The 243,793-nt window shown below is 40.4% G+C and overlaps 13 protein-coding genes and 2 gene segments (V, D, J or C); 7 read left to right on the forward strand and 8 right to left on the reverse strand.

Annotated features, from left to right (window-relative positions):
* Window positions 1-8,586: 8,586 nt before the first annotated feature.
* pus7l (pseudouridine synthase 7 like) lies at window positions 8,587-13,903 on the reverse strand. Its single transcript, XM_061668363.1, has 9 exons — window positions 12,775-13,903; window positions 12,549-12,708; window positions 11,780-11,996; window positions 11,608-11,706; window positions 10,855-10,936; window positions 10,600-10,765; window positions 10,395-10,518; window positions 9,220-9,273; window positions 8,587-9,155 (listed from the first exon to the last, which is right to left on the reverse strand). Exons 1-9 carry the CDS (start codon window positions 13,562-13,564, stop codon window positions 8,787-8,789), a joined length of 2,061 nt encoding a protein of 686 aa, XP_061524347.1. The 5' UTR covers window positions 13,565-13,903; the 3' UTR covers window positions 8,587-8,786.
* Window positions 13,904-15,601: 1,698 nt separating this feature from the next.
* On the reverse strand, window positions 15,602-22,497 carry rbm46 (RNA binding motif protein 46). The gene is made up of 9 exons (XM_061668464.1): window positions 22,376-22,497; window positions 22,071-22,251; window positions 21,812-21,968; window positions 21,614-21,737; window positions 20,609-20,703; window positions 19,335-19,719; window positions 19,049-19,248; window positions 17,178-17,280; window positions 15,602-15,894 (listed from the first exon to the last, which is right to left on the reverse strand). The coding sequence occupies exons 1-9, from the start codon at window positions 22,491-22,493 to the stop codon at window positions 15,815-15,817; spliced, it is 1,443 nt and encodes a 480-aa protein (XP_061524448.1). The 5' UTR covers window positions 22,494-22,497; the 3' UTR covers window positions 15,602-15,814.
* A 2,445-nt stretch (window positions 22,498-24,942) lies between these two features.
* On the reverse strand, window positions 24,943-28,336 carry sult4a1 (sulfotransferase family 4A, member 1). Its single transcript, XM_061667968.1, has 7 exons — window positions 28,067-28,336; window positions 26,931-27,061; window positions 26,690-26,770; window positions 26,365-26,491; window positions 26,148-26,242; window positions 25,692-25,830; window positions 24,943-25,526 (listed from the first exon to the last, which is right to left on the reverse strand). Exons 1-7 carry the CDS (start codon window positions 28,233-28,235, stop codon window positions 25,390-25,392), a joined length of 879 nt encoding a protein of 292 aa, XP_061523952.1. The 5' UTR covers window positions 28,236-28,336; the 3' UTR covers window positions 24,943-25,389.
* Window positions 28,337-30,499: 2,163 nt separating this feature from the next.
* ttll12 (tubulin tyrosine ligase-like family, member 12) lies at window positions 30,500-40,703 on the forward strand. Its single transcript, XM_061667623.1, has 14 exons — window positions 30,500-30,698; window positions 30,837-30,994; window positions 32,736-32,934; window positions 33,060-33,219; window positions 33,756-33,889; window positions 34,578-34,654; window positions 34,746-34,862; window positions 35,528-35,716; window positions 35,792-35,903; window positions 36,756-36,907; window positions 37,382-37,463; window positions 37,551-37,619; window positions 38,480-38,618; window positions 39,301-40,703. The coding sequence occupies exons 1-14, from the start codon at window positions 30,555-30,557 to the stop codon at window positions 39,453-39,455; spliced, it is 1,887 nt and encodes a 628-aa protein (XP_061523607.1). The 5' UTR covers window positions 30,500-30,554; the 3' UTR covers window positions 39,456-40,703.
* Window positions 40,704-40,838: 135 nt separating this feature from the next.
* LOC133397177 (uncharacterized) lies at window positions 40,839-48,069 on the forward strand. 4 transcript variants are annotated; one of them, XM_061667758.1, is made up of 3 exons: window positions 40,839-41,172; window positions 44,090-44,970; window positions 45,583-48,069. In XM_061667758.1, the coding sequence occupies exons 2-3, from the start codon at window positions 44,544-44,546 to the stop codon at window positions 46,896-46,898; spliced, it is 1,743 nt and encodes a 580-aa protein (XP_061523742.1). In that variant the 5' UTR covers window positions 40,839-41,172; window positions 44,090-44,543; the 3' UTR covers window positions 46,899-48,069. The 4 variants fall into 4 exon arrangements, with proteins under 4 accessions (XP_061523742.1, XP_061523743.1, XP_061523746.1 ...); XM_061667759.1 differs by having other exon boundaries at window positions 40,839-40,928; XM_061667762.1 differs by lacking the exon at window positions 40,839-41,172 and adding an exon at window positions 41,301-41,376.
* Window positions 48,070-48,626: 557 nt separating this feature from the next.
* caprin2 (caprin family member 2) lies at window positions 48,627-64,017 on the forward strand. Its single transcript, XM_061667654.1, is given in 22 exon segments — window positions 48,627-48,811; window positions 49,380-49,580; window positions 50,810-51,058; window positions 51,147-51,209; window positions 51,280-51,366; window positions 52,367-52,605; window positions 54,378-54,460; window positions 54,968-55,045; window positions 55,704-55,741; window positions 56,861-57,079; window positions 57,813-57,854; window positions 57,924-58,049; window positions 58,181-58,265; window positions 59,179-59,219; window positions 59,721-59,780; window positions 59,782-59,817; window positions 59,894-59,965; window positions 60,505-60,648; window positions 61,312-61,411; window positions 62,083-62,144; window positions 62,516-62,567; window positions 63,078-64,017. Coding segments are annotated over 20 exon segments (2,433 nt in total). The 5' UTR covers window positions 48,627-48,811; window positions 49,380-49,580; window positions 50,810-50,824; the 3' UTR covers window positions 63,650-64,017.
* Window positions 64,018-66,365: 2,348 nt separating this feature from the next.
* Window positions 66,366-86,391, forward strand: ipo8 (importin 8). 3 transcript variants are annotated; one of them, XM_061667867.1, is made up of 25 exons: window positions 66,366-66,750; window positions 68,245-68,326; window positions 69,923-70,079; window positions 71,439-71,597; window positions 71,773-71,929; window positions 72,963-73,052; window positions 73,206-73,300; window positions 73,868-73,952; window positions 74,050-74,184; window positions 74,693-74,792; window positions 74,942-75,018; window positions 75,897-76,013; window positions 77,668-77,757; window positions 78,099-78,264; window positions 78,449-78,609; window positions 78,802-78,927; window positions 80,493-80,568; window positions 81,302-81,427; window positions 82,014-82,111; window positions 82,229-82,324; window positions 83,722-83,942; window positions 84,526-84,731; window positions 84,908-85,138; window positions 85,281-85,410; window positions 85,766-86,391. In XM_061667867.1, coding segments are annotated over exons 1-25 (3,066 nt in total). In that variant the 5' UTR covers window positions 66,366-66,666; the 3' UTR covers window positions 85,767-86,391. The 3 variants fall into 3 exon arrangements, with proteins under 3 accessions (XP_061523851.1, XP_061523852.1, XP_061523853.1); XM_061667868.1 differs by having other exon boundaries at window positions 80,493-80,559; XM_061667869.1 differs by lacking the exons at window positions 68,245-68,326; window positions 69,923-70,079.
* Window positions 86,392-95,550: 9,159 nt separating this feature from the next.
* On the forward strand, window positions 95,551-96,805 carry LOC133397502 (T cell receptor alpha variable 14/delta variable 4-like). The segment is given in 2 exon segments: window positions 95,551-95,770; window positions 95,838-96,805. Coding segments are annotated over 2 exon segments (616 nt in total).
* A 1,472-nt stretch (window positions 96,806-98,277) lies between these two features.
* Window positions 98,278-99,709, reverse strand: LOC133396959 (T cell receptor delta constant-like). The segment is given in 3 exon segments: window positions 98,278-98,525; window positions 98,586-98,627; window positions 98,705-99,709. Coding segments are annotated over 3 exon segments (555 nt in total).
* A 739-nt stretch (window positions 99,710-100,448) lies between these two features.
* LOC133396958 (cyclin-dependent kinase 4-like) lies at window positions 100,449-107,486 on the reverse strand. The gene is made up of 8 exons (XM_061667275.1): window positions 107,396-107,486; window positions 105,918-106,158; window positions 104,910-105,042; window positions 103,307-103,474; window positions 103,121-103,230; window positions 103,010-103,060; window positions 102,494-102,626; window positions 100,449-101,920 (listed from the first exon to the last, which is right to left on the reverse strand). Exons 2-8 carry the CDS (start codon window positions 106,151-106,153, stop codon window positions 101,843-101,845), a joined length of 909 nt encoding a protein of 302 aa, XP_061523259.1. The 5' UTR covers window positions 106,154-106,158; window positions 107,396-107,486; the 3' UTR covers window positions 100,449-101,842.
* A 1,722-nt stretch (window positions 107,487-109,208) lies between these two features.
* tmtc1 (transmembrane O-mannosyltransferase targeting cadherins 1) lies at window positions 109,209-127,513 on the forward strand. Of its 3 annotated transcripts, XR_009767581.1 has the most exons (21): window positions 109,209-109,633; window positions 110,635-110,812; window positions 111,483-111,530; window positions 112,567-112,640; window positions 112,725-112,901; window positions 114,140-114,221; window positions 114,559-114,662; window positions 115,447-115,636; window positions 115,713-115,834; window positions 115,918-116,085; window positions 116,388-116,501; window positions 117,203-117,346; window positions 117,871-117,979; window positions 118,272-118,374; window positions 118,448-118,583; window positions 119,923-120,067; window positions 121,895-122,032; window positions 122,696-122,818; window positions 123,000-123,077; window positions 125,824-126,055; window positions 126,929-127,513. XR_009767581.1 is itself a non-coding variant. In XM_061667870.1 (20 exons), the coding sequence occupies exons 1-20, from the start codon at window positions 109,338-109,340 to the stop codon at window positions 125,947-125,949; spliced, it is 2,655 nt and encodes an 884-aa protein (XP_061523854.1). In that variant the 5' UTR covers window positions 109,209-109,337; the 3' UTR covers window positions 125,950-127,511. The 3 variants fall into 3 exon arrangements, 2 of the variants coding, with proteins under 2 accessions (XP_061523854.1, XP_061523855.1); XM_061667870.1 differs by having other exon boundaries at window positions 125,824-127,511; XM_061667871.1 differs by lacking the exon at window positions 111,483-111,530 and having other exon boundaries at window positions 125,824-127,509.
* A 1,110-nt stretch (window positions 127,514-128,623) lies between these two features.
* On the forward strand, window positions 128,624-140,288 carry cog5 (component of oligomeric golgi complex 5). 2 transcript variants are annotated; one of them, XR_009767537.1, is made up of 22 exons: window positions 128,624-128,702; window positions 128,813-128,952; window positions 129,828-129,885; window positions 130,022-130,076; window positions 131,246-131,315; window positions 131,483-131,603; window positions 131,795-131,925; window positions 132,423-132,582; window positions 133,300-133,412; window positions 133,533-133,610; window positions 133,772-133,853; window positions 134,004-134,199; window positions 135,114-135,275; window positions 135,396-135,495; window positions 135,570-135,680; window positions 135,830-135,892; window positions 136,196-136,299; window positions 136,636-136,873; window positions 136,963-137,039; window positions 137,247-137,373; window positions 137,509-137,649; window positions 137,941-138,020. XR_009767537.1 is itself a non-coding variant. In XM_061667674.1 (22 exons), the coding sequence occupies exons 1-22, from the start codon at window positions 128,648-128,650 to the stop codon at window positions 138,059-138,061; spliced, it is 2,442 nt and encodes an 813-aa protein (XP_061523658.1). In that variant the 5' UTR covers window positions 128,624-128,647; the 3' UTR covers window positions 138,062-140,288. The 2 variants fall into 2 exon arrangements, 1 of the variants encoding a protein (XP_061523658.1); XM_061667674.1 differs by having other exon boundaries at window positions 137,509-137,588; window positions 137,941-140,288.
* Window positions 138,531-141,341, reverse strand: ndufa5 (NADH:ubiquinone oxidoreductase subunit A5). The gene is made up of 5 exons (XM_061667675.1): window positions 141,255-141,341; window positions 140,663-140,707; window positions 139,802-139,918; window positions 139,222-139,287; window positions 138,531-138,681 (listed from the first exon to the last, which is right to left on the reverse strand). Exons 1-5 carry the CDS (start codon window positions 141,273-141,275, stop codon window positions 138,580-138,582), a joined length of 351 nt encoding a protein of 116 aa, XP_061523659.1. The 5' UTR covers window positions 141,276-141,341; the 3' UTR covers window positions 138,531-138,579.
* A 680-nt stretch (window positions 141,342-142,021) lies between these two features.
* On the reverse strand, window positions 142,022-146,560 carry aebp2 (AE binding protein 2). Of its 2 annotated transcripts, none has more exons than XM_061667788.1 (8): window positions 145,980-146,560; window positions 144,641-144,872; window positions 144,134-144,241; window positions 143,869-144,055; window positions 143,267-143,391; window positions 143,102-143,169; window positions 142,869-142,982; window positions 142,022-142,765 (listed from the first exon to the last, which is right to left on the reverse strand). In XM_061667788.1, the coding sequence occupies exons 1-8, from the start codon at window positions 146,483-146,485 to the stop codon at window positions 142,753-142,755; spliced, it is 1,353 nt and encodes a 450-aa protein (XP_061523772.1). In that variant the 5' UTR covers window positions 146,486-146,560; the 3' UTR covers window positions 142,022-142,752. The 2 variants fall into 2 exon arrangements, with proteins under 2 accessions (XP_061523772.1, XP_061523771.1); XM_061667787.1 differs by having other exon boundaries at window positions 142,022-142,791.
* A 2,122-nt stretch (window positions 146,561-148,682) lies between these two features.
* Window positions 148,683-243,472, reverse strand: LOC133397294 (pleckstrin homology domain-containing family A member 5-like). Of its 13 annotated transcripts, none has more exons than XM_061668002.1 (32): window positions 243,381-243,472; window positions 243,195-243,271; window positions 242,536-242,593; window positions 186,536-186,619; window positions 184,232-184,285; window positions 181,107-181,263; window positions 179,041-179,145; window positions 177,609-177,681; window positions 177,061-177,161; window positions 176,494-176,648; window positions 172,267-173,316; window positions 171,185-171,471; window positions 169,776-170,008; window positions 169,564-169,647; window positions 168,203-168,322; window positions 167,147-167,200; window positions 164,197-164,277; window positions 162,336-162,392; window positions 162,179-162,259; window positions 161,958-162,110; window positions 160,366-160,467; window positions 160,190-160,295; window positions 159,966-160,009; window positions 159,024-159,221; window positions 157,681-157,822; window positions 157,040-157,161; window positions 156,770-156,964; window positions 155,436-155,579; window positions 154,286-154,375; window positions 152,976-153,118; window positions 150,302-150,465; window positions 148,683-150,001 (listed from the first exon to the last, which is right to left on the reverse strand). In XM_061668002.1, exons 1-32 carry the CDS (start codon window positions 243,470-243,472, stop codon window positions 149,967-149,969), a joined length of 4,641 nt encoding a protein of 1,546 aa, XP_061523986.1. In that variant the 3' UTR covers window positions 148,683-149,966. The 13 variants fall into 13 exon arrangements, with proteins under 13 accessions (XP_061523986.1, XP_061523985.1, XP_061523987.1 ...); XM_061668001.1 differs by having other exon boundaries at window positions 157,040-157,164; XM_061668003.1 differs by lacking the exon at window positions 184,232-184,285 and having other exon boundaries at window positions 157,040-157,164.
* Window positions 243,473-243,793: the final 321 nt, after the last annotated feature.

Genomic DNA, 243,793 nt, shown 5'->3' on the forward strand with positions numbered 1-243,793 from the left:
GTGCTTGTAGCTCCCCGACGCATGTGTTCGCCCTCTCTCTCTGCAGTCGGTCGTCTGAATTTTTCGGAAAGATTGATTGCCTTCCGAGGGTAATCTGTCCCAGGCTCCGTTCCCTGTCCACTTCCCACAGTGCCCCCCGCCCAACCCGCACCCCCAGCCGCCCTCTGCTGTCTCCCATGTCTCACCCTCGTCTGGCATCTTTGCCCTTTGCACTCCTTTGTTGGTACAAGCTCGCCATCGCGCCTGGACATTTTGCCACCCTCTTTAGTCCCGCTTTTCCGCTTCTTTTTGGTGAAGTGGCAATTTATGCCGCACGAGGAAATCTATCACTCATCTTTGAAGAACAAAAGCTCTCCTCGCAGTTCTTGACCATTCAGTTCCTCGCCCTCATTCCCTGCCAGTGTCCTTTTTTCTGAGAATTTGTTTGTCTGGCTGCGTAACGAACCGTTTCCATCTGGCTTCAAGCTGCGAAATGAATAAAACATCTGACGGGCAGAAAGGAAGTGAGGTTTTCTCCTCGTCCTTAACCTTTCACCGATTAAGGAAGCTGCAATAAGTCAAGGTATCAGCGTGAAGCCACAATACACAAAATGCACCATGCTACTTTGGTTGTGTAAATTAGCATTGAGCCCAATCCTCAAGAAAACAAATAATAAGGTATTGATTACTAGTGATAACCATGTGCTTGTACTCTAAACAATGTTCGTTTACTTGTTTTCCATTTCTACCGCTGCCCATTTAGGCCGCAATGTACATTAATAACCTTAGATTGATCTCATTTTGATTTTATTCTTGATTGGTGTTGATTTGGAAATGGTTATTATTACCCAAGAACTGGCTATTGGAAATTGCCCAAAGATTGAGTTTGCGAGATCCAAGAAAGTATATCAGCAAATTTAGCTTTTTCCATTTTTCTTAGACATACAACCAACACCGAAAGTCCCTCTCGGTTTTGCGCTAATGTCGCCAACAGTCACCGAAGTCTCAATCACGGCGAGGGCCTCGTGCCGCAAGAGCTGATTGGCAAAGCGATGCCTGGCTTCCCCTGAACTCGTCGTGAACTCACTCGCCTTTTACCAAAAGGCGACCCCTGCGTTTTAAGTTTGACCCCTGCCAGGAAACAGCCTTTCGCAGTTTTCCACGGGAAGATTGCAGGGTATGAATGGCGCGGACGTAGCCGGGAGCGCGCGAGGGGGCAGATTGTCGCTATTAGAATGCAACTCGGTTGATTTGTTGTGACACGCTCTTCCTCTGTGCAGTGGACAGCGGAACTCATCCAGTCAGTTTTCGAGTCGCGCTGACCATTGAGATTCTGCGGAGGGATTTCAGTTACCTCTGGTTTTGTTGCCAAAGCTCCAGGCGCAAACTCCCTAATATCCGCTGTCCTGTACAGAAAGTGGGCTTGACCCCAGAACTAAACACTTTTGAAGGACCACTGTGTGTTTTGCCTGAGGGAACTCTAACTTTAGTTGATCAGAACCCTGCTGGGGATGGGGCACTCTCAAACCTTTTATAGTTCCAGGAAATTCGGACCTAGAACTACAACTTCCTGAAACTATACTGTTGGCTACAATAATTTCAAGGAGATACGAGTCAAACTGTATTTCAGTCAGCGTACCAACTGAATGAGCGTAGTGTTACATAAGTGGAAGAACCAAGCAGTGATCCCATGAGGAATTTTGGCACAGGTTTGCAAATGTGCACGGGCGGAGTAGAGGGCTCTGCGGGGCTCTCTCACATGTCTCCCGAGCCACTAAGTATTTTGGAGAGTGGGTGTCACTTGTCAGATGGGAGATAGATCATATCAGCTTCGCTTGAACCTGCATTATGTCTGAGGCGGCCGCTTTGAGCCAAGGCTTCTTGGATTCCAAGATAAAGCTTTGTTTTGGTCTCCTTTGGAAAACCACAAGAGTCTAAATAGACTGTTTGAAAAAAAATGCATCTGTGATGGTTGTGCGCCCGATTGTTCGTCAACCTTTCTTCTATTTATAACCCCCAAGTGTGTTGAATGCGGAATTTGTTGAGAGAGAGAGCGACAAGAGTTGAACTTTCTCCATTTATAGAAACCTTTTCCAACTGTGGGGTGATGAGACGTTTAGAGACGTTTAGAGGCGCTTTTACAACCTTTTCCTGCTTCAGACAAATCATCAATTGTGCAAATCGATCAAATTGTTCATCGTGGGTCTTCTGCGCGTTATTTTGAAAAAAAAAAAAATTTTTTTTGTGGCCTCTTGGAAAAGTAATTTCGGCCCGCTGTATGTTCCATATTTCTAGAGGACTGACAATAAAATGCTACCATACCATACATCTGTACATCGTACAGTATAAACACTTAGATATATTACCAATGAGAACGTGACCAGTCAAACTATTTTATTTACAGTACAGGTCAAGCATATAGTGAGTGTAAAGATCTGCGATCTGGGTCCTGGCAGTGAATTCTCACATTACTCAACAATAACATCCATTAGTGACGCAGCCGTTAACCCGATCCGGTTTGTATTGGCCGGCGTAGTCGCTCGCAAGGCCAAAATGAAAAGGAAAAGGAAAATATAAGACCGAGGTATTAAGGCACTATCACACGCTAATTTAGGCGCATTTCATTAAATCCTATCGCCTGGACTTTAGTCTGGGACATTGCTCAGCCTCTTTCAGGGTATTTAATCCAGGGTGAAGGTGATGCCCTGTGACACTAATGACCAGCCACCCAGCAACGCGGACCACCACTTTGGGGGGTGGGGGGGAATAAATAAATAACATAACATAACTTTCTTTTTTTGGGGCGGTGAAAATGTTGCAATCAGAGTCTCGTTTTGGGTTGGCACGGATCCGACAAAATGTGGAAATGATTCCCTTAATATTTTTTTGTTGTTTTTGTTTTGTTTTTTTGGCCAAGCCAGATGAATTCCACACCTGAGGACTTGCACAACTCAAATCAGCCACATATCAGTAACATGCATCCTAAGCAGCCCCTTTTTCCGACGCATGCCAAAACGTCAGTGCTACTTTAACAACCGTCTGCTTTTTTTTTTTTTTTTTTTTTTTTTTTTTTGTCTTCTTCGCTTGGATCTGGTCTATTGTTTCCAGCAGATCTGCGCTTAATCAGTGCATGTGCTTCTAGGGGTGTTTTATGATGAAAATTGTATGCTCAGTGGCGGCTCGCCGATGTGAAAATGAGGCCATCGTGTCCGTAACACCACTAATGTTATGAGTTTAATGCGCATGGGCCTTGGATTAGTTATAGATTCACAATAGCCTTTTTATTGTTACAGTGTAACGAGTGAATGTATACATTTGAAGGCAAAAGACATTGGAAAATAGTGACAGTTTTGATTCTCCTTTATCCGATCGAAAACTGTGCACTTGTACAATCAACAAACACACATATGGGTCGTTTTCATATAGTTTTATCAATCGTGGTAAGACAAAAAAAAAAAAAAACAATCTAATTTAGGAATTTTTCTTATGCCACCTTGGCGTATGAGAAAAATCCTAGACATCCCAAAATATAATAAGCATCTGCAGCGGGGCACGCGCGAGGCCAGTCAGACCGATGCCCAACTGCAAGTGTGGGAATGTGTCGTCTGATACACCCCCGCCCCCTCCCCCGCCCCCCCTCCCCCGGGACCAGTTTGGGCAGGGAGGAGCGAATCCAGCAGGAAATCGGGAGTGTCCTGACCTGATCGGGTCGAGATGAGATATACAAACGCTCGCACTGCAACGTTTGACATCGAAAGCTGACTGTGAAGTGCTTGTTTTAGCAAGCCGCGAGGAGGACCAATTTAAATTCCTCGAGAAGGGATAACAGCTGCTTGAATGCTGTGACCTTCGGTTGAAACACCCTGGAACGCAACACCCAATAACACACTTTGTATTCAAGCCAGTTTTGAACACGCTTAGGACACAAGTGAGTTGTTTTCTTTTTCATGAAGAGGTGGTACAACCCCAATTCCAATGACGTTGGGACGTTGTGTTAAACATAAATAGATTGGCAAATCATGTTCAACCTGTAATTCATTGAATACACGAGAAAGAGATTTCATGTTCAAACTGGTCAACTTGATTGTTTTTAGCAAATAATCATGAACTTGGAAATTTATGGCTGCAACACGTTCCAAGAAAGCTGGGACAGGTGGCAAAAAAAAAAAAAAGAGTTGAGGAATTTAGGGATTTCATCATCGACGGTCCATAGTATCATCAAAAGGTTCCAAGAATCTGGAGAAATCACTGCATGCAAGCGGGAAAGCCGAAAACCAAAATGCCAAAATGATGAGAGGATTTCTTTTGTTGAGACAATTTTTCATTGCATTCTGGAAATTGCACCCAAGGATGAACCAGACTTGTGTGTATGTCCAGAATTCTCTCCCTGCTATCTTGACTGATTTCTTTTGACTTTCCCGCGATGTTACACAATGAAGCAGTGCGTTTCAGGTGTGCCTCGTTCTAATACATCCACGGGTGGCGTCTGTCTCTCAATCAGAAACTTTCAAAGAAAGTGACATCATCATCCGGGTTTTCCCAAATTGTTTAAATGCATAGTAAACTTACTGTATGTAAACCTCTGACTTTAACGAAAGTAATGACATATTGCCTTTTAAAAAAAAAATCCTTTCAATATGCTCGCATTTAGCAAATACAAATAATTATGGTCATCCAAATAAATTGTGTGTGCGTGTATGTAAACAAACTCTAGCTCACTCGCTATCCTAACGAGAACAAGCGCTATAGAAAGTGGATGGATGCTCTGTATGAAATATAATTTCCAAATTTAGAAAGACAAAAAGCCCGATCTGGCCCTAATGCGGTCAACTTGCTGTTTCTTTTACTATAAGGCTTTGAATGCTAGTGCTTCAAGATAATTATGTAAACGCTAAGAAGCGAGCATTAGCACTAATGCTACTGCACCTTGTGCTTCCGCATGTTATCTAATGGTCTGAGCGCGTCGAGACCGAGCTAATTTGGTCTTCGTAGATATCGGCGGGGCCATATGCTAACGTTGTAAGTTGGTCACCGGAGGATAGCGAGCTCCATCTGAGCTCCTTTTCGAAGAGGTCTTGCAAGACGGGAAGCGGCTCCATCAATCACCGCGAGGGACAGCTCGCTCTCCTCCCAGGGCGCCGCGGACCTCTCGGCGCAGCTGCTCCCGAAAGAGGCCTGCTTCCCATTTTCATTCCTATCTGTCCATGAGCACACAAAACATGCACAGCTGAGCTCTCGTCAACAAAGCAATTAGAGGACTCCGGTTAAGACTCCAAACCAGATTTACCTTCAGGATACTTGATGGATGTGAAGCAGGAAGGTGGTGGCAAGGATGGAGGATGACTGTGTGCGTGCGTTGCGTTGCGTGCGTGTTTAATTGTTTTACTCGATACACAATAAGCAGGGGCATCAAACTCATTGTGGGCCACCTCGTCGTTTCGGTTTCCCTCACAGGACCATTGCGCATGACTGTCTGACATGTCACGGCTGAAAAACTTGACGAGTAAGACACAGTGGTTCTACTAGTGCCCCAAACGGCTTTCCGTTCAGGAATCAATGTGGTGTGACGCACGGGCGTACTGCTTTTCGTCACTAGCCGGGCCGCGGTTATCAGGTCAGCGACGACGGAGGCGCCACGTGTCGACCTCGCCCACGTGGCACCCGGGTCGCACAAATATCGGAGGTGTGGGGGGGTTCAGCGGGTTTACAGTTCTGGTCGGGCCACCTCGACGACGTGGAGGTGCGGAACATGATGCACGTGGACTCAATGCCCTCCGCCTCTGTGGAAAATCCTTCGCATTTTGGGAAAATGACTGATGACTGAACGGGGGACCAATCTCAGCTGGGGATTGGCTCCTGCTCACTCGAGGCCCTGATGAAGATATGAATAGAACGGAGTATATAAAGAAGTGCTTTGTGCGACACCCCAACGTCACTCCTGCTTGTTCAACATCACTCAAAACTTTATCCGCCGCTTTTGTTTTTGTATACGTCGCCCTGTCACGTCTGGACTGCGCTTAGCAACGCCCCCCCCCCCCCCCCCCCCCCGCAGCAACGCGCTTTGACAGACACACGCACGCATATGCAAACACACACTTGATTCTTTGCATGATGATGGTTTAAAAAAAAAATAATCACTTGAATGTTTATATGTCCAATCATGAGAAAGTCTCATAGTCGATGAGCTGTGCGAACGCATTTAACACAACTTCATAACGTACTTCGAAGTTCATCGTCTATTATTGGGTCGAGGAAGTTTTCTCTCACCATCTCCGTTTCATTTCAGGGAACTATTTGTCGACGCTCACATGAAAAACAGATTTTTAAAAATGTGCTTTGTTTTGTCGCTTTACACGCTAAGTATCTTTCCTTAGGATAATATCCGTGCAGAAGCATGGTAAATGTCTTTCGTAACCCCCAACGTCCGACTGCTCCTTCTTTAAGACGAGCGGTTGAATGTGTCACCCGTGGAAGTGGGTCAATATTTATCCACAGTCGGCTCGAGAAGGGAAACGGCTTGGCCAGACGATGTTTTCTGAACTCACTAGTTTTGAATTTTTGGGGGGAACGCGGAAGATGCGATTTTGCTCACTGAATTTATCTCCAGTTTAAAGGCTTACGGTGTTGTGTATAAAAAAAAAAAGAAATTATAATAATAATAATAAATGCTTGTTAGGTTTATTTAGAACAAGGAGCGGCAGATCATTCTCGATTCATGGGAATAGTGCTAGGCTCTTGTTCTTCGCCTTTGATCCTGGACACCCACTTTTTTGACTGCGCTGTATGTCGTCCGCAGTTCCCTCCGTCGTCGACAACAATTGAACAGTTGAATTAAATTGGGTTCATTACTTTTTTGACTACCCCTTATACATAGCAGATAGGAGAAAAAGCCCTCGCAGGGTACCAAAGACGACGGATGCGCCATACTAGGCCGAGCGTTTGTCCATCACACGCGGCCCGTCATCTACTCGCAGCCATACAGTACATTTTTACGGTAGTTTCAAGTTGAGGAAAAAGTCGAGACATCTGGAAGCAATGTTCACCAAAAGGGTGTAATGAGATTGTCGAGAGCACCCGAGATTCACGATTATTTCCTGCCTTCACGCCACCTGGGGCGACCAAACTATTGAGCCAGCACTTGTCTGAACATAAAAAAAAAAAAAAAAAAAAAAAAAACACACACACACATTTCATCTGCCAAGATCCTCGTTTGACTCCTCGAGCAAATATTTTTTAAAGAGCTTAATTTAGACACCGGCATCCAGGTCGGAAGTGTTCGAAGACTTTTAGTTGTTCTGTCCTCTTTCTTGTGATATTTTGGTATCAATCCCACTTGAAATTAAAGTCTACTAATGATTTCATGCGGCAGTTTATCTTACAAGCTGACAGGCTGCGTGTTCAAACCAAAAACATCCATTAAGACCTTCCAGTAACAGGAATTAAATATAGCTTTAAGGGATTCAGTGAGAGGGGATTTTTTTTTGTTATCACTTTTACACACTCATGAAAATTCCACAAATTAGTCACAGGAGAGGCTGAGTTTTGATCGAGTGCGGCCTCTCGGGAGTGATCTCAGCGGGGTTGCACGCATCATTATAATTCATCGCGCCGCTTTAAACGTCTCATAAAGGTGAGAGATTTAGAGGTGGACTCGTTAACCTCTTAGCCCCCGCGTCGGAGGCTGTTTTCTCTCCGAGAGCAAACTCGAGATCGTATCAGTGTAGAGCTGTGAGCGCTGTGGTTAGCACATTAGCTACTTCCCACATTGCAAAACAGCCCGTGTTAGCTCCGTTGCACATTCTAACTTGTCCATACGTGTGAATATTAAATGACGATTGGCCGGCAGGCAGTCCAAGGTGCACACCAAGTCAGCTGAGATAGGCCCCAGCTCACCCGCCAAGCTCATAAGGATATATGAACGGACAGAGATGCGGAGGACACCACCTAGTGGTAAAGAGCTAATTGTACGGATACATACAAATCATTGGTGCCAGATTTCAGATTTAGAAAACGTGTATGCATATTGTAATGCACTATATAGTAGTTGTCCTACTATATGCTAAAGTTGTCGACATTTCTGCCGACAAGGACTCCACTTTGAACTTTGAACTCGCTATTCCGCGAGACCGTAAGCCCAATTTCCTGAGCTGAGATGACGAGGATTTTTATCTCGCGGTTGAATCATCGCAACACTTTTACTGTCATTGATAACGATCAAATCCCACTTTAATACTCATGTCTTCATGATGAAAAAGCGTCACTGGTGTCACTCGACTGACACTGACAGCAGTACTCTGTATAATAGCGTCTTGTCTTTAGCTGTCGGTTACATCGGTCGCCGTGAAAACAGTTTGAACTTTTTTTTTTGGGTCGGTTTTTGCACGTGTTCTTTTGAAGCGTGTAAATTAAGACTATAAATATAGTTACTTTAACACCAAGAAAGCTTTAATAATCAGTTTTTCGGGGGGCCATGGAAACCTCCGGACCCCATGGCAATTGCCCGAATTTGTACTGTCATGAAATCCTTTTCGCCGCTTGCTTTAAGTGAGATCAAATTAGCTTTTTCTAAACCACAATGACTTGATTACTCGGTGAAGTTGTTGGGCCCCACTAAAACAAGCATTGTCTTGTTTAACTCCCCAAAAATCGGACTGAAAAGGCATCTCTTTCAAGTCTATATTTGTCATTTATGCCACAAAATACAAACACAAGCTCAGGACACTACTAAACAAATACCAACCAAAATACTGACTGACTAGTACAAACTAGTGTGCGATGCCATTCGGGAGGTTCAGTGCGCAAAACATCTAGGGATCACACTTCATGATCTCTCTGAGGCAGACGGTGGCATAACATGAGGAGTCCAGGTCGAAGTTTAAGGTAAGCGTGAGCGATTCGCGCTTGGCGTCCTCCGCTGCGACCTTCAGGTGTCCGTCGCTCTTTATGCCGCTGTTTCCCGTTGCCTCTCCTCCTCCTTCCTCATTGGTCAGGAGCTGGTAGCTAAGGTTGCACAGGTTGGCCAGTAATGGGCGGTAGCAGCCCGGCAGGTTCAGCTTGAGGCCGCCCACTCGGAAGCGGCAGTTGTCCAGGCCGTCTCTGGCCAGTCTCTCCCGGTACCACGTGCCCGTGGCGTTCTCGGGGTACTTCACCGTGTTTCCTGGCATCGGGAGCAGCACCTGAAGACACGAGTCACGTTCCAATTCGGAATCAAATGTACAAAATGCGGTCTCAACTCCATACCTGAGTGAGAGCGTAGACTCCCTGTCGCTCTTCTTGTTCTGTCACCACGTGGATCTGAGAAAAAGCAGCGGATTCATTCTCCTCACATTTAAATACACATGTACTGATTCTTGTTGAAAAAATATGCGCATGTTAAAACAGTACTTAGTACAGTAATCCCTCGCTATATCGCGGTTCACTCATTGCTGATTCAGTGCATCACAGATTTTTTTTTATCAATGTGTGTATTTACTCATTTGCACATCTTTGGTACAGTTAGCATTGCTGGCTATTTGACTGTAATGTGGCAGCAATGACTCACATAGGGACAAATGGATTATTTTTCTTTGTAAGGAGGAGAAGAAGAAAAAAAAAGAAGAAAAAAAACCTTACTGAGCAATTTCAACTCACACATTTGGTTAAGTCGACATGTTGCTTAATAATGCAGAGCGCACGGCCGGAAAGCCACTGTTTAACACACAAGCCAGATCTTGGTGAAATACATTCATAAACACCCAACCGAGCCCGACGTACAGTGCAGATGATGCCCAATATGGAACGCATGCAAGTAAAGAGCAACCTTTAACTTGATTTTCTACCTGTCGTTCAAAAGAGCACCGCAAAGATTTGGTGTTTAGAGGAGTGTGCGTGGATGGTGACCTGAAGTGGACAAATTCCTGCACCACTCTAAAGTATCCCATATTGACATTGAATTGCATAAATGAAACTTTGCAAATTACATACATAAAACAATCAATCATTGGTCACTACTTACTTATTTTAGTGTCTTTGTGTTAGGTATGTGCCTTTTAAGAGGCAAATATTTGTGTGTCTGTATGTGAGCCGTGGTCAACAGCAGTTTCTGTGTGAGTGTGCAATGTAAAAAGTTGAACTCTTACCAAGGTAATTTGTCTTCCTTCTAGTCAAAACTAATTTGATTACGCTTAGAATAGGACTCATCACCTAAAAAGTAACTTGTTTTTACTTGAAATGAGTCGATTTTATTTATTTTTTCCCTTACTCCAATTGATAAGTAAGAATTCGATTAAAGCAAGTGAAAATTGTCTAAAAAAACAAGTTACTATTTAGGCGAGGAGTCAGAATCAGATGAATGCATGCATGGATACGTATGCTCACGTCTCCATGCGCTATTTTCACCGTCCTCCGTAACCTCGCTCCCACAGCCTGAGCTTTACCTGAGCTGCCCTGCATTCGCCACAGTCGTCCGTTTTCTCTGCCTCCTGCATCCACACAAGGTCTCCCCTCCGTACGCCGTGACCCAGGGTCGCCAATCTGTGTGCGACCGCCTCATTCCAAACTCTGCAGAATTGTAAAAAGCAGATGGATTAACAGGACACTCCGCAGGCCAAGGCGATCGGATTGTGGCTGCTTGCAGATGACCTGCTACAGTAGGCGTGCGGATAGAAGACTCTCATGCCGTGCGGAAGGCTGAGCCAGGCTTTGGCGCAGCCGTCCGGGCCGGTGCCATAACGGTTCAGGGCGCGGAGCATGAGCCGTTCCCTGGCTTTGGACGCGGGCATTAACGCCAAGGACTCCTTAGCATTATCTGGAGGAATAAGTTTCATAGATCACTTATCGAGTCCCCACCACCGTGTTAGCAGTACGGGCGAAGTTAGTGAGGGAGTGTTGACTCACCCGTCTGAAGGAAGTGTCGCTTGGCTTGGCTCGGAGGATCATCGCCGTCCTCGGGACTGAAGAACAAACGGACTGCGTTCACCTGAACGCAGGAAGAGGGGCTCGTTGTTTTGGTTTTGGGTTTTTTTTCCATTTGCATTTCATTTTTCATTGCTAAAAGAACTGAAACACGAAAGAAAGTATTTTCTATTTTGTATTTCATCGAAGTGTTGAAACTTTTTAGTATTTGGTTTTCATCAATTTCATGTCTTAAATGTTTCATCATAATGTATTACTTTAAGAGCTCTGGGATGTTCGTACAGCAACCTGTTTGTGCACTTTTCTGCACTGCTAATTTGAAATAATGTCCTGTTTTTTTAATAAAGTGATGGAAATTTAGTTGTAGTGCTTTTTTTTTTTTTTTAAATCCGATTCATCGATGAATTGATTAACTAATTGACCGCTTAATCCATCTCAATCCCAAATCTTTAGTTGCAGCCATCGATAAAAGATCTAAATATATATATTTTTTTAAATACACAGTATATGGAACAGGTTACCCATGGTGTTGTCCATACCTTGGTTTTTGGCCCATGGTTTGGTACATTTTCAATCCGTTATTTGTGCTGAACGAGAACCACTTTTTTTTTTTTCCCCCTCTCAAAATGATGTCTTTATTTTGCTTGTCAGCAAAAACTGCATTTTTACAAACAGCTTTATGCCAAAAAAAACAACTACAACAGCACAAAATCCTCTCATCTCTGCAACACTCACCATGTCTTCTTTGAGTAAAGCCAGCCCAATTTGGTCAGACTGAACACTCTGCCCACTACCGAACCGCTGCGGCCCGTAGTAGTTGACAAAACCTCTCACCTGACACAGAACAAAAGAAGAGCCACGGTGAAAAAGTAGAGAAGAAGAAGGTTCCCCGTCAAAATGTTCATACCTTGACATTCTCCAGTGCTTCCTCCACCAAGCCAGCGAGTCGATGTTTTGTCTCAGCGCCCGAGTGCGCGTCGATGGTGCCATGCGACCTCAGATTGCGAACCACCAGGTCGAAGTGGTTTCCCTGCAGTCGTCCCAGCTTCAGCGGCTCGGCCACGGAGCGGATGTGCGAAAGACGCATCCCTCGCTTCTCAAACGCCGCCCTCTTCTCCATCAACCTGGTGAGAAAACACGGATTGTGATCGTTTCCGAATTTCGAGTTGTGTGCCTTCAGTGTATATGTGCCAAGCGATTGGCTGCCGTCCAGTCCGGGGTGTACCCCGCCTCTTGCCCGAAGTCAACTGGGATAGACTCTAGCACACCCGGGACCCGAATGAGGATAAGCTGTTTAAAAATTTTTTTTTTAAATTGATGGATGGATGATGGGAGTTCTTTCAACAAGACTGATAACAGCCTCAACCTGTACTGGCTCATAAAACGGTGAAAAAGGTGAAATTTAGCTTCACTCACATGTTTCAGCAATGTAAACTACAGTAAATTAGACTTAATTTGACAAGATGAAATAAGTTCAAACATGTTAAGTGAATGCAAGATAGAGTGACGAAATGAAAAGGCGCACTTCTTTCAAATAACGTCATGAAAACAGATTGACTTTAAATGGTTTAGATGGAATTTGTGTACTAAAAGAAAATCATGTTCATCTGAAGAATTATGTTTGACTTAGTTCTATTGCACGTGTGTACGAAAGTATCCCGCAGTTCTATTGTTACCGTTGTGGCGAGACCTTCTTGACCACCATGGATTGATAGGTGACCGCTCGCTTGTCCTTGATCCCGGCGTAGGTGAAATCCGACGGCAAGACGCCGAGTGTTGCTGCCATGTAGCTGATGGCCTCCAGAGTCTCCAAGTTCTCCTTACACAGCGTGAAAGCTGCAAGAAAGAAAAAAGTGAGTGGCCGAGCAACAAATTTGCGCTATTTTTCCTGTGTTCGTTCACCTGTGTAGACATCCTCCTCTCTGCGCTCCTCGGCGCTCCTTTTCTTGGGTCTGCCTCGCTCCCTCAGCCGCACCGAGATGGCCGTCCTCTCCTGTTCGGTGAAGCTCTTGGTCTCCACCAGTTTCCCAAAGCGGCGGTTGAGGAAGTGGTGCACGGCCGTGCGGTGCTCCTTGTTGTCGTCGGTGTGAAACGTATAGGACGAGTCTTGCACTTTGGCATCAATGAACCTGAAGAAGTCCTCCGCTTCCTCCTCGGTGACCAGCTGGGAGAGCTCCCTGTAGTCCGGGTCCTCCCTCACCCTGATCTCGGGCTGGATGGTGACGGTCATGAGGAAGGGGAAGCGGTGTCGCACGGCCCGGTGCACGTTGGCTCGCTGGTACTTGTCGGTGAAAGAACCCAAAGAGAGCTCCTTGTGGCCTGACTTTTCACCCTCCTCCGCCTCGTCTCGGAGACTCAGCACAAACTGCTCGAGCTGTTCGCTCACCGCCTGACCCAAAACCATACTCAAGTCTAAGCTGTCTGGGCTCGATATGGTAAAATCGAACCTACAGTCGGCTGAGAAGTCAGCATCCTCGGACCCCTGGAGGTTCTGATCCTGTTTACATCTCCCACTGGTCTTGTCCGAGCAGTGAGGAGCCTGCGTGGCTGCTCCTGAATTCACTTGCCGTCCATTGATGTCGATTTCAGTCACCACGAAGTCCCTGATGAACTTTTTAATGTTTCCTAGAAAACCCTCATGGTCTGATATGAAGCACGCAGGGACACTGGCAGCATCACCGTCCTGCTTCATTGTAATGTTATTTTCGACAAATGACCCGCGGCAGAAATCAACTAACAAACTGTAGATCACGAGCTTTTTGGCCGAAGAGATGTTACGAAGCTATGAAAAACAGACGCTTCATATCTGACACAAAAGACTGCTCCTGCGACGTAACGGAGTAATTACCCAATAGTCCCGCTCCAATTACACGCCGGAGAGAAAAACACTAAGTTGTTAGTACATACCGAAATGACACAGTTGTGAAAAAATAACAAAAAAAACCGCCGACGTAAATGGAGTGAGCAGCGTGTGTTTTCGAGTAGCCCGCTTGAAGCACATAAACACAACAACACAGCACGCTCAACCCTCTACTTCCGGGGCATGTGACACGTCACGTGGCTTCATTTTCTTAAAGGGGAAGTCACGCGTTATCGCAAGGCTGAAGAACGTCATCAATACCACTACTCTGGGCGTGCCAAAAATGGGTATACACAGCAGGTGAGGCTGGGGGAGGCCACCTCATCCACACGCATCAGCACTGGGGCGCCCCAAGGTTATGTCCTCTCTCCGCTGCTCTTCTCTCTCTACACAAACGACTGCACCTCAGCGCACCCGGATGTCAAACTCCTGAAGTTTGCAGATGACACCACTGTCATCGGCCTCATCAAGGACGGTGACGAGTCTGCATATCGACAGGAAGCGGAGAGGCTGGAGCTGTGGTGCGGCCGACACAACTTGGAGCTGAACACGCTCAAGACTGTAGAGATGATCGTGGACTTCAGGAGGCATCCTTCGCCACAGCTGCCCCTCACGCTGTCCAGCTGCCTTGTGTCAACCGTCGAGACCTTCAAGTTCCTGGGAATTACAGTCTCTCAGGACCTGAAGTGGGCGACCAACATCAACTCCGTCCTCAAAAAGGCCCAGCAGAGGGTGTACTTCCTGCGGCTTCTGACGAAAGCACGGCCAGCCACAGAAGCTGCTGTGGCAGTTAACACAGCGGTGCTGCTACAAAAAAGGACAAACTCCGACTGCAACGGACAATCAAAACTGCTGAAAGGATTGTCGGTACCCCCCTACCCACCCTTGAGGACTTGCACGCTGCCAGAACTAAGACAAGAGCATGCAAAATCCTCTCTGACCCTCCGCATCCCGGTCACCGGCTCTCCCCTCAGGTAGGCGCTACCGATCAATGCAAACTCGAACTAGCAGACATTCCAACAGCTTCTTCCCTCTTGCAATCAACTTCTTAAACACCTAACCTACAATTCCATTACAACATGCTGGCAATTTTTTGACTTGAGTTCGTTGTCACATTTCATTTTCACATTACTCGTGCACTCACTGTAGTAGTCTCGCCACGCTGCACTATTTGCATATCTGTTGTTGACCAATACTGGCCACTCATGCCAGAGTAGCATCTGCTCCATTTGCACACTGATCGAGGAGTTTCTGCAACATTTGCACAATCAACATTGTCCCAGATTATCGCACGACTCGCTTGAAGTCTCTGTGCCCTCTGCACATTGGTCATTGCACCGGACTATTGCAATATTAGTCTTTCGAACTGCTCTAAGTGCTAGAGGACTCTGCATCTTTTTGCACAATTGTCAAAAAAATAATAATGTACCGGCATTACCAGATAACTATCAACCCTTATTGCTCAGTGACTGTTTTTTGTCAGTGTCTTTATGTCTCAAAAGTGTTCTCTGTCAGTTGACTGTCTGTTGTCGTACTAGAGCGGCTCCAACTACCGGAGACAAATTCCTTGTGTTTTTTGGACATATTTGGCAAATAAAGATGATTCTGATTCTGATTCTTGATTGTTCTGGAATTTCTTTGGATCGTGTCATTTTGTTGCAGCTTTTTTTTTAGATCTTTTGTTTGACTCGATTTTGTCGGGACAGATGCTGTTTAGCTGATTCCTTGATTGAACAGGTCATCAGGAGGTCATCAGGCTTGGGTGTGATCAGTGAAAATTAAGCAACATTTTTCAAACAGCAGTTTAAATCAAATAAGATTTTAGAATTTTAATTTACAAAAAAAAAAAAAAACTTTTACTCCATATTTCACGAAACACTGAAACACAACAATAACGCAACAATATAACACAACAATCATAACCAGACTAGCAGAACATGTTTTCAATGGAACTCCTGAGTTTCAGCTGGGCCCTCCTTTGAACGTGTGTGAACGAAAAGCCAAACAAGACTCAGATTGTGCCCTCTGGAGTGTGACAACAGGCAGAACGGGGAGTTGGGGCCAAGACAGGACGCAAAGGTTCTACCATAGCAGGTCAGGACTGGTGGTAGCGGACTGCGCAGGGGACGTACTTCTGGACAAATCATTAATGAAGGATGTCTCTGGGGGTGGGGAGGACAAAATGTATGAATGAATGATCTATTGATTTAGTCTCATTGCTGACTGAAGGAAATGTTTTTACTGACATAAACCTGTCCATTAGGTGTCACGGTGGGTTTAGTACTCAGTTGTGTAGCCAGAACTAATTGTGTGAGCTGGCGTTTTTCCAACAGGAGGAAAAGGTTTGGATGTTTCACGACTCATGCTTCCTATGTTATCCAGTATGCTCCACTTTTTCCACAGTTGTTTGAATTGGATAGTTGTTGAAATGCACCCATTGAAGCTCCACAAGGAACAGCAACACAGTTTGGATCATTTCACCAGATAAAACAACGGCCTCAGGGGCTTTACATTGAGCCTGAGGCCTTACACTGACAGTGAAAACTTGCATCAGCGCTGTAAGTCGTCACCTTCATCTTTACGCATGATTGTAAACTGTCATGTGTTGAACGATGTTTGTTTGTGTTTTGTTTTTTATTTTGCGACTGAATGCGAAGCAACTAACTTAGAAGTGGAATTTCAGCTATTTATTGAACTGGATAAACAGTGAATATGCACAATTACAAAATGAAATCAAGGAGCATGGAGGAGATGCCCGTTATCGGCACACAACAACACACGAATGCACTGCCGGTGTTTGAGTTTCAGCTTATTAACACTTCATAAAACCCCTTTATGGCTTTACATTCTCTGATGTTGTTATATTTGCATTAAACAATACAGACTACTGCTATTTTTCTTTAATAAACACCCAACACCCTTGTTTTTTCAAGGGCTGGAGAAGATTAATGGCATTTCAATTCATTACAATGAGTACAAAAGGAGTCAATTGTGCTTGGTCATAGAACGAATTAAACTTGTGAGTCAAGTTACCACTGTCTTTCTATGTCAGCGACGTTTCGTGACAGAACAATTAAATACTCTTTCACGAGATGGCAGAGGGTACAATAAATACTGTATGTATCTATGTGTCCACCTGTTGCCATTCAATTACCAGAATAATAGTTTGGAAAATAACTAAGCAGGTCTACATTTCACACTAAGTAAATTTGTGAGTAAATTGAGACCAAACGGTAATTATTTCAGTATGTATGTATTTGTGACATTTGTTTGGTGGTGGTCAAGTTAAAATTTTGTAATTCAAAATATGTCCCCTTGCCAGGAGAAAGACTGTTTTAGAGACAGCCAATAAAAATGGTCCAATTCTGCCTGACTATCGCTGTGGATGTGTACCTATCTTAAGGGAAGCAATCTGTGAGTATGCGTATGTGTGTGTGTGTTTTACCAAGATTCCACAGTGTGTTTTGTGCAGCTAGCTCTTTAGCGTCATCCAGCTGCACACATAACCTGTCTGGTATGAAGGCTTGTTGTGTCAGCAGCATCACCACCTACAAACACAAACACACACAGTGAATCTCAACAGAGCGGTATGTTAATTGGTGAAAAATATCAGCGCCCGTGGACTTTTTTTTTTAATTTTACCTCTGCGATCGCAGAAATTGCCTCTTCAAATATTTTGCCGGCGGCTTGGAATTCTTTAGAAAGCGCCGCTCATTACAAGAACTTCAGTCATCGAAATGGCTCAATACTGATTTAAATTTTGAATCATTATTTTTTATTTGATCTCTGTTGGTCGTAAAATATGTTTAAGTGACTCAACTTCGGTCTGTGGCGCAAGCGGTGACAGGACACCGCTGATATAGAACAGCGGACACAGCCGCTTTACTATTGATGAACCGCTAAACAAGCATTCAGTCATAAACACAGTATTCTGATTAAATGACTTTTATTGAATTTATTTCATACAGAATAAAAACCAAATACATGCGCTCCCTGAAAGTGTAGCATGTTATGCGGAGTGATGATGTCTCACCGGCGACGACACATCTGCTACGGAAGTTATTTCCATATTTGAAGTGTGTTATGTTTTCCAAATGGATTTCTATGGCATTCACAAGTCTCACAAGGAAAAATGAGTCACGCCTCTTGGCGGTTGTACACACATTTCCCGATTATGCACGGTGGGTGTGTCAGAGGTCTGGATGGGAGAATGCACGGAGCTGGAATGTGTCGTAAGCAAGGCGTGTTAAAAAAAGACTCGCGCGCGAATGGGAGAATATGGCCCTCAGCACTCAAACTTAAACATAAACACACTTAAACATAAAATGGAGCTAACATTCGTCTGTATTTAACTAATTATTACATAGACAATCTGGCATGCCACAATATACCAGCAAATCTTTGTGTATGACTCGAACAAAACATTTCACTAACACTGTGAAAATATGTGCAAACCAAACAGCAATATGATAGCCCAAAAAAAATAAAAAATAAAATAACAAATACAAACAAGATAAGCGTTTGAACCAAACGGGACACATGGGTACACAACTCAAACCGTTCCACCCCTAACATACACGCATATGAGGTCATTTCCATATAATTTGATCAATAACGGTTAAGACATGACTCAATGAATTTCCTTTTGAAAATCAATACATTTTACTGATATGAGTATTTGAATTACTGGCTGTTGTTATTCATCTAAGCTCATCATTGTTTCTAAGAATTTTTCTTTTTTTTTTTTTATCTCACATAATATTTTTCAAACTTTTAATGCTAAGTGCCCGAAATGAAGTTTCATGATTTGTAACATGTTTTTTGAAGATGCTAATAAAAAATTTTTATATAAAGGATGTTTCTCCAATTGCCTAATTTGGCTTTTCCATGACAACTAAAACAAATGCATCTAAGGCCTGCTGCACACTGCGCGATGCAGTCAAACAAGATTGGACTGGACCATCACATAAAAATAAGCTTTGGTGACGCACCTTCACACACTGAGCGATTGGATACAGTGCAGTGAAAAGTATTGGCCCCGTACTCAAATTCTTATATTTTTGCAATGCAAAATATAGACATTCGAGAAGGGGGCCAATACTTTTTCACGGCACTATATATGGATACAGCGAGCCTCTATAGGCGTTTCATACTTTATATACAGCATATTACTACTTTATTGCAGTTCTTAAACCGTACAATGATAGATTAATAGTTAAGGAAGAAGCGAGTTGCTGGACGTGGACAAGAATCAAAGTGACAGTGTGGATGTTTTAAAAGAGGCCCGTAGCGAGCATGTGCTAATGTCATCATCACCTTGTAGACCAGCAGGAGGCTCCCATCCGGACCCAGCATAGAGAAGAGCTCGTAATATGGGGGTGGCAAGTTGTTTATACAGCAATACAACTCCAGCAGACTGACAGCTGACCTGAACTGAGCAGGTCGGAGCAGCCGCAGGCTGGTGCGGTACAGCCGCGAGCCGGGAATGAGCGGGAACACACGCCGGTTAGCTTCAACTGAACATATATGGAATGACATAGGTGAAACCAAACATTACCCACTGACTTGGTTCTGAAGGCACTGAAGTGGTCTGATTGTTTACCTGATCCACCACCACACTGCGGACTCCACTGGAAATGAGGGGGCGTGTTCATGGATTCCACAGCAGAGCGCTCATTCATGCCAGCACCGTGCGGGACAACCAGCCCCCTGGCTCCTCCCCCTGCCTTGCTACCATGGCAGTCTTCACTGTCGGACCTCCTCCCCACCCCTTCCCATCCGGACTTATCTAGGCTCACTTCCACGACGGTTCCGTCGATGGTGGTGCCATTCATGAGCTTGGTGGCAGCGATGGCATCCTTGTGGCAGTCAAAGTGAACGAAGGCGTGGTGGGTGAACTTCTTCACTCGCACCACTGCACCTGGTTTGAAGCGCTCAAACTCACGCTGCAGGGTTTCCTCTGTGGTGCTCGGCGACAGGTTGCGTACCTGAAAAGTACACCAGATTTTCACAATAAAAAAAAAAATGCTTTCCGATATGGACATGTTATCGTTTTATTTTGACAAACATGCTTGTGTGATTGATTGATTGATCGATTGCTTTGGTGTTGGCACGATGCCGGAATTCTGACTTCGATACTACGATACCTGCGTAAAGTACCTCGATACCGGTACCGAAACGATACCAGATCAAAAACTTAAAACATCAGTAAAATGCAGTGGAATAATAGCTAATCAAACAACTTCAAAATCTTTGTATTTTAAGGATACAAATTAGGATACTCTTGATGCAATAAAAAATACATTTTGACCATTTTTACACACCACTGACTGATACACACGGTATATACGATATAGGACTGTGCAAACGTCTTGGGCCACCAAAAGATTTGTTTTTGAAAATGTAATCATGATCATATTCATATATAACTAGAAGGCCACTAAATATATCATAGACCTCCTCTGAGAGTGAACTAGTAATAAAATTGTACAACGAGCTTTGTATTTGGGTTTGTTTGTCCATGTATTTGTTAGCTAGCAGGTTATTTCTTAGAGGCTAGAGAACAGACAAGAGGTGTCAATATGATTCTGACGGGTGTGGACTGTTCTTTTGATGATATAGTGACAAATAATGCATTAAAAAAATAACTTCTCGTCTGCTAAACCTTTTAGCAGGTTTCCTAAGCTTTTTAACAACCCATCTTTAACTGCCTTCAACCCTGATCTCAACACAGAGTAGTGGCCTAAGACTTTGACGCAGTAGTGTATATTTGTGTAAGTGTCACTGTATATAAACGCTTTCACATAGCATGCCGTTTTCTTATTTTTGATCGCACTTGATTTCTTCTATTATAAACGATACATTTACTTGACTAACATGGGCTGTTTTGATGGTCTGCATGTTTGCTCCTTTCCTGTGTTTGTCCAGCTTGGCCCAGTTCACCCTGATGGTCTTGCCCCACAGCTTCATTCCTGTGGCGAGAAGATGACAGTCAGGAACCTCACAAGTACACGTTCAAAGAGGTCATCAGTTCGTAGCGTCTTAATTCTTAGCGCAGCAGCACTTTGATGGTGTTTGTTCGTGAAGCGGCAAGTCAATGTGCTGTATGCTGTCTCTGCGGGGAAAGCCGAGGTTTCCCAAAGTCACATCCCCGTCAATTGTGATGTAAAATGGAATGTGGCCAATCAAAGGAGCGCCCTAGACTGACAAACACCGAAACGCCCGTAAATAAAGTTATTTTCCTCCACTTAGTAATACCTGTACTGGCTAAACAGAGGACATACTTTAATGTTACTTGGAACTCTGTTGTATTTTTTTAATTCTTTGCACTTTATTAGATTCTCCTTGAAAAGTGGTTGTACTACCACATATTTTGAATAATATTTATCGGGCCATTGGATATTTGTGTTATATTTTATCTGTATTAATATTTTATTCATTTTTGTGGTCTATATAAAATATGTATTTTATAAATAAATGGAGACAAGATCAGAGAAAATTGCCATTCATTTCATGTAATTTTAAGGAAAGATATTGTATCAATTATAAGATTCTTTTTTGTTTCAGCATCTTCACTTTATTTGATATGACTTATATTTGATTGATGGTCACAACACATAATTAAAGTCTATAATTATAATTCAATGTTCTAAAACCCAATTGGCGACATCAAGAAAATGAAGTCAGCTTAACTTTGGTGTCTTATTTATAATACCGCCAGAATTGTCATTAAAATCGATTGGAGTGCAATCCATACCTCAAGTTATGTGCAGTATCAGTGTTTTATTGCTCATATTTTGGATTTTATGACTTTGATTTCATATAAAACATTCAAGGAACACGTGAGTCCAACTGGTGATGCTGGTTGAGTAGAAAACTTACTAGCCATTAAGTCCTTACGAGCAAATGCCGCCGCCTTGTGCGTCTCATACTCCAAAAAGGCGAAGCCTCGGTTTTTGCCTCTGTAGCTTGGAAGCACGGTGACATCCAGAAGGCCCTCTGTTATCTAGGAGGTCAACGTGAGGTTGATGTGAGGACCATGCTACATTCATTCACAGACAAAGACATCCTTGTGTGTACCTCCTTGACCTCCTCCAAGATCTCCTCCTTACTCTTGTCTTTGGGAATGCAGTCAAGGAAGAGGCTGCATTTGTTTAGAGAGGCGCACACGCCGATAAACTTTCCTGGACGAACCTCATGGTCATTCAGCTTTTCGATAGCTTTTCGGGCCTCCTCCCTGGAACAAACTCATAGTCATTATTATCATTCTCCTCGATAGGCCACTTCTCCACAGGTGGGAGAGCGGCAACATGGTATCAAGTTGCGCGTTCGGCGTTACCGATTGGTGTACATGACAAAGGCGTAGCCCCGGTTCTCTCCACTAAACTCCATCATCAGCCTCATCTCGTAGATGGTTCCAGCTGTCTCAAAGAGAGGGACAAGCTCATCTTCATACATGTCTCTCGGAATCTTGCCCACAAAGACCTCGCAGTCAATGCGTGGCGCCGGACCCTCCCAGTCTGCAGATAGAGACATTAGTCAGTTCTTCTCAAGTTTTCAAGAAATCCATCACATAAGGTATATATTGCATATGCAAATAGGGAGCTCAGATCATCTGTTGTTTTTTTTTTCATTTCCACTCACCTGGTGGCGGTCCGCCATACTTCCTCTGTCCATTCTCCTGCAGAATATCGTATCCTGACTTGTCCATAAGCTGCACCAAGGCTAACTGAATGGACTTTGACTTCTTGAACTGTTCCATGCCAGTCAGAGGGATGAACTCCCCTGAGAATGCTGCCATGTGTTCAGCCAACTCTTGGTCACAGCCTATAAAACAGGATTTTTGCAATACAGAAGTGCACACAGCTCCTCACAAGCAAAAAAATAAAAATAAAATAAAACATTCAAAAAGACTAACACATACAACAGAATTTTTTGATAGAAGTTAGCACCGTACTTGCTGTTTTTCATTGGATTCCTTTAAGTGGTTTCTCTCTCCCCCCCCCAGATATTGTGTTGCTGTAGATTAGTGATAGACAATGGCTCGTTCCGATTTAGGTACAAATTCGGGTTAAGTCGCCACCGCAGGGGCAGAACTCCATTGTAAACTGAGAACCCCCTGTCCAGTGAAATATTCAAAATGCATCCCAGGTTTGAATTGCCTTTTATTTGGAAATAAATATTATTTTGACAAACTATTACTTTAGGTCAGGAACTTTCCTCAAAAGAAGAAATCAGAGCCAATATTTGAAATCTGTGACCATATTTTGGACAGTTTTGATATTTATTCATTTCACTATGTTCATTGTGCATTCAGTTGTCATTTTCATCCTCAGTTTCTTGATAAAATGCTCTGAAAGGCACTTTGAACACCTAAGCATGTGTAGTTCTGTTTTTAAAATATGATATGGATGCTGTATGTTTTCAACGGCTATATTTTAACAGTGCATTTCCTTAATTGTTCTTAACGTCTATTTAAAATAAATAAATACATAAATAAATAAATAAATAAGGGGGTGGTTGTGACTTGGTGACAATAGGATAGTTGAGAACCACTTTTATCCAGTTATCCACTTTTATCCAGTTATTAGTTAGTTATTAGTTTAGAGTTGTGACTCAACATTACACAAATTTGTTTTAATGTACGTGCAGTTAAACTTTCATGAGAGGTAAATAATGACCGGAATTAACGAGCCTCCATCTTACGGAATTATGCTCATATTCTCCTCACAGAACGCCAAACTTTGGTAAACAAGTAAAGTACAGCAGGAAGGTCGAAAACAACTACCACGATTACTAATGTACAGTTAAGAGCAAAATGAAAAAGAAAAGGAAAAAAACCATCACGATATCAATTATAACAGTATAAAAGCGCCAATTAAATTCAGTTAACGTTAGCCTTAATGCTAACTGCTCTCTTTTGCTAACCGGTTTCTGTACGATATTTATGAAGACTACCTAAAACACTTACCGTCTCTGTCTTCCTCCATTTAATCCGGAGTATTTTATTCAATTCTGAAAGGAATTTCAACTCCAAATTTGTCAGTTTGGGGAATATTTTTCGTCAAACCCTCTCGGTCGAAAGGCTTGAAGGGAACTCGGCTACTTGTTGTCGACCAAGCAACTGTTTGATTGACGTGAATGTCAGCGAATCAGCAGGGACCAATTAAAGCTTACAGTACTAGTCATACAAAGTCAAGAATATTACAGTACAAATAAACACAATACGCGAAAGAAATACTAATAGATATTAGTTCATGCAATTTCAGGAATAGTCCAATAGTCCAAAAAGTTGGGTTAAAAATAACCATCTTGATTTAAGTCTCCCAAGTGAAAAATGCAAAGTGTCACAACTTCCCACGATTGAACAAATATCCAATTTTACCATAAAAATGGTCTCCACGAGAATGTAAGGCCTTATGCACCGAGTGCGGTGGAGTAGCCTGAGAAGATGAATCTTAAGTCTGTTGTTTTAATATTTCTTTTGGTGAACTGTGGTTTGTTGTTCTGCTCTTGGGTGCTGGCAGCCTGGCACGGTGTGGCACTGAGCTGCAAACGCAAATGTCTTAGTAGTCACAGACTGAGCAGTAACAAGAGTGTGCGTGGCAAGTCATAAAAGGCAATAGCTGACCTTCATCAATATCACCACTAGATGGCACCCTTGTACTCTCTATTTCTCTCCTGACCTTTGGCAAGAAGAGAAGTCAGAGTAGGTGGGACTTCATATTTACAAATATACAGGTATTTATTGACTTCATATTTATTCTAACTATGATAATGCCATTGTGTCTTGCAATTTTTCTTTTTTTATATACAATATTTAACTCATTCACTGCCAGCCTTCCCAGTTAACATGGCTATTTGACTTCTAAGGCCGTCAATGGCAGTGAATGTGTTAATAACTGGAAGATGTACTGTATGTATGTATGTTTGTGTGATTTGTCATTAAGAACAGTTACGATAATCTCATTTTAAATGAATGTATGCTTTTGCAAACAGCACAAATGAGTATGGAATGAATGTATTTTACTAATACATTTGGAAAAAACATTTTAAGTACAGTCAAGTGTAAACCATTATTGCAAATAGAAAAGGGTTAGTTTTTATTAATTAAGTGATTTTTGACAGCAAAGTAAAATGTGTCCATATGTTAGACTCGACAGAGGCAATATATCCGTATGTATTATTAATGTATATTTTATTGTGAATTATAGGGGTTTTCATATTTAGTTTATAACTTCAGTGGGAAGATTAAAACAAAAATATAACAGTGACATCCATAACGATGCATTAAAAAAAAATGAACAAATCCAGGAAAATCAGGTGGTTGCATTTCAATAAACAATCAATAAATATACACTAATGAAAACAGAACATCCTTGACATGGGTGAGACTACACTTTCTGAAATATTGTAGATTTATATACATAATTTATATAATTAAACAATGTATACATATGTTTATGTGACAATGGAAAAATATGTCTTCTTTTTTTGTATTGTTTTCTTGTAGATTGACCTGATAATGGACAATTGTAGTTCGGTTTACTGGGTGACATATACATGTTACACACACCAAAGTATTCACTGAATGGACAGACATATATTGACACAAGGTTGAGCATGAAGTGAGCGGTTGTTAATTGTACTCTTGTGGATTAATGAGTGGGAACAGGCCTTTCTCCGAGGCAGAAATCAAAGTTCAGGTTGGAATTTCCCATCTTCTCTCTGTACACAGCATCAAATTTTTCATTCATTGACACAGTGAAGATGTCCTTCCACAAACCAACACGACCTGCAGGGGAGCATGTGCCATGAGTTGGAAGATGTTTAGTGTTTTAAATGTTATGTTAAAAAAAAAAAAATATATATATATATATATATATATATATATATATATATATATAGTAGCAGTCAAACTATTCCTATAGTTTTCACTACCATTTTCTCTTGTACTTACCCCTACAAATGGACAACGCCTCTGAGCTGCAGCACTGTTCAATGAGCTGGTTGCAGCTCTCCACCATAGCCTCGTGCTGAACCTTGTCGCAAGATACACCCAGGAACCAGGCTAACTGCTCCACCAATGCCCCAAGATCCTGAGAAGTAAGAAAAACAAGCATGGGAAATGTGTGAGGGTACAAATGAACAGCTCACAGCCTCACTGTTCAATTCTGTTTGAATTATATATGGCACAAAATCACTACAAAGGTAACCGTCAAGGCACTTTCTATATGTACAGTCCATGACCATGCTCCTCAAACAAGCTAAGGGATGCAATTTAGTGATGAAGACAGGAAAAAACTCGTCAATAAAAGAGTCACAGCAAAGGAGGAACAATTGGTTAGTTTGATCAGGTTCAAATGGTGCATTCCACTTTTTTTTCTTTTTTTTATGAACAACGTGTAAATTGTACCTTGTACATGTCCTCATATTTCAAGAAGAGAACATTCGAGTCCTTACGATGTTCCCAGAATTCTAAAACATGTTCAAACCAGGAACCATATCCAACTACGGAACAGAGAAAAATAAATAATCTTATTTGAGTTGGCAGAAGTCTGCGGACAGAACAATAACCAGACCAATAATAATTGGAACTTGTTAAAATGAACGTCATCTGGTAACCCGCATACGCTTGTCATTCATGAAACGTTGGCAGAACTCCTGGAAGGTTCCTCGGTAGCTCATGGTCCTCAGAGATCGGTGGAACTCGAAGTAGGATACGACCAAGTCTTTGGGGTTACGAGCCATGTATATTATCTGGAGGAAGACCAAAGAAGACCCAATTTGTAAATTTGAAAAAGTATAAATTGTTCATTCCCATGAATTTGCTGAACAGGGACCCAGGTACTGTATTGTATTTGTATGTAATTTTGTTCCTCTCTTTTAGGTCTGTTCAGTTCACTGTCTGCCTATTTTTACTTATTTTGCCGAGGAAGAAAACAAAATAAAACTGACCTTAGCCTCTCCAATGTGCATTCCTGTCGGGAGGAATCGGTAAGGAAGATGACTTTTGATAAGACGCGGGGACGTGAGCTCCTGCAGGAATAAAAACATTGAATTTGTAACTTTTCATATCAATCAAGAACAATTCAATTCAAATTGAGGCTATATCAAGGGATATTTGCCCGTGTCATGATTTGTGTTTTCCGCCATGACCATTTTTTCAATAAGCAGGATATGTTTTGAAATACAATACCTTTATGATGTCCAAGCCTGGTTGTGGGTACTCTAAGACAGGTAACTGTTCATCAATGTTCATGAGTCCAATTTCATCTGGGTCTGCTCCTTGACTCACAAGATACACAACCTCTTGAAGTAGACTGGTGCCTAAAATCACAAAGCCAAAACACAATTAAAACAAGAAAAAAAAAAAAAAAAGATCAAATTCTTGACTTTCTTGCACACCTGAATACAATAACTGATTTTTTTTTTTCATCTGGTTTTCATAAGATAAAAAATATTCCGTTGTCTCCATAAAAGTGTAAGTTAACAGGGCAGGTCCTAACCCCTGCGGGACGCGATGACCAAACCGGTTTAAGGCAGTTCCTCAAATACAGATGACATGTTCACAAATCTGTAAAAGATTTGAATAGTTAATTCCGTTGAAAGCTGTGCTGAAGTCTAAAAAGACAAATACAGAGACGAGACCTTTGTCGGTGGCAACAAGAAGGTGGTCGGTAACGTTCACTAATTTTGTCTCAGTCCCATGACGTGTACTACAAACTGTATATACATATGCAAATACAGTATACACATATACAAACCCCAATTCCAATGACTTCCAAACCAACCTCTTTTTTTTTTTGGGGGGGGGGGGGGGGGCTTTTTAGTAAAAGAGTGTGAGTACTAGACTGTCCTACCTGTCTCCCATTTTCCCCAATGTGTGCCTCCAACAGAGACCACGGTCTGTTGAGCAACTGAGCTTGTACATCAAGCAAGAAAGGGAAATAATTACTTTTGCAAAGCTTCAACAATTAGTGTCCTCAGTTCCCCAACGCTTATTGAGTGTTGCTAAAAGGAAAGGTAACACAGTGGTAAACACGCCCCTGCCCCAGTGGTTTTTTTTGGGGTTTTTTTTTTTGTTTTTTTTTTTGGGGGGAAGGTGTTTAAGGCATCAAACACGCACACACACACACACACACACACACACATATATATATATATATATTCAATTTAAAATAATTTAACAGCATAAAAGGAAACAGTGAAAACAAAAAAATATGAGTAAGGAGCAGTGAAAGAGTGTTGACTGTATTTTCTTTGGGACTCCCCTTCTTTTTTTTTTTCAAGGCGGACGTGCGGCATGCATAGTGGTGAATGAGACATGTTTACCTGATTTTGGGTAGGTGATAATCCATATGTCGCTACCTCTGAGGGAGAAATTGGCAATTTCCTCCATCTTTCCTCTGCAGAAGGGTGGCAACCGAATCCCATCAAACTCAAAGTATTTGCTCTCAAATTCAATCGGTGTGCTTGGCGTGTCTACCTCGCTCTCCGCCATCGTCGGGCAAAATGAGCTCGAAAAAAAAATCCGGCTTCGGATGAAAACGAGTGGCGCAAAGGATGCTGCGTTCGATTTGGAAGGCGGCGCTCCACCACCAACCCCCCTTCGCCCCCCCTCCCCCCTGCTTCCGGGGCTAATCGCATCCAAGAAAAGTGACGTATTGCTTCTCATCAGTGCTTTTGCCAGGCTCAAACATGCGTGCACCTGCGCATATTCCACGCGGTACAAAAATGCAGAAAAAAATAAATAAATAAATAAAATTACACTTCTTTTCCATTCCTCTTGGGAAAAAAAAAAAAAAAAAAGCTCCAGTCAAACACATGCGCATGTCCCCTTTATTTGTACAGAATAAATAAAAATGACTAAATGGACTAAAATAAATGTACATAGTGGGAGAAAAATACATTTTGAAAACTGAGTAGCAGTTTGCCATCCCTATGCAATTTTTGTTTGCATTTAAAAGACTATTTTTAAAAAATGAATAAAAAGCAGACTTTTGTTGAATGTCTGTCACTGTTGATGTATTCCACATCTCGGCAATTCCGAGTATTTAATTCACCTAACATTCATGTTTGTGAAACGGTTTAAATTGTATATATTTTTAAGTTATTAGTATATAATAAGGTAATGTAAGGTAATTTTACCGAATAAATGTGCACCAACTCCTCAAAAACTACTTTTTTTTAAAACCCTAACCCAAATACAGCTGTGTGAGTCATAAATATAAATGATCATTTTATTACAATTACAATTAAATCTTTCAATCTAAAAAAAAATATACAACCCCTATTCCAATGAAGTTGGGACGTTGTGTTAAACATAAATAAAAACAGAATACAATGATTTGCAAATCATGTTCAACCTATATTTAATTGAATACACTACAAAGACAAGATATTTAATGTTCAAACTGATCAACTTTATTGTTTTTAGCAAATAATCATGAACTTAGAATTTTATGGCTGCAACATGTTCCAAAAAAGCTGGGACAGGTGGCAAAAAGGACTGAGAAAGTTGAGGAATGCTCATCAAACACCTGTTTGGAACATCCCACAGGTGAACAGGCTCATTGGGAACAGGTGGGTGCCATGCTTGGGTAGAAAAGGAGCTTCCCTGAATTGCTCAGTCATTCACAAGCAAAGATGGGGCGAGGTTCACCTCTTTGTGAACAAGTGCGTGAGAAAATAGTCGAACAGTTTAAGGACAATGTTCGTCAACGTACAATTGAAATGAATTTAGGGATTTCATCCTCTACGGTCCATAATATCATCAAGAGGTTCAGAGAATCTGGAGAAATCACTGCATGTAAGCGGCAAGGCCGAAAACCAACACTGAATGCCCGTGATCTTCGATCCCTCAGGCGGCGTTGCATCAAAAACCGACATCAATGTGGAAAGGATATCACCACATGGGCTCAGGAACACTTCAGAAAACCAATGTCGGTAAATACAGTTTGGCGCTACATCCGTAAGTGCAACTTGAAACTCTACTATGCAAAGCAAAAGACATTTAGCAACAACACCCAGAAATGCTGCCAGCTTCTCTGGGCCCGAGCTCATCCAAGATGGACTGATGAAAAGTGGAAAAGTGTTCTGTGGTCCGACGAGTCCGCATTTCAAATAGTTTTTGGAAATTGTGGATGTCGTGTCCTGTGGGCCAAAGAGGAAAAGAACCATCCGGACTGTTATGGACGCAAAGTTCAAAAGCCAGCATCTGCAATGGTATGGGGCTGTGTTAGTGCCAATGGCATGGGGGTAATTTACACATCTGTGAAGGCACCATTAATGCTGAAAGGTACATACAGGTTTTGGAGAAGCATATGCTGCCATCCAAGCAACATCTTTTACACGGACGCCCCCGCTTATTTCAGCAAGACGATGCCAAACCACATTTTTTATAGGTATGGTTGGATATGTATAGGGGAATGTAAAAGATTCCCTCTGACCTCCGGACCAAAACAGTAAAACAACTAAAATGGCATGCTACATTGGTAGAAAAAAAAAATCCCCCCCACATGTGTTTGTTTTTCAGGCAAAAGTTCCATGTTAATTCGCCTGCTGAGGCGTTGATTTAAAAAAAAAAAAAAAAAGTAAACCTTGTGAAAATCAATTGAGAAATGACAATGACTTAATTTCAATGCCCGTGCATTGCCTTAAATGGGATCTTCGACCTTTCCAACATGGCCGTCACGAAGGCACGTCAAGGCAACGATTTATGCTACCTATGTGATGACTGTCGTGTTCTGTCAAATGTCTGGACCCACTCACTTCCGGTTTCTCGTAAAGTTTGGGGCTAAAAAACTCCAGCGCTATAAAAATGTCAGCAATTGCTGGCGAATTGTTAAAACGGGACGAAGATGAAGAATTCAAGATATTCGTACTTTTATACTACAACGCATTGCAAGGGTCAGGGATACCAGAAACCTACTGGAGGAGCCTACACCATAAAATCACCAACGAGGTCAGTGATAAAATTCAAATTCATGACAGTATTTGAATGGATCACAACAATTTGGTTAATACGTGGGTACCTGTGTGTTGCTCCTCACTTGTCATTAACGATGGCGTACATAAATACGATCCGTTCTTTTCTCGACAGGCTTTTGATGCTGGGGATGTGTTTGGAATCATCCAAATGCAAGAAAATTATGGTGGAATAAAGCAGGAGTGCGTGGATGAGGACAACCCTGGAACAAGGTTACGCTCCAGAGTGATTGTTACTTGCGAGAGTGGACTGCGAGCTTCACAACCGACAAGGTAACTCTCTTTATTACTCGGGCTGTCACGATCGATTATTTCGAGAATTGTTTATTCTATCGATGACGAAGTCGAAGAATCGGATCAAAATGTATTTTGCATGACTTTATTGCAAAATGTTCGTTTTCCTATTACTTTTTATTCAAGGGAGAGTTTGCAGCAACAGGGAGGGATGGAGGCGTTGAGAGCTATGGCTACACTGAAGAGACACACTTCAGATGTACACAACAATGTGTGTCATTTAAACTAATGCACACAAGTCTAGAAATATGAATGCATATTATGTTAAAATGTGTATTTCAAATATCGTATTGATTTTTTTTTTTTTAAATCAACAGTGTTAGGAATGTGGTAATGACTACGTATAACTGGGCATGAGAAGAAATGATTGCAACTTTATGTCTGGACTGTTACTGTTACCTACTCAATACTCATTTAAATACTGGCAGATGTCACACAAATGACTCGGCATACTTTTTTTGCATTTTTGCAACTTGTTTTCTATTGAAACTACGATAAACTGCGCAAACAACATGGAGGGGGGGGGGGGTAAGAGGAATGTGTGCTGATTTTTACATCACTGTATTTTTTTCACATCGCAAGTTAAAAAAAAAAAATCACGTCATTTTCTTCCAACAGTGTGCAGCCCCAATTAATATCGAAATCACGTTTAACAAACGGGATTATTCATTGGTTTCAGCATGTTGTCTTTATTCAACTACCAAAACTCAACTTTAAACGAGAACATCAAAGAACAACCAGAAAATAAATTATTATATTCAAATAATAGCAATAAAAAACAACAAATACAAATAAATACCTGATGTTCCTGCTGTGCACGCATTGGCCTTTTAGGGGCAGTGTGGTGCATGCATGGAGATACACTACACAAAGTGACAACCTTTATTACTAGAACTCGTTTTTTGAGTATTGTTATATTACCTGTGTGTATGTAGCGTTCGTCTGTGAATATTCGGTATGCTAAAGCACAGGTGTCAAACTAAAGGCCCGGGGGCCAGATCTGGCCCTCCACATCATTTTATGTGGCCCGCAGAAGAATACCATTTCCATGATTCCTGCTAAAATCTGTACCAAAATTTGTATTTGTCATGTATTCAATAATGTTGAGGTATTGCAAGCATTTTTGTTTGTTTGTTACCTAACCCCTTTTTACAGTCACTTGAACAAACTATTATCCTTAACTACTGATTTCAAAACTAGCTTTCCATAATTTTGCAGTATATATGTAATACCATGATGAGACGATGAAACATTTATATTGGTTAGGGTTATGGCGCTTTGAGGGAAAATGTGCCAACAATGTGGCTCACCATTCTCCTCGAAACATCATGGCACAACCACTGTCTTTTGGCAGTTACGAAATGTGCATCAAAAATGTACCACATTTTCAAATCCATTCAATGAAAAATATGAACTTTTCACTGCTGCAAAGAAAAAAAAATCACAATGTCATTTTTGTTTGTTTGTTTGTTTATTATTACGTTAGGCAGTTTCAAGATATTTCAATGACCATTGTGCCTTGTTCTTTTATCAACAGAGAACCAGCAATTTTGTCAGCATTTCCATATTGGAGCCCTGGTTGCTATTTGAGCCAATACAGAATTATCCAACTTCTATTAATGTAGTTTTCGATTTTTAATTTACTTGTTTAGGGAACTTGAGGCTTTTTAAATGAGTGAAACTGAAACACATTTAACCCCTTTGCACCTTGTGTCTGCAGTATTTTCTTGGTGGACCATGCTTGGACATATCGTGTTGATCATGCTCGTCAGCAGTTGGAGCAGATTCCTGGCCTGTTGCCCCGAATGGCCTCCCTCATGGGGTTGGACTTGAGTAGGAAGAATAGCGATGCTGATAAAGTAGAGTTGGTGATGGAGCACATGTGGCTGTACAACCAGACCTATCAACTTTCCCAAGGGGTATTTCGAAAATGACACGCATTTCGTCGTACCTAATGCCGCATGGCACTGTTATTCTTTTCCATCAATTCCTTCTTTCAAAGCACTGTACTTCTTTTCTATTCCTAATATGCTTTGATGTTCAGTCTGCGGAGGAGAAGATTCCAGTGTGGTACATCATGGACGAGTTTGGTTCTCAAGTGCGTCACTCTGACCATCCCAGCTGTGGCATGGCTCCCTTCTTCTTTGTTGAAGCCCACGCGGCCTACACTGTACTCTGGCCTCTCAGAGACCTGCAAGAGGGAGGTGATGGAAAACACACATCACAGATCAGGGATGAAAAATATGTAATAATCCAGATGATTATCGATGGTTACACCAAAGGAATTGTGCACTAAGATGTTTTGGAAGCTGTTTTGTGTGTTCATTGGTCATAGTCACACTAAACCGTAATAGTTTTTTAATATTGCATCAAATGGTTGAGATAGGCGGGGTCAAATTTTAAATGATGGTGTTAATCAGCAGTATACATTTCCACAAGATAATGAAAACTTAGAGGTTATTGTTTGAGCATGTGACTGATTGTGTCAAAGCCTTAGAATAAGAACACAGTGGGCCCGTGCTGTTGGCGGGGAATAGGGACCGAGTCCAACTGTGAAGATCTGCAGATAATTGACGCTCATTATGTCCACAAAGCACATGTAGACGAATTTGGCCAACTCCCAGGTACCCTCCAGAACTCAGCTGAGGGTGTAGAGCTGTTCCACAGCCAGCACAAAAACCACATTGTTTCTCCTGAATTTGAGATCCTCATACTCATTTGGAATCATTTAATTTTACAGATGAAATAACCCGTGACTTTGCATATGGTGAGTCAGACCCTCTGGTCAGGCAGTGCCGTTTGTTACCATGGATACCTGCTGATCTACAAGGGGTATGTGAAAAAACCACAGAGCCAGCAGATTCATATTATGAGGTGGGTATCATTACTTTGTTGATGAAAAATTTCTTGCTTGGGGAAAAATCTCATTACAGGGCAATGGGCCTCATTCACTAATAAATGCTTCGAAATGTTCTTACTCTGCACATAAATTGAGCATATGCGCAAAATCCCTGTCAGATTCGCGACACGTGCACACGGGCCAGTTGTCTTTTCGCCAACGTGCGTACGTTAGTGAATGAGAATTTATTCTAAATTAAGAGCTCGTGCCTGCCAAGCTGCAGTGGCGCGATCTTCAACTAACACTGGAGTGGTTGGCAGCCGCGTGTGAAGCGGTTTCGGCTGAGAATCAGCACGTCCATATCCGACTGAGGCCAAGGTACGCAGTCGGAAATGGGTCGATGGCCAGGTCGGGGATGAGGTCTGCCCCAAGCGGAGGAGTTCAAGTATTTTATCTAAGGGGGGGGGGGAGAATTATAGCGGGAGATTGACAGGCGTATCAGCGCAGCGTCCGACTCAGTGTCGGACAAAAGTGGCTATGGAGAGAAGTCAGGGCTTCCCGACTTAAGCTGCTGCCCCCGCGACCCGACCCCGGATAACGATTGAAGCAAAAATGTGTGCATACACACTGTTAGTGAATGACGCCCAATGCGGTTCTCAAATTCCTATTACTTTTCATGATGCAATGCAAGTCTTCTTACTGTTGTGTCTGTGCTACATCTAGGCTGTTTTGAAGGAGAACAAAGAGCAACTTCCTCTGGAAATTAATCCCTCCACACTACCCCAGGGCAGAATACTTAAGTACATGATAATACCATATTCGGACGATTAGTAAATCTCAGATGTGCCGTTCACATGGTGAATTTTCCATTGTTTTCAACTTTGGTTCCAGGGTGTACTCTGAAATGTCACAAGTGATTAACAACTTGACGCATTCACGTTTCCAGCTGACGGACAATGAGGAGGAGGCGGATATCGTTTGGAGCTACAACCACATCAAAGACTTCAGGTAAGGACAATATTTGCACACATACGCGACACGGCGTGGATATACAGTAAGTTCATTGGATTTATTCTAATGATATTGATGTTGTCAGTTGCATTTTCTTTTTTGGGGTGTTATTAGCTGTGTGTTTTGGGTCATTATCCTGTTGGAACACCTGCATCTGAGACCAAGCTTTGTCACAATAGTCAGCACATTTCTCTCCAGAATGCCTTGATAGTCTTCAGTCTCCAAGACACCCTGTGCCAGATATAACAAAGCAGCCCCAAAACATAACTGTGTCTCCTCCATGTTTCACAGTAGGAACAGTGTTCTTTTCTTGGTATGCTTCATTTTTGCATTCATTTCCAGTCATTTTTGTATTTATAATTATTTTTGTCAGATTAAGTTATTTTGTAAGTTATTTCAGTGAACATTGTGGATTTTTCTTTCATTAACAGAAGGGTACCAATAATTTGTCCACGTATCTATGTTGTACAATATGGATCAATTAAGTGAAACCTTGGAAATACTCTGAAGCTGATTATTATAGAGACCATAGATTTTCAATTTGGGCCTTTTTATTTTCTGTTTCAACTCCCAATTTTTAATCAGTATTCTTGATTTCAAATCAGCTATGGCTCTGTGGGACCTCTGTGAAAATGTTGTTGTAACATCTGACTTTCTGACAGGAAGCTCAGCGTGGAGCGACCTCATGTCATGATTAACCAGTTTCCCTGTGAGAACCTCATCACTGTGAAAGATTGCCTCGCTGCCGTGGCCCGCAGAGTGAAGGATGGTTCAGATGTGATACCGAAGACCTTCAACCTCCAGACAGAGCTTCCACAGTTCATAAGGCACTATCAAGAGAGACAACAGAGGTAGTTTTTCTTTTTTTTTTAAATGACGAACAACAATCAAATTACCAACCAACCTGAGATTTGTTTTGATTTTAGGGGACAAGATAACCACTGGATATGTAAGCCCTGGAATTTGGCACGTGGGATGGACATACACATCACCAACAATCTGAACTACATAATCCGACAGCGAGAGAGTACACCAAAGGTATTGTTTGCCCAAACTGGCGGGTGTTATAATACTGTGTATACAAAAAGTATTCAGCGCACCTTTACTTTCCCTGTACATCCTTTATGTTGCAGCCTTAGGCGCAGTCAAAAAGAAGTAAGCCAGAGATTTTCACAGTATTGTTGTTTAAATACTTACAACATTTTTTGTTTAAGCCTGTCCTCTTCGCGACAGCCATTTTGGAAATGACGTAATGTTGGCTGCCTGTCAGAAGCAGAGAGCTGTGATTGAATTTCTTGCATTGGAAGGCGAACCACCACTAAACACATTCAAAAGGTTGCACAATGTTTATGGGGTTAGGGTTATGTCATTGATGCTGACGCATGATGATGATGTCATCACTGGTGACGCTACAATCTTCTCTGATCGGTGCCTCAACCTTAGCACTGTTCCCAGGAGTCACCGCTGAAGATGGTCTGCCGCTCCTTTGCCTGCCACGGAGGTCACTCAAAGCAGGCTCTTGTTCTTCGCCTTTGATCCTGGACACCCACTTTTTGACTGTGCTTAAGACCATTGCAGCTTCCCCATACACATTTTGCATCCTTTTGAAAGTTTTTAATGGTGGTTCCCCCTACCTATCATTAGGGGACTGAAAGCGGTGTTCAACAGGTGGGTTTTCAGTTGTACTTGGTCTGGATGGGGAGAGACAGGAGGTTGTTGTCAGCAAAGCGCGAGGTGCGGGTGGGAGTGTGGCAGCTGAGGCACTGTATTATATTATCATACCTCAAATTACTGGTGCCCTCACGCTATTAACCCACAGTGTCTATTGTATTTCGTCGAGAAAAAGTATTAAGGTTTTTTGTTGTTGTTGTTCTTCTTCTTCTTCTTCAGGTCGTGTGTAAATACATTGAGGACCCAGTGCTGTTCGAGAGGGACGACGTTGGACTGGTGAAGTTTGACATCCGCTACATGTTGATGTTGCGCTCTGTGAACCCTCTGCGCCTCTACGCCTACAATGTCTTCTGGTTGCGCTTTGCGAATAGGTATTGCATGATTACACAGTGAATATAAAAAAATATACCTGTAGATTCGGGGATTAAAAGGCTATAAATAACAACTATTCCAATTTTTTCCCCGATTGTTTTGGTGCAGATAATTACAAGTACATACAGAAAATATTCACATTGATTGATTTATCTTGTTGCAAATCATATGAGAAGTGTGAAATAGAACAAAAAAAATAGCAATTTCAGCAGTATTATGAATTGTTTATTTATTTACACGTGCAACATACATATCAAAGTGAATTTACCAGCATGCGCCTTATGATTACATTCGCTAACCGTCAGTGTATCCCTACCAATAGCCAAAAACAAACACTTCAAGGAACTTCGCTGTGTTACATATTGCTTAATGTTAACTCAATATGCAATTATATATTTAATATAATTAAAAAAAAAAAAAAATTTAGGACCTTTGTTATGCCTTCACTCAAATGTTTTTCTAAACCTCTTCAGACCTTTCTCTCTGGACCATTTTGATGACTACCAGAAACACTTTACTGTCATGAACTATACAGAGGGTGTGGAGCTAAAGCAGGTACTTTATAATGCATTTTAAACAAAGTCATTTCTTGATTTGTAATAGTCGCTGACATCAAACTGATCCAATGGTCTCTGTCACCAGGTTCACTATGATGAGTTCATCCCCATGTTTGAAAAACAGTACCCCCAGTATCCATGGAAGGAAGTGGAAGTAAGTGACTTTATTTAACCTTTATTTATCCAGGTAAGGCAATTGAAAACAGATTCCCATTTACAATGCCGACTTAGCTGCAGACAGCAGAGCAAAAAGAAATAAATACAAACAAAACAAATAAATACATATACAATTGTGCAATGTGACCTAGTTACATAGTTACATAACACATTGCATTACATCATAGTATATGATGAATAATAATACATATACATAATGGGAAATAGTACTTTTTCCATCATATTTTTTGTTTCTCACTCTTAAATACAATCAATTACAATTACAAAAGGAAGGAGACATTTACACTTGAACTAAAATAGTATTTGTATCCAAATAAGGCCTCCTGTAAAAAAAAAAAACAAAAAACTTCCCTTACCATCTGTTATATATGAGAGTTGAAAGATAAATCCTGATTAAAGGTTATGCTAAAGTTCCTTACTGTATAGCTGGAGGTGTGCGCAAAGCCATATAGAACATCTATATTACAGTCTGGTCCTATTCGGTAACGAAAGCCAAATACATTTTGTAAGTGTTTTTAAACTGGAAAATTCCAGAGAAGTTTGAAATGTGAGTGAAAAGTAAGAAGGATGAAGAGAAATTACTTTTTAAGGTTTATGCAAATCGACTCAAATTAATCTGCCTCAACCTTAAAAGACTGAATAATACTGGTCCACGGTCAGACCCCTGTGGCATGCCATTTACAACTTTTATATTCACTGAATAATAAAGTTGAAGTATAATCACCGGTACATAAGGACCTATTTATCATTTTGAATACAGCAGTAGGCCAACAGTGGTAGAGTAGCCCTAAGTGGCCAAGTACATTTTTTTTTATCCATACTTTTTTCCTCTCTCAGGCTCAGTTGTTTAAAGCGTTCAAGAGGCTCTTCCAGGCTTCTTCATCTCGACCTGCCCCATATGGTATTTGCCCGTACCCGTCTTCCCGAGCAATCTATGCCGTAGACCTCATGCTGAAGTGGAGAACGGAGGACAATGGCAAGTATTCAATCCATTCTTTGTAAAGTAGGTATAGGAATAGAAATGTCTTTTAAAATCAAGAGTATGCTTCAAGTAACTACCCAAAGTGTCTGATTTCCAAACCAACAGCCTGATGAAGGCTAGTGGTTTGTTTTTAATGTCTGAGTCCTAAAAAAAAAAAAAAAAAAAAGGCTTTTTACATTTACTATACTAACTTGCAACCTTCTTTTTAGGAACATTTAACCCTTCAAAAAGCACCAGGGGATACTAGCAGCACTTCAGTTCCCCATTGGTTTGACTGATTTCTTTGTCGATCCTTAGACGAGCCAATGAGATCATCATCTGGTTACGCCATTCTTGGCGTGACTGGATGATAACGCTCCTCTTTTGTCATGCCAGGTTTGCACTGGAATACTGTTAGCCTCATTGGTTTGTCGGACTATACTAGAATATTGAGTCATGTGTTGCTTTTCGTTGCCAGATTTGAAAAGTTGTCCTTTTCATAATTCGAGCAATTGTCACGATCAAAAAGTGTAACGACTGGTTGAGTATTGCCGCATGACTGACCGACGTAGTTGGGCGACTTGTTCTTACTACTTGTTGGTATTCATGATGCAATTTTAATCCAGTGAAAGAAAAGCACAGGTGTGTAATGTAATGGAAAATAATAATAATAATCTATTTTGTTTTCAATTCACAGCAGGTGAGCGTGTCATGATCCCTCAGATTCTGGAGTTCAACTTCAGCCCAGACTGCGCCCGAGCCTGCCTCTACCACCCAGACTTCTACAACCACATGTTCCAGACACTGTTTTTGGACCAGCCTGACGACTGCCCTGTTACACAGATTGCGTGATAATTTCCTACAGCTCATAATCAATATTTCTGCCCTTTCCTTCTACCAACTTCTCGTTTTCCTTATCTTTGTTTGTTTCTTTGTGTTTTGGGAAAATAAACCAACAGATGAGGGTTGTTCAAAGTATTCCATTGGTGCTATCGAAGTTAAACTTTGTAAACTAGTTTGACTGAATTGCAGTTGACTTTACATCATGTTATAGTCCCAGTTAGTTAGACACTAGTTACTGAAGGTCTGGACTGGCCCGCCATCTAAAACAGTCTGAACCTCTTGCGTTCCACGTTCCACACTTTTCCTACAAGATATTTTTTTAAATCCGTGATCATGACAGTGACATATACCAATTTCAGTGGACTTTTATTTTGAAATGCCACATTAGATTTTGATGGAACCTCTTTTGTTGCAGACCTGGGGGGGGGTAGTGTCCCCCAGAACTGGTTTGGTGTTGTGATAACTAGGATTTTTTTTTTTTTTAAATAATTTTTGAAATCCGTGATCATGACAGTGAAATATAGCAATTTCAGTGGACTTTTATTTTGAAATGCCACATCAGATTTTGATGGGACCTCTTTTGCTGGATACCTGGGGGGGGTAGTGTCCCCCAGAACTGGACCGGTGTTGTGATAACTAGGATATTTTTTTTAAAATAATTTTTTAAATCCGTGATCATGACAGTGACATATACCAATTTCAGAGGACTTTTATTTTGAAATGCCACATCAGATTTTGATGGAACCTCTTTTGTTGCAGACCTGGGGGGGGTAGTGTCCCCCAGAACTGGACCGGTGTTGCGATATCTCATTAAAAATATTTAACAGATTTTTTCAGTCAGGGGTAATGAAAGCAACATGCAGTTTTCAGAGATTTTTATTTTGAAATACAATATCAGATCTTCATCAAACCTCTTTTCGCGGAGTCCTTGGTGGTCTGTCACACAGATCTGAACTTGTCTTGAGATACCAATGGGATTATGTTGGGGTGGCTTTGGCTCAGTAGGTAGAACAGGTTCGAATCCCTGCTACGACTGTCCGCATGTCGAAGTTTCCTTGGGCAAGACACTGAACCCTAATTTGCTCCCAGTGGGCATGGCAGCGCCTTGCATGGCAGCAGTCGCCCATTGGTTTTTGAATATGAGTCTTTGTAAAGCGCTTTGGCCACTGTGATGATGGAGATAAAGCGCTATATAAGTGCAGTCCATTGCCATTTATTTTTCCTAAGATATCAAATAAAGTATATTTTTTTTATGTATGTATGTATGTAATGTATCTCAAGATTCAAATTAACTTGGCTGGTTGCATCCCTTAACCGAAGAGCACTTGCGTCCGTATTATTGGGAAGCTTTTATTTTGAAGGTGGCTTTCGCCGCGAGTTGGCGACCTATTACCGTAATGCCTAGTATGAACAAAATTAGGGGCGGCTGGCTTGACTGCTACTTTTCGAGTGGAGGCTGGCTTGACCGCAGTTTTTGACAATGTGAGACAAAAATCGGTTGCGCTTCGTTTACTCGTTCAAGAGAATATCAGCGAGGGAATCTTATTTATTGATTGATTGATTGGTTTATTTATTATAGCTCGCGTCACCGCAATTTACGAAACTTCCTGGTTTGGATTCCCGAACGTGAACAATCGAGTAAATTGGAGGGCCACTGGAGTAAGACAAGAAGATGATTTTACTTGGGTTTAGTTGAACCTTGGAGAGAACTTTTAAAAGCCAGCTGGTAAGCCAGATTGTGGCGTTCGCGGCGCTACGTCCAGTTTCCGTTCAATTCCGACCGTACATTTATGCGTAGGCGACGTATTCGTTTGACCGTTTGCAATTTGACTGATGACGGCGTTAGAAAGGACTTGATACGCGCTCATAAATCACGACGTTTGTGAATGCGATTCGTGCGGAGCGTCACGTGACCAAACCCGGAAAACAGGTCAGCGGACTTCCTACGTATGCAAGACTGCATGTTAGTATGCGCGTAAATTATTATTTTTTTTAAGTTAAATTTATTTGCAAGCTGAATGATTGTCGAGATTTTAGGTGTGACCCAGTTTCAAACTTGAATAAGTTTCTTTATCATTTCTTTATCCTATTTTCAAAGGGTATTATTAGAAAGCTTTTTAAATGCAGAAATTAACAACATATAATGTTTAGCTTAATTATTTCAAATGAATTCATTCCAGTCATTGCGTGAAAAAAAATGAGCAAATCTCGGGGTAACAAAAATCAGCATAATTTGAAAACAAAAATGAATATTAAGGAGAATTTCTTTTCACAACACAAAATAATCGGACAGCCTCCTTTTAGTTAAGTAATATAATGTACAAATGTATAGTTGAATCCAAAAGCGCGTTTATTTTTAGCCTTGTCGCGTGTCATTTGACGTCGTACTGTAAATATCGGACGCCAATAAAGTTATATAAAAAAAATATATACTTTTGAAAATCAATACATTTCCCTTCAGGTATTTTCTTCAGCCGCTCATGTCCATGGATGACGCAGATACACTTGGTATATAATGGCGTTCCGTTCCTACGGCGGCGGCGTAACTGGAATTTGTACACGCTGCACAATATTGGAAGGGGAAAAAAAATTACATTGCGATATATAATATACTACATATTGTGATGTGGAAAAAAATACAGGATAACATACTCGTGACGTGCACACATTTTTCTTTTTCCCTCTATGTATTTTTTGGACTGTTTATGATACGATATGCACTATATTGCCAAAAGTATTCGCTCACCCGTTCAAATAATCGGAATTAGGTGTTCAAATCGTTTCCGTGGCCATAGGTGTATAAAATCAAGCACCTAGGAATGCAGAGTGTTTTTACAAACATTTGTGAAAGAATGGGTCGCTCTCAGCAGCTCAGTGAACTCCAGCGTGGAACTGTGATAGGATGCCACCTGTGCAACAAGTCCACTCGTGAAATTTCCTTGCTCCTAAATATTGGAGCTGTCAGCTGTATTATAAGAACGTGGAAGCCAAGATCCAGCCACGAAGTGGCAGGCCACGTAAACTTCAGATTAGCTCAAGAACAGTGGGCAGAGAGCTTCATGGATTGGGTTTCCGTGGCCGAGCAGCTGCATCCAAGCCATACATCACCAAGTGCATTGCAAAGCGTCGGATGCAGTGGTGTAAAGGACGCCCCCGCTGGACTCTAGAGCAGTGTTCTTTGGAAGCACGCTTCTCCCTCTCCAACTGGCAGTCTGATGGACGAGACTTAGTTTGGCAGTTGTCAGGAAAATGATATTTGCCTGATTGCATTGTGCAAAGTGTAATGTTTGGTGGCGGGGGGTCATGGTGTTGGGGTTGTTCTTCAGGAGCTGGGCTTGACCCCTTAGTTCCAGTGGAAGGAACTCTGAATGCTTCAGCACCATAGGTATTGGACAATTCCATGCTCCCAACTTTGTGGGAACACTTTGAAGCTGGCCCCTTCCTCTTCCAACATGACTGTGCACCAGTGCACAAAGCAAGGGGCATAGACATGGATGACAGAGTCTGGTGTGGATGAACTTGACTGGCCTCCACAGAGTCCTGACCTCAACCCGATAGAACACCTTTGGGATGAATTAGAGCGGAGATTGAGAGCCAGGCGTTCTCGTCCAACATCAGTGTGTGATCTCACAGATGCGCTTCTGGAAGAATGGTCAGAAAATCCCCAAAACCTTGTGGGCAGCTTTCCCAGAAGAGTTGAAGCTCCTATAGCTGCAAAGGGTGGACGGAAGTCATATTGAACCCTGTGGATCTGGAAAAGGATGTCGCATTTTTGGGGGGGATGTCTTCCATGTAGTGTGACAATATAAAGGAGAACCCTCTGACATACTGTATCACCTGACGTCGACCAATACGATTACGTCTTGAAATGGCAATCCCGCCTGCCTTGCTCGCTGTTGTTAACATTTATTCGCACGCACAAGCCAGTGTTGACTGGCCAGTGTTGACTGTGTTGTCGCGCATAAATCGACAGAACACCAGCATGTTTACGTACCAACGTTAGTGCTAGCACTAGCTCGTGAATTATGTTGCCTGCTTCCGAGCTGTATGATCCGCGCGGTGCATGTTGGGTACCGAGTCTTTTATGTGACTATTGCGCATGCGTCCATCACGATGACGATAATCAAACAATAAATCGTGCAGCCCTAGTAGAGACGTACAGTTGTCTATCATAGACCTGTGCTAAAGTCTTAGTAAAGTTCTAATTACAGTAAATATTTTCATGAAAAACTTGTGACTTGAATTTAAAACAATGAAAAGAAAAACTAAGTACAGTAGGAACTGAGCATGCCTTCTTTTGCCACATGATTATGTATTCTTTCTCCGCTGCATAGACTATTTCATTGCGCGAAGTTCGTAACCTCGATACATCCTATGTCAGGACTGTTGTAAACTAAGGACCCCTGTTTGTTTGCTCTCAAAATTATGGCATATCCAAAAATGTAATTAACATCTTCAGAAAATATGTTGCAAATCATGAAACTTCATTTCGGACATCCAATGGTAGAGACATTTTGGCATTCAAAGTTTGAAAAATATTACTCTAGAATATTTATTTTCTTAGAAACAATTATAACCTTCGATGGATAACAACTGCTGATGGATAACAACTGCTAATCTCAGTTTCTCTCTTTTTGTCCTAGATATTTCACTGAAGTCATCACATAGTCTGCTTTCCTTGCAATGCCATCTGGATGTGTAGACAGTCAAGGAAAAGCCTATCCTGCATGCCAACAGCGTAGCAGTCCCCACCCCACTATTTCAACTCAGAACAATCAGGACATCTTTGATTCAATGATCAGCTCTGAAAATGGAATGCAAAACCACAATGAAGCAAATCAATATTCTGGGAAGCCTATCGTAGACCATCCATTTCGCTCTCAAAATCCTGCAACCCACAGTCAACAGGAGAAGGCTGCAAGCGATGAAAACATGGAACTCGTTCTCACCCACAGATCTCATGGATTATAAATACCCTCCCAGATCACTGCAGGTTTCAAATCGCTCTTCAAGGCCACATCTTCGTCGGAGAAGTTGCGTGCCAATTCTAATCCTAATCCCCATTTGTCCAATGCACGATGCCATTTATCTTTGCCAATGAGTAGTTCACCAACTACTTTGAATTTTGGACAAAACAAAGCACAAAACCTAGACTGTGCAGGCGGCGCTGATTCAGCTGTTTGTGGGCAACTGGTGTCTTCTCGTCAGGCATCAACATGTGGGGTTTTGCCAACTGGAGAAATGGAACCACCAACAGATGATCAAATACAAACCCTGATTGCAGACAGGCTCGCATACTTTAGGACTCAAAAGAACAGTCTTTATGGCTCTACAACTATCCACAAGGGTCTGTCCTTTTGGACAAATAACAGAGACGCCTGTTCCAATCAAATCGTTGCTGAGCAGTTCACTGCTGCCGCTGGAAAAGCCAAATGCTTGAATGGGAACACAGGAAAGGCTGATGGGATATGTCCCAAATTCAAAGATGATTTCACTGATTCAGCATCAGAAAATCTTTCATCAGGTACTTAGTGTCTAGAAAATCATGTTTCCACCAAGTATCTCTGTTTATTAGTTTATTACAAAACCAACATTTTCTCTCATTATCAAAAGATGAGAGAAAGCAAACAATACCAAAAAAAAAAAAAAAAAAACACTTCATGGTGATTTATAATGTGATCAATAACGGTAAAGACATGGCCCACTAATGAAAATCAATGAATTTTACTGATAGGAGAATTTTAATTATTGGCAGTTGTTATCCATCACAAGGTTGTAACAGACAGCAGACATTAGCAGAGAGCAACGTAAATGGTGTTATTTCTGAGATACGAGTGAATATGTATGAATTTGTGAAAGTGCTGGAACTATTGCACGTCTTTACTGATATCACGATTGTATAAAGACAAAAGGTGTAATGGGTTTAATGAGTACAGGTATTACTTTAACCGAGCCTTTGAATAACGATAGTTTTTTCGTAGGATAATGCGACATCTGTCATTAGCAGTACATTAGTGTCATTGTTCAATCATAAAATTGATTGGAGGAAATATACAGCTTCATTTTTCATTTACAGAGAGACTCTTTGTAAGTATTGGGGCATAGATAAATAACATCAATCTCTTTACTCCCTCAGAATATCTGCAAATTATGATGGACGTTGCTACCACTTGTTCAAAGCATCAAGGAGGAACCGACCAAAACGACTCATCAAAAATTAATAATAAGCCTGTTTGCGTCGGTGTGAGCAGTAAACCAGAACTTTTCCAAGTTGCACATACCAAGTCAAATTGTATTGACTCTGTTGCGTCAAATAATGAAGTAAAACATTTTCACGGTCCTGCAGATTATGCAGCACAAAATTTGAAGACATTACAGGAGAAAGCATTAAGCCCTGTACCTAAAGGTAAGAAGGAGGAACTGTCCCTTGCGCAATTTTTAAAGGATCCACGATATGAAGACATTTCAGATGATGACAGAGATTTAAAGGAGCCAGCAGTATTTCCTTTAAGAGAGCAAAAGAACAGGTTCCAAGCATATTTAGAAAATCCTCAGTATGAAGACATAAGTGACGATGAAACCAGTCCTCCAACATTGGAGCTTCCTCCACCAACTGAACCCAAGGGAAAGATTTCACTATTGAAAAATAAAGTCTGCAGACAAGATTTAACTGAAGTACAGACAGAAATAATTTCAGATGAGGAGGAAGGGGAAAGACAAATGCACCAGTCTGTTTTGTCGCAGAAAGTTCAATATGAACCCTCAAATGAAGAAAATGACTTGCTAGAAAAAGATCCGTCAAAAGAGAGTAAAGAGCGAGATGGACCAGAGACAGGTTCAGAATCATCATCGGGCCTTGCTGCTTCATGTTTCGAGGCTTATGACTCATCTAAACGAAATCTTCAGGAGCATTTTGAAGCGGATTTGGGTTTAACGCAAACAACGGAGTGGGATATGGCTGACAAGCAGCAATACACATTTCAAAAAGAGAGATTGCTGGACAATGAGATTGAAGACAGCTGCGATACCGAAGACAGTTGCGATTACCCGACTGGGTCGGCGCGCAACTATTTGACCGTGTCCGAACGTTTGCTGAAGTGTTCAGCGCCACCGTATTCCGAGGATGAGGATTCTGAAAGTGGAGATCGCCGTTGGCCCAAAAGCAGCAAACCAAAAAAGGTGGGGCGTATGCAAAAACATGCTAACTTTATGAACGTCCAACCCAAAGCCAACAGTCTAACTGATGATTTGGTGGTTTCCAATAAAGTACAAATACTTGCTTCGTCAGAGGATGACAATTATGTTGAACTGAATAATGAGAAGATTGATACCAACAAGCCAGTTACCGTAGGACGTATCATAATCCTGGACTCTGACACGGAGGAAAAAGAACAACACTGTAAAGCATCAAAACGGAAAAGATTCTCTCATGGGTCCACTGGACAGTGTTAATGACATTTTTGTCCACCTTAAATAGGGATCAGCATCTTCATCATCTGCAACTGGAATGAGACTGAAATCCTCACTAAAAAGTGGGTAAAAGTACTTGGGTACTCTCTAAGTCTTTTAATGCATAGAATGCAAGTTTTATTTGATGGTAACTTCCAGTGGATGTGTTTTTCTTTGTCCTCTTGTCAGAATACGTGTCAAGTAAAACACCGTTAGTCCTTTGATGTTGGCTGTTGAACGGCCGTCCATCCAACCAACCATGCATGCAATTAGCATCAACAACAACAAAAAAAGCTTTCAAAAGCTTTCATTCAGTTTTGCCTGGTCAAAAGAACATTTCAGATATCCATGAATATTCTTCCTATCCACAATTAGCTTATCAGACATCTGCAACATCGCAATATTCTGTATAATTTCGTAAGTTAAAATGTGAATAGCACATTTGAAAAAGCATATACAGTGTATATAGGCCTTACTGAGTCCGAAAAAATGAAACATCGTAGAATAGTTTTGTGTACATTCGACTGCGCTGTCTTGAACAGATGTCATTAAATAAATCACTCCGTAGACAAAAATACATTTGCAGAAGGGCTTTGTATCGATCTCCAGCATAGTCAAGCAACCAAATACATTTACAACGAGAGGGCGTAAATATATAAAAGAGTACCAGTGTATGAAGTCAAATTGAGAAACTGACATAAATGTGAATGGAACAATTGTGGTTCAGACACAGATCAGAAGTTGTGTCTCCACGGTGACACTTTCCACAGGTTCTTTTTAAATGTTGGGTCCTCTGTCATTAGCCTATCAGGAAGGGAAAGAAGCTCCAATTCTAGGATGGGGGGGAAAAGTCCAAAAGCCAGTATCTGTGATGGGATGGTGTAGGTTAGTGCCCATGGCATGGGTAAGTTGCACATCTGTGAAGGCACCATGAATGCTGAAAGGTACATACAGGCTTTGGAGGGAGCAACATATGCTGCCATCCAAGCAATGTCGTTATTGGGACGTCCTTGCTGTATTTCATCAAGACATTGACAATCCACATTCTATGTTGGACAGGTTATAGGTTAAGTAATAGTGGAAAAACGTTTTAAAATGATCGATCTTGTTCTCTTTTTTGTATACAGTAAACCTCCGCTATATTGCGGTTCACGCTTTACGGTGATTTTTATTATTGAGGAATTCCTTTTTATTTTATTTTATTCATTTTTTTTTTTTTACTTAATCTTTTTTTTCTGTTTTCAACCAGTTAAGGCAATTGACAGTACGCGTAGTCTCTCTGGGATGCAAACACCTTATTTTTTGTACTGTATCTGTTATTAATTTTGATACTTTCTCACTTTTTCTATCCATTGCGCTTGGATTCTCTTAATATATTTTGTGTTTAAATGTGTGTGTATTGTTTTAAAAGTGTGTTTGAAGACCCTAAAAAAATGTCAGGTTAAAAAAAAAATTAAAAATCATATTTCTATCGGTATTTTTATAGGTATTTCTACATTGCGAATTTTTTAACTATCGTGGGCGGGTCTGGAACGTAACCCGCACGACGAAAACCTGACATTTGAACAGAGGTGTTTAGACTTGATATCCAGTATATCTTCTATTCACCTCCTTTGTTAAGTTGTTTTACAGTGTTGATTGTTAACAGAAATGAATACACAAGGTAAACATAGACGACTGTTTTTTTTTTTAATAGAACGAATGTTCTTGGCGATGGGTGCCCTTTTCTGGCTTGACCACCTACCTCTCATGTCTGTACATATGCCTGTGCAAATGATTGATGGACTATTCGGTCACGTCTCCTATCACTACACTCTCTGATTGGCCTATTCATGTCCCACTGTGCTATTCACTGGCAACCAGTCTAATCAGCTGGGATGGGTTCCAGCTCCCTGTGACCCTGAATGGGATAACTGGTAAGGAAAATGGATGAAAATTACCTACATTTTTTTTTTTTTTTTTTTTTTTGTTATGATAATGATGATTCCCGCGACCCTGTCCTGAGGATAAGCGGCTCAGAAAATGGATGGATGATGATGATGATATAGTTGCTATTGAATCTACAGCGAAAGTGTGGTACTACCACATTTTGATAATCACTTAATAGCATTGTTATTATTATTATTATTTTGTTTTAATCCAGTACATTTTTTAGTACAATTCAGTTGTATTTAACTTTTAAGTACAATACAATGTGAAGTACGTTTTGATTGAATGATTAAATCCCCCCCCCCCCTCCCGTCTGTGCACAATGTAACACTGGGTTACAATCATATGAGACGAAAACGGCTGCCTCATTTTGGATGAACACCTGGGCCTACTATGCTACTGTATTTTAATGTTGGTCATAATGGTGGTGCTTGGAGAGCCAAGTATTTTTTTGTTTTGTTTTGGGTTTTTTTAGGCGGCAGTTGGTGTAAAAAAAAAAAAAAACATTAAATTTTCAGCACTATCATCATTCATTGACTCCACTTCGTCGTCAAGGTTTTAGGTGTCAGCAGGTAAGAGGAAGCCGCGAACCGGAAGTACTCCACACGGAGAGCACCGATGCATATAAGGCAAAAGCAGAGGCGGGAGGCGCCCTCTGCAAATTCACTCACCTTGTCAGGTCACGTCGACTAGGAGTGCTGCTGGTGACTTCTGGTGGGAAATTCCACATTGGAATTAGCACCCAAAGCTAAGAAGGTTAGTTGTTTTATTTTTTATTTTTTTATTTTTTTGGACGCCACGACGTAGTCTTCCTCTAATGGGAGTTCCCGTAGTGTTCAATTAAATGAAGTGTGGTTCGAATTAGCAGTGTTAAGTTTACACCCGGTTGATTGGTGGGTTCAGTTTGATTTAAATGGCGTCATAGGCAGGTGTGTTGTTGCCAAGTCGTGGCTCAATTTTGCAGTTATTGTGCAAAAAATAGCCTCTGGAAACATGTGTTAACATATTTTCAAATATAGCTACACATGCTTAGATATTCGAAGTTCCTTTCAAGGGGCACCTTATTTGAAATGAAAAGTGAGCATTGCAACATTAAGGTTTTATTTTAGGGAATATAGGATGCAGAGTGCAGACCGAACCATAACAGTTTTAACAGTCTGAATTGTGGTCTAAAATCATCAGTGGCATTTTTTTTATTTTTAGATGTTCTAAGACCCAATGAAGTTAAGTTTCTATGGAAGCCCATTTCGACAGTATTGTTTTACTAAGTTTTTTAAAAGTACGCAGGAAGCCACTTTACGGGAGTAATATTTTTTGTTTATTACTGGTAACCTGTTTTCTTTTTTTTTTTTTTTTTTTTTTTTTTTTTTTTTTTTTTTTAAATCCATCTAGAGATCAGTAAGTCACCCACATGGTGAATGCCATCCTAAATGTGGATAGGCTATCACATGTGTACAAACATGTAATTTTGTCCTGTACAAATACAGAAAACCTTCCTAAAGTCAACTTTTAGATTCATGTGGAGAGCAAAAACATCTACATGCTATAGAGCCAATGTAGCTCTATGACATTTAGTCATGTACAAAGAGACAAAACCTTTATAAAGTCAACTTTTAGATTCCCATGGAGAGCAAAAATATCTACATTTAACTCTATATCAGTGTTTTAAATGTTCCTTGCCTATAGAAGCGCTCAGGACAGAAACTAGCTTCCTGTTACTGCATATTAAAAAAAAAATATATATATATATATATATATACACATACATACACACACACACACACATTACACTGGTGTTTCTGAAGCATGCCTGTTAAATTCATTTCCAAAGAAGAGGCAAGTCCGACTTGATACACGATAAATATCTCACTGCTGGCGGCGACGCAACCATAAGATTCCAATGGATTTTTCAACCTTAAGCATCAAGAAAAGTGTTTTCTTAAAATTTGCATTTTTGTTAATTGAAATCTGTACCCTTCTTCTAGTTGTGGAGCCTAGCAATGGTGCAGCGTCCTCCTTCCCCAATGGTGGGTGTCACTCTCGAACAGTCAGAGGAGCGAAAGGACAGACTGGAAGGCGCTGTGATTGTTACGAGTCCGAAGCGAGACTCTCCTGCCAACCCGGATGCCCTGCCGAGCCTTGAATTCCCCACTGCATATTATGGATATGAAACCTACATTGAAGAGGGACTTATCTGCCTCAAACACAAGGTTCGCAACTTGGAGAAAAAGAAGGTAGGAATACCAAAATGTGGAAGAGTCTAAAAGCATATTGGGGTGTGTGGTAGACGAGACAGCTGGATTTTTGTCTTGCTTGCCATAGCTGAAACTGGAACATTATAAGAGACGCTTGGACTTGGGTGAGACTCTTAATAAAGACCAAAAGGTGAGTCCAGGTTTTCCATATTACATCAAATTAAGTCGGGTTACCATGACTATGTTGTTTTTGTTTGTAGGCTGCTGCTGATAAATATGAGCAGGTGGTGCATAACTTGGAATTTGCCCAGGAGCTCCATAAAACGCTGGAAAATTTGACTCAAAACGTAAGGGTTTCATAGCTGGTTGCTGTTACTTTGTTGCTACCGATGCTTATCCTCATGTCTGATTAGATTCTGTTTGACTTCCAAGGGCTAAATCCAGGGCCCTCATTTATCAAGCGTGCATACGCCCAGAAGTGTGCGTGAAGCGTGCGTATGAGCAGTGATTTATCAAGTTGAATTTATGTGCGGGGGTGCGTGTAAATGTACTCTCCGCTCTGACCATGCGTCCACACAAAACCTGGTGGTAGAACAGTGAAACTACAAGTAGAATGCACTAAGAGGCGTGCCGAAGCCATCTGAGTGCACATCCAGCTGTCGCCCCCTGGGTTTTTGGCTGTGTTTTTACTTGCACATATTTAATTCCAGTCCGCCGAACAAAACTAGAACCTGTTATATGCCCTCTTTATTAAACAAACTGGCATGTGCTTGGGCCTGGTAGAAGAATTGCCCCTTGCCCCTTACTTACAAAACGACATTGCAATTTGTGAGATGATAGTTGAGATCACTTTGACGTGGAAACTGGTACTTCACCACTTCTTTAGCTAATTTTGCCAGATGATTGTGTTGGAGTCTGACTTTATCGTATTCTCAGTATGGATGTTCATCTGTCTTACTTTTGATTTCTCTGCCTCCTGGATGAAAATTCCGTTATTCAATTTAAGCATTTAGTAGTGAATTATACATTTGGTGGCCTGTGAAATACTGAACAGAAAATATCCTTTGTGCTCCCTTTTTGTAAGAAAATGGATGCGTGTTTTAAAAGATGTACAGTAGATCAGATGTACAACAGCTCACTTTTATTTTTGTATGTCAAATGTGTCTGCATGTTCATGATTTAACAATGTGTGGTGTTGCACAGTGATTCACACTGTGAATCTGTGGCCAGAGAACAAGCGCAAATGTCGAGTTATACTGATTTCTGGAAATGGTGGGGTTGGGTAGGAATTGCAATTTCAAGTTAAGTAGTGAGTGGTTGTTAATTGCCAAGGTCTTTACTTGGCAGCTGCTGAGGTCACAGAAGAAGGCAGTAAAGAGGGAGCAACTGGAAATGATGGAAGCTGAAAGGAGACGGCTAAGCATGGTGCTACAAGTCCAACACCTCCTTGCCAGCATACAACAAGCCCAGGTCAAGAAAGACCTCCTAAGCGGACGCAATCAGGCACCCTACCTAACTGCACAGCGTCTGAACAGCCTGAGCCAGCTGGCCACATTGCTTGGAGCGCGGCAGGATGACCGACTGAGGTGATTTACAATAGGATCTACTGGATTCAACAGAACAATTTACTACTTTGTACAGTCTGCTTTACTTCAGAAACTGCAATAGCGGATAGTCGTCTCTAGCTCATAGCAGGGAGAAAGATGAGGGATGTAATTAAACACGACACAAACGTTTTCTCACTGTCATCTTCCTTGCATGCATGAGTAAATTGGTCCTTTTGTTTAGTTCATGCAACATAAAATATACACTTGGGAAAATTCAATTTGTCCTTGGAATTAAAATTTGTATACTGACAAATTAGGTTGCCAACTTAACATGTACTTGAAGTTATTTTGACCCTACCCCACCACGTTGTGATCTTCAATAACGGTCACACTATACATGTACATGTTTCATTATGTGCAAAACCCCAATTACAGTAAAGTTGGGACATATTTGCTGTAATGTTCAAAGTGATTAAATGGTTGTTTTCCCCCCCCCCCCCCCAAATGTTAATTAATTTTGAATTTGATGCCTGCAACACATTCCAAAAAACCTGGAACAGCAGCGTACCATTGTGTTACATCACCTTTTACAAACACTGTTTGGGAACAGGATACTAATTGTTGAAGCTTTGTAAGTGGAATTCTTTCCAAATCTTGCTGTACGTACTACTTCAGTTGCTCAGCAGTCTGTGGTTTCCATCGTTGTATTTTGCGCCGCACATTTTCAATGGGAGACAGTTCTCGACTGCTAGCAGGCCAATCTCGTACTCACCTTTTTGCTGCGATGTTGTAACGTGTGCAAAATGTGGCTTGGCATTTTCTTGCTGAAATAAGCAGGCGCGTCCATGAAAAAGACGTTGCTTGGATGGCAGCATATGTTGCTCCAAAACCTGTATGCACCTTTCAACGTTAATGCTGTGCCTTGCTAGATGTGCAAGTTACCCATCCCATGGGCACTAACGCACCCCCATTCCATCACAGATGCAGGCTTTTGAACGTTGCACTGATAACAATAAAGACTCAGACCACAGCACACTTTTCAACTTTGTGTCAGTATGTCTCAGATAAGCTCAGGCCCAGAAAAGCAGTGTTTGTGGGTGATGCTGATTAATGGCTTTTGCTTTGCATGGTAGCGTTTTAACTTGAATTTGTAGCTGTAGCGATGAACTGTGTTAACTGACTTTTTCTGAAGAGTTTCTGAGGCCATGTGGCAATACCTTTTACACAATGATGCCTGTCTTTTAATGCAGTGCCACATGAGGGATCGAATGTGACAAGCATTCAATGTTGGTTTTTGGCTTTGCCGGTTACATGCAGAGAGTTCTCCAGATACTCTGAATCTTTTGATGATGATATGGACCGTAGATGATGAGATCACCAAATTCCTTGCAACAGTACATTGGGAAACGTTCTTAAACTGGACTTTTTGCTCACGCAGTTGTTCACAAAGTGGTGAACCTCGCCCCATCTTTTTTTTGTGAACAAATGACCCTTTTGCGGATGCTCCTTTTTCTACCCAATCATTACACTCACCTGTTTCAAATTAACCTGTTCTCTTGTGGAATGGCATCAAATTCAAATGACAGAATATTTGGGAAAAAAAGAATAAGGTTAATCAGTTTGAATATTAAACAACTTGTCTGTGTAGTGTATTCAATTGAATATAGGTTGAAAAGGATTTGCAAATCATTGTATTGTTTTTATTTACGTTTTACACATACTGTAGCCCCAACTTCAGTGGAATTGGGGTTTCTAATAAACTGCTGCCTGTCACTAAAACCTGTATGCATTATTTCTTTACTGTGTTTAAGTTTAGAGCAGAGGATGGAGGAAGCGGCTGTGATCTACTTTGACCTTCTGGAGGGAAACGAAAAACCAGTGGCGGGATCAACATGTACGTATCGGAGCATTTATGGCCTGGCGTGACACTGGTGCGATAGTGTTTGTTTCACAATTAAAAGGTCTGCTGTCGCGCTGGTGGTTATCCGGTCACCACCTGTTCGATAGATATGGCAGCGCCCACTAGATTTAAAAAAAAAAAAAAAAGAAAAAAAAAAAAATCGTTTTTATAAATATAAATCTGCATGAAAAGTATTTATAGATAGATATATAGATAGATATATATATCTGCATGAAAAGTCGCCATATTTTCAAACTCACAACAAAATTATGTTCGTGTGTGTGCTTTGAGGGTTTATACCAATGTGTATTTGTTTAAGTGTGTGTGTGTGTGTGTGTGTGTGTATATGTGCTTGCATAAATACATCGCATATTCAACTGTTAGCTCCCTGGCTCTATTCCTATGTTTGATTTATCAGCTTGGGTAATATTCTGCCCCCCAAAAAAACACAATTGTCTCATTTTTTCATTTTATTTTCTTTTTATTTATTTTGTTTTTCAGTTAAAAAGCTGAAAGAGGAGCTTACCAAATTATTGAACTGCAAGTACTTCTCTTCTCTTCCATCCAAAACAACTCTAGGTAAGTTCAAGCAAGTACAGCAGTAATTGTTTACAGCCACTGTTTGACACCTATGCTGTGTCCATGGTTGCTTCATTAAGACAAATTCATAGGCTAATTATAAAGGATGATCTTAAATGGAATAAGAGTACATATTGATATTGATGACCTTCAGCAGGACAACAATGGAAAACAGATTACAAAAAATGATGGTAAGATAATTAAGGAATTTGCTATTTAGATTTCCTTTTTCACTAAATCGAAGTAACTTTTTTTTTTTTTTTTTTTAATAGCCACTATTGTTTCTGCAAATATATACTGTGTATTTAATGTTATAAAAGATTTCACAAGGTAGGGAGGTATTACTGCTCTTTTATAGGCTCCAGATCCACCCAATTCCAAGTTTTGATACAAGAATCAGTCAATTCTACAGTCATGTACTAGATGTAGAGAATCGAAAACCTTTCTCTGGATGTGAACTGCAGGGCAGAGAGGTGAAAGTAGAAGATCTCTAAAAATGTATCAATGTTAAAAACAGTACTATTATTAGACGGGTGAGGTACTTCCCTGACCGCTTGGTAGATAAAGCTGTTCAGAAGTTTGTAACATTGTGATGAAAGCCAGTGTTCAAAAGATGAATTAACATCTGTAAATGTTTGCTTCTTTTGTCTTTTGATAGCCATGTCGAAGTTGACGCACCCTGAAGTTTCTGAGGAGGTAAGATCACATTCCACTTGTTTTTTTTAAGCAACTTTTTAAGAGGCGTGATTCAAGTTCCACGCTGTGTAATGTAATGTAAAATATGTAATCTGTTCTGGTGCACTGGTCAACCTCTGACTAGGGGGGGGATGGGGGGGACAGGAAATGATGCAAATGTTCTAGTCGCATAGTGTATGAAGTGGCAACTTTTAATAGATCACTCATAACATTTAGGGGTGTCAAACAAATTTTTTTTCACAGGCTATTCTGTAGATATGGTTTGTGAAACACGAAATGTATAATTGCCTCATCGTATTACAAATAGCAGTATACATGCGCACAAAAAAGCAAGAAACATAAGGTAGACTAACATTATTTGCTTTCGCGGCGGTCATAAAATGATGTGGCGGGCCTTGAGTTTGACACTTGTGGTGTAGTATACCAAGTTTAACGCCAGATGTTTCACTGTATGCTGAGACCTCCTGACATGGGATGCACCGATGCCCCCTCCCAGAGTACATTTTGTTACCAATTTGTACTTGCATATACCAAGATAGATTTGCCATTTTTTTTAATTTTTTTTTTTTATGAAATATTGTTCAAAAACACGCATACATTAACTTTTCTTGATCATGGCATTGGCATTACTCAAACCTTTTTTATTATTATTATTGTAACAACTTGTTACTGGCCTTTTAATATCCAACTTCATGTTTTCCTAGACATTTCACTTAATTGTTGTGGAGCACAAGGCATTCCAGTAATGTTGTCTCAGTCTGAATACTCGGGGTCACTCCTGTAAAAATAAGAGACGAAGGAGAAATAAGAGGTGAATATGTTGTGTTACCTGCATGTTAACTACACCACAGTCCAGCAGCTGCCCCAGGCGGAGTTGTCTATTTTGCAGAGCATAATTTGGAGTTGGATAACAGTGTTGTCATGCGTGTTTACATTAAAGTGTCTCCACATGACTCTCACTCCACATACTCGAAAGGTAAAAACAGTATGTGTCAGGCTGATGAGGTGTTGGTGTTATAGTATTGGAGCGTGTTTTTCAAGTATGAGTGCAGATGTATAGTATCGGCGCACGTACTGGTATCGGTGCATCCCGACTTCTGACTGTTCATTTTACGGCAGTTCATCCACCCGTGTTTACGTCTGCCATTGAGACTTTTCTTGCTCAAAATGAAAAAGGAAGTTATGAGAGCGGATGAACCTCCTGACTGCTGGGATATGGAGTTCTCGGATGAAGGCATTTCACTTCAGGCTGCAGCCCCCAAACCCTGGAAAGGAGCTGCAACTTTAATGCCCAAAGCCCCTGATACCAGCAAAAGCAAATCGGCTGATAGTGGACAGGTAAACTAGTGCCAGGGCTTAAAGTTCTGTTGCTTAACTCATTCACTTGCAGGCCTTCCCAGTTAACATGGATATTTGACTTCTAAAGCTGTCGATGGCAGTGAATGTGTTAAAGATCTTTTTTTTTTTTTTTTTTTTTTTAAATATATATACAAAAAGTGTGATTTAGATTTGTTCGCTGATTGTTTTTCACTCCTCACCTCAACTGTTTGTCTCACGCTACAGAATGATATACAGAATATTTTCCCATTTGTACACATTCTTTTAATTAATTTTTCTCTTTAGTTAACTCCCCTCGTGCTCGTAACAGTTTTTGAGTGTTTTGTGGTGACGCCGTATTTAAAAACCCCAATTCCAATGAAGTTGGGATGTTGTGTAAAATGTAAATAAAAAAAAACAATTTAAAAATAAAAAAAGAATTGGGAAAAAAAAAAGAGGACAATGATTTGCAAAGGATTTTCAATCTATATTGAATACGCTACAAAGGCAAGATATTTAATGGTCAAACTGATAAACTTTTTTTGTTGTTGCAAGTATTCATTGATTTTGAATTTGATGCCTGCCAACACATTTTCAAAAGCTGCGACAACGACATGTTTACTTGCCGCTGTTAAAAATTCACCTTTGCTTTTAGTAACACTCAATGTGTTTGGGATCTAAGGACACAAATTTTTGAAGCTTTGAATGTTTTTTTTGTTTTCTTTATGCATTTATTTTTTTAAATTCATTTCAGGGAAAGGAGAGGAAAGCTAAAAGAGAGCAAAATGCCAAGACCGTGAGTACAAAAATTGCTTATTTAAAAAATCAAAAAATTCTTGAATATTATGAATGTGATTCTTGGCAGGATGTTCACAAGGGTTTACCCGAAATGAAACTCAACTCTCCAACCTTACCCAAAGACCCCATAATGAGGAAAAAACACTTGGAGGACCTCATGACCAAGATCCATGGCTCTTTCAGTTTCATGCAGGTGGAATGTAGCAATTGAAGACTTGTAACCGTGTACTTGGAAGTTGACACAAAAGATAGTCTTCTTCTAAACCTCCTATTGCGATTACTGCTTTTGTTTTAAATATTTAAAGATTTTACATTGGTATCCAGGATTCTCTTCTAGATTGTGAGTCCTCTTCAGAAAACGGACTGTCCAAATTTAAAAGGGAGCCATCTGACTTGTCATCTCCTCTGGGTAATGTTGAACCACTAGAAATTGCAATTCTCTCCACTTTAGAATGAATGCTGAATATGCTACTGTGTTGCTGACGTGCCAAAGAAAAAAAAAACTTTAAATTGACAACTACAAGACAGGATTAATACATCATTTTGCATCATAATGCTTGCTGAAAGAAATGCAGCCTTTACTAATTCCAGTCATACTTATAAAATATCATAGGGTACAGTATCGCTTTATTAATTCAACTTATTGTTCGATCTTAAGTGTTGTTCAGGTGTCTTCGAAGGGTGAGTAGATTAAGTTTATTCTAGTTCTTTGTTCATTTTAGCTGTACGAAAATTGGTGCTGTGCCACATTCTACCGTCAAGTATAATTTTTGACTGAATAAATTTGAGTACCTGCAATCACTGCAAAAATGTTGTCATACTTTATCGTACATAAATATTATTGCAGAATTTCTTTAAAATATACTGTATATTGAGCCCTTCCTAATTGACAGGGATTCATGAATTAGAGGTATTTATAAAAAAAAAACGATTTAAGATTGAAGTTGCCGTTTTAAAAGAAAAAAAAAAAAATCTCAGATCTTTAAATTTGGCTTCCCTTACTTAAAACTGCAGATATTTTATTTTATCATGGCAACAGTTGCATCTCTCCCCTCCCCCTTCTCTTCAAATTGTAATAACTTAGTTGAGAAATATCACGGAATGGATTTTGTCAGACGGAGTTTTTTGTTTTTTTTCCCCCCACCGGTTTATTAAACACCTGCTGTAACATACTATTTATTTACAACATACTGTATGTGTGATAATCCAGAATGCCCTGAAATGCAAATCACAGTTCTACACAAAGGATTGCTTCATATGTTGGTTTGAGAAAACTATTCACCCAAAATATTTAATACTGTGTTCTTTCTCCCAACCCACAGCTTTAAAAAACCCAAGTGATGCGCTGCCAAAGGAAATGCACGTGAGCAGTCATTTAGCTGTAACTATCACATACAGTGGAAATAGTGTCCACACCCCAGTTCAAATGCCAGGATTTTGTGATTTTATAAAAATAAAAAAATAAAAAAGACCAAAAAATCTTATCAAAACATTTTCCACTATAAATGTGACCCATGACCTGTACAACTGAGCGCTGCTCATCAAAAGAACACTGTACCTACAGTGAAGCATGCTGGTGGCAGCATCATGCTTTGAGGCCGTTTTCCGTCAGCTGAAACTGGGGCCTTAGTCAAAGTGTGGGGAATTAAGAACAGTTCCAAATACCAGTCAGTGTTGGCACCAAACCTTCAGACTTCTGCTAGAAAGCTCAAGATGAAGAGGAACTTTTAGCGTGATACTGACCCTAAGCGCAAATCGACTTTTTTAAAACATCACAAAACCTGACATCTTAACATGGGTTCATAGACACTATATCCACTATATGTCATGGTAAAGTATTGATCACTGAATTTTCCATTCAAAGTCTACCCCATTGCCGACCAGGCTTCTGGAGTCCAAAATCAGTCTGACAAATGGAGATCAAGTGCCTAAAAACCTATGGGCAGGAGATTTCCTCAAATGTAAGATTCTGCGCAATAATATGAGAGGTTTTTAGGGTAGCCATTTATAGCTCAAGTTGCTTTTGTTCTTCTACAGGAGCCTCTGCATTTGGCTGAGCAGAAGAAATTTTCTTCACCATTGTTTCGTGCCCCAGAGTCTCCAATTGCTGTCAGTTTGAAGTCCATATGTGTATTGGAGGGTGGGAAATGCAGAGTAATTTAAGATGTGATGCAGTGATTACTCATTAACAAATAGTACGCCGACACAAAAGGAAAACTTTTATTGGAGTACTTGCACGTTAAGTATACTGGAAGTTGTCAATCAGAAAAGATTATACCAGGTTAGAGAAATCTATTAAAACAAAGTAAATAAAAAAATGGCTAGTAGCAGGGCAGCTATGCGTTTAAAAACCAGTATTCTGTTTTCAAATATTTGATAGTTTAATATGGCATTGATGGTGCCGTCAGGGAGATGGTAAATTCAAATAGCATTTAAAAGGTTAAGCTCAATTTAGCTTGGTATCATTAGATGCATATACTTTAGGTGTCTGAAGTTACTATCAATATTGTCACGTGAAAGTCAACAATGCAATTTCCTTTTTCATAAACCCCACTCCTAATGTGTATATTAATTTCCTAATTGTCAAGAAGCTGAGACGTGAACTTCTGTTATTGTTTGACACGCACGCAACTTTTTGTGTTCCTCAGATACCGGTAGCTGGATCGCAAAAAAATTCCCCCTGTAGTGGGATGGCACCTAACATCTCCATTACCACCCCTCCCAAGCATACATTTTCTACACCGCCCGCAAGGCAAACCGTCAACTCTGTGCAATTTCGTGATATCCCATCGGTAAGTCTTATTCTTTCTTGGCTTTCGTGGCTATCAAGAAGAATGTGTGGTAATACAGTAGCTTAGTCATCAGCTTTTCCAATGTGCAATGCTACTTCCTCTTCTAGAGCGAAATCCCTTTTCTTACCAAAAAAAAAAAAAAACGATTAAATGCATGGTCATCAATAGAGTATTCTTTAAGAATTTCACGATTTAATTGTTTGACGTTGATATTAATGTAAATGGTTTGTCGATTTCAGGAAGCCCAAATAGCGTACCTGTTGACAGTTTTTATTTTTTAAGCCTATGTGGTCTGTTACAAAAGACCTTTTTATAAATTTCCAGTCTTCCGGAATTACACAGCAATCCAAATTGACCTAAACGTCACATTTAAGAAGTCGAAGGTTTCGTTGTTTGGTCAAATGCAGCCTCTGACCATACAACACGAATCACACAGAATTTGTGACATTTTCAATCATTAAAAGCTTAGAGCAGCTATAACATGAAAGCTTATCAAGAATAGACTTAGTGTCTATATTAAAGTATACCATTGCTGCAACCTGCATGTAGCAATTGAGCACCAACCAAGGTGAATATATGCAATATATTACAGCTTGTACATTTGCTACACATTCTATATGCAATATTACGATAATTTGGAGGCCCATGTATTTTTTCTTTTAGGTCTTCAACGGGGGTGTCAAGGTAGAGCCCAGGTACACCAACTCCAGCACCCAAACACCACCTGAGTTTTTGCCCCCAGAAGATGACTCCCAAACACTGGGTATGCTTCTGGTGGCCTTTTTAAAGGAGAACAAACCCAAGATGTTGAAACTTTCTATTTTAGATCTGCATATCTTCTTTATCATATGCTGTTTGTGTAAATCTTCAGTTTTAAGTTTAAAATATTGCATCTACTTGCTCAAGGGCCCTTCGCTTTTTTTTTTTTTTTGGTCTAGTCACTCTCGAGATTGAGAATTCAAGAGAATTGTGATGTATCAGGCAATTCCTACCCGCTTTATGTACTAAGGAAACTATATGGTCCACTTAGTAAATATTCAGCAAAGAAACGCTACAAAATAAACCATGATCATAAAAAGAATCTCCATGAACAGTATTTACCCAAGTTGGGTTAATTTTAACCGTCACTTGGTCAAAAAGGGACTGACTGCCACTTGGGTCAATTTTACCCAAATAGTTATTAATTTGACTAAAGGTTTGGCTCAAATGAATAGTGCGTTATTTCTCAATAAGAAACTTAATTAAAATAACCCAACTTTGTAGTTGTCGTTTCATAATGTCTATAAATTATGCCACACAAACCAAGGTTTGCAAGTGGTGAAATGATTCATACGGCCAAAGGTTGAGTGATATGGACTGCAAGCCTGGTTTAATCATATTCTAGCGAACATTTTAAGCATGAAACACATTTTGATACCGATTTCTGTTTGGCAGGTGGGCCAAGCATTTTCCACACTCATCCTAAGAACTACGGGCATCTCCTCTGTGCTCCAAAAGTAAGTAATTCTCTAAGCTAATGTGGTATGCTAAATGTCAAAGGGTATGTGTATACTGAATAAATTTGGGTTTGATACTAATAGGTGAATATGAAACTAATTACCATACCATTTCAGCTTTTATTTCCAGTTACTTGCATCTGACACACAACTTAAAATGGCTGTCAAACTATTTTTATTTTTTTATTTTTATTTTTATATTGGCCACATTGTAGTTAGGGTTCGTTATGTGGTTGTTTTTTTGTTTTGTTTTTTTACACATTTCCCTTGCAGCCACTATGCGTTGACATGCCGCTTTACACTGAATGCAGAAGTGCTACATGCATGGAGTCCAATGTCCAAGAAACGTTATATAGACTTTATGTTCACAGGACTCTGGATCCCAAAATGTATGTGGGTGTGGAGGACCGCATCATTTCAGTGGTAAGGACACAATGCGACATTCTCAGTGAAATAGATTTTTACCATGTATAAAAGGACCACCCACCAAAATCAATTGGGAATGCCATGCTTACAAAATTTGCAAAATCAGAGTCTGTGACTTTCAACTGCTGGGTGGGTCATAGACAAAATAATAATTACAAAATAATGATACCATCATTGATTTTGGGGTCTGCCTCCAACTATGATAATGACTTGCATAAGTAGTTGTTTCTCCACACCAACTCAGGCTAGTCTGTCCTAGCAAAGAGTTGTTGCATGAACTGATGTAGCCTGCTCAAAAGAGAGGTGAAACATCTTCGAAGACAACCAGAACAGTAGCGAATGATTCAACGCCCTAAGAGCAGCTGCCAATAATTCAAAAACTCAGGAAAATTTATTTTCAAAAGGAAAATCAGTTTAAAAGAATAGGATTGAGCCCCTTAAATACGATGTAGACAGCCATATTTTCACTGCAACTGCAATTTTCTTTTTCCGTTTACTCTGCATCAGCCTGGCGTGAGTGCTCACAGGTGAGCAGCCCAGACCGTGTGGAAGAATTCACAATGGTGGACTCAGGACACGGGGATTCCCTTCCCGCCTCCATCATAGACGTCCCGCACAGTCCTCATGGCCACCATCACACCTCCCTACTTCCCATGCAACTCTACCCTCTCTCCCAGCCGCTGAAAGTTGCATTCACGGCCTCGCGCACCGTCAACTTTGCCCCAGGCAACCTAGACCAGCCCATTGTTTTTGATCAGCTGCACAGCAACCTCGGAGAGATGTTTGACACTCACATTGGCCGCTTCACCTGTCCTATTAACGGAATGTATGTTTTCATGTTCCACATCCTTAAGCTCGCAATTAATGTGCCACTTTACATCAACCTCATGTGCAATGAAGAGGTCATGGTGTCCGCGTACGCCAATGATGGCGCACCGGATCATGAGACAGCCAGCAACCACGCTATCTTGCCCCTCTTCCAAGGAGATCAGGTTTGGCTGAGATTGCATCGTGGTGCCATTTATGGAAGCACCTGGAAGTATAGTACATTTTCTGGCTTTTTGCTTTACCAGGACTGAGCTCTGTGTGGTCTCTTGATTTTGTACCAAACTGTTGACCCATTAGGTCAGCCAGCATACCAGTACCTTTTTCACCCAAAAGTCTGCCGATTTAAAGATCAGTTGTGAGTACATATTTGAAATAGGATTTCTGATTCATTGACCCTAGTACACGAGTACAACATGATCACAATGTCTGTAGCAGCTTACCCGTGAAGCACAATTGGTGGACAGTCAAACTTTGTGGGCTCTGAGACTTTTGTCAGGAAAACCTGTTTTGGTGGTGGGTATGGTGTTGAACACAAGCAGCCAGTATGTTGAATTAAAACCCAAACTAAAGAGGTCAATTTGGTCTCTTAATGTGGCGTAATAAAACATTAGCAGTGACACCTGTGTGCTTGTATTTTCATAAAAATAATAAAAATTCCTAATTTCGTCCCGTTGGTGGGAGGTACATTGGACTTGCAACTCAACTGGATTATCGCCACGTGGCGTAGGACAAAATCCTGTGGGCGCGCCTATAATGCACACATTAACCATCTAGTTTTGCAAATGCAATACAAACATACAGTACATAAACTACGGTGTGTAGTAACTGCATTACTGTGTTTGTAGTCATTCTTGGTGTATTTTGCATGTTTAGCGGTAAGTGAGGGATTCATGCTAAAATTACAAAAAATACGCATGGTGATTTTAAAGATGTTTGTGCGTCTAGTAAATTTGAAGAGAGAGGAAGTGTTAAAATTGGTTTTGGTTCAACAATCAGCAGAGTGACCACTGGGTGGCGAAGATTAAATAACTTCAGTGTTTGCGTATTCAAGTAGAAGAAAAGTGTCTGTGTCATCCGATCACAACACGTCATAGATGGCCGCTCGCGGCCCCGCCCGACCATTATGCCTGGGTAGCAACCAGAGATTTGCAGTATAACAATTAGTACATGTATGATTGCGACGAAACATTCATTTATAAAAGGAGCCCAAATCACAAATGAACATCAATATGGAGCGGTTTAAGGACGAGAACGTTAAAATGTTATTTTTTGCGAGAATAGGCTGAAGGCATTTAAGGGGTGCTCGTTCGACAGAGACTGCATTTGCACACCTGTGTTTTTTGTTGTTGTTTTGTTTTCTTCAAACTGTGAGCTAATTACATAAGTTAGCCGTTAAATAGCGATATATTCAAATTGGAATGAGTTTATAACCAGAAAGAGTTTGGAGCAATACTTATTTTTTAAATCATGTCATTATTGTCTTTACTTTAGAAAAGTATGACTCAAGTGAAAATCAAAATTAGTCATCGAAATAAGTACGAAGTGGGAAAAAAAATACTCTAATATGGAGTAACTGGTGAGTAATGCATTTTCTGATCAGAGCGTGATGGACGTCAAATGGGGAAAAAAAAAAAAAAATCAAATAGGAATGAGCAACCATACGTTGACAATGTATCACATTAACTAAAACAACACGTTAAATTTTTACAGAATAAATTAAGACAATTTCAATCACAAGAAATGGTCTTAACATTTTTTGGTGAAACAATTTGCAGAAGTCTTGGCTCCTTGACAATGTCTCAAAAGCGATTTAAAAATAAATAGGTAATCTTTTAGCTTTTGTCCTTTCTTGATTATTTTAATTTAAATACACACTTTGTTGAATGTTTAATTTTGGGCAGTATTTAATACTGAAATTAATTACAGTAGCTCGTGGTTACTACACAATAGAAGTATAATAATTCGGATAAAAGCTCTTTTCCCCCCACCCCTTTTTTTTTAACCTATAAGTGGAGCGAAGAGGTTCCAAATAATGAGATGAAATTTGACCGTTGGTGCTGACTTCCCACCATTGTAAATACTAGTCTTAAGTGTTTTATTGTTAACGTTAGTTTTGTTTTGGTGGGTCCTGTAGTGTAGTAGTATTTGAGTATATTTTACTTAGGTTCTTGTTTCGCATCGTTTTTTTGGGTACCCTGAGTTAAGTTAGCCCTTTGTGTAGTGAGTCCTACAATTAGTTCATTGGGAGTTACTCGAGTAAATGTCACGATTCAACTTTTTGTCAAAATGTTGTCCGTTGTTGTGTTTCCACAGATGGTAAAGCCCTGGCTTCATCCGCACGCCTTCAGATGACAACTGTTATTAATTATAATCACGGGGGTCAAACTTATTTTTGTCAGGGGCCGCATCGTAGTTATAGTTTCCCCTCAAAGGGTTGTTATGACTGAAACCGTATGCACCACATATTTGCCTCATATTACTAAAGATACACAAGTTGATGGATAAGTAGTTTTGAAATCAAAGCTAAAGAAATTTGTTCAATGTTGTTCCATTTATTTTAAAAGCGGGATTGGTACAAAAAAAATGCTCGTTCGAGCGCAACGTAATTAAAAGTGAAGACAATTTGCGAGTTTGGTATTGTTGCAAGAAACATGAATTAGACATGTTTTCGCGGGCTGGATGTGGGCCCCGTGCCTCAACTTTGACACCTGCAACTTAGCTTCCATACTAGCCAAAACTAACAACAGAAAGAAAAGGTTCAAATGCACAATCTTCGCCCGAACTGTGAGTCTGGGGCGGATTTGCTACAAAGTCTGATTTTTGTCAGTTGTCACGAGGTGAAAGCAAAAGACAAATATTCCATTTTGAACCCAAGGACGAGTTCTGACAGTAACCCCTCCAAGACTCCAGGTGGCAGCAAACTTCCAGAGGCACTCATAAATGAAGCCGTAAAGTGAGTGTGTTAGTTTACGTCCTCGAACTACTGCTTACCGGCAGCGTTTAGTTTGTTTAAAAGCTTGATGGAATTTTAACTAGCTACCATGTTGCCTCCTCTATTAATTCACTACCGCTTGCTGATATAGTCAGTAGTAGTCCTCGCCCTTGAAGAAATACTTGTTTTGGTTTAGTTTAGTCGCATAGTGTCAAATTCTATCACTGCCTTGGCGACAATTAATGCACGTCCACAACGGCCTTCAGAATTAAATGAGTAGTAGTTAATGGTATTTGCATGTACTGCAGTTTTTAGAGGGACCCGTGGAGTCGAGGCATGGATCCCAACCGGATAATTCAGGCTCTGAGAGGAACCATCGATCCTAACCTCAGAAGAGCGGCCGAAGATGAACTCAATCAGGTGGGCGCTGACGGTGGTTGTTTCGTTGTAATTATTGTGAGATGTAGCCGACTGTTGTTTTAGAAACCCTAGCCCACATTTGCCAGACGCTGTGCCGCTTAGCTCTAATTATCTGCCGGATGTAAAGCAGTGTTATCCACTTAAAAACAAACCAAAAAAAAAAAAAAAAAAACATAATTAAATAATACAGTAATGCAGTTAAAATAATTAAAAGTTTAATGCTAATCTAATTCATTATTGGTATAGGTAAGACGAGGTTATACCATTGCTAACCATATTTTTCATATGAAAAGGTTATGAAAAAGCCCATTCTATATGATGTTTATTACTAGTATAATAATTCTTATATTGAAGTCGAATTATATATCAAGCAATCTAATAGTATACTATGCATAATTATATATGTATAAATATGGTTACTAGATAAGAAATTGCATTGCATGTAGTATTTTGCACATTGTATATATTTTGTCTTATGGCAGTCGTGTGTTATGATGAAATATTGTTGAGATATTGATAATGGAACGGAGATTAAAGAGGTACGAACAGATAAGTTTATACTTCTTCCGACTGCCTTTTGAATGTAATTTATTACCAATATTTGGGTTGCATCAGGGATCAACACTGAGCCCCTTCCTGTTTGCAATGGTGATGGATAGGCTGACAGATGAGGTTAGACTGGAATCCCCGTGGACCATGATGGTTGCAGATGACATTGTAATCTGCAGGGAGCAGGTGGAGGAACAGTTAGAAATATGGAGGCATGCACTGGAAAGCAGAGGAATGAAGATTAGCCGAAGTAAGACTGAATATATGTGCATGAATGAGAGGGGGTGTGGGGGAAGAGTGAGGTGCTAGGCAAGAGAGCTAGAGGAAGACCAGAGCGAAGGTTGATGATGTCGTGAGGGAAGACATGAGGGCAGTTGGTGTTCGAGAGGAGGATGCAGGAGATAGGCTTACATTGAAAAGGATGACGCGCTATGGCGACCCCTAAAGGGACAAGCCGAAAGGAAAGGAAGATTTGGGTTGACTACTCTTTTATTTTCTCTATTGTTGTTTTCATTGTTGATTTTTGTTTGACTTGGTTTATCACAAGAGTACTTGTAATAACTGTTTTGTTTTGTACATCAGGGGGAAAAACTCACACACAGAAGAACCACATTTCTTTTAAATTACAGCTGCAAACCAGCTTTGCACATCTTGAAACTGAAGTTTTTGTCCAGCTAAAGCATTTGAGGACAGCAATTTTAAAATTTTACCACAGATTATCATTGTAATCCTTGCATTTCTTTCTAAATCAAATCATCCGTAAGCAGTTTATTTCAATTTTAATTTTTAGAATGTATTTGAAATATTTTTTGTACTGTTTTGTTACCATAGTTTGTTGTTTATGTCTGGTTTAAAGTGTATATATACAGTATAACAGGAGTAGCACGAATATTGTCCTCGTGTCCATTTTAAGCATTTTTGGTTGTTTGGTCTGGTGTGTTTCAGTCCTACAAAATCATCAACTTTGCACCAACTCTACTTCAGATCATTATATCAGAGCAGGTGGAGTTTCCAGTTCGACAGGCAGGTATGGTGTTCCCATTGAATATCAAATTTGTGTTCTTCATACTGTTGTGTTTCACTTCAGTCACTGCTGTTGTCAATTTGATGATTTCTCAGTACTGAAAAATAGGGATGGGCATTTGACAAAAATGTACAAAGCTAGACTATGGTAAAAATTAATCAATTTATATGTTAATTGTTCCCCTCCTGGAAGCTGTCACCTTATCGTGGTGAAGGGGTTTGTGTGTCCCAATGATCCGAGGAGCTAAGTTGTCTGGGGCTTCACGCCCCTGGTTGGGTCACCCATGGCAAACAGGTCCTAGGTGAGGGACCTGGCCGTGCACGGCCCGTAAGGGTAACGTGGGTCCCCCTTCCCATGGGCTCACCACCTGTGGGAGGGGCCATGGGGGTCGGGTGCAGTGCGAGCTGGACTGTGGCCGAAGGCAGGGACCTTGGCAATCCGATCCCCAGCTACAGAAGCTGGCTATAGGGACGTGGAATGTCACCTCTAGCAAGGGAAGGAGCCCGAGCTGGTGTGTGAGGTCAAGAAGTTCCAAATAGATGTAGTCGGACTCGCCTCCACACACAGCTTGGGCTCTGGTACCAGTCCTCTCGAGAGGGGCTGGACTCTCTTCCACTCCGGAGTTGCCCACGGTAAGAGGCGGCGAGCAGGTGTGGGTATACTTGAAATTCACAGCCCTACTTTTATTTAATGAATTAGAAAACACACAGTTGTGCTCCTATGTTTGATTAGCCAGGCATAATTTGTAAGATGGGTACAATTATTTAAAGAAAACACAAAGGACCAGGTAAATCACCTTTAATTTTATTTTAATGGGATTAAAATTAAACAATCAAGCATTTCAGAAAAGTTGTTGTTCAGTCATATTTAAAAAAATAAATAAATAAAATAAATTTTATATATATATATATATATATAAAATATTTCACAAATCCTGCCAAGGTATGTAAACTTATGAGCACAACTGTACATACAGTATATGCAGTCATACATACCCCTGTCATATTGGAATAAAAGTCTAGGCTACACCTGTTTTATAACCACTAGGTGGCGGTGGCATATTAGAATGAAAGTGTACACCTTTCTCTTAACCCCTAGGTGGCGGTGGCATTTTGGAATGAAAGTGTACAGTGTTCACGATGCTCTCTGACCACAGGGCACAAAACTAAATCCCTAGCAATCTGTTATTGTGTTTTCTATATAATCTCTACAATGTAGGAGTACTAAAAGAAATGGACTTTTCTACCAATATATTCAAATTTATTGAGATGTCCCTGTACTGGGGAGCAGGGTGAGTAGTTGCTCATTTGCATGTGACAGGGCAGACCTGCCCCCTCCGCCCAACCTCCCAAAACAAATCATTTTAGCGTTTTCAGCGGCCAGGATGTTACAAGTGAGTTTAAATTTTGCTCCAATTCTTTTCCCTGTATGCATTTTGAAGAATTTGAGAGACATTTTATTAAGCCACGTTTAATTGACAACATCTTGTTCTTCTGCAGGCTACAAGCTAGTTGAGACTGAAGCATTTTTGTTCTTTTTGGAGCTTTGTGTGAAGGTGTGAAACTGTTTATCTGTTTAATTGTTTGTGCATGCCCACAGCGGCTATCTATCTGAAGAACATGATTGGCCAGTATTGGCAGGACAGAGAGCCGTCTCTGGGAAAAGTGGTGTTCCCCTTCAATATTCATGAAAATGACCGCCAGCAGATCAGAAACCACATTGTGGAGGGTGTCATCCGCTGTCCTGAGACCATACGGTACATCTATTGTCACCCTCTAAACTTTAATGCAATTTGTAAACTTTGCTGTCAACTCAGATTTAAAATTTTACAGGTTTGTGTATAGAAATCTCAATGGGCTGCAGACTTGGGATAGTACCTCTGGATTGACAAACCAGGGTGGGAGGGGGATCAGCGCGTGTGTTCCAACTATAGGGGGAGCACACTCCTCAGCTTCCGTGGTAAAGTCTTCGGGGGTGCCGGAGAGGCGGGTCCGTCGGGAAGTTGAGTCTCAGATTCAGGAGGAGCAGTGTGGTGTTTTTGTCCTGGCTGTGGAACAGTGGACCAGCTCTACACCCTTGACACGATTCTGGAACAGGATGTAACCAATCAAAGAAGCACCCACTGACGAACACAGAAACAAACAGAAATGAAAACAAACATTTCTTACCCAAAGTTGTTTTATGTTTAAAAGTGGGTTCACCAGACGGCCCCCCAGAAGTATTTTCCAATGGTAGTCATTTTTGTTTTTGGAGAACATTTTACAAGGTTTCCGGCTGCGGCAACCTTTGGGAACACTCGGGAATCATCGGCGCTTATCCGGAAGGGTTTCTTCTTCTTCGGTTTTGTGAGATCTCGTGTGACTTTGAGATCGATGATACCACAGAATCTTTGTGTGTGTGGTTTGTTGTGTTGAGATTCTCGGAGCACACCTCATACGACTACCAAAACTGTTGAATGTCCGATTTTTTATTTATTTATTTATTTTTAATCTTGTTTTATCTTATCTACAGTATGTTTGGGGTATACTGAAAGAATGACTCTTGTCTCAGTTTACTCACAAATGGACTTACTCAGTGTAAGAGGTGTGGCTGTTTAATTGAACACACTGTTGAGATACTTCCAGGAAACACAGGAACAAAAATCTTAATTAATAAATAATTTTCGTACCAATTAAGTGAAATGAGCTAATCTTCTGATCTATGATGGCTCGCTGTTGATTTTTATTTATTTAGTTAGTTAGTTAGTTAGTTAGTTATTTTCCACCCTGGTGTAAAAGGATGGGCATTTATTTTATTTTGGTTCCCTCATGGGATGAATAAGTTATCTATTATTTCTTTAAGTAGTTGAAACACCAGTGACAAATTGAGGCACAGGTTCTATTAAAGGCACAGCCACTGTTTGCTGCAGTAACTAAAGTCTAGTGTAAAATACCAATGGGTTTAGATCCTGGAAAGCGGGCTATTTGTCAGCTTATATTTGATTAGATCAGTCAAGTATTTGATTAATGTGCCATTCAGTTTATAATTCAAATTAACACCAAACACACAAACCCTATTACTATTGTACTTCTAATCTTCAGCCTGTAATAACTTCCCATGTATGCATTCTATGCAGCGCCCAGCTGACAATGTGTCTTCGGACTATCATCAAACATGACTTCCCAGGACGTTGGACTGCCATAGTGGACAAGTTGAGCTTGTACTTGCAGTCTAACAACAGCGGCAGCTGGTATGGCAGCCTGCTGGCTCTCTACCAACTTGTCAAAACCTACGAGTGAGTAACCTGTTCAGAATTGTCCATTCCAATGAAATATTGTGGAATTACTGTGGTTGTTTCTTGAAACTAATGGATCAAAACACAGTTGCTGCCACTGTTTATGTAGGAAAATGAACAACTCTGCTTGGTTCCAGTTTTCTTTTTATTACAATGTGTTCTGTTTGCATTTCAGGTACCGGAAGGCAGATGAGAGGGAGCCCTTGCTTGCAGCCATGCAAATCTTTCTGCCCAGGATTCAGCAACTCATCATCCAGCTGCTTACCGATGCCACAATCTTCTCTGTCCTCATTCAAAAACAAATCCTTAAAATCTTCCATTCTCTCATACAGGTATATTCATGCCTCTTTCAAGTTTTTTTATTTTTTATTTTATTTTTATTTTTTTTCCTCCCCCCCCCTTCTTGCTTGGTGTGACATCAGCAACAGAACTGGAGACCAAATTTGCTCCATTGCCGGTGTGACTAAAGGAATGTACTATTCTATAAAGTGGCAGTATTTTGTCATATTTTATATATCGTCACTGTCAGGTGGCGCCCCCCCCCCCACCTACAAAATGACAACTTTTCAGGGGGGGGAAAAACACCACCATTTTGCTTCAATTTCCAAACACCGCTCAAGTTGGTATTATACCTTATATTGCTATCATATACTGTTAGTTGCACACTAGCATCAACACAACAGCACCCGAAAATTCTGTTCAATTGCAAAAAATAATAATAACGCAAATGTATTATGCTGTCATAGGTCAAAATGGTATGAACACGCCGCAATGCCGGCGGGTGTTTGCCGTGTTGACAGCCGTGCCCGTCAAAGTCAGCCGCAGTCACACAACGCCACTGACCATACCAAAAAAACCTTTAACTTCACAAACACCCGTGTTATGTCATCTTCGCAAACTCTTTTTCAATATGAGCTGACTAAACCCGTGTATTAGGCAGAAATGAATCTGCGAACAATATCGTTTGTCTACAGTGCTCCAACCTTGAGGAGCTTCATCCTAACAGGGAGCTGTTCTTGTCTATCTAATTAGAAAATATTGTTGATTTATTAATTTATTTATTATTTAAGTTTACAGTTATGAAAGTAATATTATTTTATTTCTAGGAGTTTGTTTCATGTTCAACCATATGTACAGTACTTTGCTACAGCTGTGGTTGTTGTTAAAGGTCCCGTGCTTATATATATATATATATATATATATATATATATATATTTTTTTTTTTTATAATCTTTGTCCTTTTGTCAGGTTTGCTAGGTAACCCCTGACATTTAGTTGGCTTTTTTCAATGGTCGGGGTATGAATGAATGAATGATTTTGTTGCTCCTGCTGCTGTTGATATTAATGCTGATCTTCTTCCTGCAGTACTCGCTGCCTCTCCAGCTGATCAACAATTCAGTGATGACTCAATGGATGGAAATCTTTCGAGCCGTAATGGACCGTGGCGTCCCTTCTGTAAGACTCACGACCCACCCATCGGTCGCTGTTGCTGCGGCCAGATGAGGATGTATCGTGTATATATGAAATCTCACTGCTCCATTGTGTCACTCATTGAGTGTCAGTTCACTGCTTTGGAGTCAAAAAAGTCATATTTCACTGAATTTTTAGGAGACTTTGGAGGTGGATGAAGATGACCGTCCTGAGTTAGCATGGTGGAAGTGTAAAAAATGGGCACTGCGTGTCATTACGAGACTGTTCAAGCGGTGAGCATGGACCTCTTTTTGCAACACCGTGAACAGACACGATTAGGAATTTGCAGAGTTTAAGCATGTACAGCGTCTTGCAGAAAGATTCATGCCGCTTGAACTTTTCCACACTTAGTCATTGTTATAACTTAATTTCATGTAATCCCACATTTCTGAAAGAGAAGCATAACACATTTGCGACTAAACCGTCAAATCTGATAAAGGTCATTTCAACGTTGAGCCAGAGAGGTGAGAGGGACTGGTTGGAGCAAACCATATTTGAGGCAATAAGGGGTGCTGTATTTGTGTTGTTACAAAATTGGAATTACCTTTCAACCAAGTATTGTATGGTTTTACACTTTTTCTTTTTAAGTTGTTTAAAAAGTACAAGGATGGCAGCACCATGCTGTTGGGGTTGATTTTCTTTAGCACGGACAAGGAAACTTTGTTGGTCTAGCACATGAAATCCCAATAAAATTAACTCATATTTGGGTTTATAATAGAACAAAATGTGAGAGTTCAAGGGGTTTGAATACTGTAACCAAGTATTTTTGTGGTTTTTATTCTAATAGTTTTCTTTTTCAGATATGGGAGCCCAGGCAATGTGACAAAAGAGTACTTTGAGTTTGCAGATTTCTTCTTGAAGACCTATGCAGTGGGCTTACAGCAAGTAAGCATTTGTGAACCGGGTATAAAATTGACAGCTGAGAAAAGCAATAGGATTTCTTGCTCTGACTTGTCTGTCTCTGTTGTCACTGTCTGCCCAGGTCTTGTTGAAGGTAGTGGATCAATACAGGCAGAAGGAGTATGTTACTCCTCGTGTTCTCCAGCAGTGTCTCAACTACCTCAACCAGGGACTTTCTCATTCTCTGACGTGGAAACAGATAAAGCCTCACATGCAGGTAACGGGAAGTCATTGTTCGTGGAAGTATTTATTTATCATAAATGTCAAAATATATTTGTGTATCATATTGACTTGACTTTCGACTACCCAAAGAATCACTGTAACGCTTTAGATATAGATGGATATATGCCTTTTGTTTACATATTTGTTTACATATGTATAAATTGCTTGATGGGTTGGTTTTAGCTTGTTTAATAATTTAATTCTTTTTTTGTATGCGACCCTTGGAGGAAAACGTTTAGACACCCCTGATCGAGCACAAAAAGGCATGCAAGCCGATTGGTTGGGTTGAGGTCAGCATTGTTGGCAGGCCACTCCATTCTCGTCAGTATGATTCTGGAGGATGGAGTTTGGTTCCGTTTCAGCAGGCAGAATCTCAATTTATCGCTGAATATAACACGCTCAGGTTCCATTGAAACAAATAAATAGAAATATGACCTTTTTTTTTAAGTGGTTATTTTTATTATTATTATTTATAGATTTTTGTTTACTTTCATCTCTTACAGACGATTTGTCAGGAAGTGATCTTCCCTCTCATGTGTTACAAAGATGAGGACGAGAGGCTGTGGCAGGAAGACCCGTTTGAATACATCCGCATGAAGTTTTGTGAGTGCTTATAGCCTACACGTTTAGATGAATTTTTTGTTATGTCTGTAATTCTTAATTTGTTCTTAACCTGTGCGTATGCTTGTAATGCTTTTCACTAGTTTTAGAACACTAAAACCTTTCTGACTTAATTTATTTCCCCCCTATAGACCTCTATGATGATCATGCCTTTCCAGCCACTGCTGCACAGAGCCTTTTGTGCAATGCTGCACGAAAGAGGAAGGAGGTGAGGAGAAGAATACAATACAGTATTGAGCAACATACCGAATAACACTTGTAGGAACTGACTCTTGGTCTGACTGTAGTAAAGGTTGCCCACCAGAACTCAATTATTAATCCATTATTAATTGTAAAATTGTAATAGTTAAACATTTGAGAGTTTGATGAGTACCATATTTGGTAATAAGATCCTTTATTCACCTCCCACCCCCAAAAAATATTATGAATGTTGTGTACATTTTCCTCATTAAAATCTGGTCCTTTCTGAATTTAGCGTGTTGGTTCTCTTGGTTAAAGAACAATATACTGTGTCTACTTTAAACTTCATTAAGTTGAACCTCAGTTTCCAAATGACATGGTGTACGAACAATTGGGTTTACAAATGAAAAAAAAATCCCTTGGTTCACGTATTATTTTAGGTTCAAGAGCAGCTTTGAAATAGTTGTGGAAGGTTGAGTTGTGATTTTTCACGCGCCACATAAACATACTGCCTACGTGTGCCACACATTGCAGCTCTTTTTTTTTAATTTTTTTTTTTATTTTTTTTTTTTTTGCTCTAAATTATACCTCAGTATGCCTCCAAAGAAAGTAAAAACTGCTAGTGTTATTTGCAAGCCTGAACATATTACTGTTGGGAAAGGGAAAAAAAAAAAAAAAAAAGCAATAATAGCAAAAGATGAGTGGTGTTTGTGTTTGAGATGTCGATGCACATTGTGGTTGGTCGAAGTCTACCCTCTGTACTTTTGTAATAATTATGAACATTATAAAATTGTATGTCCCAGTGATCCTAGGAGGTAAGTTGTCTGGAGCATCTGGTTTGCAAACGGAGTCACGGAATGGATTAAATTCATAAACAGAGGTTCCCCTGCACTTTTCTCTTCCAAGGTTCTGCCTCAAATGATGGAGTTCTGCCATCAGATACTTATAGATCCCATGTCTGACTCCCGAAGGAAAGATGGAGCACTGCACTGCATTGGAGCGCTAGCTGAGCTACTACTGAAGGTATTTATGTTGGATTAGTGCTGTGCAATATTAGTGAACAAATAATCAAAAACGAGACCTCAAGCTGTTCGATGCCAAACCCAGTTGAAGTTTCCTGTCAAATAAAACGTAAAACAACGAGAAACTAGACTGTGCATTTAAAACAACCAAACAATGTTGCCTTATGAATGGCCCGCCATCTTAATGCTAACATGTAAAGGAGAATGCCATTGACATTAGAACTCTGTAAGAAATGATTTGAACACAAACAGTGTAGCAACACATGTTGACAGATAAAATAATAATACTCACAGGCATATATTCTTTATCCGCTTTGAAAAATTACGAATGGTACTGCATCTTAATGAGTCACTTAACAGCAGTAGTAGAAGTAGAAGGTGGGCCAAGGCGGTCGCACCAGAAGGAGCAGCACAATGAATTGAATTGCAGCATTAAACCATGATGCACAGTGTTTAATTTTTTACATTGTATTTAATAATGTTGTCACTCTGGTATGAAGTACAGTATTATAGAGTGCTATTTTTCCATATTAAAATGTATTTATTTTTTTGGTTGGGGGGGGGGGGGGTGCTGGAACAGATTGGCATTTCCATTCATTTTAATGGGCGAAGTTGATTTGAGACAAGTGTTTTGAGTTAAGAGCGTGGTCACAGAACAGATTGAACTATAAATAAAAATCTACCGTACGATATAACCCTCTATCAATGTTATTTTGATTAAAACTTGTTGGCAACTCAAAGATAAAAAAAATTTCACCACTAAAAACATGGCATGAACAGCTGTCGGGAGGCAGCGTGAAGTTCTAATAAAGCACTAACGGTACATCAAAATCCAAAGTGAGGAAAAGAAAGAAACGGTACATGGCTCAAAATTTGTGTTTTGGGGACTTTGTAACAAGGTAGCAGGTACTAGGAAAAGTATTGCAATATGTCTTGGTAAAAAATGATAGGATACCACATAGATTTTTTTATTTTTATTTTTTCTTGCTGCAGGTTGCTCGCAGTGTGCCTGCGACCACAGCACTCTCAGACTCATTAATCATCTCATACATTTGGTCAGTCAAATTGCAAACCAAATTGCTTGAGGATGCAGAGAACATGACCAGAAAGCCACGGTTTTAAAAGACAAGTCACAGTTGTATTCAATCGATTCACAAATACCAAATGCAAGTAAAGAGCAACGTCTAGCATGATATGCGACATCTACAGTACTGTAGTTAAAAACATCAACGCGATGAATTCTGGGTTCCCATAATGCTACTCCTGTTATATAAAGACCTTAAAGATTAACACAGTGTTCAAATGGCACGATTTTGTGATTTTAAAAAGATGAAACCAAGAGAAAGCATTTCAAAACCTTTTCCGCCATTAACTTGACTTATAACCTGTACAACTCAAATGGATAACAATTGAACTATTTTAGAGAGGAGAACTAAAAATAAACTGAGATCATCTCTTTGGCATGTCTGCACTGACTGACGTGAGTTTTGAGTCATTGGTTAATTTTGAACATAGCCACATTCCCAATTAAAATAAGATGTACACACATGCAGTCCTTTTTTTCAACACAGGGGTGTGCTCATGAGAGTGAGACCATTGATGAACCTTTTTCAACAGTCTTGTTTTCTTTGGGCTTTGCTATGTGTGGTCTACAGAAGCGGATTTACATGGAGCAGATGGAGTTGATGCTGCAAAACTACGTCTTCCCTTTGCTCAACTCTCGATTGGGTTACTTGCGAGCCAGGGTAAGTTAACTCGTTTTATTTCGAGAGGGGCCTTCAGGGCACTCAAGGTCATAAATCAATACGATAAAAATAACAGAACATAAAGCTATCAAAGTTGTGGTTTAGAAAAACGTGAAGCTTTTTGTGCTGACTCCAATCAAGGGAATTAATATTACATTTGCATCCACACATACAAACATTGACATAATTTCCCATTTTGTTTGTCTTTGTCAACAAGTAATACTGGTGTAGACTGAGGAATAGCGCACGTGTGCAACCTAACAAAATGAATGATCTGAATGCACTTTAGTTCTGTATAAAGTTGTGCTTTTATTCATTGGCGGTTCCACTGTTTTTGCCAGTCATGCTGGGTCCTCCACTGCTTCAGTCAGCTGAGTTTCCATAATGTGATGGCGTTGAGGAATGCCGTGGAGTTGGTCAAGAAGGACCTGGTTGATGACAATGAAATGCCAGTCAAGGTGGAGGCAGCCATTGCTTTACAAATGTTGATCACCCATCAGGAAGAGGGTATGTTGAGGAATGTGAACACAATGCAGTGTTGGGTAGTTTAAAGATGCTTTTTTTGTTGTTGCCAGATTTGCTAGAGCAGGCTACAAAATACCTTTTAATATATTTGGATTGATCAAATCAAGAAATTTTGTAGGATCATGATATCATTTCAATAATGGGGGCCCCCATTATTTTTCTGTAGCAAAGCTGTACATCAGGCCGCACATTCGACCTGTCATGCAACAGCTGCTCCATGTGGTCAAAGAGACAGAGAATGATGATTTGACAAATGTCATTCAGAAGATGATCTGCGAGTACAACGAAGAGGTTGCGGCAATTGCTGTCGACATGACACAGAACCTGGTAGGATGTAGGGACGAAAACTGTCCCGTTTCATTTTTTCAATGCCTTGTGTGTCATCCTCATATCTGTTCTATTTGTTCAATTGTGAGGAAACACGGTGTTTTGTTTGAACTCGTCTAAAAGATCCCAGTGACTTTCTAGCATAATTTTCAGCAGTTTTTTAACAATTGAGTGTATGTGTGTACTTCCCAGGCAGAGATCTTTACCAGGGTTCTTCAGAGTGAGGAGTACGAGGAGAATGAGGACAAGACAGTCATGGCCCTTGGCATCCTCAGCACCATCGACACCATTCTCACGGTCATGGAGGACCACAAGGAGGTTACTCATGCGCGCTACTCGCACATATGCGCACATACTGTTAATCTTGCAAGGCATTTGCTATGCTTCTAAGAGGATGTACGGCAGTGGTGATCGATCATAAATTTACTGGACCTGTCATTTTCCAACTGGGAGACGGAAGAGAAAGCGGCAAGAGGTTTACAAAACGAACGCGAGCCCATACGGCAAGATAGTCAAGCGTGATCTTTTATATTTTGTGGACTCTGCTTTTGACTGCGTCCAACTACCGGTTTGAACCTGCTTTTCAAACACGTTATCTAAAGATGCAAAAGCGGCCATCGCAATTTCTCTCAGGTTTGATAAATGACATTACATGTGCTAAATTCATCTATTTGTATCTTCTCCCAGAACATGCAAAATGAGCTTACATGACAATTCTGCAGACTCATTCCTATGTGCCCAATAAGGAGATTGGCTTCCATCTGTTTGTGTCAACAATCAAGTTAATCATAATAATATACTACATTTTATTTCAAGCACCTTTCATGAACCTTAATAGACACTGAACAATAAAACAATAGTGGTTAGAGGCACAGAGGAGAAATAAAAAAATATGCTCAAAGATTTATACAGTCCTGCTCACCGTTATTGGCACACCTTCATTTTTTATTTATTTATTTTTTATTTTTTTGCATAACCTGTATAATATCTTCAGAAATAAACGGAAATGTACCATACTATTTTCATCCCACTCTCCCTTTGCAATTTGTTCAAGCGCTTGAACATTTTCAAGCTTCTTTACTCCAATGGCAGATTTCAGCTCCCCCCAAAGATTTTTAATAAGATTGAGATCGGAACTCATTGCTGGCCATTTTAAAATCTTTTTTTTTTTTTTTTTTTTCTTTTTTTTCCTCTTCAACCATTCCTGTGTGCATTTGGATGTGTGCTTTGGGTCAAACCAATTTTCTTACACTAGGTAAGACATTTCACTCTAAAAACGCTTGATAATTCTCTGATTTCCTGATGCCTCCAGTACCAGATGCAGAAAAGCAGCCCCACAACATTATGAATCCTCCACCATGCTTAATGTGCAGACATATTTATAGTGCACTATAGTTGATCACTATCGTAGAGTATATAGTAATGATACATATAATTACAGTGCACTATCAATAGGGGAACCAGTCAATCAGTAGTCGCTAAAATTCAAGTTGTTATAGGGGATCAAATAATTTTTTCACTCAATAAAATTCACATCTTATAACTTAAATATTGTGTGTTCATGGTATTCATTTTTGTACTGATAATCTATCTGTCATAAAACCAAAATAAGTATAAACATTGCAGAGGCTTGTACTTTTTGAGCAAATATAAAAATTCAGCATGGAATCAAATAATTAGCTCTCCCACTATTGTCTATCCAAAAGTCCAAAACCAAGTGCATAGATTTCATCCAAGCGCTCGTTGCACAGCAGCATTGCCAAAGACGCCTTTCCGTCGGCAAAATGCATAGGAGTGATGGGCAAAATTACCTTATAAATATTAAATTATATATTTGGATGATTTTTTTTTTTTTTTTTTCTTCTTCTTTTTATCCTCCTCAGATCACTCAACAGCTGGAGGATATTTGTTTGCAGGTGATTGGCCTGGTCTTGCAGAAACCTATCATAGGTATGCCAGGTGTGTCTGTGCAGCATAGTGTTCTGTCGTTTGGCAAACACATTTTTCACTATTTGTTTTCTGTGGTACACATAGAATATGTCGACTAAAAATTTTTTTTTAAAAAGATGAAAGTCGTATTTGTTACAGCCACGTAAAAAAAAAAATCTGGTCATATCTGAACTGAATCCCCAATATTTTGGATTTTATGGAAATTTGCCGCGGCACGTGGGTGACTGGTTAGAGCGTCAGCCTCACGGTTCTGAGGACCGGGGTTCAATCCCCGGCCCCGCCTGTGTGGAGTTTGCATGTTCTCCCCGTGCCTGTGTGGGTTTTCTCCGGGCACTCCGGTTTCCTCCCACATCCCAAAAACATGCATGAATTGGAGACTCTAAATTGCCCGTAGGTGTGAATGTGAGTGCGGATGTTGTTTGTTTGTATGTGCCCTGCGATTGGCTGGCAACCAGTTCAGGGTGTACCCCGCCTCCTGCCAGATGATAGCTGGGATAGGCTCCAGCACGCCCGCGACCGGCTCAGAAAATGGATGGACGGATGGAAATTTGCCATAAATTTAATTTGTAACATTAGACATTACATAACGGATTGGAATGAAAGTACACATTTGTCACCACCACTAGGCACTGGTATACATTTTATACAATGTGAAAGAATGTTTTCATTTTTCCTTATATTGTACCTTGGCTATACCAAAAAGTGAAATTATTAAGATGCATAAAATTCATCTCATTGACAGAATTTTATGAGGAGATCCTGTCTCTGGCATTTGGACTTACATGCCAGGCCATCTCCCCCCAGATGTGGCAGCTGCTGAGCGTCCTGTATGAGGTCTTTCAGCATGACTGCTTTGACTACTTCACTGGTTGGTCTCACGTGACTTGACTGTTGTGGTCAGAAGATTACATACACTCATTTTGGGCATGAGTGTCACGTTAACATTATCTGAACTGCTTCAGTGATTATACTTAATCTGATTTTTTTAAATGTTTTTTTTTTTTTTTCCCCTCTCTCCAGTGGCGTTAACGGTGAAGACAGTTTGAGTGACAAAAAAACACCGCTTGTAAAAGCTTTTTTTTTTTTTTTTTTTTTTTTTTTTTTTTTTTTTTTTTTTTTCTCTCAGTAAACATGTTGCAAAAAAACATTTTGGCATTAAGCTTTTAAAATATGAAACCTTTTATGGATAACAACTGCCAATAATTCCAATACTTATATCAGTAAAATACATTGATTTTCAAAAAGCAATTCAGTGGGACCCGTCTTTACCGTTATTGATCAAATTATATGAAAATACTCAAACCTTAAACAATAGCTTACAATATCTATAGAATTGGAGAAAACAGTCGGCTTGCGCAACACAAAATGAACAGGTTGCAATATTTTTTTACATAGAAACTTTTTTCCCCTCCCCGTAAAATTATCTTACTAATACTGATATATTTGTGGTACAGATATGATGCCACTTTTGCATAACTACGTCACTGTGGATACAGATGTCTTCATCGCCAACCCCAAGAACTTGGAGATCATCTACAGCATGTGCAAAAAGGTAACGTTTTCTAATGCTGCTCTCAGGTCTACACAATCTGAACTGAATAAAACAGTTCCGAGGTTTGGAGCTTAATGTGACCGGTTGGTGAGTTTTTGGTTGTTTTTCCTGTCCCAGGTGCTGACCACAGATTCAGGTGAGGAAGCAGAGTGTCACGCTGCCAAACTGTTGGAGGTGATGATACTGCAGTGCAAAGGCAGAGGGATTGACCAGGTTAGGAAAACAGTCCATGCATCACTTAATTACGCTACATCATAGGGTCAAACTCAAGGCCCGGGGGCCAGATGCGGCCCGCCACATCATATTATGTGACCCGCGAAAGCAAATCATGCTCGTCAACTTCCGTGATTTTTGCTAAAAATCTGTACCCAAATTCCAAATTGTCACAATAATAAACAATAATGGTGAGATATTGCATTTTTCTGTTACCAAACACTTCTTCTACAGTAACTTAAACAATACTTGAGCAAACTATTATCCTTGTCTTCTGATTTCAAAACTAGTTATCCCTCAATGTGTTTTGTAATGGTAATCTGATTTTGGTGATTAAACATTTCACTATTCTATCCTATGAGGGAAATCATAACTACAATGCAGCCTGAAGGGAATATAGAATACTTTATATTCTAATATGTAATTCTAACTAGTTTGGAAGAGGAGGTGTATTGCAGTATAATCAGAAAAGGGGGTAGGAGTTTTATTCCAGGAAACCCCCCCCCCAATCAGGGGGTATTTGGAGACAATAAGAAACAGATGTCAAAGAAGAAAAAGACTGCGGGGAGCCACTATAAACATTGAATGCAAGAGTGGGAGCCGAAGTCTGGAGGGACATCTGGAGCCAGATCAAATGGTCATCATTCTGCAGGACAACGATGACCTCAGATTACGGACCAATCAGACGACAGCGATTCCATACTGGCCCGTTTGAAACATTGTATAAGTCTGGGGTAGAATCCGATAGTTTTAGTTCGACTACTTTGTCTGCTAAGGATAAGATAGTTACGGACCCAGAGCTCTGCAAAATGTATAGACTCCTCTGTCAGGAATAAATTGCTTGGTTTTTATACATTGTTGTGAACGAAGTTCTTTCAAGAAAACGAGCACGCTTGGAACCACGGGAGTAATAGGAGATTTTAAAACACAGGTTCCTTCAGGCCCGAGACAACAATGAGTTTGACACCCCTGTGCTACATAAACGAGTACTTCCACTTTGGCTCTCCTGTGGTTTAAAGCTTGTGTATTCGTATTTCATGTAAAATTGACCTTTGCTAGACTTTCATTGGTGTGTACTTATTTCTTCAACATGAAATGTGTTAGTTTGATGTTTTTCTGTGCGCACAAGTCTCGTGTGTGTGTGTGTGTGTCTGACTGACTATACAGTGGCTTGTACAAAGTAGTCATCCCCCTTGAGCTTTTCCATATTTCGTCACGTTACAACTACAAACGAAAACATTTTTATTGGAATTTTATGTGATCGACCAGCACAATGTGGTTTGGCAAAATGCAAAACATAAAACTGGTTATCTTTAATTTAATTATCTTTTAATATACTCATTATGATTCCTCAAGCAGAAATACATTTTTATTTTTTGTGGGTCTCATTACTGCAGTGTATCCCTCTGTTCGTGGAGGCAGTGCTGGAGCGTTTGACGCGCGGCGTCAAGTCCAACAAGCTTAGGATCACGTGCCTGGAGGTGGCCATCGCTGCTCTTTACTACAGCCCAGCCCTTCTCATGCACACTTTGGACAACACACACTTCTCCCAGAACCCACAGACCATCACTGCCCACTTCATCAACCAGTGGATGAATGACACAGAATTCTTCCTTGGGTGAGAACCACTCTGTTGTGCTTAGATTTATAACACATTCATAATGTACCCTCGCATACGCGCGGTTCGGCACCCGCTGGATTCACGTATTCGCAGATTAAAAAAAAAAAAAAATTTTTCAATTTCATTTCATTTTTCTTTGTTTTTTTTTTTCCATTTTTGGGGGGCAGCGAGGGACACAAACCCCAAAATGTTTATCCGTGGTTTATTACCATTCAAGAATAATTTTTTCCCCCTCCTCAATTTAATTATAATTGCCTCTAATTATCCTCAGATTTTCACTATTTGCGGTCCGGCCTGGTCCCTTTCTTCATGTATTACTTGCATACATATAAATTAATAAAAATAATTAACGAATATGATTTATTATTCTGTATTCCTTCGATTAATGGTTATTGTTGTACCTTTCGGCTCGCTAAAGCGAGTCAATCATGTTTTGTTTGGCACAGTTTTTTTGCAATTTCTTTTACTCTTTAAAGTTGTTTAAAAAAAAAAAAAAATGTACATTATTTTTATAAAGATTTGATTTCATTTTCTATATTATAGCTGTGTTCACCATTTGCACCTTTTGATTCCCTCATAGGCTCCATGACCGTAAGATGTGCATCATTGGCCTGACTGTGCTGATGGAGCTTCCGAGCCGTCCAGCGGCGCTGGAGAGCGTCGCCAGTCAAATCCTCCCTTCTGTGCTGCTCCTCTTCCTGGGCCTCAAGCACCTCTCCGCTTCCCATAACATCAACAAACCTGACCTGCTGGCCAACGCAAGGGCTTTGGATGAAGATCAAAATGGTGAGTTGTGCGCACACGAATGTGCGGAACGGAGAGAAGTTGTAGCCGGCGCTGGAATTCATTGTGGTTATGTACAATGTATTTCGAGTTATTCTCATCTGGTTCTGTGGCTTGGGAATACATGGCAAGAAGTAGTAGTAGTTTTACGTGCATATGACTTTGTTGTTCATCTGCAGAGGAGATTCCCACTGATGAGGATGAAGTGAATGAGAAATGTAGTATTATGCAACAGCAGTCCAGCGTGCCAATGGGCCTGGGAGATGAGAGCAACGATGAAGATGACTACTGGGATGATGATGATGATGATGATGATAGCTTTGAAGGAACGCCTCTGGAAGAGTACAGCACACCCCTTGACTATGACAACGGAGAAGATGAGTATCAGTTCTTTGCATCTGCCCTGCTCAGTAAGTCAACTTTTTTTTCCTCCCCCTCTGCACATTTGTGAACACTGCCTCTGTTTTTTTTTTTTTTTTTATTTTTGTTTATGTGAAGCCCAGCTCAATAAAGTGTCATCACTTTGGTAATACTTCAAAATGTGAATGTCAGGGGTGCAGAATTCAGATACGGCTTGGTACCAGTGTTTGACGGCACCCCTCAGTGACGATCAGAAAGCACAGCTGCAGGAGATTTACAGCGTCTCGCAGCAGAGGAGGAGCACTGCCACCAAGGGCCAGTGGTAAGGAACAACCCTGATGATCCTTTCGGTTCCGCTTGAAAATTAGGTGCTACTTTGTGTTGATCGAGCACATCGGATCTCAATATAAATTGGGAAATGAAAATAAGTTTGTGGTTGTGAGGTGGCAAAATGTGAAACAAGGGGTTTGAATACTTTTTTCAAGGCGGTAAGACTTATGGAGTAAAATATTGTTTGGCCTTCATAGCTATGTCAACTGAAAAGTACTGTCTATTTTTGAAAGTTTGGAGCCACTCCACACTGAAATCCTGTAGCACACATGCGATGTACTTTAATTATTATTATTTTTTTTTGTTCCATGTTAACTAACTTTTTTCGTTTCTTTTTTTTCTTTTAGAGTGCCGAGGAGGGACTGAGGATTCTAAAGAGGAGGATTCGGAGGCTGATTTGACCTGACCTGATCTGAATGCTTTGCAATTTCAGGCAACTTTAGCTCAGCATTCTGTCAGGTTGGCTTTTCTGTCATTTGGGACATTGTGCAATTCATATTGTCCCTACTATAATATCCAACTGGGCATACTGTATTTATATTCCCTTGACATTTAAAAAATAAATAAATAAATAAAAATTTTAAAAAAGTAATAATGATCATTCTTACTGTTAGTAAACTGCAGTGTGTTCCTGTGTGTAGTTATCAAAGAATAAAACAAACACAAATGTGTTTGCATGTAATATAATCTCCTATCGCTGTAGCAAAGGATTTCTGTCATCGGACGGAATTTAGTTGTAAAGATTTTTGTCAGGGTATTGTGTGTAGAAACTGCAGAATTGACAAATTACTGTTTGATATATCGTCTGCAATCTCTGTACCCTGGCAATGGTGTCACAAATAAGAAATGAAAGCTTGGCTTGGATTTTCTTGTGTGCGCTGAAAGGTTTTACTGAAACCATTTTTTTAGAATCATAAAAAAAAAAAAAAAAAAAACGAATTCTCACTGTCTTGTTTTGTTGTTCAATTTTTAATTGTATAAATGGTCACAGAATAATAACACCAAGTGAATTAAAAAAAAAAAAAAAAAACCTGTTGAGTTTGCCTTAATGGTCGTCGTGGTGAAGTGCGGTTGCTATTGCGTTTTGTGAGACCATCATGACGTGAAAGGTAGTGCTGGCAATTGCACTGCAAAAAGTCCAAACTTGACCAAGATTTGTCTTACTTTTCGTCAAAAGTCTCAAAACTAATCTCACTACACTTAAAAGAAGACTCATCACCTAGAAAAGTACTTGAATTGTTCCTTGGGACAGTCAACTCATGAGAAAATGTATGCTTTGTGTTATTAACACCAAAGTTGTTGTTGTTGTTTTGAAATGACTAGCCTTCCAATATGTTGTGCATCTTGGGTAAAAGATGTTTGACTCGATGATCCTGCGTTATTTGTGCCTACGCATGGACTGAGGGTGCTCTAAAATGGATTTGCCGAGTACGAGCAAAAACAAAAGATGAACATGTTGCGAAATCACAGGTTTGTACGCACGATTTAAGCGCAAACCTGTGCGTACACACGATTAGTGAATGAGGCCCATTGTTTTTAAAACATTTTTTTTCTTTTTTTTTTTTTTTTTTTTTTTTAAATACTTGAAATAAGTAGGGGAAAAAAAATTTAGTGGAGTAATTATTGAATTTTTTCCCCCTTCACTCCACAGACAGTTTTTTAGTTAAATTGTTTTTTACGTGATGTCTTATTTTAATTAGTTTTGAAGAGAGTGAAGACATGGTAAGAGCTTTAGTTTCCAGCCAGGTGGCCACTCGCCTTCTCTTAAAAAGTTGCATTCTTAGGTTTCACCGCTAGGTGACAGCCTTGTACTATTTTAATTCATCTCCTGACCTTTAACCTTTAGGTTCTTTGAAGGCTCTTGCCATGAAGAGAGGTCAATTTGTATTTGTGCTTAATTTATACGCATCAAAAGACAACAATATGAAACAATAGTTGTGAAGGTGAGAGAACGTGCTTGCTCTTTTTCCCTCGTGTTTCTGTTAAAGTGGGCATGCAGGCTTGTGGCAGATGATGACCCAATGGGATGTTTTCTGGCAACTGGAGGCTTTTAGCGGATATATTTCACGACTCAAACATCTACTGTAATTATGTAGGCATAAGAAAGCTGCGAGACGACGTTGCGTCCATTTTTCCAGGCCGTAGTGGAGGTGTTTGAGTGACAGTTAAGCGGGACTTGGTGTCTGCCCATAGGATTTGAGAGTGTAGAGAGAGGCTTATTTTTTATGCCTCATTTTATATACATGGCAATTTTTATTTTTTTTAACCAATTAAATTACACACGATTGTCAACAATTTTCTCCGTGGTGTGTTGCATTTGCTGCTTATATGTTGCCATTGAAAGACATGAGTTCCACCCACAGAAACAGACAATCATTTACACTCACACCGACATCATCACTGAGCGGGAACTGAACCCGAGCTGCCTGCACAGACGTCAGGTGAGAGCTCAGTGGCTTATAAACATGCTTTGTTGAAAAAAATAAAAAATGAAGTCAAGCATGCTACGGGGGAGAGCACGCACACGTGCGACCCCAAAACAGCTCTGCGGCTGCCACTTAACACGTGTACACTTCCTGCCCGAGGCGAAGATGCAAAAAAAAAACAAAAAAACAAGCCACACGCTGCTCCACCCTCTCATCGGAGTCAATAAGGTCACATGGTTGACAGAAAGTGATGATGAATATAGAATAGATAAATTACTACGTCAGCGGTTCCAAATATGCGCAAGCTTGCACCAGGGCGGTGGCGTCCTTGCGCGCTGCCCCGCGGCCTTATTCACACTGCTCAAGTACCGTCTGAAAAGGCGTTTCAACCCGACCACCATTTCCTCCCCACAATCTACATCCTGTCCCAGTAAGCTTTTGAGACAGAAACCAAATCTGCTGTCATCTGTGACGCAGGTGCCATGGCGACCACTTCCTGTGCAAAGAGTCTCGAAGATAATATCAAAAACACACAGGCAAACTCGCATTCAAATGTAATAAATATGTTGTTAGCCACATTCGAAACATAAATGCTGGTGCAGCTTTGATGTCCTCTTTATGATTGTTATTCATAACAATCATAAATGTATGGCGGTGCACGCCCACATGCCAATGAGGACGCATCCTACATAATACTGTATAACGTCACTCACAAACATATTGCATCTTTAATGTACATTAAATAAAATTGGACCCAGCACTGACCCCTGTGGGACGCCACACACAATGGCAAAGAATTCTGACTGATGTCACCCATCAAGCAAGCATATAGGAGCCTACATATTTTCACAAATTCATACATTTTTACAGTCACTTGAATTTCCTTATAAATTTAATCCCAGTTGTAATCAGGTTGTTTTCCAGTGTAGCCATAGACTTTTCTGCCGTAATTCATCTGTATGGTGGTGTGTTGTAATTCAGCAACAACCTTTTTCTTACAATCTCCTTTTATTGAACTTTTGTTGATTTAATAGCACATTTGATTGCTCACTGAGATGAAGAAAACCTCCAAATTCAATCACAAACACAGGAGGAAGCGGAAGGTGGTGGTGTGGCACTGGCTACTCAGGTGCGCCAAACCACAGGCGCAGCGTCATGACACAGTTGATGGCGAGCGTCTTGGCGAAAACCAGGCGGAGGCCGAGGACGGTGACGGAGAGGAGGTTCACCTTCTCGTCTGCCAACGACATGCACGTTTAACTCAGCCCCGGCAGACCCTCGCATGTTCAATACCAACCTGGCACCAAAGCGTCCGGGCGCCACCCTGGTCCCCCGTCACCTGCGGCGGCACGACACGAAGCGACATGAGGCGACGACTCCATGAAGTCGACAAGAGGCCGAGGCCGCGCTCCTCACCTTCCTCGCACGTGTCGTTATGTGCGGCTGACAGCAGTGCCACCTGGTTGTATAGCGAGTCGTCCGATATCCGCACGGCGTGCGACTCCTCGAACAGGTGTCCTTTTCCCGCCTTCGCCGTGGCGTTGTGTCGACTGAAGCCGGCGGCGAGGCACGCCTTCAGGTTGCCCGCCTCAAGTTTGTAGAAGGACGGCTCAAAATCTTCCGCTAAACACCGACCGCAGTCTCTCGTTAAGCAGGGAAAACACATCGTGACAATTGGGCGAGAAGCTTGCGCTGTTCGATGTGTTGCTTTTGAACATGTGGGAGTTCGACACAAAACAGGTAACATTTGGACAACATGTTCTGACCTGTTGCACAACCAGAACATCTTGGCAACAAAATTCCAACTTTCCATTCATTTGAGCCAACAACTGCACTATTCTCTCTTTTTTACTCACCAGTTTCTACACTCAATCTGGTCCCGCGTCCAAACAGCAACGAATACGCATTTACACAATGTGACACTCATAGACTAAAACGGCACCAGCTGACTTTCAGTTTCAGCATTTAATTAAAACAAAACGACTTAAGTGTCTTAAGAAACAAAAAATCCACTTACAGGCCTCCACTGTCAATCTGGTCCCACTTCCAAAAATTAACCTGTTGATTACTGACACACAATAGCTGCTTCCTTAACAAGAACCTAAATAACTTCACCAAGAACCTCAGAAGAACTGTTGTGCCCTTGCAACAATTAGCAACGATACAAAATAAAGACAAATAAATAAATCAAGATGGTTCTGGGTGCAATTTAGTCAGGTTTTTTGACTTCTTTCAGTCTTTACATTAAGATCATTAGAAAGAACGTGGAAGTTTCACACATAATATGTAACTTGATGTCACATTGGGGCAAAATGGTCCACTCACGTACGAACCGAAAGAACATCTCGGCAACAGAATTCCAACATTTAATCAAATGGAGCTGACAACTGGACTTTTCTCTTGTTTCCTCTCACCAGCTTCTAGACTCAATCTGGTTCTGTGTCCAAACATCAAGTACGCATTGACAAAATGTGACGCTCATACACAAAATCTCTGCACTAACTAACTTTCTGTTTCAACGTTTAATGAAAACAATAAAGAAATAAATCACTTACAGGTCTCCACTCTCAGTCTGGTCCCACTCCCAAAACGTAACCTGGCGTTTCCTGTCACACGTTAGTTGGCTCCTCAACAAGAACCTCATAAGATGCTTGAACAAGAATCTCTCTGACTAACTAAAGTATGAATTTAAAGCGAAATAAACACACAAATCCTCCCACATTCCAAAAACTATCCTCTCATCCAAATTCCACTGGGATAGGCTAAAGCTCCTCCGTAACCATGAACAGGCTCAGCAGGAGAGAAAATGGACAGGGAGACGGAATCTTTCTCAGTCCATGTTCTTTAGTATTGTTTACGTTGTAAACATAAAAGCCAAACTTACGAGCCTCCACAGTCACTCTGGTTCCGCTTCCGAAAACGAATCTCCAGCTTCCTGACACTCGTCAATTGTTACCTCAACAAGAACCTCAAGAAAAGCTTCAACAAGGAAACGATGAGAACCTTTATGGGGTGGCATGGTTAAGGTGCTGATTAGATTTTTTTTTTGCTCAAATTTTAAAACAAAAAGGACTTTTCCACAAGTGTTGGCCTCTCCACAGTGGCGTTCCTCAGGGGTCCATCCCTCGTCCCACTTGACTTTTATGTCATTCATGTTGACTGGACACCCTTCGCCTAGTGTAAGTGACGTCATGACGCGTGTTTCTCCACGTTTGCATTAAAAAAAAAAAAAAAAGGGTACATTTTCATCAACACACTCAACGTGTTGCCACGGCAACTAAGGCATTATCAGGAAGCTTGTGATACGTGACACAAACAAGCAGCTGAATTATCCACGAAGAAGAATGAAGCAGAGTAAGAAAGACAAATATGTTCAAAGGCAATTTAGTCAGTACCAATCATGAAAAACACAAGCCGCAGTATTAATGGAATTCCTACTGTTTTCCACCGTCAAACTCGTCCCGGCCCCGAAGACAATCTTGTAGCCCACAGCGGCATCCACACAACAACGCACACTGCCACACAAACCTACACCCTCAGCTGCCACGCCCACCACCTGTGGCCTCATTATTTTCTTCAGCTGATGACATCATGTTGGCTCTTTTCGAAGTTCCACTCAAAAGCTATTTTCAGCTAACTTCATGTCACCAGGCGGCTGTAAGACCACAGTTCTCGCTCGAATGCCTGTCAGAACTCAAGGAGGAGGAATGGCCTAACATTATCAATTAGCATGCCGATAACGACGTCTTTAAAATTGTTGAGAAAAAAGATAATGTCGCTCTCGGAATCTGTCGCGATGTACAGATTCTACATGTACGTCTGGATCTTTGTTACGCTTCAATCGGCCTCATCATTGGTTCAACTGTGTTTATTCGGTTGATCATCCTTACCTTCTGCTTCCGCCAGAAACAATTCTCATCAATTCTCATCTTCCGTGGATTTAGGTGTCGCTCTGGTCAGCTTCCAATCCAACTCGTTATGTTCATGAAGTCGTCCACAATTATACTTTGGGGATCAGAATTATTTGGGTTAAAATAATCCGTAAAAAAAAAAGAACGTATGCACGGGATGGGTTTCTCCCCCATCCAACTTTGCTCCGTCAGTCTGCAATTGGGTGGAGTTTGAGTCACGTGACGACATTGTGAGGTAAGAGCTCGAGTGCAGAAGAGAAGAGCGGAGTTGACAGAAATTCATTCGGCATGTTGCTGTGTGCTTGGTCGCTGCTCGTCGTCACTGTGGCAGGTGAGCGCTGCTCGGCGAGGTCAAGGGTCACTCGACAGGTGCATGCTGAAACACGCTTGTCTCATCCTTCAGGCGCCAGCGGTGACCAGCTCGAGGCAGTCACGGGACGAAGTGTTGGCGTCAGAAGGCAAACGGGTGACACTGTCGTACATTTACGCCACAGGGTCTGCTGGTGCTGATTATTTCATTCTGGTACCAACAACTTCCTGGACAAGCGCCACACTTACTGCTTTCCCACCTGGGAAGCGGCAGCCCGTTAAACGCCGAGCAAGGACTATCGGCGAGCGTGGGAAGTGACGGGAGACGAGTGCACCTACACATCGAGGATGTGACAATTGAGCACTCTGCGGTGTACTACTGTGCCGTGAAGCCACACAGCGACACAAGCGGCACATTCTCGTTGCAAGAACATTTCCTCTTCCTCAGCTCATCACATCACACTCCCCTCTGGTATCTTACCAAAAAAAAATAAAAAATCTCCAAAGCCATCAAAGAAAAAACTTGATTTACCTTGTTTCAAATGATTATGCACATTAGTGTTCCAAGGCATTTGATAGTGTTTTAAAGAACTGAAAATGGTTTGACTTAAATTTGGGAATACGGCCTGTTGTTTGATAGCAGCTTCCCAATTCTCGCATTCATTAGACTTTTGGGAGAAGTTCTGTTTTGAATTTCTTTGCGGGATGTCACAAAAGCCTCCCAGAGCTGCTGTTTGGATGTGAACTGCCTCCCAACCTCCTACAAACCCCAATTCCAATGAAGTTGTGCAAAACATACATAAAAACAGAATACAATGATTTACAAATCATTTTCAAACTATAGTCAATTAACTACAGCGCAAAGACAAAATATTTCATGTTCAAGCTGATATTGTTTTTTGTTTTTCTTGCAAATCGTTTTGAATTTGATGCCTGCAACACGTTCTAAAAAAACATTTTTTCACCTTTCCTTTTAACAACACTCAGTAAGTGTTTGGGAACTGAGGACAAACATTGTTGGAGCTTTGCAGCTGCAACATTTCCCAATTTCTGCTTGATGTCCAACTTAAGTTGCTCTTGTACGCGCAACTCTTTGACTCCAAAGCCACGATTTTTTAACACGGGAAGAATGTGGCTTGGTATTGTCTTGCTGAAATAAGCAGTGACATAACATAACACAATTGCGGAACTGCTCTCGACTGCCATCGAAGCTGCCACAACTGCTCTGACACAATGCGGTAATGCACACGTCACGTTTTGTCCAGTTTAGTTGAAAAATAAGCTATTGGTCTGACCTTATCACCGTATTGTTGTGTAAGTAAGTACTTTAATTTGTCCGGGAAAATAATCCCTGCCTGCGACTTTTGCTTCACTGTCCGAGTACAGATAGATTGTGTAATAGAATGTACTCTCTCTGTTTTCTAGTGTCATATAGAGGTTGTCTCCTTTTAATTCATGTTTCCGTTTCATGACAATATTTCCATTTGTTGATGGAATGAGTACAAGTCCTAGTTGGAATAAGCCATCTCTTCCCAACAAATTCACAGGGCACTCCGGGACTTCGAAAATTGGCATTCTACAAGTTCTCCCCTGTGGGTCGCTAATCCACACAGGCTCAAGTTCCATGGCAAAAGTAATTTGCCTATTTGCAGATTTAACTATTGCCTTATGTCCCGATAGTTTGGAACCTGGGATCTTTTCCCTACATGCTTTTGTATCGCAAGGAAATTACATTTCTTTCCCATTTATTGACAAGGTTATTTCAGGTTTTTGTGTGTGTCCAAACTCAGAATGTCCTGTAAAGTGAAATCCACTTCCTCATTCTCTGTAATAATTAAACAAGAGGATTTGTTGAGTTGGGAAGCAGTCATGCGGTTGTTTGTCCGTATTCTATGTTATTTTTCTTAGGGCAGTTACGTGCGATGTAGCTTTTATCTCCACTGCACCAACAGATGGTATTATCATAACAATTTCGACCATATCTTACTGTCCCACGGCCTCTGCCGCGTCCTCGAAAATTATCTCCCTCTTTGCCTTGATAGTATTTCTTTTTCTCCTCTTCTGTTTCTCTTTTAGACGCCATGTTTTAGCCAAAAAAGTAAGTCGTCAAATCCATCTTTTTCCATTTGTGGTATATTATTTTTGTGTCGACCCTCTATTTCGTTTCGAAGTTGAACTCGTTGTTGCGGATTTCGCTGGCCAGCGAAACCGTATTTGGTTATCCGCGTGTTTAAATGTTTTATTTTGGAAGGGTTTTGAAGTTGTACATATTTCCAATCTTTACACGTCAGGCTTTCTCTTGGATCCATTTTAAAGTTAGTGTTTCCCATTTTTGTGAATTTGGAAGTCAGTGTATTCGCAACCAGAGTGACCTAATACTGACTTTATTCAAAGAAATGAACGGGTGACAATGAATGTCTGAGTTCTGGTAACCCTCAACCTTCTACCCCAAATGGGGCGGAGGATTCTTGCCTCTGCTTCCAAACTCAGTTGTCACTTACAATCCAGTCTCATACATCCATACTTTTACACACACACACACACACACACACACGATATTAGTAACGTTTTAACAAACACACGAAAACATGGAAACACGGAAACACAAAAACACGTAATTTAAGTACGTACAGGACTCCGTCGTCCTCTTTTTTTTATTTTATTTAACACGGAATTTAAGCACGTATAGGACTCCGCCGTCCTTCTCTCTTTTATTTTATTTAACACGGAATTTTACACGTACAGGACTCCGCCGTCCATGCGGAATTTGTCGGACTCCGCCGTCCTTCATTTACTTGCCAGTGACTAGTATTACACAAGGTTTATTCTGCCGCAGACGTCTTTGTCGCGCAATGCACTCCTTTTTCCTAAATTTTTTTTTACAAAATTTAACTCACCAGTCGTCTTCAATCCTGTGGATTGTCGTCAACCTTCAGATCCCAGTTGAGGAGTACGAAGACCAATTGCCGTGGCCACGGTCTCTTAACTGGGTGTCGGCTCCACAACTGGAATCCTCGGGTGCGTTGACATCCGGCTCGAAGGACCAATTAAATGTTGGATTTATCTTACCCAACATTATAATAAATAGACACAAAAGGAATGAAGACGCTGGTCTCTTTTTCTCATGAGGAGGGCGCATGGGAGATTGTTCAGGTTACAGCCTCTCAACACGCTCTAAACAATCTCCCCCGTCGCTCCTGCATTTATTTGAAAATAGGGAGGTTTCTAAGTTTACAAGACACAACACACTAAGGGGAGGGTTTCAAGGTGAAAACATGGCACCAACACCTGCCACGTCCCGGCCACGTCCTTCTCTCTGATGATTCCTGCTGAGTCATCTTCTTGAAGGCGAGACATCTTTCTTTCTAAAAATTGTCCATAATACTCATGCAAGCTAAGCAAATAAATGATAACTTCGACAATATATCTAACACCCCCCAAAAAAGACATTGCTTGGATGGCAGCATATGTTGCTCCAAAACCTGCATGTACATTTCAGCATTAAATGGTGCCTTCAAAGATGTGCAAGTTATCCGCCAGTGTACAAGAAAAAGCCTGCTTCTCCTCCACACCGTGCACGTTGATGTCATTGCAACAGGAAGCGAAGGCCGCGCCCTCCTCAGCCGCAAGTCGGCATTCACGCAGACTGCCAGTGCAGACATGAATAGTGTGCTCGTGTGCGTGCTGACGGCTGCTTTGAGTCTCGGTGAGGTCATCTGAGGTCACCGCTGCTTTCAACTGCCGTCTGACCGCCTTTGTCGCTCTCTTGACAGGAAACGGTCAGCAAACGGTGCACCAGCCGGCGGGCGATGTCCACGCTGTGGAGGGCGCAATGGTGACGCTGGACTGCAGCTTCCGACAGTACACAGAGCAACGACTACATCTTCTGGTACAAACAGCAAGTGAATGCGGCACCCGAGTTTATTGTGAGCATCTTTAAGATCGGTCAGGGCAAGACGGAGAAGAAGTACGCCGACAGGTTTCGCGCCAGCATGGACACCAGCACCCTGCAAGCTCCTCTGCATATCGAGAGCGTGAAGCTGAGCGACTCGGCAGTCTACTACTGCGCCCTGCAGCCCACGCTGACACATCCGCTGGCGTGCCTGCACAAAAACACCTGCACCCGCCTCGTGCCACCTTACGTTGGGGGTGTGGAGCGAACGGCTTGATTTGTCACCATTTTGAAGCCTCGTTTTATATCCATTCTTTTTTTTTTTATATAATCATTCAAATGATGAATGGTTGTTAACAATTTTCTCTTTGGTGTGTTGAATTTCAAATAAATATTTTGTTTATATGTTGCCAATAAAAGAAATGAGATATCCACTCACAGAAATGCACAATCATTCACACCCTCACTGAGCGCGAACTGAACCCGAGCTGCCTGCACAGAAGTCAGGTGATAGACCAGTGGCTAATAAACATGCTTTGTTCAATAAATACAATTTAAAAAATCAAGTACAGTATGCTATGGGGAAGAGCACGCGTGCGTGACCCCGAAACAGCTCTGCGGCTGCCACTCACACGTATACACTTGCTGCCTGAGTTGAAGACGCACAAACCAAACAACACGCTGCTCCACCTTCTCATCAGGGTCAACAAGGTCATATGACTGACACAAAGTCACGGTGATGATGATGAATATAACATATATAAACTGCGTTAGCATTTTCAAGTACGGGCAAGCTTGCGCTGTCACACTTGCACGCTGTCCCGCGGCACTTTTCACACGACTCAGGTGCAGTGTGAAAAGGCCTTTCTACCTGACCTCCATTTCCTCCCGACAATGTCCAACCCCAATTCCAATGAAGTTGCGACGTTGTGTTAAACATAAAGAAAAAACGCAATGCAGTGATTTGCAAATCATGTTCCACCTATATTTAATTGAATGAAAACACTACAAAGGCAAGATATTTCATGTTCAAACTGATCAACGTTATTGTTTTGAGCAAATAATCGATAACTTTGAATTTGATGGTTGTCATGAACGGAACGGAGGATAGGACCCAAAAATGCACGACTCCAAAACAGTTAACGATTATTTGCTAAAAACAATCAATTCATTGGAATTGGGGTCGGACATCCGGTCCCAGTAAGCGTTGAAGACAGAAACCATAGCTGCTGTCATCTGTGACGCAGGTGCCATGGCGACCACTTCCTTTGGAAAGAGTCGCGAAGACACAACCAATATCCAAAACACAGGCAAACTCGCATCGTGATGTAATAAACATTTCGTTAGCCACGTTTGAATCATAGATGACTGTGCAGCTTTGCTGTCCTCTTAACTTCTTCTTAATAAACTATTCATAACAACAATAATTGCTTGGCGATTGACTCCCACATGCCAACGAGCACGCCTTCAATATACTGTATAACATGGCACTCATGTCGAAATCTTCCCTGTTTGAACACCCTGTTCACTATTGAATGCTATTGCGCATTGTGTAATGGCTTCCCTATCAGTTACTGATATAAGGTGAGTAAGTACAGCATTTGCAATTAATGATTGACTGATTAGCATGGAGTACCGTATTCACTATCGCATACCGGTACAGTGATCATCATGTAGTATGAATTATTTATTATTCATTACTGTGTATTGAGAAGCTTTCTGGCCTCTTTTTCTTCATCAATACAACTATTGATTGATTGGTTGTCTTTATTTGGAACATGCCATTAAGAAATGACAATGGATGGAAGTTGCAGGAAATGATCTCCAGAAAACAGCATGTCGGTGTCATCTGCAATAAAGGGATACATTTCAAGGATTTTGATACATTGCAAATATCATTTATGTACGTTCAATAACATTGGTCCCAGCACTGACACCTGTGGGACACCAGAACTGTCCAAGAATTCTGACTGATATCCATCCATCCATCATCACAAACTGTTGCTCCTCACCCAATTCAAAACTCACCCCGAAACCCATATTGTTCTAATGTTGTTGTTGTTAATGTTATACATTTTTTTGTGATTCATTGTCTCAAATGCATTAATGTCACAATCACAATTTTGTTGTTGTCCATGGAGTTTGGGATTTCTTTGATGAGTTCTGTTCAGGCTTTAGACCGGTTTCCTCGGAATTCGTCGTTTATTTGTGTCTATACATTTGCATTAGCCATTATACATTTTCACTAATTCAATTGAAAGCCATAGACCTTTCTGCCGTAATTCATCTGTATGGTGGTGTGTTGTAATTCAGCAACAACCTTTTTCTTACAATCTCCTTTTATTGAACTTTTGTTGATTTAATAGCACATTTGATTGCTCACTGAGATGAAGAAAACCTCCAAATTCAATCACAAACACAGGAGGAAGCGGAAGGTGGTGGTGTGGCACTGGCTACTCAGGTGCGCCAAACCACAGGCGCAGCGTCATGACACAGTTGATGGCGAGCGTCTTGGCGAAAACCAGGCGGAGGCCGAGGACGGTGACGGAGAGGAGGTTCACCTTCTCGTCTGCCAACGACATGCACGTTTAACTCAGCCCCGGCAGACCCTAGCATGTTCAATACCAACCTGGCACCAAAGCGTCCGGGCGCCACCCTGGTCCCCCGTCACCTGCGGCGGCACGACACGAAGCGACATGAGGCGACGACTCCATGAAGTCGACAAGAGGCCGAGGCCGCGCTCCTCACCTTCCTCGCACGTGTCGTTATGTGCGGCTGACAGCAGTGCCACCTGGTTGTATAGCGAGTCGTCCGATATCCGCACGGCGTGCGACTCCTCGAACAGGTGTCCTTTTCCCGCCTTCGCCGTGGCGTTGTGTCGGCCGAAGCCGGCGGCGAGGCACGCCTTCAGGTTGCCCGCCTCAAGTTTGTAGAAGGACGGCTCAAAATCTTCCGCTAAACACCGACCGCAGTCTCTCGTTAAGCAGGGAAAACACATCGTGACAATTGGGCGAGAAGATTGCGCTGTTCGATGTGTTGCTTTTGAACATGTGGGAGTTCGACACAAAACAGGTAACATTTGGACAACATGTTCTGACCTGTTGCACAACCAGAACATCTTGGCAACAAAATTCCAACTTTCCATTCATTTGAGCCAACAACTGCACTATTCTCTCTTTTTTACTCACCAGTTTCTACACTCAATCTAGTTTCACATCCAGATGTCCGAAGACCAAACTCATTAACGATTTTCTTATCGTCTTCAAATTTGAATAACAAAAAGGGAAATTTGTTTTTAAGCTTTTTCGCAGGTGTAAGTCTCTCCACAATGGTGTTCCTCAGGGGAATTTTTCACAGGTGTTGGCCTCTGCACAGTGGCGCTCCTCAGAGGATCATTCCTCGTCCCACTTGACTTTTATGTCATCCATGTCGTCTAGACACCCTTCGCTGTGTATATATGACGTCGTGAAGCATGTTCCTCCATGTTTGCATCAAAAAAGCTGGGTACATTTTTATCTACACACTCAACGTGTTGCCATATGCTAAGATGTGATACACAACAAAAAAGCAGCTGGATAATCCAAAAGGAATCAAGCAGAGAAAGACAAGTAAATATGTGATCAGTGATAAAAAAAAATACTAGCTACAGTATTTATAAAAAATCCTACTGTTTTCCACCGTCAAGCTTGTCCCACCCCCGAAGACAATCTTGTAGCCCACTATCATCCACACACAACACACACTCTGACACAAACATACAAACTCACTGGCCGCGCCCACCACCTGTGGCCTCATTACTTTCTTCAACTGATGACATTGTTGACTGTTCAGTTCCGCTCAAAAAGCCATTCAAAGCTAACTTCATGTCACTAGGTGGCAGTAAGACCAGAGTTCTTGCTCTTCTTTCTCTTGAGATGGCCTCCCATTATCAATAATAATGATGATAACGACATCTTTAAAACGGTTGAGAAAAATATCATGCAGCAATTTGTCGTATTGTACATATTGTACATGTGCATCTTGATTTTTGCCAAGCCTATTTGCCTCATTCTACTGTCTTAGACTGATCATCCTTAACTTCTGGTTCTGCCTGTCACAATTCTTATCAGTTCTAATTTGTTGCAGATTTTGGGTGTCACGGTGCACAGCCTCAAATAAAATATGCTATCATTATGAAGTAGTCCACATTTACTTTGGGCTAAGTGGTATGACTTCATCAACAATACGAGGCAACTATGTTTGTCAATGCTTGTCATGAGTTACAAGGTGCCTGAATAACGTAACATGTCTTGCTTTTGTCAAAATAGCTCCAGGATCCTGCGCTACAAATATGTTGCCAAATGGAACAGTAATAGCTGAGTTTTATATGACACAAGTTAACATTTGGAGTTTGTTTGGTGGAGTGATAAAAAAAAAATAAAAAATGCACACAAATGCTTATCGTTTATTCAAACTACAACCTTTTATGTAAAAAAGTAAAAAAAAAAAAAAAAACAGACTCCAAGGTAACGCTACAGTAGTCATAAGATGTTTTTTTGTTTTTGTTTCTCTTACAGCTAGTGTGCCGTCTTATTTGCAATTTTTCTGTCTCTTTCATATCAAACTTTGTTCCATCAGTCTGCAAATTTCAATAAATATCCATCATCATACAAAAAAACACAGAGCCAGTCTAACTTTCGTGTGGCACAGAAGAACTGCTCCAGCATATTGAAAAAAAAAATGTATACAGATTCTTCTCGCCTCCAGTTACTACCTTAAATTTGCGTAATTTGAATCACCACCAACGGTTAACACATAATTACCACAACTATGTACAACATCATTCTAGGCATTCCAGGAAGTCTCTTTTCACTCTGCTAGTATGTATTGTATGTATGTGTAGTATGCTAGTTTTGGTTTATCCAGTTTAGACAGTCACACAACACCGCAATTGAACTGTAGCCATCTGGAGACACTGGTAGATATAACTGTGTGTCATCTGCATAGCTATGACAGTCAACATTAAAGTTCTGAAGAATTTGACCCAAGGATAGCATGTAGGCTACATAGGCTGAACAGGAGGGGTCCAAGAATTGACCCTTGAGGGACCCCATAGGACATTGTCATTCGATGAGATTGAACACTTCCAATGGTAACAAAATAACTCTTCCTCCAGGTAGGATCTGAACCATTTAAGGACTGTTCCATTTAGTCCGACCAATGTTTCCAACCTGTTCAGCAGTATGTTATGATCTACTGAATCAAATCCCACACTGAGATCCAACAAGACAAGAATTGACACCTTTCCTGAGTCAGTGTTCAAGCTTGTATCATTTAGCACTTTGACAAGACCTGATACTGTACTGAGATGAGTTGGGAAACCTGATTGAATTTTTGCAAAAAGTCCATTTTAGTTTAAATAATCCCTACGTTGATCGCGAATGACGTTCCTCCTGTTACTGTTGGCGCGGTATCCTCAACTGTAACACCATGTCATGAGAAAGGAGTTAAGCTTCAATGGAGTTGGCACAACTCTTTTTATTTTTATTTTAGTGCACGTCACAGACATTTTATTAAGACACCTGGAGAGAATTATAAATTGTGGGGGGGGGGGGGGAAAAACAACATTTCCTTTATTCAGTTTTTCTGCTTGAAGTTTACATGTCAGCTATGAAAGGGCTTGTACTGCTCTTAAAGGCAACACTCATTACAAACTGTTGTAAACATAGTAGAATAGAAAAATGTTAGAAATTGCACTGCCATAATTCAGTGAACAGACTTCCAAGGCATAACATCTCTTCACAGATAACTTGGACAAAATCCACAAAAAAAAGTGTCCATTCTAAGGTGCTCATAGTGGCTTTGTAAACACGCAACAATAACATCTAACAGAGTGAATACTTTCCTTCAGTGCTGGCTGAAGAAGGGGTGAGCCAGGGCCCCAGCGGCCGAGATGCGTCTGCTTGGCGTGAAGGTTAAACATTGCTGCGGGTGAACAAAACAGAGGGTTGGCGCTCACTCCCTTTTTGGGCGGGGCGAGACGGCCTTCAAATAAAATTTCAAAAAAATGTCACCCCAAAAAAATGAGTTGGGTTGTTTTTTTGTTTGAAATCCCTTCGCTTATAGAAAAAGGAATTGACAATGACATTATCATTGGCACCTCATGCTCGAAGAGTCAGTATAAATATATGAACAGATTGTGTGTCGCAGTCGGTAGAAGAAAAGTGTGTGTTGTGACTGTGGGAAAAGATAACGCAGTTGATCTAGTGAATGCTGAACATCATGTGAAAGAGCCACTGACATTCAACTCGAGCCGTGCGGTGAGTCAGAGCGCGATTCTTAGTTGTATATCTGTAAACAAATTATTATTTTGACATAAAAGTGCTTTCTCCGTTTTTATTGTTTCTGTAGGTGTCCGTGGGCCTTGTTGCTGTAAAATGGCTGGCAATGTGCGAAACTGCTTTGAAAACAGCTGGCCGTGAAAGAGTTAATTGATTAAAAAAAAAACATTTTTCCCCCCCAGCCCTACGCTCTATTATAATGCGTTTATCCACTCACCAGAAGGAGGTCTCTCTCGTGGGGGTTCAGCGAGGCCAGCAGCGGGGGATTGGGGTCCTTGGGCCCAAAGGAAAGGGAGTAGGCAACGGGGCTGTCCTGGGGCCACTCAACCTCAGTGGGCAAACCGATGAACCTGGAGTGATTGACAGCAGCAAAAACAACGAGCCCGCCATTAAAAAAAAAAAAAAAAAAAGAAAGCAGAGAAAAATGCTAAATGCTATGTTTAAATTGGGCCTGTCTGACAAGTGCAGAGTTGTGTCCAAAAAAAATCATGTTTGCTGGGTTCGGTGTCAAAAGCACAGGAGGATGGATTCGGGATCTTCTGTTATGTTACGATGCAGTCATTTTTTTGCATGGTGTACGTGTAAAAGCTGTTCGAAAAATCCAGTCGCTACTATATCACAATTTGCTGGCTTCTGCGTAAAAGGCAAAAGGCAGACACATTTCGGCTCTTTTATATCATCTCTGATGGGGCTTTAGTGACATTGTAGATACAGCGAAGGACAAAATACTCACTCAAAGATCATTTGCAGCTGTTGCGCTTCAGAGGATCCTTTGAAGAGCGGCCTGCGGGATGAACGTCACGTCAGCGTCCTAACCGTTAAACGTGACGAGGGATGTTCTTACTTGAGCAGGAAGAGCTCAGCAAATATGCATCCCGCGCTCCACACATCCACAGACGACGTGTAAACAGAGGTGAGCAGCACTTCCGGAGATCGGTACCACAACGTGACAACCTGCGGAGACCCGAAAAGTGCTTTTTCCAAACACGCTGTCCTGTGATTAACGCAATGACTGTAATGACGCACGTACACCTGGCGTGAGGGCCATGTTGAAGGTATACAAGCGAGCCAGTCCGAAGTCGGCGATCTTGACCAGGCCGCCGCTGCTGATCAGGATGTTTTCCGGCTTGATATCGCGGTGCACCACCATGTTGACGTGCAGGAAGTCCAGGCCGCGCATCAGCTGCAGCATTATGGCCTGGACGCACAGAAGGCGTCACCACAGCTTCACTTTTTAGCTCACTTATCACACAAAAACGTGGAAACTAAATGGTTTGCTTGTGTTTGGGGGTCACAACGAAGGTCGGTACGTGCTCGAACAGGGGTGGACAAACTTTGGCGCTCGAGGGTCACGGTGGATTTTTCAAAAGGTCAGATGAGCCACAGCATTAGGAATTAAGTAAAACAAACAAAAAAAAGGTAAAAAAAACAAACAAACAGGTTTTTAAAATCGTTTATGCCTTTTTAAATTCAAGTCTTTCTGGTATTTATAACTAATTTAATGTTATAGAAAGCTCACAGAGGGGGTTTTGTGTGGGGCTTTTGTTGGAGAACAGTGCCCTCTGTTGATGGATGCTGTAATGGGACAGTAGCTACTCTGATAATAGCTCACCGGTGATGGGACATTGTGATTTCCTAAGGACGTTGTAGAAGTCATCATTAGAAAATGTAAACACCTGCAGAAATGAATAGAAATCAATTGTGGCATACCGATATTGATCCGTTTCCGACATTGTTCGATCATTGTTGAAAATTATTGTGAGATGTCATTCATCTTCCTGGAGATAAAAAACAATCCATCCATTCTCTGGAGCACTCATGCTCACTGGGGTCGCAGGCGTGCTGGAGCGTATGCCCGCTGACTTTGGGCGAGAGGTTGAGGTACACCCGGAACTGGTCACCAACCAATCACACGGCACATATGGACAAACCACCATTCACGCTCACATTCGCACCTCAAGACAATTAAGAGTCTTCTGTGAACTCATCATGCATGTTTTTGGGAATGTGGGAGGAAACCGCAGTACTAGGAGAAAACCCACGCAGGCACAGGGAGAACATGCAATATAGGACTGAGCTATAAATCAATATCAATATCTATCGCGATGGACACGTGATCAACACCAATGGCAACAGGGTAGGACTACAGAGTAGGACTGCAAGTTATTGGAAAAAGACGACATATTAATCTTCTTAGCATGTCCAAACAGGTCCCTCCGCTGGTCACTTTTAATACTACAGTTGATTCACTGTATATTACAGTACAGCAACATCGCAGCAGACCCTGCGATGTGAATATTGCGCACACATACATCGCTTAAACAAAATATCGTGCAGCCCTACTACAGAGGCTTTAGGGCTCATTTCATTTCTCTTTTTGCTGGGTCGCTGCCGATGTATACGGTGACTTGAGATCCACCCTCAGCATCTCGACCCGTCACGACCCAGATAAACAAAGTCGGTAAAACGTCATCAAACTCACACGCTCTTTTGTCACGTCACTAGTGTGGCAGTAGCCTACTTTGGATGGTTTAAATCAGACAAGAGTCAGATGACCGATGCCTTCTGTAAACTATGCCGGCTTATCGTCCCTACAAAAGTGAAGTTAAACTCGACTGTGTTGTTGTCTTTACCCTAATGTCGTCCAAGCTGAGTCCAGACGGATGGGCTCTGAACAGGTAAGTGGACAGGTCCTGTTCGATGTACTCCAACACCACCGTGAGGTCGAACGCCTTGCTCACCATTGTGGCCCTCGCATCCAACAACCTGCACAATGCAACGAGGATTTATGTGTAAATATCAGTGTCATTGTGTATGTATGTGTATCAACTATAATTAGGTAGTGCTGGGTGTTACGGCCTTAAAATAGAAATCTCACATTTTTCCCCACAAAAATCTTAATTGCTGGATTCCGATTTTTTTTTTTTGATGGGACTCCATTTGTGGTAACAGTTGCTTTGGGTGAGTTGTATAAATAACTTTGCAATCCAGTGAACATGTGAATCACCAAAGCCAAATTTGTGAAGCAAAAAGAAAAGACCAGTTAACTTTGTCAAAAGCTTTTTCTTCAAATTAAGAAAATGGCAGAATCCATGGAGGAAAGGCTTAAATTGGCGACAGTCGTCACTTTTTTTTTTTTTAAATATATATCAGTTTGTATCAGTTTCTATTGGTATGTTTTGAGTTGTTTGTTTATAATTCTCACTTAAACATTCATTCATTCACTTATCCTCACTGGGGTTGCAGGCGCGCTGGAGCCTATGCCAGCTATCTTTGGGGCGAGAGACACCCTGAACAGGTCGCCAGCCAATTGCAGGGCAGATATAAATAAACAACCATTCGCACTCACATTCACGTTTATGGGCAAATGTAAAGTCTTCAATCAACCTACCATGCATGTTTTTGGGATGTGAGAAGAAACCGGAGTAAAAAAAAAAAAAAAGACAAACACGCAGGCAAGGGGAGAACGCCACACAGGCGAGGCTGGATTTGAACCCAGGTCCTCAGAACTGTGAGGCAGATGTGCTAACCAGTTGTTCACCATGTCACCCTCACCTGTGCCACTTGAATGAATCCATAAAATCAATAAATCACCCAGCCATAGTAAAAAGCAATTGGATAAAAATGGTTCGTGCTCTTACTTGATGACGTTGGGGTGGTCAAAGAACTTCATCCTACACAGCAGCGCCACCTCACGTAGCATGTACGGAGGGATGCCATTGTTGCCCGACGATCTCGACAACTCGCTGTGGAACTTCTTCACCGCCAGGAGACGCCCTGTTCCGCCTATCTCCCTGGCCTTGTACACCTTGCCAAAGGAGCCCTGGCCTATCTGGAGCAGCAGTTCATAGAGCAACGGACTTGCGCCAACCTCCATCACCTCTGGAGTTCAAATCATAGGCATACAGTACATAGATGCCACTATATTGGATGTGGAAAAGCAGAGTGGTTGGAGAAGATGCACGTGAATGGAGAATGGGTGAAACTGCCCAACGATAGGTCTGCCAAGTGTCATATCCCCAAAAAGACTCGAGGCTTTAGTTGCTGCCAAAGGAGCATCAACAAGCTATTGGGCAAAGGCTGCAAATTACCGTAATTTCTTGTGTATAATGTGCATTCCCCCCCCCCTCCAAAAAAATTAATTCTCAAAAGTCAGTAGTACGCATTATACATACGTATAGGGGAACATTTTTATAAATGTATGCCGCCATCTAGAGGTTATGAAAAAGCTGTGAAAAATGAAATGTGGTTTGCCTGGTCTTTCTTTTTTCTTTAAAAGAATTGTACATTCTGCCTGGGTAATCAAACGTGAGGAAACTAGTGAGGAAAAGCGCAACGGAAGATGAATGAATGAATGAATGAATTGGTTGTATTTGGCCATTGTAACACAATTTTTATTACTCAGGATTTGCTGACTTTGTGGCTGTTATTGGTTCATAAAGTCCAGCACATAAGACTGTGAATTCTCGAGGTGAAACCAACCTACACACAACAAGTAAGTTATTTCCTCACCACCTAAAAGTTCAGTTACTACCCTAATGGTTATTAGTTAACTTTTAGCTAACTTTTCTCATACTATGAAAGTTTCCCAAAGAGCTGAGAAAGCATTCAGAAGAAAAGCCAGTACTGCTAGTCTGCCTCCAGTAATTACAATTATTAGTAGTTAAATAGATATAAATTACTGAATATAAAACAATGGACACGGACGTCATAATATTATCCACGACGTCCGCAAAAAGTTGGTATGGCCAAATACAATCAAAAGTCATTGTTCAGTCCCACCTGAGAAAGTTAATTCCATTCTCTGTTGATAGTGTCATTCGCTTTGCCACATTCAATATGGCGGCGACGTCGACGTATGAATAAAAATAGCGGAAACGGTGACGTAAGGCGATAGCGCGCCACGTGTATTCGTCGGTGGTGAAAATAACCTGATATTTGTTATATAAAGGTAAGCCATTGTTACATAAATGAAAAAAAATGTCATAAAAAAATGTCAACGTACTGTAAGCTTTTCACGTGAAAAAGCCTAACCAATTAGCATGTTAGCTGGTTACCTTACAGTCCACGACTCATTGTCATTCTAACAACTCCCAATACTTTTTTTGGTTTACTTTACCTTAAAAGGATGATTACAAAAAAATATATTGCTTCCGTGTGGCCCAGACAAATGTGACAGCAAACGTGGCAGCCTCACACGACAACACTTGAACTGATCACCGAAATCTATTTGCTAAAAGTTAACATTAGCAGTTCACGTGCAGTTCACGAAGGCTGCGTTCACATGCACTTCGGATATTGTGCAAATTCAATAACCGTGTAAAAATATGAAGTACTGGTGTCTAAAAAATGTTACCAATGGAAAATACATTCAGATTAACGGTTTATTATATATTTTTTAATTGTGTCCAAAAAAAAAAAAAAAAAAACATTTATTAAAAATGGCTTTCGTCACTTCAAAATTTGTGGTCAATTTTGTCCACGTGCAGGCGTGGACAAAATTGGAAGCAGATTACAAAATGGCTTTCGTCACTTCAAAATATGTGTTCAGTGTCATCAAATCGACGGTATACTTTGACTTGCGGTTTTGGCTGCATCGGTGTATTCGCCGGGGTATAAACGCAATTTGGTTCCACGTCCAAAGTAAAGTTGGAGTGAAGAGAAAGAGAAGAAAGAGAAACCCCCAACCATAAAATCAGCATCATTTAGTATTTCAGGCGCCATAGTTTGAATAGTTCTAATGAACAAAACATTAAGACGCAAGACTGGTTTGGAAACCTTCACAATGGTGTTCATCAGGGAAGTGTCGTAGGCCCACTTGACTTCCACACTGACCTCATCAAGCACATTGGTCCTCACGTTAGACCACAAATTGGCGCTGTCAAAAAAAATGTGGAATATAACACAAACAAGCAATAGTCGAATCCAAGAATAAAAACAAAAACCCTAGAATAGAAAAAGGTAAGAACATGTTCATACATGTATATGTTCATATTCAATGTGCGTGCACGTTTTTCATATCAAAACACTTTGGGTGGAATTGATGACAGGTATTTATTTTATTTTTTTAAATATTGATGAAGGAAAAAAAGTGTTACAGAAAACGGGCACTTTTTTTTTGTTTAGTCTTCCCATGCAAAAGGGCAGGTGCTTGAGCACCACTTGGGAGTCTATGCGTGCACGTGGTTGTTGCAGCCGCATGAGTAAAAATAACTGACATCTTAAAATATTTACATCTTTTGAAACAAACCACATTTGAACTTTGCGATTGTGATACAGACAACTGCTGGTTTCTTAGCAACAGTTACAGAGGTGTAAAAAGACCTACGAGCAATACACTTTTTAAGTTTAATATCTCCAAATACAGTATCTCCCAACAAATGTTTTTCATTTGAGAAGGGTGCTTTTGATTTGCTATTTGCTGCTTTAGATCCTTTTTGTCACCTCTTTATTCTTAAAACATGAACTCAGATTTGCATCAGGAGGCTTTATGGTGCAACCATATTAATTGAGTCAACTAAAGTTCCAAAGTGTGCCATCGATTTTTGTTGAAACTGCAGCGTATATTTTTATGTTGCAGTTTGGCTGACGTCATAACCACAACCCGTGTTCTCAACATCTGCTGCCTGGCATTTGGTAACAGCGCCCTGCGCATGCGCACGAAGGCGGTGTTTTCGGTGTCGATGTGGCCTTCCCGAACACAGTTCAAACTCGTACATCCAATAACTTCACATACCATTTATAGGTTAGGGGGAATAACCAGTAGTCGTTCTGTCATTGGCCTTCCTGTAAATGTTAAAATTGATTTAATACACGAATTTCAGTGAAATAGGTAACTTGGAAGGCGGATAAGTACATTGATGCTGTCCAAAAGCGTCGTGTTTTGAACAGCGTCGCTCTTTTCCGATTGTACTTGAAGGTAACACAAGGCAACGAACTGTCCTCTTTCAATTCACCTCTCTCCCGGACACTCCCTTGCCTAGCGGAATGGACGAATCTTTCGGTGTCCACACAGTAGTGATTTGCACCTCGCATGCGCCTTTGGAGAAACCAGGGCTGACATGACAGTCCCGGAAAGAGAGAGAAACCGCCCCCGGCATCCACCGAATACCGTCCGGCAACCGTCGGCGTGGACCGCGAGTCGCTACGCGGCTTTGGTGGCGCTGTGTGTCTCGTGTTACAGCAACTGCATCCACGGGGAGTTGGTGCACGACGATGTTTGGGCTATTATCAACAACCCAGACGTCCGACCGAGCTCCGGTCTCCTAAACGTCTTCACGAACGATTTTTGGGGCAAGAGGATGTCGGACAATTCCAGCCACAAATCCTACAGACCGTTTTGCATTCTCACATTTAAGTAAGTTCTTCACATTCTTTTTCACGGCTAGTGTTACATTCCTACCGGGGACAACAAATAAACACTTAGCGCCATGACATAGCAGTGATACTAGCTTTAGTCCACATACACGTAGCCGCTATTTCCCCACGTCATAAGTCGACACAAGGGATGACGTCACGCATGGCTGATGCCACTTTTATTTTATTTTTAAACAGTTGAATTTTTATTAACCGTTATGTATTTCTGTTGGTTTTGTAATTGGCCTCACGGGGATATATGATGAGAAAACAAACGTGTGACCATCACTGACATACAAGGATACAGTGACTGAAAAGTTATTGGAAAGTTTAAATGTGATTAAAGTGTAGGTTTTGAGTGTAGCGGTAAATTTTAAAAACCTTCTCTTGCTGCTGTATTGTGGCTATAAAAAGTCTACACCCCCCCCCACCCCCTGTTAAACTGTTAAAATGCAATTTTCTTTTTTTTTGGGTAAAACAAAATAAATAGACAAAGAATATTTCGAAACTTTTTTCCACCATTAATGTGACCTATAACCTGTACAACTCAAATATAAAAATACAAATAAACAACTGAGATGACATGGTTGCACGGCTGTGTTCAGAATTAACTCATCAACTCATGTTCCATTGGAGTCAGCACACGCCCGCCATCATTTAAGGTGCCTCTGATTAACCCCAAACGAAGTTCGGATCGAGTAGTCTTTCCCTAACATTTTTGGAGTCACATCTTGCAGCACGAGTTGTGGTCCACAGAGAGCTTCCTCCAGAATTTGAGGACTCTGAATGTTCAGGAGAAGGGCACAAAAGAATTTCAAGACATTTAATTTACCATGGAACATGGGGAAGACACTTGTACAGGGGTGTGTAGATTTTCTATAAAAGCCACTGTATATTTTTAGGTACTGTAGATCTAGGTCACATGATGATATACTTACAAATACATCTTTACCCAAGTGTAAAATAATCTGAAGATATTACATTTCTTTCTGTCTCGATCAGGTTGAATATCCTTCTGGGTGGCATGACACCTCTGTACTTCCACATCGTCAATGTGTGTCTGCACTGCGCTGTAACCTGCACGCTGATGCACACGTGTGAGCGGTGTGTGTTTGAAGACTCGCGCCTGGCCTTCGTCACATCCGTCCTGTTCGCAGTGCACCCTGTGCACACCGAGGCTGTGAGTTCCTGGCATACGCAAATTGCAATTAGCTGTCGTACGACAAGCAAAGTCGTATCAAATGAAAGTCAGGACAGTGACATGCGCTGGTGACCAAATATCATTTTTGAAACAAAATAAGTTCATTGTTCATCAGTTTAAAGTAATGATGACAGTTTTTGTTTTAATTAATATAGGGATCCAAGAATGTGGTTATGGGTCTCTGTTTGTAATCATAAACAATGGCAGTAAATAAGAGCGCAATCCAGATGTCAGGGAGCAAGGCAGAGCAAGATGCTATTTGCATACTAGGTGTAATTTAACTAAATGCCAAGAGTATAAAAATAAGTGTTAAATCAAAATGTAAACATTTCTACAGAGTAAGCCAATCTAATTTCTGTGGAGAGGGCATTCCAGAGTCCAAATAGAGCCTGCAGGCTTCATTTTAGCTCTCGGAGTCACCAAAAGACCGCGGGTGTAGGTTGCAGGATGGAACATACGGTACCACTAAGTCAGCAAGTCAGGAAGATGCTAAGCCATGGAATATTTGATTGGTAAGTAACAAAACCTTAAAATCACATCCCAGGTGGACTGAATACCAGTGCAAGTTAGCCAGTATAAGGGTAATACTGTAAGCCAAGCATTTCTCCTCCTTGTCAAGTCTTGCTGAAGCATTTTGTACTAACTGCAGGCTTTTAATAGACATGGGAAGACCAGAAAGCAGCATGCTCCAGTCGAGGTGAGATTGTAACAAATGCATGAACTCTATAGTCTCTGTGTCACTAATGGATAGAATGGGCCACATCTTAGCGATATTGGCAAAATGAAAGCAGACAGCAATATTCTTGATGGACAATTGAAAGGAGAGTTGTGTCAAATATAATGCTGGGATTTTTTGCTGAGTCACTTTGGGTAATGGTACTTTTGTCAAAACCCAGAGTGGTGCCCTTAAACAAGTGTCTGTGTCTGGCTGTATTAATCAACATCTTAGTTTTCCCATGAAGCAAACATTTATAGGACATCCATTGTTTAATCTCGACGAGATACGCTTCAGATTACCGCAATCCTGTAGGTTAGTTAGTTCTAAAGGCATGTACAGTATAGTTGAGTGTCGTCAGCATGACAGTGAACGGTAATGCCATAGTTGCATATGATATCACCAATTGACAGCATAGGAATACAATAGAGGGCCAAGTACCGAGCCCTGCGGGACTCCGCAAGTGACATTACAATACTCGGTGGTCACATTCACAAACATCAAGCGCACTTATCTACACCATCTTTGTGCCGAAAGCGTTTTACAGAAGCTCAAGTTCACCCGTTCATTCATAAACCAGTGGGCAGCTGCTGCCATGCAAGGCACTGGCACTCTTTTGTCAGTGTCTTGCCCAAGGACGCTTCGACATCGGACTGTCGGAGCTGGGAGTTAAACTGCTAACACTTCGGTTACTTGGTGACCCACTCTACCAATGAATTTTACACATTGTGGGGACCTTGGCGATCCGATCACCGGCTACAGAAACTGGCTGTAATTCCCAAAAAAAGAAAACATAGGGGGGGCCCTCGTCAGTCAAGGCACCACTGTATGTAGCAATAACAAAAAATACAGTGACTCTTCCTGCTAAAAGTTCCACAGTGATGCATCCAAACATGGATGACTAGTTTACTGTAATTATTTCTCGCATTTTCTTTTCACACTCTACAGCAACAACATTCAGCACATCCTATTCACCACAAGAGCGTTATTTAAATATCCTGTGTGTCTTGTCTTCCAGGTGTCTGGTATAGTGGGTCGGGCTGACCTATTGGCTTGCCTGCTGTTCTTGCTAGCATTCCTTTCTTATATAAGGTAAGTTGAATTCGCACACATGCAGTATATCTATAGACATTAGTACATAGTGAATGTTATCCTCCTCCTTATTCATTCTCTCAGGAGTGTGGATGTAACCACGTCCGTGGACTCAACACCTTCAACAGTGTCGGCAGGGTCTCTGGTCATTTCTTTGCTGTTGGGCACTTGTGCCATGTTGGTGAAGGAGACAGGCATCACTGTGTTCGGGGTGTGCGTGGTTTACGATGCCCTCGTGCTCTGCGGCAACCCCCTCTTCAGGTAAGCACAAGGGATTTGCGTTACCTTCTATAAGAGGGCCAAGCTATGTCCTGGGCTGCTCCCTCGAATCAACTGACACAGCGGGGCACAGGAGGATCACGGCTAAGCTCTCATGCTGGACAACTCTACCAATCGAATCCCCTTTCCAGCGCACACTGACAGCACGGCACAGCTCCTTCAGCGACAGACCTTTACGCCCGTGCTGTGTGAAAGAGAAATCCCGCTGCGCCTTCCTGCTTGCAGCTGTCAGAGTACACAACCGGAGCATTGGATAGTGCCATAGATTGGGTTGGATGGATTGAATAGTTTGTTTTTATTTTGGGGAGTTTGCGTCTTGTACGAATGTCTTCTCTGATGGAAATTCAACTCCGATAGTTATGGCCTCTTTATAAGCAGTATTGCGAGAACTCTCTGCCTTCTGCACTGTGTACATGCGGAAGTCCTGTATATGTTACATTATGTTAATGTAATTGAGCACACACAATGGGTACATAATATTCTGTTGTCCTACTTGCACGCCATTTTTTTTACCACCTGTATCCACTATTTCTGCTGTAATGATGCAAATTTCCTCATTGTTTCCTTCAATGCTGAATATTCACCCCGGCCGATAATTGGTCAGAATTGTATTATTTGTTGTGGTTACAATTTCATCACCCCAATTTTGGTGTATCTGTACCATACAATGACGAGAGAGGTTTTCTATTCTGTTTGTTCGATCCTTATGTTCAGCAATTTGCAATTTTCAGCTGCGGTAGATTTTTAAGTGCTCCCTCAATGAAATAGAGTTGAGTACCTCACTGTTTAAACTATGCAAGTACAGTGAAACAGCCAATGCTCATTAATCACGTATGCGTCCTTTGATCACTTCACCGTTACTTGGATAACTGGCAATTGTAAACCTAATAGGTGATTCACGGTCAATTTAAGAGTGAACTTTGACGAGTTTGACTCTGTCCTTGTAACTAATTGGTTTACCTGTCAACCGGAAGTTAAGACGCCACCCTACGCTAAATGTGGAAGTGCTGTGTGCACAGAGTTAGCCCATTACCTCAGTTCATTGAACCTCTTGTTCACATTTAGACATTAAAATGTTAAAATCTGATGAGCCTATTTTAATTCAATTGCTAATCCAAACAGCAGCAGAAAAAGTAGAATACAGTATATTGAGTCATATCAATGCTAATAATAATAAATTACCTGTAAATTACATTAGTGTCATTCTGTCTGTTCCTCAGTCACCTGTCTGGATCTAGCTTTAGACAACTTGTCCAGATCTGGAAACCCTTCATCAAACGAGCCTGTGTGGTCTCAAGCTACGTGAGTATTCATAATGAACTTTCTCATCATGCATTTAATCTCGGTATATATTATAAAATTAAACTTGCAAGATGGTCTGATATTGCTCTGTGGCATTTCAAAAGCATAGCAATAGGGTTTATACTGGTTTGTGCGTCACAGCAAATTACAGGATACAATTCATTGTTCTCCAGCTCCCAAAGTTTAGATAAGTTTGAACAGATAAAATATTGGTATGGCGTGTTTAACTCATTCACTGCCAGCCTTCCCGGTTAATATGGATATTTGACTTCTAAAGCCGTCAATGGCAGTGAATGTGTTAAGGCTGCACTACTTAATTACTATTGCTCTTTTTCAGGTATTGGCCATTATATCAATCAGACTGTGGTTAATGGGAGGTACTATGCCTCTTTTCTCTGAACAAGACAATCCCGCTTCCTTTGCACCTTACTTGCTAACCAGGTCAGTGGTACTTATACTCAAGTGGTTACATCCTTTATTTTTTTTTTTTTTTTAAACCTGTGCGTTGTTTAATTCCTATTGTATTTACTGTGTTAAAGTCCTCTTTAGTCATACTCTTAAGTGCGTTTACATGCAATAAAACACCAAACTAATTCTTTAAATCAATTGAAACCAGACTTGAAATGCAAGTTTTGTTTAGTCAACAAAGAATGCACTTTAAAAACAATTTAGATGTCATAAATATATATTAAAAAAAAACCTACAATGGGACATACTGTATTATGGAAAATTAACTTTTTGATTTGTTGTCTATTGAACACCTGCCCTTTAGCATCCTATTAACAAAAGTGTGCCTGTGAGCGAGCGAGCAGTTCGGACGTTTGCCAGGTTGTGATTTAATATTGTGGCTAATTTACATAACACTGCCCCCGCACCAAGTTTCCCCGACCATGACATGGCAACTGGGTTGAGCGAATATCTGTGTGATGGTGTGTGTCGCAGGTGAGCCAGGCAGCAGATTGTGGATGCTTTGGACACAAATAAAAAGTTGGAATCTGGCGTGTCTATTGCGATGTCACAACATGCTCCCAACTCCCAGCATTTGTCTCAACAAATTTACCTGTATGAATAACGCGTAACCAACAACGTACTGTATGAAAGTACTTATTTGTGATGATACAATGTCACCATTATGTTTGTTTTCATGTTCATTCTCTCTTGAACCCTCCCTTTATATTTCTTTAATCCATCCTTTTCTTCTATTTCCATGTCTACCTCTCCTCAGAATTTTGACATACTCTTACCTGCTGTACTTCAACACCTGGCTGCTGCTGGCCCCCATTGTGCTTTGCTACGACTGGCAAGTGGGTAGCATCCCTCTTGTTGAGTCACTGAGTGACATCCGCAATATGGCCACCGTGCTACTAGCTGTGGTGATGTTTGCCCTCTGCCTGCATTGCATCCTTTCACTGCAGGTAAATACACATTTTTACTTGTTGTTTAATTTTTGTATTAAATGAATGACTCCAATACATTGGCTTTTTATTTCAGCGACAAAAGAGTAAGGAGGTGTTGATGGGAATATTGTTTCTGGTGTTTCCTTTCATTCCTGCGAGTAACCTTTTCTTTAGGGTGGGATTTGTCGTGGCCGAAAGGGTTCTTTACATGCCGAGGTGAGTATCTCCGGGGCTCTCGTAATGAACTTCTAAAACTAATTCCGCTCTTTTAATTGGACCCTCCAACTCTCATCCTGCAGTATGGGTTACTGTATCCTGGTGGTTCATGGCCTCAGTCGTCTCTTTTCATTGGTGGGCCGTTGGGGCACCACAGTCCTTAGTGCCTCAATGCTATTGCTGCTACTGCTTTTCTCCTGGAAGACTGTTCAGCAGAACCAAGTCTGGCTTTCCAGGGAAGCTCTCTTCAGGTGAGTGTGTACGTGTCTGTACTCTCAAAACGAGGGAACCAGTCTTGCGCATATTAAATTCAATAAACCTACCTTTGGGATTGTCTGACTGTACTATCATTGGTCAGCTATGGAAAATCACTTCAACATTTTTGACTTTTTTGCACATTTAATGTTCAGTGGAAAGTAGGCCGATTTAAATGACAAATAACGTTTCGACCTTGGCCAGTCATGTTTAAGCTTTGAATTTAACATTCCATGTCTTTTTATTCATTTAATAAGGGGCCTGTAAATAATCATTCGCCCTCTTGACCTTGTTTCAGTTCTGGCATCTGGACTCTGCCTCACAATGCCAAAGTCCACTACAACTACGCCAACTTCCTGAAGGACAGCACTCGGCACCAAGAAGCCATTTACCACTATTCCATTGCCCTCAGGTCTGGTTCTGACTTATGTACACACACACGCACTTGCCTCCTCATAGTAGGTACAGTGGTATTTTCTTTGTATGCTTCATTTTTTTGTGTGTGAAGAATGCCTAAAAAGGAAACATTGTATTATTACTGAAGTTCAATGCTATTGAACATCTGCGGAAGGAGATGAAACATGCAGTCTGGAGAAGGCCTCCTTCAAACTTGATACAGTTGGAGCAGAAGGAGTGGGCCAGAGTAGCTGTTGACAGGTGCACAGGTCTCATTGAGAGTTACAGAAACCCTTTGATTGCAGTGATTGCTTTCGCGGGCCACATAAATTGATTTGCTGTGCCGGATCTGGCCCCCGGGCCTTGTGTTTGACACCCGTGACATACAGTATAAATAAAGTAATCTCACAAATGTTAGGGGGCCTGGGATTTAAGGGTGACAAAAAAATCTGGTTAAAGATGTACAGTAATTTTATTGCAGGCCAATTTAATTTGTTCTTAAAAATAATTCTGTCTACCACAAAAAAATAATGCCTGATTTTAATCAGTTAATTTTCAGTATTTTCTTGAATTTATGATTACTTTGATCAGTTCCTTTCTTGAAGGGAAGGGTACCAACAATAAATAAAATAAAATAAAAAAAAAAACATTTAAAAAAAGAAAAATCTGTTTTGCGTTCCTATAATGTGTTCTAATTAAAATTGCTTTAATTTACAGGTTGTACCCTCGCCATGCCAGCGCTCTGAACAATCTTGGCACTCTGACACACGATCCGGAGGAGGCTGAGCGCTACTACAGGAGAGCACTGGACATCAATCCTCAGCATAATCGAGCACTCTTCAACCTGGGAAACCTCCTCAAGTCAGTCACGCACCGAACGCAAGTTTAATCATAATCTTGCCATCCATTTTTCTATTCGGCTTGTCTTCATTGGGGTGCAAGTTATTGGAACTTATCCCAGCTTGAAATAATTAATGATGGCTGGATACTAAAATGAACTAAGGAGAACTGTTATAATTTACAGAAGTCTTTTTTTTTTTTTTTTTTTTTTTTTTTTTTTTTTAAAGTCATCTTTTCTTTTGGATTTGACATAGGATAATGACATCATTCTCAGGCCGTCCTTTCTTCATTTCCTCCAAAGTTGGCTCCAATTTCATTCTGTGACAATGTTTGGATTTGTTCTCATTTTGAAACAATTTACCATAAATAGCCTGTTAATTAAAAATTTACATTTTTTAATTTAAATTCTTCTTATTTATTTTTTTTAAAGTCATTGGTAGAAAAAGAATGAAGTTAGTTCACTTTCGGTATCTGTGGCGTTTGTAATGATGTGAAATTTAGTTCCTAATGATGAACATAATTGCGATGAGGATGTTCTGATGCAGGTCGCAGGGGAAGGAGAAAGAGGCAGAAATACTGCTCCAGGACTCCATTAACTACGGTCCACATTTTGCCGATGCTTATTCCAGTCTAGCATCACTCTGTGCTGACCAGGTAAATTGTAACTGTGCTTAAAACATATTTATGTGAATGCTGAGCGGTATTAAAGATGATGATAGACAAGAGTCAAATGTATGGCTCTTCAAAACAGCGGCACTATTATTGACTGGCAACCAGCCACTGGCTGTCGTTCTTGCTCCTACAAACTCACTGCCCCCTCTTACGCTTAATATTTGTCCTCTAACTCCTATTATTTGTCCTCTGCACACTAGTAAATGCTTGACTTCGTCATTCAGGTTGCTTTGACACAGCTGATTCAATTGTTTTGTTCTATATTCTTTCACAGAAACGCTTTACTGAAGCCCATGAAATGTATTTAAAAGGCATAGAGAACTGTCCTGACAGCTCAGACCTGCATAACAATTTTGGAGTGTTTCTAGTTGATACTGGTAAGTTAATCATTATTGTTCTGTATGTTCCAAAAAAACGTGTCGCTTCCCATTTACCCTTCCTCTTTTACAGGAAAGGAGGAGCTGGCAGCTGCTCACTATCAGCAAGCAATTCAACTCAAACCAGCTCACTATGTCGCCATGGTGAACCTGGGGCGCCTCCTCCGCTCCTCCAATTTGAACAAAGAGGCTGAGTCCTGGTATAAGAGGTATTGGTTTTAGTTAGTTTTTTTTTTTTTTTTGTTAGATGGATTATGCAAATTTATCTGGAATAGAAAATGGAAACTAAATGTCTACAAAACGTAATCTTGCATCTGAGAATCGTGGCTTTGCTGAGTTTGATCGCACAGGAGGGGGAATGCTTAAATTGCGTGCAGGCAAAAGGCTCAAGTGCATGGAAGCAGACAAAGCAAGGCAGGAATGCAGGCGAATGTCCCCAAAAATATTTTTAAAAAGACAAACAGAGAAAAAAAAAAAGTGTCAAAACTGAGATACAAATTGAACAAAGAACACGAGGGACATACTATGCTAACCACAACTGACAATGACGATGGACAGCATGCACAAAAACAGGTATAAAGACATCACCAACAAGCCAAAATTAAACAACGGTTTCCAAAACAAATACAGTCGTTGGAGCCATAGATTTCACCCAAATTTCAATGAAAGCACCGTCACCCGACACATTCGCACACAGCTGCAGCGTGCCCGACTGGTTTCATTCTGAAGAGCGAAATAGGAAATGCAGCAGGTGTACAATCTTTCAATCTTTTGAACATGTGCAAACAAGTCCCTCTGCTGGTCACTGCTGCAATGTGACTATTGCGCACACGTACATCGCGATGACGGGTGCTAAAACAAAATATTGGGCAGCTCTCAGACAAACTATTTTTATTCATGATTTGCCTTGAGAGGGTTGATGGAAATGTCAGCAGGAGCTACATTGTGTCTTTGTAGATCTAGAGAAAACCAATGACAGAGTACTCAGAAAGGAACTGTGGTACTGCATGCGGAAGTTTGGAGTGGCATAGAAGTATGTCAGAATAGTACAGGACATGTATGAGGGAAGCGGAACAGTCGTGAGGTGTGCTGTTGGTGTGACAGAGGCGTTTAGGTGGAGGCACCACTGTAAAAATAAATAAATACAGGTAGAATAAAAATATGTAGTTAAACAAAATTTTTAAAGGCTAGACCAATGTGATTTTTTTTGGGGTGGTGGCGATAACTATCGCCATACAATACAAACATTGCAACAGATAGAAACTGGCATTGAGTCTATAGATAAGTCTATTGCTAATTATTCATGATTGATTTAAATCATAAATTAAAAATGCAACCCTGAAGTGACATAAAAGCATTTTTGTCTGTTGTCTTAACGTTGTAATCATTTTTCACATACTATAGTTTGTTGATGTTTTGCTCACAATACGTAGACCTCCGGCTATTGATCCGTGATTTAGTATGAAGGGTCGAATGATTAGCTCGGGTGTTTCCGGATCTGACCAGCTCTACAAACTCGTAACCATGATCCTTTACATCTGCCTGCAGAGCACTTCAAGTGACAAGGAAGGTGGAGATCCTTGCACCACTTGGGGCACTGTACTACAACACTGGCCGCTACGATGAAGCCCTGCTTGTTTACAGAGAGGCTGTTAGCTTACAGCCAGAGAACACTGACATTTGGCTGGCACTGGTTAGCATAAACATAAACGTGGCACACAGAAAAAAATTCATCACATTTTTACCGATTTTGTAAATTACCTCACACATGACGATAAAAAGATTGCCATGTGTTTTCTTATTTTTCGAATTGTGTAAAGTGTACTTGGAAATGACAAACACAGGACCCACACACTTCATAATGGCTTCACTGACAATCATGAGTCTTGTCCCCCAAACCAGAACTCTGGTTCGGGGGACAAGGCTGACCTGACCCTGATCCATACTGACCTGTGAAAATCTGCATGATGCCACGGGGCATCCAGACTGCTGTTAAATACAAACAAAGAGGACGAGCAGAAGAGGAAGTAGATGAAGCTAGCTTAGCTTATGTGATAGCTACATCTCGGTGGAAATGGTGGTGTTATCATGCTCCACAACACAGAATGAACGGTCAGGATAATCGTTACATACATCAGTTTAAAGCCCGGTACCCACAAACCAATTATTGGGATGATTTTGAGCCTGATTCTCCCCTTCTGATCAAATTGAGCAAAGGACAGATGTCTCTAAAGATTATCCCGACTGATCACCTGAATATGTTGTGAGGTGGGCTGAGAGTGATTTATCTTCCTTCTTCATTGTATTTTGCGGTAGTCTGGATGTCCTATGGCACCATGCTACCTCTCGCAGGCCAACTCTAGGTACTATGCCAGATGGAGATGTGTGTCTCGGCGTGTCACATCCACTGGATCTAGTTTGTCTCGCTACCGAGTCCAGATGTGGCAGCTGAGGTCCTCCAAAATCATGTGCGCGCAGACTCGTCACTAATTCACATTGCTTCATAGCAATGGTCCAACTCAATAAGTGTCATAGTTCCCTCCCAAGAAAAACATTGTAATATTAGTGACAATAAAAATACATGCCTTTGAATCACTTACTCCAAACATGTATTATAATGTGAATATTGTCATTTATCCAGGTCAAATCATTCTCAGGGCATCAAAGCATCGATCGCAACTGGACTGTTCGGGTTGTCTCGGAAGAGAGGCAAAACGTCTTCTAAGACAACCAGAACATGACTCGAAACCCGTTAGTCCGCATGTGGTGTTGTTTGTGACATGAATAAATTGAAAACAACGCATGGACAAACAGCTGCAATGCATGAAGCAGATTGCAAGAATCCTTCAAACTGGTTTCTATTAGTTCGCCCCCAAAGACCACGTGAGTAGCACATAGGCCCATTCTATAAATAGCTCTAGAAAATGTCAACACTTGTAGAGATTTATAGAAATAGTGTTGCACATTGATATTTTTTTGTTTCCTACCATGTCAAATAATTGTCGATAACTACTAAACCCCTAAATGAATATCATTAATTATTATTAAAGACATCATTAAAAGTAATTTGAGCAAATTAGTTTTTTCAGAAGCGTGAATCAAACTGGTAGTCCTTCGCGTGAATCAGTACCATAGAAAGTAATCTGTTTCAAAACGGTTGGTGACCCCTGGTCTAATAGTGTTCAAGTTTTGAACTTACAATTCTCACAATAATGAACACTGATTCAACGACCAATTTCAATATAAATATTTTTTTTTTTTTTTTTTAGGCCTACGGGCATTTCATGTGGTCGTTGGGGGTGCTACCTAGTCCCCTCAGGCACCATGTTGGGGACCCCCGTGTTAGACCATTTCACTGAAGCTGTGTGAGGAAGTGATAATTCTGCAGACACCAAGAAGATGACCACATCTGGACACTGGGCTTAACCAAGAATCTTCCAATAAATCGACAGTCACCGCATCGCGAATGAACATATGTATATGGAATGCTGATATAATGTTTGTGTATGTTTCCAAACAGGCTCAAGTGTTAGCCATGGCTGGTGATACAAAAGAGGCAGAGAAAATAACCCGGGACATAATTTCCAGAGGGAACCGATGCATTGAATGTTACCGCCTCCTGTCTTCAATCTACAGCAAGCATGGCAACCATCCAGAGGTGTGTACTGTAAAATGTTAAATTATTCAACTCTCACTTGAAGATGGTTTCCATTCGAGTAGTTACCATGGTAACTAACCCCTCCCCCCATTTCTTTTTGTTTTATTTAATTGCTCTTATTTCGCCATCCGTTTTCATTTAAAAAGTTTTACTGTATACAGTGTGTCATTTTAAGCATGCAAACGGTGTTATCTTTTTTGCCACTGTAGTTTAAGAAATGACAGACCCCAATTCCAATGTTGTGTTGTGTAAAGAAAAACGAAAAAAAAACCCACAATGATTTCCAAATCCTTTTCAACCTATATTCTAGTTGAATACACTACAAAGACAATCTATTCAATGTTCAAACAGATCAGCGTTATTGTTTTATTGTCGTTCATACTGGCCATCTAACCGACGTCTCTTTCGTCTCTTTTCTCGGCAAAGTATCGTCTGCGTATCGGATCGATGTGCAGGGTTGAAGTCGAGTACGTAGAATCAGATTCACAAGGTTGCCTGCCGTGACTGTCGCGTAAAGTTGAACAGCCGTGACTCAAAGGCGTATACGTTCCTGAAAAACTAGCCTCACTGTCAGGCCCGAAAATACAAACAACTGATTTTTTATTTTTTTTGGGTTCCATGTTAATTGTGTGTTTGTCTATTTTGACATGGTGTTCATGTCAGGCTCTGGAATCTCTGAACATGGCTCTCCAGCAGAATCCCAATGATCTCACAGTGAGAGCAGAGTTGTATTTCTCTCAAGGAAACCAGCTACGAGAGATGAACCAATTGGACCAAGCTTTTGAGGTACCGTTTACGACTGTTACACTGATATTGTATCGAGCAGAGGTTTGAACCCAAAACCTTCTTGCTGTGAGACAGAAGTGCCAGCCACATGTGTCACTGTGCTGCTTGCTACTATATTCTACGCTAAGCTGTTTCTTGGATGTGTCGCGCTATTCACCACCATGTTTACTTCCCTCACTAGAGCTACAAATTGGCTGTGGAGCTCAAACCCGATCAGTCACAAGCCTGGATGAACATGGGAGGGATTCAACATATTAAGGTATAAAAATAAATCAACAATAATAATAATAATGATGATGATGACAACAACAATAAATCAGTCTGTCCTGCTACAGTGTCTTTCTGTTTATGTAACCTTTTTACCAAGTACTACAGCATTCCTGGTCTCCTGATGGAAGAGCTTGGAAATACATTTTTGAACAAATAACAGTACTTTTTTTTTCTTTGAAAAAACAAAAAACAAAAAGTACAATTGTACAAAATTAAGCAGCGTTTTAAACATTTTATAGGTTGTGAAGAACTGGAAATAGTCATTTGTTGAATTTGCAGCATGACGAGGTCATGTTTGCTGAACAGCCATTTCAATCAAAAACATCTTGACAGGCCAAGTTACATTATAACATATAACACTTATTTGATAGCAGCTCTCCATCCATTTTTTAAGAGTCTCTGCTTGAATTTCTTTGCAGAATGTCAGTATAGAGCTGGTGTTTTGATGTGAACTGCCTCCCACCCTCATAGATCTTTTGCTTGAGGATGCTCCAAAGGTTCTCAATAGGGTTAAGGTCAGGGGAGTTTGGGGGCTACACCATGAGTTTCTCTCCTTAAGGCCAGAGGCGTGTTTACAAATTAAAACGGAGCAAAAGGTTTATTTTTATTTCATTCATTCTTATTTGCTTATTTTTTTCCACACAAATGGTACAGAAACACATGTAGACAGACAATATAACAATACTCACATACCTTTATTCTTTATCCTCTAATATGACTAATATTACTGCAGTTACTGAGTCACTTACAGTAGTTTTGAAGGTCTTCTTCACTTGTTTGCATGAGTGTATTATACTGCCCCCCGGTGGCCAAGTCACCCATATCAGAACTAGCCGCAAAGGAATTATGATGCACAAACTGTATAATTCTTTACATTCTATTTAATTACGTTATTACTATATGCAAGTACAATATTATAGATTATTACAAACAATTTTTTGGGTTATTTTGGAGAGGCTGGAACAGATGAATGGAATTTCCATTCATTTCAATGGGGACAAATGACTTGGGAGTATTTTTTTGAGTTACGTCACCGAACAAATTAAACTTGTATCGACATTTTAGTTGCAGACATCCGCTTATGGCGAGCGGATTCCACATTTAAAAGCTAAGTTTGACTACCTGGAATTAACAGTGTCGAAATCAACTAAGTCTTTCTGAGTAGTCGTAATTACGTTTTGAATAGTTGGAATTTTCATTCACGTTATCTGTGAAATAACAGCGATATCTGTAATTCGTTTTGCCAAGTACGTATATCTACAATGTCAATTGTCTTAGTTAAAACTCAATCTGAGATACAGTACCATTTTTACACTTTGTTGCAAATTAAAAGAGGATTTTGCGCGTATGTTTGAGAGCACCGCAAGTCCAAAATGAAGTTTGAAGTGATGGAATTGGAAGTATTAGTGGAAGACAAACAAACATTACTTAGGCCTGGTATACACAAGGATTTTTCAAATCTTTAGTGATTTTATCTGTGACAGACCCAAAACATAAAAAAAAAAAATCAGACATTTACAGTTTTGGTCTTATTGTGTGTGGTGTGCTTCGATAATTTCAACACATAACACCCCATTCTGTTCCACGACCCGTCTGGAAACAAGTCCTCCGAGGCAGAAATCCCATGTGATCTGGGTACGCACCAATGTTACCCGAGGGTTTCCGAGGTTTCCCAGAAGCGGGACCTTTGGAAAAATGGCAGCGCCATCTCAAACAGACTTTCTTTGGAAAATAGTAGTTTCTGTCTGGGAAACCCAGTTTCGGGTCATTGGGTAAGACGCTTTTTTATTCAGGGTGGTTCTTGATTGGCGACGTTCTATTCCATGTCACAATTCATGGCGTTATGACTCGCCTCTCCCCATGCACGCAAAAGATATTTGTTCGTAAATATTAAACACGTTAACATTGTTGGCCCGACCCGTTTCTGACCCTCTAATCGGGACAAATCCACTCTTAACATGTACCAGACCAAAGGATAATGTTATGCAATAATCTTATGAAACATGAGATAGTTAGGTGTTTGACATCCTTGGTCAGAAAGAGACAAAAACAGCCCAATGAGTTGCAGAAAAAAAATCTTTCACTCCACATTCCGATAATTTGGGGGCAACCAGAAACTGCATAATAGTCACGTTTTGTTAGATTTAATTGTCCAGAGTGCCCGGCCTTGTGTATCACTGCGTTTAAAACTGGTCAGCCGGGGAGATGCCAGCACCAGACGCGAAATGACGCGGACATACGGAAATGCAGTTTTGTTATTGGAGATCTGGCATGACACCTTCTTGTGACTGGCTCCAAGTCAGCCCTTAAACCATTCAGGAGCATTGCTTAACAACTGATGTGACATTTCAAAACTGTTTACATGGGCAGAAAAGAGCCATTCCCTCCGCAGCCTCTCATTTTGCCTGCCCCTCCTCGCCATGGTTATGCACAGCGGTGTCATTTGCACCCCGTCTTTTGAGAAGCCCTATTTCAAGATGCAAAACCACCCCTGGCGATTTGTCCCAGGTACGGTAAATCACATTGTCTGTGCTAAGTTCATCTATTTGCATATGCTCCTCCGAGAGCACACAAAATTAGCTGCGCGGCAATTTATTGCATCCGGCAGACGCAATCCTGGGTGCGACCGGTTAGTAGATCAGATCCCACATCTGCGCCTGTTTTTGCACGTGCAGACCTTAACAAAACCAGGCCCTAAGTGTGTGCGCGTGTCTTGTCTGTCTGCGTTTTTGCAGGGAGACTATGCAGCAGCCCGGATGTACTACCAGAGAGCCTTGAGTCTCAATCCTGGTTCCAAACTTCTGAAAGAAAATCTAGAGAAGCTCGATCGGCTCGAGAGGAGGATGACGGGGGTGCCGTAGTCAGCCTGCTGGGTGTTGCTTTGTCATGGCAACTTGACAGGATTTTCCACTGAATTGACCTTTTCTAGGCTTGATGGCAGTTGGGATCCCCGATAAGGCTGACGCGGTTAGTTGTACACAGGTTTGGTGATGTGTGCCACAGGAGTATTTATTGGACTCAAGAGGACTGGCTGAGCCATAACCTGGAAGCATTTTAAGTGGGGAATTGCTTGGGTTTCCAGGGCACATAACCACTGTCCATTTATATCGCACCTATACCAAAACATGTTCACGCGTGGACGAAATTGTTGGTACTCTTCCATTAAAGAGAGAAAATCACGAAGTACACAGAAATACAGTAAGTTGAAATAACGGCTTCTTTTATTGCATTGTGTTTTGTTCTGCTGCAGTTTTGTATCATGTTACCTGGAGTTCTGTCTTCCTGTGTCCTATTTGTGCCGTCTGCCTAAGCGTCAAATGTATTTTCCCCCCCAGCCTGGTCTCATCAGCCCTGCTCCTTGTGTCAGCGAATCGGCTTTCTCCAGCCTCTCGCGTCTCGTCCAGGTGTGCCTCGTTTTGTCCGCGCGCGTTGTCGACTCAGTTTCGGTTCACTGTCGTATGCCACGTCTCATAGTTCCAGTCGTCTATGGTAGTGAGTCTATCCCCCGCGTTTCTTTGATCACGTGGTTTCTCAGTGTTTGCACTTTTGTGTTGTTCTTCTTTGTATTTTTCTCCTGCCTTTATGAGGTATTAAATGCACCCCTGCACACCTGTCGTGCCTTAAATTGCCTACTCCAATTCGCTTGGGTCCCCCTTCTCTTATGCTTCACCGCAACGAACCCTACAGAATGAACTTAAAATGGAAGCGTACCAACTATTTTGTACATTTGGGTACATTGGTGTTTTTTGTTGTTGTATTTATTCATTGTTAAAGAATACAAATATCTATTTAAATGGTTCAAATTCAGATCTGCCATCTAACCATCCCTCCATTTCCTAGCTTGTGTAGGACTTGGAAAGACGGGAATTGCAGAAGGCTATCCCAAATGACTTTGGGGCGGGGGTCACGTAGTAGTCTTGCAACCTGAAGAAAAATGTTTGACCCTCCACGTACAAAGGAAACGAACAGAACCCCAACGTGACCGAGGACTTTGGTGTTTCATGTTGTGTGAGCCAAGGATCCGGAACAGTTTTCTATTTGAAATTGCGTTTATTTTATTTTTTTCCCCCCTCTCTCTCTCTCTCTCTCTCTCTCTCTCTCTCTCTCACTGAAATTATTGAAGAAGAAGAGTCACGGGGGCAAGTGCTGTCAGATCGTAAATGTATTTGCTTTGGCTATTGAACAAACTCATACAAGGCCTGGTAGAGTTGTTTATGTCAGTTATGCTTGATATACCATGACATACTGTTTTTTTTTAATGATTTACAACACCCTTGTTGCTTTGTATGTTTTAAATATTTTAAGTCTTGTATTTAATCTTTATAAATTGCAAATCTCTCCCATATTATGTGATAAAGTAATTTGAAAGGAAACGTTTAGATTGTTACTGTGCTCAGCAACACTATGTGCAACTTCAGATAATGCCCAACAATATCAGTTTAATTCAAACAATCAATTCAACTGCAAAACAACAAATTCAGGAACATTTTGCCACAAGAAAGGCTCTTAAATGAACTTTCTTTCTTTGCACACGTGAAACAGCACAATATAGGCAGATTTGAATGTGAGGCCAGGGCTGTTTTGCGTCTTCTGACTGAGTCACACATCGTTGTTTGTGCCATGGTTTACGTAACTGAATCACTTTTCAAAAAGTCTCGATGGATCTCAGTCTCTTAATTGCAACACACATCGGCAACGAGATCGAGTCGCGAACGCGTCATTGCTCCAAACATTTGTCCCTCCTTGCTCCCCGGTTGTTCTTCTCATAGACATATACTGTAGAGCCTTGCAAAAGCAGTCACCCTCTTGTTTTTTCTTACCTACTTTGTTACTTTATAACATCATTGAAAATATATATATATATATATATTTTAAAAATCTGAATTTCATTTGATTTATCTGCAAAAAAATAGTTTTAAGTTTTGAAATGAAACCAGAAACGCATAAAATTATTATTATTTTTTTTTTTTAAACGGGACGAGAAGAAAGTGCCTGGAGCGAGCTGATTGGTTAACACGGGGATCAGAGCTGACGAGCCCAGACATGACGTGACCAGAACACTGCACAAACAGGACAGAAGGAAACACGGCTCTAGTCTCCAGATAACATGAAACAAAATTAAACCAGAACAAAGCACAATAGATAGACAGTTAGATACTAACTAGATAGATAATGGATTCATCCCGTGAAGAAAATTAAGTGACATGTTGTTTTATTAAATATATGTTTTACAGCGACTAGCCTAACACTGGTACTGTGATGAGAAATATTGAGGTGTTTATAGAAGTAAAACATTTATTATCATCAGATGAAAACTGACATCCGTTGTGTTTCGTATTGTATTTGGTGTTTGCCCAAATACTGTGCTGCTTTATGAAGTGTATTTACATTCTTTTAAGGCAGGTTTGCCACATCCAATATGGCAGACGCTCCGATGTATCGCAGCAACGGATCAAACTGATCTATTAGTTAGTGGTTCTATGGTTGCCACGAAGAAGAAAAATAACCCGTAGAAGAAGAATTGTGACCCTGCATTCTAGATCGTTTGCGGAAGTCAACATGGACAACTTGTTTAATGGCAGAGACGCATCCATAAATTCATCATTAAAAGACGGTAAAGTCATCATTGAGCAGCTGCGCCGTGACAATTATGTGCTATTGAAATATTGACAACGTCTAACTATGCGAAATCAATCATTCTGCTGTACGTATTGGTATTTGCAGAGTTCTATGCAGATTTCCTGGCGGGGGACTTCGATGTCAAGCTATATACTGCTCAAGCTATCCATCATGCTGTCATTGCTGAACAGTTAGCCAAGCTAGCGCAAGGAATCAGTCAACTTGATAAAGAGCTGCACAGCCAGGTATGAACGCCATTCACTGCACGCTTAAGACTTGGAACGGGTGGAGGAAGGTGTCAGGTGTGTCATGTGACAGAAGAGTCTCTGCTAGGATGAAGGGCCAAGTTTATAAAACAGTGGTGAGGCCAGCCATGATGTACGGATTCGAGACAGTGGCACTGAAGAGGCAACAGGAAGCAGAGCTGGAGGTGGCAGAAATGAAGATGTTGAGGTTCGCTCTCGGAGTGACCAGGTTGGATCAAATTAGAAATGAGCTCATCAGAGGGACAGCCGAGGTTCGATGTTTTGGAGACAAAGTTCGAGAGAGCCGACTTCGACGGTTTGGACACGACCAGAGGAGAAATAGTGAGTATATTGGTAGAAGGATGATGAGGATGGAGGTGCCAGGCAAGAGAGCTAGAGGGAGACCAAAGAGAAGGTTGATGGATGTCGTGAGGGAAGACATGAGGGCAGTTGGTGTTCGAGAGGAGGATGCAGGAGATGCAGGCTTACATGGAAAATGATGACCCGCTGTGGCGACCCACAAAGGAAAAGAAGCAGAAGAGTAGTAGGCCTAAGTGTTTATCAAAATCGAGGCAGAGGTTGTAGTCCTAAAAGGTTTATAAATTTATTAAAAAAAAAACAAAAAAAAACACTAACTTCAACTGAAACTAACTAAAATAATGATTCAACTAAAATGCACTCCACATAAAAGTTAGATAAAAATTGGAACTAAATGTATGAAAACAAGCAGTCCTCAGATTCCCCCCCCCCCTCCCCCCATCAAAAGCAACACATACCATGAAAATGCTTTTGTGTTCCAATTGGCACATCGTCATCCTAAATCAATGGTGTTTTACAATAGCACAGATATGTAATCGTACTTTTTTGCATTCCAGGTGGTAGCCAGACACGAGGACTTATTGGCTCAGGCAACTGGGATCGAGTCTCTGGAAGGTACACTTTTCTATCATGTATTTTACCATGAGATAGAATCGTCCTTTTTTTTTTTTTTTTTTTTTTTTTTTTTTTATAAAAACATTGTTGAAATAATTGAGATTAACAAGCCTAAACCTAATTCTTTTGTTTTCAGGGGTCCTCCAGATGATGCAGACGAGGATCAGTGCTCTACAGGCAGCTGTTGACAGGTTAACACGGTGGCCTTTGTCTGTATTCAATGGTTGGATCGTCACAGCTTTAAAAAAAAAAAAAAAAAAAATTTAATTTTTTTAATGACTGTCGCCATTATTATTGGATGCTTTTAATGTTATGGTAGGAAACAGAGGTTGACAAGTGACAATACATATTGTGTCCCACGTTTAGAATTTAGCGGACTACCCAAGGGACTGCACAGTCGTGCTACGACTGGAAAATAATTATTGCAAATATAGCATTTATGGGTCTAAGCCCTAGAAACATGATCGGAAAGAAAAAGGTAATACAGTAATCAGTTTGTGTGTGAAGGAGTATTGGGACATTGATTTAGATTTTATTACGCACCACGCCGATCAGTTTGAAATAAAAGTATCCAGATGTGATTGCGACACAGTCTTTAAACTTTAAGAGGTTTCGTGTAATATGGCATTTCGCAGCGTGTTGGGGATAGAAGCAAAGTTGTAATGTTACTGTACTTGAAATCTTTGAATTTATGACTGAAGAATGACTGAAAATGCAGTTCTTTTTAAAAAAAAAAAAAAAAAATATATTTTTTTATTCTTATTAATAGGCACGCTTCAATACCACTTTTTTTTCAGACCGATACTTGTAGGATTAGTCACTCTTGATATACTCACCGATACGGACTACCGGTACCACTAGTACATTTGATACATATAAAATATGAATTAACGCAATGGCAGATCATTGGAAACAAAGACCTTTCTTTCTTTCCTTCTGATGCGCTTGACGATTCGCCGATGTGACAAACCGTTGCAGTCTAGCGCCAACTACTGGCGAGGAGGAATGACTTGATGTCAGATTTTTACATTTTTTTCCCCTTCCGTATCGGTGGCTAGTATTGGCAGCCTTCACGAGTCCCCGATACCTTGAAATATGGCCGATATAGGCCAGATACTGATCCCTGGTATTGGTCCTCGCCCATCCCTTCGTACATATGTTTTCATAGAAAACTTTGAATTCTCCATTCTTTCTGAAAACTGTAATCATGTCTTACTGATTTTGTTTGGTTTGAAATGCTCTTACATTTTCCACACACGTTCCGAGAAGAATAAGACAATAACGAAGCCTGGTGTTACGCTGTCTTAATAAAGGGTGTCCTAATTGTCTTAAGCAATGTAACGCATGCCTGTATTTTTAGGATAAGAACCAAAATAGTTGACCCATACAACAAGATCGTGGCCAGGATAACTCAGCTCGGCAGATTACAGGTAAGGCCGCCATATTCTTTCCAGATGCCATGCGTGGTAGTGGACCAGAGTTTATATTTCTAGCATAATTTAAACCTGCATACGTTCGGCATTGCTCATGTCAGGAATGCTACTGAAAGTAGTAGCTTATCTCCATCGCATGCTTCTGCTGTCCCTGCACTGCCCAGGTGGCCTGTGACCTTCTGAGGAGAATTATTCGGATCTTGCACCTAAGTAAGAGGCTTCAGGTTCAGCTTCAGGGTGGCGGTCGGGAGATAACGAAGGCTGCTCACAGTCTCAACGAACTAGGTCAGGGCATGCAGTAAATAGTTTCACCAAACCTGGAAAAGATGAATGCTGCAAGACACATTTTACTGTTACATTTCACTCACTTCAGATATGGTGTTTTTGAGCTCATTCTCTATTCACACTGCCACATATGCCACACAACTAACAACATTAACTATTGTTTGTCTTTCCTTTCCCCACAAATCCTCCAGATTATCTGTCACAAGGAGTCGATTTGAGCGGCATTGAGGTGATTGAGAATGATCTGGTGCTGATCAGTAGAGCAAGGCTGGAGGTGGAGAACCAGGCCAAGCGATTGTTGGAGCAGGGCACAGAGATTCAGGTACGAAACCACACATGCAAAAAAGAAGAATCATGAGGAGGACTGTGCAAAGAGAGACTGTACTGTTGAGTGGAAAGGAACTCTATCTACTATATTACTTTTAAATACAATATTGATCTTGTATTCTAATAAGCTGAAAAAGGAATAGAACAATGCGTTTGAAATACAAATGTGAGCTTTCCCTAATGATGATGGTGTTCATAGAGGATTGAATTTGCAGACTGATACTGATACTGTTCATGTAATTGACTAAATTTGGACACAGGCGGTTTTCAGCCAGCGACATGCACGCTGAATTCAATGACTTTGTTGCTTAAAGACTCGATAGTGTACATTTATGTGATTGACCATGTTTCAAAGGATTCCTAAACTTAACCGGTGTGCGTCTCATTCTCTAAACTATATTCCAAATTCCGGTTGAAACCCCCTGCCCAAGGCCGGTGTGCATTTTTTTTTTTTTCTTCTTTTGTTTATGCGTTTTCCTCTGTGTCCGGCAGAATCCGACGCAAGTTGGCACAGCCTTGCAGGTGTTCTACAACCTCGGTAGTCTGAGGGAGACGGTCAGCTCTGTTGTGGGCGCTTACCAGACTAGCATACAAGACAGCATCAAAAGTGCTCTGGACATTAAGGGCCTGACACAGCCAGCCAACCCTAGAGGTGAACGCATATCAATGAGTGTCTCTTCGAAAGAAACACTGTTTGTATATTTACGTGTACTTTGCAAACATGGCTTTATGTTCGTCCTAATCCACGAGTCAGGAGAAGTTGAAGTCACGTAGCGTTGTATTGATAACAGGGAGAAGTGGCCCAGATTGAGTGTGCCCTTAAATGTGTGACGGGAGTCATTCTGCATCATCGGCGTATGAACAGTGCAGTTGAATTTGGGGGGAGTTTGATACCATTATTACAAGTCTCTTCCTTCTCAATGCTTTTATTTTATTTTATAGGTGAGAGTGCCATAAAGTTAAGGCATTTTGAACCGCCTGTTTAAATGTTTTTTTTTTTTTTTTTAAGTCCTTTTTTGGGAGGTGGGGGAAACCTGAAAACACAGATCTGGCCACCATTACTGATTTTGTTCGAAGTTCTACTGTAATACAGTTTTGAAAAATTGCCGATTGACTTGTGCAAGAAGCTTATAGATTGTCGGGAAGACATTTTTGGAGGCTGTGGTCCTTGCTAAATGTGAGCAACCTAATAATAACATAGGATGCATTTATCATTGTCCAGGGCCATATTTTCCAATTTTTCCTGGAAACTCTACTACTACTGTATATCTAGAAAAGGGTGGCGAAAATAAGGGTGGCCATAACTGTACACTCAAATGTATTTCCTTAAAGGAATTGAAAGCGTAGCCAACGGGATTTGTGCCCTCAGGTGCCCCTGGGAGAGCAGTACTCCCAACTCCAGGCAGCACAGCAGCTTTCCGTGCTGCTCTCTGGACAAACCTGGAGAAACTCATGGACCAGATATTCGCCGCATGCAAACAGGTAAGGAACTCTAGAATGACAGCCAATCTAGTCAGATACATTTTGATTTTCAGCAAGTCTGCATTTTAAGTTTAAAAAAAAAAAAAAAAAGATAATAATTATTTATTACATTTTTCTTAGGTGCAACATCTTCAGACGGTCCTGATGAAGAAGAGAGACCCTGTCACTCATAGGTGTTTCATCGATGAGATTATTAAGGTTAGTCACGACCACTGTTCAGCATTCAAGTGAAACATTTACCTGTATTGCATTTTATTTATTTCCCCCCCCCCCCCCCCCCCCCCATTGCTAAACTAAACTGAAAGTAATTGTAATTTGACCAAAAGTGAGAATGTATACGTCATAATATCTAATTACAGGATGGTGAGCCTGATATACTTTACACCTTTTGGACTGACGTAACTAAAACATTAAGAGAAGAGTTTCACAAGGCAACTCAAGGTGAGTTTTTTTTTTTTTTTTTTTTTTTTTTTTTGCTTGTAATATACTAATGCAATAAGAATTAAAAAAAAATAATAATAATAACGTGGTTGATGGGGTGAAGAGTGTAGTGAAGCAGATCAATGTGACATCTTGTTTTCCGTACAACAGCCTCATCTTTCCTGAAGCAAGCGTTTGAAGGAGAATATCCCAAATTGCTGCGGCTGTACAATGAGCTATGGCGCCGCCTCGAGCAGTATAGTGCCAGCCTGCACAGCTCACTCATAAACAGTGGCGGTATGGATGGCACCTTTGAGCCAGAAACAGACAGCCTTGACCTATTCTCTCAAAGCAATCAAGACCACAAGTAAGCATTTCACCTAAATAACGAATCCATTTGAATCGCAGGTGAACGTCGTCTCAATTATCACATGACCTTTCACAACAAAACATTAGCGTGTAAATACGTAGGTTGGGCTTACGCTAAGATCAAGCCGAACGAAGCATGAATTAGTATGGAAGACTGTTTATGGAAACGACTGAGTACTTTGAGTTGACTGTTCGCCACGACAACTTCAAATTCTGCCAAACAAGTGCGGCGTAACCAGAAGTGCGCAGTTAATAAATCTGCAGATTGCAACAATAATCGAAACAAATCTGTGGCCGTTAACCATTTGAACATGTCCAACTTTTCATGTTTCGTTAAAAACATGATAAACGCTGAACTTATCTGATCTCCGGCCAGTAACGTCATACATATGAAAGAGTAGGGACATTAAGAGGAAACTTGTTTATATGACGTAACGCCTTCCGTTTTCGAAAACGGGGATAAGCACCAGACAGGCATTCCAAGCGAGGAAAATGCGGAGTAACATCGTCTTTGTCTTCAGTTTCATTCACAAAATCGAACAGGGTGCATCCGGCCACAGACACACACAGACTAGTTTATTTTCTAATATGGCCGCCGACAACCGCGCAAGGGGGCCGACGTCTTCAAATCCTGTGATCGGGGGATGCGTTTGGATTTGATTTGAAATGACACGCAGTTTTCAACCGGCGTTGTCTCCGCTTGGCTCAAATGCACTGCATCGAAATGTCCAAATGTTTTCTCGTGTGCAATGTTTCGTGTGCGTGCTGTTTTCGAGCCTCTAACATTGCCCCCCGTTTGATGAATGATTAGTGCTGGTGAAGGGCGAGACATCTGAAGTTGGCAAATTGTAAGTTTTTCAAATCAGAGTCACCCTATAAACAGTCCACGCCTCTTTATTTGTGTCTGTGCAGCGCCAAGAGGGCTCTCAAGGATTCTCTTCACCCGTACGAAGCAGCTTACCTCTCCAAGTCTCTCTCTCGCCTGTTTGATCCGATAAACCTCGTGTTTCCAATGGGTGGGCGCAACCCCCCCTCCAATGATGAGTTGGACAGCATCATCAAGACTATCAGCAGGCGAGTACTTTACATGCCAGTTACTTTTCCCTGAGTGCCTTTGACCGCCTTTTCCACACATTTCAAATATTATTTCAATAACTAATGAAAAGCTGTCAAATGGCCTCGTTTTGTGTGCAGCGAGCTGAATGTAGCATCTATGGATTCCGACCTCTCTCTCGCTGTCGCCAAGAATGCTGCCAAGACCGTTCAACTCTTCTGTGTCAAGTCTGAGCAGCTGGTACGTTTATATGCTGTATCCAAAATAGTGATGGAGATGATTCATAAAGCGCTAATTTCCTTTACTTGCTGTAGTTGTGTACTCAGAGCGATGCCAGTCAGGTGATTGGTCCGTTATCGGAAGGACAGAGGAGGAACACTGCAGTGGTCAACTCACTCCATCGTCTGCAGCAGGCTGTTACCAAGGTAAGATGAAGATTCTAAAATTCCTGCAACATGGGCTATAGTCTCCTGATCACATGGGAGAATATGGCCCTATGATTCTAAAAGAAGAGCAACAATTTCAAATAAGACAAGTCAATATTTGACTGTCTTTTTGTTCTTTTTTTCCCCAGATCATTTCTGGTTTGGGGTCAAGTCTGACAGCTCCCGCAGAGGCCCTTTCTTCTTCTTTGGAGGTGATCAACTTAATACAGCAATTGTATTGTCTTGTTTTTTTTTTTTTTTTTTTTGTCACCACAAACTGCATATGGTCAGTGGATTCGGTCATTTTTAAACACGAAAGAATGGAAAGAAAAAGAGCACTTGATTGGCTATATGATTCTAATGTGGCCAATGACTCGCATACGGCGAATTGGGTGCTTGTTCTTATCAGCAATTCTGAATTGTACGTCGTTTGGAACAGGCGAATTTCAAGTTATGACCGTACATCTCAGCATTGTGCCAAGTGGCGTTTTCCTCCCTTCCTATTTTGTTGTTAGGAAGTGCACGCCCTGATGAGCAGTGCAGTGCAGCCTCTCTTGCAGTCCGTAAATGATTCTGTAGAGGCCATCATCATCACGCTACACCAGGAGGACTTCGCAGGGTCAGTTATTTATTTATTTAAAAAAAAAAAAAAAAAAACCCTTTATCACGATAAAGATACAAATGTACACAGGAATAGTGATTTCAGGCTGAAGTAGTTGTAAAAGACTGAGTGGGGAAAAAAATAATCTATAGTATTTTTTTTTTTTTTAACAGCAGTTTTTGTCAGTATTCTGCAATTTTAGTGTCCATGATGTTTTAGAGCCCCTAACGTTGCCTCGTTTGAAGAATGATTGGTACTGGTTAAGGGCGAGACGTTTTAGCTTGGCACACTGTAACTGTGAGGCTCACTGTGTGCTAATTTGACACGGTTTCTTTCTGTTTGTGTGTGTCGCAGCAAGCTGCCCAATCCTGCTAAGCCTGATGTTCTCTGCTCACTCTACATGAAGGAGTTGCAGGGCTTTATCTCCAGAGTAATGAGTGACTACTTCCGACACTTCGAGTGTACGGACTTCATCTACGAAAGCACCGAGTCCATTGCTCGGAGAGCCATCGAGCTGTTCGTGCGGCACGCCAGCTTGTTGCGCCCACTGGGCGAAGGCGGAAAGATGCGCTTGGCCGCTGACTTCGCACAAGTTAGGGCTTAAAAGAATGTCTTCAATTGACTGATTAAGTTGTCCCACATGATTTAGAATATTTGTACTACCCCCCCCCCCCTCCTAAGATGGAGCTGGCTGTGGCTCCACTATGCAGAAGAGTGTCTGATTTGGGGAAACCTTACAGAGTGCTTCGATCCTTTCGGTACGTAGGCTTTGTTGAATCTCACAAGTGCTCGGTGCTTTAACTTCCGCTAACCAAAAGCTTGCGCGTAATGAGGGAGAGGGAGAGTCAAATCTCGAAGTATTTTTCTGGCCCGTGAAAAATCTGACTTCTTTGTCATATTTTACAAAAGACGACTTTTATTTGTTAATCTTGTACATGACTGTTGATCCTACGGTTATCTTTCAGGCCGCTGCTGTTTCAGACAAGCAATCTGGTTGTCAAGAGCCCAGCTGTGGGTGACTTGATTCCTCACAGCACTGTGCTTCACTTCCTCTTCACCAGGGCTCCGTCTGAGCTCAAGTCACCTTACCAGGTCTGTATACATAACACTCGTTGATCACTGAATAATGTATATATTTTTTTAAATAATCAAACTTGGTTAAAATGCCATTTTTAGGAGCGTGTGCAGCTTACACGGCAGTATAATATTCCCGTGTGTCACCCACAGAGAGCAGAGTGGTCCATCGCTCGTTACTCCCAGTGGCTGGATGACCATCCCTCAGAGAGAGACCGTCTCACGCTCATCAGGTAGTCGCCTCAACAGTAATGGACAAGATGGTCATTGGAAATCCCCTTTTAACTGCACAAAGTAAGGCGATAGTATAGAAATAAAGGTGGAATTTGCGTCCAAAGTCCCACACCATGTACAGTTGAAACCAGAAGTCACGATACGCAAACCAATCATCAATCATTCATATGATACCCAAGACAATTAGGCTACACACGTAGAGGACTTTTCACATGCTAATTTGTTAATATGAATATTATTCCGATCAGGTTGTCCACTTCGCACAGAAATTGCTTTGCACCAAACCATGACAATTGCAAGACGTAAAGCTGATCATGTGAATATTTCTCTTTGGGGTCTGCTCTTCAACAGGGGCACTTTGGAGGCGTACGTCCAGTCTGTCAGGGCTCGGCAGGGGAAGGAGTTTGCACCAGTCTATCCCATAATGCTCCAGCTATTGCAGAGAGCCACTGCATCGGAAGTGAAAGGATGACGACGACCGAATACTTAAAATGGTTCTTCACTACTCTATTCTCTCTTCGAACGTGTATTTCAGTCTTAGGTTTTTCTTTTTTCCCCCCAGTCGAAACGAATGAAAAATGAATCTTTGTCCAAAATGTTATTGCAACAAATGGTAAGTGAATATCTAGAAGTTTCTCTCTACAGAAGGCAGTCATTCTTGGTTTATTTTACTGTTTGCATGGTGACCTTGAAAGGCACCTATAAATAAAAGGAGTTATAATTATTATTCTACTGGAAAGTAAACGTGAGGCTTCCAAAATATGAAGCGCAGTTCTTTGTTTACCAGCCGAGCTCCCCTTAAGTTACATTAGGTGAGTATTATTATAATTTTTTTTTCCCCCAGGCAGTATGAGTAACAATTGTATTCACTCTAAATTGCATTAACAAAGATTTCCCAAATAATTTGGATGCAACGGAGTGTAAATGATAGACTAGATATCTAAGGGGAACTATTTTATTAATAATGACCAGTAATATTCACAAATGTTTTCAGATGGGCCATTTCCACTGGTTGGGAGGAGCCTCCTCAATCAGCGGTTCCCATGGTTTCCACTCGGCCATTTTTCTTGACAGAGCCAGCTCACACTCTGCCTGTAAACAAAAATAACGTGTTCATTGTCATTCACACCTCTTCGGTAAAGGAACCGGTTTAGTAGAACTCTAATTGTCAGGCTTCTGCAAAATCACTACAAGACCTAATAAAGTTGAACTTTACATACACTATATAAAAAGATACGCTTTTTTTTTTTTTTCCTCTCACGGCCTGGTAATCCAGTCTATAGGACCATACATGCATGGTGATGGTGATTTCTAATGTATACGACGACAGGACATCGACTCATTTGTATCATTGAATTCAAATGAAATGGTTTTGATGTACCACATCTGTGAAAATGTTTAAATATAATTTGCCTTTGTTGGTGTACTGTAAACAACTTTCCAAAATAGTAGACAACCTAGCACAGTGTCTGTCAACAGCCTGCCAGTCGGTTTGGGGTGCAAATGAGGTGACCGCAAGTCACGCGGTGAAGTTCACCAACTCCTGCTGTACTAACATTCACGTTGGATTTTCTCATCATTCAACAATGATACATTTTGAAATTCGCGACAGCGGCACGGTTAAAACATTACCTGGAAAATGACCTCTTCAATCTGTCCACCATTGATCTTCTTTTCCAAATTCTCAACATCAGACTCCTGTGAGCAAAACATTTGCATCGGAGAGATCAGAAAACTTTTATGAATAACATTTTATTGTCAATGATATTCGAAATGTGTCCGTCGTTCAAAACCAATAAGTTCCTGCTTGGCATGTTGTGCTTTTTGTTTTGTTAAAGAAATAGCCTCAAGAAGAAAATGCACTGGAAGTAAAATTAAAATAAGACAAGCATCACGACTGTCACTTACCAAAGTTATCATCTTAAGTGCCTGTGGTTCAAATATCGTAGCCAACGAACAAAATCACTAGAACAGTTTGTTGGACCCTCTGTTGTTTTCCTTGAGTTAAGGTTTAAAGTTTCATTTGCTCCGTGTTGGGTTTCAAAGTGTCGCCACTGACACAGTCTCATTGCAAAGTAGTGTAGACTTGTTTTGTTCTCTTTAAGCACACATACAGTTTGAATAAAATGTCATTGTCGCTTTTAAAAGTGCCCATCAATGTGTGTTGTTATTATTATTATTATTTTTTTTAATATTGAGAAGTTAAACTCACCGTTTTGATGTGGCTAAACCTCTCATTGACCAACTGTTCCGTATACTTCCTGTAGGCAGCGTCTTGCGGCATGGTCTGCAGCGATGCCAGGATTTTGGAGTAAAGAACCCTCAATCGCTGAAACAGTCAAGTGCAGTTTTATGTGGTGATAGGTCACAATCATATCAGAGCACTTAACGGGCCCAAAACTAAGGTAAAGTAATTGGTAAAAGTTTCTGGTTATTTTATCCCCATATGCAGTTGTGAGGTTTGTGTATTAATATTCAATGACTCAGTTGTAAGGGTTTTTAGTGGCCGGGTAAAAACACAAGCTCATGTCTACAACAACAGCCCATGCTGACATGGTGTGAAGAGGCAATTTCCTTGGTTAACCAGTTCCACTACTCCTCACACTAGACACTTTTCAACTACAAGTACTGTGGTTGGAGGAAATAGAGCTAAACTTTGCTCTTGACTTGCATTTGTTCCCGTTGGTATTGTTAGGAGTGTGTGCATTAGCTATTGTCAGGCTAAGGTTGGTATTTGTGAATTTATTTCAATAAAACTCTTGACTCTGGCTTGTATTTTAAACAGATAAGGTACTCGGTAAGGTTTCTTTATCTGCCATAGATCATTAGTCCAGTTGACCTATAAAGCTGACTGTATCAGTATTTGAGTAACTGTTCTACACTAAACTTTAAAAAACAAACAAAAAAAAAACTCCACAATGCACTAAAGTCACAATAAATGAACCGCAATATAGCGAGGGTTTACTGTACATTGGTACCTTGTTCGGTGAACACGCTCATATCCCAAAATCACTTAAATGAATAGGAATCAACTAATCCGTTCCGGTCTGTGTGCCTAATGTCAACCTCTTACCTCATGTGGATTTTGGGACACTGCCAGGCCAACCAGGCCGGTTGTCTGCAAGGGAGAACATTAGGAGACTTTTTAAAACAAGGTCTTGATTTGAACTAACACATCTCATGTTTTCTAAGGAACCTTTTTACAGCATTATTAGAAGATGATGCATTTACGTTGGTTGATATCATTGGAGAATAGCAAAACAAAAAACCCCCCAAAAAAAGGCACATTTGCCACCAGTGTTTTGCTGAACGTGTTTATTTATGTTGGTTAAAAACACGTCGCATGTAATTTTTTTTTTTTTTTTTAAAAGTCTTGTATTACAGCTGTGGTCGCTCACTTAAACGGTGCCTATGAAACACATATCGCCATGTGGTTAGTGTGAATATCGCGGAAATGTTGCATTACCATGCTAAATACTCGCGTTGAATAGCCCATGAAACGAATTAAGCTCCAAACTAGCTCAATCGGTCACGTTCAACGATGCCGATGACGTCTCCTACAAAATAATCTTGGATAGCGATGATTAAACAATTGAAAACATCATATTCCTCATTTTCATCTTTCGGGCTGATATCAAAATCTCAACATTGACCTCTACTTTTACCTTTTTCAAGAGTCCAGCCATGGCATCACACAGGACGGTGTGTCAGCGTCATTTCCGGCGACTGGTTATGACGTCGCGAAAAGTGAGCGACGTGCTTCCGGCTGCCACCTTGATGGGGGTAATGGTGCCAACCGAGGCAATGCAAAACAGTGAAAGTTATCACTTGCGCGTTTCTCAATCGATTTTCATAAGGTTTACGTTTTTCAAGGTCAAAATGAGCTGTTAATCCAGAAGATTTGATTTAAAAGGAAAAATAAAGCCAAAAAAGGTTTTATGTCACTTAAAACGATCCTACCTGAAACATGCAGATCCCCTTTATTTTTTTCTGTGGTCCTCCATTGACATCTTGTGGTCAAGCCATATTACTACACAACTTCAAAATCTAGTTTTCAATTTGAATTATTTGTGTCATTGTCTGATCTCATTTTTGGTCAAATTGTAAACGTTTTGTCGTCTTACCTTTGCTGTACTTGTGGAGGAAGTTTCCCTCGCAACAAAAATCCCTGTTACTTTCTTGCAAAAGTCCTAATTATCTCCTTGGAACTTCAAAAGTGAAAAGATCCTTGGCAGTAAAGAAAGTCTTCCTCGATCCTATTCGTCCTATTCCAAAATGAATGCTTAGAGTTGTTTTTAATGAGCGAATGATCTTTCCACAGCTACTGTTGTAGCTGGCACCGTGAGCGCAAGCTGGAGTAACGTTGTCACCTCTTGATCCAAATCCTTTGCGACCGAAAAGCTGAGCCCAGTTTTGCATTCATGCCCCGACGTGTGAGCTCCACAGTCCGATGAGATCAGACTGAAGTCTTACAAAGTCATCATTCGTATGTGAATAAGACCAATAAGAAGGATTCAGCTTCAAATTTGGGAACTTTATGTACCTAAGCAAATACAAAGTACACTGGAACAATACAGTAGACAGACAAATTTCTTTGAGGGTCTCATATTAAAAAGGGATGGCATTAAATCATTTAACTGCCTGCCCCATTTCATAAAAACCGCAAATGGGACAAAAGGCAGTACAGCGCTAATTACGATTATCACAGTAAGTTTCACGACGCCGACATACCTGATAAATACCTCAACACTTTCCCTTCTAAAAGAAGAAAGAATTTCAAATGACACCGGGAGTGAACTATTTAGTGACATCCAACCACAGCAGCTATTTTATAATGTTTGTTAGAAAAAGGTACACAACAGCTACGGTTCATTTTGAGAAAACAACAAAAAATAAAAAAGGTAAAAAAATATATTACAAATCTTAAGTATTTACAAAGACAGCTTCTCTCTACAAATGCCTATCTACAATGACTCCTCTGTTTTGAACCTAGTTACATTATGAGTAACATATCCCTAAATATCATACGTAATTGAGCACCTAACAGGCATGGCTTCAGAAAACCATGGAAAATAAGTCTCTAAACTCCCAAAAAAAAAGAAGAAAAAAAGCAGTCAGAATAAATCTTTGTATATAGTTGGGCTTCAGGACTACAACAAATCCTTAGAAGAACATCCTGTGTGGAAATAAAGACACAGATGACTTTTTATTAACAACAAAAAGTAACTCTTGTGTACTTCATTCTCCTGTGAGCAACTCTTTCAACATGACCCACGCACCTGTAAATGCTGGGATCCAGGAGAACAGCTGTGTCCGCTGGTAGCTTGGACAGATGCACAACTTTGGTCTTCTGCTGCAGTCTGTCACTTTCATTCACCCAAACGTCAGGCAAGCTTAAAACGAAAACATTTAATGGCCATTAAGCTGTGCACTCTTCAAATAAATACAGCGGTGAGCATTTTACGATTCGTCAGAGTATTAAACACGAAAAGAATCGGAGGAAAACACCTACATGTCTTCGGGTGTCCAGTGCAAAAGGACTTTCACTTTGCCGGATTCTTCTTTCCTCCTTGCTATTACCTGAAAACACAAACATGTTTTACAAATTTGGGCACGAGACACACGTAAACACATTTAAAAAAATTTTTTTTTTTTTTTTTGCACTGTGCGCGTGTACCGTGCTGTGGAACACGACGCTGTGTCCGTTTCCAAGGCTCTCTATGTGTGTGGCCAAGTTGAGGCATATAGCTCGATGGCGGATGGCGTCCATGGTCTGGGCATCAAAGAAATCATGAGGTCGGGCTAAAAAAAAAAACAAAAACAAAAAAAGATGACAGAGGAGGAATAAATCAAATAATAAAAAGAGGACGACTTAAGGTTTTGATTCGTCTGAGTAGTAGTACATTTCGAGTACAACAACTTTCACATGGTCAAATTTTAGGTTCAATTTTGAATTTCTCTAAGACTGTGCATGACCATGTGTGTTTGGTTCCATAGATAATGCTGCTTTGTTGGCAGCATACATTTGCAGGAGAATTCTTTCAGTTTCCCAATGGAAAATGAAACTATTTATTCCACGACTGCTTTTTTTTTTTTTTTACTTTTCATTATTTTTCCATGCACTGTACCGATTTCTGAAACATACCCCAATTTAAACCCATTACCCAGTTTGTTACTCTTCAACCAGCAAAGCTGTTATTCCTGTACGCTGTGTACTATGTCGACTGTTATTCTTTTAGGTACTGTATATTCAAATGTACGTGCGTGCGCTGTACATACGGAGCGAGCGTCTATGCTTGTTCTTGAGCTTCCTCCTCTTGTTGAGGCCGGCCTTTGACGGAGACTCCTCCTTCACTTTGCCTTGATTGGAAACTTTGGACGAACCCTGGGCGCTGAAATGCGTGGGGACGTGCCGTGCCAGCCCACCCTGAGAGGCAAATGTGGCGTTGCAGCCTCCGACCACACACTGCACCCACGCCAACCCCGCCACATTAGAGAGAGCAGCAGACGGTCACGACAAAGCAGTTTGTGAATTGTGCGTCACCTTGAACGGCTTGTCGCCGCTGTGAGTCAACATGTGTCTCTGCAGCCAGCTTTGACTGGTGGATGGCGTGTTGTACACTTTACAGCCCTTCCACAGACACACAAAGACCTGTGTGGAGCACACAGACAAGTACATGCACCAGTAAATACAGGACACACATTGTACATTCCAGAGCAGTGTTTGAAAATGCATCGAGAGCAGCGACTTGAAGTACTGCAGAACATACACACGCCTGAGGCACACAGAGAACTAACACAACTAACTAGTCATTTTTTCCAAATGGATACAAAAAATATTCCTGTTCTATGAGTATCGTGAGATTGTCGGTGTAATTGTTGCCTGTATTGAAAGTCTGGATGGTTTTTTTTGTGTTTTTTTTTTTAAGGACAACAGCAAGAGAAAATAGTGAGGTTGGATACCTTTTAGTAGGCTTGGCGTTTGGAGTGTACACATCATGGTAGAATTAAGGGATACCGTCTATTTATTCTATGTAGATAAAATACTTACTCCTCCTCTCTGTCCGTCCACATGCGTGGCTCGGATGTGATCGGCCAGATCGGGACTGGAGGAAAACTGCACCTGGCAGTGATCCCAACAGCACGTGTAGCTCAACGACTTGCCGTTCGCTGGCATCGAGCCGTTGCCCACGACCACGGCCCCGCCGTGACTGGTGAACATTGCTGGGGTGGAACGGCCACTCGACGCGATGCTCTCCAAGTCCATTAGGGTGCTGCTGATACTAAACCAGAAAACACAAGAAATAAGTCGCTCGGCCGTCGCCACGCCCGGTCACCGCGAACAGATTACTGGTCCCCCCCCCCGGCAGCTGTGCCGATGAAGCGACGGGAGCCTCAGTTTTTTTCCCCCTCTTACAGCAAATATCGGCTCCAAAAAAATCGATTATCGGCCTCCTTGACTAATCGGTATCAATACTGACCCTGAAAAAAACATTTCAGTCTATCTATAGTAATCTTAAGGAAAAACACTGTACGTCCTCATTAACGGGATATCAAATTACCTACGGTATACTGGGATTGATAGGATTTTGTCGCAGCACTTCTCAATACAATGTGGAAAATGCGACAATAAATCGTCATCAATTCTCAAAGCTCAAATTTAAGGGCGCAACTGTAAACCTTGGCTCTTCACATATGTGAGCTAATTGATGTTACAAAGCATGTGTATGATAGTTAACGTTCAATTGTCTTGTGGTTTCAATTTCACCTAGAACGGATGGATCCATTACATTTTGATTTCGTAAAATGTACACAATAGCTGACAGCCAATTAGATGGGTGTCATTTCAAAAAAATATACATCATTATGGATGTATTTGCGGAAGTATCGGAACTATTGTCTTTACCGTTGCCGCGGTTGTATAAAGACAAAAGCGTTAGTGTATTCCACATCTTTGCCAGTTTGATGCAGTTGGGCCACCACTAAAATTTGAAATCAATAACTTTTTTTAAATTAAATTTAAGCGTGGCCACTTCAGCATGGGACACATTGAACCATTTAAAAACAAAATTATTATTATTTTTTTTAAAAAAAAACACATATTTGCTGTTGTTGATGAACTTATGTGAAAAACGACTCCTACATTTTACTTTGACTGACAACGTGTAGTTTGCGTTGAGTGCAGGGAGGCGAGAAAAGCTTTTTTTCCCCAGCCGTAACCTGCTCGCAATCACTTGCGTTCCAGGGGAACCTGTTGTCAGCAAATAGCAAGCTTCGCACTAACAGTGAGCGAATGAGTCGTCGCCATGCTTTGCCCCCCCCCCCCTCTCTCACACACACACACACACACACACACACACACACACACACACACACACACACACACACACCTGTCCTCTGAATCCATCCGACTGAGCGGCTCTCCGTCCGACGAGGTCACTTCCACGCTGGCTCGTCTTTTCGCGGCGTGCTCGTGTTTCTCCGCGGCCTTTGTGCGCTCGGGAGACCCGTTCCCTCCCTCCCTTTGTTCTTGTTTCAGCACCCGGGAGCCCTCTTGGGCCGACTCCGTGCTACTCGCCAGACTCCCCTGTGCCGGACTCTTGCCCGGCTCGGATAGTTTGCCGTCCCCGCCGTAGTCTCGTCCTTCACCCGGGGACGCCGTTTCTTTGACGCGGTCGTCAACGAGCGACGAGCTGCCCTGCTTTTCTGTTCCGGCACCCCCGCGACCACCACTAACCTCCATTCCTAAGCCGTTGTCGTTATTGTTATCCGGTTCCTGTTTGGAGTTCGACACGGCCTGTCCCTCAACGCCGGTATCAGCGGTTTCTCCGTTGGCAATGTGCTCCACCGTCGGCTGAGAATCACGTTCGGCTCCCTCGCTTGTTATCTGAGCCATATTTATTCTCTTTTGGGTTATTCCGGTCCAAAAGTTGCCTTCCTGCTGCCTCTCGTCGTCCACTCGCTCTGCAATTCAAGCGGAGAACACAGCAGGCGTTTGTAGTGACGTCAGGCCTCCTCATGCCCAGAGATCGTATAAAACAATATCGTATCACTCGGTGACTCAAATTCCCCATGCCCAACAAAGCTTTCATTCCGTTAAAGAAATCTAAGTAACAACAAAAATATATCAAATAACAATAACTATTCACTTGAAGTTACAAAAAAACCCCACATATACATTCATAACAAATCCTTTTATTTGTCACCACTTTAGTTGGTTAGGAGAGGCTCATAAACGCGGTATAGACAATCTTTGGCATTGTGGTCGAACTCCTCCACGTGTTCCAACAAACAGTAAAAGGACCAAACTCTCATCATGCAAGTTCCCTAAAGTTTATTTTATGTCTGACGATAGGAACATATTATTACTGATTCAAGAGTCATTCTCATATAATTAGACACACACACAAAAATCTAAATGTAGCGTTTTTTTATGCCACGCTTAAAAAGTCCCATTAAAAAAAAAATGATGCCTTCAAAGTAAACGTAATCCAAATGGCGGTGTCCCACTGAAATACTTTATTATTTTTTATCACGGTTTAGACATAAACCGCTTCATTAAAATCATGTGAGTTGAACAATTCACGTGCTGGCCTTCAAACTTTTAACTGCTTAAATTGTGTCTGTTGATTCATTTTTTCCGCCTAATATTAAATGACACACTCGACTAGTGAATTTATGTCTCCACTAGCTCTCTATATCATGGACTGTGTTGTATGCAAAACAAAAACATCACCTATAACTTACTCGAATAGTCTGTGGTGGCATTGAACGGAGGACTTGCTTAATTTAGTGTGCAAGCATGTTTAAAAAATAATAATAATACAAATTGGATAATGGAGTAAAACTAGTGTAACAGAGTGATGGTGGATACACAGAAAGAGAAAGAACAGGAAAAAAAAAAGTTTTGTATGAACATCAACATTTATTCCACAATATAAAACACATGGGGTATGAACTTTTTGCATATTGGACCTAATAACATTAATAATAATCTCTATAATATATTTGCTTTTCTTTTTAAAGTGTACATAAATTGTTTTCTATACAGATTGTACAATCTATTTCATTTCTGTTATGTTCTTTAACCTTACTTATTGCTTTGTACATGTGCTATTCTTTGATTCTCCACCTGCTAGGACGGATACTAATTCACAATCTTTTCCATTTCGGATTGTCCACCTTTTTCCTTATAGCATATTTTTCAAGGTACAGGGGGGGAAGGGAAGAAAAAAAAAAAAAAAAAAAGTGACTGAAAATATCTACCCCAAAAAAATAATGTTTTTTTGAGTCAATCCAGATGAATCAAAAATCATTAGGTTCAAACAGAAACCAGTGGTGTTCACTTCGGAGTTTAAATAAAGCACTGCATGTGTTGTACTGTAGTTTGCTGCCATTCACCATAAGACTTCTCAAATGCTCCAGTATATACAGTATAATACAGCTGTACACTTCAACATCAACTATCCCCTCTTCACGCTGTCCAATGCCGTACATCATTTTATATTCGAGCTCTAATACTTATATCAAGAAAGACTGTATATCAAAATGTACTTTTGCTGGAGTTAGAAACATAATCTAATTATTAAATGACATTTGACTCATCGAACTCGTTTGAATTGTAAAACAAGGGCTCCGTTTCAGGTCCACTTTTACCCTCGACTCACTTTGCGGCCAAGACCCGAAGACATATTAACTGAGCAGAAAGTCAAAAAGCCCCAAGTTTATACCAGTGGCGCGCAAATGGGCGGGCCTGGGGGGGGGGGCGCGTGGTCCGGGACAGGCATCGAATAACTTGCCTGAGGAATCGTGTCACTTTGTGAAAGTGGCTTTCTTTCCCCTCTTCTCCTTCCAGTGTGGCTCTAATACGTCTTCGTACAAACTAATGTAGAACTTTTAGAACATTCATACACTTAATTCATTCATAAATTAATAAATATTAATTGAGCTATAGTCAATCAAGGAAATTTAGTCACATGCCCACACCTCATGTACCACTAACTGCTTAGCAGCAAACAGGTTAGAAAATTGTTCAGAAGCTTTCACAATAAAATAATCAAACAAAGAAAGCTAACGTACAAGACTTTAAAAGCCATTTGCATTTGTCTGCATTGGACAAATATAATTTAGTTTTAATAGTCATACAAACTTTTGTATATTTTATGAAATGATGCATTAAAAGTTTGAAACACTCAATATATATTAATATATACTACTGCATCAAAAGTTAGAACATTGAATAAAAATTCATTACATTTCAGTCGTTCAATTCAAAAAGTGAAACTTGCATTATACAGATTCATGAAACAGATTCGAAACAATTTCTACATTACAAATCATTTTTGACTGGTCTTGATATGATGTAAAATCCGGATGGGGATTTTTTTGGGGGGCTTTCAATTACCTATAAGTTATAATCATCAACAAATCAAAACATTTTCACTCCACATAATATGAGGTTCACTTTTTTTTTTTTTTAATTCGTTTTTTAAAATTGAACTACTCAACTAAGTCCACCGAGATATTGAGATGCACCTGTGTGTATGTATGTATATATATATATATATATATATATATATATTGTGTATCTCTCTCTCTCTCTTTTATATATATATATATATATATATATATATATATATATATATATATATGGGATGTCAAAGTTAAAGTGTTATCTCATGATTAATCACACAAAAATTATCTTTTAATCATGCATTAATTTATTTTGACCACCGAAACCTGGAAATCTGGCGCAGGTTGCTATAAGGTTAGTGATCAGGCCAATGCTTACACCAGTGAAAAGCCGAGTGAGGAGACTGACTGGTGGGCTTGGCGGCAAATTGTGCTCCAAAAGTCCCCCCCGATGGGACTTTTGGGAAAAGAGGAAAAAAAAAAAAAAAAAAAAAAAGATAATTTGCATATAGTTCAACACTAAATTCTCTTCTCCTCAAAGCACAACAAGTTCCAAATACCATGTCAGAGCAAAATATGGTACTGCGTGTGGTATAGTTGGCACATGTGATCAATTGCTATTAATCATAATTGAAAGGGCTGATTAATCTGATTTAAAAAAAAAAATACCTGACAGCCATATATATATGTATATATATATATATATATATATACACACACACTGTATATATAAAATTTTATATAGAAAAACTTTGGGCTATATCAGGACATGAGGAGCTAAACAGACACGACACCTAATGTCTCAGGACTGCCTCGGACACTCTGCTTGAAGTCAACTTTTCAGTCTCCTTTTTGTGTCATCGCAGTGGTCTTGTAAATGCAGGAAGCCGGGGGGGAAGTACGCTCTTTGCAACTTGCTACATTCAGGCTTTATGGGATGCCGTGGTGGATGTCGAGGTTGATGCTCACGCGTCATTGCTCAGCATAGTGAACATTTGTGCTGTAAGGCGGAGAACAACTATTAATTATACAAATATTGGGATCTCATTATGCAGTTAAATGGGCGTCAAGTATCCACAGACTTTCACCATTCACGGTACGGCCCGGTCCCTACCCCCACCCCCTGCAAATAGCGGGGTTCCATTGTATTGAAGTCTCATGTAAGATTTCATGAAAAACTCATGATAACACCAGTGCCGTCTTCCTCAAGTCAGTTATCCCTTCAAAATGAACTCACCTCATCTTTTTGAGTGGTCGAAGAAGACTGTGCTAAATACAATTGGAGCTTCTATACACTTACAAGCCAATAAGTTGTTATTGTTGTGTTTCTTGTCATTTGCTGGTAGCTGGTTGTAGGATTCTAGGTGCTTCTCCAGGCTCTCCTCCCTGGCCTTCTGTTGCAGCACATCTAACTCCCCTTCTTTGGGCTCAGGGCTCGGCATCTCCGGATAAGAACTCTGGAAGCTGCAATCCACAGGAGTAGAATAGCTCACTTTAGAACTCGCAGTGTAGAAATCGAAGGCAAGAAAGAGATTCAGTTAGTTGCATGTTTTGGGAACGTGTGACGAAGCCTGAGGTCATTTATGTACGTCAATGCAGCTGCGTTAAGTTCTGAATGCAGGGTGGGTGCTCCCCGACACAATCCCAAATCTTGTACTGACGAGGAGCTGCTACGCATGCACAATTTTAACCAGTCCAACGTTTAACCAGTGACAGCAAAGCAAAGATGTTTCCACCCCCCGAGGGCGGAAACACGTCACCAATCCGACAACACAGATGAACTAACGCATTAAAACCAGTCCATTGCTTTATTTATCATTAACTATATACAGCAGTTTATCCTGCTCATCTATATATTAGTTTAGTAAATATGTTTAGAAATATTGTATTTTTTGTTTAATGCCAGAATAACGACGGGATTTTTTTTCCAGACAATTTTTCATTATTTTCTTCAAAGTCAGACGTTTACATCCAGTAAGATTACTATACCTTTAAACAATTAATTGAAGCTTCTGATAAGTTGGCTGATAACGTTTGCATTGATTAGAGACACAGCTGTGGATGTATTTGAAGGCACATCTGAAACACATTGTTTCTTTGTGTAACATCACGGGAAATTAAAAGGAAATTAGCCAAGTAAAGAGCAACGTTTAGCTTACTTTTCTAATTAGCCAAGATATCAGGAAGAGAAGTATGTAGTACGCCCTGAAACCGCAGGGTCGTCAGTTCCTTAGCGCCACATTGCCTACGAATTAATGTGGTCGGATGTTCGGTTGTGGTCGGAGGGGCCGTCGGCGCGGAATGACACCCTCTCTTCTGTCAGACTGCCTCGTGGCAGCTGTAGCTACACAAGTAAGCTTACTACCACCATGAAACCTTAAAGCTTGTTTGGGTGCCTAGAAACGCCCTATATAGGTGTCCGTACATCATGGCTGGCCTCACCACTGTCTTCTAAACTTTTCCCTTCATCCTAGCAGAGACTCTTCTGTCACATCACTTACCTGACACCTTGCTCTACCCATTCCAACCTGCCTGGATCTGTTTTTTTCCACTTCCTTACTCCACGCACCATTGCTCTGTACTGTTGACCCCAAGTATTTAAAGTCCTCCACCCTTGCTATCTCTTCTTCCTGTAGCCTCACTCTTCCCCCTCCACCCCTCTAATTTTTGCACATACTGTATATTCTGTTTTACTTCGGCTAATCTTCAATGCTTTCTAACTGTTCCTCCACCTGCTCTCACTGCAGATCACAATGTCATCTGCAAACATCATGGTCCACGGGGATTCCAGTCTAACCTCATCTGCCACCTATTTATCACCACTGCAAACAGGAAGGGGCTCAGGGCTGATCCCTGATGCAGTCCCACCTCCACCTTAAAATCCTCTGTCACACCTACAGCACACCTCACCACTGTTCTGCTGCATGTACATGTCATTTACTATTCTAGTATATATTTCTCTGCCACTCCAGACTTCCGCATGCAGTACCACAGTTCATATCTGGGTACTCTTTCATTGGTTTTCTCTACAGTTACAAAGACCCAATGTACCTCCTTCTGACCTTCTCTGTACTTCTCAATCAAGACCCTCACGGCAAGTATTGCATCTGCGGTACTCTTTCTAGGCATGAAACCATACTGTTGCTCGCAAATACTCACTTCTGTCCTGACATCCTGACAAACATTGAACTGTTTGGCCATAATAAGCATCGAGACGTTTGGTGGAAAAAGAGGTAAAAGCTTGCAAGCCTGAGAACACCATCACGACGTTGAAATACAGGTGTGGCAGCATCATGCAGTGGGGTTGTTTTTCCCAAGGAAGGGGCTTGGTGCACTTAAAAAAAAATAAAAAAATAGATGGCATCATGAGGAAAGAAAATTATGTGGAAATACTGAAGCAAGACATCAGCCCGGAAGTTAAAGCTTGTGCGCAAATGGGTCTTCTCAATGCACAGTGACCTGAAGCATACTGCCAAACTGGTTACCAAGTGGCTTCGGGATAACAAAGTCAATGTTTGGGAGTGGCTATCGAAAAGCCCTGATCTCAGTCCTATTGAAAATTTATGAGCAGACATGAGAATGCATGTGCGAGCGTAGTGTGGCCTACAAACTTGGCTCAGTTACATCAGTTCTGTCAGCAGGAACGGGTCAAAATTCCTGCCAACTATTGTGAGAAGATTGTAGAAGCATATCCAAAACGTTTGACCCAAGTCATACCGTTTAAAAGCAGTGGTACCAAATACTAATGAAATGTACAGTATGTAAACTTGTGACTTTGAAGAAAGTAATGAAAAATTGCCTCAACAAAATCCTTTCATTTGGGTAGTCCTAATTGAGCTAAAACAAGACATGTTCAGTCTGATTTAATGTCAGACAGTGAGAAAAAAAAAATGCTCGTGTCTTTTTTCAATTGTGTTTTAGGTAAACCTGTGTTTTCAACTGTAAACTGGAGTGAAAAAAAAAAAACCACACACCTGTTTTCAGTGGTGATATTTGTTGGCGAGCTGGTCATATCTTCTCTGCTTTTGTCATCCTCAAAAGAGTGAAGGTTTACTATCTCCACATGCTGGGTCTCAGTGTGCCGGTCCAAAATCACTGCCGTCTGCACTTCACACAGCTGAAAAAAAATAATGTAATGCAAACATGAGGTCCTATCATTTTCAAACATTCATGGGGGCGTTTTGTACTGTTCTCTCAAAATGTGTGGCTTGGATGTATGAACGAATCCCAAATGTATACGGAGACTGGTAAGAAAAACCCACAAAAGTAAAAGCTCAACATGTGCGAAATGTTAGCCAATGAACCGATTGTCAATTCGCTGGAAAGCAGCCTAGTTCCAGGCTGCAATCCCAGCTGCATCCAGCAGATAAAGCATTTCAAGCCAACATTGAATCCTCTACACATTTCCACAAATCTTGTCATTGAACCAGATTACATTCTAAGAGGATAGTTGAGCTTCAATGGGCGATTAACCACAGTTTGGCATGCAAACTTGGATTACACGATGGCGCTTTAACAGTGATAGCTGTGAGGTGTGTCAGGAAAAAAAATAAAAAATAAAAAATAAATCCATGACGGCAGCACAGTTTCACTAAGTGTAGGCCTATGAGTGTTTTCCCTGTCACTATTGCTGCGACTGGTCTAGTTTTGCTAATATGGCGCGCCGTTATTTTCAAACATGGATTAAATGATTTGGCTCATTTAAAAGGACTTTTCAAATTACATCTGCCATACTGCAAAAAAAGAGAAATTGCAAAATTGAGGTGAATAATTTAATTCATTGCCAACTCGGTGACAGGCCCAGTTTAGGGGTACTTAAACTATAAATGTTTTTTTTTTACCCTATCAAATTGAAGTTTTAAAGGACACCTTTTGCTTTATCATGAGATGGCGTGATATATATGTATGATTTTCAGCAAAATTCTGTGCCTTTCATTAAGAAATGTCATTTGTCATTTTTATTTCAAAGGTTAAAAAGTAAAAAATGTAGAAGAAGTAAGCTCTGCTGGCTATTGTTATGTAATGAAGAGGGTCCAAACAACTTATAAAAATCAAACTTTACAATTTTAATGCACTTGAAAAAAAAAGTATTCTCTCTAAAATTGTGTAGAAACCCTAACCAATTAAATTACACAACTCGTTACAGGTCGACAATGATGCATCAAAAATGGTGAAAGTACAGTACTTTCGGGACAAAAATATTGAAATCTATCATTTACAATATTTCGAGGTCAAAGTAAGGGCAAAGAGATGTGAGGTTAAGTGAGTTCGAACTCTGCGCTACCTCATTTTCTGTGTTGTTAGTCTCAGTTTGCAGCAAATATCCACTCTGCAGAGTAATTCCCCTGTCATGCGATGCTTCTTCACACACCTCCTGTTGATTAAAACAGAATCATAACATACCATTGTAACGGAGTCGGGAAGCACAAGAGCCAATCAGATTCAAGGAGGATTTAAGTTTCTAAGGTAACTTGGTTCAAAACTTGTTTTTACTTTTGTCAGCTCCCTGTAGGGTTGTTGAGTTACTGTCGGGCTACAAGCCCGACAGTCGTGTTCAAAATAATCATAGTCTTTATTTCGCTGCATTGGGAACACTGCACGTTATATCCTAAATAAACACAAAGAAAAATGTCACCAAAAAAAAAAAAAAAACATTTTATTTAGAGAACAGAAAATGAAGAAAAAAAATATTGGGCTCTGAAAATAAATAGTGGAGTCTCTCTCTCTCTTTTTTTTTTTTTTAACCAACTCAAAATTGCACGGTAAACTGAAACATCTATAAGATTTAGCATTCCCGTGACTAAAATAAATCAATATTTAGTTGAGCGCATTCCACAATTCCTTTGCATTTCTTGGTTTTGCCTCAAAATCATTTTTTTTTTTAATGTCACCCCGCAGGTTTTCTCTCAGCTGGACTTGCCACTGCATAACTTTAATTTACTTTTTGAATTTGCACATTCACCAATTGGCAGATTTTTGTTTTGCTTAAACTATCCTCTCTTATTAGCTGAAAAACTCACCTGTTTGCTGTTTTCCTTTTCACTCAAACGCCATAAGATTGCGCCAAAACCTCTGTCTTGGTGCCAAGGAGCTATATTGCAATGACACATCTCGAATTAGAGACAATTTTAAATGTTTTTAGAGCAGGGTCAATTAATCGTGCTTTTCCGGTACTTGACGCAGGACGCGCTCCCTACTCCTCACAAATAGTCAAAAAGGTTTTAGAACAGTTTGACTCCGGAGCTGATTATTTGTATTTCTATTTCCCATGAGAAATATGAACACGTGAGAAGCTGACCAGCATCACATAAAAAGACTTGTAGAAATTGTAGACCAGCTTCCACTGTACAAACAAATTGCTATGTGATAAATGAACGTTTAAAAAAACCAAAACAAAACATGGAATTCTTAAAGCATATGCATTAAAACAGAACCTGTGATGTAGTAGGCACTTCCTCTGCGCGAGATACAGCTTCAGTTTCTGTCCTGCTCTGTTCACTGTGAAACATCTTCACTTGCTTCAGGGCCGCTTCCAGCTCCAAAGGGTCTGCACAGGTTCCCACTGCATGGGCCTGAACCTTATTACATCCACATATACAGTAGATATCAGTCCGTGTGTACATATATCTATAAATATGAGATGTGAAAACAAACTGCTGATGTTGGTGCTGAACAACATCTCACTACAAATCTGGAATAATATTCATTTCTCCCTGTGCTTCTTTCTCATCCTTTTGTGTAACATACAGCTGTTAGGCTTTGTCATGCACCTGGAGTTGGCACAAGCAAAGAGTTGATAACTTAAAATTCCTGGTTACGTTAGGGAAGGGCCCAACTGAATAGAGTAATCCCTCGCTATATCGCGGTTTAACTGTGGCTTCGGCGCATCGCGAATCTTTTTTTATTGATCAGTATAGTACCTGCACATGTTTTGTACAGTTATCATTGGATAGTTGACTAAAATGTTGCAGCAATTACTCAAATAAGGACAAATGGGCTCTTTTACGTTGCAAAAAAAGAATTTGACTGAGCAATTTCAACTCACGCATTTGTTAAGTCACCAAGTTGTTTAGCAATGCGGGGAACATGACTGGAATGCCACTGTTTCACACGCAAGCCACAGTGAGAGTCTCATGAAAATAATTTCACAAATACCAACTTAGCCAGACGTACAGTATAGCTAATGCACACACTCATAACAATGTGGCACAAATGCAAATAAAGAGCAACGTTTAGCTTACTTTTCTACAACCTGTAGTTCAAAACAGCACCCGCGCAATACATAAGGGATTACTGTATCCGGAACCGCTATGACAGGCTGATGGAGAATATGTCACAGTCAAGTCTTCGAGTGGCACAAACCCTTGAAGGGTGACCGTAAGCAGGTGGCAAATTTAACTTTATTTGTATTTTTTTTTCTTGTTTGCTTAGCTGTTTTTCTGTTACTTTTTCAAATTTCTTTTTTTAACATGTTCAAAATGAAGACTTCATTTCAGGTAATTTTCATGTAATTTGATCGACAACAGTAAAGACGTGGCCCACTGAAATTCCTTTTGAAAATTAATTAACTTTACTGATATGAGTATTTTAATTATTGGCAGTTATCATTCAAACAGAAACCGTGATGCGTCCGAAATTAAGTTTCATGATTTTGCGACATGTTTTCTGGAGATGCTAAATACAGTTTTGGATACATAGGATTTTTCTCCAATTGCTTAATATATGGGGGGGGGGGGGGGGGGGCGTGCTCTGTAATATTTAATGTTACCTGCAGCACAACAAAGGGGTCATCTTTGCTGAATGAATGCGAGCGGGACAGGGCTTCTCTTCTCTTCTCTCGTTGAGATGACGCTTCTTGGTGTCTTCTCATCCTTTCCATCTGCTCCTCCACACTCATCCTGGGTCGGCCCACTTCTCTCTCCCCATAGCCGATCTGGTCTACTAGTGCGCTTCTGGGACGAGCCTGCAAATACAAAAACCTAGACTTATTTCTTTAAGATGTTGTCGTCTTATGTTAATGCTTAAAAGCAAAACCTACTGATCTGGATTCAGGCTTTTTAGTCTTCCTCAGGGTGACGTAAGAGGCAATTGTCGTGGACTCAGGAGGGCTCATAGGAGATTTGGTTCTCAGAGGAACAATGCCCACTGGGTAGAGGGGCACTGCTGGAGGAAAAGCACATTAGATGCGTTGATGTACCATTTTACAAAAGATGCAAACAAATCCAGTATGAACAAAAATCTGATGGGGAGAAGTGAGAAAAATGTTAATCAGTAACAACTAACCAGCCTAAGGAGTGATTAAATTTAGAATAGAAAAAAACATCATCTGGAAGGACTTAGTCTGTAACTGGAGGGCAGACAAAATGTAGAAATGGAAACTAGTTGGAACAATGCTAGTCTGCTTCCTGTTGAGGTGCCTTTAAGCAAGGTACTGTGTCCCTACATGATTGATTAGTTTCGCCATTCGGTTATTCCATAGCGCTTATCTATAGCTCAGAGGTTAAATGGAAGGATGGGCGTTTATTAAAAAAAAAAAACAACAACAACCACCACATCAGGTACAATATTCAGTAATTTCACTGCAGAAAGTAAATCCTATAAATGTAAACAATTATATATAAGAATCAGTGAAGTGTCAAAAAAAAAAAAAAAAAAACATCTTAATGAACCTATAAATACCTTTTGAGGCTACACTGTCAACATTCTCAGCAGCAGTTTCATTCTTGTCTTTGTCCTTGTCCTCAACATTGACTTCATCCACTTCCTCTTTGACTGTGGTCAGCTCAGGTTCGCTCTTATACAACCGATAGTCTGGACCTTGCTGTGAGGAAATACAGGCTTTGAGTGCGACCACGAGGCAGCGTGTGAGCCACATACAGATGCGAGACGGCTACTTAACTTCAGATCTATTAATCACAACGCTGTGAGGGGGAAAAAACTAATCTTGCTTGATCATTTGGTCTTCTGTTAATAAAGGTATCTTGCAATTTGGAATATATGTACATGGATTGCCTCACATTCATAATAAAAAAAATGCAATCAAATACACAATTTTTGTCATTATTTAACAGTAGTTTATGAACTGTTTTGAATCATGCCACGTTCCACAGTGAACTAGGCATTGTGAACAGCACAAACAAGAATTGCATGCATAGCTCACACAAAAAGGCATGCATAAATGTGTCTGAACAGCCTGTATGGTGAGAGAATGGGATGGCTGATGAAGGAATTCCAAGAAAAACACCAAAATAATGAAAACATAATATGCATCTTCAGTACGCTGCACGGCACGAGCAGAGCCGGTCAGTTTGAGAATTACGGGGGTTCAGGATTCGCGCCCGAGCCGTTGACTCCTTTTCCGATGGAAGGTACTCGCCGATGCGGTGCGGGTGGGCAGTGGTTTGCACCGTCGTAGGCGTCGCAAATAATAATAATAATCATAATGATATTAAAAATAAATAAATTAATAAATTAACAAAAATAAAAATCAGGTTATCCGTGTGGGCCGATACCAAATGGCCCGTGGACTGATATTTGGGGACCACTGAGGTAGTGGACTGATTGAAAATATGTGAAAAAGTATTTGTTTGCTTGAAATGCCTCCCCGCATATCATGGAAACCTGCGCTTTATAGCAATCGTTTTTTTTTATTAAACATTAATATAAATCATTTGCAGTACAAATATATATAATAAAATGCAGTAAAATATATATATTATTGTATATATATTTGCCTCAACAGCCTATACCTGTTGAGATGATCTAACTCTACCCTAACACCTTAAAAGTGTGCTTTCTGAAAACTGCAAAAAAGTAAATGAATCAATCAATACAAATAAAAACTGAAATGTTCAACTACGGCGCTTCAGATGAAGTTGGAATGTAAAAACATGAGAATGAATGTCAAACTAATAGCAAAGACAAAATCTTCTGCAGATGATTGATTGATGCCACAGACAACTACACCACATACAGTATGCGGATAGGATGAGCAGGCTATGGGTGTTTTCTATTGCTCTTACACTGTGCGTGCCATTCCTAGAGCCGGTTTTGCGATCCTCGGGGCGTTGCGTGTAAGGAGGCAGGCGGCTGCTGGAGTTCGGATGGTGGGAGGGCATGTGAGGGGGGTGGTCGGATGAATAGTAGTACTGTGGAAGAGGTGGACGGGGGGGAACGCCATTTCCCGTCTTGAGAGGACTGAGTGGCAGCAGTGTCACTGCCTGTTAACAGTTAACAGAGCTGGTCTCATTCCCTCAAAAAAAAACTTCATTCAAACTTGTTACTTTTTCGGCCATGCAAGAAAAGGGGTGGGAGGGTGTCCGCCGCAAAGAATGTTCAGAGGCGATTGCAAACAATGGGAGGAGACCGACCAACTTATTGAAACGGAGACATGCAGTAAGTAGATTGGGAGAAATTTTGCAACTTGGAAGAAAATGGGAGCTCGTGGGGGTAGGAGGGGTCCTCTTTTAGGAGCCCACGCAGTGGTATCAGAGTAGTAGGGAAGGAAGAGAACGCAGAAGGCCGTCATCCCCAAGAAGCATGATAGCTGCGCTGGGCGCAACACGTTGTCAACTTTTGAGTGAAGTGGGCTCAAGCCATCAGTGGTCAGCTGAAACTCCCCAATCTCAACGGCAGGTGTTGTGAAGACGCATTTCGCCCCGGTCAACGTCAGGCTGTGGGCTAGCCAGTACATCGAGTACCCTGGAGAAGTGGTCGTCGTGAAGAACAGAGGTGCTCCAGTGGAGATTCGAACCCAGCTCTCCAGCCTGTGAGGCTGCTCTGCTAACCCCTACTCCATGTATCCTCACAATATATATATGTATATATATATATTTAATATATTCTAATAGAAATAATGTATACAAAAAGTAAAAAAAAAAAAAAAAAAAAAGACTTTAATCAAATGTAAGATTCAAAGAGTGGGTTTTGTGTTGGGGTTAGAACGTGCTCACGCAGCAGCTTACCTCATTCTTTTGTAGGCTGGAGAGTGGTTTGGAATCAGAACAACCTGCAGAAATAAAATCCTCATCTTAATTGTGAGATTTCTGCACAGGTGCATCACAAACACGTTTTTTTTTTGTTTTTTCCCCCCCCAACTCTACTGTATAAATAATTGAACGTGTTTTCATGTTTGCTTTTATTCTGTCACAAGACTTTAAAGCATAGTTTATTAACCAAAGACACTCACTGTCCGTGCTGCGCTGTGGCTTATTTTTACTCAGTGCCTCCATCACATCCTGAATTCTCCACAGCTCCTTCTGGATCTGAATGTGCTGCTCGCTTGGAGGCTCTGTCTAAAGACACAGACATACAGTTCAAATGTAAATAACTACAAAAACTGACTGTGTGTATAATCTGTGAAACCTGTGGGCTGCCCAGGGCTTCCAGCTCCTCCAGTAGGTTGGACTTTGACAAAGTGACATCTCCCTCCAGCCTATCATACTCCCTCCATGAGCGCTCCAGCTCCTGAAATCATGATGCAGCCAATATATATAACATCAATGTCAATTCTGCGTCTGTTGGCTTGATGAAGCTCTGTATCAGTACCATCTTTCTTTTGACTAACTTTTAGTACAACCCCAATTCCAATGAAGTTGGGACGTTGTGTGAAACAGAAATAAAAACAGAATACAATGATTTGCAAATCATGTACAACCTATATTTCATTGAATACACTACAAAGACAAGATATTTCATGTTCAAACTGATCAACTTTATTGTTTTTTAACAAATAAGCATTAACTTTTAACATTCATTAACATTTCATGCCTGCAACACATTCCCAAAAAGCTGGGACAGGTGGAAAAAAAGACTGAGAAAGTTGAAGAATGCTCATCCAACAGCTGTTTGGAACATCCCACAGGTGAACAGGCTAATTGGGAACAGGTGGGTGCCATGATTGGGTAGAAAAGGAGCGTCCCTGAATTGCTCAGTCATTCACATGCAAAGATGGGGCGAGGTTCACCTCTTTGCGAACAAGTGCGTGAGAAAATAGTTTAAGGAGAATGTTCCTCAATGTACAATTGCAAGGAATTTAGGGATTTCTTCATCTACGGTCCATATCATCATCTAAAGGTTCAGAGAATCTGGAGAAATCACTGCATGTTAGCGGCAAGGCCAAAAAGCAACATTGAATGCCTGTGACCTTCGATCCCTCAGGCGGCACTGCATCAAAAACCGACATCAATGTGGAAAGGATATCACCGCATGGGCTCAGGAGCACTTCAGAAAACCAATGTCAGTGAATGCAATGAATATATATACAGATATATATATACACAGATATATATATATATATATATATATATATATATATATATATATATATAGAGAGAGAGAGAGAGAGAGAGAGAGAGAGAGAGAGAGAGAGAGAGAGAGAGAGAGAGAGAGAGAGAGAGAGAGAGAGAGAGAGAGAGAGAGAGAGAGAGAGAGAGAGAGAGAGAGAGAGAGAGAGAGAGATGAGAGAGAGAGAGAGAGAGAGAGAGAGAGAGAGAGCTCTCTATATAGATATATATATCTGCATATAGAGCTATATATATATATATATATATATCTGTATATATACCTATATACAGATATATATATATATAGCTCTATATACAGATATATATATCTATATAGAGAGCTCTCTATATAGATATATAGATTACTTCTGAGATCCACCTTACAGACCCCGTCTGTGCCCCAATCAAATTCACCGTGTGGCCAGTGATCTTCCTACTGCGCCGGGCTTGGACATGGTCCGGGCAGGTTTAAATATAGACCGACTTTCTGTCTGCCACCAAATTGTCATGCGCGTGGTGAGCCTTGAGCTGGCACCAAAATGAAGATTTGCAAGTTTTTGCGCTTCGCCGCAGATGCGCCGTCTACAAAAATGTGCCCTATGTGTCTAAATGAGCCATAAACTTTACTTCGTGCTTCTGCTTCGAACTGACTACTTCATGTGGTATGCTCACCGTAGTGACTCTGGAAAGTTCTCTGCAGGTGCTAAGCAGGCCATTTTGGAGTACATCTCTCTGCTGGACGAGGCTTTGTGTGGCTGAAGTACTAGGATTACTCTGGTCACTTAATTCCTGACTGGCAGAGAGCAGTGCTGTCTCCAAAGTGTGCTGAGAATGGACAATACACAATTATAGTACACATTCTAGACATATAAAGACCCACTTGACAGCTTTACCTTCTCTCTGTGTAGTTGATGTAGTTTTTCCTCTTGCATCCTCACTACCTTGTCCTGCTCACAAAACCTGCTCAGTTTGGTCTGACACAACAAATCACAGATTAACAACAGCTGTTTGAAACATGTTCCTGGTAATACCGAATAGTGTGTGTCTTACATCAATGTCGTCCGTGGGTTGGATTGCAGGGCAGTCTTGGTACTCATCTGGAGTGATCTGAAAGAAAAACAAACATGGAAGAAAAACATACATACAAATACTGTAGGATGGATGAATTTCAATTGTAATGAAAAAAATGCATTTGAATATGTGATGGAAGGCAGACAGAATGAGAACTACATACCAAAGCAGAAAATTCCCCCTTTCATATTAAAGTGAAGTGTATCAGTCTTTAATGTAAAACTTTTAAGGTTTTACATCGATCATTTTACACTTGAGACTATGTGAGTCCCGGATGCACATGTCATGGAAACAATGAGTCCCAGCCCTGGAACAATGAGTCTCAGCCCTGGAACAATGAGTCTCAGCCCTGGAACAATGAGTCCTGGCAACTTATCATCACGGAATACAGATACCGTAGAATCTTCTGTTGTATCAATGATCTTGCTTCGCAGTATATATATATATATATATATATATATAAAAGTAAAAGTGCGAATTTCCCCTTTTCTCTTCAAGATGCCAAATCCTGACACAACAGTGAAGTCTCAAACAATTTTACACATTTTAATTGAACAAATCTTAACTGAACCGTTTTAAAGTTCATGTTTGTTCTAAACCTGAGTTTTGTTTCATAACAGTGTTTCACATACATATGCAATTTTAATAAGAGCTCCCAGTGGGAACTTCCCACTGAGAAATACAAACACTACCTGTTGACACTACCTGTTGACTACCTGTTCCATTTTAAGCGCCATTGTATTTATGGAACGATAACCCACCCTACTCTTTTTCTGATTGGCTCGAACTAAGACAGGACTCGTACTTTTAGTGGATAATGATTCGCTGAAGCAATTTAGCAACATACACACATACGTAGGTAAGCAATGCTGTGGATCTGTGGATGCGGACTCCCTGTGCTTTATGCGTCCCTAATAATTTTTGTGCGTCTCAGACGTGGGATGCACATCAAACTAGATCCTCGCTTTTATATTGCAGTCATTCTATACAGTTCGAGGTTTAAGGCGAAACCCAGTACAATAGAAATGGCAAATCAGACTATTTATATCCTTTAGAAACTCAGCATTATATCTTTTAGAAACTCAGCTAACAAGATTTCTTTAACAGGTTGGAAGACTATGAAAATTGTCAACCCCCCAAAAATCTATTAGTGATCAAAATATTAATAAAACATACTGTAAATAATTACAGATTATTGCAACAGATGCCTTTGGAGAGTCGGCGGTCTTGCTTCTTTACTACACACTCGCCCCCCAAGTAATCATAGCCACGGTCAGCTTTGAGGTGACAGGGGTCCGGAAACCATCCCTCCCCAGCCCCAGACTGCCATTCAAATTATCTAGATGCGTGTGAACGTGTGTCAGTAAACAAACCGATGTCGCCACAGAATGACGTGTTACTTTTTTTCTTAGTTGAAGACACCATGTTCACCATCGACAGTACTGAGGAAAAGGTTGGGGAGATGGGAAATTCATGACTATAGAGCATTGACTATAAGCCATGTTCAACTGAACTCAACAGTAAACAGTGAGTGAAATAAACTATGTATAAAAATAATAAATAATAAGGGTTTCCTGTGGACGTGATGAATTCACCGACTACATCGAAAATGGAGAAACGGGTGGTGCATACTGAAGGGAAGACATGGATACAACATCATGTCATATGCAAAGGCAAAGGTCTGACTTGAGTCAACCGTCTGGAAGTAGAAGTCTCATTTAGGAGAGGCGAAATAAAATCATTTTGAAAAATCGCAGAACTTACACATTTGCCATGTATGCCGAATCCCAATTTGACTGACTGACCAGTGACTCAAGCCAGAACCTGCCTGAAATCTTACTTGCTGGTAGAGTTGCGGCCGTGGTGCCGAGTTCTCGATCATAGTGTGAATCATGAAGATAAGAGGCTCATTCTCCTTTTTCTAGCAGAGTGTTAAGGAAAAACAGGACATTCTGCTGTCATCTTAGGCTGACGTGTGGCAGAGTAAAAACTTATCACGGGGGGTTATGTTCCATGCAATAAATGAAATCCACGGAGTAGAGACCAATTATTTATTATATTATTATATAAATGTATACGGTTTCCTTGATTTCCTGCTTAAGCATTGGCACCGTTTCTCACACCGACAGTCCTGGCAACGTCGTTAGCGGAAAGCGTTATGGGAACCCAGAATTCACTGTGATGTGTTTAACTATAGTACTGTAGCTGAAGAAAATCAAGCTAAATGTTGCTCTTGCATTTGTTCCTGTCGATATTGTTATGAGTGAGTGCATTAGCTAGTCATCGGGCTTAGGTTGATATTTGTAAGTTTTAGTTCATAAAACTCTGACTGTGGCCTGTTTAAAACAGCGGCTTTCTGGTCATGTCCTTTGTATCATCAAATAATTCATCATCATTGCTGCCCCATTAAAATCATATAGCCAATAAAGCTAACTGCAACAGAGTTGTGCTTGTGAGTAACTGCACTACAATGACTTACACAAATATATTTGCGATGCAGTGAATCCACAATAAACCGGGCTTACTGTATATTAAATAGAGTACAATTGATCCTCAGCATCAATTACAATGTGGAAAAAAAGCTTAACTAATACCACATAACAGACGGTGAAATATTCAAATTCAAGCCATGTATGTGCAAGTTCATGCTCTTTTACTCATGAATAACAGCAGCAAACATTTATGCATACTACCAAGATGGCTTATGATGTGGACTCTCTAAATACACTAAAAGGGTTATTTTCAGAACATATCAATTACATTTTTCCAAAGCGGCATTTTGGAAGATGAAGATGCATTGCAATACATGCTCAGTAAGATCATCAATTCCGTTGAAGCAGAAAACTACCAGATATTTCAGGAAATCTACCAGACACCCAGTCAGGGGAATGTCACATCATCCTTGTCATGATGACCAACACCAGGTGTCAAACATACAGTCCGCCTTCCAAACCGGCCTACTATGGGGTTCAGACGAATTTGACAGTGAAAGAATATATACATAACGGTGTCCCCTCCTTGCTTGCGGTATGGCTATGTGTACTGGGCCGGAATGTGTATTGAGTGGGCCCCGGAAGCTGAAGAAATCTTATCACAGAGAGAGTGAGAGAGAGACATGATTGTGCAGAGCTAAAACGTTTGAGAACACGCAAACACGGGTAATGTCGCATCTGGCACCCAATGTGGAGCTCAGCAATCACACCCGGAGCAGACTGTCTTAAATGCAGTTTATTCACAGTTCATAAGCAGTCCACATACACTCAGTTGAGCTTTTCAGCTCTTTCCGGCAGATGAGCATACACTGAGCAAATAAAAAAAGTAGTCTAGTCTCTAACTCTTGTAAAGTTGTGCTTCTGACACCTGTTGCATTCTTTAAAAAAAAAAAAGAATTATGTTGAATATTTAAAAAATGTGCTGTTTTAATGTTTCTCAACAGTTTCACTACAAATGGGTTTGATTTGGTGGAATCCTATTCATGCAATGCCATAACATATTTTTTTTGTTCAGTTCTTTTTAACGTGGTACATTTACACCATGACAGGGCAAGTGATCAATTTCTTCCTTATAAATGTAAAATAGTTCTCACTTAGGTTTGCACTACTCGGCAGTGCATTTAGGTTTTGAGAATTATTAATAGGGCCCAACAGATATGGATTTTCTGAGGCCGATGCCGATTCTGATATTTGGCAAAATAAAATTTCGATGACCAATTAATCAGCCGATTAACGGAAAAAAAAACATATATATATATATCATGAATTAAATAAATTGTATGTGGGTGCTTTTAAGGACAAAAACAGGCAGAAGATTTAGTGTTTAATACAAGCTACTGCGACGCCATCTGACTGGAAACTAATAATATTTAAACTTTCATTAAATGTGTGATAAAATGGGGTTCAGGTACTGTATATGCAATGTTGTTGTTCTCATGCATGTTCTCTTGAATGTTCTCATGCAGAAAGAAACCACTTGTGTATCAAGTAACAGACATACGGGTAGGTAAAGGCAAACAACAGGACATGACAACAGCAACATTGTTAGGGCTGTAAACAAGGTCCCAAAACAAGTTAGTGACATCAGCAACAACCTCCTCCTGAGGGCAGGAGTGAAGGTAACTGTTTGCTGAAAACTTCATGACCAAAGTACAGATGCGAACATCAGAAGACGCCAACTCATTCGCAAGAAAAATACGAAGGCCAGGTCAGAATTAGCTCAGGAGTACAAAGGCCCTCCCAAAAAACCAACAACAAAAAAAAAAACAATAAACATCTTCCTTTTCCCAATCTTCCTTCAGTCACAAAATTCTATCTGTTAAATACATGTTTCTTGAACAAAACTGACCGCAAAACTTCACTTATTATTAAAACTATCACATTGTATTCCTCAAAACTGGGACCTAACAGTCTCAAATGGGGTGAAGCAGAGATAGATACAGGCTAAATTGGTACAAATTGGGTTAAAGAACGAAAACCCCATAACGGTCGTTGAAATAACTTGAAACCGACAAAAGTAACAAATACATATTGACTCAAAGTAATGTAATTCATTAATTTTGAATTGTGGTCCAACACAATATTAAGAGAGAGAGAGAGAGAGAGAAAACAAATAAATTTGCCTGCACAAAAATGACAATACCCTTTACTTATTATTCGGTTGTAAAACCTTTTGAGACAATGACTGCTTTTTAACTCTTAACGATTATCTAAGTGTGCATGTAAGTGATGTTTATAGTTCAAATAGTTGTGTTTCTAGAAAGCAGCTCAAACGGAGGAAGGTCAGGTTAGCCTCACCTGGTTGTCCAGGTAAACAAGGTTCCTCTGAAGATGATGGGAAAGAACATCAGTCTGCAGTGGCAGCAGGAAAAGGAAAAGAAGCAGAAAGCGATGCTCTGTTTGGTAAGATAGGGTCAAGGATTTTACTGAACGTATTATTAGGACGAAAGGGATGGAAAAAAGGCTTTTATTAGGCAATAACTTGACATGCACTGTATTTGTCTATTTTTCAAATCTGATGACAGGAAATTGGGATGGGCATTTTGACTACATTTTCTTAATTGAGTAAAGGGAAAATTAACAATTACTTTGTTATTCTTATTTTATTAAATGCTTTTATTTCATCATTGTTAAAGGTATTGGATATTTTTTCTCTGACTGTTTTGCAATATGTTAAGAGCAATTCCAGTAGTTTTTTTTTTTTATACAAAACAATGATAACACAATTAAGTCCTTCCAATTACAAGTTGTTGCACTGTACTTTTGCTCTCCAAACACCATACAAATACATTGGAGAATTATGAATAAAAAAAAAAGGTCAGAAACACTGGGTGGTTCACATTCAAATGGTGGAGATATATACCATAAGTGGAAAATGTTTGATGCATCTTCTCTGACGTATTCACAGTACCCTGGCTTATAATTGTCACAACGCTAATATACATGGACAGGGGGAGTATACTCATGCTGAAAAACACATGCACACACATCCCAGCTCCCAATTACAAAAAACACCACCAAAAACAAATTAAAACACATTATTGCAATGCTTCCAATATGAAACGGTTTTTGGTGTGTAAACATTCAAACAACAAAATACAATTGAGTCTTAAAATGATTGCTGGATCAATCAACTAACAATGCAATTCCTGTAAACATTACACCAAATTCGATTTCATTTGGACTAATCAGCAAGCCACCTTAAGACACATGCATTTGCTGATACGTACTCTACGTATCAACGCATAATGCAAGGTTTGGACCGCAAAGGCAACCCCAAGAGCAAAGGCTGTGTCCGCAAACACAAACACACACACACACACACACACACACACTCGTTCACACAGTGCTGACCTTGGGGTTGGGCCCCTCTATTCCCAGGGCCATTAGTTGGGATACTGTGTGCTCCCGCAAGCTGTTGAGCTCTGCCTGCTGCCGGCGGAGCTTGATGAGCATCAGTGTCAGTTCCTCAGGCTACGTGAAGCATCACACAGAGGAGAAATGAACAACGGCTACATTGAAAACAACTCACTACATGGTGAAGTGACTTATAGTTAGGGACTACCTCAAGACTTTACATACACCCCAAAACTGTTCCACGGACCAGCAAATTCGCAAGACTAATGCGCGGATGATTACAATACTAATATTTTGAGAAAGTTAAACCAGAGTTGAAACTACTAGCAGCCCTGTGATACATTTTAGGAGAAGAAAATATAGAGATGTGTTATGACTGCAAATGAAATATTCATGGAACATCAAGCAAACGAAGAGGGCTTGGTGGGGTTCTGGCAACTACCATATGACATTTTCCTTACATACATAATGGCCTTTTACCAAGGCAACAATGCCAAACCAACATGCCTTATGTATTTTCCACCTGATCAAATCGTTACTGTTTTTACAGCCACATAATATTTAAATGGTGTTAATAGTCCAAGCAAAACCAGAATTATGATCACTAAATGACGGCACATTTCTCACCAGATTATTGTCACCCAAGGTGAACGATTCTAAGGAAAGCAGAAAGTGCTTGCAAGCAGAAAAATACAAAAAAAAAAAAACTGCAATAACCTCTCTCTATTGGTGGAATAAAATGCACTTTAACCAATCAAAATGAGTTGCTACAGCAGGAAAGGGGAGGAAACAATTGGAATTAACTGACAGAGACGCAGAGGGAGGGTGAATCAGAGTGACAATATTGACGATGAAGTGGCCAAAATGCCACAAAATGCAGACTGAAATGCAAACGCTGCCTCCAGAAACGGAACACACATGGAAGTGTCCCTCCTCTTATGTGCCCTCCGCGTACAGTCACAAAAAAAAAAATGACACCAAACAAGGCAAGGTAAATATTTTTTGGGGGTGAAATATAAGGGTAAACACAAAAGTAATTGACTCCAGAGGGCTAAATGGACATGATCATAGAATGTTGATAATGACGGGACCGAAAAAGAAACATGAGTAATGGCACCACAGTAGAATGCATGCCAGCTGAAATAATGGAACTTTGGATGCATTTTGTAAGTCTCCCAAAGTGGACAAGTCAGGGGAAGAGAGGATTTCTGGTGACCCTATCTGTGACAAAGTGAAAACAATGAAGTCAGCCAGTAGTGACAGGCAGTCATGAGAAAATGGAAGGCTGGCAAAATCCAAATGGAAAAAGTTTAGCCTCACCGTAAAAGCGTGGGTGAAAGGAGTCGTGTAAGACTCACCGTTTTGCCTTGCAGTGACTGAGCTGTAATGGGTTGAGTAGGAACACTGGCTACCACAGGACGGCGATCAAGTGTGCCTCCAAACTGAAGGGAGAAAAAAAAATGCGTGAATATGCTACAACAAGTTCTCAGTAGCCCCCTTTATTGTATTGTATCAGCTGTATTTATGTGTTAGTGATACGGAATGGGGTAGGGGTTGTCCTGCCCTCTACCTTGGCAGGGTGTGTCCTGTGCAGACGGTCAAGTGTCCCGTCTTCTCTAAAGATCGGTGGAGACACCTCAGAGTGGGAGCTGCTGGTTTTGGTGACGCCTTGCTGGCTTGGAGGGGGCAGTGTGTTGTAGAGGGCTAACGATCCGTGAGATGGCGAGGTGAGAACGGAGTGTACTGCAGCGTGTTCGGATATGTTGCCCATTGTCTTTATGCTCGGAAGGGTCCCATAATGACCTGCAGAAAAACCCAAACAGAGAAAGTGTCAATGTCCCAGTTATTTATTTATTTTCTATTTCATAAGGGAATAGTAATTAAGAAGCTGAACACTAACTGATGGTATCATAGTGTTACACTCAATCAAGCAAACATTTTTCAAACAAACAATTTGCCTCAAAGTGCCTGTGGAAAATATGAGAGAACTATATTGGAATTGTGGCAAACAGTCCCCACGTGGGTCTGCTATGGTTAAAAATTATTGATCAATCTAAAGTGTATAAAACGACTTGCGGCTTTATGAATACACACACACACACACACACACACACACACACACGCAGCTCCAAAAACACAGTGAGACCAAGTCTTCATTTCTTTTGTTGTAGATGTATTATTATTATTATTTTTTTTTTTAACCTATATTTATCCAGATTATGAAATTCAAAACAGATCCCCGTTTGCAATTCGGACCTGGCTGCCAACAGCAGCATAAAATAAAACAAAATAAAAATAAATACAAATACAGTACAATAAACTACAATGTCATTGAATTGGATTTAATTCATACAGAATTTATAAAAAAAGATCTACAAAGTGTGATGGAGCTGTGGACACATTACCGGCGCACCGGTCTCATTGGCGACGATTAACTTTCGTATCAGGTGTAAAAGATAATTTTACATTTAAAATGTTATTTGCTAAATGAATTCTATGGCATTCACAGCTCAGGAAAACTGCACGTTCTAGGATTTACAGCCAGCCTCAGACTTCAGTGACTCATGCCTCATGGGCGGTTGCACACACATGAGCCGGTTGCACATGGTGGGTGTGTCAAAAGTAATTACGGGAGAATCTGCGTACCTTGAAAGTGTGCAAGCCAGGCACGAAAAAAAGACACCACAACCATGCGTGTGAGGGATGTTGGGGGTACATGGTCCACGTATGCTGTCTAGCTTTGTCTGTTTTTTTTAATACATTTTTGTTAACCGGTTGACAACTTGCGCAACAAATCCATCCTGTATTTTTTTTTTGTCACAATGTCAAAACAGTGCGAGGTTTTATATACATAATGTAGGAAGAATACTTCAAAGTTCAGGCTCTATTTCATTTCCGGTTTTATGGTTTGGCCTTGACATGTGGCTTACAAGGCTGCAGTGGATGATTAAATTTGTTCAACTCTGATGGTATCGCTACCTGCTGGTTGAGCTAGACTTTGCCTGGAGAAAGCCTGCCTCTGCTGCCATTCATAGAGCTGCCACATAGTGTCGTCCCTCATTGACCTCCTCTTCTCCGCTGTAGTGACAGTGCTGGTAGAGACGGGTCGAAGAGCCCGATCATACACCGAACCTGCTACACTGGAGATGCTGTCAGGCCTCATCATGCTGTTACGGGGTAATGTGCGGTAGCCTTCAGGGTATCTGGGTACAAGCTGGGGATGGTGGCTGGGCATGTTTCTGGGTAAGGTCTGGTAGGATGAAACACTGGGAAAAAGAGGACGAATGGAGATTAGTGGTTGGCTATAAATGGAGATTACTGGTTGGCTCTCTTTATATTGTTAGTTTGTTTCTTGAGGATCAACTTGTATTTCCTTTTCATTCACTCAGTGTAAAGGAGAGAGGTTTGCACCTCTGCTGGTTGGTTTGGTTTGTTAGCAGGATGATGTAACAACTACACCACCATGAAACTTCATGGATAGTTAGCACATTGATTGTTTGATTTGATTCATTCATTCATTACACTTTCATATCCATTGTCTTAAATACATTTTCACTTTTATATTTGTAATAAATGTGAATTATTTTTTTTCCCAACCATTTAAAACTTTTCAGTGAGCAGTGGAAGAAGCAAGGGCCAAAAGGTCAAAGCACACATGACCAATGCATCATCATAGAGTGCACAGGTGCCAAACTCAAGGTGGCACGCACAATAAAAACTGGTGGCGAGCCAGTTTTTATTGTGCGCAGTGGCTCAAAAGCATACATGTAATGATGATGATGATTATACTGTACCTGCATCGCATGACGAGATTTCCTTTTTTTTTTTTTTATTTACGATAATACTCAATTGCCGTTATCCTGCAACTATAAAATGCTGTTGTGCGGGTCCATGTTTATGTTCTGCAGAGCTACGCAAGTTCCAAACAGTTTTCATTCAAGAAGCAATTGAGTTTGTAAATTGAGGTTCCACCGTAACACTGTAATTGGGCATAAGGTTGATCCAGCGAGACATGGAAGGTTCTACAACATTCAAACATTATATGGGCACAATCATCTCACCTTCTGTCCTCTTCTGTCCCTTTGGCCTTTTGGGTCCGAGCCATACGCTCCACCTGCTGAATGGAATTGGGTCTGGACAACCCTCTCTCTTGTTCCTGAACTGGAGTAGCCGGAACCCTGGCCTGGCTCTCGTTTTCTGCTGCTGAGCTGCAGTCGCTTTTGTGGTCAACTGACCCCGATCCATTTACTTGCGCAGGCTTTGGCAAGGTGAGGGCGGCCTGGCACTGGCGGGAAGCAGACACCGCTGCTGCAATAGCTGCTGCCTGGGCCGGCTGCAGCTTGATGTTGCTTATTTTAGTGTGAGACGATGCTGCACTGGGATCTTGCTGGAAGCGGTGTTTATCCCCATGACAAAGCGCAGCGTATTTTTCCAACTCTCTGAGGGTAGCGTATTTATCCCCTTCTCTGAGTGTGCTGTACTTCCTAACTTCCTTCAAAGTGTTATACTTGTCCACAATTTGTAATGTTCCATATTTACTCTGTGTCTCCTTTAATGAAAGCTGCCTCCTCACTTCCCTCTGAGGGACATATTTCTGAGCATCGTTCACAAGGTTGGGCGTAACTCCCATTTTTTGCAGCAGAAATTTCTCGTCATCTTTTGACCTAAAATATTTATCACCAACTTTGGTTGGTATACAGTTTTCTTCTGTTGGCGTCGCTCTGTATTTGTCATCCACTTTCTGAACTGAGCACTTTTCCAAGTCCCTGTGAATGGAGTACTTTTCACCATCCTTTCGCAGCATGTACTTTTCATCTCCCTTATGCAGCAGATACTTCTCACCATCCTTTTGGAGCATGTAGCTCACACAGTCTTGCTTTAAGCAATACCTCCCCCCATCTTTCTGTAAGGTATAGTACTGTCGTTCCTTCTCGCTGTGGAGCTTATCTGCATCTTTCGGTTGTTTCGCATCAGTCCGTGATAAGGAATGTTGACGTACAGGGTCACGATTTCGTTCATTGTTCTGGATCTCAGGTCGGCTGAAGAGTTTGTTGTTTAATACATTGTTCAACTCCTGAGGTGCTGGCTGATCTACTTTCAACTTGTCCGACCTGTGACAGAAGCAAGAGAGGATGGGATAGAAATGTACAAAGCTTCTAGCGGCCTGAAAGAAAATGTTCCGAACATGCTTACCGTAATTTCTCGTGTATAATGCGCACTCCTAAACTTGACCTCAAAAATCTGGAAAACCCTTCAACCTATGTATAATGCATTTTTACAATGCATGATTTTGCTTCTACCCATATGATCAAAACATGAAGTATTATCTGTATTGTGTTAGTTTTTTCAAATAATTATTCTGAATTAAGGACTTTATTTGAACACATAATACTTTTTTTATTTACTTGCTCTTATTTTGAAATTCACAGCCCTACTTTTATTTAGTAAACAAGAAAACACACAGTTGTGCTCATAAGTTTGATTACCCAGGCAGAACTTGTAAGATGTGTACAATTATTTTAAGAAAACATTAAGGACCAGGCAAAACAAATTTTATTTTAATGGGATTCAAATTAAACTGTCAAGAATATCAGAAAAGCATTATCATTAAAAAAAAACAAAAAAAAAAAACATAACCATTAAGAAATTAATGTTGGTTGTTGTTCAATCATCGGTCGTATTTAACAAAATAAATAAATAAATATTTCACAAATTCTGCCTGGGTATGTACACTTATGAGCACAATTGTACATATATGCAGTCACATGTACCCCTGTCATATTGGAATGAAAGTGTAGTGTACACCTATTTCATAACCTCTTAGTGGCATACTAGAATGAAAGTGTACAACTTTTACATAATCTCCAGGGGGCGGTGGCATAGTGGAATGAAAGTGTATATCTTTTTCATAACCTATAGATGGCGGTGGCATAGTGGAATGAAAGTGTACAGCTTTGTCATAACCTATAGATGGCAGCATACATTTATAAAATTTGAGTCTTTTTCATTTTCTCCTATACCTATGTATAATAAGCACTAATGACTTGACAATATTTGGGGGTAAAAAATGCGCATTATACACGAGAAATTACGGTATATCCATTCGTTTGGGTTTTTATTTCTAAGCATTTCTGACGAAGAAAGAGAATATGCAAAGTGGAATCTCCGAGGCAGATCAATCAGTTTCTGAGTGCTGATCGACCTCCTGATTGGTTTGGAGTTCGGAAATTGAATATAAAATATACAAAACATTAATATTAATATTGAGGATAAGCAGAACGGAAAATGAATGAATAATAGCAAAAAATGGAATGGAAAAAAATGAACATTTTAGTAAGACTTTCCAAGGTTGTTTTAACATCAACTGCCGTACAAGTATGACAATTGCTAACTTTAATAACAGTTAAGGTGTGATAACATGAATGCATATTTTTTTTTAACATTGTTACTTGTCACAAATATAAAAGAATATGTTAACCACCGCATAAAAACTAAAAGCATAAAAACTATGAAAGTCTTCTTTAACTTTGGTGTGGCAAACGTGTATTATGAAGATGGAAAAATAGTATTGCAAATATGTACCTGTTTTGAATGGATTTTGGCGAATATAAATGCACATTATATGTTGAATAAAATGATCAACACAACCTTTGTTTTTGCTGCAATCTTTCTTTAACTTAACTCATGAAGTCTTTTACCAGATATCACACCAGATACTGTATTTTTTTTTACCCTCGCTGAAAACAGGATGATTGTATTTGAGAGTGTTGCATTTATATTTTTGTTCAGTGTATATACAGCTAATATTATATTCGTAGTAATATAGTTTTTCACTCAAGTGACGACTATGGTGTAAACTTAAGGGACATTTACTGGTAGATATGGGTCATTTTCAACTAATGTGATCAATAGTAGTAAAGACGTGGCCCACTGAATTATACTACATTGCCAAAAGTATTTGTCACCTGCCTTGACTCACATACGATTTTAAGAGATATCCCATTCTAAATCCATATGGTTTAGTTTGATGCTGGTCTACACATTGCAGCTGTAACAGCGTCGGCTCTTGTGAGAAGGCTTTCAACAAGGTATATGAGTGAGTTTACGGGAATTTTTGCCCATTATTCCAGGAGCATACTGTATTTTTGAGGTGACACACTGATGTTGGACGATAAGGCCTGACTCATTGTCAAAATCAACCCCAAGGTGTTCTATCGGGTTGAGGGCAGGACTCTGTGCAGGCCAGTCAAATTCATCCAAAACAAATTCTCTCATCAATGTCTTTATGGACCTTGCTTTGTGCAGTGGTACACAGACATGTTGGAACAGGAAGGGGTAATCCCCAAACTGTTTGACTGTTCAAAATCTCTTGGTATGCTGAAGAATGTAGAGTTCCTTTCCCTGGAGCTCAGGGGCTAATATTCTGGATATTTCCAACTTTGTGCAAACAGTTTGGATATGGCCCCTTCCTGTTTCAGCATGACTGTGCATCTGTGCACAAATGAAGGTTAAAAAAGACACGGATCAGAGCGTTTGATGTGGATGAACTTGACTGGCCTACAAAATCCTGACCTCAACCCTAACCCTAACTTCTGGATGAATTAGAGCAGAGACTAAGAGCCAGGCCTTCTCGTTCAACATCTTTGTGTAACTTCACAAATGTACTTCTGGAAAAATGGTCATACATTTCCATAAACACAATTCTAAACCTTCAATTCTAAATCTTCCCAGAAGAGTCTAAGATGTTATAACTGAAGAGGGTGGACTGATGTCATATTAAACCCTATGGATTAAGAATGGAATGTCACTTAAATTCAGATCTATGCTTGACAATACAGTGTACCAATTGAAAATCATTTAATTTTACTGACATGAGCCTTTGTCTTATTGGCAGTTGCTATCCATCAAAAGATCATAATGGTTTCTAAGAAAAACAAATATACTTCAGTAATTTTTTTCCCAATTTTTAATGACAAAATGTCTTTGCTGTTTGTGTCCAGTGTTGGATTTTTTTTCGCCCCCAACTGCTTATTTTGCCTTTTCCATGAAAACTAACACAAATGCATCTTAGTGCCTTCAGAGTTCCGTTTTTTGGCTCTTTTACAAACGGTCTTTCTTTGTCACTCAAGCCGTCTTAACCGTTAATGTCACTGGAGAGAGCCTCATTATGTTTTTGCAACACGCCAGAGGGATCTGTGAGCTGAAACGCCAGGATGAGGAGGTCATTTTGCATTCACACAGCAGCCGAAACACTTAAAAATATGTTATTTCTAACATGAAAAACTAACGTGTCTATCTGTGGGCATTTCCCTGCTGTCAGCGCTGAGTTTTTGGCTGGTCCACCATGGACAAGGGCAGCATCTGTCATGACTTTCATCCAGGACTCCATTTCTTTGGCTGTATCAGTGCAGAAATAGTATGTCCTCATATTGGGGTGAGTAGCCTACCAGAAAGGGAGATTGAAAGACAGCGAGAGAGAGAGAGAGAGAGAGAGAGAGAGAGAGCGAGAGAGCGAGAGAGGCAGCAAAAAAAAAAAAAAAAAGCAGAGATAAAATTCAGTCACTACATAAAGTAACAGTACGATGCCTTGACACTGTTCCTGTTGGCGGCTTAGATTTGTCTGACAGCGTGTTGAGCCTCCTTATAATCCAATTTACAACAAGAAAAAAGCAAAACACCACTCCAAACATCTGACTGTCATGAAGATGACTTAAGTCCCCATGGCAATCTGCTTGTATCAGCCACTATGAGACGATTGTGGCACTGACCAACGAATGACACGATCTATAAAAATGCAGGCCTCCATTATCATCATAAACTGCGTTGCCTTTTGACTAGACCTTTTTTTTTTTCACCTTAAAAGCATATTTTCTGCTGATGTGGTCATCCACTGACAACATGGAGATGTGAAAGCTCGGGAGCAGGATACTACCCAGGATGCTGTCTTCTTTTTCATCTACAACATTATCAGAAGAATAACATGAAAAGATGGAAGTAAAATCATCATTGCTCTGTTTGATAGTGTTTTCAATTTAAGATTAAATTTGACATACTTTCTAAAACTCAACGTGAAATGAACATAAGCCATGAACATTTTTCGTATGAATATTTCATTGTAGTTTTTGAGATGAATATCTATTATAACATGCACGGCAGATCCATTATTTTCTTCCACTTTAACAATTGTGTCGTCAAAGATTCCCGACTATTTTTTTTTTTAAAGTCTAAAAAGTGCAGGTTAAAAACATAATGAAATGTGTTACATTTTGACATACACGTTTCCCAGCATCTGCGAATTCCATATTCATTTTCTTCAAAAGTCAGTCAATCTGTCAAAATTCTCCTACTTTATAGAAATACTATGATACATGCAAGGACAATCTTGAGTCTATTGTTTCCTTACCGCGGTAGTAGAAAAGGCACATGTCCGACAGAACAAACCACCTCTTCTTCCATAGCTTCATGCCTGTACTGTCCTTAGGGGTTCAAAATGAACAGAAAAAAATCAATCATTTACTCTTCCTCATTTCATTCATACCCCAACATTTTTTAAAATACCTCCACTACCTTGTGTCACTTCCTTTTTCTACACTGATCATGGTATAGTGTATTACCCTTGCATTGGAAGCCAGCAGATTTCTTATTTTACCCTGCTTTTTAATGCTGTTTGCAATGTGACTACTTCCTCCACAGATTCCATATCAAGAGTAGGTCACGATTTATGAGGAGGCACGTTATTTTTCATCTGTGCGAGAGCAATTTGTTGGCAGGTTTACTGGCGGGCATTCCCGCCATGTTTTTGGATGTGGAAATTGCGCGGTAGAAAATGTGATTGACGTTTTTGGCAGTCGGTCTAACTGGGTTTTTCTGTTGATAGCCAAGTCAAAGGTGTGTTGATAAGGTCATCTGAGGAACCACACAAAGCTCAGAAAAGCTCTTTTGAAAAATGTGAATTAAACCACAAAAAAACTGACTGAGAGGAGATTGGGGGGACCAATATTAAAATTGACAACATCTCTCTCTCTCTTAGCTGCTTAGTACAATATGGTTAAGTAGGGTGATGATGACCACACAACTCCAAATGAAACGTATCCCAAATCTTTTTTTGTCAGTACAATAGTTGACATGAACATTAAAGAAGAAGAATGGAGTGTATAATGCAATGCTATCTGTACTCAGAAGTAAATGTGAAGATACTCAACTACTAGGCATACTGTGCATTGTAATCTTCCCTCTGCATGTACATGTGTAAAATGCTGAGTGGCGAGTAAATCTGGGGAAACCAGTACACTGTGAAAACAGCCCGTCTAAATATAAGAAATGCTGTGTATACTTGTTTTGAGAGGATTCGTACTAGAAACAAGTGAAATCATCTGCCAGTGTCGGAAGAGAATAAAATTTCTTGAAATAAGAAAATAATGCTGGCTCTCCAGATGAGAAAAATACCTTAAAGTAAGTGGCAAAATACTCACTCCAAGCACTATATTAAATAAAACAAACAAGGGATTGTTTCTTAATTCTTAATTTCGTATTTAGACTATATTTATTATTTCCCACATACCAACATGCGACATCGTAATCAGTTTTTTCCCCCCCCTTTTCTAGTTATGACAGTTACGGATGTTAAAAAGCATGGTGCACGCCTATGTAGTTGACAGTACAGTTGAATCTGAAACAGATGAATAACATTTTCATTATTGGTTATGGAATACATTGGCACAAATTCCGTAGACTTGCAGAGCTTTACAACCACGCTTGTTGTTACTCTGCTTGTAATAAACACAATAACCACCACACGACCATTAATGCAATGTTAAAGTGCCTTTCTGTCTTACCTGTTTATAAAGCCAGTTGCTTTTGACCACTGGGGTATTGATGTTCCTTTTGATGGAGTTAGACCTCTTACCGAAGTTGTGAACTTTTTTGGAAGACCTTGAGGGCTGTTGGAAGACGAAAATCAGTGCAGAACTAGTTCAGATACTGTAAACACAGGAAAAAGGACCTTCTCAAAACAGTTACAAATATTAAAAACAAGACATTTTGTCACTAAAATAAGTGAAAAAAACATGCCAATAAAATTGAACTAGTATAAATTGAATTGATTACATTTTTAAAATAAGAGCTTGTATCTTAAAACAAGTGTTTTTGTCTAGTTGAAAAAAAAAAAAAAAAAAAAAGTCAAAACTGTCTTAAAATAAGTACAGAAACATGTTTTCACTAGAAATTAGATGAATTTACTTGGTACATTTTTTGCGTTTTTGCAGTGTACTAAACTAAACAGCTTAGTTGTAAAACGTGTATATCAATGTCTAATTTACATACGTGTCATACCAACAGGACAATTAGGCTCATCAAAACTATTATGCAAAAGTATAAGGGCACATGTTGACGCTATGCATCGAGTATGGAAAATTGGGACATAGAACTAAATCTCAGAACAGCAATGCAACTTAGCAAGTTTGTTTTGGTTGTTTTTTGTTTTTTTCCCCCAATCAAGTGATCACATTGGATTTCTTTCTTAAAATGTTTGCTTCTAAAAAGTCACTGAACAATGATATTGATTCAACGCTACATAATTACACAAGGTCTCAGATTTGCAACTCCTGGGCCTCATTCATCCAAAACTTGAATCCTACGTAGCCACTTCTGAAATAAGGTTGTAGCATTCATCAATGTCTTATTTATTTATTATGACCTAAGAACAAATCCTTCGGACACTCTGGGCCGTTTATGACAAATTGGACGATGTCCTTATGCCAACTATAGATTAGGGTACACCAAACTGTGTTTCTTGTTATCATGTTAATTTAGCTGAGGTTTGTTCTACACCACAGCAATTGGATTCTGAACTTAAAAGCAATGCATTTAAATTCATATCTTACACTCATTTTATTTATTTTTTTATTCTTTTGCCCGTTGCTGTGTTTCCCCTCCCCCCCCCCAGGCACTGCACAAGACTGGGTCCATTGAAGTTTATAAATAATGACTTCTCGTGAATACAGAAATACTGTAGTTGAGTTATTATACCCTTTTCCCCCCCAAGTGTAAGCAAGAACAAGTGCTGCATGACCATATTTACAGAATAGAAAGATGTCATTTGCAAATGCATTTTATATAACAAACAGGATTTTTTGTTTTTAGTATTCCTGCTAACCCACATATTTTTTAGTGTTTTTTGTTTTGGGTAATAAATACCTTTTTGATATTCCCTTAAACTCCTGCCTCCCTTGGGTCAGCTTTATGCCTGCACACCAGCACGACTAACTCCTCAAACGTAACATAATTAAAATAATACATAAATGTGTGTTGCATTGTTTTGTTATTTTAGCTATGCCACATTATGGTCCATCTTAAATTAAAAGCAGTGCATTTAAATTCCAAATTCATACTCCGTTTTACTCTTCTTCTTTTTTTTTCTTTTTTAAATACTATCTCCATTTTGTTTCCTGTCAGTGCACAAAACTGGGTCCATTCAACTTTATAAATTATTTCTCATGAATACAGAAAACTGTCCATGAGATGTTCTGCTTTTTTTTTTTTTTTTTTTTTTTTACTCTTTCAACCAGTGTAAGCAAGAAATTATACTTATTCATGACAGCCTGAAGACTCTGATTTTAAATTCAGGGCCATATTTACAGAGTTTTACTGATGCTGTTTGCACATCTACTTTATATAACAAACAGTATGAAGTCCTTAGAGTAATACTTTCTACTAAAGGATCTGTGAAGCTTGTTGTCACAAATTTATGTCAAAAATAGCTGGATGCATTTAAGTAAAAGTAAGCAAGTGGCCTAAAGTTGTTGTCCTTTCTGTCACTATCCTGACCTTTGAGTTTACCAAAACTACTTTCCTAAACTTTTGTTATCCCATGTTTGCATGTTTAAATACCCTACGTACTGACCCGTGTGAATGAAGACGAGAGAGTCACAGTGGTGGCAGGGCTCCCGGTGAAGTTGCTGTTGTCCGAGCCACCTGTGTAGTTGGACGCTTCGCTCATGGTGCTCATGGGACGTTCCTTCTTATTGCCGCTATTTTCCTGCTCCGTCTTCGGAGCTGCCCTGCCACAAGGTAAGAGGCGCAGGCAGATTAAATATTTGACCCATATACTGTATAAAAATGATCAAATTTACTTTTTCACAGGATGACGAATTGCATAGGCTATTAGCATTAAACAATTCAAGGTGTGACCATATTGAAACAAGACTGCAGCAGCTATGCTTATGACTTCATGCTAACTGCTAGTGTTGTGCAACACCAATATACGGCGGATGGTGAGTTAAATTTCACTTTGAGGGATGATAATTAGTATAATTACATTAAATTAAAATGAAAACTTACATGAAATTGAAAATGCTTCATAAAGATGGTTGTTTGCGGGTACATAAGTGTGTGGGCTTGTGGGCTTGAAGCTGATGAAATCTACCACACGCAGATTGCTTTACTCTTGCTCCCGAAATAAAATGGTTTATTGTATTTCTTCAAATAGTGGCCTCCACTTTCATCCACACCGTGCCTCAATTAATCGCAAGTTGTGTTGCCCACTTAAACAAATAAAATCCATCCATCCATCCAATTTTCCATACCGCTTATCCTCACCTTCAAGAGACCTTCCTTTCCCCGCAGGAATGCTGTAATTAGCTTTAGCATAGCCAAGTTTCCATCAAAGCCAACATTGGAGTTCACTAGACTACAGTAAGGTTGCAGCAATTAATCGATAACTAATCGATTATCAAATTAAGCGAGTATTTTGATAATTGATTAATCATTGAAAGACCTTGTTTCACTTAAAAATGGCCAAATCCTCAGAATTTCTGCCTCTGAACAGTTAATATTCTCAGATTTCTGTAGTCCTCAATGAAAGCAGACTCATTTTCTAGTACAAATAAAGAACGGCTCTCTAATTAGCGGCTACGGACGGCTTTCGTGAATAACGATATGTAGCTCTGCAATATGTACTTGTCACCGTTTTAACGGAAAGCCCTGGCTTTGCTTAAAATGAGGAGGAGAATAGCAGAAGCTAAAAGGAGGGTCCATGAAGACGGCTTTGACGTGTACTTCAGGCTGAGGTGGGAGGAGTTACTCATCCCAAAAATAAAAATCCCATTTTTGAGTTGTATCCTGAGTAATTTCTTTTGGGCTCGCTGACAGCGTAATGGTTCACCCGCCTGACTTCCATGCAGGCAGGGTGGGTTCACACACAACTCAGTGACAGTGTGGATGTGAGTGTGAATGGTTGTCTGTCTCTATTTGTGCCCCGTGATTGATGCGACATGTCTCGGTTAACTTTCGCCCTAAGTTAGTTCATATACCCTGCAGCTCCTCGTCGACCCTGAACAGGATAAGTGGTATAGAAAATGGATGGATAGATATTTTTTGTTGCACTGTCTTTGTTGTACTCCGAGTTGTCAACACCTACGCTGTCAACAATTTGCCTTTGCATCGCTTGTTTGATTTGGCAAATGATTTCTTTGCAGGCAATATGTTGTACGTAACTAATTTGGTTGTGCACCAGACTACGCTTAATTTAAAGGTCAGCATAGCCCTGAGCACACAGATGGGTACAAGACCATGTGCAAACAAGGATGCTAGGTGAGAAACTGACACCAAGTGTACTGAGTTTGTATTTCCATGTTTAAATGTAACATTGTATGCTGACATGCTGCTCTTTTTCTCATGTTTGGGCTTATAATGTACTGCATGTGTCTGATGAAGCGTATATACCAGCCGCTATATTGTCAATATCATGATAGGAAATCTTTGTATTGTGTCAAAAAAAAAAAAAAAAAATCACACAGGTATGTATTTTGGATAGTAAGATCTGTTAGTAATAGTAGGGGTGAATGAGAATTAAACACTGCCCTTGAAGAAAAAAAGGTGATAAGACGTACGCATAACTGTTTGTACTCGTGTTCATGAAAGGAAAACATGAGAGTCACAGAAATAACTTAAATAAACCGACAATCTACAGTATTATGTAATGTGGATACAGTCTTAACGATAATTTACTCATGAAAATCAGGGATTATTTTAAATTGTTGACCAACAGAATTATCTTTCTAAAAACTAATGAAAGTGGTCTGGACAAAACCTGTTTCGTTGCAAAACCTTTTGAGGCTATTTTGGCCCACTCCTTGTGAGCAAACTTTTTTTTGTAGAAACTTTGTACAAACGACGTTTGTAGGGTGCCTTCTTCAGACTCCATGTTTAAACTCCCTCCACAGTATGTTCAATAGGATTGAGACTTCCGCTTTTACAAGGTCATTTTAGAATTTTGTCGTCTGATATTTTGCTTTTCGACATTGTTAGGTCTTGTTGACGTGTTTTGGAGAATTTATGACCCGGAGCCGAGACCAACCTTTCTGAATTTGCATTGATCGTCTTGAGATTACAATGAATCCTGCACAGATTCAAGACACCCTATGATGGCTCCATTTCACAGTAGGGACAGTGTTCTTTTCTTTGTATGCATCAAGTTTATGTCGTGTTTAAAGCGCCAGTTATAACTTAGCTGTCTAAAGGACATTCTTCCAGGAGCTTTGTGAGACGTCAACTCTGCATTTTGACAAATCCTAGTCTCATCAGTTTGAAGTTATTTCAGTGACCATTGTTTTTTTTTTTTTTTTTTTTTCTAAAACAGAAAGGGTCCCAACATTTTTGCCTATGTGTGTACAGAGTGGATGAAAAGTAAATCACTAATTTAAAATGCTTCTAAAATATGAATGAATTAAGATTGCATTTTAAAAGACTTTGGAAGACCGTGAAGGACAACTACGGGTTGGTTAATTTACAGTACGGCCTCCGTCCCACAAGACTAGAGTTCCTGCTGAAATCAGTGGAGAGGATTCATGGGCTACTCCAAAGGCTGGTGGAGAGAGCTGGAGCTACGAAAATATGAAAATTATTTTTCAAGTGAAAGTATTTTTAAAATAATATAAATGAATAACTATAAGTTAGTTTTAACCACCCTGTCTATAATCATTTATCATTCAGTGGCCAAATCTTTTTGTGATTATCAGGGTTTATTACCTGGTGTCAGCCTTTAGGGGCTTGTCTGGATGGACAAGCTTTCCATATTTGACACTAAAAGAAAATGAGGAAGACAAGATGACAAAATAATAAGAATGCAAAACCATGACTACAAATTAAAAAATAATGACAATGAATAATGACATAAAACAATATCAAAACAGTCAATGAAGATGTGTGTCACAGATAACATGTCTCTATCTGCATCTATCCACAGGACAAGAAGGTCTGCGTTCTGAGTGCCGCTGTAATTTAGTCTGCCAATAAGACTAGATTACAAGTTCCTAGTTTTCAAAGACATAAGTCTTAAGAGACTTACTTTTGTCATGTTGGTTAACTTTTAATATGGATATCATTTTACCCTACTGGTCAGCAGAGTCACACTAATTAATGAAATAAAAAAGTAAAAAAAATGAAAATGGAATAAGTAATAAATATATAACAAATTGTCTATATGTGTTTGTGTGTGTTTAGATGAATATGATAAATAGTACACTGTTAGTGATGAGTAAAATTGATGCGTTTATATTGCCATTTCATGATGCCACTTCCTGTTTAGCGCCGCTAAGCCGTTGTGCTCAGACATTTATCGTTTTGTTAAATTAGGACACGCGGGGTGTGGTCATGTAAAGCACAAAAGATATTGCCGAGGTAGGGTGTCGGATTTCAGCGCCCGCAAGCCAATAACGTTAAAGTGACTGATCATGAGTTACCGTTAAACCCTCCCACTCCTTTGCCGTGTCTGCTGACGTCATTTTCGGTCCAGCTGGCCAGTCTGCCGACGTTGGAAATGGCAGTATTCAAAGAGTGGAATAAGTATTTAATGATTTCAAAGCAATTTTAAGATGAGACATTTTATTCAATTCTTACCCGTCCTTTGAAAGCAGTTGCTTTTTGGCTGGCTTAAAAATGGCGTTTGGCCGCCGGTTGGCAACTGTGGCTATATGGCTAAGTGGGAGGGCCACTGGCATTTTAACGCTGGCTGTCTGGCTTGTGAGCATTTTGTACGAGTGAGTTTGAATCTTGCTGGAAAAACATTGTGTTTTTTGTTTGCCTTAAAAAAATTTAAATAAATGCCTTTCATAATTCAAATGGCATGTAGTTATTTAGTGAAAAGTGATTTCAGCTGTATTTATATAGCACTTTAACAACAATCGCAGCTTTGTGGTTGACCTCATACCTGGCTCATTGCTCTTTAATTGAAGACAAAGAACAATTTTCAGCTAAGGAAATCTTGCTTGATTGTCTAAGTGGCCAAAATTAATAGACTCAATACTTCTGCACAGATATCCATGAAACTATTAGTGATCATCAACTATCGTGACACTGAAGCACTCGCTAACACTGGACCAAAGTGTTTTCCCCTTGGAATGTGAGCTCTTCAAGTGCATATTTTTCCTTACCACCATCTACGCAAACAAAGTTAATCCTTTGATTCTGGCTGAAATTAGGTTGACTAAGGTGTTTTCTCTCATCTTTATTGAAGATAAAAGAAACAGCAGACATTAGCTCAAAGCAGTAGAGCTGTCAATTCCTTGGGGGGTTCGCGCCCAGCGCCCTTGTAGTGTGCCTGAGCACTTTGCCGATGCTGAATGGAGTGAATTTCTGGGCCTCCGGTGTATTGTGCTCTTTCTGGATGATGAGATTTTGTTTGTTTTTAGTTTGTCTTTAAAAAAAAAAAAAAAAAAATTCTCTTTTTGCTTTTATGTTTGTTTTTGAGCTTCACAGGGGGCATTGCTCGGTCACCACACTCAAACACACACTAATAAAACTTGTATGCTGCAAGGTAAAACATGCATTTTTTATTATGGATATTTGGATTGTTTTTTTTTTTTTTTTACCAGTCTTGGCATAAACCACATAAAGACATGACGTATAAAAAAGGGTGCACTGATGGCTTTGCATAAAATTGTTCAAATTTTTTATTTAAATTGTATGTCATTTGGGGCATCTGTAATGCAAGGTACCTGACTGTATTATAAAAAAATACACACTAAAATTCTGAACGCCCAAGGCATGTTAGATTGCCATTGCAAAAAAATAGAGGCGGAAATCTGATTCGATTTAAAAACCAAAAAATTCAAAAAAATCTCCTTTCCACATATAGTACTGGAAGCAGTCCAGCCAAGAGAAATGCTACAAAATGAAGAGAATAGACTGCTGGAAATACATTAATACAAATTGTGTGCAATTTGTTGTTCAGTTAATTTAAATTTGCAAGACCCTGCGCAAAACCTAACTAGAATGGAACCATCATTGCTGCCATTAGCCTATTTTATGTAGCGATCCTGAAAACAGACTTACTGTTCATTCACGACGAAGATGCAGTTGTCCTGGGAGGGAGCTCCTGATACAGGGTGCTTACACGTCACCTTTCGCTCATTGTGACTGGAGAAGGAAAATTAAAGAATGTCAAAAAAAAAAAGGTCAATCTTTGCAACAACACGTGAAAGCTACAACACCATGACAATATGGCAAACAGTAATAGAAAGCTGTGCTTTTAAAATACAGCATTTGCAGCGGTAAATCCATTCCTGAAGTAACAATTGAAAATGGTGTAAAATGAATGTCCAACACTGTGGCCAGACTCTCTCTCACACACACACACACACATGCATAAATTAAGAGACTACAAAATAATTGGACATCACTTTGATATGAACACCTGAATTAATGACTCCATAAAAGAAAACACACACTAACATTTTGAACAATAGCTTAATATATCTGAAGTTTAATGGCAGGCATTGCCTCAGCATAGACAGGGGGTTCTCAAAAAGTAACTGGCCCGATTTAATTTAACTTCTTAACAACTGTATTTTTTTTCAGGAATTTTCATGTTTTTTTTTTAAATACTTGTTTGAAGGTTTACTTAAAAAAAAAAAGTTTTGTTGAAGCCTGTCCCCTTCCTGTCAGCCATTTTGGAAATGAAGTCATTGTTCGATGCCTGTCAGAAGCAGAGCGCCGTGGTTGAATTTCTTGCTTTGGAAGCGAAACCATTACTAAACATTCTCAAAGCTTGCAAAATGTGTATGGGGAAGCTGCGATAGGCGAGAGCACAGTCACAAAGTGGGTGTCCAGGATCAAAGGCGAAGAATAAGAACTTATTTTGCCTGACATCCACAACAAGCAGAGGAGCAGCAGACCATCTTCAGCGGTTAATCCTGGGAATAGTACTAGGGTCAAGTCACTGATCAAAGAGGATCGCAGAGTCACCATTGATCACCATCATGTGTCATAATTGATTACATAACCTTAACCTTCTATACATTTTGCAACACTTTGAAAATGTTTCGTGGTTGTTCCCCTTCCAAAGCAAGAAATTCAATCACAGCTCTCTGCTACTAAGGGGCATCCACCAATAACGTAATTTTCAAAGTGGTTGGCAGGAAGAGGACAGGCTGGAACAAATTTTTTTTTATTTTTTTTAAATAAGCGGAAAGGAAGATGAATGTGAAAATTTCAGGAGAAGATTAAATGATCAGAAGGTTACATTAAATTGGGCTCATTACTTGTGACTGCTCGTTCTTTGTATATGAAAAAGACAGTAAAACAGACAGCACACTCTCTCTCTCTCTCTCTCTCTCTCTCTCTCTCTCTCTCTGTGTGTGTGTTCATGTATGCATCAGCCAGGTTTGCAGCAATGCTCTGCTCCCTGCAGAGTGGCTGCCATTAACCGTCTCTCCCTCAAGCCAGGCCGCTAACCTTTCAGAAAGACCACCAGCGAGACAGCTCTTATGTGCTTTCACGCCACTACAACACAATTAGCAAGTTTCTGGTTTCTTTTTTTTTTTTTTTTTTTTTTTTTTTTTTTTTAAAGTGCAATGTTTCCTCCTCACCTCTGAGATTTCACACTACTGGTGCACTCTGATAACTTAATTCTTTACTAAAAAGCTGGGTTTACGACAAGATAGTCAAACAACAAGTACAATTAGATTAAGGGTATATGTGAATTTGAACACACACAACATTTACTCAAGTAGTGAATGTAAACTATTGAGCAAGCTAAAAATCGTCTGGAATGAACAGAAATACGTCAATGAGTTGACTTCACGTTCTAACAATTATATATCCACACATTTTAATGAGAAAGTAAAATACTAAATCAATTTACTATGTTTAAAAAAAAAAATGCAAATGTTTAAAAAAAAAAATGCAAAAGTATACAAAAAGGGTCACTGAAACGCAATTCACTTTACTTCACTTACACGAAAACAATCCCCCCTGATTAAAATTATCCCATGTTATGTATTTTATCAACCTTTGTGGATTGTGAATGTATTTTCCAGGAAATCAGACAAGATTGGTTTATGCAATTTCCGCAGAAAATAATATGGACACCTTCTGTTCAAATCAATAAAATGTGTTGAATGTTTTTATACTGTACGGTACAGCCTGCTTGGTATGAGACATTGAAGAATAATTTACTACAATTGTAATTTAACAGTCTGTATGATACAGTACCCAGTATTACCCATATTTATCTTCTCTACATGATACAAAAACATAATGGCGTACTGACTGTACTGTGAGTGACATACATACATATTTGCTGAAAAACTTCAACCATTTGCATTTTTGCGCTCTCTGTAATGTTCCAAGATGCCACAAGATGGCGCCAAAGCCCTTGCTAAAAAGTAAGTAGTAATTGGTGTCACATAAGTATGTTGACTCGATACATCCCGAATGAGAAACCAAGATCTTAACAGGTTTATTGTTCTCAGGCGAACAACTGAAGGATCCCTTGTTATTGTTGACAATTGGCCTTTTTAAGGGTTGCAAAGGCAAAATACCCTCACACTTCTGGCTGATTTTGGCAAAATCAAATCATCTGTAAGCTTTTTCTTTTTAGGATTAATGCTAGAAGAAAAGTTTGAAATGATAAAGTGTTTGGGAAACACACTGTAGTTTGTGGTATATTTAAAGTTAAAGGCTATAAAGGCAATTATAGACATGGTGGGGGTGTGACTGCTCGTAGTTTTTCGCTATTCGCTGAGCACTTCATGTGCTCCTTTGTGCCCATCGACAAACTTTACAACAGCAGTGTGGGTGACAACTCAGAATAAATGCCTGCTATTATCTGCTGTTCTGTTTTCATCCACGGCTAGAGACAAAAACAAAACAAAAATCATATTCCACTTTATGCTACAAAGTTTTTGAATATACAGTAACTGTTCCTTGCTATGTATTTTTTTCCATTTCATATTATGATTCTTATCTTGTAAACATTCTGCAGTGTCCTGAGTGCTGCTGTAATACCTGAATTTCTAATCTTATACAAACAATGTGACCAGGTCCATCACGCTGGGCATGGAGGCCCCACAAAGGTGTGTGCTCATCCCACTGCTCTTTAGTCAAATCCACAAGTGTGTTCTAACCAAAGGTCCTGTATTGGTACTGATTCTCAGTACCAATACAGATGAGGCCAACTACAGGAGGGAGCTGAGTCAATTGGTCCAGTGGTGCAAAAACAATATCCTCCTGAATGTTAGGAAAACCAAGGAGATTTTTGTATTCTTCAGGAGAAGTCTTTCACAGCATCTCCCATCAGCGCCAACCTCCTGATTGCCTAGCAGTTCCTTATTGTTCCTTGTTGGTACAGTGATACACATTACAGTGCATTAATGTTAGTATTGATGGCACAACTGGGCATCATCGGTGCGTAGTGTGTATGTACTGGGCACAAAAATGTCAAGTAGGTGACTCAGTTTCTTTATAGCTATATAACAGCTATGATGTCATCTGCAAGCAGAAGAAGAATTTCACAAGCAACAATGCCAATCCCTGTGATAGGGAAACAACACCTCTGAATGAACCAGCAGAAACAACACCTCAGAGCCATGGTGGACCAGCTTATTTTCACAAGCTAAAGCGAATATGCCTTGGCAACAGGCTGTGTGAATATTGCATCGGCATTGATCCAACCACATGGCATATTTCACACCATCTATGGATCCAGCTTTTGCACACAAACATATAATATCATAAAAAGAGCAGCAGATTGTTGACTCACCGGAGGAATAGTAGGTGTTAAAGAGGGAAACAGAGCCAGGACTGGCTGCCTCGTCCATGGGCATTCCTCTGAGTGAAGGCAGTAATGCTGCTAGAGCATGTCGCTGCTCAACAGCACTCTCTGCCTTTCTCTCCCCTGTTCTGTTATTCACCACTGTGTTATGATTCAGATATGTCCAATTTGTGTCGTGTATTGTGCCAGAAGGATGCTTCCCATTGAAGACAGCAAATCCATACAGATGTAGTTCATTTTGCACACTCTGGGAGGAGTATATGCAAATAGAGATTCATGTCACAGGAGCAAGGCGAGTTATTAAACCTGAGACTAATTGAGATGGCTATTATTGAGTCTTAAATATCACGTCTGAAAGGAAAGCAGGCACGCAAGACAGTTCCAGCGTAGAGCAGGCAAGAAGAAAGGTGGTGGGGAAAACGTTAGTGTAAATGTTTTTGAAATTCCAGAAACAAAAATTATGATGGAATATAGTCTATTCAGTAATGTAATTTGGGAGCTTCTGAATAATCTAAGGGCTGACTTGGAGCCAGTCATAAGAAGGAGTCATGCCACCATATCAGGGACCTCGGTTGATGTACGTCCAGCGACCCTGATGCACAAAAATGATGAGTGACACAAAAAGCTTTGTGAATACGCAACCACTGACGCACAACATGGCTTGCCTACATATGTGTGCAATGCTCAAATTAAAGATTAACAACTGCAATAAAAATCTGCAACATAGCGAAACCGTGAAGCAAGAACCGCGATGGAGAGGAGGGTCACTGTATCTGTCTTATGTGATGATAATTTGCAGGGACTCATTGTTCCAGGGCTAGGATTCATTGTTTATATGACACGTGCATCCCGGGACTCGCATAGTCTCAAGTGTAAAATTATCTATGCCATATCATTTATAGAAGCAATAGATTTATGTAACTGTTTGTTTGTCTTCCTCTAACACTTGCTATTCTATCACTTCAAACTTCAATTTGCACTTGCGGTGTGCTTCAAAATGCTCCATGGTGAAAACCATCAGCGCTAACTAAAGCGCAAAAACCTCTTGAATATTTTACCACCTGCTTTTTTTGGATCTTAGTAAATCTGATCCTGAGTGTTTTGTTTCCCCTGCTCAACCATTTTATTGGGAGCTGGAACCTATTCACAGCTGAAACCGGGTGGAAGTCAATCATCGGGGCAAGAACAAAGACAGGTAACCATTCACAATCACAGATTTACACTGACATGAGTGGGAACTGAACCCACGCTGCCTGCATCGAAGGAATTCAGGTGAGTAAATGACGACACAGTCAGCAAGTCACATTCCAAATAAATACATTTTCCCAATTAATAAAATACAACTCAGGGACTATTTTAGAAACACATGTGCACAACAAATCTGGTCTGGCACAATAAGACATACAGACCACAGGTTAGAGCTGCACAAGATATCCTTGGAGCATCATCATCATTTGGCAGTGTAAAATTACGAGACACAAAAATTGTGTTTAAATGTCACCATCTTGATCTTATGGTGTCATGTGGTCTTGTGTGTATATATATATAAAAAAAAAAAAAAAAAAAAAAAACAGCCGCTTTTTTACCAATTTGAAAAGGGCTAATCTCGGTTGATTAATTTGGCCACCCCATTAATCGGTCGCGCTCTCGTAATGATAATTAAAACATGGAAAAATAATAAGGCCCATTTGAAAATCTATCACTGTTTATCTGTAAACCTTTCATTACTTATCTGCATCACCATTACAACAACAAAGCATATTCTTTAAGGCCACATCACAAAATATTATTGCTTGAAGTGGTTCAAGTGAATTATTGTATACTTTTTGCAAGCATTGTAATAATAGTATGTAAGATGTATTTTAGACTTTAAACCGATCTGATCGGTTTGATCGATATCTACCGATAATTAGCATTTTATGCTGATCGGCTTTAATGTCATAATCCGCCGATCCGATCAACGATGTCATCGATCGATTTACTCTGCGTCTCAGTCGCGTATAGATCCAAGATCTAGTTTAATTTTTAGCCTTATCACGTGTCTTGTGGCATAGTACTGTCACCCTCTGACGGCCAATAAAGTTTTTGTCCATCTTGTCAGTGAAAAAACATGTCATCGGTGTGGGACTACTTTGTGGTGTCTTAGACAAACTACATGTAAGTTATTTGCGGTCTGTGCAGAACTGAAGTACGTCGTGGGGAACGTCATCTAAATGCTTCAACACAACAAATTTGATCGGTCACCTGAAGAATGTACACAAGGAGGACCATGCCGCGTTCAAGCAACGCAGGGTGGGGGGGAAGGAGAAGCCAAACAGGCACAAACTCTGGACAACACCCGTCCATAAAGCCGGGACAGTGCGAAAGTTAGAGTAAGCATGTCATTAACAGTATTTGTTAAAGTAATTTAATTGCAATAAAGTAATTTAATTTCAGTAAGTTAGCACCCATTATTTCTGTCATGTTGTAATGTTGATTTGACCTAAACTTATGTCAGTGGCCAATCCTTGAATACCCCCTAGAAGTCATTGATGTTTTAACTTGTCTAAAATGCTAGAGAATAATTTTGAAGATACTCAGTATACAGTACACAAGTACTATAATTGAACAAGTCATGTAAACAGACAAATTGCTCCATCTTGTGATAGGATCGGTGATCGGTTATAGTTTTTTTTAAACTTGCTGATGGAACCCCAAAAATCCTGATCGTGTAAAGCCTAATGTATTTACATTCAAATATATTGTAACGAGACTCTACACCGATTTTATCGGCCTGATCGGCATCGGCCGATAATTAGCATTTTATACTGATCGGCTTTAATGTGATAATTCGCCGATCCAATCAATGATGGATGATCTGATCTGACGAGAGCAGGGATTTCCAACCTTTATGGAGCCAAGGAACATATTTTACAATTGAAAAAGCTCATTGCACACCAACAAAAAAAAATGTCACAAAAGGTGGATACATTAATTACTGCATTTACTTCCTGCCATCTAATAGAAGACCATTCATTTGTCACTATGCCTCACTGGCATAAATAGAGGAACAAAGAACAACATTATTTATTGTAAATACAACCCCAATTCCAATAAAGTTGGGAACGGAGTGCCCGGAGAAAACCCACGCAGGCACGGGGAGAACATGCAAACTCCACACAGGCAGGACCGGGGATTGAACCCGGGTCCTCAGAACTGTGATGACAATGATTTTCAAATCCCGTTCAACCTATTTTTAATTGAATACACTACAAAGACAAGATATTTAATGTTCAAACTGATAAACTATTGTTTTTATCAAATAATCATTAATTTAGAATTTTATGGCTGCAACACGTTCCAAAAAAGATGGGACAGGGTCATGTTTGTCACCTTTTCTTTTAACAACATTCAATAAACGTTTGGGAACTGAGGACACTAATTGTTGAAGCTTTCAAGGTGGAATTCTTTCCCATTATTGCTTGATGTACAGTTTCAGCTGTTCAACAGTCCGGGGTCTCCGTTGACGTATTTTACGCTTCATAATGCGCCACACATTTTCAATGGGAGACAGGTCTGGACTGCAGGCAGGTCAGTCTATTACCCGCACTCTTTTACTACGAAGCCACGCTGTTGTAACACGTGCAGAATGTGGTCTGGCATTGTCTTGCTGAAATAAGCAGGGGCGTCCATGAAGAAGACGTTGCTTGGATGGCAGCATATGTTTCTCCAAAACCTGTATGTACCTTTCAGCATTAATGGTGCCTTCACAGATGTGTAACTTACCCCTGCCTTTGGCACTAAAACAGCCCCATACCATCACAGATGCTGGATTTTGAACTTTGCATCCATAACAGTCCGGATGGTTCTTTTCCTCTTTGGCCCGGAGGATACAACATCCACAATTTCCAAAAACAATTTGAAATATGGACTCGTCGGCCCACAGAACACTTTTCCACTTTGCATCAGCCCATCTTAGATGAGCTCAGGCCCAGAGAAGCCGCCGGCTTTTCTGGGTGTTGTTGATAAATGGCTTTTGCTTTGCATTGTAGAGTTTCAAGTTGCACTTACGGATGTAGCGCCGAACTGTATTTACTGATATTGGTTTTCTGAAGTGTTCCCGAGCCCATGTCGTGATATCCTTTAGACATTGATGTCGGTTTTTGATGCACTGCCGCCTGAGGGATCGAAGGTCACGGGTATTCAGTGTTGATTTTTGGCCTTGCCGCTTACATGCAGTGATTTCTCCAGATTCTCTGAACCTTTTGATGATATTATGGACCGTAGAGATGATGAAATCCCTAAATTCCTTGCAATTGTACGTTGAGGAGCATTGTCCTTAAACTGTTCAACTATTTTCTCACGCACTTTTTCACAAAGGTGAACCTCGCCCCATCCTTGCTTCTGAATGACTGAGCAATTCAGGGAAGCAGGTGTTTGAGAAGCATTCCCCAACTTTCTCAGTCTTTTTTGCCACCTGTCCCAGTTTTTTGGGAACGTGTTACAGCCATAAAATTCTAAATTAATGATTATTTGCTAAAAACAATAAAGTTTATCAGTTTGAACATTAAATATATTGTCTTTGTAGTGGATTCAATTAAATATAGGTTGAACATAATTTGCAAATCATTGTATTCTGTTTTTATTTATGTTTAACACAATGTCCAAACTTCATTGGAATTGGGTTTGTATAATTTTTTTTAGCAATTAAGTACACAAGTATATACAGTAAATGAACAGGTCATTTAAATAAGACACATTCCTCCATCTTGTGATCGGATCGGTGATCGGTTATTTTTTTTTTTAACTCACTGATCGGTCCCAAAAATCCTGATCGTGTAAAGCCTAATTGTAACATGTATCCCCCTACGGTCCCCAGAAAATGCAAACAATACACACTCTGAAACTCTTGTGTTGCTTGGCAACAAAAGCAGAACGGTCTGACAGCAATAATTTCGACACATGAGAAAGAGGAGGGATGTTCCTTCCTCAACTTCATTCCCTCTTCTCCTATTTAATTTTTTGCCCTCACCTTTTTTTCTTTATTTTAGCATCAGCATACAATTGCCTCGTTCACGTTTGCTGTTTATATCCAAGTGCGAGACCAGAGGTTTGACCCAGGATGGAAATGAGCAGTTTGTTTATTCGGTTTTTGTCTGAAGCCAAGAGCCTTCTGCCCCAGCAGACAAACCATAAAAAAAGGTTGATGCCACTGCAGTGCCTCTGCATTTCAAATGACCTAACGCTGAACATTTCAGACTGTTGTTCTTAAATTCTAACTCACAATACACAATGAATCACCAGTGACGGAAAGCTTACATTTTAAACGCTCTGATTGTCTGGCCCGACATGACTGCTCATATTTTTGTTTATGATTCTTCCATACACTATCCCTTGCTGATAGCTTGTTTTTTTCTCCCTAAAGTAACTCCTTGTCATTGTCATTGTTGTTTATTCTTCCATATATAATCCATTGTGGCGTGTTAGTAACAGTTGGTGAGTAAAGAGCCTTCCACTGTGCTTCCCACATGGTGACTTTTTGTGTCCCAGAAAGAAGCATACTTGTGGTGTTTTATTTTACAGTTTAAAATAGTACTACTATGCGGTATCTACATCATATGAAATAAAATTATTAAAAGTAGTGTGCCTTTTTTATCGTTATTGAGATGTCCAATTTTGACGCTGCATTCAAACTAATAGCTTAGTCTAAAATCTAACATATACCAATCAATCAACCATCAATGAAGAGAAGAGTCGGACATGTATCAAAAGGACACTGCACACTTCCAAGACGGTCACCGGTCAATGAATAATTTCGCCATGGTATATGATGGAAATGCTGCTTTTAGACACAATATGAGAGTCTTATCTTTGCTACTGATGTGAACACAGTGTAGAGACATGGGTTACAGCTAAAGGTGTAAACACTAAGCAAAAGCGGTGACATGTGCCTCAACAGCCACCAAATTACTCAACATAACATCGCCGAAGCACCTGCTCGGTACTTCATATACTGTAAGAAGAGCAGGTGTAGTTATATATGATACCAAGATGATACCAAAATGGCGCCTACCAGTGTGGTCGCCTCGGTAACGCGCTCTCTAGTATTGTTTTTGTGTTTTTCGTCCATCTTTGGAGACCTTACACGACTCACTTACACAAGGGGAGACCTGCTAACCATCAAGGAAGCTACTCCAGACTTTCTGTCACCAACATTCGCAAATCCGCTCAGTTTTTTTTTTTTTTACTCACCGGAGCGGCGTCCGCGGTTTTCGGCGCATGGAGACGGAAGTGGCGCCACAGAGGGAAGCGAGCCGGCATTCAGGTGAAACTCCGCAAGAGAGGACACAGATTGGCGTTCCCGTCGATCCACCTCGCGAAATGTACACTCCCTACCCAACAAAATGGACGAGCTTCATCTTCTGTTAAAGACCAGTAAAGACTTTGGACGTTCCGCGGCCATGTGCTTCACGGAGACCTGGCTTTGCGACACTGTTTTCCACTGTGGTGCCGTCATCCTTCCCGGCTTCCACATTCATCGAGCGGACCGCGACATGGAATCATCAGGGAAAACAAAGGGCGGCGGGAATGCCTCTATATCAACGAAAACTGATGTACGGACGTCACAGAGCTCAGCACACACTGCAGCCCGCATTTGGAGTCGCTGTTTTTGTAACTGTAAACCATTCTACTCGCCACGTGAGTTCGCATCTTTCATACTGGCTGGAGTCTACATTCCACCTCAAGCTAACGCTCGCTGAACAAATCAACGAAATCAAAAAAAAAACCACCCGGACTCACCCCTCATTATTCTCGGGGACTTTAACAAAGCTAAACTCAACCACGAACTCCCTAAAGACAAGCAGCACATCGACTGTCCTACCAGGGAAAATAATACTTTAGACCACTACTACACTACGGTAAAAAACGCATACCGTGCTATATCTCGTGCAGCCCTGGGCTCGTCTGATCACTGCTTAATTCACTTAATACCGACGTACAGGCAAGAACTTAAATGCGCGAAGCAGTGAAAACAGTGAAAAAGTGGACCAATGAAGCCAAGATGGAACTTCAAAGCTGTTTAGACTGCACAGACTGGAGTGTCTTTGAAAATTCAGCTGGCAGCCTGGATGAATATACGGAAACTGTTACATCCTATATCAGTTTCTGTGAAGATGTGTGTACCAACAAAATAATTTCGTACATTCAACAACAACAAGCCGTGGTTCACTGCTAAACTTAAGCAGCTTCGCCAAGCTAAGGAGGACGCATATCAGAGCGGGGACAGGGCCCTGTATAATCGAGCTAGAAACCAGCTGACTAAAGAAATTTGCATTGCAAAGAGGAACTATGCAGCAAAGTTGGAAAAACAGTTTAGCGCAAACAACTCTAAATCAGTCTGGCATGCATTCCAATCGCTGACTAATTACAAGCGACGATCCCCCCAAGCTGAGAACAATAGCACACTAGCCAACGACTTGAATACATTCTACTGAAGATTTGAAAAGGACAGTTTCACACCCCACACCCACCTGGCCGCACCCGCGACCACAACCACAACCACACTTCTGACTTCTGCGTTAACCATCCATGAACAGGATGTGAGATGCATCTTCAAACAACAAAAGATTAACAAAGCGACAGGCCCGGACCCTGTGTCCCCATCCTGCCTCAAAGTCTATGCGGACCAGCTCGCTCCAGCCTTCACTCAGATCTTCAATAGATCTCTGGAACTGTGCGAAGTTCCATCCTGTTTCAAACACTCCACCATCATTCCAGTCCCCAAGAAACCTGCAATCTCGGGTCTGAATGACTACAGGCCTGTCGCTTTGACATCTGTGGTCATGAAGTCCTTTGAACGTCTCGTGCTGGACCACCTCAAGAGTGTCACAGGTCCCCTGCTGGACCCCCTGCAGTTTGCCTGCCAAGCGAACAGGTCTGCGGATGATGCAGTCAACATGGGACTGCACTTCATCCAAGAACACCTCGACAGTGCAGGGACCTATGTGAGGATCCTGTTCGTGGACTTCAGCTCAGCGTTCAACACCATCATCCCTGAACTCCTTTCATCCAAGCTTCTCCAGCTCAGTGTCTCACCTGCCATCTGCCAGTGGATTTACAGCTTTCTGACGGGCAGGACACAGCAGGTCAGGCTGGGGGAGGCCACCTCATCCACACGCAGCATCAGCAGCCCCAAGGTTGTGTCCTCTCTCCGCTGCTCTTCTCTCTCTACACGAACGACTGCACCTCAGCGAACCAGACTGTCAAACTCCTGAAGTTTGCAGATGATGCCACTGTCATCGGCTTCATCAAGGACGGTGACGAGTCTGCATATCGACAGGAAGCGGAGCGGCTGGAGCTGTGGTGCAGCCGACACAACTTGGAGCTGAACACGCTCAAGACTGTAGAGATGATCGTGGACTTCAGGAGGCATCCTTCGCCACAGCTGCCCCTCACGTTGTCCAGCTGCCTTGTGTCAACCGTCGAGACCTTCAAGTTCCTGGGAATTACAGTCTCTCAGGACCTGAAGTGGGCGACCAACATCAACTCCGTCCTCAAAAAGGCCCAGCAGAGGATGTACTTCCTGCGGCTTCTGAGAAAGCACGGCCTGCCACCGGAGCTGCTGACAGTTCTACACATCGAATCAGTCCTGTGTTCTTCCATCACAGTCTGGTTTGGTGCTGCTACAAAAAAGGACAAACTCCGACTACAACGGACAATCAAAACTGCTGAAAGGATTGTCGGTACCCCCCTACCCACTATTGAGGACTTGCACGCTGCCAGAACTAAGACAAGGGCGTGCAAAATCCTCTCGGACCCTCCGCACCCCGGTCACCAGCTCTTCCAGCTCCTTCCCTCAGGTAGGCGCTACCGATCAATGCAAACTAGAACTAGTAGACATTCCAACAGCTTCTTCCCTCTTGCGATCAACTTCTTAAACACCTGACCTACAATTCCATTACAACATGCTGACAATTTTTTGACTTGAGTTCGTTGTCACATTTCTGTGGGGCCAATTATGTATTACTCGTGCACTCACTGTAGTTGTCTCGCCATGCTGCACTATTTGCATATACTGGCCACTCATGCCAGAGTAGCATCTGCTCCATTTGCACACTGATTGAGGAGTATCTGTAACATTTGCACAACCGACATTGTCCCAGATGATCGCACTACTCGTCACTTTAAACCGCATACACTCCTTGTAGTCTCGGCGCCCTTTGCACAATGGTCATTGCACCGGACTATTGCAATATTAGTCATTCGAAGTGCTAGAGGACTCTGCATCTTTTTGCACAATTGTCAAAAAAATAAAAATAAAAAATGTACCGGCATTACCAGATAACAAGCAACCCTTTACTGCTCAGTGACTGTTTTTTTTTTTTTTTGTCAATGTCTTTCTGTAAATTGACTGTCTGTTGAAAATACCTGTATCAACTTCTTTAATAGTGAAATATTTCTAATTGTTTGAATAAAAGGGTACCAAAAGATCAGTTGCTGATGGTGTAGCGGTGCAGTTGTCTGACTTCAGTGAGGGCAGAGGGTTCAGTTCCGACTCAGTGACAGTGTGAATGCGAGTGAGAATGGTTGTCTGTCTCTATTATGTGCCCTGCGACTGACAGCCAACCAGTCCAGAGTGTTGTCAGCCTTTCGCCCCTTTCGGTGTGACCCTGAACATGGATGGATGGATAGATGGATAGTACAAAAGGAAATGACATAAAAGGGCAATTGAATACACTAATCATCCGCTATACAAGTTCATATCCATCTTGGGCACTTTGTAGCTTTAAGTGTCAAGGCTGGTTATTAATTTCTAAATGACAGAGATGTTATTATAGGCCATCTTTTTACATTTGTCAGTCACTGTCTGTACCTCAAATATGAACTCTCTCTGCTGAAAAAGCATTCAACGTGACTATCATTAGACCTATTTGCCTGGGTAGTCGTTTGGTAATCTTTTTTTTTTTTTTTTTTCCACGTCCCCCAAAAGCGTCAAGTCAATTCCATGTCTGTTTTTTGTTCACAGAGCACAGAGTGATTTCAGAGCAGCTGTGCAATACTCCAGGTGAATATCAAGCAGTGAGCTAAACAACCAGTGAATGCTTAATATAAAAATCCATACCCATGAAAATTATTTCGTTTTCTTTCAGACTCTCACCGTTACTCTCTGTCTACATTCAATATGACAAATTATCCTCACTTTAATGACATTGCTTTGGTGTGTCCTTCACCAAATGCTAGCATCCATTTAAAGTCATTTGTGCTTTTTAAACAAAAAATCCTGTCCTGTGTTCTGCAAACAATTCAATCTCATACTTTGAGCTCAGCAAAGCACAAATGACAAATATATAAAAATAATAATACGAAAAGAATAAACAAACAGATTTAAAAGTCATGCTGTAAACCTGCCATTTCGGTGGAAACCAAGATGATTTTGCGAAAATAAAATAGATTAAAATCCATCAAAAAAGATAGGAGTAGAGAAATAACAACCATAAAATTTACTAACCGTAAAGGGAAGTGTGAAAGGAAAAAACAACCCAAAGCAAAACAAAACAAAAACAATAGAAACCTCAGTCTTAAATGACAATTGACAGAGGTGTAATGGGAAGGATTGTCTCACACTTTTAGTTGTCGCAGAAGTGTAAAAAGAAGTTACCGAGCAAATTGAATAAACAATTTCTACCTTAATTGACTATGATACCGTGTTGAAGCATATGGTGGAGCCTCAGGTGATGATGTCATGCGTCATGGCAGTTTTAACACTGACTTTACAGGCATATTTACCCCGATCGAATTCGGAATTGTATGACGTCAGGCGCATTTGAAATTAGAAATTCCACTGCGCTTTGCATGAGACACCACATGATGCATGGTCTTTGCAGCACAATTTCAGACCGCTGTAAACACATCTGAAAAAGATGCAGAGATGCTCTGAATGACAAAAAGATGCAAGTACTAAATATGCAAAAAGGGCAGAGCGAAGATGAAATGAGGAGATATGTAATCTCTCCATCTATTGAGGGAAAAAGAGATGAAGCACTGTGCCGCTCCTCCTGCCACCATAGTCCTGCTTCAGGCTGCAGTTGTCATGGTTACCCCTCAGCAGACGCACATGCATGTGCCTCAAGCACACATAAACCAGCATACCCACACACCCACGTTCAGCTAACCCACATACACATAGGAAAATAAACAGCAGCGTGATGGGAAATTGTTTGATTGGCATGAGCCAACTACATTCCAGTTCATCATTTTACCAATGAGACATGCTCCCATTAGCCCCCAAATACTTGACCCCCCCCACCAAAAAAAAAAAAAGGAAAAGTTCAAATTCACACACTGAACTGAACCAGCATAAATGGAAACATGCTTGCCAACAATGTCAATACACAAACTAAGAATATATAAAGTAATAATATTACAACTGAATGTCTCGCCTGATGTAGGATGGAGTAGTCAGCACGTGGACATGAAAAGAAACGTAAAGACACATTTTTTTTATACCACAACGTGAAGTAAATTGAACATAAAAAAGGTTGGGTGTTCCTTGTGATGCAGAACCAGGAATAGCTAAGGTTGCAGTGCTTTTAATTTCTGGTTGGCCTGCTTAACCACCTGAGCCATGAACCCCTTAAATCCTATTCGAATACTAAACTTTAGAACTTCGAATTGTTGCTAAAACGCTAGTTGTTGGTATGCTAATTCTGTATAGAGCATGGTTCGGTTCTGAGTGCAGAACGGGAAGACAGGGATTCAACTTTGTACCTTGTGGTCAGGTACTATTGTAAAAGAAAACAGATCAAATGCTAACAATATTAACACTTATTATGCTAACATTTAGCAAGCTAACAACCTGAGTGGAGAAAACACTTAGGCGGATTGATAAGGATTTTCCATTGTACCCTGTAATTAGGTACTACCTTAAAATAAATTAGCTCAAATGCTACAAGCTGTTTTTATGCTAACATACAACGAGATGTCACTCTGTGTACAGAAAGTGCTAGCGCAAAGCCATAAAGATTGTTACTTATATTTACCCAGTGCGCTAAAACGTTGAAAAGCCCAATTAGGCCGGATCAGGGGCGGTTCTAGGGCGGGGCATACTCTCGTAACGCTGTACCTGGAGCCCCCCACACCCCCTTCCTTGTAGTTATTACGCATTACTGTATTCAGATTTGAGTTACATAGCATCAACGTCATGGGCGTATCACTTGTTATACTGAGGTGATGTAGAGTGGCAGTAGACATTTCACAATCAAAAAGCAGTAGAAAAGTCCCTAGGAAAGTCCCTCGCAAAACCACCAAGGAGTCACTACACGGAACGCAACCTACACTTACGGTACAACAACACAATGAAAACGAAAACCAACAGGTGAGTAAAAGACACAGACAACTGTTATTATGGGGAAACACTAAAAGACATCACAGACATTTTGACCATTTGCAATATCAATTCCACGTAACACTTGTATCAAGCAGAGGATTTGGAAAATGCATTTGCTCATTTTCTATATTTCTATATTTCAGATATAAAGAATGAAGACGCACAGCAGCCTGATGTCTTCAATATTTTTCTGCAGTTAACGTGTTGATTAGCTGCTTGCTCAACAGTTGAATATAAGGATACATTTTAAACTATTTTTTTTGTGGTTGAGGAGCAAGTAATAATAGCGTAATCTCTATATCATATATTGATTCATAATCCTTCCTAGGATCTTTCATCTACAGTGTAACACACAGGAACAGCCACATGCACACTTGAAACTCCCCCCCCCCCCCCCCCCCCTCCAATCTCTTTCGGCACAGATATTATGGGCAAACTCTCTGCAGAACAAATAGGGAACCAATATTACTCTAGTACAGTAGTACCCTCTTGTGGCCACTGAGTAACGTGACGGCAAGACAAAAAAACAAAAGGAAATATTTACTATATTCCTGAGTGTTTATCCATTCAGACCTAAACCAATATGTTAGGGCAGTGGTTCTCAAACGTTCTACACCAAGTACCCCCCCCCCACACACACAGAAATAATTGGCTCTTCTACTACCATTATAATGACCAACATGAAAATACAGGAGCCTAGTAGGCGTAAATATGCATCAAAAAACGGGGTTCCAACTATCCATCCATTTAGTATACTGCTAAAAACATCATGTAAGAGTCAACGAGCATTCCAGAACCAATTGTGTTTGACTTTCGACGTTCCATTCAACCAAAACGGGCAACCAAAAGGGAAGCAGAAAAAGAAACAACACAATTACAAAGTGAGGAAAGAAGAATGGAAGTGACTCAAACGTGGCGATAAAGACAGGGCACAATTTGTCAAGGGATCAACAATAAACAAGAAAGAGCAACGTTGAGCTTTGAAGAGGGAAGCTGAAATAGTCTCTCCGAAGGGAAGACATCACAAGACGACAAACAAAGATGGAAAACAAATAAAGCGCACAAGAGGTAGAAGGACACAAAGGATGGGATCTCACTCTCCAAGTGCGTGATGTGCTGAAGTCAAGTGTAAACTCTTCATTAGAGGATGCAATTAAAAGAAGACAAGGATGGAAAAAGCCTAACTCTCCTGGCCCCTTCCCAGGAGATTGTTGTGATCAAAGCCGGATGTGATACAAGCATGCATCCAGTGCCAAGAGCACACTGAAGAGTTATCTGCTCCACCCAAAACTTCCCCTGATTGCAGCAATCAGCTTCCATAATCAACGAGGAAAAGAAAAAGGGAGGAGATGAGTAACATGAATTAAAGAGGCCTCCATGACTGCTAGCAAAGATGATGCACAGATCACTCTAGTCTATTTGTACAGTATTTATCATAACGGCTTCAATGTAAACACCTGACCCTGAGCAGTTTTGGAATCTGCAAATACAGTAATATAACATACTAGGGCTTTAGACTGTGCCAGGGAAAGTGATTGGAGAGAATCCAGGCAAGCGCAGGGACATGCAAACAATTGAATCACCTTAAAAGGTCTTCAGTCAAACCCGATGTCGTTTGACAAAGTAAATTGTTGTGTACTTAGGAAATGAACTGTGCCATTTCAAATTGAAACGTTTGTAAAATACAGTTGATCATGTCATATTTAATTCGAAAAAGCTAAAAATTATCTAATAATTCATCATTAATGCCAAGTATTAATGTTTGGAAACGGCATTGTTAGAATCCGTTAGTATTCCATTCAGAATATTTGTTTATGTCTCCTTTTTAACAACAGTTATTTCACCAAACTGAGATTGAAGTGCCTTAAAAGGTAGATTTAGGATTCTGACAAGTGGCTTAATAATTCAGATACAGCAACAAGGATATTCCCTCTTTGTGTCGGGGAAAGGATTTAGCGCTCAGAAGCCTCAAAGGGCTGAAATATTAATTCTTCCATTGAAGTATGACTGATAGCACCATTGAAAAATGAAGTGAACATTCAAAATTGAGGCCTATCAAGAGGAAAGTCACAAAAAAATCTTATCTAATAAAGAACATGACACGTTTTAAGAATATACCATAAAGTACAGTAATCCCTCTCTAACACGGTTCACCTATTGCGAATTCAGTGCATCGCAGATCTTTTTTTAAATCCTATTTATATTGCTGATCATTTTTCATAGCACAGGATTTCTTTATATAGTTTTTTTTAATGGTCATGTTAAAAAAAAGCATTTTCTAGCCTAAAACGTTAAAACAAGAAAATGATAATAGGCATATTACAGGAAATAAAATACCTGTACGTGCTGTACAGTATAATACAAGAGCTGTCGTGTTGAGCTGTGAGATTTCCCAGTGTATTTCAACGCATCGCTTTTGCTGCAGGGGTGCCGAAAGAGTTACAGCACACAGTGTCACAGACTATTAACCGTGTTTTGCAGGTCAAATCAGCACATAATTCTTGTCAGTGATCTAGCATCTGCCCAACAAACTGTCATAAAAGAAATTCCATCCACGTATTTTCTAAAGCGCTTGTTGTCGTAGTGTGACGGATGCTTTTGAAATGTGGGAGGAAGGCAGACTACCTGGAGAAAACTCACCCAAGCACAGGAAGAACGTGTAAACTCCACACAGAAGGGCCCAAGCCAAGATTCGAACGGCGAATTTCTACACTGTGAGGCAGACGTGCTAACCACTAGCACACTATGCGGCCCCACTTCCCAAATTATTGGTGCACAATTCTTTTCAGGTGAGAAAGAGTAAAAATAGTTCACACACCTTCATAACTAAGGCTGTTCCTGTGTACAAAACCCACCAATCACATTAAAATTCATGTTAAATACAGTAGTAATAGTCAGTACACATGTGCCATTATTTAAAGTCCCTGAGACCCGAAATAAAGTTCAGATGTTGTAGTAAAGGTTTTCCTTCGTTACATTCATTCATTCTTATCTACCGCTTCTATCCTGTTCACAGTCGTGACATAAAATGTCCAAGAGGACAGTGACATCCAACTGTGGTGGGAATCTTTTGAAACAGTCTAATTATTTCAAGGATTAGCAAAATTAATCGAATTTAATCACCTTTATTTGATACGTTAAACTGTTTTTAAATTCAAACAGATTTTGGTCAATGAATAGACATATGTGAACATAACAAAAGTCTATGTAAAAATGTTTATACTGTATTCCATCAGGGTGTACTTACACATAGATTAGGACCCTTTTTCTTTTTTCTTTTTAAACAAAATGCAATGATAGGAATATGATTTCAAGCAGTAGTTTGAGCTGAAAATATTCAATCGCAATAGCTGTAACTTTTCAATTCAAGCTTTGAGAGGATTTTTTTCTCAACTCAAGCATTTTGTCCCTGTATGAGGCTGCAAACTGAACAGTGTGCTACTCGAGGGCTGCAGTCAGAGATACGTGGACTTCAAGGATAAGTCATTGTTTTCCCACCACGACAGAAATGGGTGGAAAGACACTGACAATTGAGGACTGTTCGGTTAGCTCTGCATGGGACAATACGTTCTTATGGACCGCGGGTTTTTCAGTTTAATTAAATTACTTTACCGAACCGTGGCTCAAAGACTGAGGTACGGGGCAATACCATTGCTTTACCTGTACCATCCCACCCCTAGTGCACACACACGATACATAGGATGAACTGCTCTGACTGTATGTGCAAGGGCATCTTAGAGTTTTCAAAAGTCTGAAAGGTTCTGAATACTCTCTAAATGCAGTGGCAGCTACTGAAAGTTGGTAACAATGCATGACTCTATTTATCAATTGCGATCTAGTCAAGGTGGAAGGTAGAATAATAAGGAACGGTTCCAAATACCAGGCTACCACTACAGAGCTGAAGAGGAATTTTAAACTTTCAGTTTGGCAACAAGTCCCATCAACCCAAAACATACATTTAAATCAACAATCGAAAGGCTTCACCAGAGGAAGATTAAAGACCCAAACCAATCTGTGATCTGAAAACAGCTGTGCACAGGAGATGTCCTTGCAATCTGACAGATTTGGAGTGCTTTACAATGATGAGTGTGCAAACATTGCCAAGTCGAGATGGACTATGGTGACAGACTCCTATCTAAAAAGAACGACTGCTGTAATAAAGTAAAAAAAGCCGTTTCAACAGAGTTTAATGGTGAATTTGAACAGTGTGAGGAACAGAGGATATTCAACACAGCTTGGGGCATGGTGTACATGACACAGAAATATAAAAACTGGGATGACCATTTAAGGATGGCACAATGCCGGCGTAGCCTATGAGCGGAGTGTGGGCGAGGCCAAGCGCATCGACGCACACACGAATACAGAGACTGTGTCATTGCAGCGCAGATCAGTTCAATTAGGAATGCATAAATCTCAAGGGTGTAGTAATAAAATATGACTGGTGCATGTGGGAGTAAGCGTACTGTTATGTGTGCATCACTTCGTGGCAGACAGTTGGTATAATGGGGCTGGCAGTTCTGCGGGTGTTAGCCCAAGACTCTTTCTTGCCAGCCCTGTATCATGAGTAGTTCTCTACTTTTTACACCCATTACAACATTGTATATGCTTACACGCAGTGCCTTGGAATATATTTTTTGTCACACTGTTCTATTTTGTTGACCTTAATCTGTCCGGGGTTGTCCACTTCAAACTAATCTCTGTTACGTTGACCTTCCGATGAAGCGGTTTGAACAAATTTATCGTATCGCAGCAAAGCAGGGAGGCAACGCAGTTAGTGCAGGAGTATATAAAAAAAATATATTTAATTCCAAAAACAAAGGGAAACAAAGATCATGAAAAAGTCTAAATGCTAAATTAGCAAAGTCCAAAATCGAAACCCAAAGTAACAAAGAAATACTTGAGTCAACCCGAAACAAGAAACATGACTTGTGAGCGACAACTGGCGACGATGACGTGGGACAGACAGAGACAAAGACACCAACACTTTTTTTTTTCCTATGAATCTCGGCACCTGTTTAGATTTTCTAATGATCACTACTACAAAAATCCCATCATCCCATGTCAACATCACTGGTGAGTTATTTTTTAAAATATCCCCACAGGCCACTCCCAAGTCAACAGATAACAGAGCATCAATGGATCACTTACATTTCACTCCACATGGAAAAAAAAGAACTAGCAGTGAATAGAATTTGACATCGGCTGAAAATCTCTGCCTCACAGTTCTGAGGACCGGGGTTCAAATCCCGGCCCCGCCTGTGTGGAGTTTGCATGTTCTCCCTGTGCCTGGGTGGGTTTCCTCCCACATCCCAAAAACATGAGTGGTAGGTTGATTGAAGACTCTAAATTGCCCATAGGGTTGAATGTGAGTGGGAATGGTTGTTTGTTTCTATGTACCCTGCGATTGGCTGGCGACCGGTTCAGGGTGTACCCTGACTCCCGCCCAAAGATAGCTGGGATAGGCTGCAGCACGCCCGCGACCCTAGTGAGGATCCTATGCCAGCTATCTTCGGGCGGGAGGTGGCGTACACCCTGAACCGGTCGCCAGCCAATTCAGTTTTGATCACCCAACTTTTATCTGCATTACCCTTTGTAGTAAAACTAGTCAGAGGACAGGAGAAGAGATGCACCCTGTTAGACAACCCTGGAATGATTATTTGAGCTCGTTCGATAAGCTGGTTGGTTGTGCTCATTAAGAATGATTGTCTTTCTACAGTGAAATTGTAATTTCCGGTGATGAATGAAGACCTCTGAGCCATTGCAACCGCATGAATTTACCGTGCTGGGACAATTAACTCATGCGCTGTAAGTGTAAGTGCCAAGCTTGGTAAATTGAATGAGCTGTTGAGTGAAAGCTTTAGTGAAGCCTGCAGGTAAAGGGGAATACTTTTCTTACCTCACATCAAATAAAAAAATGCTACTGTAATCCCAGAGCGCAGCCTGTTGGACTATTACCCACAGCCTCGATCTAAGAGACAGGCACGCATGGAACTACAAATTTTGTTTAGGCATGCAAACTTTTGCTAATTATGAATAAACAGAAGGAAAGTTGGAACTGATGGATTACCTTTTAGCCGGTTTCCAATAAATTCATATCATATCCTTAACTGATTTGGCCACTACATAAGCAATTGCATTTCTAAAGGTGAAAGCACAGCTCCAACTGATTTATGGGATGAAGCCTTCTCCGTTAATTACACGTGGCTCCTGAAAAGACCATTAAAAGAAAAGACCAGATTGAAGACTGTGAAGGTTTAGATATACCAAATGAACTGTTAATTTCTGGCTAGCTCACAAACTTTAACATAGTCTCTGCATTTTACGTTTTTAAATTAATTGCGGTTCTGGTGGCTTCATTGAACTGTGAAATGTAACGTCCGCTTGGGCTGTCCAGCAGTTGAGGGTGGCGTTGATGGAACGAAAATGCCTGGGAATGCCTTGGTATGGAAGGTAGCCAGGGAAAGGATGATATGGCAATAGATAGACTGAATGATGGTAGTTTTAGGGGTATTAGAACGGATACCAAAAGGGTCCAAAATGGTTACTTGAATGATTAAAACGGCTGTAAAAGATTTGTTTCAACAACGATTCGATTCGCATCATGATTCACGGTTGCCCATTCAATTTAAGGACCATGCTGGTTCATTTAGAAAAATACAATGTGAAACAATTCAGTGGCTAGAAATCGATTCAGTAACTTTTTCGCCAAAAAAATCATTTAGTGTGAATGTGAAGTAAATACCTGCATACTGGACACTGCAGGTGAAATTTCTTAGATTCCTATTGTTTTTTGAAAGGGAATAACATAAAAATTAATTACGGTCATTAAATATAAAGATTGTCAAAAAATACCACAAATATACCACTGCTCATCACCAAAAGCACACACTATATATATATACAGTGAAGAATGGTGGTTGCAGTATCATGGTTTAGGTCTGTTTTTCTTCATTTGGAACTGGGGCTTTAACAAAGGTAGAATTATGAAATGTTTGAAATAGCAGTCAGCGTAACCACAAAGCCTTCAGGCTTCTTCTAGAAATCACAAAAATGTCACGAAAAGCCTATTAGAACAGATGAACTTTTGGGAGGGTTAACAAAAAGCACTTTAAATGGTGGCAGGTGTGTGCTGACTCCATTTAACATGAGTTTGAATGTGATTAGTTGATTCCTTTTTTTGGGGGGTGGTGGTGGGTGGGGTGGTTCCAAACATACCTACAACCCAGGTACAGTATAAGAGGGTGTGCACAGTTGTGCAAATACAAACATTATTTCAATTATTTAGTTTTACTTCCCCTCTCGAAAAGATTGGGGGGGGGGGGGGGGGAATCAATGGAGTTATTTAGGTAATTGGTCACACTAAAGGTGGAAACATTTTGAAATAATTTATCTTGGTTTCATTTTTTTCATATCTCAAAAACCTGACATCCTATATCCACTGTAAATATAGAGTGCTCAATTTAAATAAGTGCACCTACTTTGAAAAGCCATTTCAAACAAGAACAATTTGGATGACGAATTAAATGACCTGTGGTTGGCAAGCTCGCTCCATGGCATGAAATGGAGATTATATCAAAAGGAGTGCAAGTCTGTGTCAAAGGACCTCAGAGTCATTGTCAACAAACAGCCACTTTGCCTCCCAACTGCTCTGGGAATCCCTATTTTTAAAGTCCACTTTTTTTTTGGGGGGGGGGGGGGGGGGGGGCATTTATAGGGATAACTCGAATGCAACCGTCTTGGTACTGATCCAGGCACTCATCTACTTACACTGTTAGCGATGAGCGGATTCCGCGCAGCAGATCTGGATATAAAGGGAAATCATGCCAGATGTGACGTCTCTGAATTAATCTAAAATGCGTGTTTGGGGAATGTGGAATTGTGCGTATAGCAGGAAATTGCATTTTCTTGTCTACAAACATTTCTCGTGAGCCAATTTCAAACACAAATATAAATAGATTTCAGTTTAAACTTGGCATTTCTTCTATCAAAAAAATAAGGCATTCATTTTAAAGAGGAGGAACAAGTTTGTCATCTTGTCAGAGGTACAAGTTTATCCAACTGTGGTATCTCAGTTGGAACACTAGGGGGGGACAATGTAAAAATATTCCATCAAAAAGAGGCAAAGAATTGAAGAAGAATGTCGTTTCATTTTGAATACATGCTAGCTGTGTGCTGATCGAATGGTAAATAAAGTGAAGAAAAAAAGAGATACAGTACACTACACTACTAAACCAGACTGTAATGTACAGGAAGCCCAGACAGGGCATGGCTGGCCCGCCGTGTAACTAATTGCATGATCGCTCGCAAAGCTAGCTGCTAATGCTAACGAAAACAAGCATATGTGAAGTAAAGCTGCACGATTCACACAATGTGGATTTTTGTTGTTGTTGTTGCAATAATTAACGTCCTTATTGTTACGTTAAATGTTGTCGCCGTTTCTGTGTATGTTAACAGTGGTTCTTGGAATGTATAACTCATTTAGCTGTCACGTTTATCGTTGATGTGTGTTGTACTGTTTTTTTTTTTTGTTTTTTTGTTTTTTTTTTAAACCATTACTTTAGATAGTGTGTGAAAGAATGACATCTTGGTCAGTTCCTCTACCAAGGCATCCCCAACGGGTGTTAACTGTTCAAAGAGAGTAAGAACTAACTACAAATTAGCAATAATGGTGTGGGACACTTTGAGCTCACAAATAATCATTAAAACCTTCAACATTATGTTGTCACTTATCATATATTCCTGTAGTAAAAGAGCAATTTGCACATATAGGTATAGAAAAAGAAAGCTACAAGGTGTTGGTTTCTCAGTGCTTTAGTCATTGTAGTCAAGTCTTTGCAAGTCAATGGGTTCAAGTGAAGTCCAGTCACTGTTGTTCAAGTCCAAGTCGAGTATTGTCAAGTTGAGTCTAAAGTCATCAAATTCATGACTCGAGTCCATACCTCTGCTCATAAAATACAGATGCTATTTTCACCTACTTCTCTTTGATTGTTTTTGCATTGTTCACTAGATAACACGCAAATAATACGGCAGGCACATTTTCAGAAGAAGCCGTTACTGATTCAGATTTTATGGGGAAGATCCAATTATTGCAATAAAATTATTTTTTCATTTTTCTTAATGTGAATTTGCAGTATCTGTGGTGCATATGTCATGGAAGTATTTTTGTGTTTGTCTCTCTGTGATGTGCGTGTGAGTCTCAGACAGGATTAGGAAATGCGTTTTTGAAGTGGCATTGTTTGTGCTGCTCTCTGATGTAATGAAAGTTGTGAGCCTTGCGTAAAGCAAAGCAGCTCCTGTTTTGTCTTCATCTCATGTCCATCTCATTTACAGCCTACACCTGTTCTACCAGGACATTGTCATTCTTGTAGGAGGACAATGTTACCCATCACATCAAAAACTGAAAGACCTGCTGTGCTGTCTGCATTTAGATTCACTGGACGCATTATGCGATTCATCAGACAAGTCCGAATTGATGCTTTACTACAATTTGTAAGCATTAAAAATACATACTGTATACTTTAGGGGAATTTAATTGTACTCTACAGAAGAGAGTGTGCTCTGGTGTCTAAATCCCTACGACCAGAAGGAAAACATGTTTTATTTATGATCATAACAGAGCTAACAAATCATATTACTATGAATTATTTCTGTTTGACAGTTTTGCGGGATGACTGACGAACATTGTTGTAAACAAAAAACATCTGAGTGCACAACCCCAATTCCAATGAAGTTGGGACATTGTGTTAAACAAATAAAAACAGAATACAATGATTTGCAAATCATGTTCAGCCTATATTTAATTGAATACACTACAAAGACAAGATATTTCATGTTCAAACTGATAAACTTTATTGTTTTTAGCAAATAATCATTGATGTTCAATCAATAGGTTGAACATGATTTGAAAATCATTGTATTCTGTTTTTATTTACGTTTAACACAACGTCCCAACATCATTGGAATTGGGGTTGTATGTTATTCAAATTAAATACAGTATAATGATATTGATGCAAACGTTTTGAAAAAGTAACTACAAAGAGAAAGGAATTTCAAAACAAAATAGCTTACATGTAAGTTTTGGGTATGAGTGCTTGTTTAAGACTTATCTGTTCGCCTCTTGTCATCATAGACCCAATTTTGTATCTTTCAGTAAAAAAATTTGCACATGATTTTTGCTCAACTTGGCTAGCTGGGTAGTTGCTAGTGAGGCAAACTTAAGGGGTCCTTAAACCAAATATTTTGGCCAATGTTGAGATTTCAAGAACTGAGACAACTTCAAGAACACACAAAATTTAATTATGTTCCAAATAAAATTTTGACCTGTTGTCACACGATCAAGCAGTTGACACTGTGGTAGCATTCTTAACTTCTTGCTAAGGCAGCAGGTGATGCCACTGTGTTACCTGCACTAAGGTCATATGACATATTAGACAAAACTCTATTTGTATGCCCCTGAATTGGTACAATTCTAATTTCAACCAAAAAATTTCAGAAAAAAAAAAAAAATGCTTTTAAAGTTACACAAAAATCCACATAAGTACCATTGTACCTAAAAAAGTATGCCGACTAAAGACTCGTAAATGAAACTTATTGCGACTTTGCAAAGCTATCCTTCTAAGCAAATCAACAATTTGGGGTGTGTAAATACAAGGGGTCATCAGTTTACCTTGGTCTCCCCTACACAGTTTTGACAATACTAACAGTGCGCAATGAACTATTTTGCACAGTAGCAAAAGAACACACATCGCAGCACTAGAATGCACATTCAGTTACCGCTGTCCTTAGTGTTTTTCATTTCATTAGACAGTTGTCATTTCCAAACAAAAATTGACAGTAATTAGCACTTTATTACTGCGTTACCTTAAGTTAGTGATAGACCACGGCACATTCTGACTCTACCAATTCAGGTGGCACCATAGGAACGCAACTCTGTTCATCCCCTGTCGTGCTTGCCATCCACGACTCAGAGAATAACATAATACTTCTTCAGACAAAGCTACAATGCTGCAACAGCGAATTTACTGAAAAAAAAAAAAAATTAACAATTTTTAGCTTGGTTTATATTCTGCACATGTACGCAGAAATCTCTGCGCAAGGTGGCGTTCATTAGCCATGCTCCGAGGAGCTACTGTACATGGATATTCGTGGCACCGCGACAGCCGAAGGTGGATGGCGAGAATGAATGGGAAAATATTGATCCAACACTGCGTGAAAGATGACTAGAGTCGGTTAGGTAGCCAGCCGGCTAGCTAGAAAGGCGGCAGCTGGTCCAAGACAGGGAGGATTTACTGCACCAACAGGCGCAAAACCAACGTACTTTTGGCTACAGTACAGCGAGGGATCCTGGTTAAGGTAAGCCATTTTAAACTAAAGGGAGAAGCAGTACCCATAACGTGCCAGCGTTATGAGTACTCTTTGCGGTTCAATAGATAGTTTTAAAATAATTAAATTGGATTTTTCACTTGTTAAACTAATGTTTTAAAATTGTACAAGGAGTAACAATTTGATTGTGATTCGTTAGTCATTTGTTACTGTCAATGTGAACAGCGAATGGGGATTTAGATGGTGAGTCTGAGCCCTAGTTGATGGTGAGCTAATCCAAAATAATGGCTTACTGTGAAGCACACTGACACAAACATCGACAAAGTCTTCTGTAAAGTGTGCAAATGGCCTCAAACATGGGGCGATATAACCAAATGACCATTTGCACTAACATCCACCCCTACGGGCAATTTAGAGTCTTCAATCAACTTACCATGCATGTTTTTGAGATGTGGGAGGAAAACCGGAGTGCCCGGAGAAAACCCACCCAGGCACAAGGAGATCATGCAAACTCCACCCAGGCGGGGCCGGGATTTGAACCCCGGTCCTCAGAACTGTGAGGCAGACGTGCTAACCATTTCGACCACCGTGCCGCGATCTTTTGAATTCCCCACATTGTAATTATAGAAACCATGTAATTTTAAGAAAGTAATGACTTGAAACCAAAAAACATTTGCAAAACCACAATCAAATGTTTTGGGGCCTCAACATAACCAGTCTTTCGTGTAAAGTTTTTCAACTGGAATTTAAAAAGTGGTTCATGCGGAATATCAAGTGGGTTTTTTCCATGCTTCCTTTGGTTGCATGAAAACCAGTAAGGAGTCTGTTTATGTGTTCAGCTCAGTACTTTTGCAGACTCCCACTGTGTCGCTGTTGTGCAAAGTTTTGTTTAGTTTGAATGCTCTTCTTGCTGTTGTATTTCCGTTCTGAAAAAAATGCTGGCTCCACTTGGCTGTGAATGTGTACGGGCATCTAGAAAAATTCATATTTGCAAAGGAAAGTGATGACATCAATCTTTCTAATTTACAGGCTGTGTAAAAGAAACCACAGCTACACATAATAATCCCACTAACCGTTGACATGTTCCAAAGCAAATAACCTTTATTCGAAATAATCTAGAGTAAAATGAAGCCAAAGAGGCTTAATATTATGTCTGCTACGTCTGATATGTAATAAGCATATGCCAACATCTTTTTAGGTGAGACCTATATGTTTACAATGAAATGTTCCAAAATCCAACTGATGCTGTAACAGGAAGTTATTTGCCAACACCACTTCATACTTTCACTGACTAATTCTGCCGTCGAAAATTAACTCAATTGTCTCTACAGCTCACAGCACTTGCAATCAGAGTTAAGTATTTCTAGTGTGTGTAAATGGTAATTATTTCACTGTGGCGAGCTCCTGTCAGAGAAACAAAATCAGGAGTCGAAAAACTAGTAATACGTAGTGGAACCTCGAACTTCGCAGTATGACTTTAAAAGCCCATCTTGCTCGAAAATAGAGGTTAAATTCAGAATTTTATGACTTTGTTCAGTTTGCATAGGGCGTAGAATAAAGCCTCCCAAGTCTTGTACACATTGCAAGTAAATCTGATTTGCTACTCTAATTGGCTCCTGAAGCAACATTATCCACATAATTATTGTTTGGATCAGTTTGGTTGCATCGAAACCTTTGTGCTCTGTACTGACCAATGTTTTTTTTCTTTCACAAACAGTCGTGAGTGAACTTGCCGACTAAGATATAATGAAAATATGTAAATTGGTCAAGCACCGGATACATTTGTCTAGACGAGTGTGCGTCGCCGCGTCAGCCACCTTCTGCACTTGCATTCCATGGTGCCGCCCCCATAGCACATACACAATCAATGGGAAAGTCGACACAGGCTTGCGCGTTGCCTCCTGTCAGCCTGTCACGGAAAGACATTTTTTAGGATGATAACGTTGTTTTTTTACACCTCTAAAATAATGAAAAATAAGGCCAGCCTTCGAGTTGCAGGACTGTGTTGTTGGTCTGCTGAAGGTGCTAGAATTGAGCCCTTTACCTGTCAATCAATACGTTCGCTGTAGTCAACTACTGGCTGAATAACGTGTGCCGTTGAGGTTATGCTTAATAAACAGTTAACCTTCTCGTGTTTGTTTTAATTGGGGACGAACACAGACAACAACTCGGAGTGAGGCGCTGACATTTTATAAAGAAGCCTTAACCCATGAGAGGAGAAATTAAATTTGTGTCTCATTTTAGCAGAAAGGAGCAGCCCTGGTTGCATCATGTTGTTTCCTACACATTTAATTCAGAATGTGGTGGGATGTGGCATTGGCGGTATACTGTAAGTACAAAATGGCACCACCAACACAATTGCTGACAAACAAATACAAAATTAGCTAATAATACAATTTTTGCTTTCACGCTACTGTTCGAAGACATTATCTAAAACAAGCTTTGGGGATTTTTTTTTTTTTCCCAAGCAATGACCTCCACAGTCATAAATAAAAAACATTTGCTATACATAATGTAAAAATAAGGGCTTCCTCTTGGGGAAAAAACTATTTATTTTGCCAAGACATTGATGTAAACAATGTTTTTTTTTTTTTTTTTTTTTTTTACCTGTTAAATGTTTAACAATTGATCAAATTAACTGTCAAACTGCATGGTCTCATGCTGGTCGATGTGTATTTTGTTACACTCAGACGAGGCGACTTTGGCAAATATTTGTGGCTTGGCAACACATACCTCGGGTCAAAGGTTTAAAAAAAATCCGTGTTATTAAAAATAATTCATCTTCATGGGTTTTTTTTTTCCTGACGGGAAAAGAAACAGTGATGAGCTCTTCTTTTGTGGAAGTAAAGAACAACGATAAAGTTATGAGCAGAGCATGTGTTCTCTGTCAATTGACTGTCTGTTGTCGTACTAGAGCGGCTCCAATTACCGGAGACAAATTCCTTGTGTGGTTTTTTTTGGACATACTTGGCAAATAAAGATGATTCTGATGTGCTTCAGAGAAATAACAGAGCAAGGTTTGTCCACGAGCTCATGTTCAAGAGGCTCTTGAAAGTAAAGCTTCTGTAATTTCCTCGCCAATCAGAAAACCTACTTCATTTGATCTTGACCTCTCTGATCGAGTGATCGGAAACCGGCATCGATCACATAATTTTCAGCTGACCTTTTAACGGCAGAAAAAGATGGGCTCCCTTTTTTTTTTTTAAATAACAGCCAGCTTCACACTTTGTTACCACTCCTGCCAACTCACACAGCAAGTGAGAGGGTCACCGCCAGCCTGAAGCAGCTACGAAAACCAAAAGGCGAAATCGCAACACATTAAAAAGCAGCGCCATTGTCCCGAAAGCTTGTGTTTGTAGAGAGAAAGAGAAAGGTTATGATAGATGAAGTGCATCTATAAAGATTTCAAAACGCTTCACTTATTCCACTTTTTTTTTTTTTTTTGCTACAGCCTTCCTCCAAAATTCATTCCATTCATTATTTTCCTCAAAATTATACACACAACACCCTATATTTACGTGGATTTTTTTAGAGGGACATTTTTGCAAATAAAAAAAATATTTAAAAAATAAGAAATCATGTGTACCCAAGTATTCACAGCTTTTGCCATGACGCTCAAGATGGAGCTCAGCTGCATCCTGTTTCCACTGATCATCTTTGAGATCTAGCTACAACTTAATTGGAGTCCAACTCTGGTAAATTCAGTTGATTAGAGACACTTTAGAAAGGCAAATCCATAAATGGAAGAGTTTCGGAACCGCCGGGATTCTTCCTAGAAATGGCTGCCCATCTAAACTGAACGATCGGGGGAGAAGGATTTTAGTCAGGAAGTTGACTAAGAACCCAGTGCTCAGTCTGTCAAACCTCAGGCATTCCTCTGTGGAAAGAGTATAACCTTCCAGAAGGATAACTATGTTTGCAGCTATCCACCAATCAGGTCTGTCGGGTGATGGACAGATGAAGGCCCGACTGGAGTTTGCCCAGTGTGAATACCATGTCATGTTTGGAGGAAACCAGGCACCGCTCATCACCTGGGCAAACTATCCCTAAAATGAAGCATTACGGTGGCAGCAGGAAACCGCTGCGGAATGAGGGGATAAAAATATTCAGCAATAGACAGAAACGTAAGATGAAAAGCTTCTCCAGAGCAGGTTCATCTTTCAGTACGACAACAACTCTAGGTACACAGCCATGTTATCAAAGGAGTGGCTTCAGCACAACTCTTTGAATGTCTTTGAGAGGCCCATCCAAAGCCCAGACTTGAACTCCATTGAACATCTCTGGAGAGATCTGAAAATGGTTCTGCACCGAAGCTCCCCATCAAACCTGATGGAGCTTCTGAAGTGCTGCAAGGAGGAATGGGCAAAACTACCCAAATATAGTTTGCCAAGCGTGTGGCATCACATTCAAAAGACTTCAGGCCGTATGCCTCCCAAAGGTGCATTAACAAAGCATTGGGCAAAGGCTTTGAATACTTATGTGATTTCGTGGGTTTTAGTTTTGATAAATAAAATGAACTTTTAATGTTGTCATTAAGGGGAGCCGTGCAACGAATTCTGAAGGAAAAAAATAATTTATTCCATTTTGGAATATGCCTGCCTTGGTTTGATTTGCCACACACCACGAGACCAGGGGGCACCAGGTCACCCCATGAGTATTAGTAATAGTATGTTTCTTACCATGTTAAATCAGTTGAAAATGATTGTGAGAAAGCATTGACATGATCAGTGTCTACCCATAGATCAATATCGTTAATTAATCATAACATATCATTAAGGGTCTCCTGATGCCAAGTGTGCATGTGGACAACCTTTGGCCGCCACCCAGCTCACATTGTACCCAATCCCTTTGCCCCCTCCCACAGGTGGCGAGGCGATACCAAACCACATACACATGGATGGCAGAAGTGACATCATTTGTCCTAGGCGAAATGACGTTGCGGATACCTGAAATAAGAATTGTGGATAGCAAGAATGTATTTGTGGATATCTGAAATGTTCTTTTTGACCAAGCAAATCTGAATTACAGATATCTGCAACACATAGCCTGTCTAGCTGTTAAATGTTAAAAGGGTTTGCCAGAGGCCGAATTTATATAATTTATACCATCTACCGCAGTAATACAGTATTACGATAATTTTCTGGGGATACAATATTTGACTCCCTATATATAAAATGAAGGGCACCTTTAAAAATATACTGGATAGACATACTGGACAATTTTGCTCAGGCATCCACATGGCTACTGGTGATTATCTCCAACTGGCATGACATAAAAGCACTTGCTAATGCTGGACAAACATACTTTGACATTGGTCGTGTCTTTTCTGCCTTGAGTGACTGAGTCTTCTGGTGGCAATGAATGAATGTGGTTGGATGTTCGGTGGTGGTCGGCGGGGCCGTAGGCGCAGAATGGCAGCCAGGCTACCATCAGACTGCCCAGGGCAACTGTGGCTCCACAAGTAGCTCAGCAGAGCTACGGTCTGACTGTGGAATGAATGAATAGCGCGTGCGACTAAAGCACTCTGACCTCCTTGAAAAAGCGCCATGAGTGTAATTCAGTCTTCTAATTAGTATTATTGTTTGTTTTGTGTTTTGAAACACATTTTTGGTTGTATTTCAGTAATATCACGCATGATGGTTCAAACTCCAAAGTGAACGTCAGGTTGCTGTTGTTGTTTTTCCAAAATCTGAGGTTCCAGTGTATTGTATTTGTTATCAGAAGCTTAAAAACTTAAACTATGCACCTAAAAATATTGAAAATAGTTTTTAAAAAAAAAACTAAACACAAAAAAAAAAAGCAGTAAAAAGAACATCCACATTATGGAGGGCTTGTCAGTTCCAAGTATTAAAGCTGATTCATGGTGAATTCACAATATACAACAACACTGCTCAAGCACATTATCGCTGTCTTTTTTTTTTACAACAATATTTGTTAATGGTGCTGCTTTGTGATGCTTTATAGTTTAATCATAATCCCATTTAATAATATTTTTTTTAGGCTATGAACTGACAATCTGTGCACCAAATGAATAATTCACAAATATGAGCTATGAGCTAGCTGACAGGTTAGAGACTATCAAACTTATTGAGTGCTAAAGGATGCTAATGCCCTTGTTAAGTACCTCCACTTACTATTTTGCATACATATCAGACGAGGATTTTCCCCTCTATCCCTTCTCCTGCCCTCCCTCTTGAATTGCTGATTCAAAACACATTCTCACCTCACCTTTGAGCCCAGCCTTTTTTAGTCCTTTGAATATATATTTTTTGTCTTTCAGCCTCTCTCCCGCAATGTCATTTCTTGGTATTAAACTGCGCTCCCTACTTGAGGATTCATCCTCTTATGTAACGTAATGGGTGAAGGTGTCCCTGTTGACAATATGTGTAAACCCACGCATCAGTTCTGTCTGAAAGGAACATATGGTAGTCTCAATTCAACAAAACGGTGTGGGAAAGCAGGGTAGCACATAGAATACAGAATACAGAGAGGGTGTTAGACTGTGAGATGAGGAGCTATAGGTAAAGAGGCATTGACACTAAGCTGACAGAAGAACATCGGACTGTTACATTTATGGAGATTTTTACCACTGAGCCAGATTGCTCTTCATCTTTCACTTCCCCTGAGTCTTTCTTTTAGTCCTGTTCATTCAATTTTCTAGCCTTAAAATGCATGGTTGTAGAAAAATAATGTTACGGATTCCCACCCAACATTTGTAAGACCTAGAAATAAATGTTCAACAGGGCAATACAACTCCAGTAATTAAGTATTAAGCAGTTTCCAGTCACAATGCTGTAATAAATACTTTATTTATCAAATTCTCTCCATAAAGCTTGCAACATTTTGAGTCTGAACAAAATTGTCAGTAATAATGTGCCTCGTATGTTGCTAAAATGTTGGCCACGAAACAGTAATAACGAGTGTCAGCGCCACAGCGTGGCCAGCATCCTATAATTTAATTTTCTCCAGCATTAGAGTGTTTCTGTGCATTGGAAGTTAGTGATAATAAAATGATAAACAAGAGGTTGACTAATCTACAGTACTTTCTGTTGCATTTACTCTTCTTCCTGTCGGATCTCTTTTGGCTGAAAGGACTGTTAGTCAGTATATATACCATCTTTTTGTGGACGCAGTACTTTGATTTGAATATTCTGTGACTGGTGATGTGCATTTGAGTCAATTTGTATGTGTGTTTGACAAGAAAGAGCACTCAGTGAAAATGTTGAATGAATTAAAATGCTGTTACATTAGCTGTTCGAGTTACTAGCTAGCAAGCCAACGACTAGGTACTTGATAGCATCTACTTGTTAGCAATAGGGAGAGACTTTTTTTTTGTTTTCGTTTTAACATTTTACATTAGTGGTTGATTTAATGTTATACGTGTGGCAGTTCATGTTAAATGCACGAGTTGCATCTGCAGTGCATTTTCTTTGCCCCTCCCCACTTGTCATTAAAATAGATTTTTGCAAGCTCACATTTCACGGGTTTGATTGAATTTCCCAGACCGGGCCAGACAGTTCTTGTAGTATGACATAATCCACGACCAAAGATCTGGCCCTACGACAACAAAATGAAAAGTCTAGCATGTTTGCTTTTTCGGATATCTCCCGTGTAAGTGTGTCGTATCAACGACATCTCTCCGACAGCGCACCTTGACGTCGACCAATAGGATTGCGTATTGTGACCGGTGCATCGCCTCCCATGCTTGCTGTTGTTAACCTACATGGTCGCCGTTGCCAACATACAGTATATTCACCCGCACGGACCAATGTTTACTGAAGCGTTCGAGCATGATTCGACTGAATCCGTCAAGCCTCGCCTTTAGCATGTCGCTGGACAAGGGTTAAAGCATGTAAGACCATCAAAAGATTTGTGATTCTGTTAGAAATATAATGGGGGTGAAATCAAGCACAGCAGGAATGAGAAGGAAAAAAAATAGCCTGGAGTGACCCAACTTCCCTACAGAAGAGGGATGAAAGTGATGGCAAAAGTTTCTGTTATTACAATGCTACGTACAGTAGTGGTATTTGATTTGAGACAACGGCTTGATTTTTCACGATTTTGAAACCTCATTTTATATACTCTGCATTTTCTTCTAATCATTCAAATTTGACTGGGTGGTTAACAACTCTTCTCTGTCGTGTATCAAATTCACAAATGTATTTATTTGTATTGTATTTGTATGTATTTACAGGGTCTTGAATAAAAACTGTATATTTTATGACATTTGCATTATAGTTCATTTTCAATAATGACAGTTAAACCTCAAAATTCAAATGCCATGAAGGCCATACAGTTTGGAATCTGACCACTGTTTTTGTTAAAAAAAAAAAAAAAAATACAATTAGGACTAACAAAAAAGCTTGTTTAACTTCATCATATGAGACATCTTATTTCAGGAAACTTCAGCTCAGTGATGTGAGATAGCAAAGAGGAAAAGTGTAATAATATCCATAGCAGTAGCATAGCAACGACAACAACTCACATGTCCCTGGCAACAAGTCGACGTCAATAATAGTAATAAACTTTTTGGGACTAGGTTGATCAGGATTCCAAAGGCTACACAGGAGCACATAACAGGAGAGAGGACTGTTATCACTGTGCATTTCAATGCGCAAGTCTGCTGCATTTCCTTTTATTAGATCAATGTACCTAACTTAATAGAATAGCAATACAGCAAAATAAGCGGGGCCTTTGGCGACAAACAGCCAAATACAGGGACTGACCTGCCTCCCGTCTGCTGCTGCCTTCCACAGTGGGATTGCAGCACCTCTCTGCATCATTACTCTCCCAGATGGGCCTCGAAAAAACTTGTAAGTCAGGTCGCTAGTGACACTGTACGTTAATACTAAAATGTTTTTTTTTTGTTTTGTTTTTTTCAAATCTCCACAAACCTGTTAGTGAATGATGTCAAAATGTGCTGACAGGTTCCTTTGCTGTTCATGACTGTTGTAACTTTGAACAGTCAAGACAAGTACAGTACAGTGGAAGGTCCAAGATAGAACACGTTCTTTTCTAGAAGGTTTTTGCCCAGATGCTGCCTTTTTGTCAGATATCAATACAATTTTCCAATAGGAAAAAAATAGAAATTAAAATAATAAGTTTCATGGTCAGTGGCATCCAGTCAGTGCCTTCAAGGCCTTTTCTGCTGGTCTAACCATTATTACAAGCACTAGCCTACATTTAGAACTTATTGTATATAAAATTATATTAATTTAATTCCAACAGTCTATTATCTTCATTTCATGGGGTGTATCTTGGCTGCACAGCTTAAATTCATGTATGTATGTATGTATGTATGTATGTGTGTGTGTGTGTGTGTGTGTGTGTGGTGGAGGTCTTTAACACTAAAGAAATTGCTTCTTCTTTTTTTTTTTTATAATCTGAACCAATCAGATTTCAGATTCACCACTCACTGCCGTCGCTGACACTCAGAGAGATGTCAGCATTTTTCCATCTTCAGATTGATTGACCAGAGCTACTCAATTGGGATTCATAATCCAGTATATGCGCAAGCTACTCCCGCATTGGGCAAAACGTGTACAAGCACTTACTCCTTGCTCGGGTGAATGTCAAAATGAATCATGATATAGCACCTGTTCTTTGTTTTTAAACACAAGATGCCACCTCAGAGCCACCAAAGATGACAATAGCCGATGTTTAGGCTTTGTTCATGTTGTGCATGCATTTAACGTTTGTCCAAAGACACCAGCCATAGAGAAAACAACATTTTAGCAAGTATCGTTTCCAACAATCATGTCTTAAATCCTAGTTATGTTTACATACTTGGCAAATAAAGATGATTCTGATTCTGATTCTGATTAGCGTAGCATACAGTCAGCTATACCCTTTTCTGCGTTAGTCAAGTGACGTTGCACATATAGTGGATGACGTGCGAATGTCGGACATTATTAAAAATTCATTTTCAAGGCTGACTTTTCAAGAAAAACTGAACAGTGTGAGCACAGTTTGGCCAACACTGTATCCTGGCTGCTTGCTTTACCACGGTAAAGAATTTAGCTAGCTAGCTCTGACTACACCAAACAGAGCTAGCAAAAGAGGATGAATTTTGTCTATATAGTAAATAATAATAATCTCTGTTGACTACGATGTATTTTATTTAATGTTTTTAGTGGGGTTTTTCGTCGCATTATTAGATAAATATTGATTGTGAACTACTACACTGTAGTGTAGAGGTTCAGTCGATGCAATAGAAGATAAAGGTTTGACTATGTTTCTTTTTTTTAGTGATTGATTAGAACTTCTCCTCAATTTTTATTTGTGCTTTACTTTCAGTATAGTACGGCAGACGTGACTGGGGCTTTTGCTTCACAGGCAGCACATCCTTTGTCACACTTCTTATAATCCTGTATTCACTCACAAGGCTGTCTCTCCCCTGAGAAAGATAATTTTGTGATGACTCATTCTCCACTGATTCAAGCGTTGCAAGAGCAAAATATGAATTAATATTGTATAAATAGTGAAGTTTTCATCTCATGGCCTTTAGAACTTTATAATTTACACTCCTTTATAACACCCCTTGCAGCAGTTCATCTGAAATATTCTTGTCTCTGTAGTCCAGGCTCCTTCTATCCAATAAAGCAGAAATAACATTATGGTGTAAATGGGGAATAGTGGTGGTTAGACACCTATCTGCTGAGCCCAGAGGGAGAATAGTGGTGCTTTACTGCACAGCTAACTTCATCTGATTTATGGCTTTGGTCTGTGACAGGGACTATATTCTCCTTGAACATAATGCTTCATACGATTGGCTTCACATCACCCACCTACAGTGTGTGAAAAAACAGGAACGCCAAGTGTGACAAAAAGAAATTTAAATGCAGCTTTTGCGGAGGGGGAGGACCAAGCCCTACCCTAAATAGCGAAAAACGAGGAATAATTGACCCACCCCCTACTCAAAACTGCTTACGTGGTTGCACGTTAGTTCACAAACAGTCCTGTTCACGAACAAATCAGAAAAAAAATTTCAGACAAATATTGCTTCAGTTCGTGAACAGTCACAGCATCCACACAGAACGCTCGCTGTGCTTTTTCTGACAGAGCGTGAACGTCGTTCGCTCCGTACGTCACGTGTTCTGGGGGTGGGGAACAGATTGATTTAACCTTGTATTTCCATTCAATCTGATGGGGAAAAATTGCTTTGGTTCATCCACATTTCAGTTCACGAACAGAGTCACGGAAAGAGTGACGTGTGTTAACCAAGGTTACACGAATTTTCAAATAGGTGAATAGCGAACCGCAAATAGGCGAGAGATTATAGTACTCACTTAAAAGAAGTATATTTCAAAACTTTCTGTGTTTTGTGTTTAGTTTTGTTTTGTGCATCCATCTGCTGCCTTTAAATCCATCATCATAAACCAAGGAATAGCCTCCTATTGATTCCAGAGGAGAAGGATCACCTCCAAATCCTATTCATGTTGTCAATTTGTTTGTTTTGCACAAACGCTTGCAGGCTCACATGTACAAATGCACGCGTACACACTGCCGAACGGATTTGTAGGCTTTTAGCTCAACTCTTCAAAACCAGATTGAAAACATTAACATACTGCAAATGTCCAATCAGCTGCTAGACTGGCTCAACAGAAACTCATAAATTTGGCAGAGCCTGGACCAGATCCCCTTGACCATTGTAATCCTGCCCAGCCTCAGTTGTAGATTATCTATTCATTCTGTGAAGAGAAGACAGAGGCCAATGTATCGGGGTGGGGGGGGGGATGAAGCTCCAATTTACCCTGCTAGTCCTCTGCTCCCAAAATGAGATGAGAACAAACACAATAAGGCTCAGAGATGGGACAAAAACAGCCGTTTCCTATTGTTTTTTTGGGGGGGGGGGAATGGTGGTCCATTTAGCCGGCACAGTGGGTCACTGGTTAGAGCGTCTGCCTCACAGTTCTGAGGACTGGGGTTCAATCCCCGGCCCCGCCTGTGTGGAGTTTGCATGTTCTCCCCGTGCCTGCGTGGGTTTTCTCCGGGCACTCCGGTTTCCTCCCACAACCCCAAAAACATGCATGGTAGGTTAATTGAAGACTCTAAATTTTTACCGTAGGTGTGAATGTGAGTGCGAATGGTTTGTTTATATGTGCCCTGCGATTGGCTGGCGACCAGTTCAGGGTGTAGCCCGCCTCCCGTCCGAAGATAGCTGGGATTGGCTCCAGCAGCCCGCGATCCTAGTGAGGATAAGCGGTCTAGTAAATGGATGGATGGATGGATGGATGGATGGAGGTCCATTTATTTAGCTATTTAAATTTTTGGCAGATCAGATATTCTGTAAGCAGAGGTGTTCTCAATGCATGTTGTTCACTGACCACATCATGACAACTGAGACCACCAATGATTTATTTCATTTGCATAAAATATTATTGTAGTGTTGACAAGACCACATAGACCAAGACTTTGAGGAATTGAGATCAAGTCAAGACTAAGACCAGTACTGTATGTGATCCTTCTCGGTCGATTGGAAAGTGGTTCAAGCACTGTTGAGGGTCTTGCTGCTCTTCCAATAATATCTAACAAACACAAAATACAGGGGACAATAACTATAGCCGCAACAACCAGATGGGTACCTAGCAATAACAACTAACAGCAAAAGCCCATAGAGACAGGCTAACTAGGTAACTGGCAAACTAACGGCAAAACCCATTGACATGCTAACGAGCCGACAACTAGTAGTGCCAACAGAATAGTATAAGAATCAGTATAATAAAATAAACATTTAGTAGTTACAAAAGAGAGTAAATTAGCAATGATATTAGCATCAAAGGCACCACTAAGCGAGGAATACGACCATGCCTTAGCACCTGACCGTCACTAAATATTTAAATAGAAACATCTAAAAAAGGGGGCTTTGGTTAGTGGTGAGGTGTTAAAAAAATATATGCATACATACATATATGCAGCGTTGGAGAGTAACTAATTAACAAGTAACGAGACCACTTAATTTAACCGCAAAATATATGTGCATCACATTATCTGACATTAGCATTGGGAGAGAATGTGTAAGTAAATTACAGTCACTTTTGTAAATTTCCATTAATACTATGGTGTTTACATTTGAAAAATAGACGCAAAAGCTCATATTTTTTTTCACATCACTTCCTCCTAAAGCCAATGCTTGTGACTTAGTGTCTCTGGTGATGTGCCATCCTGCAATAGTCTCAAACATGCCATTTTTCTCAAATATGACCTCAAAGCGCCACCTTATGGTGCAATGTTTAGACTCATCGCTGCACTTTTGAACACATAAAAGAGCACATTTGTCATTAGGTCAACATGTTATGGTATGTTGGGTTTTCACATGCTGTGCACTTATAATGAAACGGACATTTTTTATTACAGATATGTATTGACATTAAATCATGTTTTGTTAACGGTTTATTATTTGTGTAAACAACAAATATGTGGTTAATTCCAATACAATAATCTATGGTTTTAATTCACTTTTTAGAGAGTCTTGTTGATCAGAATCAGAATCATCTTTATTTGCCAAGTGTGTCCAAAACACACAAGGAATTTGATCCATCCATTCAAAACGTTGATCCATTCTTTCAAAACGTAAAAAAGTAATCAAATGTAATTCGTTATATTACTTTCCAACACGTCGATAAATCATAGCTTTTGCAACATATAAATACACCATGTTATGCCAATGTTCAGCGCGACTGACTCGGCAATGAGGTTAATGAGTCATCTCAATGTACTGTACATAAAGTCACAGAATGTTACTGCCTCTTTCCTGACTTTGAGGGCTTGTTTTCAGTCTTTTTCTCTCTCTTTTGCAATGTACACAGTCGCGGTTATCCTTTGTTCGCATGTCACGCATATTAAGAACAACAAAAGGTTGTATAGGTTATCGCCAAATGCTTTTGCATTAGCAACCGTACCATTCTGGGGTGGACTGCAACATGCAACAGCATTTGTTACACACTCCTCAGTATCATGGGACGTGTTGATTTTTTTGTGCATAGGATAACATTTGACGTGCTCTGAAATGATACATACAATACTGTATAAAACACAGCGGTAGAGTGGAAGAGTGGTTAGCCTATCCGCCTCACAGTTTTGAGCTTGGAGGTTCAAATGCAGGCTTCAGCCTTCCTGTGTGGACTAATGTGCACGTTTTCCCCCATGCTTGTGTGGGTTTTCTCCGGGTACTTCTTCCTCCCACATTCGGGAAAACATCCATGTTAGGTTCATTGAAGACTCTAACTTGTGTTCCAAGTTCTTGAGGTGTTAAGAATGTGAAAATGGCATGCTATGATGTATTTTGTTTCTCTGATGGAGAACCCCGACAGCAGGCTCTAACAAAGACAAAATATTTCACTTAATTCAGTGGCATCTTTTGAACTTCTGTTCTCCCTTGTCCTGATGCGTTGGGCATTGACCTCCAGTCTGGAGTCAGTACTGTTAGGAGGCATCCATAAATTCAAAAGGAAAGGTATAACCATAAACATGCATCGTAATCCTATAATAACACAAGACTCCAACACTGCAGAAAGAGCCCAGGTCAGGTCATTCAAAGTCATGTCCTGCTTTCATCACCGTGAAGTCTATTTTTCGTCTGGTATTTTATTTATTTTTTTACTGCTCCGGGCCTACTCATCAATAGCCATCAAGAAACAATTAATCAAGCTTCATGTTCCCTTGCACCAGTGTTTTCTTTTTTTTTTTTTTTAATCATTACAATTAAGACCATGTTCTGAGGAAGCACAGCCTGCCACAGGAGCTGCTGAGACAGTTCTACACAGCGGTCATCGAATCAGTCTTGTGTTCTTCCATCACAGTCTGGTTTGGTGCTGCTGTAAAAAAGGACAAACTCCGACTGTAACGGACAATCAAAACTGCTGAAAGGATTGTCGGTACCCCCCTACCCACCCTTGAGGACTTGCACGCTGCCAGAACTAAGACAAGAGCGTGCAAAATCCTCTCGGACCCTCCACATCATGGTCACTGGCTCTTCCAGCTCCTTCCCTCAGGTAGGTGCTACCGATCAATGGAAACTAGAACATTCCAACAGCTTCTTCCCTCTTGCCATCAACTTCTTAAACAGCTAAACTACAATTCCATTGCAACATGCTGCCAATTTATTTTTTTTTGTCTTGAGTTCTTTGTCACATTTCTGTCGGGCCAATTATATATTATTCGTGCACTCACTGTAGTAGTCTCGCGACGCTGCACTATTTGCATATCTGTTGTTGACCAATACTGGGCCACTCATGCCAGAGTAGCATCTACACCACTTGCACACTGACTGAGGAGTATCTGCAACATTTGCACAATCAACATTGTCCCAGATTATCGCACTACTCGTCACTTTAAACTGCATACACTCCTTGAAGTCTCGGCGCACTTTGCGCCAGTCTATTGCTATATTAGTCATTCAAACTGCTGTAAGTGCTAGTGGACTCTGCATCTTTTTGCACAATTGTCAAAAAAATAATAAAATTGTACCTGCATTATCAGATAACTAGCAACCCTTTATTGCTCAGTTACTGTTTCTCTTAATGTCTTTATGTCTCAAAAGTGTTTTCTGTCAATTGTCTGTTGTCATACTAGAGCGGCTCCAACTACCGGAGACAAATTCCTTGTGTGTTGTTTTTTGGACATACTTAGCAAAATAAAGATGATTCTGATGTGAACAAACATTCTGTACATGCTAATTAAATAAGAAATATAAACAAATGCAGAATAATACTTGGTCGGCCGATCATTGTATATGTGTTTGTGGTGTAGAACCATACCAAATGTTTAACAAAGAAATAGCTGCAGTCCTGGCAATGACATATTTAAGCCAATTACATATTGTAAAGGACAGCACATATTTAATTAAATTTAGGGCCAGTGAGATGCAGGACATTTCTGTGTTCTTCTGCATAAATAACCTCCACACAAATAACCATATTTACATCCCAATCTTAAGAGACCTCTACTAGAATATTATATTTTTATAAAAACATATGCAAAAAAAAATAAATCGACAAAATATTGTAAAATCACATCCAAGTCAAGATTTTAAAATCCAGGATATAACCAAGGCACCCATACTGTTCTGACCTGGATCACTAAGAGGTGGAGAGAGAGAGGTTCAGAAGGAAAGAGTATCTCAAATCAATTCCTATTTAAATGAACTGAAATGCTTTTAACCTGTTCCAGCCCTGCCCCCACGCCCTGGAAAAAAAAATAGTTTTATACAATGAGAATACCACTTGATCATATCTACTTTCATCAAATATAATGTAAAGAAATTAAACAGTTTGTTGATTAATTCATTGCGACCACTTTTGGTGTGTGCAACTTGGCCAAGTGCAGTAAAATACAATCATAAAGACACAAACGAAGAAGACTTTCACAACTACTTTAAGTGACTCAGTAAACTGCAGCAATATTAGTCGTTTTTTGCAAAGGATAGAGAGAAAATATGCTGGTGAGTATTGTTGCATTGGTCAGTCTACATGTGTTGATTAGGGCTGAACCATTCTTTTTTTTTTTTCCACTAATATCATGACATGCAAAGACTTAGATTTGACTGATCATTGGGAGCGGAGCAGAGCACAGCGGCCAAGGAAAGAAGTCAACACTCCACTGAAAGCACACATGACATCGAAATATGTTGATCAATGATGTATAAACACACAAGTCTGCTCAAACAACACACAGTTAATCACAACTACCGCAAAAATTCAGACGTACAGTATACCATATACATCAGTAATCGGGAAAACAATGGCCAAGAGGACTAAGACTAGGGAGAAGAGTCTTTGTCAAACTAAATGGTATGTAATGTTAAATCAAATTGTTTTAGCTCAAGTTGTGCAGAACTGTTTCCACACCTCATTCCCTGACTCCTCCTCCTTGCATGCCTGCGTGAGTGTGATCTCGTGTTTGTGGTTTGCTACACAAAATGTATAGCAGCGTGTGAGTTGAATATCAACTTGAGGGATTAGAACGAGTAAAAAAAAAAAAATAATAATAAATAAAAATGTAGGCAATGCAGTACTTTCTGCATTTAAAATATCACCAGATATCCATGAAAACGACATCAGTGTCTCTGATTCTGGTAATCTACTCCTTTAGTAGCCCATTTTCCTCGCAGTAAAGACTCCAGGTTTGGAAAAAAAAAAAAAAAAAAAAAAACATTTAATCTGGCACGTGTTAAATTCTTAAGACGGAGCCAAACACACAATCAGGAGCTCTCAATTCAAAAGTGGGACCCAAACAGCATGTGTGCACTTGTGCATGTGTGTTTTTGGTCTGCATATATTGTACAGGAAAACACTTAGGAGGAGATCTGCCCCACCTAACCCATGACCCATTTAAAAACTATTTTCAGTGGGGGGGAAAAAAACAGCCGTATTGGACACACCCACCCATAAGGGACCGAGATGTCATCATTGATTTGATCCTAGAAAGCTTTAGCATCATAAGAGATGTTTGACATTTTTTGTAACATTTTGCCAACACTAATTCATATAAAAAGGGCGGACAAAGTATCTGGGACAACTCAGTTTGCTTTAAATGCACTACGAAGTAGAGCCTCCAAAATTGCCATTGAAATAAAGCAACCCTATCAATCTCTTTAACAGATTCAATAAAAAAAAAATGAAAGTAATCCTTGCATAGGGTGGATTTGAGGATTTATTGAAGTACCACTTTGTTGTACAGCATTAACATTGGCAAAGATTCCCTTCCATGGTTTTTTTTTTTTCAGCCTGAAGTAATCTCTAAAGCTACACGAGCCCTAGCCAAATTCATCAATCATGGGGACAACCTGTACTACGGCAGTTTCTCGTTAAATCTACAAGAAATTGATACACTTAGTATTTTTATGAAAGAAGCTTGTACTACCATACTCATACTTCCACTGTAAAAGAGACTTGTTTTTGGAGGGGGTTAATACACTCTATTATAAGCATAACAATAACAATCAATTTCTTGATCTTTAAGAATGCTGTGGAATTGATTGTTCATTCATCCGCTCTTGACGCAACTGAGGCAAAAAAAAAGATTCAGTCTGAACTCATTTGTGGTCTAGAGGGGGGAGACCACCTGACATCTATTGGAAGTTGAACCAACTCCACTCCATGGCATTGAAACAGGTACAGAAATTACAAAAAGAGTCACCCAGTTCACAAAACTAATCCCAGTATTTTTTTAAAAAGAACAGTCATTTTTACCCACTCGTCGATCCAGAAAACTGCTCTGCATACACACTTGACTCATGACAACTACCAATGCAAATGTTGGTGCTTTTAGGCTTCTTTTATAGCTACCGTATTTTAAACATACAGGTCGTGTTGAGTATTAGGTGAAGGTGGGCGGAGAGGAGTGTTTTATTTTGGACAGCTGAAGGCTTTCTCCTCTGTGAAGGCTTGTTTGCAGTGTGGTTCTCTGCTGCTGTATAGTGGCTGTTAACAGCAAGCAGTGTTTCGTGACATTTCTTTTTTCTTTTTTTTTTTTTTTACTTGCACAGTCACCCGATAAAAACGGTAGTTTGTTTTGAATGTATCCCTTGGATAATAAGTATGTATCCTATTGCATAAACTGAAGGACAAACTGCTGGGGTGTTTGGATGTGATTTTATCTTCATACAATACATTACAGATTGCTTGATCATTCATTAATAAGATTATGTAGTCCCGCCATCTTGAACCAATGGCAACCTGAAGTAAACAAGACGTTCAGGCCAAACTTGCTTGCTCTGTAAACAGACTGCAGAAGAAATCAAACAGGAAGTACATGTTCTGCTCATTTAATGCTATTACTAAAGTTTGATCCAGTGCTATTTTGACTTGCATAATACAAAATGGTCCGTTTGTTGTATTGTTGTTAATTGTACTTTTAAGTGTAGCCACATTTTCAACATTGTTTTAGTGTCCACTTGAGGCTTCCTCAACCTTTAAACCGCTTATATGTACCTGTACATGTGTGATCCCCCCCAAAATTGGCTTGGTGGTGACTGCCGTAATAGGAAATTCAGCCCCCAAAATCCTGTTTCCGTTTGGAACAAGAAATTTGGTAGACATGTCTATGGCTGTGTCCGGAATCACTCCCTAACCACTAGTGCCTATATATTGAGTTCACCATTTTGTACTGCTGTTTGAATGTGCCATGAGTAGAGGTTATCCCATATATCGGTTAGGTAGCTATAAACCGCAATTTCTATGATGTAGCGAGGATTTCCACGACAGACGTGCAAACGATGAACCGCTATGTAGCGGGGGAACGCTGTAGTCGCTTCCTCAGAGTCCTTCCTCTGGCATAAAGTATCTTACAAATTCTATGTACCCCACAGGCATGAGGGTGCAAGGGGCCCGTGGATCGCTTTAATTAGCTGTTGCTGATTTGCTGATCTGTGCATAGTGTGCTAGAATCAGCTGCCGCTCCTGCAGTGAAAGCCCCACCATTGTTTTCTGGCACATGTGGGACAAAGGGGCTACATTCGTGTTACGCTGTTTATTTTGCCAGATTCCCAAAGTACCCGAGGATCTGCCACACACACATACATACATACATCCACACGGTCCTTCCAAATGATGACTCAGTTCAAACAGCTATTCAGTCACCTGTATCTGTTTTCACCCCTATATTATTTGAATTTGGCAAAATTCACACCGGACTCGTGTGCAATAAGATGTCCAAAGGGACAGATGGGTTAATCAGCTTGTTTGTTTAAATTCTGTTCACTTGAATGTTCCCATTTTTAAATTGTCTCGAGAGAATCATTCTGTTGCTGTGCTCTGGATAAAGTTAAAAAAAAAAAAAAAAAATCATCCCTGTATCCTATCCTATCACACAGAGAATAGGTATTTCAGAACTTCATCTTTCATATATACTGTCATGAAATGAGGTGATTGAAGTGAATATGATAAAACCAACGTTATCTTCTAATCTTGACCCCCTCCAGTTTTCTTAGGAGAGTGCGTAGTACTGAGGATACAGTAATCACTGTCTCACTTTAAATAAGCATCTTGAAGACCCTGGGGCCTATATTAGCTCTGCTTTCAGCTCTGCTTTTGATACAGTTCATCCAAATCTCCTCGTCAAACATGAATTCAGCTGACCGTCAACTCGACGACTGTTGAAAAAACTTTGTCCGCGACTAAAAATAGACCAAAATATTCTAGTAATAGTTCCCCTCTTTTATTTACAATAAGAAATGAATGGCCCGCGACCGTAGTGAGGAGAAGCGGCTCAGAAAATGGATGGATGGATGGAAATGAATGCAGAGGCAGCCAGACATAACTTTGTCTATACATTTACGAATGACAAAATCGTTTGAAGGAAATCGTGGAAGACTCCTGATATAAACCATTAAAAAACAATGTCGGTGATCGGTGAGGCAGCAAGTGATCGGTGAGGTATCGGTGGCACAAAACAGTTATCCTGCGTCCCTAATTGTTTGTCATCGTAGCTTGTTTCCTGTAGTACGAGAAGGGCTCCATCGACCAGAGAAATTCCTTGTTTGTGTGTTTTGAACATCCTTGGCCAATAGAGAGGATTCTGATTCTCAAAAGACACCAAACATCTCAAAAGACACGTCAGTTGTCAATTATCCAAATCCATCAAACGCACTCCGGGACCAGAGAAGAGACAGAGAATATATCGTAATGTGGATGAGTGAGTCGGGGGGTGGCTCTACTGCACTCAGGGATGTCGGGAAGCATATTTACTCCCTTGAAAAAAATCATTCCAAGTTAAGAGAGCATAATTAAAGCAAGACATTCCATGCTGTCCAGAACTTAAGTCCGCAGTGTGGTTAAATCTTCAAAATCTACAAAATCTAAGTTAATGAACACGAACCAAACCAAATTATTATTCGAAAAATAAGCTAAACCCTAAAAATAAATGAGCATGAGCAGATTTCACAGTTCAGATTTCATGTTTCAAAACATCAAGATTGATGATTGAAGAAAGATTGCACTATAATTTTAAAGAAAGAAATGAAAACAACACGGTCTCCAAGACAGTGCCCACCTTTATCAAATTATTTCTGCATCAAAATAGCATCTTAATGAACTGTTTGAAGAACCATGCAACATCAGTTAGATACAACTCTCCAGAACATCTTACAGGAGCTTGAGGATGATAGAAATAATGTAGCCACGCAGAGCTTCGAATCTGTGAAAGTGCTTGGAAATCTTGGCAGTCAAAACACTTTGATTTGAAAGACATTCCTGCAGCTTCCAGATGTATTATATAAATTAAAAAAAAAATCAAACAGTGAAGAAATTCTCCCAGCGAGTTGTTATAAATGTCCGGACCGTCACGGCTTTGGGCAAATTCCTAGCATCAAGATCAGGATTCCACTGATTAGACAAATGGATGGAAAAATGTTACCACTCAAAACAAAACTAGACTGAACTGAATATTTTAAACGGGCAAGATTAAAAGCCTACTTTCAAGCCAAAATGAAACACAAACTCTTTGATTCAACAGGAATATTGTGTCTTTACAGTGGATGCTGAATGTGCTAAAAAAAAAAAAAAAAATAAAAAAAAAAAAAAAATCTTTTGAATACCACTCAATGAGCTCAGCCCCAACCCAAGGCGCTAGTGGCGCTAGTTGATAGTCTTACAGACGTTTTTGTTTTTTTAACCACAGCTCCATTGGTTTGAGGGTCACGACTTCACCTCCTCCTAAAGCGAGGTAACTCTAATGCCGAAAAGTCAAAAATATTATTACTTGAGCCACATATTAATCCAGATCGACACCAATATCGAATACATTCTTCTCTTGCGATAGAACCAATCCACCAATCCAAGAGACAATACTATAAAACACATTTTAAGCTTATTCGGCTCAACAACTCACCTGTTTTGATATAATTATTCTGAAGAGGGATAGAATTGATCCGTTGATTGATTGATCGCACAGAATTCTGTTGGGTGTGTGGAATAATTATTTTTTATTTATTTTTTTACAAATGGTGTCTTCACACAACTGACGCACAATAGTGTTCACTACTTAGCTTACTTTATCATTTTGGTTGATCAAGGAAATTTTGTCAAATGCCCATTTCTAATACTAATTAAAGTACACATTTTAATGGTAACATTGTTATCAGCACATCATCATGCCATTTACTTATTTGTGGCATATATTTATTGAAATCAACACACGCAGCTCTGTCATTAGCAGCACTGGATCTGGCCATCAATAAGAATATTGTTTCTGAAGTCTTGCTGGCTGCATTTGCATCAATTAAACTTACTCCATAGAGTTTCATTTTGTAAAAGATGGATAATAGAAGACATTATACATCCATATAGCTTGCTTGCCAGACAACTACACATGATACTGGCATATGGTTACTAATGTAAACCCTTGACTATACAAATTGGCCAAATTAGTATGCAAATGTGTTATTAGAGTGTGAGTTGTGCATTCTTTGTTAATTCTGTTCATCAACCAACACATTTTAACTTAAACGTTGCATTGTTTTAGCAGCAATTTGTGGGGTACCCCTACACCACGGACTGGAGAAAAGGTTTTTGCTGTTCTGGTGCCAAAAGTACTTATGATAGCAAAATGCTGCCAACGCACAATTTTTCATTAATACATTCGGGTGCAATTACGTTTGCTATTTAAAACGTGGGAACTGGGTGACACAATGACAACTGCACTGGATGTAAAATACTGTGTATGCTTGATTTGAGTTATTTTGAACAGGTATAATGATACCTTTGATATAAAACTTTAAAAATAACTTTGATGGTACACCTACTCTTCATTGGGGAAAACTTTCCCTTTATGACAGAAACAGTTTTACCCTGCAATGGATTCATTTGAATATTTCCTTTGGGAAACTTTGTAAGAAGCATTTGAATGTACAAGAGGAAGAAGGATGGGATTCCCTTCCTGAGTAAATGGGGGAAAAAAATATGAATTTTAAAAGAAATCTGAAGGATTTGAGGAACAGTTGCTCATTCAGCTTTGGCCAGTGAATGTGAATATGACCTTTTGTTGAATCAAGTTAAATTCTACTGATTGTGCTCAAGGCTAGGAATGTAGTGCAGTGCTGTAGTTCTCTGACTGTCTCTGTGTTTAGACGTCTTCCCTCGCCGATAGTAAATACCGATGAATGCCACTTTACATTTAATATGCTGTGTGTCTTAACGTCTTAACACTGTAAATAAGAAGCGTCAGGCAAAGAAGGAGAAGGAGGGTTACGACTGGAGTCATTTCCCCTCACTGCGCCTATATAAAGTGGGTTAACTTTGCAACACGTTCCAAAAAAGCCGGGACAGGGTCATGTTTACCGCTGTGTTACATTACCTTTTCTTTTAACAACATTCAATAAACGTTTGGGAACTGAGGACATTAATTGTTGAAGCTTTGTAGGTGGAATTCATTCCCATTTGTTGCTTGATGTACAGCTTCAGCTGTTCAACAGTCCGGGGTCTCCGTTGTTGTATTTTAGGCTTCATAATGCGCCACACATTTTCAATGGGAGACAGGTCTGGACCGCAGGCAGGCCAGTCTTGTACCCGCACTCTTTTACTACGAAGCCACACTGCTGTAACACGTGCAGAATGTGGTTTGGCATTGTCTTGCTGAAATAAGCAGGGGCGTCCGTGAAAAAGACGTTGCTTGGATGGCAGCATAGGTTTCTCCAAAACCTGTATGTACCTTTCAGCATTAATGGTGCCTTCACAGATGTGTAACTTACCCCTGCCATTGGCACTAAAACAGCCCCATACCATCACAGATGCTGGATTTTGAACTTTGCATCCATAACAGTCCGGATGGTTCTTTTCCTCTTTGGCCCGGAGGATACGACATCCACAATTTCCAAAAACAATTTGAAATGTGGACTCGTCGGCCCACAGAACACTTTTCCACTTTGCATCAGCCCATCTTAGATGAGCTCGGGCCCAGAGAAGCCGCCGGCGTTTCTGGGTGTTGTTGATAAATGGCTTTTGCTTTGCACTGTAGAGTTTCAAGTTGCACTTACGGATGTAGCGTCAAACTGTATTTACTGACATTGGTTTTCTGAAGTGTTCCTGAGCCCATGCGGTGATATCCTTTACACATTGTTGGTTTTTGATGCAGTGCCGCCTGAGGTATCGAAGGTCAAGGGCATTCAATGTCGGTTTTCGGCCTTGCCGCTTACATGCAGTGATTTCTCCAGATTCTCTGAAGCTTTTGATGATATTATGAACCGTAGAGGATGAAATCCCTAAATTCATTTCAATTGTACGTTGAGGAACATTGTCCTTAAACTGTTCGACTATTTTCTCACGCACTTGTTCACAAAGAGGTGAACCTCGCCCCATCTTTGCTTGTGAATGACTGAGCAATTCAGGGAAGCTCCTTTTCTACCCAATCATGGCACTCACCTGTTCCCAATGAGCCTGTTCACCTTTGGGATGTTCCAAACAGGTGTTTAATGAGCATTCCTCAACTTTCTCAGTCCTTTGTTCCACCTGTCCCAGATGTTTTGGAACGTGTTGCAGCCATAAAATTCCAAGTTACTGATTATTTGCTAAAAGCAATAGTTTATCAGTTTGAATATTAAATATCTCGTCTTTTTAGTGTATTCAATTCAATATAGGTTGAACATGATTTGCAAATCATTGTATTCTGTTATTATTTATGTTTATTGGAGTCCAACTTCATTGGAGTTGGGGTTGTATGACGTATATTATGTTCGTCAACTCACAGTGTTTGAATTTACACATTAACTTATTGTGAAAAATATTTGAATTAGATTCAACTATTCAATTGATTGGCCATGACTCCCTAGAAGAAGAGAGATTGTATCTCAGTGGGACAATTCTGCTAATATGCCCTACTCCCCTTGAAAACAGTTTTTCACAACCCCAACAAAGTGGGGTTTGCTTTTTTGAAAACTTAATTAGCCAATGTAATAATTTTTATTCAGTAAACGACATTTGTCAGAGTGAATTGGTGAATTACATACAAGTAATTTATCCATAAATTAAAAAAGAGAAGTAACATTGAGTTAAACGTTGAATCAAAAAGTTCATGAAAGATAGTGTAGTCATACTTATAATCATAATGAAAGGAACGGAAGACAGCACAATGAAAAAGTGCTCATTTACAGTCAGAGAATTATCTAGTGACTGAGAATTAGGGATGTAAGATATTGGAAAAATATAAATGACATTGCAATTTTCTTTAATCCTGCGATATATACTGCGATGTTAGAAACATAGAGGATAACATACACGCAACATGTAAAAACCAGCACACATTTCTCTTTTTCCCTCTAGAAAAAATATGCTCATAGAGCACAAAAGTACATGGACTCATTAGTATGAAGTTTACCTGTATTTAAATGCACCATTAGTATTGAGCAATAGTTCAGCCAGATAATGAGGTTAAAATCATTTACTTTCATGCCCAGTAATACTGTAGAGTCAGTAACACTAATCCTGTTTTTATTCAACCTATTTTACACCTACATTTAAACCTACGCATTAGTTTTTCTATATTTGAGTGCATTAGTTTAAGCAAAACACACTGTTGTGTCCACTTCAAGTTTGTAATGTCGTGACTCTCCCCCCTCTCTCCAAGTGTAATTTGTTGCGACATGCATTTGTTTGTCACATTCTGAAGAGAGATACAGTAAAATGCAAATGTGTAATCGTTTCCTGTGTCCTCATTAATACTTATCATACAGAAAGTGTATAACACTCTGGGCTGCTCCGTGTGTGTGATAAGATTTATCGGAACATTGGTGCTAATCTTATTAGCATGCCCAACCAGGTCCCTCTGAGGGTCACTTATTAATATTACAGTTGATGGACTGCATATCAATAAAGAAACACTGCACATGACAATGTTCAAACGATATATTGTGCAGCCCTACCGAGAATTGTATAGTGTCAGCCGACAGCAGTACTCAAAATACCAATGTTGACACAAGGGTCAGTGAGACGATGCAAAAATCTGATACTCTTCTGATGCATACAGTATATGAAATGTTTAACACGATACGTTTGCTGTGACTCTACAGTACAGAAAATGGATGGACGGATGATACATTGATCCTACTCAGATCCCATTATCTGCTGGTTATCGTCACACCTGCATTCACAGTTTATCATATAAGTGACGGTACCTTTTTGAATCCGTGCTGCATATTTATCTGTCTGTGCATGGATGCCTTTGTGCATTATACGTGTATTCATACATACCAATGAGCAGCGGTTCTGTGCTATTTTTAGAGCAGCTATATTATTAGCTCACCATATGTGTCAGCCGCTGTTCTCAAAATGGCCACAGACCGCATGTAGGAAAGCTAGCCAGAAAAGTCATTTAACAAATGAACCCATAACCACTCCGTGGGGGGGGGGGGGGGGGAGAGAGAGAGAGAGAGAGAGAGAGAGAGAGAGAGAGAGAGAGAGAGAGAGAGAGAGAGAGAGAGAGAGAGAGAGCGGTGAATGGGTAATTTTACTGTCAAATAGGTCTAATAAATATATACGTAAATGGGCACAAGAGACACTAATAAGCCCTGAGAGGAAGCGCACACACATTTGTGCAAACACAGCACAACAACAAGTAGAGCCTGTTCAGCTCAACCGAAGCTCTGAGTCACATTTGCTTGACGAACACGGCTTTAACTGACAGTGCAGGCATGTCACGCAATTGGGCAATAACAGGGTTTCCAAAACCTGACGTCGACACCCAAAATGATATTGCAGGTCAACGTTTAACGGGCTGCCAAATGGGTGACAAGAATTCTGTAGTGTAATCTAGATTACTGAGGCTCAAGCAGGCATACAGTACATCTTCTCCACCAGGAATTTTGGTTCTACGATAGGCAGTCAAAAAGTAATGAGCCATTTTTCTTCCTGAAATGTTCACGGATTGTAGTTTAAAAGACTTGTTTGAAGGTTTATTTGAAGAAACGGTTTTGTTGTATGCCTGTCAGAAGCAGAGAACTGTGATTAAATGTCTTGCTTTAGAAGGGGAGCCCCCACTAAACAGTTGCAAAAGGTTGCAAAATATGTACAGGGAAGCTGCAGTAGGCTACAGCAAATTCAAAAAGTGGGTGTCCAGGACCAAAGCAAAAAAAAAAAAAAAGGAGTCTGCTTTCTGTGACCATCTTCAGCAGTTAATCCTGGGAATAGTGCACTCATCAGAGAGGAGTCACCCTTGATAACATCACCATCATGTGCATACACATTTTGCAACATTTGAAAACGTTTAGTAGCGGTTCCCCTTCCCCGAAAGAAAGAGGACTGCCTGAAACAAAAGGTTTTTTTTGTTTGTTTTTTTAAAACAAACCTTCAAACAAGTATTTAAACTGATAAATTGTGGAAATATTCTGGAAAAAAAGTTAATTATTTGTAGGGTAAATTACTGTACATTAGGCTCATCAATTTTTGACTGCCCCTCGTCATATATATTTCAGCTTCTGCATCATCAATCATTTGTTCTCATTCGTTATGTACAGTGCATGTCAATGTTGTACAAATACTGGATATAGTTTGGTTGGTTGGTTTGGGTCCACATTTCTAATTTGGATTTTGGGAAACTCTTGACTATAATACTGCATTTCCACAAATTGTGTCTTGGGGCGGCGATTCACGCAACTGCCATCTGCAGTTATAACATTTTTAATGTTATAATTAGGGCCTGACTGATATGGATTTTTTTTAGGCTGTTGCCAATTCCGATATTTGGCAGACTGAAATACTGATCATGGATTAATCAGCTGATCAATCGAAAAAAAATATATAATGAACAAAATAACTTCTCTTTTGGTCCCTTAATGCTTACAACAATAAAGACGTGAATTATAAGCCGGAACATTTGACTGTTTGGCAATAATTTGTCGTTTAATATTTTAGTCACTTGACAACAAAGGGATAAAAAAAAATGCTAAAATCAGCAATATTTTGCTGTTTTTTGCAATTTTTTATTGAATGTTTGTTTGAATGCCATTATCTTTGTCTTATGTTGTAATGCGTTCAAAAATAAATTAAAAAAATCGGCCGATTTTTGCAGATTTGAAAACTCAGTCGAGTAAATCGGCCAGCCAATTAATATTATACCTTGTATTGTCTCCAGACTTTCATTCATCTGAGTTGGCGTGCTTCATTGCTGCTGTTTTGGTTAGTAACAGCAGTCAAATAGGTTCACTAGTTAAATTTTAATGTGCTGTATGTGTGTGAACAAGAGTGTCTATGGACTGAGAAATGTACTGTTTTGTTTTGGTGGGGGGTTTTTTTTCCCCCAGTGTGCAGTGTCTATTAGAGGGACATGTTTTGAGGAAATATGGTGTGTGTGTTTGTGTGCGTCCCAAGAGAATAACCGCAGACAGTTTCAACATGGGCAGACAAAGAGAAGGCCATGTACCCGTTCGTTCCCAGGAATTGTCGTGATACAGGGCAGACAAACACTCATGTATTCCTCCAGCAGGGCAAGCAAGGGAGCTCGGTGGGCGGCGAAGAGAGAAGAGGGAATTCTCTCTGCCTGCCTACCAAACAAAGCAGCCCCTCACCGCCTGAAGATGGCCACTGCAACGGGCAGCCTATACGTATCTGCATCAGTCATCATCGGCGATTCTCCATTCAATCCGCACTCTGAATCCCAACTCACTTGATGAAGCAGCGAGCGCCCTCAAATGTGTATCCTTCCTCCCATCCTGTTGGTAAATCTGTAAAGGGCAAGGAAGGGGCGATAAACAGACGAGCGTTACAGCTGTGCAGGGAGCTGTGATCGCACATACATACCAGCACACACTCGCATGTGATGCAGTGTCTGGGCGATAAAGAGCTCGTTTTGCTCAGTCATTTTCTTTTTTTTTTTTTTTTTCTTCAGCTGCATAACATCCAGCTGTTCTGCACATCTGCATACTCTCCAGATGAGTGTTTCACTTTGTCATAGCACCTACTCCATGTTACAGCTCGACGCTACAGAAACCACTGTGTCCGATGAAAATATGTTTTCAAACTGGCACTGAGGAGGGGGGGGGGTGGAATCTGCTACATCAGCGCACGCCTACGTGACGGAACTTTTAAAAAGTGTGTCGCAAAGTGGCCAGGTGGATTGGGAGGAGGTGGGGGGGGGGGGGGGGGGCAGGAGAGAAAAGGAGGAGGCTTGTTGCTTTGCTGCAATGTCTTCACTCTCTATCAGAGTACTTATCCGCTGAACCCTTTTTTTTTTTTTTTTTAAGCTATAACCGTCAGGAACACGTATTTCATAGAGTGGAGCTATAAAAAAAAAATATAAAAAAATAAAGAAAAGAAAATACTTGCCTGGAGTTTTTCTGTGCCCTGTTATCACAGCCACTCCGCTTACGGGCTGCAACCAGGTTGTACTCTTGGCTTCTTCGCTGTTAATGGAAGAAAACGGAGGGAAAAGGGTGAACAGAACGCCGAGGAAAAATGGACGAATGAACAACCACGAACCGCTATAAATCCACGTATCCACTCGATATTTACTTGATAAAGAATACACGTCCATCCTGGGTGACACCGTAACTCCAAAAAGGGGGAAGACAGGAGAGCCAGTCCGGTTGAGGTTCCGCCGCCATGTCTAGCTGAAAAAAAAAAAAAAAAAAAAGCTTCTCGAGCTGGGGTGCGCGCGTCCGCGTCAACCTTAACAACAGGCGAGAACGCGCTTTGGAAGGCGCGCGCGCGCACACACACACATACACAGCAGCAAATTATTTCTGCCAAATGTCAGGGGGCGGTCCCGCTTGTATTCACACTTGCATAAGTTGTGCTTGGAGAGTTGACGCCTTTAAATAAATAACGAGTCTCTGAGAAAAAAAAAAAAAAAAAAAAAAAAAAAAAAAAACTTCCTGGCAAACGTTTGCGCAGCGTATACAAATAAAATCATTAGATGAGCAAAA

This window comes from Phycodurus eques, chromosome 22 (assembly GCF_024500275.1).
Source record: "Phycodurus eques isolate BA_2022a chromosome 22, UOR_Pequ_1.1, whole genome shotgun sequence".
In the NCBI taxonomy this organism is placed as follows: Eukaryota; Metazoa; Chordata; class Actinopteri; order Syngnathiformes; family Syngnathidae; genus Phycodurus; species Phycodurus eques.

Coding starts and splice junctions, on each gene's coding strand:
- pus7l (XM_061668363.1), bottom strand. CDS start 13,564: ATGAAGCAGGACGGTGATGCTGCCAGTGTCCCTGCGTGCTTCATATCA. Junction 10,937..11,607: donor CTTTACTCAAAGAAGACATG/GTGAGTGTTGCA, acceptor TCCTGCGTTCAG/GTGAACGCAGTCCGTTTGTT. Junction 9,274..10,394: donor GCGAATGCAGGGCAGCTCAG/GTAAAGCTCAGG, acceptor GCTTTTTCTCAG/ATCCACGTGGTGACAGAACA.
- rbm46 (XM_061668464.1), bottom strand. CDS start 22,493: ATGGAACAGTTCAAGAAGTCAAAGTCCATTCAGTTAGCCTTGGTGCAG. Junction 21,969..22,070: donor TTTGTCATGTACACCAATCG/GTAACGCCGAAC, acceptor AGTTTGTTCCAG/GGAGGAGGCCCGAAAAGCTA. Junction 20,704..21,613: donor TCGTAAGGACTTAATGGCTA/GTAAGTTTTCTA, acceptor TTCTCGCCACAG/GAATGAAGCTGTGGGGCAAG.
- sult4a1 (XM_061667968.1), bottom strand. CDS start 28,235: ATGGCGGAGAGCGAGGTAGACACGCCAAGCACACCGATTGAATTTGAG. Junction 27,062..28,066: donor TATCACCTACCCAAAATCAG/GTAAACATGTCT, acceptor TTGTGATTTTAG/GCACCAGTCTACTTCAAGAG. Junction 26,771..26,930: donor CAGGCTTGGACATCATAAAG/GTATTGTATTTC, acceptor TTATTCCTGCAG/GAGCTCACGTCCCCGCGTCT.
- ttll12 (XM_061667623.1), top strand. CDS start 30,555: ATGTCAGCAATTGCTGGCGAATTGTTAAAACGGGACGAAGATGAAGAA. Junction 32,935..33,059: donor CCTATCAACTTTCCCAAGGG/GTATTTCGAAAA, acceptor TTTGATGTTCAG/TCTGCGGAGGAGAAGATTCC. Junction 35,904..36,755: donor AGCGAGAGAGTACACCAAAG/GTATTGTTTGCC, acceptor CTTCTTCTTCAG/GTCGTGTGTAAATACATTGA.
- LOC133397177 (XM_061667758.1), top strand. CDS start 44,544: ATGAGTAGTTCACCAACTACTTTGAATTTTGGACAAAACAAAGCACAA. Junction 44,971..45,582: donor ATCAGAAAATCTTTCATCAG/GTACTTAGTGTC, acceptor TTACTCCCTCAG/AATATCTGCAAATTATGATG.
- ipo8 (XM_061667867.1), top strand. CDS start 66,667: ATGGATCCCAACCGGATAATTCAGGCTCTGAGAGGAACCATCGATCCT. Junction 76,014..77,667: donor TAGCTGAGCTACTACTGAAG/GTATTTATGTTG, acceptor TGTGGTCTACAG/AAGCGGATTTACATGGAGCA. Junction 78,265..78,448: donor GATCACCCATCAGGAAGAGG/GTATGTTGAGGA, acceptor ATTTTTCTGTAG/CAAAGCTGTACATCAGGCCG.
- LOC133396958 (XM_061667275.1), bottom strand. CDS start 106,153: ATGGAGGTTGGCGCAAGTCCGTTGCTCTATGAACTGCTGCTCCAGATA. Junction 103,231..103,306: donor ACATGGCCCTCACGCCAGGT/GTACGTGCGTCA, acceptor GGGTCTCCGCAG/GTTGTCACGTTGTGGTACCG. Junction 101,921..102,493: donor ACGAGAGAGACCTCCTTCTG/GTGAGTGGATAA, acceptor GTTCACCCGCAG/CAATGTTTAACCTTCACGCC.
- tmtc1 (XM_061667870.1), top strand. CDS start 109,338: ATGACAGTCCCGGAAAGAGAGAGAAACCGCCCCCGGCATCCACCGAAT. Junction 112,902..114,139: donor TGCGGCAACCCCCTCTTCAG/GTAAGCACAAGG, acceptor TCTGTTCCTCAG/TCACCTGTCTGGATCTAGCT. Junction 123,078..125,823: donor GAGGGATTCAACATATTAAG/GTATAAAAATAA, acceptor GCGTTTTTGCAG/GGAGACTATGCAGCAGCCCG.
- cog5 (XM_061667674.1), top strand. CDS start 128,648: ATGGACAACTTGTTTAATGGCAGAGACGCATCCATAAATTCATCATTA. Junction 131,316..131,482: donor CTCAGCTCGGCAGATTACAG/GTAAGGCCGCCA, acceptor TGCACTGCCCAG/GTGGCCTGTGACCTTCTGAG. Junction 135,893..136,195: donor CCCTTTCTTCTTCTTTGGAG/GTGATCAACTTA, acceptor TTTTGTTGTTAG/GAAGTGCACGCCCTGATGAG.
- ndufa5 (XM_061667675.1), bottom strand. CDS start 141,275: ATGGCTGGACTCTTGAAAAAG. Junction 140,708..141,254: donor TGGCTGGACTCTTGAAAAAG/GTAAAAGTAGAG, acceptor TCTCCCTTGCAG/ACAACCGGCCTGGTTGGCCT. Junction 139,919..140,662: donor TGTCCCAAAATCCACATGAG/GTAAGAGGTTGA, acceptor TGACTGTTTCAG/CGATTGAGGGTTCTTTACTC.
- aebp2 (XM_061667787.1), bottom strand. CDS start 146,485: ATGGCTCAGATAACAAGCGAGGGAGCCGAACGTGATTCTCAGCCGACG. Junction 144,056..144,133: donor GCGGCGACAAGCCGTTCAAG/GTGACGCACAAT, acceptor GCGTGGGTGCAG/TGTGTGGTCGGAGGCTGCAA. Junction 142,983..143,101: donor CACTGGACACCCGAAGACAT/GTAGGTGTTTTC, acceptor TTTCGTTTTAAG/CTTGCCTGACGTTTGGGTGA.
- LOC133397294 (XM_061668001.1), bottom strand. CDS start 243,472: ATGGCGGCGGAACCTCAACCGGACTGGCTCTCCTGTCTTCCCCCTTTT. Junction 164,278..167,146: donor TTGTTTACCTGGACAACCAG/GTGAGGCTAACC, acceptor ACACTCTGCTAG/AAAAAGGAGAATGAGCCTCT. Junction 155,580..156,769: donor ACCCCTTTGTTGTGCTGCAG/GTAACATTAAAT, acceptor GGATGTAATAAG/GTTCAGGCCCATGCAGTGGG.